Source organism: Carcharhinus amblyrhynchos, chromosome 12, assembly GCF_965287045.1.
Source record: "Carcharhinus amblyrhynchos chromosome 12, sCarAmb.v2.hapA, whole genome shotgun sequence".
NCBI classification, from domain to species: domain Eukaryota; kingdom Metazoa; phylum Chordata; class Chondrichthyes; order Carcharhiniformes; family Carcharhinidae; genus Carcharhinus; species Carcharhinus amblyrhynchos.
Genome location: NC_137335.1, coordinates 75,327,147 through 75,552,178, shown reverse-complemented (window position 1 = coordinate 75,552,178; position 225,032 = coordinate 75,327,147). Strand labels below are relative to the sequence as shown.

The following is a 225,032-nucleotide window of genomic DNA, read 5'->3' as shown; positions in this document are numbered from 1 at the left end:
ATGAGGAGAGGCTGAGGGATTTGGGGTTGTTTTCGCTAGAAAGAAGGCGGCTAAGAGGGGATCTTATTGAAACATATAAGATGATTAGAGGTTTAGATAGGGTGGATAGTGATAGCCTTTTTCCTCTGATGGAGAAATCTAGCACGAGGGGGCATGGCTTTAAATTAAGGGGTGGTAGTTATAGGACGGATGTCAGGGGTAGGTTCTTTACCCAGAGGGTGGTGAGGGATTGGAATGCCCTGCCTGCTGCAGTTGTAAATGCGCCTAGTTTGGGGGCGTTTAAGAGATCCGTGGATAGGTTTATGGACGAGAAGGGATTGTTTTAGGTTAGTGGGTCATTGTTTTGTAACTGGTCGGCGCAACATCGTGGGCCGAAGGGCCTGTTCTGCGCTGTAATGTTCTATGTTCTATGTTCTAATGTGCAGACAATGCAAGTGGAGAGAGGTTAAAGAGGTGTGAATTGCCCCAAGCCAGGACAGTTAGTAAGATTTTGCAAGCCCAAGAAAGTTGTGGGGGTTACAGAGAGTGTGACATGAGCCCAGGATCCTGGTTGAGGCCATCCTCGTGTGTGCGGAACTTGGTTATCAGTTTCTGCTCAGCGATTCCGTATGTCGTGAAGGCCGCTTTGGGGAACGCTTACAGGAAGATCAGAGGCTGAATGCCTGTGATTGCTAAAGTATTCCCTGACAAGAAGAGAACTCTCCTACCTGGTGATTATCGAGTGGTGTCCATTCATCCATTTTCACAGTGTCTGCATAGTCTCACCAACACACCATGCCTCGGGACATCCTTTCCTGCAGCGTATCAGGTAGACAACATTGGCTGAGTTGCAAGAATGTGTACCGTGTACCTGGTGGATGGTGTTCTCACGTGAGATGATGGCCTCCATGTCGATGATCCGGCATGTCTTGCAGGGGTTGCTGTGGCAAGGCTGTGTGCTATTGTGGTCACCGTTCTCTTGAAGGCTGGGTAGTTTGCTGCGGACAATGGTCTGTTTGAGGTTGTGCGGTTGTTTGAAGGCAAGTAGTGGGGATGGCCTGGCGAGATGTTCGTCTTTATCGATGACATATTGAAGGCTCTGGAGAAGATGTCATAGCTTCTCTGCTCCTCAGAAGTACTGGACGATGAGGGGTACTCTGTTTGCAGTGACCTGTGTCCATCTTCTGAGGAGGTTGGTGCAATTTCTCACTGTGGCACGTCGGAACTGTCGATCAGTGAGTTGAACGCCATATCCTATTCTTATGAGGGCATCTTTCAGCGTCTGTAGGTGTTTGTTGCAATCCTCCTCGTCTGTGTATATGGCCGGCTTATCAGTAGAGGATGGTTTCTTTAATGTGTTTAGGGTGGAAGCTGGAGAAGTGGAACATTGTGAGGTTATCCGTGGGATTGTGGTATTTACAAGACAAGGAATCGCACTCCTTGAGTCTGGCACCTTAGACCACTCAGTGCTACCCACCCGCCTGGTGCCAAGTTTTTTCAATACACCTGAGTGGAGATTGAATGGACATCTAATCAACAGCAGCAATGTCTGACATTGAGCAGCCCACTCTGGGAAAGGATTAATGTTGCTGTACTGCCTTTAGCCACTGGATGGTGCTGAGAGTCTGGCTGGAGCGGCAAGCCTGCAGCACATTGTCTGTGAATGGAGTAACAAGCTGAGTCAAGCACATCTCCGCAAATGGGCTTTCTCTAAAGCTTTGTGGGCGATTTGCAGAGATTTCCAAGAAATTAAGGCATTAGAAATAAATGCATTACACATTGTGGTGGCACTTTTTTTTTCCTGCAGCATTTAAAACTGAGGACACATGAACCTTGCTGGTAGGAGAGACATTGGTGGATTATGGAGCAGGATTAGGGTGGACCTGTTTGTGTGAATCATTTAAAGGGATGCAATGAAAGGGAACATTTTGATATTGGCAGCTTATGTCCAAGCAGAGTAGCACATACACAGGTGGAAGTCTACCCTTCCCATTGCCTCAGCAACGCAGCCAACATAATTAAGGACCCCACACACCCCAGACATCCTCTCTTCCACCTTGTTCCGTATGGAAAAAGATACAAAAGTCTGAGGTCACCGCAAGAACAGCTTCTTCCCTGCTGCTGTCAGACTTTTGAATGGACCTATCTCGCATTAAGTTGATCTTTCTCTACACCCTCGCTATGACTGTAACATGATACGGAGTTGCTGGCATTGGACTGGGGTGGGCACAGTAAGTAGTCTCACAATACCAGGTTAAAATCCAACAGGTTTATTTGGTAGGACAAGCTTTTGGAGCATTATCCCTTCATCAGGTGAGTGAAGAGTTCCGTTCACAAATAGGGCATATATAGACACAAACTCAATTACAAGATAATGGTTGGAATGTGAGTCTTAACAGGTAATCAAGTCTCTTAAGGTGCAGACAATGTGAGTGGAGAGAGGGTTAAGCACAGGTTAAAGAGGTGTGTATTAAAGAGGTGTCCTAACAGGACAGTTAGTGAGATTTTGCAAGCCATGGGGGTTAGGTTGTGACTGTGACACTACATTGTCCACTCTCTCCTTTCCCTCTCTATGGACGGTATGCTTTGTCTGTATAGTACGCAAAAAACAATACTACTCACTGTATACTAATACATATGATAATAATAAATCAAATCAAATTGGCTGGTGGTGCGATGTTTAACATCCATCCACCCCTTTCTGGCTTTAACATGGGCTAAAATCTTGCCAGTCATCCTGGTCAAATAGTGGAGTAATGGTATAGGAAAGAAAAGGAGAGGTCTGAGATCCTGCAATGGGAGGGTATGAAGAAGTCATAAAAAACCAGGAAGGCGAAGGCCTAGTGGTATTAACACTAGACCATTAATCTCAGCTAATATTCTGGGGACTCAGGTTCGAATCCCGCCACGGCAGATGGTGGAACTTGAATTCAATAAAAAACATCTTAAATTAAGAATCTACTGACAACTATGGAACCATTGTCAGAAAAACCCATCTGGTTCAATAATACCGTTGAGGGAAGGAAATCTGCCATCCTTACCTGATCTGGCCTACATGAGACTCCAGAGTTGCAGCAATGTGGTTGAATCTCAATGGCACTTCGAGTGCAACTAGGGATGGGCAATAAATGCTGGACAATAGCGACACCCATGTCCCACGAATGATTAAACGAAAATTAGTTTGGAAATCTCTGGGTTATTTCCTCAAACTTGGGGTAGAATCGGGAAATTAGGAAGATTAGAAATGTTGATCATGTTTTCCCATGGCAAAATATGTTTTTGATGGTTGAGGGAGACCATTGTAAGTTCTGACGTACAGAAGTCTGAAGGAAAGCGTGATAGAATAGTTACAGCACAAAAGGAGGCCATTCAACTGGTTATGTGTGTGCTGGTGCACTGAAAGTGCAATTCACCCATTATCACTCCCCCGCCTTTCCCCACATAGCCTACAAATTCATACTTTACAGAAAATGATCCAATTCCCCTTGATTCCACCTCCACCATACTGTCAGGCAGTGCATTGCAGACCTGAACCACTCATTGCGTGAGAAAGATAATCCTCATGTCACCATTGCTTCTTGCACCAGTTACCTTAAATCCGTAAAGATAAGGAGGGGGGGGAGAGTGGGATGAGTTGCTCTAACAAAGGCTCAGTACAGACTGAATGGAGGTGGAAGAGATGGAGAAACCTCAGGGAAAGTAAAGAGAACCTCTGCAGATTATCACCTGCAATGAAGTATCTTCTTTCTCTGTGCGATGGAATTGAACGCAGTCCTGAGAGGGACAGACCTGTAAAACAGCAATCACAAGGATGCTCCCACATGCAATCCACACGCAATATATGAGAGCTTGGCAAGCCCAGTCAATTAACTTCCCATTTTGTTGCCTCCTGGTTCCCAACTTAGCCATGAATCTCTTGTGAACGGTTCTCATAAAACACTTTCTGAAGTACATAACACTGACCAGCCTCCCATTGTTCATGTTCTCTGAATATCCCGAAGAATCACAATAAATATATTTATGTATTTCATAATTACATGTTGGCTTGGATTTACCATCAGGGATGCTTGAGCTGCTTCTGTCTAATGAGCACAAGAGGTACTAGGCTAACAGATTTATACTCCACAGGACAACAACACATCTGATCTTTTCAAAAAGATTGGAATAACATTTGTTATTTTCTGATCTTCTAGCATGATCTTTCTGTTAAAAAAGTGTTCAGGCAGCTGGGTTAAGCCAATAACTAGAATATTACAATATCTATTACAATATGAATATAGTAATGCTAAGCCTGTCTTCTTTCCCCAGACTCTGAGCTGCCGATTAACATACTCTACTGTAAAATGTGGCTAAATCTTAAGACTAAAATGTAAGGCGAAGTAAACCTTACATAATGCCATCATGAGTCAAGCAAATGTGCTAACAGCTTTCAAAATACAGCTGATAGTTTTTTTTCAGTTATACAGTTCTTGGGGAGCTATAGGTGGACTAAATTTTATGGCACAGCTTTAAACCAAATTGCACCCAACTAATGATTTACACAAGGCTAAATAACCTGATTAGATTAATAACTGCAGATTCACCTCAGCACTTGTCATAGCATCTCTTGCTGACAAGCTGGTCTTTCATCCATGCTAATCTTTTCTTTGTCAGATATGGCCCAGGCTAAATCTCTCTTGCCTCTGAGGCAAAAGTTACAGGGTTCAAGTCCAAATCCAGAATCTTGAGTGCAAAACTCTCAGGCAAGCACTTCAGTGCAGGTCCAGCATTGTCAGAGATCCTGCCTTCTGGATATTAAACATAGGCTCTCTCAGATGGCTGAAAACAATGCAACAAAGCCCGTGCCCTATCAATATTTGTCTTTCGATCAGCATCATTGCAGTTCACCTGGTTACTGTTGCATTGCTGTTGCTTTGAAGCTTTTTGTGTGCAAATTGGCTGCCTCATTTCTTGCATTACTCTCACAACTACACTTCAAAACTGTAATGAGACAGCTTGGACTTGCCACAGGTCTTTATAAATGCTAATCTTTCTACAATCCTTCCTTTTATCATTGCTGGGTCGCTGGCAGTAATTTTGCATCTACACTTGGAGCTTCCACCTGTCAACAACTCAAATTGGAAATCCAGATGTGGACATTCTGCCCTTTCACTTTAAGGAATCGAACATGTTAGACTGCGTGCGCCACTTTCCACTTTGTTTTACTGGCAAGGCAGAATCTTCTTCCTTTATAACCACCTTCCTTGTTTCCACTGAAACAATGGGCGCAATCTTACTGGCATTGGGACCACACTCTTGCTGTGGTAAGAGTGCAGAATTAGCCAAGTGGGCTGGAAAATCCCGCCAATATGAACAGTGATAACATTCTGACCATTGAGTTAAATTTCAAACCAACGACTGATGATTGCAATTAATGTTTTAAAAGTTTATATAACTTCTTTAAATATGTAACTTTATCCGCGACCTGATAACTTTTTTTTCTCAGTTATACAGTTCTTTGGGAGTCATAGATGGACTACATTTTATGGCACAGCTGGCAAATTACACAGTTAACACCCGAAAATAAGAACGGCAATACTACAGCAATTGATAGTCGAGGACCTCTGACCACTTGGTCACCTGATAGTTTCCCAACGTAATTGATTGAGAATGAAAGAATTTGCCGTAATCATTCAGGCAATCTCATACACCATAGAATCATCGAATCCCTACAGGGCAGAAAGGAGCTCACTGAGCCTGCACCAACAACAACCCCACCTGGACCCCGTCCCTGCAACCCCACGTATTTACCCCGCTAATTTCCCTGATACTAAAGGGCAATTTAGCATGACCAATCCACATAATCCACGTATCTTTGGACTGTGGGAGGAAACCGGAGCACCTGAAGGAAACCCATGCAGACATAGGGAGAATGTGCAACCTTCGCTCAGTCAGTCTTCCGAAGCCAGGATTGAACTCAGATCCCTGGCGCTGAGAGGCAGCAGGGCTAACCGCTGTGCCACCCATTCTTTCTATAAGAGAAAGCAGTCAATTTAAATGTTGGATTTTGTTTTAATGGGCTTCTCTGATTTTGTCCTCTACCGGAGTGCCAGCCATAATACACTGGATTGTATACTTTCTCTGGTTGCTGATGCCCATATATTTTATATCTAATGATTATACTACAGGGATATTCAAATCATGGACCACAGTCCATTTGTCTCTCACAAGCTCTGGATACCTGCCACTCTAGGCCACATTAGTCCTCCTGGTGCATTGTCTTTCTGCAGCATTATACTCCTAACTTTCAAGATACAGACTTGGGTTAATGTGAATTTTTGAAAATTTACAATAAAAATGGTCAAAATTTTGCCCAAGGTGGCCGTTGAGGGTTGGTTGACTCTTTTCGTAATTTCTGCACAAAGAATTGGTTCATGTAACCTGCTTCTGGGAAGTTCTCAAAGGCTTCTCCAGGTGCAAATAGAAGAAATTTAGCAAATAATGGCTGCCAGACTTGTTGGGGTCACGGTGATGGAATATCAAATAAATTCTTCCAGTGAGCTCATTGTAACTGGTATGTCGATGAGTTAACAATCATTCTTCCATCGCTCACCTCAGTTCCATTTGCTTATGTGGCCAATGGGAGGCAATGAAACTGGTTAGAGATAATGGATCTTATTGCAAGTCAGTATGAAAAAACAAAAGACAGAGACAAGAGGGACCATTCCTCCAGCTAGAAGAACGGAACCCTGCTGAACAACCAGTCAACTCAGCCAGTGCGAGGGGCAAATTTGTTTTCGCTTTCAAAGCTTCGCCACTACAGAATCTCAGCCTTAACCTTGTCCAGAAATACAGAGACTTCCAACTTCCATTAATCTCCAAAGAACCATGAGAGAGGTCCTATCCAAGCCTACGCCAAGCACACTTAACAGACTGTTCATCTACATGATTTATTTACTGTTAATAACCTAAAGATGTATCTTGTCTCTAGAATCCATCTTTACTTGTGTATGTCTGTGAACATGAATGAGTGAGTGTGTTTTGTTGCATCCACATTTTGGGGTGTTGTGTGAATAAATATTATCCTTTTCTTTTGATGTGGAGATGCCAGCGTTGGACTGGGGTGGGACACAGTAAGCAGTCTCATAACACCAGGTTAAAATCCAACCTGGGTTTATTTGGTATCACGAGCTTTCAGAGCGCTGCTCCTTCATCAGGTGAACGGCTATCACTCACCTGATGATGGAGAAGCGCTCCTGAAAGCTCATGATGCCAAATAAACATGTTGGACTTTAACCTGGTGTTGTGAGACTTCTTACTCTGCCTTTTCCTTTGATTTAACCTTACCCAAAGTCCTGCTTTACATTCATTACTGAAAATCACAGCGCTCAAAAAGGTAAAGTACTCCCTCTAAAACACACCTCGTTGTGGACAAGTGAGGAGAAAGTGGAAAAGTTATCTCACCAATTCTCTCATCATCCCAGAAAATATCAACTTCCCGAAATACGCCTGGACTTGTCAGAGGAGACAAAAAGAATTGAAGAGGCTGCTGGAATGTTAACACACCTGGAATAGAAAGGAATGGAAGTTTTCCTTACAATTTTATGAAGTTCTGGTTCAATGCTCTTGTAAGTAGCATGGTGGCACTGCAGCCTCACAGCACTAGAGACCCGGATTCGATTCTGGCTTCAGGTGTCTGATTGCACGTTCTCACCACGTCTGCATGGGTTTCCTCCAGGTGCTCCGATTTCCTCCCACGGTCCAAAAAATGTGCAGGTTAGGTGGATTGGCCATGCTAAATTGCCCCTTTGTGTCAGGAGAGCTTGCTAGGATAAATACACGGGGAGAGGGCCTGGGTGGGACTGTGGTCAGTGCAGACTCGATGAGTCGAATGCTTGCTTCTGCACTGTCGAATTCTATGATCTAAACTGCGTCTGCATGCACAGCAGCACGATAATCTAGAAGGTACCTACCACACTGACCCTTTTACATAATACACATTTAAAATTACAGCGCATTCAGATGATCAGACAGCACACAACAACAAATATTTAGAGAAGTTATTGCTCTGGGTAATGTCCACATATGGTGTAAGTCTCTCCATTCTGGCCACCGCTCCTGAAGAAACATATTAGCCCTGGAATGAGAATCTTTTTTCTTATTCATCCCTGGGACATGGGCATCGCTGGCTGGCCAGCATTTATTGCCCATCCCTAGTTGCCCTTGGAGGGCAGTTGAGAATCAACCACATTGCTGTGGCTTTGGTGTCACAAGTAGGCCAGACCAAGTAAGGACATTAGTGAACCAGACGGGTTTTTTTGACAATGGTTTCATGGTCATCAGTAAATTCTTAATTCCAGGTATTTTTTATTGAATTCAAATTCCATCGTCTACTGTGGTGAGATTCAAACCCGGGTCCCCAGAACATTAGCTGAGTTTCCAGACTAATAGTTTAATGATAATACCATGAAGTTGTTGCCTCCCCTTCAGAATGATGCAGAGGGTTAAAATATTTATTTATGAGGATAAAGTCGCATTGACTAAGCCTATGTTCTCTTAGGCATAAAAGATTAAGAGGTGATCCATTGAGGTGTTTAAGTTGATTGAAGAATTTGACAGAGTAGATAGAAAGAACCTATTTATTTGAGTAGAAATGCCCAGAATAGAAGTAACAAAACCTTAAAAATTAGGGCTAGGAACTAACAGGTAATGTAAGGAAGCAGAGTTTTCAACAACAACTTATTTTTATATTGCCCTTTTATGCCACTGTGCTTCATGTAAGTAGTATCAGACAAGCAAAGCCACACCAAGTCAAAGAGGGAAACACAAGACAAGGTGACTAAGATCTTGGCCGAAGGAATGGGTTGTATGGCATGTTTAAAGGGAGTTGGGGAGGTGAAGGAGTTTAGGGTGGGAATTCCTGAGCTTAGAACCTAGACTGCTGAAGGTAGAGCCATCAAATGCGGCTTAAAGATAGTGGGGTATACATAAAGGCCAGAATTGGAGTAGCACACAGTTTGTAGCAGGCCACAGAAGATTATAGAAATAAAGATGCACAAGTCCGTGCTGGAATTTAAATATGAGGTTGCAAGTTGTATATTGGTGGATTTGGGTGATGAGGAACCAATGTAAATCAGTGAGCATAGGGTTATAATGGAACTTAGATCAGGAGCCTTTACATAGTACAGGTCTCCATATTGTGTTGAACACTGCACTAGTGGAAATATTCCTGATGGTTAAAGGAAATTCTACGATTAGTTGATATTCTAGTGTTTTATTTGTCCTCCCTTAGAACTTCAGCCATTTGGGAGAACAGCACCTGGCAGGTGAGACAATTATCAGCCATCTAGACAGTGCCCAGTCCATCAGAACTAATTTTGTTGGGGTTTTGCCTGAGTATTTGTGGAGCGAGCTTCAAGAAGGACACCAGCCTTTGTTTGACAATCATATTTAGAATCATAGAATCCCTACAGTGCAGAAGGAAGCCATTCGGCCCATCGAGTCTGCATTAACCACAATCCCACCCAGTCCTCCCGTTGAACCTGGAGGCTGCGATGGAGGCACTGCAAATGGAATTTCTCACTACCCTCATGTGCTGCTGATACGCAGTCCGGGTTTCAGTGCAATACAGGAATGTGGTGAGGACCACTGCTCATTTATTGTCTTGAGTGGGAAATCTGAAACGGGCACCTTCAAAATCCGGACTGGGGTCAAGCAACTTTGTGTGACGGTTCCCACACATTTTTCAATCTACCAATAACAGTTGGTTATTCACCAAAAAAAGCAGCAACCTTTAACAAACTGACAATGTGGAGTAAAATCCAGTTCCACTTCATTGCATTAAACTGATCTTTCTCTACACCCTAGCTATGACTATAACACTACATTTTGCCCTCTCTCCTTTCCTTCTCTATAAACGGTATGATTTGTCTGTATAGCGTGCAAGAAACAATGCTTTTCACTGTATACTAATACAGGTGACAATAATAAATCAAATCAAATCAGTCAGGTGAGAGTAAAAGAATTCAAAAGTACCTAAGTATAAAATGCAGGTCTATCTTACAAATGTCTCTATATCCTTAGCACAAAAAAGAATTGCGATGAATTTTGTGCAGTTGTCACTTCTCTGTATAAATCTGACATAATTATGCAATCCTGAAGTCACTTGTCAAAGGTGATCTTTGTAAAATCCTTAAGCCATTAGAAGCGAACAAATTCCGCTCAGCGTTTACATCATTTTCTAAGTCCACTCGACTGATTTGTTCAACGACCATGTCGTTGAGAATATAAAATTTGCATTTTTTAGATGAGCACATCTAATGATTTTGGTTGCAATTTCTGGCAGCCCCTGGGCTTCAATGTGCAAAGTGATAGGAGTCTAATGTAAGGGGCACCCTGGATTCAATTTCTCAGGCAACCTCAGGCTAAGCTGATTGTAAAAGTCTGAAAGGCACACACATCCAGGGGAATAGATTCTGACTCTTCTGATTGCCAGCTATCAAAATTATAATTCTTAATATCCTCAGGCACTTTGATGGTGTGGGGGCGGGGGGAGGGGGACCACAGTGGGTGTGTGGTGCAAACTGTACAATATATTGAGGAAAAAGGTGTGATTGATTGCCACATTCGGGGGGGGGGGGGAGGATGTTTCATGAATATTAATGAGGTTGCCACCGTAATAGCACAAAGGATTAATTTGCATAAGGATCTCAATGCAGTTCAGTAATATATCTGGCTTGCAGCCTATTGATAGGGTGCTTACATGTGCAGTATGCACGAAGCTATGTTGACAGTCTGGCTCACTGATTGCATTGTCTTTATAACAGATGGAGCAATGAACAAGAATCATTGAGAACACACACAGGATACACACAACACAGTAACCCGCAACTGGAAATGTCTCTTACCACAATCTTTGATTCATAACGCGCACATTATTTATGAATATCTCATTAATACCGGGCCCGTACAATGACATGACTTTATGCATGACGCACATATTTTATACTGCTCTCTAACGCACATTTATCAAGAGAGACCTCTACACTTTCTCAATCTTTCTTTAACCAGGGCGGCAGCTAAGGAATAGGCAAAGAAATTGCAGGCTCCTGTTTGACCTCCAATTTGCCTGCACTCCTGAGGAGTGTTGATTGCTGCAGGCTGCTATTACCCGGGATGGAGTGCAGTGTTTCTGAGGAACACCTCACCATGCAGGATATCCGAGTGTCATCAAACCTCATCGCAGGTGTAGATGGGAGTTTTTTTTGACAAAATAACGCGCTGATTCGAAGAGAGAGTTTGGAGTTTGTGAAAGGATGGATGAATCAAAGACGTTTACCATCATCCTGTGTTTCAACACACTGGAACATTTATTGCCAGATTGGCTGAACACAATACCAACAATCAACCCAGGGCAATAAATGTGAAATTAAACTGAAATACAAAATGCTAGAAAATCTCAGCCGATCTGACAGCATCAGGACTAGAGGGCACAGCCTCAAGATAAAGGGGGGGTGGTTTAGAACAGAGTTGAGGAGGAACTTCTTCACTCAAAGGGTGGTGAATCTCTGGAATTCTCTGCCCATTGAAGTGGTGGAGGCTGCCTCGCTAAATATATTTAAGTCACGGGTAGATAGGTTTTTGATAGACAAGGGAATTAAGGGTTATGGGGAGAAAGCGGGAAAGTGAACATAAGAACATAAGAACATAAGAAATAGGAGCAGAAGTAGGCCATCCAGCCCTTCGAGCCTGCCCCGCCATTCAATAAGATCATGGCTGATCTGCCGCTGCTCAGTTCCACATTCCCGCTTTCTCCCCATAACCCTTAATCCCCTCTCCCATCCAAGTTTTTCTTAAATGTTAAAAGTGACCCCGCATTTACCACTTTATCCGGCAGCTCATTCCACACTCCCACCACTCTCTGCATGAAGAAGCCCCCCGCTAATATTCAACATAACATAAGAACATAAGAAATAGGAGCAGGAGTAGGCCATCTAGCCCTTCGAGCCTGCCCCGCCATTCAATAAGATCATGGCTGATCTGTCGTGGCTCAGTTCCACATTCCCACCCTCTCCCCATAACCCTTAATCCCCTCTCTTATCAAAAACCCATCAACCCGCGTCTTAAAAATATTGAACGAGGCAGCCTCCACCACTTCAACGGGCAGAGAATTCCAGAGATTCACCACCCTTTGAGTGAAGAAGTTCCTCCTCAACTCCATTCTAAACCGCCTCCCCTTTATCTTGAGGCTGTGCCCCCTAGTCCTACTGTCTTTTTTGAGCGGGAAGAGTCTCTCCACCTCTATCCTATCCATCCCATTCATCATCTTATACGTCTCAATGAGATCTCCCCTCATTCTTCTAAACTCTAACGAGTACAAGCCCAGTTTATTAAGCCTCTCCTCATAGCTCAACCCCCTCAACTCCGGTATCAGCCTAGTAAACCTCCTCTGCACTCCCTCCAAGGCCAAAATATCCTTGCGTAAGTACGGCGCCCAAAACTGCACACAGTACTCCAGCTGCGGCCTCACCAATGCCCTATACAGCTGCAGCAAGACCTCCCTACTTTTATATTCAATCCCCCTCGCTATGAAGGCCAGCATCCCATTCGCCTTCCTGACCACCTGCTGCACCTGCAAGCTGGGTTTTTTAGACTCATGCACAAGGACCCCGAGGTCCCTCTGCACCGTCGCTTGCTGCAGTTTTTCGCCAGGAAAGTAATAGTCCTTCCTACCATTCTTCCTACCAAAGTGGACCACCTCACACTTGCCAACATTACATTCCATTTGCCATTTCCTGGCCCATTCGCCCAGCCTATCTAGATCCTTCTGCAGACTCTCCACACCCTCCGCACAATTTGCCTTTCCCCCAATCTTGGTGTCATCAGCAAATTTCGACACCCTACACTCGGTTCCCTCCTCCAGATCATCTATATAAATGGTAAATAGCTGAGGCCCCAGCACTGACCCCTGGGGCACCCCACTAGTCACCAACCGCCAATCCGAATAGCACCCATTGACCCCCACTCTCTGCCTCCTATTTGACAACCAATCCTCTATCCACGCTAACACCCTACCCCCAACTCCATGTCCCCTGACCTTCTGCAATAACCTCTTGTGACGTACCTTGTCAAACGCCTTCTGAAAATCCAGAAAGACCACATCCACCGGCTCCCCTCTATCCACCGCCATAGACACATCCTCATAGAACTCCAGTAAATTTGTCAGACACGACTTCCCTTTAATGAAGCCATGTTGCGTCTGCCCTATCAAGCAATTCCCTTCAAGATGCCTCGCAATTTCCTCCTTAATGACGGATTCTAACATTTTACCTACCACAGACGTTAAACTAACCGGCCTATAATTCCCCGCCTTTTGCCTGGCACCCTTCTTAAACAACGGCGTAACATTAGCCGTTTTCCAATCTTCCGGCACTTCCCCGGAATCCAGCGACGTCTGGAAAATAACCACCAAGGCATCCACTATCACCTCCGCCATTTCTTTCAGAACCCTCGGATGCATTCCATCCGGTCCTGGGGACTTGTCCACAATCAGCCCCCTCCAGTCTGTCGAGCACCACCTCTCTAGTAACAGTAATGTCATTAAGACCCTCCAGTCCTACCACCTTTCCATCGCTAACACCCGGCAAATTATTCACGTCCTCCTCCGTGAAGACAGAAACAAAAAAGTTATTCAAGACCTTAGCCATATCCCCATCCCCTACCACTAGGTCCCCTTTCTGATCCACTTCAGATCAGCCATGATCTTATTGAATGGCGGGGCAGGCTGGAAGGGCTAGATGGCCTACTCCTGCTCCTATTTCTTATGTTCTTACGGTTCTTATGATCTGTGGAGAGAAAGTAGAGCCAATGTTTCGAGACTACATGACCCTTCGTTGGAGCCGGCTGTTTTTCTTTCAGATTCCAGTATCCACAATATTTTGCTGTTATCTTTGTGAAATTAAACTTGCTGGTTTGCAGCTCACTTTCTATACCTTTTAGCTTTGACAAAGGGTCATCTGGACTCAAAACGTCAGCTCTTTTCTCTCCTTAAAGGTCCATTTCATCTTTTGGTTTCAGATTCCAGCATCCACAATAATTTGCTTTTATCCAGAATTTAACTCGCAGCCACTTCTTTTCCAGGAATGCCTATTCTGAAGAAGTACTACTCTTCTCTCCGACAGGATTCCCATATGTCTCTCCTCCCCCCATCCACCTTCACTGCTTTCCATTTCTACTCATCTTTCATTCCCTCACTCTGCAGTATAAATATCTCCCACTTTCTACGCCTTTTGGCTTTGACGAATAGCCATCTGGACTCGAAACATCAGCTCTTTTCTCTCCTCACAGGTGCTGCCAGATCTGTTAAGATCTTCCGGCGTTTTCTCTCTTGGTTTCAAATGCCAGCATCCATAGTAATTTATACATTTTTGCTGGTTTGCAGTTGTGTGTGGCCATGGTGGTGGGGGGGGGGGGGGGGGGGGGGGGGAGACAGACATGAATAGGTTAATAAATTTATAAAAGTAAAAACTCAAAATATTTCCAGTATACAACAGTTGTGAGATGCAATTTTTTCCTTCAATTGTGTGTAATGAAACAATAGTGAAAGCAATATTTAAATGAAATCAGCAAAGTATGCATTTTTATATATTAATATACAATACTTAAATGATTATAATAATATACTTTGCTGGCTTCATTCAAATGTTGATTCACAACTGTTTCAATATGCATAATTTATATATAGTATATATATCTGAGATTTATGCATCACTCTGATTGCAAGTTGTCACTCATGGATAGTATTTCCTACTATACCTGAGATAAAACTGAAGACAAAAGGGTCAGCAAAAAGGCTGGTAATTTGAAATGAAAATAGAAAGTGTTGGAAATGAACTGCAGGTCAGACAGCATTGGGAAGAGAAAAATTGGTGGGACCCCCCATTGTACTTACATGAATGCAAACAATCAGATTTCAAGAACAGGTTGTGTGCACTAACTGTTCACAATATGTTCCCCATCCATATTATTATATCTTTTAATTTTTTTTTACACATTTGGTTTGATAGTTACAGTGACAGGATTGTTCTCTCTTTATTTCAGGTCCAGATCGATGTTAATGACAATCAGTTTCAACCTCTCAACCACTCCTTTCATTCCTGTATAGTGTCAGATTGCTCATCCAACTCTGGATGAGCCTGAATTTCCCTGTGTGGCCCTTTCCCCAGCGTTTGGTGCACCATTGCAGGCTGTGTGTTCAGCTTTTAGAACTCCCACCCTCTGTAACTTCCATCTCTGAATCCCAGCTCTCCCTAGGATTATAGAATGGTGACACCATAGAAGGAGGCCATTCGACTTATTAAGTTCATGCTTGCTTTCTGCAAGAGTAATTTATAATTACTTCTCTTTGATTGTCTGTCCAATTCCCTTTTAAAGATCATGATTGAATCTGCTTTCAGATAGTACAGTGGTTAGCACTGCTGCTTTGCAGTTCCAGGGTCCTGGGTTCGATTCCCAGCTCGGGTCACTATCTGTGTGGAGTTTGCACATTCTCCCCATGTCTGCGTGGGTTTCCTCCAGGTACTCTGGTTTCCTCCCACAGTCTAAAGGGTTAGGTTGATTGGCTATGCTTAGAAATTGCCCCTTGGTGTTGAGGGATGTGTAGGTTAGAGGGATTAGTGGGTATAATATGTAGGGATATGGGGGGATTATGGTTGGTGCAGACTTGATGGGCCGAAGGGCCTCTTTCTGCACTATAGGGTTATATGATTCTATATGTGATTCACCACCTAGTCAGGCAGTACATTCCAGATTGTAACCACTTGCTGTGTAAAAAGGTTTTTTCCCTTGTTGTCTTTGGTTCTTTTACCAACCATTTAAATCTGTGTAAACTGGTTCTCGACACTTCCACCAATCGGAACTACTTAGCTCTCCGCAATTACTCCAAGATTCTTCATTAACATCCACTCCTTTGACCAAATTTTGGCCAACCCCACATCGACATCTCATTCCTTGGCTGGGCATCTATATTTTATCTCTTGCCTTGGGGGAGGGCCTTGGGATATTTTTCTAAGCTGAAGGTGTTACTTAACAGGAAGTTGTCACTTATAACTAAAAGAACTCTGTCATTGTGGGCAGTGATGGCCTTTTGTTTGGCACATTCCATTGTTGGCAAAGAACTTTGATGAAAGGCCAGTGAGCATGTTACGCTTTCGGGAAACACTATCAATCACAGGGCCCCAGCTCCACCCCTACCATTTTGTGTCATTTGAATAAAGCATAAGATTAGATAAACATGGAAACATTTGCAGAACTCAGAGCTTCTTTCTAGAGGCTCCGTGGCCCAAGGTGTTAAATGGATCCAAGCCAAACTGTGAAGTACGACACAGGACATAGATCAATTCCTTGATAGTAGTTTTATTCAAATTATGTAGCATTACAAATCTCTGCCCCCTAATTACCAATGATGTGGATATGCCGGCGTGAACCTTCGTCACCTGATGAAGGGGCTAACCCGAAAGCTAGTGAATTTACTATCAAATAAATCGGTTGGACTGAAACCTGGTGTTGTCAGACTTTTTACTGTGTTTACTCTAATTACCAACGCAGTGTTCCAGCCGATTATATTCTTCTGTAAAATAAACATAAACTCAAGATCTAATTGAAAGCATCTCAAAGGGACTGTAACAAAAATACAAAACGTTCAAATGCAACTTAATAAATTCAATCAAAATCTGTTCCCCAGGGCTGATGATGCATCCCAGCTCCTGCAATATGCACAGGTCATGTAGAAGGCCATATGTGTGCCGGTGGACACTGCTTACTCCACCTCCGAGGATATCCGGGTGCAATCAAGCACAGAGCACATCGGTTTTAGGTGAGATGGGAAAGAGTTAAAAGGGACCTGAGTGCCACCTTTTTCACACAGAGGGTGGTGTGTTTATGGAATGAGCTGCCAGAGGAGGTGTCAGAGGCAGGTATAATTACAACATTTAAAAGACATTTGAACATGGATAGGGAAAGGTTTAGAGGGATATGGACCAAACACAGGCAATTAGGACTAGTTCAGATTCGGAAATCTGGTTGGCATGGACGAGTTGGGCCGAAGAGCCTGTTTCCCTCTGCTGTATATCTCTATGGCTGTAAGCCACAGAGTGCCCTCCTCTGTCCATACCTACTACCACTCCCCTGTCCAAACAACACTGGATGGCCAAAGATCAGCAGATTGGGGCTGGAGTGCACCCAGAATTTATGGAGCAGCCTCTTCAAATAATGAAAAAGGAGCTGCATCCTCTGGCAAACCGTGTTAATGTGGAACACAGACTCCTCAGGGCTGCAGAAAGTACAGGTCACCTGGGTTTCCATGAATCATCTTGGTCACATATTGTAAGATAAGCAGGGTGCAATATCCTTCACACTCTTCAATATCCTTCACGAATCTTGGATGGTGAAGGGAGGGACCCCAACAGAGAGAGCCCAACACTGGGCGGGGAGGCGGGGGGCCCTCCTGACACCTCTGGACAGCAGGATGGAATGTGTGCCTCTGAACAATTAACGAGGGCTGACTCTCTAAAGATATTGTTTTGAGTACATCCATTACATGAATGGTCAAACTAACAGGTTAAAGTGATAGCCCCTATGTTAAGGGGCATTCTAACAAATGACAAGATCTCAATGAAACCGAATAAATCAGATTAAAGTGTCATTGTGTGGAGTGAGGAAGCTCTGCAGCCCCCGTGGTGCCCACAGGTCAGGCATGCTAGCGGACACTGCGAGCTTCCACTCCAAGGACACTCAGCTGTGAACACAGCCATGGAAGAGGGGCAGATAGTCAGGCTAGACAATTCTCTGCCTGGGTGTTGGCCAGGTCCAGGAGCAGACTTACACCCGCCCTTCCACACCAGGTAACCACAAGTTAGCGATTTGGGGCTGAAACGTAACCAAAACTTAAGGGAGTAATTCCTTTCAGAAATTAAAACGGGGGTGCAATCTACCACAATCCACATGTGCATGGAACACGAAAAATATAAGCGGCCTAGGAGTCCGTGAACCATCGTTGTCAGTGATTGTATGGGACTGCTGCGTGCAGCACCCTCCGTGCCTGATCTCCACTGGAGAATGGGAGGACCCACCCCCCCCCCCCCCGCCGCTCCCTTACAGACTCCCACTACTTCCAGATGGCAGGATAGAGTGCCATGGTGTGTCTGGATAGTTGACAAGAGTTGGCTCTGTTTCTGAATTAAACCAAAAAATCAGTAAAATAAACTAGTTGGGGGGGGTGGGGGTGACAGCCTTGAATGTGGAACTGTAGCAAATATTAAAATCTTGAAAGGAAACTTAGAAAATCATATTGAAATGGTGTTTTGGGGGCTGATGATGCACACCAGTCCCCGTGTAGCTCACCAGTGCAGAAGGCCTAAAGCATAGCACATGGTCTGGATTCAACAAAACAAATGAAGTCCCACAGTATTGCATTTATTTAATTGATTATTGTCACATATATTAACAAACAGTGAAAAGTATTGTTTCTTGCACGCTATACAGACAGGTACTACCATTCATAGCAATGGAGAGAATGCAGAATGGAGTGTTACACTCATAGCTAGGGTGTAGAGAAAGATCAACTCCATTCAAAAGTCTGACGGCAGCAGGGAAGAAACTGTTCTCAAGTTGGTCAGCAGGTGACCTCAGGTTTTTGTATCTTTTGACCGACGGCAGAGGGTAGAAGAGACAATATCCGGGGTGTGCGTGTCCTTAATTATGCTGGCTGCTTTTCCAAGGCAGCGGGAAGTGTAGACAGAATCAATGGATGGGCAGTTGGTTTGCATAATGGATTGGGCTACATTTACGATTTCTTGTAGTTTCTTGCAGTCTTGGGCAGAGCAGGATCCATACCAAGCTGTGATACAACCAGAAAGAATGCTTTCTTTGGTGGTGCCTTGAGTCCTTTCATTCTGGTTCTATCCAGAGATATTTGACCTCTGTTGCCTCAAATATCTAAAGTGACTTTTATGGCCACCAGTATCACAATGAGTGCCCGTAAATCTAGAGCTCACACCTAGCGAGTTCTCAGTGATCACTTTTTTTTGTTGACCTTTACTGCATCTCAAAAACAGTGTACGCTCTATGAAAATGTGTGTAACTTTTCTGAAACTGTTCCTCTTCTCTGCTGCCATGTTATGTTCAAACCCATGTCCTCTGTCTTAGCAGTAGCTATTCCCCAGTCCAAGACGTTATTGCTGTAATATAATGTGTTCAAGTGGGGTTTAGATCCAAGGAAAATAAACTTGAAAAATATCAGATAATGGCCAATTAAATCAAATGAGATTTCTCTGTCCAATGCAATTTCTCTCCTTCAGATCCAATATTTAGTATTAATAAATATAAAAGTGAAACACACTGTTCTTATGTAAGGTCATCAACTTGAAGGGTGGAATTTGCTGGCCTCGTTCGCCCCAAAACTGGAAAATCGTGCCCGAGGTCAACAGACCTTTGCATCATCTGTTGCATGATCTACGATTCCAGTAGTGGGCGGATGGGAAAATTCCGGTCAAAATGTTTACTTTGTTTTTCCGTCCACAGATCCTGCAGGATCTGCTGAGTATTTGCAGCATTTTCTCTTCATGTTTATTCTGGTAATAACTTCTATATTGATTTTACATGAAGGAACCAAATATTAAGGACAATTAGGGGCAGGCCAATAAAGGATGGGCAATAAAAACTAGCCAGGTAGAGGGGCCTGGCCAACAAGGCCCCCATCCCAAGAAAGAATTTTTTTACATTTGCAAGAAAGGAATTGCGGGTCTGGACATCTGGTAACAGAAGAATATTATGCATCCTGTCTGCAAAAATATAAACACTTTGTCAATGATTATTGAATCGGAGAGAATCCAGATCATTCAGAATATTATTCAATTCACCTGGGACCCCGTTAACGTTGTACTGCAAGTTATATTGTTATCATTGCAAATATAGTTTAGAGATGACGTGGAGATGAGGTTTAGAGAAAGATAGAGCAATACACAAGGTAGACTTTGTTCATATGTTAGAGTAAAATTACAGAAGTCAAATGAGATTAACACAGTTTTGACTTCCTGAGGACAGGCCGTGACTAGTTGGGAAGGGCAAATATTAACAAAAAACAAAAGCTGTGAAGAGGATTTGATTTGAATTGATTTGATTTATTATTGTCACATGTATTAACATACAGTGAAAATTATTGTTTTCTTGCATGCTACAACAAAAAAACAAACCATTCCTAGAGATTAGTGGGATTAGTGGATAAAATATGTAAAGATATGGGGGTTGGGCCTGGGTGGGATCGGTGCAGACTCAATGGGCTGAAGGGCCTCTTTCTGCACTGTAGAGTCCTGTAGTGTTCTGTAGAGAAGGAAAGGAGGGAGTGCAGAATGTAGTGTTGCAGTCATAGCTAAGGTGCAGAGAAAGATCAACTTAATGCGAGGTAGGTTCATTCAAAAGTCTGATGGCAGCAGGAAAGAAGCTGTTCTTGAGTTGGTTTGTATGTGACCTCGGGCTTTTGTATCTTTTTCCCGATGGAAGAAGGTGGAAGTGAGAATGTCCAGGGTACGTGGAGTCCTTAATTATGCTGACTGCTTCGTGGAGGCAACGGGAAATGTAGACAGAGTCAATGGATGGGAGGCTGGTCTGCGTGATTCACTGGGCTACATTCATGACCTTTTGTAGTTTCTTGCAGACTTGGGTGAGCAGGAGCCATACCAAACTGTGATACAACCAGAAAGTGTGCTTTCTATGGTGCATCTGTAAAAGTTAGTGAGAATCGTAACTGACATGCCAAATTTCCTTAGTCTTCTGAGAAATAGAGGCATTGGTGGGCTTTCCTATCTATAGTGTCAGCATGGGGGGACCAGGACAGATTGTTGGTGTTTTGGACACCTAAAAACTTGAAGCTCTCGAGCCTTTCTACTTCTACTACCAGTGATCAACTATATCAATGCTATAATTATTATCTGTTAGTTTCTCTCCTGGATGCATACTGTGGCTGTTTTCTGTCAGTGAAGATTTCTACTTTCAGTTCTGCAGACTAAAACCTTTGTTTTCAGTTCTTGCTCCAAACTCCATTCCTCTCCCTGCCAAGTGTCTGAGACTAGACCACACTTTCCATAACCCTGGCATAATTTTGGGATGAGACTTTGACTATATATCTGCTCCATCACTAACCCCACCAAGATTCACCTCCATAACATCACCTAATTCCACCTCTCTTTCAGCTTATCTGCTGCTCCAACCCTCATTCAAGTATTTTTTAATTCTAGACTTGATTATCCTGATGCACTTGTGGCTGGTCTTCTTTGTAGATTCATAGAATCATAGAGCTTTACAGCTCTAGAGGTAAAGGCTCTTCAGCCCATCAAGTCAATGCCAGTCAAACTATTCTAATTCCATTTTCCAACACTTGGCTCATATCCTTGCAATTCTTGGATCACAAGTGCACATCTAAATGCTTCTTAAGTGTAATGAGGGTCTGTTCAACCATCACCATTTCAGGCAGTGAGTTCCAGACTCCCACCACCCTTTGGTGAAAAAGATTTTCCTCACATCTCTTCCAAGTCTCCTGCCCCTTACCTTAAATCTATGTCCCCTAGTCATTGATCCCTCCCCCAAGGGGAAAAGTTTCTTCCTGTCTACTTTATCAATGCCTCTCATAATATTAAACATCTCAGTAATGCCCCCCTCTCAAATCTGGATCTAGATCTCAAGATGTTAGCTCTATTGTCTATCCACAGATGCTGTCAGAGCTGCTGAGATTTTCCAGAACTTTCTATTTTTGTGTAATTGTTCCACGATTGGTAACACCACGCCTTCAGCCACCTTCCTTTAAATCTACCTCTGACCTTTTGGCTATCTGTCTACCCTAATATTGCATTATGGTGCCTAATTGTGATTTATAACGTCACTGAGAAGGGTGTTTGGATGACTTATTATTACTTATTGGCTGTTTAGGAAGAGAGGGAGGCAGCAGACGGGAAATTATAGGCTGGTTAGCCTGACTTCGGTCATTGACAAGAATCCATTATTAAAGATGAGCTCGCGGAGTACTTGAAAGTGCATGATAAAATAGGACAAAGTCAGCACCAAGGTGAGGTCATTTCTGACAAATCTGTTAGAGTCCTTTGAGGAGGTAACAAGGAAATTAGATAAAGGAAAGCCAGTGGACGTGATTTATTTAGATTTCCAAAAGGTTTTTGACAAGGTGCCACATAGGAGACTGTTGAGCCCATGGTGTTAAGGGTAAGATTCTGGCATGGATAGAGGATTGGCTGACTGGCATAAGGAGAGAGTGGGGATAAAGGGGTCTTTTTCAGGATGACAGCCAGTGACTAGTGGCGTTACTACGGGTCAGTGCTGGGCCCACAACTTTTCACAATATACATTAATGATTTGGAAGAAGGAAATGAAGGTACTGTTGCTACGTTTGTAGATGATACAAAGATATGTAGAGGCTCAGGTAGTATTGAGGAAGCTGAGGTGGGCTGCAGAAGGACTTGGACAGGTTAGGAGAGTTGGCAAAGAAGGGCAGATGGAATACAATGCGGAAAAGTGTGAGGTTATGTACTTTGGAAGGACGAATAGAGGCACAGACTATTTTCTAAATGGGGAAATGCTTTGGAAATCAGAAACACGAAGGGAGTCCTCATTCAAAATTCTCTTCAGGTTAATGTGTGGTTTCAGTAGGCAGTTGGGAAGGCAAATGCAATGTTAGCATTCATGTTGAGAAGGCTAGAATATAAAAGCAGAGATGTACTTCTGAGGCTGTATAATGCTCTGATTAGATCCCATTTGGAATATTGTGAGCAATTTTGGGCCCTGTATCTAACAAAGGATGTGCTGGCCTTGGAAAGGTTCCAGAGGAGATTCGCAAGAATGATCCCTGGAATGAAGGGCTTATTGTATGAGGAACAGTTGAGGATTCTGGGTCTGTACTCATTGGAGTTTAGAAGAATGAGGGGGATCTTATTGAAACTTACAGGATACTGCGAGGCCTGGAAAGAGTGGACTTGGAGGGGATGTTTCCACTAGTAGGAAAAACTAGAACAAGAGGGCACAACCTCAGGCTAAAAGCATGATCCTTTAAAACAGAAATGAGGAGGAATTTCTTCAGTCACAGAGTGGTGAATCTGTGGAACTTAATGATCTGTCAGGTCATTAAGTGTCTTTAAGACAGAGATAAGTAAGTACTTGATTTATAAGGGGATCAGGGGTTATGGGGAAAAGGCAGGAGAATGGGGATGAGAAAAATATCAGCCATGATTGAATGGGGGAGCAGATTCGATGGGCCATGCGGCCTAAACTCTGTTCATATGTCTTATTGGTCTTATGATCTTATTATGTTAAAGGTGGTTATATATGTATATAACTTGTTATATGTACTCATTCACAGTAACTTGTATTACTGTAAATGAGCATTATTGGACATGTTCAGTTATTTCAATACTCAGAATGCTCATGGTGCTCAGAATCTGCCCTGCAGAGCAAAGGGAGTAAATTCGCAAGGCTGCCACATTGGAGCGGAAATAGTTCTGTAATTTAACAGTTCTAATGCCACGTTAACATAGTTCAAGTGGATCATTTGAAGGCATTCATATAGCAGATTGGCACCTGCAAATGCGCCGGCAGTAAAAAAGCAGTAATTGTCACTGTAATAAGTCAACCGAAAATGTTGCTTGCTCAATGTGTGATGAAGGTGTTTCCTCAATGCTGCTAGTAGGCAGTTCCACAAATTGACTCAACGGCAATTAAGGAACTATTTTTTTAAATGCAGCAAGTGGTTAAAATGTGGGGTGCATTGCCTGAGATTATGGCAGTGGCAGATGCAATTGTCACATTTAAAAGGGAATTGGTAATTCTTGGAATTCAAAAAGGTCTGCAGAAAAAGAAACGGCAGCTTGAGAACACTCAAGAACAGCTTTTCCCTGCTGCCAGCAGACTTTTGACTGGATCTAACAAATATTAACAGCACAATGCTTTTATTTACCATAGATTAAGTTGATCTTTCCCTGCACCCTAGCTATGACTATGACATTATATTCTGCTTTCCTCTCCTTTCCTTCTCCCCTGTGTACTCTATGAATGGTATGCTTTGTCTGTACAGCACACAAGAAATAATACTTTTCATTGTATCCCAACACCTACGATAATAATAAATCAAATCAAAACATGATCTTAGACTTTTGTATCTTTTTTTCTGACAGAAGAAGGTGGAAGAGAATATGTCCAGCCATACTAAATTGCTCTTTAGTGTCAAGGGGACAAGCAGGGTAAAAACATTGGGTTATGGGAATACAGCCTCAGTGGGAATATCGTTGGTGCAGGCTTGATGGACCGAATGGCCTCTTTCTGTACTGTAGGGATTCTATATATGATTCTAAGGTCATAGAAACATAGATGATAGAAGCAGAAGGAGGCCATTCAGCCTTTCGAATCTGCTCCATCATCTATCACAATCATGGCTGTTCATCCGACTCAGCAGCCTAATCCTGTTTTCTCCCCATAACCTTTGATCCTATTCACTTCAAGTGCTATATCCAGCCGCCTCTTGAACACATTCAAAATTTTAGCATCAATTACTTCCTGTGGTAATTAATTCCACAGACCTACCACTCTTTGGGTGAAGAAATGTCTCCTCATCTCCATCCTAAATGGTCTCCCCTGTATCCTCAGACTGTGATCCCTGCTTCTGGACACCCCCACCATCGCGAACATCCTCTCTGCACCTACCCTGTCTAGTCCTGTTATAATTTTATAAGTCGCTTTGAGATTCTCCCCCCCCCATCATTCATCTGAACCCCAACTAAAACAATCCTAACCTAGTCAATCTCTCCTCATACATCAGTTCCGCCATCCCCAGAATCAGTCTGGTAAATCTTTGCTGCACTCCCTCGAGAGCAAGAACATCCTTCCTCAGAAAAGGAGACCAAAACTGCACACAATATTCTAGGCATGACCTCATCAAGGCTCTGCATAATTGCAACAACGCATCCCTACTTCTGTACTTGAAACCTCTTGCAATGAAGGCCAACATACCATTTGCCTTCTTTATCGCCTGCTGCACCTGCATGCTTACCTTCAGCGACTGGTACACAAGGACACCCAGGTCCCGCTGCACACTCTCCTCTCCCAATTTACAGCTATTCAGGTAGTAATCTGCCTTTTTGTTTTTGCTTCCAAAGTGACTAACCTCACATTTACCCAGATTATAATGCATCTGCCATTGATTTGCGCACTAACCCAACCTATCCAGATCATAGGATCTCTGCATCTTCGTTACAGTTCAACCTCCCAACCAACTTGGTATCATCTGCAAACTTTGAGATGTTACATTTTGTTCTCTCATCCAAATTATTAATATATATTACGAATAGCTGGGGTCCCAGCACCAAACCCTGTAGCACCCCACTAGATACTGCCTGCCAATTTGAAAAGGAACCATTCATTCCTACACTTTGTTTCCTCTCTGTCAATCAGTTTTCCATCCATCTCAATACACTTCCCTCAATCCCATGCGCTTTAATCTTGCGCGATAATCTCTTACGTGGGATCTGGTCAAACACCTTCTGAACTTCCAGATATACCACATTGACTGACTCCCCCTTGTCAACTGTACTAGTTACAATTTCAAAGAATTCCAACAGAATTGTCAAGCATGATTTCCCCTTCATAAATCCATCCTGACTCTGTGATACTGCTACTGCTTGCGAACCGCTTTGCTATGAAATCATTGATAATGGATTTGAAAATATCCCCCCCTACTGATGTTAGGTTTAGTGGTCCGTAATTCCCTGTTTTCTCTCTACTTCCCTTTTTGTCTGCAGGCGAAAAAGCAGGAAGGCTGGCTGAGTTATTCTGATGTACAGATGCTGGTGTTGGACTGGGGTAAACACAGTAAGAAGTCTCACAACACCAGGTTAGAATCCAACCACTGTATTTGATAGTAATCCTACAAGCTTTCAGAAATGGTGTATTCACACACCTGACGAAGGGACACCGTTTCTGAAAGCTTGTGGGATTACTATCAAATAAACTGGTTGGACTCTAACCTGGTTTTGTGAGACTTCTTACTGAGCTATTCTGTGCAGATGCTTGCGTTGGACGAGGATAAGCACAGTAAGAAGTCTTACAACACCAGGTTCATCACACAACTCTTCACTCACCTGAAAAAAGAGCAAGACTCCAAAAGGTTGTGCTACCAAATAAATCTGTTGGACTTTAACCTGGTGTTGTGAGACTTCTTACTACTGAGATATTCTTACAGAGGGAAGGCAGACACGGGACGGGCCGAAGGGCTTCCTCTGTTGATGTTTGGGACGACATAACCAACAAGGGAACTCAGCAACAGCTGGGATATAACGCGTTGGCATAGCAACCGACGTGGGCGGAGCCCTCACTTCCCCGCCACGCCCCTGTCCTCTGTGGCACAGAGAGGGGCGTGGAGGTTCGCTGGGCCAGGGATACGCACATGCGCATGCACACGGAACCGTCTAGGCAGCGGGGCGGGGCCCGGTGCGGGGAGAGCGCGCCCAGGTCCGAGCATGCGCACGCGAGGTCAGAAGGGAGCGGTCCGCCCCGCCCCCTCCCCTCCGGGCCGACGGCTGCTGGTGTGCAGGCGCACTCCCTCTTCAGCACGGTGGTTGTTGGTGCGCAGGCGCACTCCCCCCCAGTTGGGCAGCGGTTGGTGCGCAGGCGCGCTGCCTGCTGTGTTGTCAGCCGGAGAGCTAGCTAGCTGGCGGGCGAGTGAGTGAGCCGAGCCGAGGGAAGCGGCGGATCCCCTTCCCCACCTTCTCCCTCACCTCCCCCCGTCCCCCCCAACCGCGACCATGGCGGCTCCCTTAGCGCAGTTCGACGAGGACTGGCAGGATTTCAACGAGTTCAGAGCGCCGGCGGCCACTTACCAGCTGGACCAGGTGAACTCCAACGGCGTCGTGGGGACCGGCGGCGGCAGCGGAACGGCCGGCGGCAGGGCGCTGGAGCACAGCCTGGAGGATTTCTCCGAGCTGGACAATTTCTCCGGGGAGATCGTGAGCTTCAAGTCGATGGAGGACCTGGTCAACGACTTCGACGAGAAGCTGACGGTGTGCTTTCGGAATTACAACACCAACACGGAGAACATCGCCCCGGTCAAGCTCATCTCCGAGGAAAGCATCATGAGAGAGGACGAGTGAGTAGCTTCAGGGAAAGGGGTGGTCGGTGGGGGGAAGAAAGGGGGGGGATACGGGGCAGGTCCCTCTCTCTGTACCCCTCCCTGTGTTAGGGTCCAGGTCGGCTCTAAACGCAGCTTCCAGGCCCTGGAAACTTTGTCCCGTTGACACTTGAGGTCTGCCCGCTGCTGTGTCATGTCCCAGTGCGCCAAAGCGTTGACAGTTCACAGCCTCACGTTTGCCTTTCGCTCTCTGCAGTTCCTCTCTCATTCTCGCCTTTTTTTTGTTTCCTCTCTGTTGCAACCGGATCCACATTTTTCTTGTGTGCATTTCAGATTTCTAACAGGCATTGTGGGCTTCCCGTCCCTTTAAAATTCCTCCATTGTATGACCTTTGTGCATTTGTTTGACTGCACCCTGGTCGCTGCAGCTCCAAACTTTTATGCAAAAAAAAAGCATTAATCAATCCGGAACACACAAGAGTTCAATGCCGGTGCTGCAGACGTTTGAAAGAGTTTGCATAACACGCAGCCACAGCTGACCGTTTTATTTGTATCGATATATAAGGGAGAGTCTGTTGTGCTTTGATCTTTGGGTAAATAGTATGCACCATACTGCAGGCAATTTATGTCCCGGAGTAGCAATGTATTGTCATAATGCTAGCACAGTTAAAATTAAGTGCTTCTAGTTTTACTCTGGAAGTGTCTAATTATAATCAGTTGTGGCTATATGTTATTTGATGGTCATTACGAATTTGGAAAGCCCCATGTATATATTCTCTTCAAAATCAGTAGCCTTGAGTATTCAGAGTAATCTGCAGTCTGAAAGAGAAGGACCTCATATAATTTTCTGTGAATATTGGAATAACCAATAGCAATGTGACGATATTATGCTTAAACTGAACATGCAAGTGTATTAACTACAAAGGCAGCTATCTTTGTCGCTGTGCATTTGCTAGTTAATACACCAAGCTGTTGCTATTTGTCTTGGCTATTTCGGAAGGTGATGGTTGAACTGCCTCTGCAGCAAGTGATCAGTACCCCAGCATCTCCTTTATTTTAAAAGGAGTTACTGATAGTCATGGTGCACTGTGAAGCAAAATATTGGTAGTTGTTAGTGTTGTGGTGAGTTGTCAAAAACATTCAAATTATGAATTGAATTTATTAGCCTATACAGTCATCATTTTCTGATTATTAGTATCTGGGGCTTAGCTTTTTAAAATTTTGTATCTTTAATTTTGCCTTGTTCTGTCCTTGTTTGTAAAATATCTCCATGATTCTAAATATTTGTTATAACGTAAAGGAATTAATAAATTGAGTCCAATGCTTGCTTCAAATGCTATTACCCAAACAACCATAGAATCTCTACAGCGCAGCAGGAGGCCATTTGGCCCATCGAGTCTGCACCAACGATAGTACCATTCCAGCCCACATATTTACTTTGCTAGTCCCACTGAAATAATGGGGCAATTTAGCATGGCCAATCCAGCCGAACATACAGATATTTAATATAATTAAATGTCATCTCAAATCATCCAAGGAACTCCTAAATTGTGTATTTTTATAAAGTTGGTGGATTTTCTATGATTCTCCTGGTTTATTATGGTTTTCCATTTGCTCTTCTCCCTCTTCATTTCTGTTTCTTGCATAAATTTGTTTTTTTTCTACTCCTCGCCATCTTCTGTATCTCCTTTTTGTCTGATTGTTACATCTTGCACAATCTCTTTTTTCATTAAATTGTTCTTGCTTATTTATTCAATTTTTATCTTAGAATTATTTTTCAAAGGTGCAGATGGTGGCCAATGTGTATTTGGTCATAGGTGAGGGAGGATTGGCTGTGTTTACTAATTTTCAAGCCATCTCAGGAATTGTCAGTTTAAGTTTTTTGACATTAGACTTCCATATCCCTTTTTCTCTCAGGTCTTCTATTTTTAATGATTTTTTTACTCCTTCGCATCTCTTAGTTACTTCTAGTCTATCTTATCGAAAGATCTGTGAGTAGAATGCAAACACCAGAAAATTGAAAAATAAGTAATTTCAATGTAAATACAAAACTTAAGATCAAGAATCGCAGATGTGCAGGTCTGAAACAAAATTGGTTTACTAGACTAACACCAGGAATGGGCGGGTTGCCTTATGAGGGAAGATTGGAGAGGTTAGGTTTCTATCCACTAGAGTTTAGAAGAGGAAGAGGTGATTTGATTGAAACCTTTAAGATCCTGGGGGAGTATTGACAGGATGGATGTGGAGAGGATGTTTCCTCTTGCCAGAGAATCATTTCAGATGGAGGTGAAAATTTTTTCTCAGGTTATAAGTCTGTGGAACTCCCTTCCTCAAAAGGCAATAGGAGCACTCTTTGAATATTTTTAAGGCAGAGCTAGGTAGCTTCTTCATTAACAAGGAGGTGAAAGGCTATTGGTGTTTGGCAGGAATTTGGGGTTGAGGTTAAAATCAGATCAGCCACGGTCTAATTGAATGGCAGTGCAGGATTTGGGGACTGATTGTGTAAGTCATCAAGATGTTGCTGTCTGTTAAAAGAGCTATCCACCTAGTTGCTTGCAACAATTTGAGACAATCTATATGAACAAAGATAAAGTTTTTCCAATGCTTAAGATGGCATCAACAAACAGCTGCCCCTTTAAAGAGCAGAATGACAAAACCTCCTATTATACATTGCATATAAAGTGCTTTTGAAATGTTGAGATGTAATAAAGTACAACTTAACTGCAAGTCTGTATTTCTTTTCCCTTTTAACTTTCAACCTTTCTTGTCCTTTTGTATTTTGTGGATACTAAAGCTATGATGTTCCTAAACTTTCCTCTCCTCTTCCTTGTAAACTTCAAATATATCATCTACTGTGGCCTTCCTTGAAATTAAGGCTCATGAAAATGCTCAGTCTTTCCCTATTAGTAACTAAATGATGCATAATGAAAACTGTTAAATTAATACACCCCTTTGTGGCAAAATAGAGTATTAACCGATATTCTGTCTCCCTTCACATTTGACCATGTGAATCCACTGACATGGTATAATCTTTAGAATTTGCTCAATCTCAGAGTACTTTACAGGTCGTTATGCATAATGCTCGTTACAGGGATTTTGCTTTAAATGAATCCTTTTAGAACTGAGCTTTTCATTCTCCACCTTGTTTTGAGGTATTACAGTTTGCCTATGAATGTTTACCATTGTATCGTGGGTCCCTGGTGCTATGAGGCAGTAATGCTCACCTCTGTGCCACTGTTGTATTTAAGAGTTCTGTTAGGTTAGCAGGCGTGAAGTTCATATTTAAAATAAATTTATCTGGTAGTTTGCTAATACTGTGATTATAATGCCATCCAAATTAGTTGAACATAATCTGCTTTTTCTGGAGGAACCTGTGAACTAGATGTTAATAGTTAGAACCCTTTTTTTATAATAATGAAGAATTTAGTTTCATGCCATTGGTGTTTTTTTTAAGTAAAGTGATAGTTTCATTACCGGTAAATCTGAAAATTTCAATTGACTGTGACGACAAAAATTTAACTTGCTATATAGTATTATGCCAGTACCTGATAATGAGCAGTTCTTAGCTGCAGTCCTGCACCAGGTTGCCTCAATCTCCTGCGGGTATGAATAAGCAGCAGCAAAATGATGTTATCAGAGGTTGCAGCACAGGTAGCTAGGGAGAGCTTTAGGATTTCCTTTCACTAGGTTCCATTGACAACTTCTATTTTTAGTAAACTTACCGTAGTTTATTAGATTTGCCTAATACCTTGAAGGTGAAAAGATGTTTGAAATCTATTGTGTATTGTTCAGTTGCTATCAAAGAAAAGACAGATTTTACTGACCAGCTACAAATCAAGGTAATAGTTATACTGCAGCTGATGAACTTAGGCTGGTGTTTGAATCATAGAATGCCTATAGTGGAGGAGGAGTCCATTCGGCCCACCAAGTTTGCACTGACCAAAATCCCACCCAGGCCCTATTCCCATAACCCCACATATTTCCCCTCCTAATCCCCAAACACTAGGGTCAATTTAGCATGGCCAATCCACCTAACCCGCACATCATTGGACTGTGGGAGGAAACTGGAGCGTCCGGAGAAAACCCACACAAACATGGAGAATATGCAAGTACCACACAGACAGTGACCTGAGGCTGGAATTGAACCCAGGTCCCTGGCGCTGTGAGGCAGCAGTGCTAACCACTGTGCTGCCCTGAGAGCCCTAGCTCTCCCAAATATTTGCAGATATTTCAGTGTGAATGGAAGTCCTGCTAATATTGATGTACCCATTATGGATCTTGGTCTTAGAAAACAGTTCTTCCTGAGAAATTCTACTTTTTTTCTGTGCTTTGAGCTGTTTGACTGATAAAGGAGTACAGCGTGGGTGCTGCATTGTCGGAGGTGTCACCTTTCATTAACCAAAGCTCCTCAGGTGGACATACAAGATCCCATGGCACAATTTGAAGAACAGTGGGGAACTCCTTCCTGCTGTCCTGGTCATTATCTTATTGCTGTTTATGGGACTTCATGGTGTACAAATTGACTGCTGAATTTCTTGCATTTTAACAGCATCCATACTTCAAAAAGTACGTAATTAGTTGTAAAAGTCATCCTGAGGATGTGAAAGGTGCTACCTAAATGCAAGTCCTTCTTCCTCTTTTCCCCAGTCAACAGTCAAACCCTGGCGATTGTAGGTCTGATACTTGCCACAAATCACTTTTCATCATAGTCAAAGCACCAGAAATTGACCCAAAAGTACATTGAGCATTTAAATGAGGTATCTGGTCCTAATCTGTCACTGCAGAGCACTAATTGTGAGAATCCATCCATTGTTGCATTGAGTTCACATGGCAACAGTGTAACTCCAGCCCCATGTCTTTGTTTTTGCTAAATCTCTCCACTTCTGTCCATCTTAGAAGCTTTTCCAGAACTCATAATTGACCAAATTTATAATGTGTTCTTCCTGCTCCACCTCTCCCTGCAAAATGCTGTAAGATATCTTTTTATGTTGAGTGTGCAATATAAGTACAAGTTGTATTATTTGAAGCTATCATTTTGCATCAAGTTAATTATCACTTCTTCAACTGACCCTTATAAATTTATACTTTTTGCTCACGAGGTGAATTGAAGGAGAAAAGTGACAATTAATGACCTAGTGGTACCTTGTGGTACCAAAATGCCAGAAATTTCTCTGTTTCTTCTCTGCAAGAAAGTAAACTTGAGACTTCAAGATGAAGCATCACATAAGGATGGAGCAGGAAGTAATATGGCATGGTATGGTGAAGAGCCAAGAAATGCTACTGCAGCATCAAATGTACCCAACTGCTTTGGCATGTTTTGTTTAGATTTGCATTAACAGAAATTTGCAAGCTGGCAGCCACCTGTTTTTTTTCGATTACAGTTGTTATTTAGTGAATGTAAATCCCCAAAGTTGAGCCAATAACCTCACCATTTGCTGAGTTTTAGGTGATTAGCCTGCCACCTAGTCTGTCGAGGGGACAGCCCTTATGTTTTTTTCACAAGTGTACTGAGGCCCCAGTATGGAGGTTGACTGCACAGGGGCCCTGGTGTATCTTGAATTTGTTTAACAAGGACTACTCTCGTTGTGGTAAAAAGAAAAAAATAGGACCAAGGTAAGATCATTCAGCCCTTCAAGCCTGCTCAACTTTTCAATATGGGTGGCAGAGTGGCATAATGGTTAGCACTGCTGTCTCTCAGCTCCAGGGACCTCCAATCAATCCTGGCCTTGGGTGACTATGTGGAGTTTGCACACTCTCTCCGTGTCAGTGTGGGTTTCTCCTGCGTGTTCTGGTTTCCGCCCACAATCCAAGGATGTATAGGTTAGATGCAATTAGCCATGGTAAATGTATGGGGTTATAGGGTTAAGGTCGGGGAGAGGGCCTGGGTATGATACTCTATCAAAGAGTCGGTGCAGTCTTGATGGGCTGAATGGCCTCTTCTGCACTGTAGGAATTCTATGAACATGATCATGTCTGATCCTCTATTTCAATTTCCCCTTACTCCATGACACCTTTAGAGTCTAGAAATCCATCTACTTCCTCAACTTTATTCAGTGGATGGTCTCTACAACTTCTTTGGCAGGGAATTCCACAGCTTCACCACCCTCTGAGTGAAGAAGTTTCTCCTTATTTCAGTTTGAGATGGCCTACTCCATATCCTGAGACAGTTAACCCTTGTTCTAGACATCCAGCCAGAGGAAACATTATCACTACATCCAGTCTGTCCAGCTCTATCAGAATTTTATACATTTCAAGGAGATCCCCTCTCATTCTTCTAAACTCCAGGGAACACAAGTCTAGTCGACACAATCTCTCCTCATACAACAAACTTGCCATCCCAGGAATCAGTCTGGTGAACCTTCATTGCGTTCACTGTATGGCAAGTATATCCTTTCCTAGGTAAGGAAGCCAAAACTGCACACACTATTCCAAATTTGGTCTCCCGAAAGTCATATACAACTGCAATAAGACATCCTTGCTCCTGTACTCATCCTCTTGCGATGAAGGCCAACATCCATTTGCATTCTTAACTGCTTGCTGCAATTGCATGCTTGCTTTCAGTGTTTGTTGTACAAGGATCATAGAATTGCTACCGTGCAGGAGGAGGCCATTTGGCCCATCAAGCCTGCACGTTCTCTCCATGTCCTCCCACAATCTGAAAAATGTGCTGGTTTGGTGCATTAACCATGGTAAATTCTCCCTCAGTGTACCCAAACAGGTGCCAGAGTGTGGCGACTAGGGGATTTTCACAGTGACTTCATTGCACTGATAATGTAAGTCTACTTGTGACAATAATGAATTTTTAAAAGATGCCATCTGCTGTGGTGGGATTCAAACTCTGGCACCCAGAGCATTGCTCTGGATTATTAGTCCAGTGATAATACCACTGCCTCCCCATAATCTATTTCTGGAGATGTGTTTTGCTGGATAAGACACTCAATGATTTAAAACACACAAAGTAATCAAATTGATTGATAACTGGCCAACAACATGATACCTTCTCCAGGTTTTGGAATAGCATGATTTTTGCCATGTGCCACACCTTTGAGAGTGAGTTTGAATTGATGAATTTGAACTGAGTCATCCAAGCATGAACACAGAGCCAAGTTGTTTTGGTGTAACATTGTCATATATTGCCACATCTCTGGTCCCTTAATGTTTTCTCTAATTCTATGATTTTGAAGAAATAGGACTGCTCTGCCCTGTATGTTGCTGGTGTTGTATTTTACAGGTTATAGGAGATGAATTTCATTTTATTTTCTAATTAGAATGTGGTATGAGGGGAAAAAAAGATTGAGACTTAATTCTACTTTCTTAAAATCCTATTTAAAAAATTAGTTGATTGTGATGCAAGAATAATACTACAAGGCCTTCACTATTGCAGTCATTAGTATTCAGAGCAGTATTTTCATTAAAAAAAAAGTACTTGAGGTCTTTCGTTGTAAGACTGGGTATCTATGAAATTAAGTTCAGGAGCCAGGACTTCCCCATGATTTATTCTGAGCAGTAAAATGGATTTGTGAAATTCCATTTAGCTTCCCAATACTTATTTGTAATGTAGCTGTTCTATACTTTCACAGCTTAACATCCTGTTACAACTTTTCTTCCTTGACACCAAAATCCCATGTTTTAAGAGCCATATTGACACACATCTGGTTATGCTGTATTGCAAAATCTTTCTGATTACTGTGTCTTGTCTTAGGAACTACTTGTTTTTCATGGGAAGTATGCTTTTTGTAAACATTTGGAATTATCATTGCACACAATATAGATTAAACAACAGCTTTGCCTGTCTAAGACTAGATTGTTTTCTTCAAGTGACAAATATAAATATATTCAAGCTATTCAGCTTGATTCCCATTGTTCATAAATCCAGGGTCCAGCTGGCGGCACCATTTTGGTGGCTGAACCTGCTCATCTTTGAAGTCACTTTCATTGTTCATGTAAATTGTAGCCAGCATGATATGTATAGAGTAAGCAAAATACTGTGGATGGTTTATGAAAGGAGAACAGAAGACATTGGAAAAACTCATCAGATCTGCCATCATCTATCAGGAGAGAAACAAGAGTTAATGTTACGAGTCATAGACTCTTCAGCAGAATGAAAATTATATGTATAGTACTTTGGGGCTGCATTAATTCACCTGATGCCATTGTAAGCTTTTAAATTATTGTAAGAAAATCTTAGGTTTTCTGTGATAGTTTTGAAGCATCGAAATACTGTGCTATCTTATCAGTTACAATCATTTTCAAATAACAGATAATGCTCTTATTAAGCTGGTTTCCTTGTGGTTGCTTTCCAGTTTTAATTTGCAAGTAAAATAGCTGTACTTTGAAAGATCTGAAGACGTACAGTTCAGGCGATATAACCTGCAATTGTTTCCTTTTATTGAAAAGTTGTGAAAATCCATTTTCTATTGTTATACATCTTTAATTTAAACACTTTCCAAGCATTCCAGTTTAATGAGACAAACAAGGACAGTAGTTCAATTATTTCTTTATTTAACACTTCTAGTACCGACTCAAACATAAACAGTTGTAACTCATTAACTCTTTACTGAACTTTAACTTTCAACTGTTCAACTGAAACTAGGTACTACCGAGTTAAGAGAACCTTGGCCAAGAAATATCCTCAGTGTAGAATCTACCTTCGTGTTCTCTCTGAAGTCTCCTTCAGGGTACAAGCTTTGTTGCGATGGTTGATCTCTTTTGAGTTATCGCCGCCAAAGAAAGGACTCATGTCTTTTATCCACAATTCTCCACTTGCTTCCGGAAGATTCTCTGTCATCCGGCTAACTATGTCGCCAGAAACCAATCACATGGATCGAACATCTAGTGAAATTACTTTTGAATGAAGCCATTACACTTAGTTAAAGCTGCATAGTCCATATATAGCAGCCATAAATCAGAGCCATGATGTCTCAGTTAATGTAAACAACTTCCCTGATCTGACCAACACAGGAAGCTTCAGATCGCAGCTCCCGGACCAGAGCTTCTTTACAACCTGCATCTGCTTTTAATCTATAAGTTGACCAAAATTCCCAGCATGCTTCACTTTCAGCCAGAGTAGCCATTTTAAAGCCACTGCTGCCCTTATTGTTGTTAAATCATTGTTGTAGCCATTCTTTCTCTATCCACACAGTAGCACAGTGGTTAGCTCTGCTGCTTCACAGCTCCAGGGACCTGTGTTCGATTCCTTGCTTGGGTTGCTGTCTGTGTGGAGTTTGCACATTCTCCTCGTGTCTGCGTGGGTTTCCTCCGGGTGCTCCGGTTTCCCCCCTCAGTCCAAAGATGTGCAGGTTAAGTTGATTGGCCATGCTAAAATTGTTCCTTAGTGTCATGAGATGTGTAGGTTAGAGGGATTAACGGGTAGATATGGAGGTAGGGTCTGGGTGGGATTGTGGTTGGTGCAGACTCGATGGGTCAAACAGCCTCTTTCTGCATTGTAGGGTTTCTATGGTTCACACTGTCTTGAAAAATGAATAATTGAGAGTGACTATCTGGCAGAAATATTGTGTGGGGGTGGGGTGTGCACAAGGATGAAATGGCTAGTGCCAAACTTTAACAGCCAAGTTTGAAAAATTATCTGAACACAAGATTAACGACTAAAAAAACTAGGGTACCTTGTGTATAAATCTTGCTTTTTTAATGGATTTTGCAGCAATGTGTGAAGCATTTTTCCTGCTATGATGCATGAATGAAGAATTAATTGTGACATAATCAAGCAAACATGGCCTATTGCCTATTCATAGTCAATAAGTCTATTGTTTTGCAACATCTGCTTGGTTTGGAAATATTAGACTCCTCTTTGGAAGGCTGTAAATTTCCTTTCCTTAGACTCTAAGCAGGGCCATGCCTTTTAAATAACTGAATTAGTTGAAGATAGCCTTTCCCATGTCTGACTCTACTGTTCATCATATCAGTGAAAAGTACTCTTCTGCCACTTGATTGGTGTTTAAATCAGATTGCAGGGCTTAAATGCATAATATAGATGGACAGTCCGGCACTCAGAATAGTGAGTGAGGTGTAGTGAATTAAAGAGAGAGCTTGGTTTAATGGGCTAATCTTCCTCTTCCAGTGCCTGGAATGAATGTTGAAATTTGCATAGTATTATTCAGAGAAAATCTGTTAGTTTGTGATGTTCCTTGGCAAACATTCTTTCATCACTCAGTTGTATAAGGAATCTCAGTCTTCCCAAACCAGACCAAGCTCGAGTCCTAGTCTAGCCACATGAACACCCACCAATTATGGCACGGTCCATGTGACATAACAGGCTACAATGTGAAGGCATGTAGAATCGTCAGCAACAATACACCCTTTCCTGATTAGCTCAACATATTTTGTGCATGTTTTGAACAAGAGGTCAGCAAGAGGACATCATCTGCCCTAGAAGCCTTGGTCAAACTGGTATCCAAGGTCACCATCACAGATGTCAGATAGGCCTTTTTGAAAGTTAACCCACGTAAAGCGGCTGGCCTGGATGGGATACCTGAATGAGCACACAGATGCTGCGTGAACCAGCTGGTGAGGGTATTCGTAGGCATCTTTAACTTCTCCTTACTGTGATCTGAGTTCCCTAACTGTTTCAAGAAGAAGACCACCATCTCTACACCAAAGAAAAGCCAGGCAGCGTCCGTTAATGACTACCCCCATTGGCTCTGACATCCATCATTATGAAGTGTTTCGAAAGATTAGTCATGGTACACATCAACTCCAGTCTCCCAGATTGCCTGGATCCATTACAGTTTGCCTATTGTCTTAATGGGTCCACAACAGATGTCATCTCCCTGGCCCTACACTCAACCCTGGACAGCAAGGACATGTATGGCAGACTCCTATTTATTGACTATAGCTCAGTCTTCAACTGGATTATCCCAACAAAACTCATCTCCAAACTCTGTGGCCTAGGGCTTGGCTTCTTCCTCTGCGACTAGATCCTAGACTTCCTAATCTACAGACAGCAATCAGTAAGTATAGGCAATGACACCTACTCCACGATTACCCTTAACATCAGTGTCTCGCAAGGATGTGTCTGCAGCCCCTTAGTAATCTACTTATATGCTTACGGCTGTGTGGCCAAATTCCGTTCCAACTCCATTTTCAAGTTTGCTGATGGTACCACCGTAGCGAGTCGTATGTCAAACAGTGACGTGACAGTACAGGAAAGAGAGAATCTGGTGAAATGGTGAGATGACGATCTCTCCCTCAGTGTCAGTAAAATCAGTGAGATAGTCATTGACTTCAGGAAGCATAATGGAGGACATGCCCCTGTCTACATCAATCCTGATGAAGTCGAAATGGCTGAAAGCTTCAAGTTCCTGGGTGTCCAGGTCATTAACAACCTGTTCTGGTCCCTCCACGCTGCTGCTATATTTAAGAAAGCTCACCAATGCCTCTCCTTTCTCAGGAGGCTAAAGAAATTCAGCATGTCCACTATGACTCTCTAATTTTTACAGATGCACCATAGAAAGCATGCTTTTCGATATATCACAGCTTGGAGTGGCTCCTGCTGTGACCAAGACTGCAGGAAACTGTAAAGGATTGTAAATGTAGCCCTGTCCATCACGCAAACCAGCGCCTCGTCCATTGACTCCGTCTAAATTTCTCGCTGCCTCAGAAAAGCAACCAGCATATTCAAGGATTCCATGCATGCCTGATATTCTCTCTTTCACCTTCTTCCATTGTGAAAGATACAAAAGTCTGAGGACACGTACCAATTGACTCAAAAACAGCTTCTTCATTAGACGTTTGAATAGATCTACCATATATTAAGCTGATCTTTCTCTTTACCCTATCTGTGACTGCAACACAATATTCTGCACCTCTTCTTCCCTTCCCTTCTATGCACTCTATGGTGTGTTTTGTCTGTGTTATCCAAGAAATGATACCTTTCACTGCATCCCAATATATGTGACAATAATAAATTAAATCAAATTTGGCTGCTGTAATCGTCTACATAATGGTATCTCCTCTATAGAGAGAGTCAAGCTGCTTCATATGCACTACAGGTTATAGATCTCCAATTGAAGTGTATGGGTAAATTCCATTAGAATGAAACTGGTCCTTTCTTCACCTGTATTGAGAGAGTGTTGGATGACTATAATTGTTCAGGCATGTCAGATAGTTGTTGACTTGTGTTAGGGTTGGCTGGTATGACTGCTTCAATCTAGTCTACAGCAGCTACGTGTATCAGGGAGTAGGCCACCCAGCGCATAAAAGATTTAATGTTAATTCAATCGCTGGGCAGTACAGCACTACAAATGAATGACAATTTTAATATTCTCTATTTCAAATATTAAGTTGTAATTCTTTCAGATTCTACATAAAAGATTGTGTATATTTTAAAAAGCTTAAAATGTATAGTATTTGTATAGTTGAAACCTTGGATTTCTTGAATGTAACCCTATTATGTACATGCAAATAAGTATATAACACGCAGAATTCTTTCTGGGCCATTGAAACTGACTTTATAATTATTCCTCTGCAGTATACAGATGTGACTTTGTTATTTCCTTCACAGCAATTGTAATGCACAATTGTACTTCGTTTAATATTGTATTGGTATATATTACCAAACAAGGGAAAATGCGATGGACAGTGTAGTGTTATAATTATGATTTATGAAATATGCCTGGATCATAAGTTTTGCAATTTGAATTTGGCTACAGTGGGCATGAGGTGTTTCACTTCAGATATGATTCAAATGACCTATGAGGGAACTTTTATCAAACAAAATTTCTTTAAGAATATAGCTAACATTTATCAAAAGAAAATTAGAAATCTTTTATCAATTACAAACAAGGAAAAAAACCCCATAATATTGTATAAACCTTAGCAGCTAAAAACCATTCCAACCTAACAAATCGCATAAAGAAAACCCTTGCCACAGATTTAACACAGAAAATATGAATGCTGACATGATGCTGAAACTTAGTCCTTTCGTTGGATGCTGCAGTTCTCTTAATACACAGACAACTTTGAAGTCAGAACAGCTTCCCAAAATACCTGGGAGAGAGGAAAAAACCCTAGGTATTTGCTAGCAAACTTAGTCCTTTGGTTGGATGCTGCAGTTCTCTTGACATACACACTGACAAGTTTGAAATCAGAACAGCTTCCCAAAACATGAGGGAGCGAGTGGAACAGACACTAGGTACTAGCTTGCAAACCCCTGACAGCAGAATTTTCACTCCAGGAAGGCAAGAAGCCTTGTTTCCAGCTAGTCAGCGGAATTTTCAATACCACGGAGAGAAAATAACAAACTCTGCTTTTCAGCCTGATATCCAAGCACCTTCTAAGCTAAAACTGAAAGTAAGCCGTTGGGCTCCTCTGTGGAGGAACCACCTGACTTTGACAATCTTCCCACAACACTTCAATAAACAAAACCCATTTAAACCATTGAAGCAGCAATAAATGGACTTTTAGCGGACAGCTCGGCAACAATAAAAAAAAGCCAAAGCTGCTTAACTGCAGAGAACATGATTTAGAAAAAGAAATCCGTAAAGCACACTAACGTCACAGCAGACAAATTTAATTATTATTGTTTGGAAAGAACGAGACATGATATTGAAGATTTTTAACATAGGATTGGGATTAAATGCCTTCATTTTAGGGCCATTACTGCTCTGGTCTTTTCAAGTTGCAATTTAGGACCGACCCCATTTTTCTTGTAGGATTGTTCAAGTTAGCTCTTAATATCCTTTCTATTTCTGCAGAAGAAAGAATTCAACTTTTGTTTTACATGAACTAATTCAAGTGAATGTTTGTTCAGCAACATTTTTGACTTTCATATCTGGAGCCGTTTGTAATTGTTTGTGAGGGTATCTTTACCGCTGCAACAGATCGGCCGTCTGTGTAGTTTGAGTTGTTTGTGAGGTGAACATGCAGCAGCTTTTTATGTACTCTGTTTCAACAGTGAAAATACAAATGGGGGCAATTCTCCTAGCCCACTGTGCATTGACCAGATCATTCTATGGTGAAGGGGTGGGAGGAGGGAGGCGGGTCAGATGTATCTCAAGGGAGGCTCAATCATTCTCTGGGGGGTGGTAATGGAGAGGAGGGAGACCCAGTCGTTTTCTGGTGGGGGAAGGGGGAGGTAGGTTAGACAACCAATCATTTTCTGGTTTGGGTGGGAGAGGTGGGGATGGCCGACCCTCCTCTGGTGGAGGGGCGGGAGGCCAGAACGCGCTCTGGTGGTAGTGGGGGAGGCCCGATCATTCTCTTGAGGGGAAGGGGGATGAGGGGAGGGGAAGAGGGCAGGTGGATCTCTGGTGGGGGCATTGGGGAGGGCGGGGGCATAAGGGGAGGCAGGGGCAGTGTGGCACTGCTGCCATTCTGCGGGCGATTGGTGGAGGGGATGGGAGGCAGAGGGTTGCAATCAGTCTAGGTAGTGGGGAGGGGAGGTGGAGGCAGTGGATAAGGGGGACAGTTATGTTGTGGAGGTGGGGTCATCACTCCAGCTATTCATTCCTGGGCCCCTTTTTGCAGCCTGGGAGCAATGTGACAGAGGTGTGCTTTTCAATTTTTTTTTCACTGCGCATGCGCAGTTCAAAGCTTCAATCGGAGCAGCAGCATTTTGGGTGCAATAAGCCCCGCCCACAGCATGATTCAGACTCGCGATTTTTTTTCTCAGGCTAAGTGCATATAGGGGTGCCTGAGAACAGGTTTCCAAGTCGGATCTGAATTGTGCCCAGATTCAGCACTTAGACCACAAAATCAGGCCCTCCCTTTCTAATGTATGAAAGACAATATTCATGTGAGAAAAATTGCACTGTTTTGGGTGGGGTGTGTGTTTGTTTTTGAGTAAAGTTCCTGTACTGAAACAATATCAATCTGTGTTTTGAAGCAGTCTCGTTTTGCAGCATACAGAAAAACAAGCAGTTCAGGTGAATAGGATGGAATACTAAAGAACCCCTCAGCACAGAAGAAGGCCATCTGTCCCATCAAGCCTGTGCTGACAGAAATTCCACCCAGGCCCGATCCCCATAATTCCTGCTATTTCCATTGACACCGAGGGGCAATTTAGCATGGCCAATCCATCTGAACCTGCACATCTTTGGAACGTGGGAGGAAACCCACACAGGCATGGGGAGAACATGCAAATACCACACAGTTGGTCACCCAAGGCCAGGATTGGATGTAGGTTCCTGGTGCTATGAGGCGGTTGTGCTAGCTACCTTGCCATCCTAGAAAATTACTGATGTGGATTCCGTCCCTCCAGAAACGTTACTGTCATCTTTTTGTACAACAGCACTACTCTGGGAGTTAGGACAACAGCAATGATATCATAAGTACAGCATAGGAATATATGCTTGTCTGCTTTCCATATTTATTATCACTGCTATAATGCTTTAATTTTTGTCTACCAGAGTAAGGTGAACTAGATTACAAAATCTAGGAAACTCATTGCCAAGAATGGCGTGATTTCTTTGTAATCTGCATATATTTGTATAGGGAATCATTGTCTAGGAATTCTGATGAAATTGCATTCTGTTAGAGGCTGACCAGATGGACCAAAATGGTCTTTTGTTCTCTACATGCTGGTACAGGAGGGAATTGATGTTCTGGAAATGAACAAATTATAGTACAAGCCAGCGGTCAATTGTACAACACAAATTTTTATTTCAGAAAACTGAGGTGGAAGTTATCTTCTGTTTATTGATTTTTCTGCTATATGTGATAGAAATAAAATTGAAATCATTTGATAATGTAATGATTCTGAAACTTTTTTTCTGCCCTACTCAGTTCCTACTTAAATCCCTTTTAGTACTAACTAAAATAATAGCAGTAATTTCATTATAACTCTCTGCATGTAAACATTTAAGTCTTTTGTCTCTTTCATAACTTGCAGCCAGTGTGATTCAAGCCATAAGGACTTATGATTCGCATATCACATCACATTACCCAACAATGCATTCTGGCAGTGGTGTGGTGACATTAATGGTGGAATATTTGGGAACTTCCATTTTGAAAATTTGAATTTTATTCCCTTATCATTTAAATATAATTGACTAATTTATGGCCAGTTGTTTTGGCTGGGCTGAAAAAAGGAGCTGCTTCTATTGCCGTTTATGAAATCGCCATGCCCTTAAAATTTGCTTTGGAAAAACATTATATATTTTATATTACTTACTATTACTTACGTGGCGAAAAACTGCAGCAGGCGACGGTGCAGAGGGACCTCGGGGTCTTTGTGCATGAGTTGCAAAAACCCAGCCTGCAGGTGCAGCAGGTGGTCAGGAAGGCGAATGGGATGCTGGCCTTCATAGTGAGGGGGATTGAATATAAAAGTAGGGAGGTCTTGCTGCGGCAGTATAGGGCATTGGTGAGGCTGCAGCTGGAGTACTGTGTGCAGTTTTGGTCGCCGTACTTACGCAAGGATATTTTGGCCTTGGAGGGAGTGCAGAGGAGGTTTACTAGGCTGATACCGGAGTTGAGGGGGTTGAGCTATGAGGAGAGGCTGAATAAACTAGGCTTGTACTCGTTAGAGTTTAGAATGAGGGGAGACCTCATTGAGACGTATAAGATGATGAATGGGATGGATAGGATAGAGGTGGAGAGACTCTTCCTGCTCAGAAAGGACAGTAGGACTAGGGGGCACAGCCGCAAGATAAAGGGGGGGGGGGGGGGAGGGGGTTTAGAACGGAGTTGAGGAGGAACTTCTTCACTCAAAGGGTGGTGAATCTCTGAAATTCTCTGCCCGTTGAGGTGGTGGACGCGGGTTGATGGGTTTTTGATAAGCGAGGGGATTAAGGGTTGTGGGGAGAGGGCGGGAATGTGGAACTGAGCCACGACAGATCAGCCATGATCTTATTGAATGGCGGGGCAGGCTCGAAGGGCTAGATGGCCTACTCCTCCTATTTCTTATGTTCTTATATTTTAGGCGCCATGGAGCAGAAGACAGAAAATGAATAGAATCTGATTTGATAGTTTGTCAGTTTTTATTTCTGTTGTTTAATATAAATCTTTGTTTCTCTGAGTCATTTTATGTGCAGCTGTGTGTTGCCCCAGACAATACCACCAGTTGGTTGGTTCTGTTCAAAGTAAATCCTTCTAAGGAGTCCAGATTCTTTAAATTAAGCTATTTTGTGCTTGCATTGTAATTGACTATTTTTCTGTCTTTTTGTTCCTTTTCTAAAACGTTATATTTAATCTTTATCAATATGATTGTATTCTTCAAATGTTATTTGTAAAATGTGCTTTTTTTCTCATAAGTTACCAGATCAGAAACCCCAAGGTATAATATGAAACCAGATTAAACACTAACAATTTTTCTATTTTGACATTTAATGTGAGGATAAGCTGTTTCCCTCTAAGTGCAATTCTACTGATAAACTAGGAGGATTTTATCAAAACAAACTTTATTTAACAACACAGTTTAATTATTACAAATGAAGTAGCTTAACTTTCAACAATTGTACAATATTTAAACATGATAAGATAAAATTCATAACTGCTAATCTCTTACTATTAGTTTCATTCAAGCAATATATATCTTATTGACTTAAATCCCTCTTTAAAATTAGTAAGCAAAACAGGCATACTTGCTTTGACTTAAAGTAACAGTCTTAGAACTTTCAGAAAACTTCTGGGGAGGGAGGGAGAGAGAGACAGACAGACACTTCTTTCTTCTAGCAGTTTCAGGCAGCAATCCTCTTCACTTTAAATGAAAATGAAACTGTTCTTTCTTGCAAGGTTAGCTCCTGTCAATAGCCACATAATTCTGTCCCTGTCCATCAACCTAATCAAAAATTCACATTACTGTATACCTGGTGTAAAATCCCAGGCGAAAATAAGTAAACAAAAGGTCTGTTAACTCTGCAAAGTAATATATTCCTTGCAAAATCAATTAGTATCCTGCATTCTCATCATTTGAGTTGCATGTTTTGCTTAAAGCAGCCCCATCTTGAACATAAAATATAGCAAAGTAGCACAATATCATCACACTGTCTTTTACATGGCAGTTTCTCTCATCTCTCCTCTTCTGAGGAAGAAAGGGATAGCAAGATTTGATGGGCTGACAAAGAGGAGGCTTGTGTGTCCATAAGCGTAGGCATCAACAGGTTGGGCGAAATGGCCTATGTCAGTGCTGTAGATTCTATCAAAGATTGTTAAATTGACTCTGGGCGGGATTTTATGGCTGTGCTTGTCCCAAAACTAAAATCCTGCCTGAGGTCAATGGACCTTTCCATTGCCCACTCTGATTCCTGTGACTGGTGGGATGGTAATGCTCCGGCCACTATGTCATTCTTTTTTTATTGTTGAAATGCCATCTTTTAAGTCAGTTCAGATAGATTTGAAAGATCTCATGTCATTGTTCTGTTAGTTCTCCCAGTGGCATGACCAATATTTCCTTCTCAACCAATTCCATTGAAAATGGATCAACTGATCTTTGATTTCCTTAACCCATCTCCAAATGCTGATGACACTTCAGTGCATTGTGTCACCACTTCTCCTGATCCCTCAATTCCTTCTGATTTGTCATGCTACAAGCCTGAAAATAGCACTTGATGAGTAGAAATGTCCTCAAATTAATTATTGTGAAGACCAAAGTCATTGTGCGTATCAGAACCTGATGTGGAGATGCTGGCGTTGGACTGGGGTAAACACAGTAAGAAGTCTCTCAACACCAGGTTAAAGTCCAATTATTTGATAAAGAATAAACCTGTTGGACTTTAACCTGTGGTTGTGAGATTTCTTACTATAACAGAACCTATAGCAATTTCTGTTTGTCCATCAGTCACTCCTAAGCTTGGTAGCCAACATTGATTCCTGATCCAGTAATGCCTTAATTTTAAAATTCTCATCCTTGTTTTCAAACTTCTCCCTGGCCTTGTTCTCCCCTCTGTAATTTACAGTCCTCTGAGATTTCTACACCCTTCAGTTTTGGCCTCCAGCATGTTCCTGAGTTTCTTAGCTCTATAATTGACAGTATTGTCTTCAGCTGCCTTGGCCCTGATTCACCCGCTAAAGCTCTTTACCCCTTTGGTTATCTTTTAAGATAGTACTACTAACAGAACACTGCTGTGATCAAGCCTTTGGTCACCTGCACTATTGTCTCGTTATGTGGCTCAATGTCGTAGATTTTGTACAGCAGTCGCTATTATGAAGTGCCTTAGAATGTTGTGCTGTGTTGTTTGTGGCCTCTTTCTGTCCTTTCTTGCCTGCCTTTGGTTCTTTCTTACACTCAATTTTCTCCATTTTTTTCAACTTCCTTTCTCAATTTTTCCTTCCATCCTTTTCCTATTATTCATTATTTCCCTTATAATCTTTCTCTTTAGATAAAAGCAGAAAATATTGGAAATACTCACCAAATTGAGCAGCATCTATGCAGAGAGAACAGTTAAAAGTTTCAGGTCAATGATCTTTTGTCAGTTCCTTTTTTTGGTAAATCTATTACCTGATAAGGTCCTATTTAATTCTTCCATGTCAGTGATTGTTGTTTTGCATTTATGCACTTAAAGAATCTGTCCTTTAAGAAAAATGTGTTTGGTGTCAAAAATATCTGTGCTGGATATAGAGGCCCTGTTGTCTTAACAAGGTTAATTGAAAACAGAGGAGCACTCTCACTTCACTAGGCATGATGATTTTAATGCTCTCCACACAAATAGGCTTAAGTTTCACCGTTATGCCTGCCATTGTACCTGAGCTGGCTGGTCTTAGAATGTTTGCACCCCCCCAACCCCCATTATAATTAATTTATGAATGCTTACATCCTGTCCTAATGTTTTTGAAGCAGGTTTGCCTTTTCTCTTTAAAGAAGATGTACCTAAATGGGTGTTGATATTTGAATTACATGAATGTGCAACACTTAAAATGTCTGCAAATAGATTTTTGAGTGAACTTGTAACGATTTAACAATACGAAATATGTACAGTAGACCTTTGCTTCAACCAGCGTTTTAATCTCTGATTTAAGATGGCTTTTGTTTTTATTATTCAAATGGCATTGGTTGTCTTGAAGCTTGCTTTAGTGAGGTTACGTCAAACCAGTAGTTCTATGAATATTAAATGGATGCAGTTTTAATTCTTTTCACCTTGGTGCACACTCCATTCAGTTAAAAGGCAGGTGACTGAGCTGTAGCTCTGATGCTAATACTATTTTGTGACTTAGATGGCAAGGGATTGTAGTGCATGTTGAATGCAGCATAATGTTTCCCTTTGAGATATTTATCTTTGTACTGATATTTTAAAGATTAGCAAATTTGACTTTTACATAAACCTTGAGGTTAAATCTGATCATAAAAACTGTAAACAGATTCCTCTATTATTGAATACCCAACAGGTATAAGTGTGAAGAATTCAGATTAAAAACAAGGATAAAAGTATACATAACAAGGATAAAAGTATACATTAAATTTTCTCAAAGAGGATGTGACCTATGAGATTATACTGATCCCATTCTTCCTGTGTATCTGTGCCTCTGCCCAAGTTCATGCTGTATTTAAGGAGACTTTCGCAGTCATGGTTAATTATGTTTTTCACATGAAAGATCAGTTCACTATTGACCTTTTTATTCTGGTTCAGGGAATGGGTTTTAACTCCAGTTTCTAGCCATTGATTTTTTTCGGCATTGATCCGATTTTAATTGTCCTTCCTGTGCAGTTTTTCTCCCAATGTATGTTGATACTTAGTACTGCTCAGTTTGTTCTTAAACAAAAACCATTTGAATGTGAATTTGTGTGTGTGTGTGTGTCTCTTTCTCTCTCTCTCTCTCTCTCTCTCTCTCTCTGTCTCCTCCTCTACCCTTCAGCATGGTTTGAAGGGAAGAAAGGAGGATATTACAGATACTTTTATCCTGGTGCAAGGTGTTCTGGGGGAGTAGACCTCAATCAAAATTCACTGGTAGTTATAGACCCACAATGTCCTCAACTAAAGTGAAAAGGAAGCAAAGGGCTCTCCTTAGTAGGGAGACACAATAGTAATTGGTTGGACTCACAAAAATTTGAGTCTTTAATGCTATTGAATGAGAGGTATCAAGACCTTTTATATTCAGGCATACCGTTGACAGTGGGAGAGTAGTGTCTTCCATTAGTAAAATCCAATATAAAAGTGTCTTAAAAAGGAGAGCAGTTCATTGAGCAGTTTCTATTCACAGACTATTTTGACAGTTAAGTTATTCCCAGTTTGATCAAGGAGATGGTGACTGTGGACAAAGATAGCAGTGTATTTCATAATGACACTGATTGTGTTACTAGACGTGGTTGCTGGAATGCAAACTCACCTTTAGGGCATGAAATAATTGCTGTAGAAATACATTTCCACTGGGAATTGAGGGTTGTTAATTATATTTTTGTTTGCTGTAGCATGTCACAATCCAGAGCTTTCAGAAATGAAGCTAACTCTGGCTAAGTAGTTGTTCGATATTCAGTTCTGAAGAGGGGTCTACAAAATAGCTCGACTTCCTAAAAGTTAGAAAAGGTAATTTTGCTAAATTCTTCTGATTAAATGGTGAGGCAAGGCAGTGACCAATGATGTGGTAGATCCTTCTCTGACTTCCACTGGCATCGAACAGGCAAGATAGCTTTCAAATTAACCCTTTTAGAGTTATTTTTAGGGTAAATATTAAACAACTGATTCAAAAGATAATCTTAATCCTCCTATTGTTCCACCACTCACCCCCAGAAAGGAATGACAGAACTAAAGATCACAGCAAAATGATTGGCGATTTCTTCTTTATACTTTTTCACTAGTTTCCTTTTCATAAGAACATAAGAAATAGGAGCAGGAGTAGGCCATCTAGCCCTTCGAGCCTGCCCCGCCATTCAATAAGATCATGGCTGATCTGTCGTGGCTCAGTTCCACCTTCCCGCCCTCTCCCCATAACCCTTAATCCCCTCTCTTATCAAAAACCCATCAACCCGCATCTTAAAAATATTTAGCGAGGCAGCCTCCACCACTTCAACGGGCAGAGAATTCCAGAGATTCACCACCCTTTGAGTGAAGAAGTTCCTCCTCAACTCCGTTCTAAACCGCCCCCCCTTTATCTTGAGGCTGTGCCCCCTAGTCCTACTGTCATTTTTGAGCGGGAAGAGTCTCTCCACCTCTATCCTATCCATCCCATTCATCATCTTATACGTCTCAATGAGATCTCCCCTCATTCTTCTAAACTCCAACGAGTACAAGCCTAGTTTATTCAGCCTCTCCTCATAGCTCAACCCCCTCAACTCCGGTATCAGCATAGTAAACTTCCTCTGCACTCCCTCCAAGGCCAAAATATCTTTGCGCAGGTGCGGCGCCCAAAACTGCACACAGTACTCCAGCTGCGGCCTCACCAATGCCCTATACAGCTGCAGCAAGACCTCCCTACTTTTATATTCAATCCCCCTCGCTATGAAGGCCAGCATCCCATTCGCCTTCCTGACCACCTGCTGCACCTGCAAGCTGGGACAGTGTGAACTTCTTGCTCGTGCTTCAGTGAATGCTGTGTGTCCTCCAATATTTTGAGAGTTTAGGTGTGTCTATTCTACCTACTGAGTGAGGGGATTTGACGTCTCAAATACCTGTTATCCTGGGGAGTGTTTATTCATTTAGTTGAGGCCAACAATATTGGTTACATTTATAAGGTTAGATAGAGAAACGTATTATGTCTTTCATATGCTGCTGTGGCTCAGCTGCTAACAGATGTGTTCCTTATTGCAAGCAGTAAGAAAGAATTGGTTGTGTTTGCTGATTCTTAAGCTTTGTTTTATGGTACATCCTCAAAACCTAATTTTTTCATTATTCTTTCAAAAGACCTGTGCTTCACTGGCAAGGTCAACATTTATTACCCATCCTTGTGAAGGCAGTGGTGTGCTGCCATCCTATACTGCTGCAGTGTGGTGAAGTTACTCCCATCTACAGTACTGTAAGGAGTAGAGTGTTCCATGATTTTGACTGGAGCTAGGACAAAGGAAAAAATGTATATTTCTAAGTCAGGATGGTTTCTGATTTCAAGGGATTCTTGGGATTGATGGTGTTCCCATGTGCCTGCTGAGTGCTTCTAAGTAGTAAAGATCCTATGCTTGGAAAGTGTTGATGAAACCTTGGCAGGTTGCTACAGTTTATCTTGTAGGTGGTACAGATTGCAGCCGCAGTGCAGTGGTCTTGAACGGAATGAATGTTCAAAGAATGGATGAAGTGCTGATTAAGTGGGCTGCTTTGTCCTGGATGTTGTGGAGCTTCTTGTTTAAGTGCTGTATGCTGTTTCTGACTGATGCGGAAATGTGATGTTGGATAGGGATAAGCAAGTAAGAAGTCTCTCAACACCAGGTTAAAGTCCAACAGGTTTATTTGCCAGTACAAGCTTTCGGAGTTGCGGTCTACTTCGGAGCCTGAGACTCCAAAAGCTTGTACTGCCAAATAAACCTGTTGGACTTCAACCTGGTATTGTGAGACTTCTTTTTGTTCTGACTGAGGCCAGTCCTTAATCAGTTATGTGATGACATGATGGCCAGCCCTGATTAATGGGGAGAAACTGAAAGGCAGCCAGCTGTCACTCCAAGTTATTTACAAAACAAAACCAGAACTGGTTTTAAAGAATGTGGCTTTGCGTTGCTGGTGTGAAGTAAATCAAGTAAGAATATCCACTATGTTCTTGCATGAATGCTGCTTTTCACTGGTAATATTATGTTGGTTTTTTTTTTGATTTCAAAAATATACTTTATTCATAAAACAAATCTCAATTAAACCATTGCAAACCTACATGTCTAAAAATTGCAAACCGTGCAGAAAAGAACATTTTTACAGTCCTTAACAAAATTAGTCATTACATTTCAAAACTTAAAACTACATACATGCCTCAAATTTTACTGTGTGCCGTTATTTCTCAGGTTGGCACACAGTTATGCAGGCCAAGGGTATTCTGCAGTTCCCGGGCCCTCGGTCTACCTCTGTTAAAAGGCCTTATGGTGTGGCCTTACCCAATTTTGCCTTTGCGGTGGCTGCCCTGCGTCCCTCAGCACGTAGTCCTGGACCTTGGAATGTGCTAGTCTGCAACACTCAGTTGAGGACAGTTCTTTCAGCTGGAAGATCAGCAAGTTTCGGGCAGACCAAAGTGCATCCTTCACCGAGTTGATGAGCCTCCAGCAGCAGTTGATGTTCATCTCGGTGTATGTCCCCGGAAACAGCCCATAGAGCACAGAGTCCTGCGTCGCCAAGCTGCTGGGGACAAACCTCGACAAATATCACTGCATCTCATTCCAGACCTTCTTTGCAAAGGCACATTTCACAAGGAGGTGTGCAACCGTCTCATCAGCCCCGCAGCCGCTTTGAGGGCAGTGTGTAGTGATGTTGAGACCTCGGGTGTGCATAAAGGATCTGACAGGGAGTGCCCTTCTCACCACCTGCCAAGCCTGATCTTGGTGCTTGTTTGTGAGTTCTGGTGATGAGGCGTTCTGCCAGATGACACTGACATCTGCTCGGGGAACGATCCGCCATCTCCTTTTCTCTCAGTCTCCAGAACATTACGTGCTGACCACTATGCCAAAATTCTCAGCCTGGCACCTATGTAAAGAAGGCATTGTTTTATTTTCTTTCTCCTCAGCCCTCCTCCTTTCTTTGAAGACATGGTTACCTTTCTGTTGGATAGTTACACAGTGACTACTCTTTCTGGTAGCTTATCCAAGTATTAATGTTTGAGTATAGGCAGAGTGTCAGCGTGATGATTGATTGCAGGAGTGCATCACTGACTGAACCAGAATGTATCCAAATTGAACATTAATGTATGGGTGCTTCCAGTTTGCAATTAGATTTTTACTACTTTAACCCAAGGAAGTTGTGCGATGCCCCTTATGCCAAGACAGCATTGAAATACAATCCAGGTTTTATTCCAGGTGAAACTTTTAAAATTGGTATTCCAGTAAGTTTTTATAGTACAGGCTGATGCGGATGCTTCAGTCGAGTGTTTTTTCTGACTCTAGTAGGTTATCCTACAAAAATACTGTACTGCGTCTTTCATTTTCTGAGACATTAAGACAAAGAGAATTTTCTGCTACTGCACTGTCAATCACACGCTACTTTCTATTCCTCAGATTTTTTGGCTCCATTGTAAAATATAATTTTTCTCCTAAGTGCATTAACTATCAAGTCCCTTCTGCTGCATTTTTTCTTGCACTCTATGCTATTCAGTGAAAATAAACATTTTTTCTTTGACCATGCTGATTAGGGACCATTTCCTATGAGAAGGACAAGACACCCGTGCAAGAATCTGAAGCCTTTGGGCTCAGAAAATGTGTCTGTCAAGATGCCAGTGCTGTAAATTAATATTCATGCTGTAGATTAAATTTGTGCAATATCTTAAAACCATACTGAAAGGCTGCTTTTTAATCATAGCATTTTTTACAAACTGGTGTTCTAAAAGCTTGGGCTGAATTTTCCACGCAATCCGCCACGTGTGTTGGCCAGTGGCAGGATTTTCTGATCCCGCCATTATTAATGGCTTTCCCATTGAATACCCCCTGTGCTGTCGGCAGGACTAGAAGCTCCCAGCAGCATGAATGGCTGGAAAATATTGACCTCCATTAAGTACGTGCATTCATAATGAGGTTAAGTGACCATCTGAAAGACCATTTTTGTTTATTCCTGTTTCTCAAATCTTTAATATTTAGTTTTTAAATTGCCCTTGCATCCATTACAAAATTGCAGCTTTATATAGTCTCTCTAATTTTCGCATTATAAGCACTGGTTATGTTGAATTGTGGCTTCACAGGTGCAAACTGCCCAATGGTGTCATGCCCAAGTGACTATTCTTTATGAATGTAAACAAGTGCCAGAGAGCTGATTAAGATCTTGTCCTCACCATGCATATATATGCATAAACTCTGGTCCTCCCAGTTGCACCCTGATTTATCTGGCTGTCCTGAGGTTGCAGCTGAACCCAGGCAGGGGGGCTGTCCAAGCTTGGCGCGCGCACACACACCAAACCTCGGATGGAGCAGGGTAACTGGCATGCTAGCTAGTGGCACAGAAGTCCACATCTGCCTGCCTCTGTACCTGTAGCTGTTTATGTCTGCATATGTGTCGTGCATGCTATCATACTCTGTCTTGCTCACTGTCTCAATTGCTTGTTTTTTCCGTCTCAGGTTTTTCTGCTGAGTAAAGAATTTGAGAATGGGGACACAATTTTTGCTGTGGCATGATGGCATAGTGGTTAGCACTGCTGTTTCACAGCACCAGGGGCCAGGATTCGATTCCTGGCTTGGGTCACTTTCTCTGCAGGGTCTGCATGTTTTCCTCATGTATGTGTGGGCTTCTTCTGGATACTCCAGTTTCCTCCCATAGCCTGAAAGATATACTGGTTAGGTGAATTGGCCGTGTTAAATTTTCCCTCAGTGTACTTGAACAGGTGCCAGAGTGTGGCAGCTAGAGGATTTTCATAGTAAACTTCATTGCCATGTTAATGTAAGCCTACTTGTGACAAATAAATAAATTTTACTTTACTTTGAGCAGAAATTCTTTCAGCAAGACTAAATTCCTACAATGGGTCCCAGGACTGAGTTCGAGCATCACAGGGAATCAAATCATAGGCTGTGTAGACCAATGGTCCCTTCTTGTCCAAAACATTTCTCAACAATAACAAAAACTGTGCTCATGAACCTGTGCAGCACATAACACTATGTAATAAAACAACCATCAAACTGCTCAGTAGAGTTACAAATTGGCAATATTGGAAGTGCTGACTTCAGATTATAACATGTCTTTCAGTGTAAATGAGGCATCGCTGACTTTAATTATGCAAACTGCAAAACAGTTTGGTTTGAATGGAAGCCAAAATAATTAACTTTAAAACATTGAATCCAGATTTAATCATTATAAGGCCTTCATTCTGAATCAAAAGCCTCTTTTATTCAAATGAAGCAAAGTACTATTGGTGTGGGCAATCGCAAATAAAAACAAAGTACTGGAAAAACTGAGCGGATCTGGCAGCATCTTGCAGGAGAAATGAAATTAATGCTTCAGGTCCAATATGACTCATCATTGGAACTGAAGCGAGGCAGAAATGTGACGGATTTTATGCTGTTGAAAAAGTGGTGAGTGGAGCAAAAAAAGGGAAGATCAGGGATAGATTAGGTCACAATTTAAATTACAAAGATGTCAGTGAACAAAAAGCAAAGATTGGTAATTGTAGTGATAAAGGAACATAACATTGGTTCAGAGCAAGTGTTAATAACAGAATAAAGATCGATGCTTAGTTGAAGAAAAAGGAAGACATGTCAGAAGTGCTGTTGTGGAAGGTAACATCACCAGAACAATTGTGACAGAGGCTAAGAAGCTGAGATACTGGGAGAATGAATTGGAGTGGCTTACAGGAAGCAAGGTGTGAGGAGGTTCAGTCAAGGTTGCTGTGGTAGTCAATAGGCTTGTAATGGATATTAGTAGACAATCTATCTTTAGAAACAGACACATATAAAGGGGGGGCGGTTTAGAACGGAGTTGAGGAGGAACTTCTTCACACAAAGGGTGGTGAATCTCTGGAATTCTCTGCCCGTTGAAGTGGTGGAGGCTGCCTCGCTAAATATTTTTAAGACGCGCGTTGATGGGTTTTTGATAAGCGAGGGGATTAAGGGTTATGGGGAGCGGGCGGGAATGTGGAACTGAGCCACGACAGATCAGCCATGATCTTATTGAATGGCGGGGCAAGCTCGAAGGGCTAGATGGCCTACTCCTGCTCCTATTTCTTATGTTCTTAAGTCAAGGAAAGGAAGTGTTGAAGATGGACATGTGAAGGTGGAAGAAAGGACAAAATTCGAAGCAAGATTGATTAATTTTTCCAGCTCCAAATGAGAGCTGGAAGCGGCACTGACACAGTGATCGATGTATTGGCAAAAGAGTTGTGGGGTGGGGCCTGAGTAGGATTGGAATAAAGAATATTTTACAAAGACTACAAAAAGACTGACATAACTCAGGCCCATGTGGATGGGTACCCATAGCCTTTTATTTGGAGGAAGTCAGACAAGTTAAAAGAAGTTGTTCAATGAGAGAACAGGTTCAGCCAGGTGGAGGAAGATGATGGTAATGGGCACTGTTTGGCCCTCTTCATGGAAGAAGTGGAGAACCTCAGGCCATCCTGATTGGGGATGGAGGTGTAGATGGATTGCATGTCCATGGTGAAGAGGTTGCAGTTTGGGCCAGGGAAATGCATTGTGGAAATGATGTTGGGCAACAGAAGAATCATGAATGGAAGTGGCAAGAGACTGGACAAGGGGAAAGAAAATCAGGTCAAGATAAAAAGAAATAAGTTCAATGGGTCAGGAATAGGTTGAAACAAAGCATCTACAAGGACAGTCCTGTTTGTGGATTTTGGGAAGGAGGTAAAAGCAGAGTATGTGGATTTGGGGTCTATGAGGTTGGGGGCTGTGGAAGGAAGATCTCCAGATGCGATGAGGAAGCTAAAAGTCTTGGACATTTGTTGGTGGGGGCATTGCCTAGGGGAGGTTGCAAAAAGCATCTGAAAGTTGGCACTTGGCCTCTGTGAGGAAGAGGTAGAGCAAACACCAACAGAATCATCCTTGTCAGCTGGTTTGACAGCAAAGAGAATAGAGTGCAGCAGGTTCAGAAGGAGACCAGTTAGAATGGGTTGGGAGAAGAGAAAGAAATTCAGCTAATTTCATGCCAACAGGTGTCTTGCTGCCCCACAGTGCCAGGGACCCAGGTTTGATTCCAGCCTGGAATGACTGCCTGTGTGGCGTTTGCACATTCTCCTCATGCCTGTGTGGCATTTGCACACACTCCTCGTGTCTGTATGCATTTCCTCTGGGTCTCCAGTTTTCTCCCACAGTCCAAAGATGTGCAGATTAGGTGGATTGGCTGTGCTAAATTGCCTCTTAGTTATGGCGATTAGAGGGGTAAATACGTGGGGTTACAGGAATCGTGTCCGGGCATGATGCTCTGTTGGAGATTTAGTGCAGGCTGTATGAGCTGAATGGCCTCCTTTGGCACTGCAGGGATTCCATGCTTCTATGAATTGTTCTCGATGAAAGGATCAAGAGGAAATTCCTTTATTGACTGTCATTATGCAACTTAAGTGATACTTGGCATTGTTATAATTTTCAATTCCCATTCTTTCCAATTAATTTTTCTCAAAATAAATAAAGTCAATAAATTGCTTTTATAAGTCATATAGATTAGCTGCTTGACTTTTGCAACATTTACCAGTTTTGTTTATAAGAATAGGGCCTCCTCTGCCAACCAAAGGAGCACGATAACTAAGCTTCCTATAATCCATTGTAATTTAGCTTAAATACTATGTTCTAGTTCAGGACTTGTTTATGTTTAAAATTGAGATAAAACAAAATACTGGTGTGCTGGAATTTGAAATAAAAACAGAAAATGCTGGAAAATCTCAGCAGGTTTGACAGCACCTGTGGATCAAAATATTAGCTCTTCTCTCTCCACAGATCTTGTCAGACGTGCTGAGATTTTCCAGCATTTTCTGTTCATGTTCAAAACTGACTATTTAATAAAGTACTTTTCAATCTCGAACTTTAGTGAGCCACTTGTTTGTTCTTATGAGTTTATTTGATGGTCCGGTTTGAGGCAGCCTCAGATTCAGTAGGGTGAACTTTTTTCTTCACTAGCTGGGTAAATCGCCCACCCCTTGTAAAACCAGTCAAATTTTTACTTATTTGATTTTGATGGAGTAAATACTGATGGGTTCCACAGCAGTCATGTAATCTGTTCCAACAAACCAAATTGTGCCCTTCAGGTTTCATTCATCTTAAAGAATTTTTGTTTGGAATAAGTACAATTTGTTTGAGTGAAACTAATATTATCACAAAATGTTAACAAATTCTGCATTGGTTGGTCAGCTGCTAAATCAGTCATCAGGAAAGAAACTATCTCTGTAAAAGTCTTAAATTTATGTAATGCATTATGTGACACAACCTTGTAGGAATGAAATTGTGCTTCTACATTGTGACATTGAGTGATAAACTACAAGCTTCTTTGTGTTTTATATTGACAACAGTGCAATTGTATAACTACATTTTGTATTTATTTTCATTTATTCAGTGACCACATATGGCAGAATAAATATGTACACAACAGTCCAAATTTCTATATCACACGGGTTTTTCCTTTACAAAATCAGATTTGCTACTGCCAAAGCTGAACTTTATCTCACAGTCTTTGGTCCAGAAATTGGAGCTTATTCTTGTTACACAAGCTAAAATTGGTTCAACGGGCCAATTTTAGGAACCAGTGTCTCACACCGGGGAAGGCCTAATGCCCAATATTGTGTGAAACCATTCTTCAATTAACTTTATCTGTTCTTCCAGTTGAAAAAGCTTTTGAATTAAAATGATCTCACCAGTTACCTTTGAGGGCAGGTATTCCGGTCACCAAATAGCATTGTAGTTAGGTTTCATGCTATCCTGAGCAAGCACCTCGGCGTAGAAGAAGGCATTGTGCTCAAGGACCTTTGCTAGATTTAGCAAAATCTAAGTGAGAAAGATTGGATCTCCTGTTTTTCCTTTGCCCAGCTCTACTTGTTTTTCTCACTGGAAACTGGATGCTCTGGTTTCCTCCCACACGAGAACTTCTGTTTTACTCAACAGAAAATTTTCTGTATCTTCGTAGCTATTTAGCACCAGAAATTGCAGTCACATGAGTTGCCAGATATTGCAGTCACATGTGCTGCCTCACAGCGCCAAGGTTTCAGGGTCACTGTCTGCGTGGAGTTTGCATGTTCTCCGTGTCTGCATGGGTTTCCTCTGGGTGCTCTGATTTCCTCCCACATGCCAAAGATGTGCGGGTTAGATTGACTGGCCATGCTAAATTGACCCTAGTGTCAGGGGGACTAGCAGGGTAAATGCGTGGGGTTGTGGGAAGAGGGGCTTGGGTGGGATTGTGGTCGGTACAGACTCGATGGGCCGAAAGGCCGCCATCTGTATTGTTGGGATTCTTCTATGATGAGTGACATGGGAACTGGATGTTCAACTTGCATTAATTTTAAATGGCAAGTCATCACAGGCAACTCAGGCAAAGATCGTCTGGATGAGTAAAATACTTTTTTATTGTAAACAAAAGCTGTTTATCTAATAGTTACCTGTTGCCACCATGAATATAATGTCACCATACCTAGTGCTTTACAGTGGTTTGATTGATAACCAGAAGTCTGAATTCCTTGAAATTTTAAAGGTCCTTTTAAACTTGAAGAAGAACAATAAGCTCCTAAAACTAGCATGAGGGTGATCTTGTTGTATGTCAGGATCTTGAATTTCCACAGATTCCTAGAAGTGAAAGTTGAACCAATTGGAACAGCTGTGCCTGGTGCAGAGTGATGGATTACTGTGCACCAGAAGCAGCTTTGATTTAGTTACCCTGGAGAGCAGGGACAGCCTTGGGCTTCTTTTCAGTTCAATGTCACCTGCCCTCCTTATATAGGTTTTGAGGGAATGGTGTCAAAATTTGCAGTTGATGCCAAAATAGGAGATGTAGTAAATTCATTCAAAGACTAAAGCATGTGGCAAATGAATATTAATAAAATGGGGGAATAGGTTGAAATGTGACAGATGAAATTCAGTGTTGTTGAGGAGAATGTGTTGCATTTTGTATTTAAAACAAACCAATGGCTGTAATTGTACTTAGAAATCAAGTAGACTTCGTGGTGTAGAAAGCAGGGGAATTGAGCTATTCAGATTAACAAGTAAATGAAATTCTATTTTACCGCTAGATATTAATGTAAAAAACAAGAGATAATGATGAGCTTGTGTGAGGACAGGCCTTCGGGGTGGCGATAGTTTTGATACAAACAAGCATATTCTCATAAAGGGGAAAGGTGGGGCATGGAAAGCTGGAATTCCTTGCATTATAATGCAAGTAAAGGTTAACATAAGAGAAAAAGATTTATTAGAAATGACAGGCGCAGAGCACAATCAAAACCAGGGAGAATACATAGTGAAGGGGGAAATTTTTAAGAATGCAAGAAAGACAGAATGAGAGAAGATTAACGGATAACTTAAAAGGAAACTCAATCTTTTGCAAACATAAAAATGTAAAAGGATTGCTAAAGAAATAGCAGAGTCAATTAGAGACATAAAAGGAAATCTTGTGAAGGCAGAGGGCAAAACTGGGTACTTTAATAAGCACTTTGCATCTGCATCTGACTTGAAAGAACAGAATGAGGTTGCATGTCAAAGAAAGGGGAGTAGAGATCTTGGATAGGATAAAAACAGATCGAATGGAGGCCAGAAATGTTTGGCGTCACTCAAAGTTAACAAGTCACCTGGTCCAGATGCAATACAGGATTATAAAGATTATGAGCCTGTTTGACAAAGGGGAGAGGAATATGCCTGGTAACAAAAAGCCACTCAGTGCAACGCCTGTGCTGGGAAAACTGTTAGAGGCCATCGTTGTGGACAAAGTTCATTCTCACTTGGCAGCAGCCAGCACGGATTTGTTAATAACAAGTTACGCTTGACCACCATGATTGAAGCCTTCAATGAATTGACAAAGGGTTGGTGAAGGTAGTGCAGTTGCATGAATGAACTTTCCAAAACTGTTTGATGACACACTTAATAACAGACTTATTTGGAAAATTGAAGCATGTGTTAAATGATAATTGAGTACATAAAGGACAGGAGGCAGAAAGTAAACATAAGAACATAAGAAATAGGAGCAGCAGTAGGCCATCCAGCCCTTCGAGCCTGCCCCGCCATTCAATAAGATCATGGCTGATCTGTCGTGGCTCAGTTCCACATTCCCGCCCTCTCCCCATAACCCTTAATCCCCTCACTTATCAAAAACCCATCAACTCGCGTCATAAAAATATTTAGCGAGGCAGCCTCCACCACCTCAACGGGCAGAGAATTCCAGAGATTCACCACCCTTTGAGTGAAGAAGTTCCTCCTCAACTCCGTTCTAAACCACCCCCCCCCTTTTGAATGGATTTTTTTCTGACTGGAGTGAAGAATGAAATGGAATCCCCAGTGGTTGCAAAGCACAAAAGTGCTTCCACGTATGCTATATATGGATATATTGTATAGAAAGAGAACAACATGGACTTGTGTATATGGGTACAGTTTAAATTTGTGGAAAATATAAAACTTGGCAACACAATGCATAATGAGAATGTTAGTAGTAGACTGCAAATGAACCTAAACAGGCTGGTGAAATACAAATGAGGATAAATGTCCTCATTTGCATTCCAGCATCCGCAGTAGTTTGCTTTTATTAATTAAATTGGAATGCTGCATTCCTGGTCATCAAGGTTCCTGCTGGAGATCAGCAATCAGAAGCCCAAGGTCCAATTGATAAATACATTTTTTATTCAATTCACCTCTTGGATTTTTATTTAGCATGCTGATGGGTCCCCTCAGATCTTCCAGTCCTGGAACCTGCCAAACACCAACTTTGTGGGATGCCTCTGTCTTTGGATGTTCTATTACTACATCAATGGGAAATTGAGGCAAAGACCTGAAGCATCCCCCAGGCCTTGTTAACATGAAATCCTGAAAATCCAGAAGTAAAAGACCTTTGAGCCTCTGGATTGGCTGATCATCTCAGGCAAAAGTTGCAATAAGCTAGTCGCTATGAGAATACTCCTCTTACAGATTAAAAAAAAAGCTCTTTGGACAAGAGGCTGGTTGAAGCAAGAGAAGAGAATACAGAAATACATACAAGTCATGGGTCACTCATTAGACCTAACCAATCCATGTTTGTGTTTACTCTCCCCAAAATATCTTTTTGCATATCCTTTCAACCCTCTCTTTCATCCAGATATTCAATCTACTCAATTACTAAACCTGCAAGCAAATTCCTGTCCACTTCTAAATATTTTACATTTAATCTTTTATCTCTGATGACTGGAAATAGCCTGCTTTAATGTATCTTGCCCCATCATTTACAACTTTAAATACTTTCATGGTGTTTTATATTCCACTTTGATTAAACATGCTATGTGATCTTATTAAAGAATTACATAATTTTATAGCATAGAGGCCATGCAGCCCGTGTCAACTCCCTGAAGAAGCAGTTCAAGTTAGTTCCACAGTCCTTCCCCATAACCCTGTGAAATAGACTTCTTAAAAGTTCCTAAGGAATCTGATTCCAGCAGATTTTCAGGTGGTACATTCAAGATCATATCAAAACTTTAAAAAAAATTCCTTCTTCCTCTTTAGTTCTTTTCCCAGCTTTTAAAATATATGACCTCTGCTACTAACCCACTTGTCTGAGGAAACTGTTTCCCCTTTCCTCCTCTATTAAAAGCCCCATAATTTTGAAGACATTTATTAGGTCTCCATTAAATTTTTCTGCTCTAAGAATATTCTCAGCTTTTTCAATCTCCCCACATAATCTAACTCCATCAATCATGGTGTAATCTTAGTAAACTTCTGCAGTACCCTCTCCATAACCCTGATATCCTTCCTAGATGTGCCCAGAATTATACATGATATGCTAACTGGGGCTTAGAGATTTATAAACATTTAGCATCACTTTTTTGTTTTAAATTAATAATTTGCAAAGTTATCAATCCATTGCTTTCTTAACTGTCCTACCAACTTGCCCTGCCATCTTCAGAGATTTGTGACGATGTACCCCCAGGTCCTGCCAGTCCTGCATTCCCCTTAGAAAAATACCATATAGATGATACTCCATTTTCATGCACTCTCCCCTCCCCTCCCCTCCCTGCCTGCCCTGCCCTCCCCTCCCCTCCCTGCCTGCCCTCCCCTCCCCTCCCTGCCTGCCCTGCCCTCCCCTCCCCTCCCTCCCTGCCCTGCCCTCCCCTCCCCCCCGCCTGCCCTGCCCTCCCCTCCCCCCGCCTGCCCTGCCCTCCCCTCCCCCCCGCCTGCCCTGCCCTCCCCTCCCCCCTGCCTGCCCTGCCCTCCCCTCCCCCCTGCCTGCCCTGCCCTCCCCTCCCCCCCGCCTGCCCTGCCCTCCCCTCCCCCCCGCCTGCCCTGCCCTCCCCTCCCCCCCGCCTGCCCTGCCCTCCCCTCCCCCCCCGCCTGCCCTGCCCTCCCCTCCCCTCCCCCCCGCCTGCCCTGCCCTCCCCTCCCCCCCCCCGCCTGCCCTGCCCTCCTCTCCCTCCCCCCCCCCGCCTGCCCTGCCCTCCTCTCCCTCCCCCCCCCCGCCTGCCCTGCCCTCTCTCCCGCCTCGCCGCCGCCGCCCCCCCCCCCCCCCCCCCCCCCCGTCTGAATGCACCACCTGAAAATCTGCTGGAATCAGATTCCTTAGGAAAGAAGTCTGTTTTTCAGGGTTATGGGGAAGGACTGTGGAACTAACTTGAACAGCTTCAGGGAGTTGGCATGGACTGCATGGCCTCTATGCTATAAAATTATGTAATTCTTTAATAAGGTCACATAGCATGTTTAATCAAAGTGGAATATAAAACACCATGAAAGTATTTAAAGTTGTAAGCGATGGGGCAAGATACATTAAAGCAGGCTATTTCCAGTCATCAGAGGTAAAAGATTAAATGTAATATATTTAGAAGTGGACAGGAATTTGCTTGCAGGTTTAGTAATTGAGTAGATTGAATATCTGGATGAAAGAGAGGGTTGAAAGGATATGCAAAAAGATATTTTGGGGAGGATAAACACAAACATGGATTGGTTAGGTCTAATGAGTGACCCATGACTTGTATGTATTTCTGTATCCTCTTGCTTCAACCAGCCTCTTGTCCAAAGAGCTTTCTTTTTTAATCTGTAAGAGGAGTATTCTCATAGCGACTAGCTTATTGCAACTTTTGCCTGAGATGATCAGCCAATCCAGAGGCTCAAAGGTCTTTTACTTCTGGATTTTCAGGATTTCATGTTAACAAGGCCTGGGGGATGCTTCAGGTCTTTGCCTCAATTTCCCATTGATGTAGTAATAGAACATCCAAAGACAGAGGCATCCCACAAAGTTGGTGTTTGGCAGGTTCCAGGACTGGAAGATCTGAGGGGACCCATCAGCATGCTAAATAAAAATTCAAGAGGTGAATTGAGTAAAAAATGTATTTATCAATTGGACCTTGGGAGCTTGGACTTCTGATTGCTGATCTCCAGCAGGATCCTTGATGACCAGGAATGCAGCACTCCAGTTTAAGTAATAAAAGCAAACTACTGCGGATGTTGGAATCTGAAACCAGAAGAGAGAATGCTGAAAAGTCTCAGCAGGTCTGGCAGCTTCTGTAAAAAAAAAAGAAAAGAGCTGACATTTTGCATCCAGATGACCCTTTGCCAAAGCTAAAAGACATGGAAAGTGGGAGATACCTGTACTGCAGGGTGAGGGAATGAAAGATGAGTCATAGCCGCGGATACAAGAGGAAAAGGTTGCTAATGGCAGTCTACAGAGAGAATAATGGGTATGAATGGCCAAACGGCAGAGAAGCTGATATCAGACGGTAATCTGGTAGATGAAGATGTGGTGGGAGAGGGAAACGGTTGGGAGAGAGGTAAAATTTAGGAAAATAGGGAAAGGCAAAGCAGAGGGGGAGAAAAGGTCAGGAAAGGGGGAATAAAGTAGGGGAAAAAAGTAAGGGAAGAAAAATAAAGAAAGACAAAGAAATAGAAGTTAGAGAACAGTAAAATATTAAATAAAATGGAAACAAAGGGGTTGAGTTGAGGTAAGGCTAATCGTCTGAATTATTGAATTCGATGTTGAGACTGGAAGGCTGTAAATTGTCTAGCTGGAAGATGAGATGCTGATCCTCCAGTTTGCGTTGAGCTTCACTGGAACATTGTAGCAATGATGTGGAGATGTCGGCATTGGACTGGGTAAACACAGTAAGAAGTCTCTCAACACCAGGTTAAAGTCCAACAGGTTTATTTGATAGTAAATGCCACAAGCTTTCGGAATGCTGTTCCTTCGTTAGGTGAGTGGAGAGTTCATTGCAGCAAACCAAGGACAGGCATGTGGGAATGGAAGCAGGATCGTGTTAAAATGGCAAGCAACGGGAAGGTACTGATTGTGTACAGACTGAAGGTGCTCAGCAATCACCTAGTCCGTGCTTGGTCTCTCCCATATAAAGGCGACCACATTGGGAGCAGCGAATGCAATACACTAAATTGAAAGAGGTGGAAGTGAAATGGTGCTTAACCCGGAATGAGTGTTTTGGACCTTGGATGGGAAGCATAGAAGAGGTAAAGGGAGCAGCTGTTACACCTTCTGCAGTTGCATGGGAAGGTGCCATGGGTTATGAGAGAGTGGAGGAATGGAGCTTGCGCACAATTAGTATTATGTATTATTGTAAACAGAAGTACATTTTTCAGTTTTGGAAAAAATGAATGAGCACTTTTCTCTCTTTACAGATGCTGCCAGACCTGCTGAGATTTTCCAGCATTTTCTCTTTTTTGATTACAATTTAATGCTTGGGTTTCTGATTTGGTTCCTGATGGGCTGTACTTGTACTCAGCCCAAAGAGAGGACCAGGTTTGGTTGCTTCAATAATTCACTAGTTTTCTACACTGACCTGTTTATCCCTCTTAGGGGAGGAGAATTTGGCTTCTTGTCATTTAAGATATATTCTACTTGCAGGATAGTCAGCTTAACTGCAGCTGTTGATTTCAGTTTGATATCTTCAACGTGTAAGTATAATCTTATTCCTGAGTGTTGGAAACATCTTCTGAAAAGAGGAACTCATATCAGTTGCTGAGGCAAAGACCAATTTAAATCTCCACCACCTTCAGTTAATTTCAGAATGCTTTTTACACTATCATCTAGATTGCAGTCTCCAAACTTTTCAGTACAAGGGCCACATTGTATATTTTACACATTTTCGCAGGCCAAAGAAAAAAATTAGTTTTATAAATTAATGAATAAAATTTGGTTGCTGCGGGCCATAGTTTGGAGACCTCTGATCTAGATATATGGGGTTGGCATTCCCCAAATAGATAGCCATTCTTCTTTTAAAATTGTATTATTTATCATTGTTAGGCCATTGGATTTGTCATTGAGTGAGGTTAGCCTGAACATTAAATTGTTATGGCAGAGGTCTAATCTATGAAACTTGATACATTGGCATTAATATTATATTAAAGATAACCATGCCATGCCAAAAACACAATGTTGGAAATATTTGACAGCATCTGTAAAGTGAAAAATTGAGTTAATGTTTCAGGCTAATGACCTTTCATTAGTATTGTTCATTCGATTAGCTGTTTGGGCTTTAATTTGATTTCCTTGCACACCATTAGTATTATGTATTATTATTGTAAACAGAAGTACATTTTTCAGTTTTGAAAAAAATGAATGAGCATTTATTAAAGTTAATAAAGTATTCTCTATGCATTGGAAATGCAAATGTTAGCATACTACTTGGAGCCTTAACCATTTTATCATCTGATATAATACGTTGTCACAACTCAGAAATGTTTTTATTTGCAAAGTAAAGCAACAATAGAAGCAATTATAATTAAAATGCTAATTATCTTCCTCCTAGAATGGTAATTGCTATAAATGATAAAAGGAAGCCAGAAAAGTAAAGTACTTAAGTTTTTGACCACCAAGAATGATTTAATTAGAAGCTGTTGCGACACATTTGGAGAATGGACTGTGGTTTTTCACACCTATTTAAGATTTGATACGTTTCTTAAACAGATCTCCTTGTTTTGAGCTCAGATAAAGTAGGTCTAACAACCTAGGGAAGGCACCCCATCTATGGTCATTTACATTTCAAGAACTTTCTGGAAGCATATTAGGACATGAATTGCACAGAAATCACAGATGGCCACCTGACCTTTGGTCATCTTGGATCAAGGTAAATTGTCCATATACAATGTTGATCTTTTAATTTTGTAAAAGAAATGTCCATTGTCTCCATACGCTCATGGACATATGATGTAAACTGACAAGCTACATGCTAGAATTCCCTCCTTAAGCTCCTCACCTCCTTCACCTTTAAGATCCTGCTTAAAACTAACCTATTGGTCCTAGTTTTGTCACCCCTCCTAATACCTCCTGCCTTTCTGGTTTCTGTTTTGGTCTCATATTTGTAAATTGCCATGCCATGTTTTTCTATGTTAAAGCTGCTATGTGAATGGCAATTGTTTTATAAAGATTAATTTAACACTAAATAATCTCTTCAAAACCATAATTGAAGATTATAAATTTTCATCAAAATGCTATTTACTCTTATTAGGATCAATTTGTATTCAATTTTTCTGTGGCTTGAAGAATATTACTGAGGTTCTTTCACCGAACTGGGGATGCATTATCATCTATATACAGATAAAGTATTATCTGCAGTGCACCAAGCCTTCCACTTTGTGAAACGATTGAGATGAAATTAGTATGCTTATGAATTTCACTACACATCAGCCACCACTTCATAGAATCATATGATTCCATGAAATTGTAACCGAAGTATAGAAGTATTCATAATCAAATTAAGTTCATTTTGTGGAAGTGCAGACTTTGGTGCATTGGAGTAATAATCTAAATATAATTGATGTATGCCTAGATCTGTGAAAAGTCTGCTTACATAATAGTGAATCTTAATTGAATGAAAGGGACTCAGCGGATGAGTCAGTTTGATGTCCTAACTCTTTAGTATTGCTAACAAATGGAGTCGCTTGGGAAGGACGAAAAAGCAAGAGAATGGAATTGGTACATTTCCAGTTCCACCATCAGGAAAGATGTGCCACTGACAAAATTCTGTCCAGTGGGTCAAGCCCTTGGAATTCCTACCCAGTAGCACAGTGGGAGTAGCTTTACTGCTATTCCTAATAGCACTGGAATTGAAGCAACTTGACAATAACTACTAAAGAGATAAGTGGTTCAAGAAGGCGGCTTACCACCAGCTTTGCAGAGTCAACAGAAATGTATAGCAAATGTTGACTAGTGATATGTGTGCCCCAGGAATGAATTTTTAAGAAGTTACAATTGTTAAAAGTATTATGGGAGGGAATAAATGTGTTTCAGTTTTGGTTGCATTGTTATGTACTTGACATTGATGTGGAAGCTGGCTACTTGTTAAGAGGAGCTTTTATAAAATTATTTTGTAAATTACCCTATGAATAACAGAGGGGAGCTTATTATCTGCAGCATTTAAATAAAATTTTTTTATGGGATGTGGGCGTCGCTGACTAGGCCACATTTATTACCTATTCATAACTTTCCTTGGGAAGTTTGGAGTGGGCAATGGCCTTGAACCGTCAGTATTATGCCCGTTCTCATGACTGTGCTTCGGAACCAGCTAAGTGACTAGCCCTCTAGATATTATGTATTTCAGTTTGGGTATGTCTTGTCCACAAAAATCAGGCTGAACCTATTCTAGTGATTACTGCCCAATCAGCCTACTTTCAATCATCCAAGTGATGGAAGGTGTCATTAATCATGCTTTAAAGACACTCTTATGCAGCAATAACTTGCTTATTGGTGCTCACTTAAGATTTGCCAGAAGCACTTGGCTCCAGACCTCAACACAGCCCTGGTCCAAATATGGATTCAAGAACTGAATTCCAGAGCTGATGTCTTTGACATCAAGGCAGCATTTGACTGTGGCATTAGAGAGTTCTGACAAAATTGAAGTCAGTGAGAATCAGGAGCAAAATTCCTAGTTTGGTTGGAGTCGTACGTAGCACAAAGATGGCTGTTGCTTTTAAAAGATATCAGCTCCAGGGCATTGCTGCAGTATTTCCTTGTGGAAGTGTCGTAGGTCCAACCATCTTCAGCTGCTTCATCAATGACCTGCCTTCTGTCTGTCATAAAGTCACAAGTGGGTATGTATGATTGCACGGTGTTCAATACCTAAAACCAGGAAAATATTCAGGTTTGGGCTGTTAAGGGGCAAATAACATCTATGCCACACAGGTTCCAGACATTGGCCGTTTCCAACAAGAGAGAATCTGATCATCTCTCCTTGATGTTCAACAGCATCACTAATGCTTATTTCCCCACCACCAAATTGCCTGAGCATTATTATTGATTGGAAACTAAATGGACCAGCCATATAACTACTATAGCTACAAGGGCAGGTTAAAGGTTGGGAAATCTGCAGCAAACAACTTGCCTCCTGAATCCTCAAAAGCTTGTCCAACATTTGCAAAGTGCATTAGGTGTGTGATGATGTACTTTTCACTAGCTTAAATGTTTGCAACTCCAGCAGTGCTGAAGAAGCTGAACACCATGCAGGCCAAAGCAGCCAGCTTGATTAGTGCCTCTTTCACCACAGTGTACACTGGCAGTAGTTTGTACCATCTACAAGATACACTTCTGTTACTGTTTTGAAAGCATCTTCCATACCCACAATCTGTACTACCTGGCATGACAAGGGCAGTAGGTGCATGGGAGCACCATCACCTGCAAGTTCCTGTCCAAACCACACACCATCCTAATGGGTTTACATTGCCATTTTTTTGCTATCTGTTATTGGGTTACAATCCTGAAGTTCCTTCCCTAACAGTACTATGGGCATACTTGCACCACATGGATTGCAGTGACTCACCATCTTCCCATTAGCATTTAGGGATTTAGGGATGAGTAACAAATGCTGGCCTTGCCAGTGATGATCATATCCCATGAAAGAACAAAAGCCTGGTGAAAAAGTGAGTAACCAGCAACAAATTCTAAACTCGCTAGTTCATAGTTGGCTTGATTGAAGCGCTGTCTAAAAGAGCAGTTTATTTTAGTGATCCTTTTTATTTGTTACGCTTCTTCACCCGAATTCTATCAGATTTTATAACCTAGAAGGAAGTCATTTGATCCATTCTGCCTATGCTCTGAAAGAGCTATCCCACTAATTATCCAGTTGCCTGCTGTTCCTTCAAGCCTTTTTAAATAATTTTGCCCCCTCTATTTCAAAGCTATGGAATCAACTTCCATTGGTGTTTTGGTTAGGACATTCTGTACCCTAATAATCCTCTGCATTGAACAACTCCCTTCTAAATCTCCAATGATCTTAAATCTATTTCCTCAGGTTACTACCTGAGTGTTTCTAATGTTCTGACCCCCTGCTGGCTCTTTATTGTGATAGCGTAGCTGAAGCATAGAGCACTAGCTAAATTATGATGTTAAGTGGGTGAACTCTGACTTTTTGGTGTCTGGTTTATAAAGGTACTGAGAGCATTTCTAGGAAACAAAAATTTGCATTTATGTAGCACTTTTCATGGCAACTGGACATCTCCAAGCATTTACAGCCAATTAAGTACTCTTTGTTGTGTACCTGTTCTTATAACATAGGAAACTTGGTAGCTAATTTGCACTCTGCAAGCTCCTACAAACATATGATGTGATAATCACCAAAAAATCTATTGTTTTATTACATTGACTGAAGGATAAACATTGGCCGGGACCTCTGCACTTCTTCAAAATAGTGTCATAGGATCTTTTACATCCACCCCAAGTAGACAGACGGAGACGTGGTTTAGCATCTCATCCAAATGACGACACCTCTGAGTAATGCTTCTTTGATACTACACTAGGATGCCGTCCTTGATTTTTGTGCTCAAGCACCAGGGTGGGAATTGAATACAAAACCTTGTGATTCAGAGCAAGTGTGCTACCAGCTGAGCCATTGCTCTCAAAGTCAGAAGTGGTGATTTTCTCTGATTCCACAGTGTTCAATACCATTCACAATGACTCAAACACAGAAACAGTCTACATCCAAGTGAAGCAATATCTGGACAGTATCCAGTCTTGGGCTGACAAGTGGCAAATAACGTTTGTGCCACATGTGCCAAGCATCTAACCATCACACCATGACATACAATGGCATTACCATTGCTGAATCAGAAGCAGGAGTAGGCCACCAGGCCCTTCAAGTCTGACCTGTCATTCAACGCAATCATGGCTGATCTGTGCTGGCTTTAACTCCTTTTCTGTGCCATTTCCCTTTGGCCTTTTCCTCGATCTGTCAAATATTATTTCACCTCCACTTTGAATTGTTCTAATGATCCAGCCTCTGCCACCGTTTGGGGCAGAGAATTCCAGAAATTCTTCACTCTGAAAAAGGAATTTCTACGCATCTCTGTTTTAAATGACTGATCCTTCATCTTGTAGCTATGTCCCTCTGTTCAAGACTCTCCCACAAGTGAAAACATCTCACCGTCTGCCCTTTCATGCCCCCTCAGGATCTTATATGGTCACCCCTCTTCTAAACTCCAAGGAATACAGATCCAGACTATTTAATCTCTCACTTGATAGGACAATCTTCTCACTCCAGGAAATAGTCTGGTGAACCTCCTTTGGATTACTGTACATTGTGAAGAGGACATAATGAAGTTGCAGGTGAATGAGGGTAGGTTGAGTGAACGGGCAGAAATCTGACCGATGGAGGAAATGTGAAGTTGTTCACTTTAGTAGGAAGATAAAAAAGACATTGTATTACTTAAACAGAAAATGGCTGCAGAATTCCAAAGTGTAGAGGGCTCTAGGTACTCTAGTGCATGAATGACAAAGTTAATACGCAGGTACAGCAAGTAATTAAGATGGCCGATGGAATGCTATCCTTTATTACTAGAGGAATTAAACATAAGAAAGAATATTATACTTGAGTTATATCAGGCATTGGTGAGACCAAACCTTGAATACCGCGTATAGTTTTGGCCTTCCTTAAAAAAGGACATAAATGCACTGGAGATGTTCGCAGGAGGTTTACCCAATTGATGCCTGAACTGAGCAGGTTGTCTTATGAGGAAAGGTTGGATAGACTTGGCTTGTTTCCACTGGAGTTTAGAAGAGTGAGGGGTGACTTGATTGAAGTCTGGTCTTGACAAGCTGGATGTAGAAAGGATATTTCATTTTGTGAGTCCTGAACTAAGGGGCACTTTTTTAAAATTAAGGATCATTCTTTTAAGACCGTGCTGAGGAGCATAACATTCTTTTCTCTGACGGTTGTGTGACTTTGGAACTCTACATCAGAAGGCAGTGGGGGATGGGTATTGAATATTTTTAAGGCAGAGATAGATAGGGAATCAAAGGTCACTGGGGGTAGATGGAAATGTGGAATTCGAAACATAAACTGATCAGCCGTGATCTTATTGAATGAATAAGCAGGCTTGAGGAGCTGAATGGCCTACTTTTGCCCCTGTTTTGTATGTTTATATTTTATTTGGTTTGTTAAAGTAAAAGTTTTAAAAAGCTAATTCTTGTTTAGCGATTTCCATTGGTGGTGTAGGAATTAATTTTGTTCTTAAAACAATCAGTTTCAGCAGAGATCATAATACCTGTTGCTTGTTAAGTACCAATTGTTCTTTTTAAATCTAAATTTGTCAGTTCTAAAATGTAAATTTCTTTATTTTTAAGTATTCTTCTGCTAGTCACCATTCATTATAAATCTCTATCTATTTTTTCCCTGGTCTTTCAGCTACAGTGCTTTCTGCAGTCTTCTGTTTTAAAATCTGAGCAGAGTTTGGGAGAATTCTTGAGAACTGTATCCTGCATGAAGGGGATAACTATTGAATGGCTTCACTCGATTCCTTCCTCCCCGAATGGTAAAATTTTGTTCACAGACAGTGTTCGGTTAAATACTACATAAGTACTTGTATTTTTAACATGACCCAAACTTTTTGAAGACTCTCTGGCTGTTCACCAACATAAGCAAAAAAAAAATTATAACTTTGGGTAATTGTCTACTTGTTGCACCGTTTTGAAATACTGACACAATACCCATTCTTCATACTCAGCTCTGTAGTTTAGGGCCAAAATGTTTGAATTTATCCTGCAGACCAAGGAATGTTTATTATCCTGTAATTGATTTAGGTGAATTTTGAAATAGCTAACATCGCTTTAACAAAACGCGCGCGCAAGCTGATTCTCGGCAGAATTTTGCCCTTTCTGTTTAAAGCATAATAACTCTTAATCTGGGTGCTGATATTGTAAGTGTTGCAATTTCTTCCAAAGTGCTCAGGATTTAGTTGTGTCATACTATAACCACTTTATCATACTACTTTAGTTGTAAAGTAATCTTTCAGTAAAGTATTTGTTTCTTAGGCAATAATTTTTCCTGACAAAAGACTCCACATCAAGATTAATTTGTTACAAAAAAAGCAATGGTAATGCATTGAGTGATTCTCAGTGACTCTTATCAGAAATGATTATTCACAGTTCCACATCATGTACATATGGTGTAATAGTTCATCTTAATTTCTGTCTACGAATATGGATTATTCTAATTTTATCCTCCAGGATAATTTATGTGGAATTTGAAAGCACCTCCGGAAAAGGTCATAAAGATAAGAGATGTTCTTTTCACATGTTTAAATTTTCAAGTGAATGTGATTTGTGGGACAATTCTGCCCTTGAGTGATTTGCTTTCATAGCAGACTGTGTGGCATTGATTTGATTTTTGTCTATAAATATCACTTGCCTGGGGTATATGATGCTGTTAAAAAATGACGTGTGTGTCTCACTGTTCACTTGACCACCCTAATGAGCATGCTTCTTTAGTTTAAAACTTGAAGAGCAGATTTTTCTGTTTTATATGTGAAATTATATTTCTCTACTTCTTAAAAAAAAATGCTGACTTCAAAAATATGTTTGATTTACAGCACAAAAGGGAGGTTGTTCAACCCATTGCGCATGTGCCAGTGCTTTTCACCAGATTTATCTATTCCAATCTCATTTCTCGGCCCTGTTTACATATCTTTTCATATTCTTCTTTTAAAGTAGATTCCTAATTTTGTTTTAAATTACTAATGTCTTTAACCCCAAATGTATCATGACAGGATCAGAAGAACCCATGCTAAATTTTAAAGTCAGAGTTTTGTTTTATTTAATAATTAGCTTTATATCAGCTAATTCTTAGATTAATTCTTTGATGCACAAGGAGCTAAAAATTGACATAATTTAGAGGTGCCATGTTTTATAACTGTTGCGGAATTTAGTGTGTCTGACGAAGTACTCAGTATATTTGTTTAAGTACAGCAATCTTATTTGATTTGCCCAAGTATACTTTAGATTGACAGGTAAAGGTAATGTCAGATTTTTGTGTAGCATTGTTCTTTCACCTTTCAAAGATAACGTGGATTATGTTATCATTTATGATAAAACCAGCAGCTGAAATAAGCTGAAGAAGGTTCTCTGAATGTTCTTGCATCATGCTTTGAATTGGTCCAGTTATGGGTGTGAAAATTGCACATTCTCACATATTGTAGGCGAGATTCTCTGGTCTTCCCTCAGCAATGAGAGGCAGTGCACCGTTCATTGGTGGTGGGATCTTCTGGTCCTGCCTCTGCCAAGGGGAATACCCATTGAAGCCACCCCACGCTAGGAAACCTGGTGGAACCAGAGAATCCTGTTGGCACGAACAGCCAGAGAATTCTGACCAGGGAGTTTGGGCTCACTTACAAGGTTAACAATGCAAGTGCAGACAATGATCTGTGCATTTGAACGCCAATCTCACTCCCATCCTCCACTGTTTTGAGAATCACATTATTTAAAGTGTGCTTCTTTTCCCTCTTTTTCCCAAAATCTGAGGTATCACATTGCTTTGTATTGGAACTGAGTTTGCCATCTCCACGACCATTCTATAAAGTGTGCCTGTGTCCTGCTGGCATGGAGCATGTTTTGAGATCTTCTGTTTCTGAGTGGATCAGTTTTTAATTGGCGATGTAGTTGAGTTTTGCTTTTCAAATAGAAAACAAAATGCATTAACTGCAGACATCGTTAAAAATTTTAGTGTGGGAGCTTGTAACAACATCAGAAACAAATGAATCTATGCTTTAATTACAAACATGTGTGATTTATATGAAGTAATATATACCAGATAAAAGCAGTTATTTTGTTTTCAAATCTTATAACCAGTGTCATTATCTGTTCAGTATGCTCTGCAATGAAAGTTGTACTGTCCTGGTTACTCTGAGATTGTATGAACTTGATCTCTTGCAATCTGGTCTACGTTTTGCAGGAAAACGTAATTTAAAGCAAGCAGGGAGGAGAAATGATATCATCAAATTACCCTGCTAAAAACTTGCACTACAGCATAAATTCCACCAGTCAGCTCAAATACTAAATATGGATTATGGGACCATTTGGTGCAGTCCTAAATGATTGTATACCCTGAGGGTCTTTTGGGGTTGCCCATAAGTTGATTTTTATAACCTGAAGTTTTCAATTCAAATTTGTGTTCATTAGTTTCTTACTGGAGGCATATAGTACTTAAAGCTGGATTCTTTTGTATGTGTTTCATAGCAGAGTTTCTAGAGAAAATGAGAGTGCAATACAAACATTTCTGTGTCCAAAAGAAATAAGATATCAATCTACCTTTCACTAACGTGAGGCCTTCCCTTTTAATAAATGCTAGAACTGCTTATAAGCAGATATTTCATTAGTCATACCCCATTCTAAAAATGATTATACTGCTGCTTGGTGGGAATGTTTAGGCTATTGCAATGTCTCTTGTAACAGTGATGAAAGGCACTGCCCCACCAAGATGCTAAGATTTAGTTAGCTGATATTTCTATTGTGATTTCTAAAGTAAAGGTTTGGCACTGTTTTTGTATTATAGTTCTATCCTGTCTTGAGTTCATGGCCCCTTTTGGGTACAGCTGCTCAGCTATTTAAGTTTGACCGGTTAAAGGTATGTGATAGTGATACAGATTAGAAACACTACTGGACACATCTTGCATTCTGAATCATTTAAATATGCCTGTCTTTGCCACCCCAACAAAATAAAAATTCTAATCTATTCTCACTTTTCGGAGTGCCTTTATTTCCAAATGTCAGTGATTTTAAAAAATGCCTTCAGAAGTCAAACAATAGGAAAAGTTTGATGAATTGGATGGGGTCTTTGTGAAGGCCAAATCAAGCAGTTTTCACCTGCAATAAATTATACCAGGGTCCGATTAAGTATGCATCGATGGTATCATTTTCCTTTCCACCGCAACAAATTAGAGTAAATTGCATCCAAATTTGTGGAGGCAACTGGTTAACGTAATTTCTCTTGGATATGTATTGCCATTAAAATATTTTGCATTTCATCCCCCCCCCCCCCCTCACTTCATAATAGGCCTGGAAAATTGACAGATCCCATGCACTAAAATCTGGCATCTAGCCACTTGGATATTTATCTTTGTCCCTTTTGCCCTCAGATGTTGTTAGATCTTCCCAGTGGGAACGTTCATTAATTTACTAATTTGTCGCACAGTACTGCATTCCACCGTAGTGTGGCGTGGGCACAGATGTAAATTGTATCATTGAGAGAAGCTGATAAGCACTTATTCGAGAAAGGGAGAAAGATAAACTAGTTACTCGAGCTCCAGTTGTGGGCAAACTCTTAGAATTTGAGATATAATCAGTTAGCACTTAGAAATTCATGGACAAAAAAATGTCAACTTGGATTTGTTAAAGGGAAATCTTGTTTGAAAAACGTGTTTTTTATGACCAATTGGATGTATTAAGGGAATGCACTGAAAGTACGCTAGATTTTTAGAATTTTTTATTAAACTGTCTCATAGGAGGCACACTAAAACAATTCAGGTGTTTGATATAAACGTACAGAATTAATTTAAGTTAATTTACTGGTAGAATTTGAATAACTTCGGCTGGATGGAAGTGGTGAATTCCAGAATCACTAGTTTGTTCTTGGGAGGAAGTAATATCTCAAATTGCTGATGAGACAAAAGTAGGCAGTTTGGCAAACATTGAGAAGGCTGATAAACATCGGCAAGATGTTGACGTGGAAAATGCAAACCTGTGGTTAGTGCAATTTAATTCAGAAATGTATGAAGTCATACATTTTGAGACAAAAACAAGGGAACAACTTGATGGGAAAATTATGAAAGATGTGGATCAACCAAGTCTTAGTGGCATAAACATTCAAAAAAAGCTACTTGAGCCTTTGGATTTTATCAGTGTAGGTAGAAAGCACAACAAATAATTTGTCCAAAACATTGGTTAAGCCATAATTTGAGTATTATGTACATTTTCAGGTTTCCCATTATAGAAAAGCCATTAAAGCTATCATACAGTTCAAAATGCTTTGAAGCATAATAGTGTAAGAACAAACATAATGCATGGTTTAATATTACGAAGAGATTTGTTGAAATGAGTAGGAAGAAACAGTTTCGTCATGGTAGGTGGCAAATTAGTGACAAAGGGCTGTCAGTTTAAAATTACGCCAAAGTAAATAAGGAGAGAGAATTATGAGATATGTTTTTGCATAGAAGCTTGTCAGAACACAGCATGCTTTGCCACAGGAAATGGTTAAGGCAGAGACCATTGTATTCTTTAAAAGAAAATTTGTATGAATATTTGCGGTAAAGGCCCCTTCTGATCTATTTTGTCATACAATGAGATTATGGATGATGTGTATCTCAATTAACCAACTTAATCCATATCCATTGATGCCCATGCATTACAAAAATTAGAGTTGCTTGGTATCACAGTGTTGCTGAAAAAAGAATCATGCTGTCAAAGCTTTTCATCTTGCACTTAACAGAACAGATGCAAGAATGCCAAATCTCTCAGGGAGCAATAATTTATAAGAAGAGGGTGCTGATTGGTTGGCCAATTTTCTGTAGTTGAGCATTGCCATGGATAATGCACCAGCGTTCCCCATGGTTTTGTTTAATTGGAACAAGGTATAATGAACTGCCTGCAGAGGACAGGTCCCTGTATATAAATGAATGTAGATGAGCTTCATTGTAAACCCAACTGATAATCTTAAATTGGTTACCAGTGTAATCTGTAGCACACAAGATTGTTCAGCAAGTACTGTCCAATCACATCTCACATTTATTATATCTCATTACTATTATATTGCGTCATGTTGAGTTTGCGAGCCCAAGTTGATTGAGTACGGTCAAAAATTACTTAAGATATATGGCACAGATGCTAGCTGTTCGGCTCGGTGGGCCCATGCCGGAGTTTATTCTCCACTTAAAAGTTCCTCCTTTTTCCCATCTAAGATTGACATTTTAACCACCTATTCCCATCTCCCTCAAATGCTGGCATGGTTTCCCCTCAAATGCTGGCATGGTTTCCCCTTAAATGCATCTGTTCTATTCACTTCATCCGCTCCCTGTGGTAGTGAGTTCCACATTCTTATCACACTTTGGGTTCATTAGGCTTCTTTTGAATTCCCTATTGGATTTCTTTGTGGCTATTTTATTATCTATTAATATTAATACAGTACCCACAGCCTTTTGGGGGAGAGTGTTCAAAAGTTACATTCTGCTTTGTGTATGAAAAGAGACCACGTTAGAATGAGTTCTGGTTTGCTCTTGTAAAAAGCTGGCAACGAATTATCGAATTAGATGGCCTACTTCTGTGCTGCAAACTTCGATGATTCCGTGCTTCAGGACATAGTTTTCTGGGAAGATTATATGCACGTTGTAATTCCAACTTTGTCTTATATCTTAAATCTTGCTTCCAAGTTGAAAAAAAATCAGTCGTACAAACTGCATGCAAAAGGTTATTTATTAGCAACCTGTGAGAGCTAATGTACTTAGTACAGGTCCACATAACTGACACCTTCTGTGTTATTCAGTAAACTACTCTTTTCAACAGGGTTGCTTTATGTGCTGGACCACTGTAATGCATCCTGAAATCTCTATTTTGTTGGCTTACTTGAGGCAGTTCTCCCAATTATGATATTGATTCATTGTGGTTTTGTTGGAAATATGTGATTATTTTAGGTCTAGCAGCTTGACATCAAAGTTACAAATATCTTGGAAATTCCCTGCCATGATGTGTGTTTTGAAATAGTAATGTCTTGCAGGTTGAACCTAAAAAAAAGTCATCAAAGTAGGTGATCTAGCAGAAGAAAGAGATCAAAGCGTTATGAATTGAAGTAAGTGTCCCTGCTGATAACAAAGAAAATTTCTTGTTTAATTAAAATTCTTAGGTTATAATGAAACTTGTTATGGTTTGAAACATTTTGTGTGAATATGGAATTTGAGTATTTAAGCAATATGGTTTGTTTGTGGCTGATTTTTTACAAAGGTCAAAACAGTGTTTTGTGCACGTCTTGTACTGAGACTCCGTTTATTTTTCTCCCTGGGTCGCTCGCCTGTCGTGAACAAGTAGACAGATGATCATCTTCACTTTGAATCTTCTTGTACAATAAAAAAGTTCAAAGTGTAGCAGAGGAGGAAGAATTGAAATCTCTTCTCCTTGGTTATGTATATAATAAAGTTGCTGAGTACATTCTTGGCTGTTCTGCCAATCTGTTAAATTTTATGCTTATCAGAGATGTCCAAATATTGTAAACCTTTTTCGTAGTTTAGACTTAATGAAACACTCTGCCGTTTAAAAAATAATCATTCATGTGAAGTAATTTGACAGTTCATATTTATAATACAGATTTTTAAAAAATTCCTAGTGTAGAACAAGTGTCTGCCTCTTAATTGCAACAGCTCATTCAGTAGCACTGCCTCTAAGACTGGAGTTTGTGGGCATCGTTCCAAGACCACACAATGTGAATTAACAAGTCAGTACGACATTGAGCCAGTGCTATGTTGAGACAGGTTTTATGCTTCTTCAGGTGGATGTTAAAATATCAGTATTCTTACTCAAAGACTAACTCCTTTTATTCCTGGCCAATATTTTGAAGTACTGAAAAGTGAAGGATAAGCTTTGATGAAAGAGATCAAAATCAAAACCTAATTTCTTTTTGAACAGTCTGTGAAAAATCTTCTCTGTTACTCACCCCTAACCGTCGAAACAAGACTGGACACAAACTTCATATTGTCTAATTAAAAATTTTCAAATGTAAACCCTTTCTGTACCTACAGAGTACCTTAGGAATGGAGCTGCATTTTCTCCTTGGTGATGGTTATGGACTAGCAATCTGGCAACCTGGCTTTATACTCTCGAGCAGTGTTTTCCAAATTTTCTAATATGACTTTTAGCACTTGAATTGTAACCTGACTCCAGATGTCAAAAAAAATTAAAACAACAATAATTTGTTGTTTTAACAATGTTTCTGAGTGAATGACCCAGGTATCATCTGCAAGCTGAAGTGCGATGACTGAAATTGGAATGGGTTTGGTTTTGAATTGAATTTACTGCAGCTGTATGTAGCATTGCAGTGAGGAAGATGGAGAAGAGGTTGGTTCAGTGACACAGCCTTGTTTGGCCCCAATCTTCACTGAGTTGAAATAGAATCTGTGGGGGTTCTGTTGGTGAGGATAAAGACTTGCATGTCATCCTGGAATAGTCTCTGAGGACAGCAAATTTGAGGTGGATATGCCATAAACTTTCATATTTGACAAAGTCAAAGACTTTCATGAGATCAGAAAGGCCACACAAAGCAATTGATGCTGTTCCTTGCGTTTTTCTTGGATTTGTGCACAGTGCAGACCATGGCCAGGATTCCTTTAACATCTGAAACTTATGACATTAACAAGGGCCAATCCCCAATATGGAATGAAATGCTGCAGTGATTTTGAAAACTTCCAGGTGTCCATTCAAATATCAAAGCGACTAAGACCTTTCATTAGGTTTTAAAGGACGAAGACAAGAATGAATACCTTTCCCAGAGTGGTGTCTGAACTCATCCTCCTGAGAGTAAATGCCAATTTTCCCAGGGCAGTGAGGACAAATGCAGTTATGAGACCCTCATCATGGGGTAGAGTCTCACGGTCAACCCCTTCTTTCCATCCCCCGTGTTCCTTGGAGAGACCCTTCCTTTTCAGCCTGGCAGCTGCAGAGGCACACAACTCCTACTTCCCTGCTGCACCCTCCCAACCCCTTGCAGCCCAAGTTGCCAGATCAGGCTGAGACTGCCAGGGGCAGTGTGAGGTTGGCACCGGAATGGGGGGAGACTAGTGGGGCCCCATCTTGGAATGTCTCTGGTTGGGGGTGTTAGTGGAGGTGATTGAGACCTTGGGGTGATGGTGGTTGGTCACCCTCATGCCTATTAGGGGGTGAAGGGTTGGTGGGTGGAGGAAAGAATGCTCCTCTTTGCTGAGCGGTTGGGGTGCTCTTCTTGTCATCGGGCGTCACCATATTTGTTGGGAGGGTGGGGCTGTCTTGCAGTGCTGAGATCAGTACTCCCCTTAAAAAAAGGTACCCAGTTTCTCTAATTTTGCTTTGATTTATTATTGTCACATATATTAACATACAGCGAAAAGTATTGTTTCTGGCACGTGATACAGACAAGCCATTCCGTTCATAGAGAAGAAAAGGAAAGAGTGCAGAATGTAGTTTTACAGTCATAGCTGGGGTGTAGAGAAAGATCAGCTTAGTGAGAGGTAGGTCCATTCAAAAGTCTGGTAGGAGGGAAGAAGCTATTCTTGAGTTGGTTGGTTTGTGAGCTCAGACTAACAGAAGAAGATGGAAGAGAGAATGTCTGGGATGTGTGGGGTCCTTAATTATGCTAGCTGCTTTTCTGAGGCAGCGGGAAGTGTAGACAGTGTGAGTAGGTGGAAGGCTGGCTTGCGTGATGGAATGGGCTATATTCATGACCTCTGTAAGCAGGCTGGCTGGTGTGTTTTATGTTTTGAATATTTTTAAATGCTAAAGGTGGGAGAAATCCAGCTGACAGGTGCTGCTAACACCAGCGGGAAACACTCCGGTTTTCTGAGTGCAGTTTGGGTGAATCCTGGCCCATGTCTGTGGTGCCTTACCTTGGCAAAGGCAGACATAGATGACAAAATTCATCAGTGCCTCCAATGTGCCAGCTCAGCCTTAGACTGAGGAAAAATTTAGTCATGGTTTACTGGATAGCAGTGTTCCCCATGCTCTTATGTACCTAAGAAGCTTGGACAACTGATAGTAGGCACATCAAAACACTTGGAAAGTACCACCAGCAGTGCTTTGCAAGTCAGTGCCCTACCCTAAGCCGATATCGTCAACATCGCTCAAAACTAGCTCTGCTGGGCCACACACATTTTTGTGTTCTTGACACCAGACACCAGAAGCAACTGGCCTACTCCGATCTCAATGACAAGAGGCTCCAAAGGAACAGCGGAAATGCTTTAGGGATGTACTCAAAGCATCCTTGAAGAAGCAGCACTCCGCTGACTGATGGATGTCCCTGCTTGTAACCAACCAAAACAGCGAGTGTTCATTTGGGAAGGTATTGAGCACGTAGAGAAACTTCATCAGAAACATGCGGAGACGAAATCAAGGCATCTGAGAGAGGTGGAAACCTCCCAACAACTCATCTATCCAAATCTGCCAAGCACCACCAACGCTGCAAGTGGCAGAGTCTGCAGATCATGTATTGGACTTATCAGCCAGCTCAGAACTTACTGAACTGGAGTGGAAGCAAGGCATCCTCAATCCTGACAGACTGGCTATGAAGTGCTTTGAGAAGTCTGGTGGGCTTGAGCAAAGCTGTATAGATGCAGGTGTTTTTCTTTTATTTACCTACAAATACACTACATTGTGTTGACAGCATTATTTTTGTTGTTTTTGTGTTGCTTTAAATTGCTTTTGATGTTCACATGAACACTTGCTGATTGTATTAAAAATGCAGTTTTGCATTTAGGCAATTTGCAAGTCTTGCCCAAAAGTATTTTCCATGATAGAGACAAGGGATCCAAGAGAGATCAGATATCTCTGCAAGATAAAACAAACAAATTAGAATATTATTGGAATTGAGACTACTCCCTGTGGTAATGAATAGTGTAGAATTTACCCATTACGTTTTATTGCATTGGGAACCTGAAGCTACTGTATTGTTTACAATGATAGTTGCACATAAATGGTTCAGGAAATTCTATTTTCAGTCACTTTACATGATCATATTGAATGGGAAGATGCAAAGGCCACCAAAGGTTGTTCTCCTATTTTAAACCAGAAGTTGTTGCAATCCTAATAAAGAACATAAGAAGATAAGAACATAAGAAATAGGAACAGGAGTAGGCCATCTAGCCCTTCGAGCCTGCCCCACCATTCAGTAAGATCATGGCTGATCTGAAGTGGCTCAGTTCCACTTTCCCGCTTTCTCCCCATAACCCTTAATCCCCTTGCCTACCAAAAACCTATCTACCTGTGTCTTAAATATATTTAGCGAGGTAGCCTCCACCACTTCAACGGGCAGAGAATTCCAGAGATTCACCACCCTTTGAGTGAAGACGTTCCTCCTCAACTCTGTTCTAAACGCTCCCCCCCCCCCCCCATCTTGAGGCTGTGCCCTCTAGTCCTGCTGTCCTTTCTGTGCAGGAAGAACCTCTCCACCTCTACCCTATCCATCCCTTTCATCATCTTATATGTCTCAATGAGATCCCCCCTCATCCTTCTAAACTCTAACGAGTACAAGCCCAGTCTATTCAGCCTCTCCTCATAGCTCAACCCCCTCAACTCCGGTATCAGCCTAGTGAACCTCCTCTGCACTCCCTCCAAGGCCAAAATATCCTTGCGCAAGTGCAGCGACCAAAACTGCATACGTACTCCAGCTGCAGCCTCACCAATGCCCTGTACAGTTGCAGCAAGACCTCCCTACTTTTATATTCTATCCCCCTCGCTATGAAGGCCAGCATACCATTTGCCTTCCTGACCACCTGCTGCACCTGTCGGCTGGGTTTTTGCGATTCATGCACAAGGACCCCCAGGTCCCTCTACACCGTAGCATGCTGCAGCTTTTCGCCCTGTAAGTAGTAGTCCTTCCTACTATTATTCCTACCAAAGTGGATAACCTCACACTTGCCAACATTGTATTCCATCTGCCAGGTCCTCGCCCACTCGCTCAGCCTATCTAGATCCCTCTGCAGACTTTCCACACCCTCCGCACAATTTGCTGTACCACTTATCTTTGTGTCATCGGCAAATTTCGACACCTTACACTCGGCTCCCCCCTCCAGATCATCTATATAAATGGTAAATAGCTGAGGCCCCAGCACTGACCCCTGGGGCACTCCACTAGTCACCAACCGCCAATCCGAATAGCACCCATTGACACCCACTCTCTGCCTCCTATTTGACAGCCAATCCCCTATCCACGCTAACACCTTACCCCCAACTCCATGCCCCCTAACCTTCTGTAACAACCTTTTGTGCAGCACCTTATCAAACGCCTTCTGAAAATCGAGGCTGAATAAATTAGGCTTGTACTCGTTAGAGTTTAGAAGAATGAGGGGAGATCTCATTGAGACGTATAGGATGATGAATGGGGTGGATAGGATAGAGGTGGAGAGACTCTTCCTGCTCAGAAAGGATAGTAGGACTAGGGGGTACAGCCTCAAGGTAAAGGGGGGGTGGTTTAGAACAGAGTTGAGGAGGAACTTCTTCACTCAAAGGGTGGTGAATCTCTGGAATTCTCTGCCCGTTGAAGTGGTGGAGGCTACCTCGCTAAATATTTTTAAGACGCGGGTTGATGGGTTTTTGATAAGAGAGGGGATTAAGGATTATGGGGAGAGGGTGGGAATGTGGAACTGAGCCACGACAGATCAGCCATGATCTTATTGAATGGCGGGGCAGGCTTGAAGGGCTAGTTGGCCTACTCCTGCTCCTATTTCTTATGTTCTTATGTTTTTAACACCACATCCACTAGTCCCCCTCTATCCACCGCACTAGACACATCCTCATAGAATTCCAATAAATTCGTCAGACACGACTTCCCCTTAACGAATCCGTGCTGCGTCGACTCTATCAAACAATTCTTCTCAAGATGCCTTGCTATTTTCTCTTTGATTACGGATTCAAGCATTTTTCCTACAACAGACGTTAAACTAACCGGCCTATAATTCCCTACCTTTTGCCTGCTACCCTTTTTAAACAGCGGCGTAACATTAGCCGTTTTCCAATCTTCCGGCACTTCCCCGGAATCCAACGAGGTTTGGAAAATAATCACCAAGGCATCTACTATCACCTCTGCCATTTCCTTCAGAACCCTTGGATGCATTCCATCCGGTCCTGGGGACTTGTCCACCATCAGTATCTCTAGTCTGTCGAGCACTGCCTCTCTAGTAACAATGATCTCATTCAGGCCCTCCACTCCTACCATCTTTCCATTGTTAACACCCGGCAAACTATTCGCGTCCTCCTCCGTGAAGACCGAAGCAAAAAAGTTATTCAAGGCCTCAGCCATTTCCTCATCCCCCACCACTAAATCCCCCCTCTCATCCTCTAAGGCTCCAACATTCACCCTAGCCTGCCTCCTCCTTTTTATATATTTATAAAAACTCTTACTATCCTTTTTTATATTTAGCGCTAGCCTAGATTCATAGTCTATCCTTCCTTTCTTTATCAACTTCTTTGTCATTCTTTGTTGATATTTAAACCTCTCCCAATCCTCTTCTCGCCCACTACTCTTAGCCACTCTAAACGCATCAGCTTTTAATTTAATACTCTCCTTTATCTCCTTCATTATCCACAGCTGATTATCTCTTTTCCTACGATCCTTCTTTACCATCGGAATAAATTTCTGCTCAGCACCAAGAAAGATCTCCTTAAAGATCCTCCTCTGTTCCTCAGCAGACCTACTGATCAATCTGCGTCCCCAATCTACATTCGCCAATTCCTCTCTCATCCTACCGTACTCCCCTCTGTTCAAACAAAGGACACAGGTCCGGGATCCTGCTTTCTCCTCCTCCAACTGCATCAGAAACTCCACCATACAATGATCACTCTTCCCAAGAGGATCCTTCACAACAAGGTCCCTAACTCTACCTGCCCCATTACATAACACCAGATCTAAGAGAGCTCGCTCCCTCGTCGGCTCCAACACACACTGTTCAAGGAAACGATCCCGGCAGCATTCCAAGAACTCTTCCTCAAGCCCACCGCGTCCAACATGGGTCGACCAATCAATATGTAGATTGAAATCCCCCATAATTATCGCTGTTCCATTCCTGCACGCCGCATTTATTTGTGCGTTTATAGCCTGCCCCACCTCCAGGTCATTATTTGGGGGCCTATAGACGACACCCACCAGTGTCTTCCTCCCCTTGCTGTTCCTAATCTCCACCCACAATGATTCCACGTTCTGCTCTTTGGCGCCTTTATCTTCCCTTACTACCACCCTGATACTATCTTAATCGGCAGAGCTACCCCCCCACTTTTTCCTCCCATCTATATCCTTCCTAAACACTTGATACCCCTGTACATTCAGCTCCCAGTCCCTGTCACCTTGCAACCACGTCTCTGTAATGGCCACCAGATCATATCCATTTGTGCTGATCTGCGCCACCAGCTCATTCACTTTGTTCCGAATGCTTCATGCATTCAGATAAAGTTTCTTCACCCCAGCCTTCACCTGGACCCTGGAGATCGATAACTTTTAAAAAGATTTGAAATTCCAGTGACTGACTGACTAGAAGGGATCACACAAGATTCCAAATTGTACTGTAACAATCAAGTTAAAAGCAATGTTTGATGAAACACTTTGAGTAGGGCAATCTGTACTCTAATGTACAGAAACGTTACCTCATTTAACTTTTAAAACAACCAAAAATCCCCCTCCATGGTTATAATATACTCTCTGTTAAGTATTCTCGAGGAACCAATTCAAAGCAATTCTGATGGCTTGAAAACGAAATTGGATGCAAGCAAAAAGACTTATGGGCTGAGTCCCCATGTGTTCTCCCCCCCCCCCCCCCCCCCCCACTCCAATTTTCAACAGATCCTATTCTTGCCGGTAAGGACAAAGGGCTGGGGTGGGGGATTTGGGGGATGTGATTCACAAATGAGTACAACTCAAACTCAACAGGGCCATTTGAACACGGTGCTGAGTTCAAACATCCAATTTTCGTGGTAGCAAAGGCCTTACCTGCAGTCTGAGAGTCACAAATTTTTAGAGTAGATGTAGACATTGATGAAGGGAGTACAGGGTCTGTAGAACTGTAAAACCAGAGTTTTATCATGCATATCTTTTCTGGCACAGCACTGCCTTGGTGCCCTGTTTTCATTCCTTCCTAAAATGACCCCTACTTTAAAAAAATACCTTATTCATAACATTTGTAAAAGTGCATTGCATAATAATTCAAATTAGGCATTATAAAGCAGTACAGTCAGTTTCTCTCAGTACATATGTGGCATTCAGATGCCTTGCTACACTTGCAGTTGATAGTTATATTTATAATATATATTTTGTGTAAAATATTTTCTAAAATAACCCCACACAGAGTTAACATTCCTAGTTACTATCCACTGACACACAGGCTGGAAAGTAAGTGTGAATGAATGCCTGGTGAGAACAAATGCCCTTTAAGGTAAAATAAGCCGCAGTCAACATCGCCCATGGAAAATAGGCAGTCAGGCAATGTTTTGCCAGCAACATGGGAGTGTCCCTCTGAAGGTTAATGCCTTCATGAGAAATAGTGAAAAATATAGAAGAAAAAAGGATGTTTTTTGATGGGATATTGAAAACTATGGTGCAATAAATGAATATTCAGTAATGAAATTCATGTCCAACTAACCTGATTTTGGTATGTCAGTTGAGGGACGAACATTCACCAGGGAGCCAGAGGAACCACCTTCCCTTTTAATAGTGCCTCGGGATCTTTGTCCATCTAAGCCACTAAAAACATTCTTCAATTTAAAGTCTCAACTGAAGAGTGAGGTTTTGAATAATGTACCATTCCCCTGTGTTAATTCAGGTTATGGGATATGAATCCCCAGTCTTCTGAATCAGTAATATGAGTGCTACCAATTAATTTAATTTTGAATGCTTTAGCAGTTTAGAAGTTTTAAGATAGATTTTTTTCTTTATAATTTTTGTAGTTATTATTGATATATCACTTGGGCGCATTAACTTGCACTAGTTAATTATGCTGCACAATTTTCCAAGTTGACATTTAATGTTGATCAGCCAGTATTTCCAGTTGCTTATTGCATGGCTCAGGTTTTACATGGGGTTTTTCAATATTGTGAAATGTACTATAAACATGCTTTTGCCAAGATCTCTGTGTAAATGAAAGTAAATCATATTGTTCTACTCTACTTGCAGCAGGAATGGTTTAGAATTATGCTGAGAATGTCTGAAACACAGACTAGAGATGAATGTTTTTATTACAATTCAAATACACTTATCCAATGTTGTGTGAATGAGCAAGAGCCCGTCTTTTGCATGCATGAAAGTAGCACTTAGAACTTTTTGTATATGCTTTTACGCAGAAAATCGCCTTTGTTGAACTGGCCCATTGTAATGCTACAAACCTCGCCCTGTCTCCTCACAGTCCCCCATTGTACATTCCAGACAGCATGTTTCTCATGAATTATAGGCAGCATTAGAAATGTGCCATATAAGGAATTATATTTGCAAATCATTACCCCTATAAATCAACTTTCTCACTTATGAACAATATTAGTGTAGTTTTTGAGGTCAATTGTAGCATCTCCAGCATTGCTCTGACATTTATGGCTCACTACCGCAATATTCAGTGCGTTTATCCATTATGGGAGCCTGTGGGGGGAAAAAAAATGAAATAGAAGAACAATGATGTTTATCAGGCTCCTTCAGGGTAATTGTGAATATACGTAAATAAGAAATTGTAGTGGAACTTGAAGAGGGATAAATTGCATTGAATCCAGAATTCCCCCTCCTTAACAGCACTGTAGGTGTACCTATACATGATGTGGAGATGCCGGCGTTGGACTGGGGTAAACACAGTACGAAGGCGTTTGACAAGGTACCTCAAGAGGTTATTGCAGAAGGTCAGGGGACATGGAGTTGGGGCTAGGGTGTTAGCATGGATAGAGGATTGGTTGTCAAATAGGAGGCAGAGAGTGGAGGTCAATGGGTGCTATTCGGATTGGCGGATGGTGACTAGTGGAGTGCCCCAGGGGTCGGTGCTGGGGCCTCAGCTATTTACCATTTATATAGATGATCTGGAGGAGGGAACCGAGTGTAGGGTGTCGAAATTTGCTGATGACACCAAGATTGGAACGGCAAATTGTGCGGAGGGTGTGGAGAGTCTACAGAAGGATCTAGATAGGCTGGGCGAATGGGCCAGGAAATGGCTAATGGAATTTAATGTTGGCAAGTGCGAGGTGGTCCACTTTGGTAGGAATAATGGTAGGAAGGATTATTACTTACGGGGCGAAAAACTGCAGCAGGCGATGGTGCAGAGGGACCTTGGGGTCCTTGTGCATGAGTTGTAAAAACCCAGCTTGCAGGTGCAGCAGGTGGTCAGGAAGGCGAATGGGATGCTGGCCTTCATAGTGAGGGGGATTGAATATAAAAGTAGGGAGGTCTTGCTGCGGCTGTATAGGGCATTGGTGAGGCCGCAGCTGGAGTACTGTGTGCAGTTTTGGGCGCTGTACTTACGCAAGGATATTTTGGCCTTGGAGGGAGTGCAGAGGAGGTTTACTAGGCTGATACCGGAGTTGAGGGGGTTGAGCTATGAGGAGAGGCTGAATAAACTAGGCTTGTACTCGTTAGAGTTTAGAAGAATGAGGGGAGATCTCATTGAGACGTATAAGATGATGAATGGGATGGATAGGATAGAGGTGGAGAGACTCTTCCCGCTCAAAGGATAGTAGGACTAGGGGGCACAGCGTCAAGATAAAGGGGGGGCGGTTTAGAACAGAGTTGAGGAGGAACTATTTCACTCAAAGGGTGGTGAATCTCTGGAATTCTCTGCCCGTTGAAGTGGTGGAGGCTGCCTCGCTAAATATTTTTAAGACGCGGGTTGATGGGTTTTTGATAAGCGAGGGGATTAAAGGTTATGGGGAGAGGGTGGGAATGTGGAACTGAGCCAAGACAGATCAGCCATGATCTTATTGAATGGCGGGGCAGGCTCGAAGGGCTGGATGGCCTACTCCTGCTCCTATTTCTTATGTTCTTAAGTCTGTCAACACCAGGTTAAAGTCCAGCCAATTTATTTGATGGTAAATTCACAAGCTTTTGGGGTTTGCCCCTTTGTCAGGTGAATGGAGAACTCTCCATTCACCTGACGAAGGGGCAAACCGTTAAAGCTTGTGAGTTTACTATCAAATAAATTGGTTGGACTTTAACCTGGTGTTGTGAGACCTCATACTGGGTGTACCTATTACCTCAGGGACTGCAGCAGTTCAAGATGCAGCTCACCACCACTTTCTGAAAGGCAGCTAGGGATAGGTAACAAATGCAGGCTTATCCAACAATACCTATAGATGAAAGAAAAATCAAGCCCTGCTTATGAAAACTGCTGACTGAGATAATCTAAGGCATTGCTCATGTTTCAGTATGTGAATTAACATTTCTGATAGTGTTCGCACTTATTTGAGAAATCTCATAGCTTTTGTACACTGCTATTCCAATTTTGAAATATATTGAGTCATTAAACAATTTAGCATCCAATCTTAAAAATCTCCAGTTCCTTACAGTATGACTATTTAAGATGTTTTTGGTGTTGTGGTTTAAATTGTTCTTGTTGATCCATGACAGTTTTTGTCACTGTCAGCAGTCCTTATCAGCAGTTCAGCTTTTATTCTTCACCACCTTGATAATATGATTTTAATGTTGAAAGTGCTAGAATTTAATATTCAACATTTCCATTGCAGCAAGCATCAGAGAATTTTAAATGCCCTTAGGGTCTAGTTAATCTTAGTAAAGAAAGCAGTATGTGGACATCTTTCTCCTATTTGTAACATTTAACATTTTATTACAGATATATAATATATGTGTAATAATCTGATACCTCTGTAATTATTTTGTTGTGTTTGTGGAACATTTCTTTACTACTTATTATTTGCTTCCTTGGGTAACACTTTATTTTTCAAACTTGCCCAACATGAATGGATATACACCTTACAATGGAAGTCCTCCAAAAAAGGTATTGCAGTTGGGCCTCCATTCTCTGGCTCCTAACCGACCTGACTGTGACTTATGGTCTTGTCCTTGTCAATCCTAAACTGATCTCCTGATGTCCCTGTCACTTGAATCAATGGTCACCCACCCTTTAATATACTTGGCTTTCACTAGACTTAACTTTTGGCATGCCTTCCCATTGCTTCCCTGGAAATAAGGCTGCAGATTATTGTCCCTGTGTCACCTATGGCTCTGTAGCAGCCTTAAATCAGAACACGTGCTGCAGAGATGTGAGCTCGCAATTTGTATATGTATGAACATACAAATTAGGACAAGGAGTAGGGCCGCTTTGCTTTTTGAGCCTGCTCCGCCATTTAATAACAGCATGGCAATCTGATTGTAACCTCCACCCGACATTCCTCCCTACTTCCAATAGCCTTATGAAAAAGACTCTACTTCCTCTGCCTTTTGAGGAAGTAGAGTTCCAAAGATGACCCTCTGAAAGAGATTTTTTAAAATCCAATTCAATCAAATCAAGTCCAATTCAGAGTCTCAACAAATTTGAGACATTCCCGATCTAAGCTGACAAGACAGGGCTCTCATCCTGTCTTGGGCTTGATCTTTGTGATCCAAGCTGATTGGAGTAGGCAGGCATTGCACCTCCTCCAAGGCTTGTTCTCATTTGCATCTTAGCCAAAAGATCGAGATGCCGTTTTTAAAAATTGCTTCAAATGAAACTAAAATGTAACCTAATTATTTTTCCTCATTTGTCTTAAATGAGAAGTCCCTTATTTTTAAACAGTGGCCCCTTGTTCTAGATTCTCCCACAAGAGGAAACATCCTCTCCATATTTACCTTGTCAAGACCCCTTGGAATTTTATGTTTTAATCAAATTGCTTTGTACTCTTCTAAACTCCAGGGAATACAAGAGTAGCCTCTCAAATTTTAGTTCCTCAGACACCTGTTCATTCCTGACGTTAATCTAGTAAATCTTCTCTGAACTGCTCCTAACATATTTGCAACTTTCCTTTAAAATAAGGAGACCAGTACTGTACTCAGTACCCCAGATATGGTCCTACCAATGCCTGTACAACTGAAGCATAACCTCCTTACTTTTGTAATAAATTCTCTTCACATTAAACGATAACATTTTATTGGCTTTTCCAAATTTTTGCTGTACCTGCATATTAGCCGTTCCTGGTTTATGCACTAGGACACCCAGATCCTCCTAAATATCAGACCTCTGCAATCTCTCAGCATTTAGATAAAAAGTTTATCTTTTATATTATTCCTGTCAAAATAGAACATTTTACATTTCCCAAAATTATACTCCATTTGCCAGATCTTTGTCCACTCTCACTTAACTTATCTATGTCCCTTTGTAGTCTCCTTATGTCCTCTTCACAATTTACTTTTCTACCTGTGGTGTCAGCAAATTTCGCAGCCATACCTTTAGTTCCATTGTTCAAGTAATTTATATAAATTATAAAAAGTTGAAGTACCCGTACTGATCCCTTTGGCACATCATTCATTAAATCCTACCAACCAAGAAAAGACCCATTTTTGCCAGCTCTATTTTCTGTTAGTTAGCCAGTCTTCCTTCCATGCCAGTATGTTACTGAGGCAGAGAGTGGGGGTTAATGGGTGCTATTCGGATTGGCGATTGGTGACTAGTGGAATGCCCCAGGAGTTGGTGCTGGGGCCTCAGCTATTTACCATTTATATAGATGATCTGGAGGAGGGAACCGAGTGTATGGTGTTGAAATTTGCTGATGATACCAAGGTTGGTGGAACGGCAAATTGCGCGGAGGGTGCGGAGAGTCTGCAGAAGGATCTAGATAGGCTGGGCGAATGGGCCAGGAACTGGCAAATGGAATTTAATGTTGGCAAGTGCGAGGTGGTCCACTTTGGTAGAATAATGGTAGGAAGGACTATTACTTACGTGGCGAAAAACTGCAGCAGGCAACGGTGCAGAGGGACCTTGGGGTCCTTGTGCATGAGTCGCAAAAACCCAGCCTGCAGGTGCAGCAGGTGGTCAGGAAGGCGAATGAGATGCTGGTCTTCACAGTGAGGGGGATTGAATATAAAAGTAGGGAGGTCTTGCTGCAGCTGTATAGGGCATTGGTGAGGCTGCAGCTGGAGTACTGTGTGCAGTTTTGGTTGCTGTACTTACGCAAGGATATTTTGGCCTTGGAGGGAGTGCAGAGGAGGTTTACTAGGCTGATACCGGAGTTGAGGGGGTTGAGCTATGAGGAGAGGCTGAATAAACTAGGCTTGTACTCATTAGATTTAGAAGAATGAGGGGAGATCTCATTGAGACGTATAAGATGATGAATGGGATGGATAGGATAGAGGTGGGGAGACTCTTCCCGCTCAGAAAGGATAGTAGGACTCGGGGGCATAGCCTCAAGATAAAGGGGGGGTGGTTTAGAACGGAGTTGAGGAGGAACTTCTTCACTCAAAGGGTGGTGAATCTCTGGGATTCTGTGCCCGTTGAGGTGGTGGAGGCTGCCTCGCTAAATATTTTTAAGACGCGGGTTGATGGGTTTTTGATAAGTGAGGGGATTAAGGGTTATGGGGAGAGGGTGGGAATGTGGAAGTGATCCACGACAGATCAGCCATGATCTTATTGAATGGCGGGGCAGGCTCGAAGGGCTGGATGGCCTACTCCTGCTCCTATTTCTTATGTTCCTACACCATTGTTATGTTCGTTTTCAGGAGACTCCTCTATCCTTGATACAAAGGCAAACGCCAACCATTGTCAGAATCAAAGTTCTTTATTTGTCCTACATATGTAGGCTGGCTAACCTTAGCTACTTAACTTCCACTCAGTGCTGGAAGTCAGTTAGCAAAAAATGCCGGGAGTAACAAGGCCCTTTTATACAGTTTTACTATTGCTTCAGGTAGATGTGATTTCAAATGAGATTTAAGCACACATCATCTGATTCAATCAAAAACGTCTAGACTTAAGCATACATCACCCGATTCAATCAAAAACGAATAGTTACAGGAATTGCTGCATAGCAAAGAACATTCTATTCAAATATGTATTTATTAGTAACAACCCCCACCCATCAGAACATAATGCATCTTAAAGACATTATGCTTATCTGTTAGCGCAAAAGAGAACGCTGTCATGTACTTAGCTAAACTTGCACCCCAGCCATGCCCAGCAAGCTGGTCTGTGATTATCTTGTTTTGTAGGTTTGCTCCCATGAGCTGTTTCTCTGCCATTCTTGCAAGTCCAATAATTCACCTTGCCCTCTACAGTGGACATTAACTCTTTAATATCGCACCATGAGCTTTTATTTTTCACAGTAACCTTTGATGTGGCACCTTATCAAATGCCTTCTGGAAATCTAAACACAGTACATCAACTGATTTCCTTTCATCCACAGCACATGTACTGCTTTAAAGAATTGTCATTTAGGCTGTCATTTCAGTGCAATACACAAGGAATGTTGCAGTGTCGGAGGTGTGAACAACAAAGGTAAAGTTTATTTATTAGTCACAAGTAGGCTTACATTCACACTGCAAGGAAGTTACTATGAAAATTTAACCAAGCTCCAGGCTGCCACTTCAAACAAATGTAAAACATATTATGGGGTCTGCTGCCTACTCTGCCTGAGATCAGTGAGGGGGAAGGGGGACCCCAATTGGTCTGGGTGGTGGAGAGGATGGGAGCGATGCGTATTCTACCTTTTTTTTTCTACGTATGTGCAGTTGGAAGTGCCGGTTGGAACTGCAGGATTTCAGGCGGGTTATCCACAGAGTTGTGCAGCGTGATTCAGATTCACTGATATTTTTTCAGGCAGAGTGCATATGGGGGGGCCTGAGAACAGGTCTCAAGTCCATTTCAAGTTTGCCCATCACTTAGAATCAAAATGATAAAATAGGGTCCAAAGTATGGCAAAGCCATGAGCTTACCAAATAAGCACGGGAGGGCATTGATTTAGCTTTTCAAAACACATGAAATCAGGATTCCAGATAAATGTTTGAAATTCTGTTGCTGTGCTAGATTTGGAATAGCTGGATCACTCTCTGCTGCAAGGCTCCAGCTCTGCCCCATTCACATCTTTCTCAATCTGCAGGTATAAAATCCGACTTTAAACAATGTGAATCTCTACCACAACACCCATCACCTCCCATTAGAAAGGAGAGCAGAAACTGATGGAGAAAGAAGTAGAGGAGCATTGTTGCTTAAAAATGAAGACAAGAAAAGACCGGTACAAAAGTGGAAGTGATGGTCAATAAGAAAGTAATAAAAATAGAAAACAACCAAAAGTGAAACCACATTCTCCAGTGTTCAATTCCAGTGATTTTGCAGACACCAGTTTTGGTTAAGGATGGCACAATGGTTAGCACTGTGGCTTCACAACTCCAGGGACCCAGGTCCAATTTTGGCCTTGGTGACTGTGTGGAATTTGCATGTTCTCCTTGTGTCTGCGTAGGTTTCCTCTGGGTGGTCTGGTTTCCTCCCCCAGCCCAAATATGTGCAGATTAGTGGACTGGCCATGCTAAATTGCCCCAAGATGTATTGATTTAGATGGATTAGCCATGGTAAATGTTTGTGGTTATAGTGATTCCGTGGGGGAGCAGGCATGGATAAGATACTCTGTCGGAAAGTCAGTGCAGACTCGATGGATTGTGTGGCCTCTCCTGCACTGCAGGGATTCTATGATTCTGTGAATTTTAATATTGAAATTGGATTACAAATTTGGCATTTCAATTGAAGAATGCAAATTTACAATGAAAATGATTGTCAATCAAAAAGTCACGCATTTGGAAAAAAAGTTGTTGAATTGCAACTTTCTTTGTGTTTCAAATTCTTTTTCTTCATGTAATACCAAGCCTAAAACTCCTTTATAAATGAGTAAAGGCTTAAAAGGAAATAGTAAGAAAGTTGAATGGGAAAATATATCAGATGTTAAGTGATGATAGAGAAAAGAACAAAAATTAGAACAGTAGGAAAACATGGAAGAGGAGGTCTGGATCACCAGTAGGTTCCTGAGGCTCGTCAGTGTGAAGGGATAGTTTGGCTGGCCACATTGAATGGAGGGCTGAAGTCCTTGGGGATGATTAAAGCCTTCAAGGTGACCAAGGTGGAGTCTTAAGCTGTAATGTTGAGTTTGCTTCCATTTAGCACAAAACTTGGTAAAGGAGTTGAAGTCAGTGCTAGAAACAGCTTTCCAGTGGCTTGTTAAACAGCTGATTGCTTCTTAAAGATGTTTTCAAGCACTCATTAAAGAAGCTTTGATGCCAGCATTTCAACTCATTTGTGCTTGTTAGACATAGATTATTTATCTATGACTTACTGTTCACAATTTGATTATTTTGAGAGTGCTATCATTCACTACCCTGCATAAATTGTTCAGTTGCTGCATGCAACTGGGATAATGCTAATTGTAGTATTGCTACAAATTCTGGTTGGAATAAAGATTTATACTCTAGAAACCGGTTGTCACTTTGAGCACTCCAGTGAATGCTTAGAAGTATGATACTATGTTGACATACAGTAAGTACTCGTGAGACAATGAATTATTGTGTTACATTAATTGTTTTTTCTGCCTGTAGGTGATTTGCTTGTGCTAATCTTTGGTTCTGTTTTCAGCATTACAATGTCCACTTTGAACTGCTTTTGTTACACTGTAATTCCTTTATCAACATTTTACTATCCAGACAACATTATGAGCTTTTGATCAAATGGTTTTCTTCCTTCATCCCTTTTTCATACAACATTCCTGAGTGGAGAAGGCTTTGTAAGGAAAGCTGTGCCAAGGTTGCGCAGATGTTTTTTTGTGGAAAATTATGTTGTTTTGCCTTGTCTCTCTTACTACAGCACCTGACCAAATGAGCAGTGTGACTGCAGGTCCAGGTTATGCTGCTGCTCAGTGCCTGTTTGAGACAGTTGTACGAATACGGTAGAAAGTGCAAAGGGAGTGTTAAAGTTTAAATTTAACATTAGGTGCACTCTCAGCATAGATGTTTACTTGTATATCATCATGTTTGAGACATTGTTGCATTGGTTTTGTCTTCATATTGTTTGCTTAAGGCAAAATTGAATTTCTGCCAGATTGTAAACAGTCACTTACCTCATTGACATTCTGTTGATGCATCTGTTTTCTCTCCAGGATTTGGAATGCACTGACCGATAACTATGGTAATGTAATGGCTGTGGACTGGAAGACATCCCACACTCGTGCTTTGCACCTGCCAACACTGAACCTGTCAGAAAAGACAGTGAGTGATTCACCGTTACTGCCTTGGACATCACTGAATTTGCAGATTTTGGTTTCTGCTTTAAAAAAAACAGCTTATCAGTTGTGTAAAACTGTCTGGCACTGTGATCGTTATGGGTTACTCTATATGATTTATAAATAATAGAACTGTACTTCTAAGCCTAATCTTTTGGGAATCAGTGATTAAAGGACCACAAAAACAGTTTGCTGCTGTAAAAAGATGTAAATTTGTGATCCTTTTTATATTGGTCTTTTCATTCAGAATTTGTTAGCTATGTGGCCTTCAATCTACTTTGCAGCAGACCTGTAATGAGACAAAACAGTGTAAACTCTTCCAGAATTCAAATGAAAAGACCACAAATATAAAAACAGCATTATAACCTTGTTCAGGCATTGCACATGGTATAGCCAAACCAATTTCTGTTTGCAGTTTTGGTCTCCATGTTTAAGGAAGGATATACTTGCATTGGACTATAGCATAAGTTCACTAAATTGTTTGCTTGGATGAGAGTTTATCTTGAGATGAAGGGCTGAGTAGATTGAGCCTATATTTAAAAGAATGAGAGCTTCTGAGGGGATGTAATAGGATAGGTGTTGAGAGATTGATTCCGCTGGTCAAGGAATCTAAAACTTGGGGGTAGAGTCTTTGGACTGAGGTGAGGAGAAATTACTTCACTGAAAGGATTGTTAATCCAGAGGGTTGTGTTTCTCCATCATTGAATACATTTAAGGCTGGGACAGATTTTCATTCTGTCAGGAAATCAAGGGATTTGGGGAGCGAGTGAGAAAGTGGAGTTGAGATCAGCTCAGATGAATAGGGTATATTACAATTGACTTCTGATGTAGGATCATTTTTTTGGCTTAACATTGTAGCTGAATATGAATCTGTTCTCACATGACATCTAAACATGTACCTCCTAAAAGATAGCTTCAAGTGTGTTCAGGCCAATTTATATGGTAAAGGCAGTGTCAGCAATCCTAGCACCAAACAGATCAGGCAAAAGTAAGACAAAGAGCAAAGGAAGTCCAGATTAAACTGCATTTATTTCAATGCAAGAGGCATGAAGGGCAAGGCAGATGAACTCGGCATGGATGGGTACTTGGGACTGGGTTATTATAGCAATTACTGAAACATGGCTAAGGGAGGGACAGGACTGGCAGCTCAATGTTCCAGGGTACAGATGCTATAGGAATAATAGAACAAGAGGTAAGAGAGGAGGGGGAGTTGCACTTTTGATTAGGGAAAGCATCACAGCTGTACTGAGGGGGGATATATCTGAGAGTTCAGCCACTGAGTCTATATGGGTAGAACTGAGAAATAAGAAGGGGGAAATCACTTTGATAGGGTTGTACTATAGGCCCCCAAATAGTTGGAGGGAAATTGAGGAGCAAATATGTAAGGAGATTACAGATAGCTCTAAGAAAAATAAGGCGGTAATAATTGGAGATATTAACTTTCCCAACATTGACTGGGACTGCCATAATATTGGAGAGTTGGATGGAGAGAAATTTGTTGAATATATTCAGGAAGAATTTCTCATTCAGTATGTGGATGGCCCGACTAGAGAGGGGGCAAAATTTGACCCCCTCTTGGGAAATAAGGAAGAGCAGGTGACAGAAGTGTTAGTGAGGGATCACTTTGGGACCAGCGACCATAATTCTGAGTTTTAAGATCGCTATGGAGAATGATAGGTCTAGCCCAAAATTTAAAATTCTAAATTAGGGCAAGGCCAATTTTGATGATATGAGGCAGGAACTTTCAACAGTTAATTGGGGGAATCTGTGGGAAGGTAAGTGGTATGCTTTCAAAAGTGTGTTAACCATTGTTCAGGGTAAACACATTCCTCTTAGAGTGAAGGGCAAGACTGGTAGAAGTAGGGACCCCTGGATGACTCAGGATATTGACACCCTGGTCAAGAAGAAAGAGGAGGCACATGACATGCATAGGCAGTTGTGATCAAGTGAATCCCTTGAAGAGTGTATGGGGTTTAGGAGTAGAGTTAAGAGAGTAATCAGGAGGGCACGATATTGTTTTGGCAGATAAGGCAAAGGAGAATCCAATGAGCTTCTACAAATACATAAAGGGCAAAAGAGTAACAAGGAAGAGAGTAGGGCCTCTTAAGAATCAACAAGGTCATCTATGTGCAGATCCACAAGAGGTGGGTGAGATCCTAAATTAATATTTCTCATCAGTATTTACTACTGAGAAAAGCATGGATGTTGGGGAATTTGGGGAAATAAATAGTGATGTCTTAAGGAATGTACATATTACAGAGAAGGAGATGCTGAAAGTCTTAAAGCGCATCAAGGTTGATAAATCTGTGGGACCTGATGAAGTGTATTCCAGGACTTTGTGGGAGACTAGGGCAGAAATTGCATGTCACCTAGCTGAGATATTTGAATCATCGATACTCGTGGGTGAGGTGCCTGAAGATTGGATAGTGGCAAATGTTGTGCCTTTGTTTAGAAAGGGATGCAGGGAAAAGCCTGGGAACTACAGGGCAATGAGCCTCACATCTGTGGTGGGTAAATTATTGGAAGGTATTTTGAAAAACAGGATCTACAGAATTTAGAGACGCAAGTACTGATTAGGGACAGTCAGCATGGCTTTGTGAGCGGAAAATCAAGTCTCTCAAATTTGATTGAGTTTTTTGAAGGGGTAACCAAGAAGGTAGATGAGGGCAGTGCAGTTGTTGTTGTCTACATGGACTTTAGCAAGGCCTTTGACAAGGTAGTATATGGTAGGTGGTTGTATAAAGTTAAATCTCATGGGATGGAGGGTGACGTATCTAAACGGATACAAAAGTGGCTTCTGTCGGTTGTAGAGAGTTGTTTTTCAAACTGGAGGCCTGTGACCAGCGGTGTGCCTCAAGGATCAGTGCTGGGTCCACTGTTATTTGTCATTTATATTCATGATTTGGCTGAGAATATAGGAGGCATGGTTAGTAAGTTTGTGGATGACACTAAGATTGGTGACCTAGTGGACAGTGAAGAAAGTTATCCCCAATTGCCATGGGATCTTGATCATTTGGGCCAGTGGGCTGACGAATGGCTGATGGAGTTTAATTTAAACAAATGTGGGGTGATGCATTTTGGTAGATTGAACCAGGGCAGGACTTACTCAGTTAATGGTAGGGCGTTGGGGAGAGTTACAGAACAGACACCTAGGGGTACATGTTCATAGCTCCTTGAAAGTGGAGTCACAGGTGGACAGAGTGGTAAAGAAGGCTTTCGGCATGCTTGGTTTCATCGGTCCAGCATTGAATATAGGCGTACTATAGGCCCCCTATAGTCGTCTTGAAGTTGTACAAGACATTGGTAAGGCCACACTTGGACTATAGTGTGCCATTCTGGTCACTGTATTATAGAATGGATATTATTAAACTAGAAAGAGTGCAGAAAAGATTCACTGGGATGCTACCAAGACTTGATGGATTGAGTTATAAGGAGAGGCTGGATAGACTGGAACGTTTTTCCTCTGGAGCTTAGGATGCTGAGGGGTGATCTTATAGAGGTCTAAAAAATAGTGAGGGGCACAGATCAGCTAGATAGTCAATATCTTTTCCCAAAGGTAGGGGAGTCTAAAACTAGAGGGCATAGGTTTAAGGTGAGAGAGTTACAGAAGTGTCCAGAGGGGCAATTTTTTCACACAGAGGGTGGTGAGTGTCTGGAACAAGCTGCCAGAGGTGGTAGTAGAGGTGGGTGTAATTTTATCTTTTAAAAAGCATTTAGATAGTTACATGGGTATGATGGATATAGGGGGATATGGACCAAATGCTGGCAATTGGGATTAGCTTAGAGATCTTCACAAAAAAAAGGGCAGCATGGACAAGTTGGGCAGAAGGGCCTGTTTCCATGCTGTAAACCTCTATGACTCTGACCCTTACTTGATGAAACAAGCTATCTGATTTTACTATAAAAGTGCAAAATTCTGTTCAAAAAGGTGAAATTCAGAAGTGGCATTAAATCTAGAAGTGTCATTCTCATCATACTTCTGGTCTGATGTGATGCACACAGCCACTTTCCTTTTTGGTACTAAGGGAATTTCATTATTGCTGTGCCCTAATACATCATTGATGCAGAACCTACCTTCACTCACATGAGTCACAGGCAGGGAGCAAAGTTCATTGGATAGAAACTATTGAAGATACTTCGTTAAGACAGCTGTAAGCATTTATTATTTATTTGTTCCTTCAGAAATTGTTCTGGTAATTAAACTTGGCTTTTTCTGATCGTGAACACTGAGTTTTGACTCCAAGCAAGCATTTGCTCATAGCTGATTTCACCCAATTGCAGAAAAATGTAAGAAGCAAAAATCAGAAGACTACCAATGAATTTCATTAATTGAGACACATGTCTAAAAGTGAGCATCTTCACTGTTGAACCAGTGAATTGTGTTGACGTCTAAATAATTCCAGATTTAGTTTGGCCAACAAATGCACAGAATTTCACTTATGGCAATACACCTATCAAAAATGTATGCAAATTGAAATGATCAGTATTTACTCAAATCCAAAAATGTAATACCCAATACTGCAGCTATAACTAAGCCCTATTGTCCCAAAGTGTTGGAATGATGTCCTTTTGATGCAGCTGGTAATAATTGGTATTATTTGGCAACAATTAGGGGAATCTCTATTTTAATTGCCATGTTATATTAGTAGTTAGACTATTTCCCTGAATTGATTCAGGTTTCATATTTGTAGGGGAACAAATGCGATTAAGAACTATTCTGGTTTAAAAATAAAATGCAAATTGCAATCTTTTGGCCATCCGTATAATCCTCTGTTCCCATATATGTATGTTACCTCGTCTAATTAAATAAATGGTTGCTGCAAATTGTGCGGAGGGTGTGGAGAGTCTGCAGAAGGATCTAGATAGGCTGGGCGAATGGGCCAGGAAATGGCAAATGGAATTTAATGTTGGCAAGTGTGAGGTGGTCCACTTTGGTAGGAATAATGGTAGGAAGGACTATTACTTACGTGGCGAAAAACTGCAGCAGGCGACGGTGCAGAGGCACCTTGGGGTCCTTGTGCATGAGTCGCAAAAACCCAGCTTGCAGGTGCAGCAGGTGGTCAGGAAGGCGAATGGGATGCTGGCCTTCATAGCGAGGGGGATTGAATATAAAAGTAGGGAGGTCTTGCTGCAGCTGTATAGGGCATTGGTGAGGCCGCAGCTGGAGTACTGTGTGCAGTTTTGGGCGCCGCACCTGCGCAAAGATATTTTGGCCTTGGAGGGAGTGCAGAGGAGGTTTACTAGGCTGATACCGGAGTTGAGGGGGTTGAGCTATGAGGAGAGGCTGAATAAACTAGGCTTGTACTCATTAGAGTTTAGAAGAATGAGGGGAGATCTCATTGAGACGTATAAGATGATGAATGGGATGGATAGGATAGAGGTGGAGAGACTCTTCCCGCTCAAAAAAGACAGTAGGACTAGGGGGCACAGCGTCAAGATAAAGGGGGGGCGGTTTAGAACGGAGTTGAGGAGGAACTTCTTCACTCAAAGGGTGGTGAATCTCTGGAATTCTCTGCCCGTTGAAGTGGTGGAGGCTGCCTCGCTAAATATTTTTAAGACGCGGGTTGATAGGTTTTTGATAAGAGAGGGGATTAAGGGTTATGGGGAGAGGGCGGGAAAGTGGAACTGATCCACGACAGATCAGCCATGATCTTATTGAATGGCGGGGCAGGCTCGAAGGGCTAGATGGCCTACTTCTGCTCCTATTTCTTATGTTCTTATGTTCTAATCTCTCAGTACTTGCTCGTCGAGTTAGAGGATATTCTAATCCTAATGGGTAGGAGCCAACTGCGGCTCCACTTCCCTGACCATTGTCTGACTTAGTCCTTGACAGCATTAGGATATGGGGAGTGGGTAAGAAAGCGGAGTTGAAGTCCAGAATTAGGACCATACAGTTAAAGATTAACCTGCCAAAGGCAGATTCAGGATCAACCAAGATCATTTACAGCTGATGGTGTGAAGCCAGGTCCAGATATGACACTGGCTATACGACGGATGTCCATTCGTGAGGACAAGCATGCTTTGCAGCGCTTCCTTAGTATGACTAATTATCTTCCTATGTTCATTCCTTGCTATAGTGAGGTCATTGGACCTCCTTGTTAGCTTCTACACCAAGATGTTGAATGGTGTTGGCAAGCATTCAACAAACTCAAGCAGGCGTTCTCAGCCCCTCCGGTATTTTGACTTTTGAGCACCTATTCTCCTATCAGCAGATGCCCTCTTGGCATTGCATCCATAATGGCAGACTAGTAGCCTCTGCACTGACTGCCCTCACTGACACTGAGCCTTGTTATGTCCAGATCAAGAAAGAACTCCTGCTCTAGTTTTTGCTTGTCAGAAGTTTCATGACTTCATATGTGATTGTCCGTAATTGTTTAAACTGATCATCAGCCACTCATAACTATTCTTAAAAAGCCTTTTTACACTTTATCTGTGTGATTGCAACACATGGTGCTTAAGCTGCAATACTGCAACCTCTATGTTATCTGCAAATGCGGTAAGCAGTTATACCATGCTGATCTTTCCAGACCTCATCACTGACTAGACAGGGGAAGACATCAACATCATGACTATAGAGGTACTTTCCACTTGTTGAGTTGAAGAACTCAAGAAGGCCCTACAGGCAGATCTCACATGCAGGCAGCTCCACAGTGCCATCATGAAAGGTTGGCCCAAGTACTCAAACATAGCGTCACCATGAGCTTCACAAATTCTTCTTCTTGGAAGAATTATTGATACTGCATGAACAACAGTTTGTCGTCCCATCTCTCTGCTGAGGTACTGCTCGCAGCAACTGCACAAGGGCACCTAGGGCTGGAAGCAACCAGATACAGGGCAAAGAAATCCCTATACTTGCTCTTGAAGTGGGAGCAAATAGAGCAGGAAGTATTCAGGCATGTACTGTGCAATGCATTCAATCCACAGTAAGCCAAAGAAACACTATACCATCTCAGACCTCGCATGGTCACTCATGGCAGCTGATACCTTTGAATGGAATGGTAAACAGCACTTGGTCCTGGTCGACTTGTACTTTGGTTTGAAATCGACCACCTGTCAGATGTGAAAGGTAACGTAGTCATAGGCAAACTCAGGAGGTACTTCATCACATGCGGCATCCCTCAGAAGATAATGATGGACAACACTCACCAGTTTGTTACCAGTGAATTCAGGGACTTGCATTTATATGGGACGATGAGCACATTGAGTAGTTTCCTATACCTACAGTCAAATGGCCTAGCAAAATGAACAATAAGCTCAGCCAAGCACCTACTTGAGAAATGTGCCTGAGACCACACAGATATCAATATTGCACTCCTCAGCCTGCGAAATATGCGTAAAAAGGGTCTGTTCTTGTCAGCAGAGCAAATGTTCTCCAGGATCACAATTCGCACTGCTAACACCCTATTGCAACCAAAAGCCAACTGACGTGAATGGCGCCCTCATTGGAGTGGCAACAAAGGAGAAAGGGGGATTATGATCGAAATGTTCGCAGACTCTTCCTGTTAGCACCTGGTAATACGGTCCGGATCCCACACAGCTGTGACAGACTGATTTGATTTGATTTATTATTGTCACATGTAGTAACATACAGTGAAAAGTATTGTTTCTTGTGCGCTATACAGACAAAGCATATCATTCATAGAGAAGGAAACGAGAGAATGCAGAATGTAGTCTTACAGTCATAACTTGGGTGTAGAGAAAGGTCAACTTAATGCAAGGTAAATCCAGTCAAAAGTCTGATGGCAACAGGGAAGAAGCTGTTCTTGAGTTGGTTGGTACGTGATCTCAGACTATTGCATCTTTTTCCTGATGGAAGAAAGTGGAAGAGAGCGTCTAGGGTGTGTGGATTCCTTAATTATGCTGGCTGCTTTGTCAAGGGCTCCCTAAGCAAATGCAAATAGAAGCTCATACAGAGGCCAAAGGCTGCAAACCCTGCAGTCACAGGGTACACTGATGCAACCCACACTGAGGGCATCAACCCAAGGGCAACTCAAACACAGCCAGCTGGCACAATCACGCACCAAAGGTGAATGAATAAACCAAATACAAGGCTCCAGGAATATATGATGAACTAGTCAACAAATGGCCTTGTTTTACAAAATGGGGGAGTCAGGAGGGTACGCAATGGGCTTTCAGTCAGCTGCAGCAGCCTAATTAGTGTTTTGCAAAATGTAATTAGTTACTTGTTGGCACGTTAACTTCTATATGTTGTAAATAGTTGACATTCAGTGACTGTTCTGTTAGATTGTTACACCTCCGTCCTAACTTAAACAGGGAAGACGTAGACCAAGTGGTCTTGTGAATGCTGAATGACATAGACACAAAACAGGTCACGTGTCAGGAGTGTGGGAGTTCTCCCTGGAGCGTAGGCAGACACACACAGCATGTAAGAGCTGCTCAATGTTATCAATAAATCTTTATTGTTGTAAGTCCCTGGTCGTCAATCATTGCAACCTAGTGCTTCCTACAACAGTAATGGTTCACCATCATCTTATCAAGGGTGACAAGGAAAGGGCAACAAGTTCCAACCTTGCCAGCAATACCTGGAGACAAAGTGTCACAGGAAAGAGAAGAAAAAACTGATAGATTGAATGCACACAATAGTCAGACTCCAAGTCTTGTTACTTAGTGCAGTACAGGCAGACTGTCTGACTGTAATGATTATACAAGACCATGATGTACATTAAAACAGAGTGCACAAAGGTAGTTATTTTATTTATAATTTCCCTTTCTCCAGTTCTCAATGCTGATTCTTAAACTTCTGAGAATGTCTATGACAACATAAATATTATGCTAAATAGTGTTAATCCCACAGTGCTTCAATCTCATTAATGTTATATTGAAATCACAGTAGAACTGCCATTTAGCATATATTGGTGGTTATTAATGCACTGATTGACACCTGTGGTTAATTTTATGCCTCTCATCTGTATAAAAGCATGCAAAATATTTTTGATGGTGGATTGTGAAAGAATCGGCAGCTGGCTTTGGGCTAGAGACAAGCAGCAAGTTCAAAGAAGAAAAATGGGAAAGGTTTTGGATTGAAGTCAATCGCCACTTTGTAGTGGCAACTGTCCAATTCAGAACAGCGTGCATCCTACCACAGTGGGGAGTTTAACTTTTGTCAGTCACAGTTAAGAATTTGCAATTCAACTGACTTATAGTCATGAAATTGAATTCCAATTAGCAGCCAAATACCATCTCAGTTTCCCATTATAACATTTATCTGTCTGAGATTCCATGGGACAGCAATCCCTGTCAAAAGAGTTGTTGAATCTCATTGTTCATCCAGTGTTAAGAGTGCAGCTTACAGCACTCCTGTCTGAGGATTTAACTGCTGTGATTCGAGGAAGACACTAATCCCAAGAGACCCCTACTGATGCACAGCAACCACTCATCTACAGTTCTGTACAGAATGTGGGTTAAGAGTTCATAGTTCACGCACTGTCACCTCGGACTTGTGTGGAGATAAGGACTGGGAGCATACTGAGATTTGAATATTTGAATAAATAGTGTTTGATTCTTGGCCAGATTTATAAGTATGCTTGTATATCTCTCTGTGTGTATATCCATCTAGGATATATACTTGCATGCTGGCCTTACTTTGTGTCAGTAGTTAACATTATAACATGCTATCTCATTTAGTTTTCCAATGCTTCCTGTCTCAGTAAATTAAGGATCTGGTAACTGCATCAATTTTGACACAATCCCCCATGAGTTAATCAGTAACCAAAATGACCAAATTTACCAAACAAACTGCTGAAAGAAAAAATTACTTATAGGATTTCACTTTTTGTAACTTCTACCTCAACACACATCATAATCAACACAAACTAATCATGAGTTAATAGGCAAATGGTACTTCAAATAAAAAGACAAATTTTACTTTTAAGCATTTAACACAAGAAGGATCTGCTTTAAATGACCAATTGCATAATGCTATGAGAAGAAGTGAGTCAGGAGTTTTATTTTATCATCCTTTAAGAAATGTACAAACATGCTAGGTACCCAAGTTATTAAGATTGTCAATCACTTATGGTTGTCATGATAATGCTCAAAATTCACTCTGCTGGCTCTTGAGCAATGCTGTATAACACCAAATCATTAGGTAGGTACGAGCCCTTGCTTAAAGCTGTGACCACATTCCTGAAAATCATGACTAAGTGAATCATAAGTGTGAGAAACACAGCTCACAGTTAAACAATTTAGTCAAGTCAAGTTCTGAAGGAGCAAGATTTTATTTGACGTTCTTGCAAGACCGGGTGTCTAGCGAAATAGGCACACCTCACATAGATTTACAGCACATTTTATACCTTTTTTACAAGCATTGTAATGGCTTTGCAACGTGATGTTCTCTCCTAATTGGTGGTCCCTGTCCCATCTATGTGTTGACATTCTCCTATTGGCTCGAGGTGCCCTAAGTTCCTATCCCATCTAACAATGTCTCCTGTTATCACAAGAGTGCATTAGCAAACTCATCCATCTTATCCAATACTGTTACATGTCCAGTTCAGATTGGCAGTAATCAATCCTTTGCCAACTTAATCACTGCTGTCCCGACTATCTCAGTGACCCCTTCCCCCTTTTATGCTTAGTTGTATAAACAACACATCTTGCAGACCATTTGCTTTTTATAACGTGGGCCTCTTACATTCCTGCAGGATGTGGTGTATGCTTCACTGCCCATCACATCTCTGATGTTATCTCTGCATTACAGGCAGTCTTTTTATTATCCCTAAGTATTGCTGTGTTAGCAGCATCGAACCTTATGTCCTATGTTTGTGACTAAACTCACAGTTGTTTCCATAAAGTGGGTTATCAATATGCCTAACAATATCCAATCTATTTGACTTCAAGCTATTTCTCTATGCTCTACAAATATATGTGTTAACAACATCTTTACCTATTGCTCACATAAGTTCCTATGGTTCTTTTGGACGTTGATTTTTCTATGTGAAAAATGTACGATGAAAATATTTTACCATGCATGTGCAGCACTATGTGGTCCTAGTTGAAAGAACTTGCAAAATAAAATTACGTCACTAATTATTGAAGAACTACAATATACAATACAACTGAATGCTTTAAAACAATTCTGCTACTCACCTCAGTGCAGTACTTGTAGATTCGCCAGGCTCCATCTAGTTGCAGAGGTTCATCAATGCAGACAGCAGCTGAAGTCTGAAGATGACCTGCATTGATCAATTTATGCTACCATTTGGTGTTCTAGACTAAAGTGTGAGATTGCGAGGCCAGCAGGGGAGCAAGAAGTTGTGATTTGCAGATCCTGAGGACTAAGGGAAGAATGAAGGCTGGGCGGCGAGTTGGGAGTCAGCAAGGTCAAGTGGCAAGGACAGGAGTGGGAGAAAAAAGGGTTTTAGTTCAGTTGAGTTGCATAATCGGTGCAGGCTTGGAGGGCAAAAGGGCTTATTCCTGTGCTGCAGTTTCTTTGTTCTCTTCGTGCACAAATGTGGGAGCCCTTCGTGAGCAGACAGGCCATTGTAGAGGAAGTCTGTGAAAAATTACGTAAAAGTGAAACCGGCAACATTAAACAGATATATCGACACTACTTTACGTTAAGCAAGTCAGAATTAAGCCCAGATTTAACACAACCTCCCCACCTACAGATCATCTTTCTCATGAACACGTAAGAGTCCTTATCCTTTTACAGAAAGTTACTAAGCTCCCAACTTTTTAGCGTTTAAGTATATATAATTAAAACAGATTTTGTATGTTTATTTGTGTTACACCTGAGTTAACATTTACTCAGTATGGATAACACAAACAAAACAAATATCATTCCATAAAAATTATCCCAAATTGATCTGAAGTTGGGAATATATGTAAACAAAACTTTCTTTTGAAACTCAAAGCCCATACAGACTCTTTTCATTACCCTTCATTTGTCAAAAAATAAACATCTTTATCCCCTAAACTTTAGGTAAATTCCCTATTCATATAAGTTGCTATTCCGTGCACTCAATTTGTTCATTCAGTTAAAAATTAGAAACAGTAATGCTGACACTAATCACTTTGATTCAGAAGGTAACACAAAGCTGAATGAGTTAATCTTTTCTACAAAAGGCAAAGACTTCATGTATCACTATGCTGTGATACATAATCTTGAAGCTGATAGATTTGTTTGTTGCCTGTAATTCATGATCGACCTATTTTATAAACAAAACACAAAAGGTACTTTCAGCTTGCAGCCAAGTGAGTTAATTTGGCTTGGATATATGTCAAATTCTCATTCAGTAAATTAGATATGTAATGAATTAAACAGAAAATAGTCAAGTTTCTGCCAGTTGGGGTAACACAACAAAGTTTCAAATGTAATGATATAATCACTGCCTATTTAAAAAAAAACTATGAACAAAGGTGGAAATGCATGGTCCCCCGCCAAGCTTTAGATTTTTTTTCACAATTTGAACTGAGAATCCAGGATTACTACTTGCTCAAATGGGTTATTTTCAAATTCCAATTGATATACTTTGATTTTTACATTTTCCATTTACTTTCTATGAATTGTGTTCAAAGGAATGTTCAAGATGTATATAATGTATACCTATGGGGGCACCCTTATTGTCCTATCACGCCATTCGATGGGCGGGGTGAGTGATCTTGCCAGCACTGGATTGCCAGTGTGATCAGCCTCGTATCCAGGAAGGAAGCGAGGCTGATTATAATATTTAAATGTCAAAGGATAACTGACAGTACAAGTATAGGTGTTGCTTGCATGAGGGATGTTGTCGAGCAAGTTAACCAGACACCTCATAAGTGGTGTCAGTGAGAAAGAAAGGTATCATATACTCTCTACAGAGCAGCAGGAGGCCATTTGGCCCATCACGCCTGCACCAAGGACAATCCCACCCAGGCCCCATCTCCATAACCTCACCTATTTACCCTGCTAGTCCCCCTGATACCAAGGGGCAATTTAGCATGGTCAATCAATCTTACCCACACATCTTTGGAGTGAGGAGGGAACTAGAGCACCCAGAGGTAATCCATACAGACATGGGGAGAATGTGCAAGCTCCACACACTGATCCAAGGCTGGAACTGAACCTGGGTCCCTGGCACTGTGAGGCAGCAGTGCTAACCACTGTGCCACCATGCCACCCCATGCCTTTATTTTCCTGGTTGTCTGGAATAGGATTCAAACCCATAAGGGGGTGATTTTTTACTTGCTCATATCACCCATCGATGGGCAGGGTGAGCCAGTAAAATAGTGCAAGAGCCAAGAAATCAGGCTTGCACCCCATTCCTTCCCTCTCATGATCCCACTGGCACTGGATATCTAACACATTCAGCCTCCCGCCCATTTCTGACGAGAGGCTAAATAAAGTATTTAAATTTATTTAAAATGCATTTGACATAGATTTAGTGAGCCCAGGACACAATCAGAAGCGATTGAGGCCCCCCCCCCCCCCTCCCCCCAAGCTCAAGAGTAAGGGAAGGCCCTTTGGGCTGTGCCAGCTTGGTATCCTGGCACTGCTGAGTGAGCAATGCCAGGGGTGAGGCCAGGGTGGGCTGATTGGGTAGGGAGGGAGGGAGCCTGCTGCCACTCTGCATCGCAATCACTGGGGAGAAGGGGCCGCTGTGACTTTGCATTGCAATCAGTGGGGGGAGAACAGTGACGGCAATCAGTTAGGGCAGGGGGGTGATATTTCTGGACGATATGCGGCTTGAGATTAGCTGCAGGCTCCTGCAATAACTGGGGGCTGGGGATGGGCTGGTCAAGGCCAGCAGCAGAGGCCTGATAGTGCTTTCTCGCTCTCTGTCTCTCTCTCTCAGGCCCGTCAGCCCTCTGTTGGTTGCAATTGTGAATTTGCAGCCACAGAGGTTTGCACATGTGCAATAGCTCCTTATTCTGCTGTAGCAGACCGGCTAGTGATTTAAGCCCTGCCTACTCCATCTAGTGGCTAGAAATGGTCTAGCCCTCTTTTATTTGTCAAAGTGCATAAGAATGTGATTTTGGATACACCCAAGAAAACGGATCTGAAACACTCCCATTTACATGCTATCTCGGTATTTAGAATTTTTCTCATAAAATTCTGCCCCTAATCTCTTACTGTCTTGTAGAAATGCCATCATTGTGTCCAGGCACAATTTCTACTAAGTGAGTTGAGGCAGAGATAACAAAAGATTTATATTCTGTTTGAGTACTAAAATTTTTGATTTTGAGTACATTGGTCAGTCTTTGGCACAGTATAATAGGAATAGGACTAGGGGGCACAGCCTCAAGATAAAGGAGGGGCGGTTTAGAACGGAGTTGAGGAGGAACTTCTTCACTCAAAGGGTGGTGAATCTCTGGAATTCTCTGCCCGTTGAAGTGGTGGAGGCTACCTCGCTAAATATTTTTAAGACGCGGGTTGATGGGTTTTTGATAAGAGAGGGGATTAAGGGTTATGGGGAGAGGGCGGGAATGTGGAACTGAGCCACGACAGATCAGCCATGATCTTATTGAATGGCGGGGCAGGCTCGAAGGGCTAGATGGCCTACTCCTGCTCCTATTTCTTATGTTCTTATGTATCTTAAGGCTGAAAATAGCAAACAAAGTAGGATTCAAATGATTTTGATACAAGAAAAATAAGCAATGACCCTGAAGTACATGTGGATCAGACATCAGCACTTTCCTGTAAAACAGTGGAGTCGTCATTTCAGTCTCAATCGACAAAATTCACATTTACATTGAATTTTCTGTTGAGTGATTCTGAAATGTCGCTATATCATCGCCACTGTCGGTATTGCATGCATTCCGCAGTATTGTTTGATGTATGTAGAAAGCGAGCAGAACTGAACTGTATTTGCAGTACTTCACTAACTAACCAAGACCTGACTCTTACGAGTTCAGCTCTTCCTTCTGTAGTCTGCTGCCATTATCACTTTTTTTTGTTTTCATTTAGAAGATAACTGGTATAGTTCGAGGACTTTCCTTGTCCCAGTGCACATTTTAAAAACGTTGGACACCAGGAAGTAGAGGGTCTTTGAGGTGCATATCCAAAGATCCCTGAAGGTAGCAAGATAGGTAGATAAAGTGGTTAAAAAGATACGTGGATACTTACTTTTATCAGCTGAGGCATAGAATTTAAGAGCAGGGAGGTTAAGCTGCATAAAACACTTGTAGGGCCACAGCTAGAGTACTGTGCATAGTTCTGGTCACCACACTAGGAAGTATGTGGTTGCACTTGAAAGGGTGCAGAGGAGATTCACCAGCATGTTGACTGGGCTGGAACGTTTCAGCTAAGAGAGATAGGGATAGGCTGGGGTTTTTTCCTTAGAGCAGAGAAAACTGAGGGAGGAACCTCATCATGGTGTACAAAATTGAGGGACATGGATAGGGGTAGATAGGAAGAAACTTCTACCCTTATTGGAGGGGTCAATAACCTGGGGCATAGATTTAAGGTAAGAAACAGAAGTTTTAGAGGGGATTGAGGAAAAACATTTTTACCCATTTGGTGGTGGGAATCTGGAATCCTCACAGCATTTAAGAAGCATTTAGATGAGCCATTACATACAAAGTTATGGGAACAAGTGATGAAAAAATGGGATTAGAGTGGATGGGTGTTGATGGCCGGCACAGATATGGTTGGCCGAATAGCATCTTTGTGTTGTAAAACTCTGACTGTGACTTTAAAAGGCTTTAAGCCTTTGGCATTAAATATCTTTCCCCTCATTACTCTGAGGGAATTAATAATAGCAAAGTAGGTAGTAAAAAAAAGATAGATTTTTCCAAACAGATCAAGATAAACTCTCTAGCTAACTCCCCTTGAGTTTTACCAAATTTTCTTTACTTCCTGAAAGTACAAAGTTCTTTTGGAGTATAGCACTCTCAGTAACACCAGTTTCCATATACCTTCCATGTAGCTAGTCTCCCCATGACCCTAGACCTGTGGTCTTCTATTGGTGTACTGTTGTTAGTTTCTGGACTATGAATCCTTTTTCTGCAGGTTACATGGAATTTTGAGGCAAGATGTAGCAGAGCATGGTACCGAGAGTTTATTTTTCATCTTACTTACAAAATTCTTCCATTCCAGTTGGTGAATTGTAACCTCATTAATGTCCCTTAGATAAAAGGAAATCTGAGGTGTTTTTAGATACTTTTCCGCTGTCAACAGAGCTTCAGAAAGAATGCTTGTGTATTCTGGCCTGGTCCTGATTTAAATAGTCTATTCATAGCTGTTGGCTATTGCTAATAATACATTTAAAATATTAATAGTCTATGAATGAAATTGTTTTTGTACTTTAATTTTTTAAATTGTTTGCCTAAGAATGTCTGCTTTACTTCACTTGAAGGCAATGTGCATGGGGCATGAAGGGGATTGTGCCTAAAGGGGCAGGGCCATGATGGGAGGAGCCTGATGGGAGGGAGGGGGGTGCTTAAGCAGTGGGGGCAGTAATCAGGGCTTGGGGGTGGCTATCAGCCAGGGAGGAATTGAGGTGTGATGGGGTGTGGACCATGTCCTGGGAGATCGTGGTCCCTGCGCATTGGTGCACCTAGAGTTCAGCAGCTGGCTTCCCATGCAAACTGAGACTATACACACACACAAGCATGCGCCCCCCCACCCCGTGAGATTCACGTTACTTACTCATTGAAAAAACCCACTGTTTTCTCGCCCAGTGATTTTGATTAGGACCATTTGGTGTTGTACCAAAATCTGTTGAAAGGGATCCAAGTAGAGTTTTGAGGAAGCTGGGCCCTGATTTGGGAATTGACTACTTGTTCAGGGGCTTTGGAGAAGAAAGGATGGGGCAATAATTTGCAAGGACAGAGGGTCATGGTGGATTTTGAAAGAGGGATGATGACCACATTATAAGGGGAAGAGTGCCTGAAGAGAGTGAACAGTTATGAATATTAGCTACTTGAGGACCAAGAAGTAATTTGGGTAGTCAGCAGTTTTGAGGGCATAGGATCCACGAAGCAAGGGTTGATTTCATGGACAAGAAGCTCCAAGAGCAAAACAGGATATAGAGAAAAGTGCAAGATCTTCTGAATAACTTTTTTGTTTCTGTCTTCGCGGAGGAGGACGTGAATAATTTGCCGGGTGTTAGAGATGGAAAGTTGGTAGGACTGGAGGGTCTTAATGACATTACTGTTACGAGAGAGGCGGTGCTCGACAGACTGGAGGGGCTGATTGTGGACAAGTTGCCAGGACCGGATGGAATGCCTCCGAGGGTTCTGAAAGAAATGGCGGAGGTGATAGTGGATGCCTTGGTGGTTATTTTCCAGACGTCGCTGGATTCCGGGGAAGTGCCGGAAGATTAGAAAGCAGCTAATGTTACGCCGTTGTTTAAGAAGGGTGCCAGGCAAAAGGCAGGGAATTATAGGCCGGTTAGTTTAACGTCTGTTGTAGGTAAAATGTTAGAATCCGTCATCAAGGAGGAAATAGCGAGGCATCTTGAGAGGAATTGCTTGATAGAGCAGACGCAGCATGGTTTCATTAAAGGGAAGTCGTGTCTGACAAATTTACTGGAGTTCTATGAGGATGTGTCTAGGGCGGTGGATAGAGGAGAGCCAATGGATGTGGTCTTTCTTGATTTTCAGAAGGCGTTTGACAAGGTACCTCACAAGAGGTTATTGCAGAAGGTCAGGGGACAAGGAGTTGGGGGTAGGGTGTTAGCGTGGATAGAGGATTGGTTGTCAAATAGGAGGCAGAGAGTGGGGGTCAATGGGTGCTATTCGGATTGGCGGATGGTGACTAGTGGAGTGCCCCAGGGGTCGGTGCTGGGGCCTCAGCTATTTACCATTTATATAGATGATCTGGAGGAGGGAACCGAGTATAGGGTGTCGAAATTTGCTGATGACACCAAGATTGGTGGAACGGCAAATTGTGCGGAGGGTGTGGAGAGTCTACAGAAGGATCTAGATAGGCTGGGCGAATGGGCCAGGAAATGGCAAATGGAATTTAATGTTGGCAAGTGCGAGGTGGTCCACTTTGGTAGGAATAATGGTAGGAAGGATTATTACTTACGTGGCGAAAAACTGCAGCAGGCGACGGTGCAGAGGGACCTTGGGGTCCTTGTGCATGAGTCGCAAAAACCCCGCTTGCAGGTGCAGCAGGTGGTCAGGAAGACGAATGGGATGCTGGCCTTCATAGCGAGGGGGATTGAATATAAAAGTAGGGAGGTCTTGCTGCGGCTGTATAGGGCATTGGTGAGGCCGCAGCTGGAGTACTGTGTGCAGTTTTGGTCGCCGTACTTACGCAAGGATATTTTGGCCTTGGAGGGAGTGCAGAGGAGGTTTACTAGGCTGATGCTGGAGTTGAGGGCGTTGAGCTATGAGGAGAGGCTGAATAAACTAGGCTTGTACTCGTTAGAGTTTAGAAGAATGAGGGCAGATCTCATTGAGACGTATAAGATGATGAATGGGATGGATAGGATAGAGGTGGAAAGACTCTTCCCGCTCAAAGGATAGTAGGACTAGGGGGCACAGCCTCAAGATAAAGGGGGTGCGGTTTAGAACGGAGTTGAGGAAGAACTTCTTCACTCAAAGGGTGGTGAATCTCTGGAATTCTCTGCCTGTTGAAGTGGTGGAGGCTACCTCGCTAAATATTTTTAAGACGCGGGTTGATGGGTTTTTGATAAGAGAGGGGATTAAGGGTTATGGGGAGAGGGCGGGAATGTGGAACTGATCCACGACAGATCAGCCATGATCTTATTGAATGGCGGGGCAGGCTCGAAGGGCTAGATGGCCTACTCCTGCTCCTATTTCTTATGTTCTTATGTAGATTATGGTAAGGGGACAAGTGATACCTTGAACGTTTGATGGGTTGAGGAATGGAGAGAAGTGGCAGAGACAGCTGAATGGATATTCTCCATCTTAGTGACCAAAGTTCATGCGTTCCTCATACTTGTTTTTGGAGGTGGGTAGAGGAGAGTTGAGGAATGTATCAGGGAAACAGGCAGGGAAAGAGCATCAGAGATGGAGGTGAGGGTGTAGTTGAGCAGATTGGTAGCTGCAGAAATGTTGAGGGTACGAAGGGCCAGTGGTTCAATTGTTGGAAATTTACAAGTGACTTATAAGAAAAACCTTTAATTTTCATGACTGCTCTTGGTTTGGACCTCTAAACCTCGAGGGAATGACTATCAGTAATTAGCTGTTTCATCAGCAAACAATATCCTAGGGCCCAGTAAAGATCAGCCTAATTTTCAATCCTGCAGATAGGTGTGTTGTCTAATTGAGTATCTTGCGATAATCATCTGAAATACTAATTCCTGATACGAGGTTACAGTTTACAAGCTTTTGATGCCTCTCTCCAAGTTGTATGAACAAATTAAATCCTTACTTTGTAGCACAAATACAAAGCCACCTGACACCTGAATGCGATTTCTGTCACTAGAGAGGTAGTGCTTGATAGACTAGCAGGACTGATGGTGGACAAGTCCCCAGGACTGGATGGAATGCATCCCAGGGTTCTGAAGGAAATGGCAGAGGTGATAGTAGATGCCTTAGTGATTATTTACCAAACTTCGCTGGATTCCTGGGAAGTGCCGGAAGTTTGGAAGACGGCTAATGTTACGCTGATGTTTAAAAAAGGTAGCAGGCAAAAGGCAGGGAATTATAGGCCGGTTAGTTTAATGTCTGTTGTTGGAAAAATGCTTGAATCCGTCATCAAAGAAGAAATAGCGAGGCACCTTGAGAAGAATTGTTTGATAGAGCAGACGCAGCACGGATTCGTTAAGGGGAAGTCGTGTTTGACAAATTTATTAGAATTCTGAGGATGTGACTAGTGTGGTAGACAGAGGGGAACCGGTGGATGTAGTGTTTCTCGATTTTCAAAAGTTTGATAAGGTGCCGCACAAAAGGTTGCTTCAGAAGGTTAGGGGGCATAGAGTTGGGGGTAAGGTGTTAGCATGAATAGAGGATTGGTTGTCTAATAGGAGGCAGGGAGTTGGTATCAATGAGTGCTATTCTGATTGGCGGTTGGTAACTAGTGGAGTGCCGCAGGGATCGGTGCTGGGGCCTCAGCTATTTACCATTTATATAGATGATCTGGAGGAGGGGGCTGAGTGTAGGGTGACGCAATTTGCTGATGATACAAAGATGAGTGGAAAAGCAAATTGTGCGGAGGGTATGGAAAGTCTGCAGAGGGATCTAGATAGGCTGAGCGAGTGGGCAAGGACCTGGCAGATGGAGTACAATGTTAGCAAGTGTGAGGTTATCCACTTTGGCAGGAATAATAGTAGGAGGGATTACTATTTAAAGGGCAAAAAGCTGCAGCATGCTACAGTGCAGAGGGACCTGGGGGCCCTTGTGCATGAGTCACAAAAACCCAGTCTGCAGGTGCAGCAGGTGATCAAGAAGGTGAATGGGATGCTGGCCTTTTATAGCGAGGGGGATAGAATATAAAAGCAGGGAGGTCTTGCTGCAACTGTACAGGGCATTGGTGAGGCCGCAGCTGGAGTACTGTGTGCAGTTTTGGTCGCCGCACTTGCGCAAGGATATTTTGGCCTTGGAGGGAGTGCAGAGGAGGTTCACTAGGCTGATAACGGAGATGAGGGGGTTGGACTATGAGGGGAGACTAAATAGACTGGGTCTGTACTCGTTAGAGTTTAGAAGGATGAGGGGGGATCTTATGGAGACGTATAAGATAATGAAAGGAATGGATAGGGTAGAGGTAGAGAGATTCTTCCCACTCAAAGGACAACAGGACTAGAGGGCACAGCCTCAAGATAAGGGGGGGCGCAGTTTAGAACGGAGTTGAGGAGGAACTTCTTCACTCAAAGGGTGGTGAATCTCTGGAATTCTCTGCCCGTTGAAGTGGTGGAGGCTACCTCGCTAAATATATTTAAGACGCGGGTAGATAGGTTTTTGGTAGGCAAGGGGATTAAGGGTTATGGGGAGAAAGCGGGAAAGTGGAACTGAGCCACTTCAGATCAGCCATGATCTTATTGAATGGCGGGGCAAGCTCGAAGGGCTAGATGGCCTACTCCTGCTCCTACTTATGTTCTTATCCCATAAACTACTATTTGGAACAGCATTGCACTTCAAGTAATCACATATGGTCTTTTTTGATACCTGTGTGATACAACATAGACAATAGTGCTAATGATTGGCTGCAGTAAAACGTCAGCAGTGAACAAAAGCAAGTGAAAGATATGATGAATTATAAATGAAGACTTTGATTTATTAGCTTTCCAGTGAGCAAAGATTAGGCAATTTAAACATTGATTTTATTTTTGTTTTCTAGCTGAATGATAACCTTAACCTTGATCTTTCTGATGACGAGGAGCTACGGGATCAGTTGGACATGCATTCCATTATCGTCTCTTGTATAAACGATGAACCACTCTTCACAGCTGAGCAGGTGACTTCAGTTTCAAACAGATATTTTTAAGTCATGTGAATTAATTAACAAAGTAATTCTTCAACTAAAATTGTGTGACCTAATCTCAGCTCTTTTCAGTTATTCCAAGTCATTGTATCTGTTATTTTACTAATTTACTTAAAAGTGCTCATTTGATTGTTTCAATATTAGCAGTCTTTTATTGAAAAGAATGATAAATAGATGTATGTTTGTAGCAAGATATTATCCCCATTATATCTGTGTTGTCTCACATCAGACATAATATGATCCACTTCCCCAGCTTCTCTACTTTTACATGGCGGAGGTTGCACATCATTCAGTATGCCTAGCAAAATATCTTGTCCGCCGTTTCTCTATCCTGTTGATTTATGCTAAAGTTATTCTATCCTGTTTTTAAATCTCAGCCCAGTTAAACATGTCAAAAGTAGGATTCAGTAAACCTGATAAACAAATCAGACAGCAGTGACAGCGTTAGGTTTCTGTTTTATTACAGCATCAGTTGATATGAATATTGTGCCCCTTCATGACCGAGTGACTAAAATTACTCTATCTCAATATTGTGTTCTCTTCAAAAAGATAGTGTTGAGAGTATTTCTGCAAAGTTCAGCAGTTTCAACTTCTGATTGTAGGAACCCGTTTCTTAGAGCTGAATGTTGTATTGTCTTGATTGGCCGATCTAAGTCAATGGTCATTGATTACAAACAACTTCAGTATCTTTTCATCTTTTTGTGAATCCTTCCTGATGCCAGTTTTGAGTAAAAAAAAATGTATTGGCTATCGATGAGTGAACCACAGTTTCCAGGAGTATGCAGTTTGCTGTAAACTCAACAGTAAAGTCCATCGTGACTGCAAAGAGTACATTAACCCTCCTTGTACTCTTCAGCCTCTCCATAGCATTCAACATGGGTGGCCATGCCATTCTCCTTCAATACCTCTGTTGGCCAACTCGTGGACATTATATAAAAGAAGTTTAAATGATGTGGATGTTGCTGACTAGGCCAACATTTAATATCTATCCCTAGATCCCCTTGAGAGGGTGGTGTGAGTTGCTTTTTTGAACTGTTATATCTTTGTAGGTACACCCAATGTGTTGTTAGGGAGGGGATGCCAGGACTTTGACCTAGTGATAGAAATATATCACTGTTCCTTCACTAAGTCAGGATGGTGAGTGACTTGGAGGAGAATCTCCAGGTGCTGGTGTTCCTGGGTATCTGCTGCTCTTGTCTTTGTAAATGATAGTGTTCGTGAATTTGGAAGGTGCTACCGAAGGAGCCTTGGTGAGTTTCTGCAGTGCATCTTGTACACATGGCTGCCACCACTGTTCATTGATGCAGAGGGTGTGGTAGCTCACCACCACCTAGGAGTGGGCAATATATGCTGGCCTAGCCAGTGACACCCACATCCCATAAAATTAATTTAATAGACTATGCACTACTCTAGCTGGGCCTTATGAGCATTTTATACAGCTCCATCGTAACTTTCTTGCTCATATATATTTTTATTTATTTATGGGATATGGGATTCACTGGCTGGGCCAGTATTTATTACCCATCCCTAATTGCTCTTGAACTGAGTGGCCATATCGGCTAATAAAGGCAAGTATCCCATGCATTTTCTTTCTCCAATTCAACATTGAGAAGATCAAAATTGTTGTCTTCTGCCTCAACCACAGATGCCATTGTCTTGTCAACGACCTATCCTTGTCTGTACTGACTTTTCCAGGCTGAACCAGACTGATTACAAGCATGCCATTCAGTATGACCCTGAGCTTTGCTTTAAACCTTGCTTCCCATCGATCACCCAGACCATTTATTTCCCAATCGGTAGTATAATTGCCTCCAAACTTAACTAAACCTTCCAGCACTGAAAGTTTTGTCACCTCCAGGCTTGATTACCTTTATACTCTCTCTTCTGGCATAAATTTGCCTGAGCCTCCGTATTATTAGTCCAGTGGTTACTACTATGCTGCCATCTCCCCACGATAATCTAATTTGATACATGTCACTCTTAAACATGGCTCCATATATTGTCTGCCCCGACATTCAAGAGAAACTGACCGCTCTGATAAAGAATTGAATGTTCTTCATCAAGAATGAATTTTGTAACCAAGGTTTTCATCCCCCTTTAGATCCAGTGACTGTCCTATTTCAGAGTCATAAAGCTTAACATATAACAATAGCTGACAAAACTCTCCTTTATTGTATCAACAATAAAACTACTTCAATTTTTAGTGCATTAACTACTCCAATTTTCAGCTCCCATACCGCAGCACTAAAATAAGACTGATATAATAAAATTAATCTGATATCAAGGTTTATAGTGTTACTGGAATATTAACCCTTTAGAGCTTGTACTCAACAATTCTGCTTGAACTGTCCTTCTAGTTTTCTCCTGCTGTTCTAGAATCATCGAATCCTACAGTGCCATTTGGCCCATCGAGTCTGCACTGACCACAGTCCTACCCATAACCCCATGCATTTACCCTAGCTAGTCCCCCCGATACTAAAGGGCAATTTAGCATGGCCAATCCACGTAATCTGCACATCTTTGGACTATGGGGAGAAACCATAGCACCCAGAGGAAACCCACATGGGTGGTGACCTAAGCCAGGAATCAAACCTGGGACCCTGGCACTATGAGGCAGCAGTGCTAACCATTGTGCCACCCCAACCACTGTGCCACTGTGCTGCCCCTAATAATTGTAATCTAATAATTCTATTATCAATTTTTCTTGTTCCATTTTGATGTTTCATCTTCAATGTTACTTTTTTCTACCCATTTTTTCTTGACGATTTCTCAACTAAAATTTAAAGAGCCTTTAACTTCCTAAAGTTAACTTACTGAAGTTAAAGCACATGTAGTGGACAGAAAAATGTCGAAAGATCGAGTTTCATTAGCCTAAAAAATCTTCTTTTCAGCCAAATAAAAACCCAGAGTTTGAATTTAATGATAATTTCAGGATACAGCTACTGCTATGTTGAATCATAGCATGAAAGACAGCTTTGGAGTATTTGTGCCACACATTTCAGAAAGCAATGTGGTGTTCTTTTGTTGAAGGTATTATGTTATTAGTAGATTCACCTCTGGATTCAAAACTCTCCACTCATCACCTTCAATAATTGACTAAGCAATGGAAAATGTTGACTCGTGGCTCCAAATGCAGTACTAAGTTGGAAGGTTAAACTTATCCCAACTGTTGATTTGCCTGGGCACCCTGTGTGCCATTTCAGCCTCTAGGATAAAAGAACACTTTTTTATGACTGCATGCAGATGAATAAGCCCAGAGTTCCAATGCAGGATTAGGTGGCAGTATGTAAAATGTTAGGATTAGTTTTCTTGCTTCAGCATGCCATGGCATTCCTCAGAAGAGTTAGTTTTTCCCACTTGCAGGACTGTAGGTAAAACTGAGAGTTAGGTTTTTGACAAAAATAATGAAATGACCTATCTCAGTACCCTAGAGAAAATCAGTCTATTAGCCATGTCTTTTGTGGCACAGTATGTAGATGACATGAGCAGGAGCTCAAATCTAAGCTTTATAGCTTTCTAATGTCATTCTTCTTGAGGGATCTGTGAGGAGTTAAAATATATTTCTTTGGGGCCAGCTGCAAGTTGAAACTCTCCCGATGGTATTTTAGAACCAAGTCCTTGGGGTGAACTAGGTAAGATGATAACTGAGCCTGTGAGATCTGTATACATTTGATGATTAATCGGCAAGCTGGGATCATTTATGCCACCTGGAGGGGGTAGACCAGTCACTGGCAATTGGGATTCTTGTTATTTGCCATCTCTAGGGCAGAGGGAATTCATGCCTTGATGCACTAACTCCTGTTTAGTCGAATCTGGATAAAATGAAATAGAAAGTATCCTTACTTGCTACCACTGCCTTCCAATATATTTGTTTTAAATCAAAGCCTACATGAAACCTAGCTGTAACTAGTGTCCCAGGAAAAGAAAAAAGAATTGCGTTGCAAGGCAAAATATATTGACTGTTTAAAAGCAAATTACTGCGGAAGCTGGACGCTTTGACAAAAGGTCATTTGGTCTCCAAACTTCAGCTCTTTTCTCTCCTTACAGATGCTGCCAGACCTGTTGAGATTTTCCAGCATTTTCTCTTTTGGTTATATATTGACTGTTGTTGTAGTCAAATATGGAAAGGTGTTAAATACCACAAGGTCACACGAATAGCAAATTAAATGGATGGCTAGCTTAATTCTGTCAAGAGATGTGGGCATTGCTAGCTAGAGCAGCATTTATTGCTCGCCCCTAATTGTCCTTGAGAAACTGATAGTGAGCTGCCATTTCAAGCTGTTGTAGTCTGTGTGTAGGATCACCCACAATGCTATTATAGAGGAAGTTCCAGGATTTTGACCAAGGACAGTGAAGGAACAGCAATATATTTCCAAGTCAGGATGATGAGTAACGTGGGTTTGGAGGTGCTGTCTAAGGAACCTTGGTGAGTTGTACCTTGTAGATGGTACACACTGTTGCTATTGAACTTAAGTGGTGGAGGTAGTTAATGTTGACAGTGGTTGATGGGGTGCCAACCAAGTTGGCTGTTTTGTCCTGGATGGTGTCCAGCTTCTTGTGTAAAGGATCTTTAGATGGTGGATAAGGAGATGGGGTGAATTACTGTCTGCAGGATTCAACGATCAGGTGAATTCTGCAGAACACTCTGTTGTAGCTATAGTATTTATCGCTGGTTCAGTCCAGTTTCTGGTCAATGGTAACCCCCAGGATGTTAATAATGGGAAAGTCTAGTAGTGCCATTGAATGTCAAGGGGAGATGGTTGGATTCTCTCTCCCTGGAGGTGGTTGTTGCCTGGCACTTGTGTGGCTCACATGCCATTTATCAACTCGAGCTGAAATGTTAGCCAAGTCATGCATATGGACTTCAATATCTGAGGTATCATGAATGGTGCTGAACATTGTGCAATCAGCAGCGAACGTCCCCATTTCTGACCTAATGATGGACGGAAGGTAATTGATGAGACAACTAAAAGTGGTTGGCCCTTGGACACTATCCTGAGGAATTCCTGTCGTGATGTCCAGCTCTCTGTCTGGAAATTAACATAAGAAATGTTTGAAGTGTTATTAACTGAGTCAAACTGTTTCATCTGTTTCAGTAGTCTGATGGAATTTTTCCACACCTGCATCCTTAGTGCTGATCTGTTAGAAAGAGGCTTAAATCTCTAATTTTTCTGATTCAGAAACAAGAATTTCTGACAAAACCAAGTTGAGATATAAATGCTACAAAAAGTTGTTAAATAGCTGTCAATTCACAGTTATTGAGCAGAAAATTATAAATTTAATTAAATTTGTTAGAGCTGTTATAAACACATCCATCTGTTATGCAAATGTGATGGGTTATGCTTTCAGCACATTAGGTGCTTGTAGTGTCATCTCAAATTACCTTTTACATGAAATTCTACTTCATGTTCTAAATTTCATAATCAATTCTTGCTCACGCTACACAGCAATGCATGTGAGGTAATTTAATTTAATTCTTGAAAAGCATTTTTGTTATTCTGTTACCTCCAAGAGTTGAAATCTCTCTGCAGTTTAAATGAGTTAAATTTCCCAAAGTACCTTGTATTAGTGCATGTAAATTTGGGTATTTTAAAATTAAGCCATACTTTGCAATATCCATGATTAAATTTTAGTTGATATTTCCTCATTGTACAAATTTTACAACAGGCTCTGAAATTCTCCACACAGCTTTTTCCAGGACGTGGGTGGTAAGAAAACCCTGTCGCCTACCTTTCTATCCATTATATAGTTGGCATGATACTATAGCAACCCAGAACTTTAATCATCAGAATGGAGCATGGAAATCATTCTGTCTTAAGAATGGTGCTATTTTGAGAAGACTTGACTTGGGTCCAAATAAACAAAACTACTTCTAAGCACTTTGTCAGTTTGCATATTGAAGACATTGTTCCTTCCTGTTGTACAAAGGAGACTCAAAATGAGTGTGTAGAGGCACAGATATTATGTCATTATTTCTGGGTTCTCAGAAGTCTTGTATATCTGCTTGCAAGCCAAGCATGCAGCTGATAGAATAGGCACACATTTTACTGACCTGGAAGACTCCCAAGAATGAGTTTTCCTGCATTTTGTGTTGACAAAATCCAGAATTTTGCATTCTGATTTATTATTGTCACGTATTAGTATACAGTGAAAAGTATTATTTCTTGCACTCTGTACAGACAAAGCACACTAAACATAGAGAAGGAATGGAGAGAGTGTAGAATGTAGTGTTAGCAGTCGTAGCCAGGGTGTAGAGAAAGATCAACTTAATAAAAGGGAGATCCATTCGAAAGCCTAATGGCAGCAGGGATGAAGCTGTTTTTGAGTCAGTTGATATGTATTCTCAAACTTCTGTTTCTTCTTCCCAATGAAAGAAGGTGGACGAGAGTATGTCCGGGTGGGTGGGGTCCTTCATTATGCTGGCTGCTTTTCCGAGGCAGAGGGAAGTGTTGACAGTGTCAGTGGGTGGGAGGCTGGTTTGAGTGATGGACTGGGCTTTGTTTACAACCCTTTGTAGTTTCTTTCAGTCTTGGACAGAGCAGGAGCGGTATCAAGCTGTGATACAATCAGAAAGAATGTTTTCTGAGGTGCATCTGTAGAAGTTGGTGAGAGTCATAGCGGGCATGCCAAATTTCCTTAGTCTTCTGAGAAAGTAGAGGCGTTGGTTGTCTTTCTTAATGAGTGTTGACCTGCAGGGATCAGGACAGGTTGTTGGTGATCTGGACATCTAAAAGCTTGAAGCCCTCGACCATTTCTCCTTTGTCCCCATTGATGTAGACAGGGGCATGTTCTCCACTACCCTTCCTTAAGTCAATGACAATCTCCTTTGTTTTGTTGACATTGAGGGAGAGATTACTGTCGTTGCACCCAGTTCACCAGATTCTCTCTTTCCTGTATTCCATCTCGTCATTGTTTGAAATACGACCCATTGTGGTGGTGTCAACAGCAACTTGAAAATCGTATTGGAGGGGAATTTGGCTGCACAGTCACAGGTGTATAAAGAGTGTCGTAAGGAGCTGAGGACATAGTCTTGTGGGGCACCAGTGTTGAGGATGAATGTAAAGGAGGTAGTGTTGCCTATCCTTACTGATTGCAGTCTGTGGGTTAGGAAGTTCAGGATCCAGTTGCAGAGGGAGGGGTCGAACCCCAGGCCATGGAGTTTGGAGATGAGTTTTGTAGGAATAATGGTGTTGAAGGCTGAGCTGTAGTCAATAAATAGGAGTCTGACATAGGGGTCTTTGTTATCTAGGTGTCCCAGGGTTGAGTGCAGGGCCAGGGAGATGACATCTGCTGTAGATCTATTGCAGCAGTAGGCGAACTGTAGTTGATCTAGGCAATCTGGGAGGCCAGAATTGATTATGACTAAACTTTCAAAGAACTTTATAATGATGGATGTCAGAGCCACCAGACAGTAGTCATTAAAGCATGCTCCCTGGCTTTTCTTTGCTTCAAGACGGTGACTGTCATCTCGGTACCAAAGAGGTTGAAAATGTTTGCGAATATCCCTGCAGCTGGTCCAGGCAGGATCTGGGTGCTTGTTTGGGTATCCCAATTGCTTTCCATGGGTTGACCTTCAAGAAGGCTGCTTTGTTTGTAGCTAGCTACTTGAGATGTAGATTACCTTTACATCATTTAGCTTTGCCTTTAGCTCATTGACGTTGGAAGCTCTTTAGCATTAAATGTGATTGTATTTTGATATGGATAAGCCCATGAGTAAGTCAGTACATGCATGAAAGACTTACTTAGAAATCAAATTAATACAATAAGTATATTACTGTTATTTGTACTGCAGCTGCCATTAAAAGCTAATGGTAATATGTTGAATCAGCTATAAAACATAATTTCATGCTTCTTTACAAGGTGATCGAGGAAATAGAGGAAATGATGCAAGAATCTCCTGACCCTGAGGAAGATGACACACCCACACAGTCTGACCGACTTTCCATACTTTCCCAGGAAATTCAGACGCTCAAGAGATCTAACACTAGCAACAGCTATGAAGAACGTAAGCAAATTGAATGCATGTAATTAAAACTGGGTTGTGAGAGCAGTGATATTTGAAAAACTATCAAAGCGAAACAAAGTCTTCAATGTTTTTGTCATAAAGACAATGTGGATGTATAAATCTCGTAAGAGAGAGTTGTAGTTTTTATTTGGTGCAGGGTGAGTGACCAGAATAAGACAGATTGAAGTACATAAAACCAATATTCAGATGTAAAAAATTTGACTGTCCAGTTTAATACTGCCAAATTTGGTAAAGGTTGTGACGTGAGACGGGTCGATAAAGCACATATTGAGCTGGTTGTTTTGTGCCACAGTGGAATTTAAAGTCCTACAGTTTATTTTGATTGTGTTTGGATTAGCGCAGTCTGTCTCAGAATGTTGCAAACTTATGCTGATGTCTGGGGCTCAATCTGTCTTGCTCTAATGGTCACTTAGTCACTATGACTGAGTATTCCTCAGGGCTTATTGCTTATTATGTTTAACTTATAAATATTTTTGGGATAAAATTGTATAGATTTAGACATACATGTTTCAGCATTTTTTTGCCTCCTGTTCAACAACACGAATTTACATAGCACCTTTAACACAATGAAATATCCCAAGGCACTTCTCAGAAACATTGTGGTGCTAGTTATTTAGAGCAAAATACAAACAAAAAGAAAATTAATGTAGAGGGATATCAACAAATTATAAAATATCCATTCTTAAAACAAAAAATGCTGGAAATACTCAGCAGGTCTGACATCATCTGTGGAGAGAAGCAGTTAACATTTAGAGTCAAACATGACTCTTTAGATGAAGTATCCATTATCTACATTAAAACATGCAGAAAAATTAGGCTAGTATAATTTATTGAATGTTCTAATTTTGTCCAGTTCATTAAGTTGTAAACTTTCCATGACCAAAAATTCACTTATCATCAGGTGCATGCTTTAAAGATTACCTGCAGGAGGACTTGAAGAGCATTACAAGTTCTTCTTGTGCCTACTATTTATGTCTAGAGTACATCAAAGGTGAATGAGCATACTAAGTTGGACAAAGTCCCTGCACAAACTAATCTGGATAATAACACTAATTCCTTGCTTCACCACATTTGGAAGGGAGTTATCCATTGAAGTTTAAGTAAATGCATTTAGCTTGCCTTAAATAAAGGCATTTTCTAATCATTTCTGAAGAATGTTCAGATTACTTTTTAAGAGAAGGACACAAAGTAATCATTTTTTTGTCAGAATATAAACTTCAGATTACTTTTGTTTACAGGGATCATACAGTGTAATTAGAATTAATGGAATGAATTGATTTAAATAAATATTGTGTACACTTGCTATTATGTAGTCCAGAGAAGCAACCAGCACCAATCTTTTTAGGTATGGAATTTGAATATGTGATGTTTTACTCCAATTGTATAAGGCCTTGATGAGGCCACACCTGGAGTATTACCTGCATTTTGGGTGTCCTTATCTGAGGAAGGGTGCCCTTGCCATAGAGGGAGCCCAGAGAAGGTTTACCAGGCTAATTCCTGGGATGGCAGATCTGTCATATGAGGAGAGACTAAGTCAGTTAGGATTATATTCACTGGAGTTTAGAGGAGATCTCATAGAAACTTACAAAAATTCTAACAGAGTTAGACTGGGTAGCTTCAGAAAGAAATTCATTACCACAAAGTAGTTGAGGCCAAAATGTTGTCTGATTTCAAGAAAAAATTAGATATAGCTCTTGGGATAAGGGGACCAAGGGATATGGGGGGAAAGGGGGAGTATCAGGATATGGGAAGGAAGAGGGGATATTGAATTTGGTGATCAGCCATGATCAAAATGAATGGCCTACTGCTGCTTCTAGTTTCTATTTAAAATAATTGATTCTGCATTAGTAAGTCACACGTTTACTAAGGCAAGGGAGCATTGTGGGAGAAAAAGAGCCTTTGATAGACACGTTTTCAGAAGTTGCAAATTGTAATGATGGCCAGTAACACACAATTGTACTATTGGGGTGAGTTGAATGATCAGCCATGATCATAATGAATGGTGGAGCAGGCCTGAAGGGCTGAATGGCCTACTCGAGCTCCTATTTTCCATCTTTAGTTCTTAGCAGTAAGGGTAGTAGGCCTGAGAGATTGCTACTGAAGAAAGATTGATAAGTTGTTGCACTGCATCTGCAAATAGCATCTGTAGCAGCCACAGTACTGTAGTGGTGGAGGGGTTAAATTTTGAGTCTTTACTACAGCTGATCAAGTGCACTGCTTGGTCTAGATGGTCCTGAGGTTCTTGACTATTGCAGCTGTGCCATCCAGGCAAGTGATTAATATTGCATCACACTTCTCACTCGACCCTTTGGTCAATAGATGAGCCACTAGTACCAACTCTGTCCTGTTCTTGTAGCTGCAGTGTTGACACAGCTGATCCACTTGAAGTTCTGGTGAATAGTGACACTTCAGATATTTACTGGGGGACTTGACAAAAGGGAATTGTGGAAATTCTAGAAAGAGGTAGGGGCTGGATTCTCTTTTTGGCCAATCCTGGCTTTTATGTGGCATAAATGTCATGTGTCATTTGTAACCCCAAGCCTGGATGATAGTTAACTGCAATTAAAGCCAATGTGGGCTGCATCATTATTGGAGGAGAACACTGGAACCATCAGTAAACAGTCACAATCTAGATCATATAATAATAGAAAAGCCATTAATAAAGCAGTTGAAGATGATTAACTCATTTGAAATCTTAATTCCTCTTTCCAAGATTTTACTTGGAATTAATGTTTTGCATTTGTTTTTAGCGTTTAGCACTCTCTGGGCCCTATTTTACCATTTTGATTCTCATGCTGGGCAGACTTGAAACTGAGTGTGTTTCAGATCAGATTTTAGATCCGTTCTCAGGCACCCCCTATGCACTCTGCCTGAAAAAGTATCAGCAATCCCAAATCACGCTGCTTAACGCGTCCAAAACCCTGTAGCTCCGATTGGCACCTCCAACTGCGCGTGTGCAGAAAAAGAATGATAGCATGCTGCTCCCCTGCCACATCCATCCTGGGCCAGCTAATGCCTCCCCCTAGCCCCCACAAACATTGCCCCAAGTCTGCAACATTACTGACCCCCTTATCCCCCCTCTGCCCATCATCCAGACTGATCGCAGGCCCCTCCCCCTCATCCCCACCCACTGATCTCAAGCAGTGTGGCAATGGACCCTCCCTCTCCCCCACCTCCACTGATCTCAGAGTGACAGTGGACCCCCCCCCCCCGCCCAAAATCTCAAGCAGAGAGCCGTCAAACGCTTGGCACTTACCTCTTCACTGATGGAGCGCCTGAATCGGAAGCATGTCCATTTCAAGCCAATTCTGAATTGGCAAATGTGGTGGTAAAGGGGAAAGCGCAGGTAAGGTTGGGCATGCAATCCATTAAGTCAATTTAAATGCATGCAAATGCATTTAAATGGTCGTTGTGCCTGATTCAGGTGCGGTTCCAAATGTGGCCATTTTCAGGCCTTGGTAAAGTGGGAACTGGTGCAGAGGCAGCTGCAGATTACCCTACTCGCCTCACGCCCGGCTTTACTAAGTTTTCACACCCGAAAATAGGCGCAACCTGACAGTAAAATCGGGCCCTCTAAGTCACTTGCATGTTAACTGCCTTGGCATTTGGCTTCACTTCTTCTATAAGTTAAACTCTTAGAAGCAAAAGGGATAAATTGATCATCACCTTCAAATTACTTGGCAATTGTACCAAATAGCAGAACTTATCAGCACAGAGCACATGGTTCCAGATCTTTTAAGTAGATCACAGAGGTAGACTTGAACTTGCGATTTCAATGTTGTGTGAAATGCATTTAGATTATTTAAGCTCTTTAAGCAGCTCATTCAATTGCATGTTCTGATAGCAATTTGTCAGGAGGAAACCCAAATACGGTCACTGCGTTATGAAGGCCCCATCAAGCTTCAGCCTCTTGATAAAATGCTGATGCTTGTGAGTCCATTAGCTGAAAATATTGTAATTCTTCCCTACTGCATATCAAAGATAGTCACCCTGCCAGATGGGAACAGAAATGCTCATTGTGTGGATCATGTGTTTTTCTTTAAAAGAAATCAGACCACCAAGCATATTGGAGCCAGTTTTCTTTTCATTAAGCACAGGGGCTGCAGAATATCAATTAGGGCTGTAGTTCATTTTGTGTTACGTATGTTTAAATGGAATTTTAAGAGTAGCCATTGATTTTACCAGGGCTAACATTTGATATGCTTGTTACTTTATTTGTTGGTTGGAATATTTATTAGCCTTGAGGCATGTTACTTTACTCGATTTAAAGTGAACATTTTTTTAATCGAGTTGGGTTGCTCATGCATTTAGATTGCTGTAATGCATCCCATTTATTGGTGTAAGCATGATAAATTTCTCCCAGTTATTTAGGACTACATTCAAGGGATACAAGCCAAAGAAAAAGGCCATTCAGCCTAATCAGACTATGCTGGCAGTTATGCTCCATATTCTCCCATTATTCCATCTAAATTTATTATCACAATCCTCTATTCTCCTCTTCATAAGCTTGTCAGGTTTCCCTTTACATGTATCTGCAAACTTAACATATCAATATTCTGTATTATGTCACAGAAACTAGGCAGGTAGTTATACTCAATCAATTCCAAAGAGTTGCAGGTTCAATCTTTTAAAGTAAGCTGCGGAATTCTGCTGCCAACCAAGTATTACCCATTTGCTTGGATCGTGGAGTGCCACTGACAGCAATAAACCATAACTGTTGTCAGCATTGAACTTTCATCTGCCACTTTGTGTGGTGCCATGCTGGCTAACTCTCTCAGCCCACCATACCTACAGTTTCAGCATATGAAGGAGGCCTCATCAGCATAGGCCAACATAGGCAGTATATTGTAATTCTTCCCTGCTGCGTATCAAAGATAGTCACCCTGCCAGAATTGCGATACATTTTGCTTCACAAAATGTACACTCCCTATACCTCCCCAAACCATGTGATCTCCTGGGCGAGATGAAAAATCAAATTAAAATCCAGACTAATTTGGGGGAAATTTCTGTCTGACCCATCTAGGTGATCAAAACTAGTCCAGGTGATCACTCTTGCCCTCAGGTTACTGATGTTACCTACATTTCTTTAAAAGTGTAACAGCCATAGTTTGAGGAATTTGGCAAATTGGCACGACTGCACATGTTATCCTCTTGTTCTCAGCTAGGAATGGCACTAGGTTACCCACAGATGAGGGAAAAAGTGTATTTAGATGGATACTTTTTAGTGCAGGCACCTATACAGCCATTGTGGAGTTTTAAGCCATCTTTGTCACAAAACGCCAATGTTTTAGCTTTGTATATTTGAGTTCAAATGCTGGTTGAGACACAACACTTTGTTTCACAGCTAGCAATGCATAAAGTCATTCTACTTGTGCTGTACATTCTAATTGGGTGGCACAGTGCCAGGGACCTGGCTTGAGTCACTGTCTATGTGCAGTTTGCACGATCTCCCCATGTCTGCGTAGGTTTCCTCCGGGTGCTCCAGTTTCCTCCCACATTCTGAAAGACGTCCTGGTTAGGCGCATTGACCCGAACAGGTGCAGTAGTGTGATGACTAAGGGGGATTTCATAGTAACTTCATTGTAATGTTAATGTAAGTCTTTCCTTTGTGATTAATAAACTTTAAAACTTTTACTTTAATTTTGTGATGAGTATTAAGTTGCAACACATCAAATCACAATCCTGACTAAATATCCAGTGTTTCCACAGGATTGTGTAGGATATAGAGCACGGAAACATGAATGTTGATCCAACTGAACCATGCTGATGTTTATACCCCACTTGAGCTTCCTCCTCTTTTCCCTTGCCTAAAACTATTAACGTAACCCTGTCTCCCTTGTATGCTTAATCTCCGTTTAAATGCATTATAACTATTCGCATCAGCCACTCCCTATGGAAGCGAGTTCCACATTCCCACCACTCTTTGGGTAAAAAAAATCTTCTGAATTCTCTATTGGATTTCTTGATGACTGCAGTAAATTATCTTCAAAATTATGTTTGCATTCCTGAAAATAACGACTTTAAGTGAATCAAATGTTCCCATCGAGATCAGTGTGAAAGCCAGAGCTGGGTTCCTTCAGACATTTCTGCTTGTTGGCACAGTGGTTAGCACTGCCGCATCACAGTGCCAGGGGTCAGTTCTGGCCTTGGGTGACCGAGTGGAGTTTGCACGTTCTCCCCGTGTCTGCGTGGATTTCTTCCGGGTGCTCCGGTTTCCTCCCGAAGTCCAAACATGCGCAGGTTGGGTGGATTCGCCATGTTAAATTGCTCCTTGGTGTCCATAGATCTGTAGGTTGGGTGAATTAGCCGTGGATTATCCAGGGAAATGAAATACACAAGTTGAAATACTGTGCCATATGTGTGCAGCCCTATGCATTCTTATGTGAAAGAACTTGCAAAGTAAAATGCACCACTAAATGACACAACCAAAGCAGTTGTATTCTTTTTGAATGTTGCAGTAAGTTCAAATGGCCGACTTCTGCTTCTAAATCCTGTTTCTAAGGTTTGTTTACAAAGCAAGTTTGTACAATTCTCCTCACAGGAAAAGGGAAAAGCATAACAAAACTGGGAAACGTTTTACTCTTTACAAAAGCCACCAGTGACACAATAAAACTAATTTCAAAATGAAGACTTTTAAATAGCTATTTAAAATGTTTCCATCATGGTCAACAGGAACAATTTTAATTTGATTTTGCAGCTGTGACTGCATGGATTCTATGGGTTACTTTGGCTGTAAAATAAGACAAATCTGTAAACTATCAGTTGTGCTTGTGAAACCAGTATGTTTTTTTCAAATTCAAACGTGGTAATTGTGTTGCTGGATGTTAACTTTTAAATTTGGTTATAAAGGAAAACACTTAGCTAAAAGTTCAAGGGAGTTAAATTATGTGTGCTTTTCAGTGTTGATTTATGGAATTAAGGGCTGCTGGAAAATAAACATTGGGAGTATTTGGTATGTTTGAACCAGTGTGGAGGCAGGAGGTTGACCTGGATTACTGGTGTCCAATAATCCAAATTACTAGTGTCAAAAGTAGAAGCACCCATTTTATCTTTGCAAATTATAAATTAGTGAGCATCTTCTGACATTTCATTATATTTTGCCAGTTTTGAGTAAAGTTTGTTTTTTGTTGAATACAAAATTGAGATTTGGGGGCTGTGATTAGAGATGGCAGGAGTTAAAAATAGCCCGGCCGACCTGCATGCCAGTTCCTTGGCTCCAACCCACCAACCTAACTGAGGCAAATTACAGGAAGCTGATTGAATGTTCCTGTTATCAGCCTGCAGGTTCCTGCAAGCTGAAACCAGTCAAATCCTGTTGAGCAATCATGCAGAATTAAAGATTAGATTAACTATTTAATTTTAAAGCCAAATAACTTGACATCATTTGTTGGGATTAATTACTCTTGAGCTCTCTTCAGAATACTACAAGAAGTGCTGTACATCTATTATAGGTCACTGATGAGAGTTTTAAATCATTGTCTGAACCAATGCCTGTAAACCATCGAGAAGACAAGGATATTCATATGTCTGACTATTGTTCAGAGAACCTGGGCAGTCCATTCTTTATTTCATTTCTGTTCAGGCAATGGTAACCTCTGTAAATGAATACTCTTCACAAGTGATTTTGGCATTGGTGGAGTCAGCGCAGGCAAGTGTAGGTTTGTGCGCCTCTATATAAAACAGTATGGAATTGATTATTTTCACTAAATAAGTAGCTCAAGGGAGTTCAAAATTCAATAGTTCAAAGATTGCCCTTTTTTTTGGGCTGAAATATCCAAATGTACATGAAGTAATGAATAATGACACCAAGATTGGTGGAACGGCAAATTGCGCGGAGGGTGTGAAGAGTCTGCAGAAGGATCTAGATAGGCTGGGCGAATGGGCCAGGAACTGGCAAATGGAATTTAATGTTGGCAAGTGCGAGGTGGTCCACTTTGGTAGGAATAATGGTAGGAAGGACTATTACTTACGTGGCGAAAAACTGCAGCAGGCGACGGTGCAGAGGGACCTCAGGGTACTTGCGCATGAGTCACAAAAACCCAGCCTGCAGGTGCAGCAGGTGGTCAGGAAGGCTAATGGGATGCTGGCCTTCATAGCGAGGGGGATTGAATATAAAAGTAGGGAGGCCTTGCTGCAGCTGTATAGGGCACTGGTGAAGCTGCAGCTGGAGTACTGTGTGCAGTTTTGGTCGCCGCGCTTACGCAAGGATATTTTGGCCTTGGAGGGAGTGCAGAGGAGGTTTACTAGGCTGAAACCAGAGTTGAGGGGGTTGAGCTATGAGGAGAGGCTGAATAAACTAGGCTTGTACTTGTTAGAGTTTAAAAGAATGAGGGGAGATCTCATTGAGACGTATAAGATGATGAATGGGATGGATAGGATAGAGGTGGAGAGACTCTTCCTGCTCAGAAAGGACAGTAGGACTAGGGGGCACAGCCTCAAGATAAAGGGGGGGTGGTTTAGAACGGAGTTGAGGAGGAACTTCTTCACTCAAAGGGTGATGAATCTCTGGAATTCTCTGCCCGTTGAAGTGGTGGAGGCTGCCTAGCTAAATATTTTTAAGACGTGGGTTGATGGGTTTTTGATAAGCAAGGGGATTAAGGGTTATGGGGAGAGGGCGGGAATGTGGAATTGAGCCACGACAAATCAGCCATGATCTTATTGAATGGCGGGGCAGGCTCGAAGGGCTAGATGGCCTACTCCTGCTCCTATTATGTTCTTATGTTTATAATATAGATGCAAGCATCTTTGAAACCAGCATTGTGGGACAAGCGAAGGGACAAGAAAGCTGCTGCATATATCTTCTGTTATCTAGAAGGCTCATATTTTTAGTTTTATGCTTTGTTGAGTCCCTAGGATGATTAGTTGTGCAGCAGATGAAGCAAAATAGCAAAAAGTAACACAGGAAATTTGCAATTTGCTCACATACAGGTAAATGTTTTTACTTTTATCTGTGTGGATGCAAGGATATCAAGGCTAATACTTTACATTAGATCACTTAGCAGTGACACCTTATAGCTTCATGCGTGGCACTTGTGGCAGAACCTTCCCCTCAAGGATTGGCCTCTTTAACTATCAATAAAGGTGCATCATAAAAGATAACCCATTATTGGCTACATGTCCATTAACTCAAGAACAGCTTCTTCTCTGCTGCCATCAGACTTTTGAATGGACCTATCATGCATTAAGTTGATGTTTCTCTACACCCTAACTGTAACTGTAACATTACATTCTGCACACTGTCCTTCTCTGAACAGCATGATTTGTCTGTATAGCGCACAAAAAACAATACTTTTCACTGTATACTAATACGTGTGATAATAAATCAAATCAAAATAGATGGACAAATGCTAATGCTGGGAAACAAATCACATAATGAGTGTACATAAACTAAGAGAAGGATATTGCAGTAAACCATACTACTACTGTCATATTTATACTTGTGGTTTTGTGACTGGACAAATAATTCTGTGATAATCGTATTTCTTGATATCCTGAGAGGATGCTGTTACTATTTAGTTTGTTAAATGGAAGGTTATTAGGTATTTGACGGTACTCTTCTGCTTTCCATTAACCTTCTTGGATGACTGTAGATAATACCTATTTTCCCAAATACTATTTCATGGTTTGTAATAATGCAAAAAGCCGGTTTATTTGATCAGCCAAATAGTCAAAACACAAAATTGCTTAAATTTTGGATTCTACAAGCTGCTACAGAATTCTTCATTCCACGCATTATGCATTTCACTTGACCTTTCAAGCATTTCTCTTAACCATTTTTTCAGGTGTGAAGCGGTTGCCTATGGCTGAATTAAATGAGCTTCTGGAGGAGATCGAGACCGCAATAAAAGATTACTCAGAGGAGCTGATTCAACAGCTAGCCTTGCGTGATGAGCTTGAGTTTGAAAAAGAGGTGAAAAACAGCTTCATCTCCATACTCATTGAGGTCCAAAACAAACAGAAGGAGCACAGGGAAACAATGAAGAAGAAAAAGAAACAAAAGAATGGAAGCCCGCAAAATGGAAAGCAGGAAAAAAGTCACATGCCAGGAACGGTGAGTCATGGCTAGATTACTATGAGAACAAAGCTCTCAGCATTATCAGGGATTAATGTGCATTTTTTATTCAAATAATATTAAATCAGCAAACTATTTTGCAGAATATGCGGTGACTTTTTCCCCTATTTATTTGTGGAAGGAAGGTTATTGAGGAGCACAATTAAAAACATTGACTAATTGCATCCAGCAACGCCTTATTGTGGCATGTAGCAAGCCAGCTTTCTCTCCTGTGAGGACAGTCTTGAGGGAGGAAGCAGAGAAGAAAACATTAATTTGAAACTTCATGGCTGTAGCACTGTTTGATCTATTGGCAGGGGAGATGGTGCTATCGTATTAGTTGACTGCAAGCTGTCAGAGATGTGCTTTCTTTATTTCCTCAGATAGAATAATAATGAGAGAAGGGGGATACACACATAACAACATGGTTTTGCTGCAGGTTTATCTAATGCACTATTTTAACTCCCATTTTAATGTTCGGACATGGATAATTTTAAGACTCCAATTGCTGCATTAAATCAGTTGTGCTGTCAGATTTTATCATTTTAATTTTTTTATACAGCCGGGCTGACAGCTAAGGAGATGAAAGTTTATTTACAGGACCCAAATCAAATGATTTTCTTTTATGTTCGTAGAATGAATTTCCAGATGAAAGTATTGAGAAGTGCATGACTGCTTCTAATAGATGTTCCAAATTGTGTTGGGGCTCCCAGTGCACCAAATCCTCCCCATTACCACTTCATGGTAGCAAAGTTGTCTGTGCATGAGCTTACCCAAAGTTGTTTAAATTGCATCTGATTTTCTGGACGTGGACCTTCTTCCATGTTGTCACGTTGACTGGTGTTGCAAAAGCTGTACGGACCTTTTGTCATCAACATCCATGACTGATAACACAAATAAACCACTAAGCAAATTCAGTGAATTAACATGTCAAAGAAATCAGCAGTACGTGATGGCAAAACTAGAATGTTTCCTTGGAAGAAGAAAGATAGTTTTGCACCTGTTCTTATGCATGTGAGCAGTCCTCAATGTCAAAATGAGGACTTTGTACTATTTCTGTTTCTCAAGTGAAAAAGCTTTCAAGTTGATCTGCAACTACAGCTCCTTCCCAGGGAGATTTTTTGATTAGTATTTTACAGACAGAATCATGTCATCAAAACTCTTCGTTTAGTTATTTGAGATGCCTTGTTCTGCCTGTGCAGTTATCAAACACAGCTCCCTGTATTTCAGCTTGTCAAAATGCAGATAGTTTCCTCCTGCATCTTCCAAAAGCTAATAAAAGATCAATTCATATAATAGATATGATAAGTGGGTCTCTTTTTTTCCTCCCAGCATCATTTTTCAGATGTATTTTTAAAAATTTCTTCACTCTGTTTTGGAGTGCTGGCTGGTTCATCTTTTCAACCTGCAGGGAAGTGGCAAAATTATTTCGATCGAGGCAAGCAAGTTTCAATGACAGTGCCTCCGGAATTCAAACTTAAGGCAGGAATTCTCCAGCCCCGCTGCGGTGAATGGAGTTTTGGCTTGGCACCATATTCTCCGTCTCGCTTGCAGAGATGGTGGGGTGAATCAGATTAGAGAATCCCAGCCTAACACTTTAATTGAAGGTTTAAGCTTCAAATAGATTCTTCTTTGTTGTGAGATATCTGTCATCCATTAATTTAAGCTGATTGATTCCCTACAAAGTAAAGGATAGGAAATAACATACTTGGAGCTAGCACGTCCTACTCAGAGTACTGTATTATTTGGTAAGTTAATTTTGTGTTTGTTATTTTTTGTCTTTTTGTGATTCCCAACTCCCCTATTCCAACCATCTAAAATGGATAGCAATGACTTTGATAGTAGATCGCAGATATCTTCATCCCTGTGATGACCTTCTATCCAAAAGAACTAGAGCAGTGGTAGTATAGAACATCAAAACCCTAGCTGCATGCCAGCCTGTTATGGATCAAAATCCTATGTAATTATGGAATTTCCTATCCAAGACCATTATTAGGTAGCCCAAGAATTGGAGCCATTCAAGGAGAAGATCCAATGCCATTTTCTCAAAAACAATTACAAAGAAAGCCTTAAATGAGTATTAATGATAATGCCACCAGTAGGAAAGCAGTGTTGATACTTCTGTTTAAAAGTTTAAACTGATTAGATATTGTTAGACCAACAGTTCCATTTAGAGTCTTTCTGATTGTGTGCCTGGTTTTCCTGGGTCAGTGCAAGCATGCACGCTTAACAGTACGGCACACTTTGCCACTATTTCCTCCCAGCAATACAATGTTGTCATTACTCTGCTTGTGCATCCTGACCAAAATGTCTGTGCCAATGCAAAATGATGGCCACCACAGTGTAGCCAACTTCCATGAAGGCTGGTAACATATAGCTTACTCTTCATAGAATCTTCATAGAATACCTACAGTGCAGGAGGAGACCATTCGGCCCATCGAGTCTGCGTCGACCACAATCCCACCCAGGCCCTATCCGCATAACCGACATATTTACCTTGCTAACCACCCGACACTAGGGTTGATTTAGCATGGTCAATCAACCTAACCCCCACACCTTTTGGATTTTGGGAGGAAACCGGAGCACCTGGAGGAAGCGCACGGAGAGAATATGCCAACTCCACACAGACAGCGACCCGAGGCTGGAATTGTCACTGGCACTGTGAGTAGCAGTGCTAACCACCGTGCCACTGTATCATCCCGAACATCAGCTGCAATATCAAAGTGGCTTCTTACAAAGAGAGATATTAGGCAAGATTTTCCAGCCTCACTCGCCCTGAAACTCTCAAATCCCACTGGAGGTCAACGACCTTTCCATGGTTCGCTCCTTGCCCGCTCCTATTCCTGTGGCGGACGGGATGGTAAAATTTCGGTCATTAAGATGGTCACATGTTGAAAGTGTTTCAACAATGTCAGTTGACAGAGCAGTGAATATGCCACGTAGAGTCTGCTTTATGTGAACTAATTAGATTATTTCAAATGATGAGAATTATCAATCTGCCTCATCTCCACCAGTTTTGCTATCAGAAGTTCTGTCGCTTTCATATTCTTACAGCTTCTTGTTCACAGCCATGAAAATCTTCAAGGATGGAATTTAGAAAGAAATTTTAAAAACCCCTCAAATTCATTCAATTTTTGGAAATGAATGGAAGTATTCAGATGACAAGATATATTTCTGCATCAAAGTTGAATTCTTAAGATTATTTACTTTTCTCTGATGGTCAATGTATCATGTTATAATTAGTGTTATATTCAGGTGAATTTAACTAAATAACTCAAAAGTGAAGTTGAGAAATTAGATGTGATCCCTTATTTATTATATCACAGTGCTGATTACAGTGATACGGCAATTATTTTTCCACACAAATGATGCAGAGGTTCTGATTTTTAAAGATAAATTCTAGATTCGGAAACATGAAACTTGCTGGCAGGATTTTAATTTGGGCTTGTTAATAAAGTGTGTATTTTTCAACATTGTAAAGGTGATCTTTTAATGTCTGGTTTAATGCTTTATGTTTAATAGTTGGTCCTCATCTTGTATCTTCTTGCTCTTGTCCTTGCTGTGTGTGTTGGTTGCAAGCCTGTGATTTCATGTGCTCTTTCTCTGTCCTTTTTCTGCTTTCTGCTGCTTCAGCGTTTCAGCATGGAGGGACTCTCAAATGTCATTCAGAATGGCTTTCGCCAGACATTTGGAAGCTCAGGTGGTGAAAAACAGGTGCATTGTATGGTTTATATTTTTATTTCCCTTCCGGTCACCTTATTTCACGTGGCTACTGCCCACTTCATTTGTGATCATACGCTGGGTTGATGCTACATAAATTTTATGTACACAGTTTCTCTGTTTATCCAATAAGATTAAAATGCTTTTGTAGAGTTGGGTCTCCCGCTAACATGGGAAAGAAAGCAGATCTTTTGTTGTACCTTAACAGCCGGCAATAATGACTGCAGGACAGTCTCTCAGATAGCAAGTAATTTGCTATGTCACCCCAATGGATCTCCCCTTGATGATTAGAAGATATTCCACTGATAACATAACAGCCACCAGGAAATAGCTTAGCTGTGAATAAGGAACTTTAATTCAACCATTAATTATCCTAAGAATAAATTCATTAGGGCAAATCTAATTCTTGACTTATAACAAACTTGGCATCTTGATTTAGAGCATGTTTCGTAAGTCGTGAAAAGTTTATTGAGGGAAACAAACAGCAGTACAGGTTAGGAGAAACACAGAAGCATAGCATGTCTGGTTGGTTGCCTGGCTGTGAAATGGTGCCATCTACTGGTAAAGAATGCTGCATGCCTTGCACAACCTGTTCTTTCAGTAATTACAATTTATGGAGATTTTTGTTGGCCAAAAATGATCAGATATGTTAACAATATGCAAATGAAGAAGTGACTGGACTGCTGAGTATAGGAGCATGAGTAGGCCATTTGGCCCTTTGAGCCTGCTCCGCCATTTGGTTGTGTTCTGAACTCTCCTTTCTGACTCCATAAATCTTGAGTCCCTTGTCTATCAAAAACCTTGAATAAATTCAATGGCTTAGCCTCCACAGCTATCTGGGGAAGAGAATTCCACATACTGACTGACCCTTTGCAAGAAAAAAATTCTCCTCTCATGCTTGCCTTAAAAAGGAAGACCTCTTATTCTTAAATGATCGTCTCTAATCCTAATCACCCTGAGAAGAGGATACACCTTCATATCATCTACTGAGCCAAGTTCCCTCAGGATCTTATGTTTCAATAAGGTAACCAACCGCTCATTCTTCTAAACTCAGTGGTACAGACCCAATCTGTTCAGTGTTTCTTGATAAGATGAGCTCCTCAACCCAAGAATGGGAACCTTCTCAGTAGTGCTTCTATATATATTTTTTTTCTCAAATAAACAGACCAAAACTGTATTCAAGGTGTAGTCTCACCAATGCTCTGTACAATTGCGGTCAAACTTCTTCCTTTGCAGTAAATGGCAACATTTCATTTCCCTTTTGAATCACTTGCTGTACCTGCTACTTCTGAAATAGCTCTCCAATTAAATAGTATATTGCTTTCTATTCTTCTGCCAAAGTGAATAACTTCACATTTTCTCTCGTTGTCCTCCATCTGCCAAATTTTTGATCGTTCACTTAACCTGTCTGTATATCTTTTTGGTGTCTCTGCCTGCTTTTGGCAACTTACTGTCCCGATCTATCCCAGTGTTATCAGCAAACTTAGCTACCAGACATTCAGTCTTGACACTGGTGATGACCTATTTATCCCTGCTCTCTGTTCCTGTTAGCTAGCTAATCCTTCACCCATGCTAAAATGTTACCCCCTACAACATGTTCTCTTTCAGCTTCTTATTTCCGGCAAATAACGCACAAGAACTTTTCAAACCCCTTGACCACCTCCACTCAAGGGCCAAGGGCATCAGATGAACAGAGAGAGCATCAGTTTCAACCATTCTCATCTGGCGTTTACACAAGGATTGTTTGATATATTTTGGGAGCAGGAATCCAAGCTTACATTGCCTTTTCTTGGCTGAAGATACTGAAGTCAACTGTAATGCATTTGTGTGTTAATCAAGTTAGAAGGCTCTGGGTTCACTTCTCTCTCCAGAATTTGAGCACAAAAATCAAAGTTGACACTCTAATACAGTGCCGAGGGAGTGCTGTACTCTCGTAGATGCTATTTTTCAGATGAGATGTTAAACCTCAGGTGGACATAAAAGATGCCATGACACTATTTCGAAGAACAGCAGGGTTCTGCTGTGTTCTGGCCTAAGTTTATTCCTCAATCAACTTTGCAAAGGCAGGATATCATCACATTGCTGTTTGTGGGAATTTGTTTGCTTGTTGCCATGTCTCTTTCTGCCCCTTACACGTAGAAGTGAGTTTAATAGCCAGTGAGATTACTGTATTATTTGAGTATAAGGAAGCACCTGGACTTTACTCAGCACCCTCAGGGCATTGCCAAAATCTAGAATTAGCTGTAATACTTCGATGGGTTTTGCTGTTCACGCCACAGTTCCTTTTTGAATCATGACACGTTCATATAAAGATGACAGAACCAGAGTTCTTGTCTTCATGTGAAGTTAAATAATGAAAATACTAAATTGACTGGCTGAGAATTATTTCTTGATAAATACTTGGGAATAGTTGGGAATATGAAGTGATTTGATAAATTAAAAAGTTCTTTGATCAGGATTATAGTTTGATCAGGTCTCCTGGGGAGAAAATTGCATCAAACGTTGTGCATTGAGGTTTACATTAGTCTTTTGCTTATTGATGAAATGTGAAAGTAATTTTCATCCTCATTTCACCAAAGAATGTTATTGAAAAATGTTGAAGTTGTTGTCTCATTTGACAAGAAATACACCTCTTTCATGATTTTTGGCATAAAAATATTTCCTATTAGTGCAATGGCAATATGTGAGAAAATTGTCGTAATTGTATTGGTCAGACCTGATGTCACCTTGCACTGTCCATGAATTCAAAGATGGTCCAACAAAGTAAGCAAAATCATGAGCTGTTTAACGTATAGTAAATGCTGAACCACATGTAGCTTGACAATTTGATGCCTTGATTAAAGGTGGCACTACCTCAGTGCAATGCTAAAAGAAGGTGCTTTGTGCTATATTTTCAACAGGACAATAGACTGAGGTTCCCTCTGTATGGCAGCACTGTTGTATGCAGTTGGGATGGAGTTATCCTGGGAGTCCTCAACTTTAACTTCAGATTCCATGAAGTGTCTCATTGCATCAGGTCAAACATGTGCAAGCCAGGAAATCAACCTTGAAGAGAGGGAGTGAGCGGGCGGGTGGTGCGAGCAGACGGGCGGTGTGAGTGAGCACCGGGCGAATCTACAAATTAGTTGTTGTTAACCTGGTGAAGCTACCACACGGGGCTATTTGCGAGCCAAATAACATAAGCAGCAAGTGATAGAACTAAGTGGTTCCATAACAGAACAGATCTAAGTTCTGCCACATCCAGTCATGAATAGCAGTGGATAATTAAAAAACTCAGTGGAGGATGAGGTTCCACAAGTATTCCCATACTTAATGATGGGGAGCCCAGCACATTAGTTCAAAAGATAAGGTTGAAGTACTTGCAACAGTATTAAGCCAGGAGTGTTGGGTGGATGGTCCATCTCAGCCTCCTCCTGGGGCTGCAGCATCATAGGTGCCAGTCTTTAGCCAGTTTGCTTAACTGCACATGAAATTAAGATATGACTGACAGCACTGAATACTGCAAAGGGTATGGGCCCTGACAATATTCTAGTACTAAAGACTTCCAGAACCTGTTGAGCTCCTAGCCAAGCTGTTCCAGTACAGCTACTGATTTCTACTTAGCAATATGGAAAATTGCCTTGGTATGTTCTGTAAACAAGAAACCGTACAGATTCAACCTGGCTGTTTACTGCCCCATCGGTATACTCTCAATCTCAATAAAATGGGGGAAGGGGTTAATCAACAGTGCTATCAAGTGGCACAGGACCGGGACAGGATTCAGGCTTGGGTTAACAGGTGAAAAGTAACATTTGCACCACACAAGTAACCAGGCAATGACCATCTCTAACAAGAAAGAGGATCTAGCCATTGCCCTTTGACATTCAATGGCAGTGGCGTCTGAGTCCCCAAGTGTTAACGTTCTGAGGGTCATTATTGAGCAGAAACTGAACTGAACTAGCCACATTAATACTGTGGTTACAAGAGCATATAAGTTAGGGATCCTGTGACGAGTAAATTGCTTCCTGATTCTCCAGAAACTGTCTCCCATTTATGAGGCACAAGTCAGGAGTGTGATGGAATAATCGGTATTCTACATAGTAGTAAGGCAATGGACAACAATAAACAGAAAATTAGAGAGGCGTGTAGCAAGGGTGCTACGGTGATCATGAGTGCCTTTAATCAACATTAAGTCAAGTTAGCAATAGTATTGTAGCAGATGGATTACTGGAGTGCGTGTGAATTTTTTTTAGACCAGTACGCCAAGAAATCAATGAGGGAACAGGCCCTCATAGATTTGATATTGTGCAATGAGAATGATTAATAATCTTGTTGTAAGGGGTCCTTTAGGGAACAGTGACCATAACATGATGGAATTCTTCATTAGGTTGTAAGTGAAGTAGTCCAATCCAAAACTAGAGTCCTACATCTAAACAAAGGAAACTATGAAGCAATGAGGGATGAGTTGGTCACAGTAGATTGCGGAACTTCATCAAAAGCTATGGCAGTGGATAGGCAATGGCTAATATTTAAGGAATGAATACGTGCGTTGCAACAGTTAATTCCTCACCTCAAGAATTCAGCTGTTCTGTCCATGTTTGAACCAAGGCTATAATGAGGTCAGGAGCTGAGTGATCCTGGCGAAACCCAAATTGGGCGTCGCTGAGCAGGAGCTGTTTGATGGCACTGTTGATGACCCTTTCCATCACTTTACTGATGATCAAGAGTAGATGGAAGGGGGCAGTGATTGGCCAGGTTGGATTTGTCCTGTTTTGTGTACAGGACATACCTGGGCAATTTTGCACATTTTCAGGTAAATGTCAGTGTTGTAACTGTACTGGAAGTGCTTGGCTAGGGGAGTGGCAGTTAATGTGGATAAATGTGAAGTTATCTTACTTTGTCAAAAGCCTTGCTGAAGTCCAAGTCAAATGCATTGCCCTCATCTACACACCTGGTCACCTCTTCAAAAAATTCAATTGTTGGTCAGACATGACCACCCCTTAACAAAACCAAGCTGATTGTTCTTGATTAATCCTTGCCTCTCCAATTCCGTTCTCAGAATTGCCTCCAATAATTTACCCAACACTGAGGTTAGACTGACTGGCTTGTATTTTTCCCTGGTTTGTCCCTTCCTTCCTTCCTCCTTGAATAATGGTGCCACATTGGCTGTCCTCCAGAGCTCCAGCACCTCTCCTGTGACCAGAGAGGAATGATTGTCAATTCTGTGCAGCTGTACATACTGTATGGTACTTATCAATCCTCTGAATAAATTGACGACACTCTGTCATTATGGCCCTTCAGTGGTTATAAATTCATGCATCCTCTTTTCTCATTGTTCCGTGTGGAGGAATACCTCCTGAGTATATTGTCTGTCTGCTATCGTGCTGTTCAGGTGCAGTAACAACTGTGATGTATGATAGTTATTTACCTGCATGTTTGGTGAATTTTGAAGGCTTGATGTTTAATGTCAGATGCTAATTTGACATTTACCAGTGTCTGAGTAAAAAGCATGTAATGGTGTAATTGAATTTAGTATGATTGGACATTACTAGAAGCTTTCCCTCAGCCTCTCCTCCCACTGGCTTTAGCCTGCAGCCAGTGGTGATTCAGACGGATTTGATGGATAAGTGCAACTTGTGTTACCAGTTATATCCTAATGTTATACATGGCAGATCACTACCATCTATTTCACTCTTTTTATGACAGTATTTGACAACAGTCATTCCTTATGAGAAAAAGGCTGGCCCACCATCTGTAGAAGATCTTCAAATCTTGACCAAAAGTGAGTATAAATGATTTTATAGATTCCAAATGTTAAACTGAACTCTGAAAACACTGAGAGAAGAATTTATTTTACCATTATTTCTAATAAATTATTATGTATTTTTTTATTCTCATAATTTACTGGGAGCAGATTGAATTACCCTTGTTCAATTGTGTTTAATTACTCATGTTAGTGAGCTAAAACCAATTCAAGTAAGTGGCAGAACTTAAGCTGTAATTTGATGACCCTAAATTGGTATACAGAAGTGGATAGTATACATAGCATTAGGTGGCCTTTATGATGGGTGCTGCCAGTAGATGGTCCTAAAGACAGAAAGGACCAATGGTTCAAAGCATTGCTGACTGAAAGTGCACCGTGTTTGAATTAACCAGAAACATATTTGCGAACTAGGTTCACTGTTCCCAAATATTGTCCCATTAAAATTTCAGGTAGCCCATTCGGTGCAGTTGAATTGGTGGTCCAGGACAGCACTGGACATACCTCTGGCACCATTATGGTACAAAAGATAGTCCCATGAAATTGGTTTATTGGTCTTATCTGGTTTATGTTGTTCCTGATTTATGCTTCATGATATTTACTACAAAAAGGGCTTATGTATTTAGAGGCTAAATCTGAATCAACCTGCAGTTTTAATGTATTATTGTTTGTTGCTAAAATAGTGAGCACAAAACAATTACTGATACAGTGCATTTATTCATGCCCATTTCCATTTAAATAGATTGTAATTTATAGTTGCGACTGCTATGTGTTTAGTCCTCTGATTATTTAAAATATTGCAAAAGATCTCTGTTCTTTGCCTATTGTACTTAGCTTTTCCTGAGTTAAGAAAGCATTAATTTGGAAATCTAATTGTTGGCATCTCCTTTTAAGTCCTTCAGGCAATGAAGGAAGATAGTGAGAGAGTGCCAAGCTTGCTGACAGATTACATTCTGAAAGGTTAGTGCAGAATTACTTTCTAAATTGTTCACTGATCCATTAATAAGTAAATTGCTGATAAATTTGGTCTGTACTTTGATATTGTCTTATATCTGCTTTGAAATTTATTGCAATGATCTCTAACATGCTTCAACTAATTCCTTTATTCAAACATGGTTATTTCAAAACGTATGGTGCGGTCCTGACCTATATTGAGACTGTCAGCATTTGTTAGTACAGGCAGAAGACTAAAATTTGCCGTATTTGATTACGTGAGATACTTTAAGATTTTGGTTGTGCATCAGCCAAATGTAAAATCAAGATCTGGTGACTATACTTAGAACTAATGGCCTACTAAAATCTAAGACTATTGAAAGCATTCTGATAGATCACTATCTTGCATCTTAACATAATTTTACCAGGTCAGAAAGGTAAACTAGTGATATCTTCTTGGATGTTAAACAGTCCATATGTTCATGGAGGTGTTTGGCAAACCATTTTTGCCAATAAATGATGAACACAGTGACATTAAAACACTTGCTGTGTTGCCAACTAATATTAACTGGAATTTGTGCAAGACCTGTTTGAGTACTATATTGCCATGTAAAGTGCTTACATTTAGGCAAAATTTGCATGGGGTTTCCCCAATCTCCGTTGGCCAGAAGTTCAGAGTTATCCCATGAAATGGTGATTCCTCAGAGACTCCTCTAAAATAATGGAGGGTAATCTGAAGAATTGCTGTGGATATTTTTGGTGACAATGATTAATGTATGCTGGTAATATTGTTACTCAGGCAGCTAAGTACATTTTTATAGGATCCTTTCTAAAATTGGATCTGAGTTTATTATTGGGACATGTTAATAGATATACTGTGTATCTTGCTCATTCTATAACTGATCTAGTAGTGTCTAATGCTTACACTGCATGTTCAGATGAAAAGATGTTTTATTTTCCAGCACTAATGACCAGTAAATCATGAGGCATGACCATGCCTTCAACTTGCTTATAAAAATTGGGGTGACCATTCAGAAGTGATTCTATGCCTGTAAAGCTTGAGGGCATCAAATACATTAATTACCGCACGCTGTTCCTCTTCTTTCCTTTCTGGTTTTATTTCCTTCCAAACTAGAAATAACTTATTAATTGTTATTCATGAATACAACTTAAAATGTAACTAGATTGTTGTCAAAGTGAAAGCTTGTAGCAGAGAAATTTCATTTGAAGGGTTTTCATCCTGTGACAGCGCTTCAAACACAAAGCCTTTCTCTGCATGCTACACACACAATGTGCATTATCTGGAAACAATATGGCATGTTACTAAGCAACCTTCATTGCCTAAAGGTGTACAACAGAAAGCTCTGATTACAGCACTGATTTGCTGTAAGCAAATTTGCCATTGTTAAGTTACTCTTCAGACACATTACAGCAAGCTAACTCTAATTGTTCAACACATGACAATGAAGATAAAGAGAAAAATGATTAATAAAAAGTAAAAGAACAGAGTAGAAAGCTAAATACACTTTGTAGAAAATTGTACCACGTAGACAGATGGATTTGTTCCCCCCATTGTTGTTGTGAACCTGTGGAAATGGATAATTCAGTCAGTGATAGTTTTGCAATTGACTTCTGGAAATATGGCCTATGTCTAATCATTTAGCCAGCGTTTTCAACCTCATGGTTAGGGCTGGGATGGCACTTCAATTTTTAAGGAAAATTCTTATAGATCGCCTTTACAACATTCATTGAATACCCACCCCCAGCCTACCTATACCCAAAGTGCATTCTACCTGACCTGACTTGAAGCTGCATGTAGTTCTGGAGATTAAAGCTTTCTTCATTGGTTTGACCTTCCCGGAGTGCAGAGGTGTATCCAGAAATGAGAACAGAAATGTCCAATATTACCCTGACGTAACAGCCACCAGCTCTGGTGCTGTTGATGGCTGTCCAAGATGACTAGTTGGAAGACCTCCAGTCATAATGGCCGTCTTCTTAGTCTTGTAAAAAGAAAAGACTTACCTTTTCACTGCCTTCAGGACTTGGGCCTTGGATTTTCTCAGACTGGAAGTGGATGCAGGAGCTAAGGAACCTGGATATATATACACATACATAAATCAGTGAAGATGGTCAGGTTGAGAGCATGATTAATAAAGCATACGGTATCATGGGCAATACTAATGGGGATATAGAGTACCAGAGCAAGGAGTTTATGTTAAACTTTTGTAAGTCACAAGTTTGGCCTCAATTAGAGTAGAGTGTCCAGTTTTAGGCATCACTCTTTAGGAAATATGTGCAAGATTTAGAGAGAGTGCAGGACAGATTCATGAGAATGGCTCCAGGTATGAGAAACTTCAGTTATGAAAGTAGATGGAGGAGGTTAGGACTGTTTTTCTCAGAGAAAAGAGGCTGAGAGATTTGATAAAGGTATTCAAAATTTTAAGGGATCTGGTCAGAGTAGCCAAGGAGAAACTATTTCCAGTCATGAAAAGATCAAGAATACAAATTCAAAGATGAGACACAAATTTAAAGTAATTGGCAAAAGAAGCGAAAGTCAAATGAGGAAAAATATTTTCACGCAGTGGTTGATTAGGGTTTGGAATGCACTGCCTGAGAGTGTGGTAAAGGCAGGTTCAATTAAAGCATTCAAAGGGGACTTACACTGTTATCAGAAAAGGAGGAATGTGCAGGATTATGGGGAGAAGGCAGAGAAATAGCACAGGATGAGTTTGTTCAGAGAGCTGGTGCAGACATGATCAGCGAAATGGCCTTCTGCACCGTTACAATTCTGTGAGAGCAAACTCCATCAGGGAACCCCCAGCAATTACGAGGGCAAAACAAAGAGGTGTAAACCCAGCATTTGAGGGCCCTCCCTCCTTACCATGCCTTGTACCTGGGAAGTAAGTGTGCTTGAGTAAAAGCAAGAGGTGGGAGGGTGATCACCTCCATAGAGTTATTCAGTGAGATTTAATACATGTAAAGGAACATTTTTAAATCCAGTTCAGAACTTCTTTGAATTGTTGAAAGTAATAGATAATCCAGAAGATATTTCCGAATAGAAGTGCTTCAGATGTCATTCTTTAAAGGTGTTCAAAATATCTTATAAAAAAAACTCACCAAACAGAATTGCAAAGATCCTAAGTGTATGGATGTTCAAAAGCAGTTGTAAAATTAATATCAGACTAATCCATTAGTCATTATGGTGATAGGAAGAGTGTGATTTTCTCCCAGAATACAGGTTTGAGTCTGTAGCCTATTTAACAACTCAGCTTTGGTTATGACAACCATGCAACCTTTCAGGTTAGCAATCAGACGGTACAGCTTTAGAGAACTGAGCTGCCCATGAATAGAGATAGTTAACATTTATTCCATTTTACACCTATGGGCTCCCTGTTGACCATTTCTGGTGATTAGTGTGGAAGGTCCAGAACTAAGCTTTGGCTTCCTTTCTGTTTGAGAACATACTGACCACATGGAGGTATATAGTTCCAGTGGGGATTCACTTCAAAATTGAAAGATCATTTGTGACACTAATAAACTCAAAGTCACCTAAATGAATTTAATAACAGTGGTAAAGTGGATTGAAAAACTGTTTTGGTCTTTAATTCTCTTCAGGTTTTTTTTCTTTTGTTGATTTTTGTTTCTGTTGAATTTACATTTTCTTTCCTCTTTTACCTGACTTTTCTTTGTTTTGCTTTTTTGTTGTGCTAGCGCTCGTATAAAGGCTGGATTGACTGAGGTTTGTGTATTTGTCTGAAGAACAGGGGGCTCTGGGATGTTTAATGTAACTAAAACTTGTATATTTATACAGTTCTTAGGAACTGGTATCCTGCTCATTTAACATGATGCAAAAGGATTTATTACTTGGATAGTGGGAGAGAGTTATGCTAATGAAGGGATTTCATGCATGCTTACCACCTTCCCAGACATTCTAATTAACTACCTTTTAACCAATTCATTGTTAATACAATGTATACCATACCTTGTGTTTCACTCTCAAGCAGATATGTTTCATCACAGCACTGCTAGTAGAAAGAGGTTTATAATGTAAACTTATGTAATAAGTCACCTGACTTCCTATTCTCCACAAAAAGTTGTTCTTTTTCTCTCACATATGCATGGCATTCTCTTTGGATGGGAAGCAGCAGCATTCATGCTGTGCTTTTATCTTCATAGATCTGGTACAGTTAGTGAGCCTTTTTACTAAATGAAAAATAAACTAGACATATAGTCACTGAAGTTTTTGGTATTGGGAGAAACCCTCACATCCTTTGTGGAATGACATGCCTCATCTTCGAAATAAATTACTTGGTTTCTTAACATCTGTAATAATTGAAGTCTCTAGTGATGTATAGGACAGCTAATTAGGGGAACTAAAGTCATTAATGGACTCTAAAGCTGGAATGTAAAATTGCTGCAGGATAATGAACCAACCTAGAGGTAAATCACATTGAGGGTGAGCTTTTAAGGCCCTGTATCTTTTTAATTAATATAAGGGCCTGAAGTGTATTCTCTGTCTTCCAGCAGACCAGATTCTCTACAATGAACACTAGCTCTGTGTTCTATTTGTGATTTTTTGGGTAGCGCTTGCATATGATTGGGAATGTGGCAGGGCAGGTGGATAAGGTGGTAAAGAAAGCTATGGAATCCTTTTCTTTATTGGGTGAGGTATCGAATACAAAAGCAAGGATGTAATGTTGGTCAGGCTACAGCTGGAATCTTGCTACAGTTCTAGTCATCACATTGTAATTGCTGTGGAGAGATTACAGAGGAGATTTACCAGAATGTTGCCAGGGCTTGAAAATTGCAGTTCAGAGGAAAAAGTGGATAGGCTAGTGTTGCTTTCCTTAGAACAGAGGAAACTGAATGGTGACCTAATTGAGGTATGCAAAATTATGAGGGGCCTAGATTGTGTAAACAGGAAAGATTTGTTGGCTCTAGCTGAGGACCAAATACTAGGAGGCATAGATTAGCAGAATGATTAGAGCGCATATGACAAAAAGCTTCCTCACCCAGAGGATGGTGAGCGTCTGGAATTCACTGCCCAAATTGGTTGCAGCAGAGATGCTCAATTCGTTTAAAAGGTACAAGAATCTATACCTGAAGGGTGGTAACCTGCAATGGCTATGGAGTAGGAAAATAGGATTAAAATGAGAGGCTAGTTTCTATTTATTTTTTGGCTTGCGTACACATGATGGTCTGAATGGCCTCTTTCTGAACCCTAACTTTTGTGTGGTTTCTGTGATTCTGTCTTGGTGCTTTTGGAAATTGAGAGCTAGGAATTCATTCACATAGCGCCAGTTATAACATTGTTCTTGAAGAATGCTGTGCAGGTAGCTGGTAGTAGTATTATGCCAAAATCTTTCTCCCCTGGTGAGTGTGTGGAGGGTGATGGAAGTTTATGATTACAAATTTTGAAACACTTTTTTCACTTTTCCATCAGGTTTAGTCTGGGATAGGAACCCTGAAAAACATTATAGCATCTTGAAAAAAACCAAATGAGCTTTCTCACAGCTCCCCTTTCATAGCAGATAAGCTTCTTTTTAGATGCTTCTGTCTTTCCTCCCCTCCTGCTGGCCCCAATTCTTCCTCACCAAACAAACTAAAACACATTCTTGGAATAGAAAGCACTGTAAATTGTGTAGATGGGAGGTGGAAAGTACTAAGGGATGGAAACTAACTAAAATGAGTAAGCAAAATGTTGAAAATTGGAGTTCATTGTGGGGAAATGTGAGATCATCCACTTCGGATCCAAGAAAGATGATTAAATATTTTGATGCAAGACTGAAAGTGGTGGAGTTTAGGTGTCTGTGTACACAAATCAGTAAAAGCTAGTGCACAAGAATGCAACATAATCAAAAAAACTAATGGAATGTTGGCCTTTATCTCAAGGAGGTTTGAATTCAGGATTGAGGAAGTGATTGCTTTTGTGTAGATCCTTGTGTCCTATTTGGACATGATGGGGGGTATTTTCCCATCCCACCCACCACAGGAATTGTTGTGGGCAGACCACACAAAGTCTGTTGACCTCAGGTGGGATTTTCCAGTTTTGGGGTGAGCATGGCCAGAAAATCCCAGCCCACATCTCAGATGGGTTATATTGGAGTGGATACGATGCAAATTCAGCAGAATAATATTGGGATTTAAAGGGTTGAATTATGGTGACAGATTTCATAAACATGATTTGTATTGCCTTGAGGATGTCTCCATCAAGCTGTTTAAAATTATAAAATAAAAATATTGTGAGTAAATCCAGAACACGAGAGGGTAAAATTTAAATTAGAGCAAGGCCATTTCAGGGTGAAATCAGAAAGCTTTCTTCCCCCCACACAAAAGATACTAGAAATCAGGCTCACCCCAAAACTGGAAAATCCCACCTGAGGTCAACAGACTTTGTGTGGTCTGCCCACAACGATTCCTGTGGCGGGTGGGATGGGAAAACTCCCCCCATCATGTCCAAATAGGACACAAGGATCGACACAAAAGCAATCACTTCCTCAATCCTGAATTCAAACCTCCTTGAGATTTGTATTTCTGTCCCCACAACACCTACTGCACCCCACCTAACTGTACACCTGTCTTGGAGGAGAATGTGCAATGGGTGGTATTCCCTTAAACCTGATGCCCTTCTTCTAAATGGTCGAATAACAGGTTTAGATTGTGCTGTTGATGGATCCTTAATGAGGTGCTGCAGTAAGGTGGCATGCGCTGCTGCTGCTGTAGTGGAAGGAGTGGACATGGAAGTTGGTGTATGATATGCTTCGTCCTGGATGGTGTTGAGTTTCTTGATCGTTTTGGAGCTGCACTCATCCAGACAAGTGGGAAGTATTCCATCACATCCTTGTGCCTTGTAGATGTTAAGACAGTCTTTGGGGAGTCAAGAAGTGAGCTACTCACTGCAGGATTCTCAACTTCTGACCTGATCTTGTAGCCATGATATTTATATAGCTGGCCTAGTTAAATTTCTGGTCAGTAATGACCAAGATGTTGGTACGAAATTCAGCAATGGTAATTCTGCTGTTTGCCAAGCGTGTGATTAGAATTGTGAGGTTATGCTTATCAGGATAGGCTGAATCTCTTCTCTTGAAAAGATAAGACTGAAGAGCGACCTAATGTCCATCTTTAAAGATGGAATTGGCAAAAAGAGATAGTGAATGTGTTTCCGGTTATGAGGAAGTGAAAAGCTAGAGGTCATCAATATGACACTCTCAAAAAATCAAATAGGAAATTTAAAAGAAATCTCTTTACCAAAGACAGTGGTGCAAATGTGGAACTTGCTACCATGTAGGGTAGCTAAGGCAAATGGTATATATTTAATGGCATGGTAAATGGTATTTAATATGGATGTATTTAAGGGGAAGTTACCTAAATGTATGAGGAAGAAAGAAATAGAGGGTATGCCGTTAGCTAGTCAAAGTTTGAGTGGAGCATGAAGAATGGCATGGACTGGTTGGTGCAGATAGCCTGTTTCTGTGCTGTAAATTCTGTGTAATTTCCAATTCTACTAATAATGTGCTTCTATTCTTTTTGCAGTGCTCTGCCCAACTTAAAGCCAGCACTTGTTTCTTCACACCAGAGGGACATGAAGATCGCATTCTGCTGACTCCCATGAAGAGAAAAACACCTTTATTTTCCCATGCTTCCCAGTCTACTAATTTATCTTATCCTAGAATGTCTTGCTTAGCTTGTCCTATTTTAATCTCACTAGTCCTCAGAGTAGTTTTATCGCATGGCAGTGAAGATTTCTCCCCCCCCACCCCAGACATCGTAGCGACAGTGTTAGACAACCTGCCTGCAGGTTCAAGTGTTACCACCATGCCCCAGTGCAAACCCAGCTGGTTGTTTTTACCAGAGCGTAGAACAAAAGAACAGCTGTACAGTTTTAACCATGAGTATTGTATTAGCAGCGTAATATCTATTTTTACAATGTGTAGGATCTAGAGAAGTTAACTTTTTATCATTAAGGGAAACTGTTCAAGCAACAGTGGATGTAAATAGGCTCAAGAATTTTAACCAAACCCATAAAGCAGCAGACCTGTATTTTATTATTTATTCCAATTATGCTAATTTTCAAAAAGGGAACAAATAATTTAACTGCACTACTGAGGGACCCTGTCACATCATGGCTCCTGAATTGCAGTGCTGACTAATAGCCCTTTTTGGGGGTTTTAAACGAGTGCCAGGTTTGAAAATGTAATAAGTACCCAAGTTGCTGCTGATTGCAAACAAACAGAATTCTGTAAATTTGTGTGATCTGTTTATGAACATCCCCCCAGAGATGGGATTTGAGACCACATGTTGTAATGAAGGAGGAGCTCATCTGCCAATAGATTTGCTTTTTCTGCCAAGCAACTCAATTTAGATTGTACACTGCAAAATGTTATTGAAGAATTACTCTTATTGGTTACAAAAGCTGAGACCTGGTCCTTCCTCTCCCCACCTTCAAAAACTGTCCCTCGCTTGGGTATTTTTAAAGTATATTTTCATAGCAATGTGACCATAATGCTATCGATATTGGCCTCCATTGTGCTTTTGTTGTGTCTTGAAAAAGATCTTTTGGAAGCTCATGTTTATTTGAGGAGAGTACTGAATTCTTTTAGGTGTAAAATGGAAGCTGAGATAGGCCAACAAAAGCAGGGAGGCTGAAATAAAAGTGAGCATCAATTGGCTACAACATCTTTGTTTACTACACGAAAAGGAAGTGAGTTTGATTTGTGAATTGTGCCAGCTGAATCAGAACGCTACTCAACCCAAACCGGACCCAGCATGCAGGCTTCTGTTTGATGGATCATATTGTTGAATGTTTTGTATTCATCCCGTGTCTCAGTTCATCAAAACATACTGATTTATGCTAATCATGTGCAATGAATGTTAATAGGTTCATCATTAGCAGTCTAGTTAAATTATATATTTCTTAATGGTAGACGTAAGAGGATATTATTGTGAATGTGTTTAGCCCATATGTAAATTAAAGGCAGCATGCTAACCATGATTGTAAACTGTGTACGTACTGTGGTTTTCAGTTAAGGTATAATAGGATTTTTTTAAAGAGCTGACTGTACTCCTTTTCTCATTTATCCCTCCTTTCTTTGCCTTTCACTGCCAAACTTATCAACAAAAATGATGATAATTAAACCCCTAAATGTGACTGAGAATCAGTTCACACTATATCGAACCCCAGTGCATGCAGCGGTTTTGAAGTGGAAGTCCAGATTTAATACAGTTGCTCGCAAGTTTGGCTGGTGGCTCCAGTGAAGTGACTGCTGTGTGGGAAGCAGAGCCTTGTCGTTGTACTGTACCCATCACATGAGATTTACAGAAGAGGAAAGTAGACATGCACAAAGCATACAAATTAAAAGCTGGTAATGCTACATTATTCGAGCTGCATGAGCAATTACTCTGAAACTATGCTGAAGCACATCACCTTCTAACAGTACCTGTCTGTTGAACCAAGCATGCCTGTGTATACACATGCTGTAATAACCCTGTAACTTGGTATGGTTTTCTTTTGAGCTGTGAAATAACTGACCTTGTGGCAATGTTTTTGTTAATTCTCATGTAGATTATCAATATTTTTTAAGTGGCAGTAGTCTTAATTTATTATTCCTGTACCTTTGGCAGCTTGTAAAGTTTGTGGCAGTAATTTTATTTCATATTGCAACTCTTTGAGAACAAATAAACTTGATTTACACATTTTGGAGTATGGTGAAAATGTGCATTGTAGAGTTTTTATCAAAGCAAAGATTCTCGGTGCCATGATAATAAAGTAATTGTGGTAGTGGAATCCAATGTTGGATATAACATTGGGTCACCTGACCTTGGGGGGGGCAGGTGGTGAAAGGTCAGATGGCTCATGTATGAGAAGATTGCAGTAAGGCTTGAATATACTGTGTCTATTTTTATTCAACTGAAACTAGTCTGAAGTGTACACTGTACCCATGGGGTCGCCTGACCTGGAGGTTTGAAGGTCAGGTAGCACATGTAAGAGAAGGTTATAACCCTATGTTCTTACATAACAAGGCTGCAAATGCCTTGTATTTGTGTGTTCATGCTTTGAAAAATGTGTTGGTAATAGTTTACATCAATGGTATCGGTCATTGTGCAATATGAAAACAAGGTAACTGATCTGATTAATTTATTGAGTAACCAGAAGCAGGCCTTTCAGCCACAAACTTTTTCTGCATTTTAAGTATACTATGGCTGATGTGTCTCAAATCAATTTACAATTTTGTAACCTTTAATGCTATTACCTCCCCTTATCCATCTCAATTTTGAAGTTTCCATTTGCCCCCTGTTAGAAGAGGGAATTCAGTTTACCAGCACTCCGTGTTTTGAAATTCTTCCTCTCATCATGCTCGAATATTCCAGTTCTCATTTTAATTCTACTAGAGCTCCCCCCACCTTAAGAAATAGATTCTCACTATCTTCCATTTTAAACCCTTTAACCATTTTAAACATGTTTCAGTTAGATCACACTTCAATCCAAATTAGAGTGAATACAAGCCTAGTTGATGCAACTTGTCCTGATAATGTAACTCTGGTTGAGCCACAAAGACCAGAAAGGATCCAGTTTTGATCCCTATTCTGTACTGAGTTAATTGATATCAGGAGGTACAGGCCTATATCTGCAACTAGCCTCATATACCTGCAAATGATCTCATTCTGATTGTTACCCATTGCACAGGGATTACAGCAAAAAACACTGCTATTGCTTCCTAGCGTTTTGGCTGAGAGCAAGCATTAGACCAAGCCCAAGATAGGATCTTGTCAGCTTGGACTTTGTTTGCCTCTGTTGAGGGAACCTTGAATTGGATTCAATTGGGTTTTGAATTTGGTTTTTGGAGCAAGCAAGGAATGGATTTGGGTTTGCCTGGTCCATTCTGGGCATTGGCTTTGTAACTTAAAGGATGGGGTTAAAAAAATAAAAATAACACTGCTTTGAGAGAGTAGGGAAAGAAGAGGAAAACAAGAGAAGACTGAAAGTCAGGCGAAACAATGAAGTTGTGTGCATGCATAAATCACCCAAAGGAGAAAACTGACAATTAACAATAATAAAAGCAAATTACTGCAGATGCTGGAATCTTAGATCAAAAGAGAAAATGCTGGAATATCTTAGCTGGTCTGGCAGCATCTGTAAGCATTTGTTTGACAAAGAGTCATCTGGATTTGAAATGTCAGCTCTTTTCTCTCCTTACAGATCCTGCCAGATCTGCTGAGGTACTCCAACATTTTCTCTTTTGGTGACAACTAACAATGATGGGAGAGGAATAGTGTTAGCTATGTTCAGACTGATTTGTTTGTAGGGTGTCAAAATTTGCTGATGACACCAAGATTGGTGGAAAGGCAAATTGTGCGGAGGGTGTGGAGAGTCTACAGAAGGATCTAGATAGGCTGGGCGAATGGGCCAGGAAATGGCAAATGGAATTTAATGTTGGCAAGTGCGAGGTGGTCCACTTTGGTAGGAATAATGGTAGGAAGGATTATTACTTACGCGGCGAAAAACTGCAGCAGGCGACGGTGCAGAAGGACCTCGGGGTCCTTGTGCATGAGTCGCAAAAACCCAGCTTGCAGGTGCAGCAGGTGGTCAGGAAGGCGAATGGGATGCTGGCCTTCATAGCGAGGGGGATTGAATATAAAAGTAGGGAGGTCTTGCTGCGGCTGTATAGGGCATTGGTGAGGCCGCAGCTGGAGTACTGTGTGCAGTTTTGGTCGCCGTACTTACGCAAGGATATTTTGGCCTTGGAGGGAGTGCAGAGGAGGTTTATTAGGCTGATGCCGGAGTTGAGGGGGTCGAGCTATGAGGAGAGGCTGAATAAACTAGGCTTGTACTCGTTAGAGTTTAGAAGAATGAGGGGAGATCTCATTGAGACGTATAAGATGATGAATGGGATGGATAGGATAGAGGTGGAGAGACTCTTCCCGCTCAGAAAGGATAGTAGGACTAGGGGGCACAGCCTCAAGATAAGGGGGGGGGGGCGGTTTAGAACAGAGTTGAGGAAGAACTTCTTCACTCAAAGGGTGGTGAATCTCTGGAATTCTCTGCCCGTTGAAGTGGTGGAGGCTACCTCGCTAAATATTTTTTAAGACGCGGGTTGATGGGTTTTTGATAAGAGAGGTGATTAAGGGTCATGGGGAGAGGGCGGGAATGTGGAACTGAGCCACGACAGATCAGCCATGATCTTATTGAATGGCGGGGCAGGCTCGAAGGGCTAGATGGCCTACTCCTGCTCCTATTTCTTATGTTCTTATGTTTAGTGGAGGCTTTTAAAGGAGAGGAAAGCGGTTGAGTAGGTATTTGACTTTGGATGTAACTAAATATTTAAAAAGAATGGAAGAGAAATAGAAAAGCAATGAACAAAGAAGATTCACTTTTAATACCATATATTATATTTTGGAGAAAAATGAACTAGATAATGCCAATTAGAGTTAGGGTTAGAGACACAGGCATGTTGTACTCTGGCTGTGATCAGGAAAGGTGATGGCCTTGTGATGTTATTGCAAGACTATTAATCCAGAAACTCAGCTAATGTTCTGGGGACCCGAATTCAAATCCCACCATGGCAGATGGTGGAATTTGAATTCAATAAAAAATATCTGGAAATAAGATGACATGAAACCGTTGTTGATTGTCGGGAAAACCCATCTGGTTCACTAATGCCCTTTAGGGAAGGAAATCTGCCATCCTTATCCCGTCTGTGACTTCAGAGCTACAGCAATATGGCTGACTCTCAACTGCTCTCCAAGGGCCAGCCAGCAATGCCCATGTCCCTCGAATGAATTTAAAAAAATCAGCTTAGCACATAACTGGGTGTTCTGGCCAAAGCATTTCAGCATCAAAGCAGACAAAACTCACTGAATCATAGATGGAAGGGGAGTTCAGTTAATTGTTTCTCACCCCAGAGGTCATTACATTGCCGCCTTCTAGTTATGAACTGCGAGATGTCAAGGGACATTGTGTATGATCCCCTGTATTAAATAATCATCTGCATTATCATTTCCATCGTGGGAAATAAAAACAAGAAATTGGTTTTAGTACATAAACTTAATTTCTTTCTAAAGTCTGTTTCAAAAAGAAGAAAACTTTTGGATAAAAATTACAAACAGGTTTGATGTACCAGATTGAGCTTAATGACTCTAAGATTGCTGATTTAATATTCTTTAAGGAGGGGAGCGAATCTGCCAAATGTACTCAGTTTGTACTGCAACTTCTGATGAGTCTGCATGTTAAAACTGTGCACCCTGGAACATTTAACTATTAATATTTGATGAAAGAATTAACTGCAGCTCAAGTTAATTTCAGTTTTAAACATCCCATTGGATAGCTGACAGCGCAAAGTGTATATTATAACTCACCGAACAAGGCTCCAAACCACTATCTGTAATGCATACTGTGGCTGTTTATATGCGCCGCTCAGATTTGCAACATTGACTTGAATTCTTCAGCCGTTCATGCCAGCAGGATTCTCCGGTCCCGCTGTGATGAATGGAGATCCGGCTCAGCGCCAAATTCTTTGGCCTCGGTTGCAGTGGCAATGGGACGTGAATGGCCGGAGAATTTTGGCCGTAATTGTTTTTTCATTTCCTATTTTTACTGGCTTTGTTTCCACTCAGCAGGGCGAGGGAATTCGGTTCAAAGGAAGTCAAACATTAAAAGTACCAACTGGCAGCATCCAGCAGACCCAGCATAAAACATCCCAAAGTGCTTCACAGGAATGCTATAAGGTAAAATTTGAGACCAAGCCCCACAGACTGATATTAGGCCAAATAGCCAAAAGCTTAGTCAAAGATGTAGGTTTTAAAGAGTGCCAAAAAGAGATTAAAAAGAGGTTTAGAGAGAGGGAATTACAGAACTCAGAGCTGTAGCAACTGAAGGCAGAGCCACAAATGATGCTCCGAATTAGGTTTAAAATTGCTGCCTTGGTGAATTGCTGCCATGCATCTTATAGATGGCACACACCACTGCTATTGTGCACTGGTTAGTGGAGAAAGTAAATGTATAAGATGGTCGACAGGCTGCTGAGCAAGTGGACTGCTTTGTCCTGGATTGCATCAAGTATCTTGAGTGTTTGTACCAACAGTGTTGGTCGTCGAATAGAAAAGTGGTTTCATATCAAAAAAAATTTTAATTTACTAAGGCTGTGTTATCAGTGTGTTGATTAAGTGGTTCAGAACAGCTCTCGTAAGGTGATGTTTTGTCATTTTAAACCCGAAAGCTAGCTCACAGGTGGGGGGACTGGGCAACCTTACTAAAGATCAATAAATCTACACAAGATTACTATTCTCAAATACATCAAGAAATGCTCTTTAAGTCGAAAACTACAGATTGCCAATTACATTGGTTCATGGAAGATTTTAGATTGTGGTTATGCAGCTAAATATTAGCAGAAATCTGAAGCCTAACCTTATCTAAATGCACAGTAAGAAATCTCTCAACACCAGGTTAAAGTCCAACAGGTTTATTTGGAATCACAAGCTTTCGGAGTGCTGCTCCTTCATCAGGTGAGTGAGATTCTCTCTACTTTAAGTCGGCGGTTTGTGGTGTCGATGGTAGCCATGATATGGAGATGTATCTAAATGCAACTGTAAATATGCTCTGAACAATGCTGTAAAACTTCCTCATTGTTTTTATTCTGACCGAAACAAAAATGCCTGTGATTGCAATTTCTTATTACTGACAGAGGAAAAGAAACCATGAACTGGCCTATCTTACATAAGCAATAGTCAGGTACTTGTGGATACATACAAGTAGCCTCAGATAATGGGGATAGAAGGGAAGGATTTCCCTTAAAAGTTCTTATTCATTTCTCCTTTAAACGCAACAAATGTGCCACAATATAAGCATGGCAGCACAGTGGCTAGCACTGCTGCCTCACAACGCCTGGGACCTGGATTCGATTCCTGGCTTGGATCGCTGTCTGTGTGGAGTTTGCATGCTCCCCCCCCCCATGTCTGCATGGATTCCTTCCGGGTGCTCCGGTTTCCTCCCATATTCTGAAAGACATGCCGGTTAGGTGCATTGACCCAACAGGTGTCAGAGTGTGCGGACTAGGGGAATTTCACAGTAACTTCATTGCTGTGTTAATGTAAGCCTTAATTTGTGACTAATAAACAAACTTTAAAATATTCCTGCTAATGCAATACAACTTCAGATTCAATAAATCTGTTTAGTAAAACCACCCTAGACTGGAAATAAAATCTCAGATATTTACCTTGCTCAGGGGTGCTGGAAGACAAATAGTTACTAGTTAGGCAGGTGAGCAGTTCACATTCAAAGTGATGAGAGCAGAGGGAGAGGATCCTGCTAACTGCAGAACTATATTTGTAAAGGAAACCTAGAGGATTGTGGCTTCAGCTATGTGTTGCAAAACAGATCAGATCCTCATGCGCATTGAAATCCATAGAGGGGCTTAATTAACAATTGCATTTTATCTATTATTTCTTTTAATCCAAATAAAAATATCTCAGTGAACCACCCAAAGTTCTGGTGTCCACACTATAAAAACATGATTTAAAAGACTGGTACCAAAAAATGAGGGTTGCAGCTATGAGGAAATTGTGGTGTTTCAGGGGCAATCTTCTGAAAAGCTCACATGACCTTTTCCTGACCGATTGGGAACTGAGTTGGGGCTTCACCCCAACTTGGTTTGTCCCAGCAGTTAGATCCTTGAGGCATAACTGTGAGCATTAAATCTGCATTGCTTTATACATACTTTTTACCATTAATAAATGTTCTTTGTTCATTAGTAACTAGTGGAGCCAAGTTACTACAAAAATATTGACGAGATTGGGGCTTTTGTCTTTAGAAAATGACTTGGAGGTAACTTGAATGAGTCCTTTAAAATTATGAATGGGTTGAATAGGTTCACTGTGGAGTGAATGCTTCCATTTGTGGAGCAATCCAAGACTTAGGAGACCATCAATACAAGGTAGCAATAAATCCAGTAGCAAGTGAGAAATGTCTTTACTCAGTGTGGTTAGAATGTGGAATTCACTTCTGCAGGAAATGGTTGAGGGAAATAACGTTTGTGCTTGGGAAGGAATTAGTTCCAATGGCAGTGAAGGAATGGTGATATAGTTCCAAGTCAGGAGGATGTGTGGCTGGCAGGGGAATTTGCAGGTGGTGATGTTCCCATACATCTGCTGCCCTTGACCCTCTTGCTGGTAGAGATTACGGGTTTGGAAAGTGCTGTCAAAGGAGCCTTAAGTTGCTGCAGTGCTTTTGTAGACATTGCTGCTACTGTGCATCGGTGGTGAAGGGAATTAGTGCTTTAGGTGCTGGATGGGGTTCTGACCGAGCGGGTTGCTTTGACCTGGATGGTGTCAAGTTTCTTGAGTGTTGATGGAGCTGCACCCATCCACATAAGTGGGGAGTATTCCATCACACTGCTAACTTGTGCCTTGTAGATGGTGGACGGGCTTTGGGGAGCCAGTTTATCAGATAGGTTTGGTAAAATTATCACTGCACCCTAATCTGTTGTATTTGTGGAATAGGAATCCAATTGACCTAAAGGTACAGTCTGAGTGCTGTTGGGGGGGGGGAGGGGTGGAGGGAGAAGATATAGTCTGAGTGCTGTTGGGGTGGGGGGGAGTTACAGTATGAGAGTGCTGTGGAGGTGGGGGGGAGTTACAGTCTGAGTGCTGTAGGGGCGGGGGGGGGAAGATACAGTCTGAGTGTTGTGTAGGGGAGTTACAGCCTGTGGGAGAGTGGGGGGTGCATGGAGAAGGAGATATAGTTTGAGTAATACAGGGTTCGGGGTATATACAATCCACAAGGACTAGCCACCTGATACTTCACTCACTTAGGTTTTAGAAAAAAATATTAGGGATAGGATTTATAGTTATTTGGAGTGTAATGAATTGATTAGAAATAGTCAGCATGGTTTTGTAGCGGGTAGGTCGTGCCTTACTAACCTTATTGAGTTTTTTGAGAAGGTGACCAAAGAGGTGGATGGGGGTAAGGCAGTTGACGTGGTATACATGGATTTTAGTAAGGCGTTCGATAAGGTTCACCATGGTAGGCTTCTGCAGAAAATGCAGATGTATGGGATTGTGGGTAATCTAGGAAGTTGGATCAGGAATTGGCTATCAGATAGGAGACAGAGGGTGGTGGTGGATGGTAAATATTCATCATGGAGTGCAGTTACGAGTGGTGTGCCTCAGGGATCTGTTTTGGGGCCACTGTTGTTTGTAATTTTTATTAATGATCTGGATGAGGGTATAGTTGGGTGGATTAGTAAATTTGCTGATGACACCAAAGTTGGAGGTGTGGTAGATTGTGAGGAAGGGTGTCATAGTCTGCAGGGAGACTTAGATAGGTTGCAGAGCTGGGCCGAGAGGTGGCGGATGGAATTTAATGCGGAGAAGTGTGAGGTAATTCACTTTGGTAGGAGCAACAGATGTGTCGAGTATAGGGCTAACGGGAGGACTTTGAATAGTGTGGATGAACAGAGGGATCTAGGTGTGTGTGTACATAGATCCCTGAAAGTTGGGAATCAAGTAGATAAGGTTGTCAAGAAGGCGTACGGTGTCTTGGCGTTTATTGGTAGGGGGATTGAATTTAGGAGTCGCAGTGTAATGTTGCAACTGTACACTACTCTGGTGCGGCCGCACTTGGAGTACTGTGTGCAGTTCTGGTCCCCGCATTACAAGAAGGATGTGGAGGCGTTGGAGAGGGTGCAGAGGAGGTTTACTAGGATGTTGCCTGGTATGGTGGGGAGGTCCTATGAGGAGAGACTGAGGGATCTAGGGTTGTTTTCGTTGGAAAGAAGGCGGCTAAGAGGGGATCTTATTGAAACATATAAGATGATTAGAGGTTTAGATAGGGTGGATAGTGATAGCCTTTTTCCTCGGATGGAGAAAGCTAGCACGAGGGGGCATGGCTTTAAATTAAGGGGGGGTAGCTACAGGACGGATGTCAGGGGTAGGTTCTTTACCCAGCGGGTGGTGAGGGATTGGAATGCCCTGCCTGCTGCAGTTGTAAATGCGTCTAGTTTGGGGGCGTTTAAGAGATCTCTGGATAGGTTTATGGACGAAAAGGGATTGGTATAGGCTAGTGGGTCATTGTTTTTGTAACTGGTCGGCGCAACATCGTGGGCCGAAGGGCCTGTTCTGCGCTGTAATGTTCTATGTTCTATGTTCTATGTTCATTTGCTTGCCCACTCTTCATGAAGGAGTCCCAACTGTAAAGATTGGCTTGATACCTGACCATAGAGAACGATGGGGTTACATTGCACCCAGTCTCTGAGATCAGCAGGGTTTTGGGCAGTGAGAGAATTAGGGTTTGGATGGGAAAGTGGCGTTTACGTTGAAGATCTGGATAAACGTATGGATGATATTGGAAGAGTGTAGGTTAGATAGGCTTTAGATTGGTTTCACAGGTCGGCGCAACATCGAGGGCCGAAGGGCCTATGCTGCACTGTAATGTTCTATGTTCTATCAGCCGTGATGTTAGTGGATGGCCCAACAGGTTTGAGGGGCTGAATGGCCCACTCCTGTTTCTGCTTTGCACGTTCATTTGCTCTGATGTTTCTCAGCCATTGGGCTTTCCAGTGGAAAATGCAAAGCAAAAACCTGGAGTATAAACCCTGAGAAAGAAATGAATTTCCTTCCTTAGCCCAGGGTGCTGAGGTCAACTCACTCAGCACAGATCATGACTGAGGGCTGATGTCCCTTCTATTGGCTCAGTTTCATGGTGTTTAGATTTGATTTATTATTGTCACATGTATTGAGATACAGTGAAAAGTATTGTTTCTTGCATGCTATGCAGACAAAGCATACCGTTCATAGAGGACATAGGGAAGAAAGAAACGAGAGAGTGCAGAACGTAGTGTTACAGTCATAGCTAGGGTGTAGAGAAAGATCAACTTGGTGCGAATTAGGTCCATTCAAAAGTCTGTCAAGAGCAGGGAGTTGGTTGGTATGTGTCCTCAGGCTCTTGTATATTTCTCCCGACAGAAGAAGATGGAAGAGAGAATGTCCGGGGTGCAGGGTGTCCTTAATTACCCTGGCTGCTTTTCTGGGAAGTGTAGACAGAGTCAATGGATGGGAGGCTGGTTTGCCTGACGGACTGGGCCACGTTCACAACCCTTTATAGTTTCTTGCGGTCTTGGGCAGAGCAGGAACTATACCAAGCTGTGATACATCCGGAAAGCATGCTTTCTATGGTGCATCTGTAAAAATTGATGAGAGTTGTAGCGGATATGCTGAATGATCTATCAAAGCGGCGGGTTTAAAAAAGAGAATTAACATCATTTGGCCAATGCAAAGATTGACATTTTAAATAGCAAACTAGCTGGTCCTCAAGTTGTTTGCAATCAGCAAACCTGCATCAATGTATTTAAGTGTGTATTTGTGCGTACGTCCGACCTAAGAAATACCCTGAAACCGTCATTCAAATTTTAAAATGTGAATACTTCCATTTCCTTGCTGGGTCTGCTGTACGATGTGGGATTACTCACCTCAAAACAGGGAAGTCATGTTGCAAATTGATTTTTGTCACGTGGGACTGAAGGACACCAGATAACCCAGAGCCAGGAAGCTGGAATTTGGCAAAAACTACACCCAGAGTATATTGCACCTCGCTATCAGTACAGATAAAGGTTCTGTGGGAGGCACACATCTGCTGAGGACAAGTGCAGCATAATGAACAAGGGACGGACGAGCTGGTTCGAGGATGCAGTGCCCTGTCGCTCTCTGCCTGTTTTTCTTCACTTTTGATCATTTAGCCATGTGTAGCAATCCTTCGCGATCCGCTGTCCCCAAGGAGGGAATACCAATGGATGCCTTCCACAACAGAAGTGTCATCACCAATCACCAGTAAGTTTGTTGCAAACTCCTGCACATATTTTTATTTCCTGTTATTATGGGCTTATTTTAACCTGCTTTTGTCTTGTGATGTTGTTTCGGAAAGCTTATTAAAACTCTGCCGTTACGTTGCTGGGTTTGAGGGAAATTGTTTTCCAATCATTGTTTAAGTTTCCTTATTAGTGTCACAAGTAGGCTTACATTAACACTGCAGTGAAGTTACAGTGAAAATCCCCTAGTCGCCACACTCAGGGGCCTATTTGGGGCCACTGAGGGAGAATTTAGCATGGTCAACGCACCTAACCAGCACATCTTTTGGACTGTGGGTAGGCATGGAATCTAAGATTGCTTTAGAGGCGTTTCTAGGACTTTCAGTACAATAAGGTGAGAGAAGAGGGGTGGCACAGAGGTCAGCACTGCTACTTCACAGCGCCAGGGATCTGGGTTCAATTCTGGCCTGTTCTGTATGGCGTTTGCATGTTCTCCCCATGGCTGCGTGGGTTTCCTCTGGTTTCCTCCCACAGTCCAAAAATATGGATTGGCCATGCTAAATTGTGCTTTAGTGTCAGGGGGACTAGCTAGGGTAAATACAGGGGTATAGGTCCTGGGTGGGATTGTAGTCAGTGCAGACTCGATGGGCCGAATGCCGCCTCCTGCACTGTACAAATTCTATGAGGAATGAGAGGCATGGGAGCCGGGGGAAGTATAGAAATTCTGAGAAGGTTTCTTCCAGGGAGGACAGGGCCAGTATCTGGCAATGGGAGGTCTGTGATTTTGTCACATGAGATCGGAGCACTGGAGAAGGACCTAGGATTGAGAGGACGGAGGGAGTTGGGGCTGCTGAGGCCTGGTGCCAGATTGAAATGAGATATGATTTTTAGCTCCATTATGGTTGGAGATCGGAGTGCTGGGAGCTAACAATAGTCCTATGGCTGGCACGCTGATTCCCGGCTCTTTCCAGCCACACACACACACACACACACACACACACACACAAACACCACCACCTGCCCCCCACCCCATCCGCAGTCATTTTTTGCAGAGTATGAGGGCAGCAGGCCCATCCGTCTGTAAACGGGTGGCTACCACCCACGGCTCCTTAAGAGCCACTTCAGGCCAATGAAAGGAGGCCAAGTGAGATTTTCCAGTTGGAGGAAACCCACCCACCATCCTGAACTGCATGGTGAGCCTGGGGCAATCACAACGAGTGTTTGCCTCTCACACTGTGTGTGCGTTTGTGACCAACATTTCAGCCAGTTGGCAGGGGGTTCAGAACCCCACTGGGGAAAATCCTGTCTGCAGGGTCAGAACGGGTGTGGGATCACAGCTTCTTCCTTGATTGATTAGCAAGGAAGAGATTGTTCATTCACTCAACAGCTCATGGGTAACAATCCAGGGTGATAAAATTAAATTCATTTTGATTGAAGTCAGATTAAAGATCGTTTGGGACATGCATCAGCCATCAAACCAAGTTGACGGTGTTGAACTGGATGGCTTGCTGGGCCATTTAAGAATCATTTAAGAGACCAATTTTCCTTAGTGATCAGAGAGATTTTTATGACAATCAACTTTTTGATTACATTTTTATTGAATTCAAACTTCACCATCTGCTGTGGTGGGGTTCAAACCGGAGTCCTCAGATTATTACTCTAGTTCTCTAACTAACTAGTCCAGTGACAATATCACTGCACCATCATCTCCCCTTAAATTCTAATCCTCGCTTTCAAATCCTCCCTTTCTCAATGAATCTCCTCCTCAAGTCCTACAACTCTCCAAGATCTCCGCACACTCAAAGTGTGCATGATCCCCACTTTTAAACCCCCCAGCAGACTTCAGTACAGCACAGGAACAGGCCCTTCAGCCCTCCTTCAGATGCCTGGGCCCAAAGCTCAGGGATTCCCAACCTAACTTTCTCCACTTCTCTCCTTTTCCTTCCTCCTTTAAGACAACCCCCTATAACCTACCTTTCGACCAAGTCATTAATCACCAGCCCTAATATTTCATTCAGCTGCTTATTGGTTGATAATGTTCCCGTAAAGCACCCTGGTCATTTCACACCACATTGAAGGTGTTATATAAATGCAAAATGTTGTTGACCTCGGGACTGAAGGTGGGGATGGGGTGAAAAGAGGATTCTTTCCAGAATGGAAACTATACAAGCGGACAATGAAGGAAATGACCAGGTTCAGCTGTCAGATGCCCCCACAATTAGAAACATAGAAACTAGAAGCAGGAGGAGGCCATTCAGCCCTTTGAGCCTGCTCCACCATTCATTTTGATCATGGCTGATCATTGAATTCAATATCCTGATTCCCCTTCCTCTTCATAGCCCTCAATTCCTTTAGCCCCAAGAGCTATATCTAATTTCTTCTTGAAATCAGAGGAAATTGTCAATGTGCATTGCCTGGCTCTGTACAAGAACTCTGGTTCTACACCATGAATAAGTGAGGGTGTTGCAGACATCTGCTGTTGTACAAGGAAACAAAATCAAACTGGAAATCCGTGTTATCTGGGTAAAGGGGTGGGGGGGTGGTGGTGGTGGTGCAGGGAGAGTAATAAATGGAAGATTTTGTAGTTCAGATTTGCTTTCCAACCGACCGCAAAGGATTCTGCAATGCTTGGAGTGTTATATTCAATTTAAAACCGGGTTTGTTTTTCAGTCACCTTGAGGAGGAGTTGAAACCTCATCTCGGAAAGCTTGACTTGGAGAAGATGTCCGAACAGGAGCTGGAATTCTATTACTTCACGTGGGTCAGATATGTCTGCGCTTTTGCTGAAAGTCTTCATTTCTGTTCAGTTATCTGTCCGGCCTGTGAGCCTGGTTTTTATCACATTGCTGTCAGTGAGATTTGACTGTGTGCAAATTGACAAAAGTGCTTCATGCACTACAACGGGGTCTATAATTCAAACAAACTCCGCTGGCTGTACAGGACTTTGGGATATGCTGAGATTGTGAAAAACACCCTATATATTTCTTCAATACCGCTGTCCAATGCACTGAGTTACACTTGTCATCTGCAGGAATCATCATAGAGTCAAAGAAATTGGCTTTATTAATGCTCATTTAACATGTAATAGGATAGAATCTTAATGTGCAGAAGGGACCATTGAGCCCATCGAGTCTGCACCGACTCTCTGATAATATATGTTACCCAAGCCCTATCCCCGTAACTCTCATGTATTTACCTCACCAATCCCCCTAATCTCCACACCCTTGGACACTGAAGGGCAATTTAGCATGGCCAATCCACCTAACTCTCACATCACTGATTACTGAGGGGCAATTTAGCATGACCAATCCACCAAACCTGCACACCTTTGGACTGTGGGAGGAAACCCACATAGACGTGGGGAGAATGTGCAAACTCCACAGACAGTGACCCAAGGCTGGAATTGAACCCTTGACGCTGTGAGGCAGCAGTGCTAACCATTGTGCCGCTGTGCTGTCCCATCTGATCCTTGCAATTTCCAGCCCCCCACCATGAAGTTTATCAACAGAAAAAGATATCACCCAGTGCTCATTCAAATGGTCTGTAACCACCACAAACTCGAGTGGATGAATACATGGTTTTCAGAGAGTGCAGATTTTGCATCTCCTGTACAATGTGCTGGGAGGCAGACCTAACAGAACAAATTCCTGAGACCTCTGTCGCTGTTACTTGACGCACTCTGCTGAATGGTGATCTATGAGCAGAATACACCACAAAACTAGTTAGTGTGTCAATTTGGATAGCTGACCAGTCGCTTCCAATCTCTGACCATAGTGATGTGGAACACGGGGGCCTCATGGTCCCCTCATGCCGACACTATAGTTAAGAAAGCCCACCAATGGTGCTACTTTCTCAGAAGACTAAGGAAATTTGGCGTGTCGGCTACGACTCTCACCTACTTTTACAGATGCACCATAGAAAGCATTCTTTCTGGTTGTATCGCAGCTTGGTATGACTCCTGCTCTGCCCAAGATCACAAGAAACTACAAAAGGATTGAGTGTAGCCCAATCCATCTCACAAACCAGCCTCCCATCCACTTCCCGCTGCCTTGGCAAAGCAGCCACGCACTCTGGACATTTTCTCTTCCACCTTCTTTTGTTGGGAAAAAGATGCAAAAGTCTGAGGTCATGTACCAACTGACTCAAGAACAGCTTCTTCCCGGCTGCTTGTCAGACTTTTGAATGGACCTTTCTTATATTAAGTTGATCTTTCTCTACACCCTAGCTATGACTGTAACACGACATTCTGCACTCTCTCCTTTCCTATGAATGGTATGCTTTGTCTGCATAGTGCGCAAGAAACAATACTTTTCACTGTATGTTAATATATGTGACAATAACAAATCAAATCAAATCAAAAATATAACACAGCTTTCAACATTTCATTACCTGGATTGAAAGTTTTGAGTCTTCACCTTCCTTAGGTAAATTGCACTCTTCAGGCTGGGGAACCCACTGTGTGAAACTTATACACAATAAATGATTGTTGAGCATCTTTCTTACAGGAATTACCTAAATAGCCATTTTAACCCTTTGTTTTTAACCCAATCTGAGGAACCTGAAAGAAAGGGGAATAATAATATAATTCCCATGTAGTCCTGCACTGGGAGTGGTCCCATTCATCTTGGCAGAAGTTCAGTTGCAGAATTTTTGCATGTTATTTTACCTTTTCAATATTGGATGGATTCTTGAGGGAAATAAACTTTTGATTTAATTTTGACTTGATTTATTATTATTGTCACATATATTAGCATACAGTGAAAAGCATTATTTTCTTGCGCGCTATACAGACAAAGCATACCATTCATAGAGAAGGAAAGGAGAGGGTGTGGAATGTAGTGATACAGTCATAACTAGAGTGTAGAGAAAGATTAACTTAACCTAAGGGTAAGTCCGTTCAAAAGTCTGATGGAATCAGGGAAGAAGCTGTTCTTGAGTCGGTTGGTACAAGACCTCAGACTTTTGTATCTTTTTCCCAAACTTTCCATGCCATAGGGACAGAGTGGGACAAATGGACCAACTGGATTGCTTTACAGATTTCCAGCATGGACTCAATCAGTTAACTGACCTCCTTCTGTGTCAATGACTCTATATGTGGAGGAGTGACATTTTATTACCACATTATACCACTGAGGCTTAGGGGAAGATTATATTAATAAGAAATCCTTTGCAATAAGAGGATTTCAGTGAATTTATATTCTCTCTCAACTGGGACAAGCCTATTATCTATTAATTCCTTATAATTGATCTAAGAATCCCTGAACTGTTGTCAGTGAAGTTAACATGATTCCATTTAAATCCAGCCTGCTGTGTCACCACTGAGTTTGTGTGTTGAGCAGACATTGACAGCAGGAGGGAGACTAGCTATACTCCAGCTTCCATGGCCTGATTTATCTGCCTTTTCCGATTCCATCAGTCAAACCTGTTCAGCATAAGTTCACTAATTCGCAGAATAATCTCACACATGCAACTTGTTGCATTTTATCTGGAGCTGCTTACTAGTTCACAAACACAAAGTTACATGGGCACTGAATGCCAATGTGGTTATAGGTACTCTGCATAGTGTGGCAGTGGGCCATAGAACTGCCCCAGTTTCACCACTTGACCCATGTCTAGTTAGCTATCTCAGTCAAAACAGTGTCAGAGTGCTTATAATCCACTTGTGTTGGGCAAGGTTGGAGATGGAGCCAAGGTTCCGTCATCTGTTTATTGAGAGCCTCTCACACGCACACACATGCCACCCAGACTTGGCACACACATTGCTGGCTGTTCCTTAGTTGTTACTGAGTTAAAATCCTGGACCCCCTCCCCCAGCCCCTCCTCACGCCACCTCCTAAACTGTAAACCTGGGAAGGAGTGTGTTTGTCACAGAGTGCAGCAGTTCAGGAAAGTGGCTCATCATCGCTTTTCCAAGGGCAACGAGCGAGGGACAATAATCACTGGCCTTGTCAGCAATGCCTACATCTGAGGGGGGATAAATCCAAGAGAAATAATAATGTTTACACGTTTGACTGAATTAATAATCTAGACAACTTTGAGATGCAAATGGTTTAGGGAAGGAATTATATAATGGACTATATATTTACATTTGGTTAAGAGAGCCATAAATTTTATACTATACTTGTTGTTGCTTGTCCATCGTCATCGATGAGGACCTCGACACCATTAGTCATTTTGAGGCTGATTGCGGTGTGTCCGAAGATGACTGATCAGGCCAATTCAGGCACATATTGGACAGACTTGTGTAGACACTGTAGTTGTTGCGCTGGTGGCTCTGGACTTGCGCAGCTCGCGCTTAAGTTCTGCTTCAGCAATACACCTTGCTTCGTCAGCTTGACAGCCTTTGTGGATGAGGCAGCACCAGCTAGGGCGGTTTTGTGCCAGCGATTCCCAGGTGGTCGTGTCAATGTCAAGCGACTTCAGGGAGGCCTCGAGTGTGCCTTTGAAACGTTTCTTCTGCCCTCCATGTGAGTGTCCTCCAGCAGAGAGTGCCCCAAAAAGGAACTGCTTCGGTCTGCGCTCGTCTGATATACGGATATGACCTGTCCAGCAGGTCTGGGCTCTATATACTATACTATTTTATATACTATATACTACTTCATATACTATTTTAATGTGTTATTGTTACTTTTGGAGAATCAATTGTAGACATAAAGTGGTGATTACTCCAAATTAATCCTTCACTATGGACAGGATTACATCTGTTGAACATGGAATGCCCTTCCTGAAGATCATCATCATGTGCCAAAGGCAGGACCTTTGCTGATGGCACTCTGTCTACACAACACTCTCCTGTGCTATTCTTTTCAGTTGCCAATAACTTAATTTTCAAGCCATCCGACATTGATATTTTCTTCCCCTCGCTTTTTCCTCATGGTCTTCCCTCCATAGTGTCTCTCGCTGGTCTGCTTTCTCCTAAAATAGGCCTTACACAGCCTTTTCCCTATAACACTCATTAAATATCTTTGTTTATTCGCCTTCTGCAGTGCTACATCATAGGATTGCTTCCAGGCACAGTAATACCTCACCATATAGTCATCAGCCTGACTTGGAAATGCATCACTTTGCTTTCACTACCGCTGGGTCAAAATCCTGAAACTCCCCCTTTACCAGCACTGTGGGTATACCTACACCACAAAGACTGCAACAGTTCAAGAAGGCAGCTCTTCACAAGGGCAGTTAAGGAATGGGCAATAAATGCTGGTCAAGCCAATGAGACCTAAATCCCATAAATGAATTTTAAAAAAATAATTTGAACATAACTATTGAAAGAGCCTCAAATCTATGACCTATGGTGATGCAAGACTACAAACAAAAAAAGTACAGCAAGGTTAAATTTATGTTATGATGATCCAGGCAGAAAGGAGAGTTTCACAAATATATTTAACATAAATTTTCCTTCTGCATTCTGTTAATTTTTTCCATATTTGGTAGAAATGACGTCCTCTTGAATTTATTCATGTTATACATCAAAATGTTGCTAAGGTTCATGCTGGCAGGATCTTATGATCCCTCCAATGGCACACCCCTGCCATGGGTTTCTCGGTTGCAAAGGATGCGTTCAACAGGAAAACCTGTTGACAGTGACGGCACCATACGACCCCCGCTGCCAGCGAGCTTCCCCCCAACCTCCACAAAACCCGCCGCAGAGAGAAATCCTACCCAGCGACTCATAGAATCCCTACAGTGCAGAAGGAGGCCATTCAGCTCATTGAGTCTGCACCGACCACAACCCCACGCATTTACCCCAGTTGACACTAAGGGGCAATTCAGAATGGCCAATCCACCCTACCTCTTTGGACTGTGGCAGGAAACCGGAGCGCCTGAAGGGAAATCCACGCAGAGACGGGGAGAACGTGCAAACTCAACACAGACAGTGACCTGAAGCTGGGAATCGAACCCGGGTCCCTGGAACTGTGAGGCAGCAGTGCTAACCGTTGTGCCACTGTGCTGCCCATTGTGTAACCATGTTGCCCATTCCAGGTCCACCACACAGAAAGAGGCCATTCAGCCCATTGTGTCAGCACCAGTCAAAGAAAAACCACCCAACTATTCTGATCCCATTTTCCAGCACTTGGTCCATAGCTTTGTGTGCCTTGGCATCACAAGTGCACATCTAAATACTAAAGTGTTATTCCTGCCCTAATAACTCTCTCCCTCTTTTGCAGTCTGCACGATTTTGACAAAAATATGCAGTTGGATGGCCTGGAAATAATGACTGCGCTGGAAGATTCTCTTGAAGACACCCTGGCTTCCCTTACAACAGAAGAGACAATGAAATTGCTAATAGGTAAAATTTTTGAATGAAGACCCATGTTCAACTGCGCAGCAAAACATTCCAGTCCTGGTTTGAATGAGTTTGAGCCACTCCAGCCCCTGGGCAATAACTTCCCTGTGTCAAAAACCTTGAATTTTCAGCACGTTTCTTCCATGTCATTTTAACAAGGTCATCTGGGTGTCTTGGGCTGCCATGGACAAGATGGGCCAAATGGCCGCCTCCTGCAACTTTTCAATGTTTCCAACTATTGCAAACACAATCCCCAACAGGCAAAAAGAAAACACACCCTCCAACTTACTACAAACAACGCAGGAAATATGTTTGCATTTTTTAAAGCGCTTGGGATAGAGATTCTACAGGATTGCACAGGTTTATCCAGATCAATTCATCCAAAATTGGCCAAAACCAGTGTGAAGAATCAAAAAGATTTGAGTGCAGGTTATGCTCAGCACAAACCAAGTTCCTGTGAATTTTTGTGGAGGTTTTAAAAATAGAAGGGTGGGAATACGTTTGTAAAACTGAACTAATAACCAAGAAAGTTTCCTCAAATTGTGCCCCTCTGAATTTCAAGGACACTTTTCATTATATCATTGAATCAGCAATGCAGATGGAGGCCATTTGGCCCTTCCAGCCTACACCCACAACAGTACCCCCCCCCCGCGTCCTATCCCTGTAACCCCACATTGTTACCCTCCTAATCTCCCGACACTAAGGGGGAATTTATCATCAATCAACCTAACCCGCACATCTTTGGACTGTGGGAGGAAATTGGAACACCCAAAGGAAATCCACGCAGACACGGAGAAAATGTGCAAACTCCACACAGACGGTGACCCGAAGCTGGAATTGAACCTGATTCTCTGTGCTGTGAGCCAGCAGTGCCAACAACTTTGCCACTGTGCCCCTTGTATTTAAGCTTTGTTCTGTAAGCACAAGGAGATTAATAGACAATAAACATTTCAGCTACTAAGTATTTAATTTATTAAGGAACCAATTACTGTATGTCAATGAATATAGTTTTTAAAATCTTAATTATTTAAAAACTCTTTGGTGGTGAACTAGACTTAATAAAAATCTAATAAATAATAAGTCTAAGTCTTAAAATCCACAGTATTTGTGATAAACTGAGTTCTATTGATAAAACTGCACCAGTTTACTGCTCTTAAATACTGTCATGGTAAGTTTTTTAACGCTTCCTGCTTGAGCTGGCTGATGGAAGATCTTACATCTGTGGTTGCGCAAATTAGTTTGAGTGGAATTTGGACATTTAAAGGGCGGCACTTCGTACTGTTGCATCATAGCACCAGGGACCCAGGTTCGATTCCGGCCTTGGGTGACTGTGTGGTGTTTGCATGTTCTCCCCTTGTCTGCATGGGTTTCCTCCAGGCGCTCGTTTCCTCCCACAGTCTGAAGATCATAGATCATCTTAAAATCCCACGTGCAGAAGGAGGCCACTTGGCCCATTGAGTCTGCACCAGCCACAATCCCATCCAGGTCCTATAACCCCATGCATTTACTCTAGCTTGTGCCCCTGACACTAAGGGGCAATTTACCATGGCCAATCCACCTAGCCCACACATCTTTGGACTGTGGGAGGTGCTCCCAGAGGAAGCCCACATAGATATGGAGAGAATGTGCAAAGACACACTATGACCCAAGCTGGGAATTGAATCCAGTTTTCTGGCACTGTGAGGCATAAAGATGTTTAAATTCAGAGAATTAGCTGGATAAATATGTTGGTTATGAGAATAGGATGATAGGTGGACCTGGGTAAGATGTTTGGTCGGATAGTCGGTGCAGACTTGATGGGCTGAATGGCCTTCTTTTGCAGTAACAGAGCATCTTACCCAAGTACAGTGTTGAGGGCTATTTGCATTGCATGGCACACAAAGGGGGAAACTCCATTCCAACTTGCGCACAGTACGTATTTCTGGTAACAGTTTAAATACACACGACACCTGTCCTGGTCTTAAAAACCAGATAATTTAAGTTGCTCAGATAAAAAGCAAAATACTGCAGATGCTGGGAATGTGAAATAAAAACATCAACAACATATCTGCCAACACCTGTGGAGAAATAGAATAAATGTTTCAAGTCCGCTTGATCTTGTGGAAGAGACATACAGGAACACAAAACGTTAACTGTGCTTCTCTCTCTTCAGACGCTGCCAGACCTGCTGAATTTATCCAATGTTGTCTGTTATAATTTAAATTCTTATTCAATTACCAAGCCTAATCGCACCATCAAATATTAAATCAGGTTGAAGAAATGTTCACGCAACTTTCCTGGGACCTCAGATTACCCAGTCTGCTGTACCTGACAATCGCTGCTATAGACAGACCTATGTTTGTAGTACAGAATAACACTGATTTGACTCCATCCATTGGCCTATTTTTCTCTTATTTTCACTGTTTTCTTTTGGTACAGAAATGACGGATGAAGTTTTGGAAAAGGATGACGTTGATAGAGACGGCTATTTAGCCTATTTTGAGTACGTGCACTCTCAGAACAGGACAGCAAGTCCTACTTCAATACTGGATAAAAGTGCAAAAGAAAAAGCCTCAACACAGCAAGGTTGATGCAGAGAATTGGAAGCAAAAAAATTCTTAGAAAGCAATGAATCGAATAAATCTGTAATTGGCATTCTTGTGTGGAATCTGTTCTGATGAGTTCAAGATGAAAAGCTTTGACAGTATGTCTCTTTTTGTCTGCTATACTCAAGCTCTGTGCTACCAGGTGACTAATCTGTATCCCATCTTGTAAACGATATGCTTTAGTTAAAGCGTCTTGGTCAAACATTTCAGCTACTAAGAACCAATTACTGTATGTCAATGAATATAGTTTTTAAAATCTTAATTATTTAAAAACTCTTTGGTGGTGAACTAGACTTAATAAAAATCTAATAAATAATAAGTCTAAGTCTTAAAATCCACAGTATTTGTGATAAACTGAGTTCTATTGATAAAACTGCACCAGTTTACTGCTCTTAAATACTGTCATGGTAAGTTTTTTAACGCCAGAATTCTCCCATGTCAACCAGATAAGAATGGAGAATTTAGTGCCCAGCCAAATCTTCATTCACTGAGGTGGGACCAGAGAATCCCAGCTGGTTTTGGAGGGGTTAGAGCATTCCAACCAACATCTGGCTCACTCAGACTCTTGGGTTTGGATTTTGCTGCCCTGGATGCTGTGGGCCTCCAGAAAACGTGTTCCATGGAGAAATCCTCTCACTAGAGCTGGAGGTCTCATCAAGTGGCAATCAGATCCATTGGTTCAGTAGAAGACAAGAATTAATGTCCCCTTATCTGCTTCCATTTCTATTAAGGTTTTTGATTAGCTCTGAAATCTGCAATTTCTCTTTGTAGCCATTTTCATTTTGTAACAAAAATTTTCTCTGAAAGACTTGGTCCTCTAATTTGTTGCCAAGGTAACTTATCTCAGCTACTTTTCCAATGAGGACAATGCAATGGAGTAGTACCCCAGGCCTGGAATCTGTATCTGCAATGTGAGTCTCTCTCACTGTTGGACCTCAATGGCACAGCTGATAAGATGGTTGCATAACTTACTGGTACTGGGGTAATAAAAGTATAATTAAAGGTGGCATGGTGGTTAGTACTGCTACCTTGCAGCACTGGGGACCCAGGTTCAGATTCCCAGCTTGGTTCACACTCTGTGCAATCTGCATGTTCTCCCAATGTCTACATGAGTTTCCTCCAGTGCTCCCAGTTTCCTCCCTCAGTCCCAATGACATGCTGGTTAGATGTATTGGCTATGCTAAATTCTCCCTCGGTGTACCCAAACAGGCAATGAAGGGTGGCAATTAGGGAATTTTCACAGTAACTTTAATACAGTGTTAATGTAAGCCTACTTGTGACAATAATAAAGTTTAAAGTGTTGAACGTCAGCTTGGCTTGGTGGCTGTGTTCTGGTGCCAAGCCAGGATTCTGGTACTTAAAACGTGTAATCTTTCATTATGGAGGGAGTGCCGCAGTGTTGGAGGTGCTGCCTTTTGACTGAGACATCAAATCAAGTCAACCCATCTGCTGATTAGATTGATAAAAGCTCCCACACAGTTTGAAGAGCAAGGTCCTTGCTCCTGGTCAACTTTCATCCCTCAAGTCTGAGTAATGAAAACAGATGAACTTGTCGTTTAGCTGATTGCTGTTTGTGAGACCAGGCTGTGCCTCAACAGGAAGATCACTTCACAAAAAGTAGCCGCGTGGCTTTAAAGCACTCTGGAACATCAAGGGTGGGAAAAACACTATAAATGGGAGCCTTTTCACCCCACTAGCTGCTTGTCAAGGTACACAAGGGGAAGTAGACATCACATTTCATGGTAGCTATACTTTGTACATGATTTGATTTTAGCAGAGCCTTCAAAGCCAATTCAAGTAATTGAGCTGGCACCTATAGCTGAGGTCATTCGGGCCATCGTGACCTTGCTGGCTCTTTACAAATGCTGTCTAAATTGTCTCTTATCCATCTTCAAATGTTTCTTGTCTGGTCAAACACATGGTGCGCAAATCTTCAAGAACATTGTTCCTTTTTGAAGTATACTTCATTATCCTTCTCCCCCCTTTCCACAGAAGTATGAAACCAAGAAATAAGGTTACATAATTTGTTTTAATAGTTATTTTTTCAGAGCATTCTGTCACACCCTCACATTGTGGCAACAGCTATAAACCATAATTCAAATGCTCACCGGCATGTTGCACACATCTCTACTTCATCAAAATGCATTGTTTTGTTGTACATGAATATAGAAAACATGACAAAGTACATTAGACCTTCAGAAACAGTGTAAAGATCCAAATCATTGAATACACAGTCAATAGTTTACAAGGCATTAATTCCTCAATAGTCAGTGTGGTCTTGCTTGTAAATCAATTGTTGCATTAAAAAAAAGGGCTAGTCAGACTGAAAAAAAACCTATTTAAATCAAATCTGATATTAAAGTATTTTGTACAATGAACAATTAAATGCTAACTTTGTAATAGATCATAACTGGATATGAAACTCTTTTAAAAGGTCCAGTTCCTAGTAAAAGATTAGTCCCTCTTAGGCAGCAATGGATATTCAGTCATCAATAGACCTTTCTCATACAGAGCGGCAGCTAAGGAGATCTGTGGAGAGAAGGAAAGCAGGCGATTGAGTGTTTTCTTCACTCTTTGTCAATATGAAGACATTTATTGGGAGGCTCCCTCACTGCCCACTGAGTTTATTGAGTGAATAGCCACTCTATGCAACAGTACTAACACTCTGGGGCTGATCCCCTGGACTGTGCTGAGTTAGGTCTCCAAGGTTCCAGTAATTGGCCTCAGTGTCCCTTGGTTTGATCTGCGGTTGCCACTAGAGAGTACGACTGAGCTGAGGGGGGGGTTTGTGAGGTTGTCGGCTGAGCACAGAACCACACTCTGCACACTCAACAGTTACTTGGCACTCAATTGCCAAGTCCATGTGTGACTAATGGCCACAGGGCCAGCTAATGGACGGCAATCGGCGTCTGCAGAAACAATCCATGGAAACATCAACATCTACTATACTCCTTGAGTATAGTAGATATACTCTAGGCTAAATTCCCCTTCCAATTCAATTTTCAAGTTTGCTGACGACACCACCGTAGTGGGTGGGATCTCAAACGATGACGAGGCAGAGTACAGAAATGAGATGGAGAATCTGGTGAACTGGTGCGGCAACAATAATCTCTCCCTCGATACCAACAAAATGAAGGAGATTGTCATTGACTTCAGGAAGTGTAAAGGAGAACATGCCCCTGTTTGCATCAACAGGGGTGAAGTAGAAAGGGTCGAGAGCTTCAAGTTTTTAAGTGTCCAAATCACCTGTCCTGGTCCCCACATGCCAACACTATAGTTAAGAAAGCCCACCAATGCCTCTACTTTTTCAGAAGACTAAGGAAATTTGACATGTCTGCTATGACTCTCATCAACTTTTACAGCTGCACCACAGAAAGCATTCTTTCTGGTTGTATCACAGTTCAGTATGGCTCCCGCCCTGCACAAGACTGCAAAAGTCATGAACGTAACCCAAACCATCTTGCAAACCAGCCTCCCATCCGTTGATTCTGTATACACTTCCTGCTGCCTTGGCAAAGCAGCCAGCATAATTAAGGACACCACATACCCCAAACATTCTCTCTTCCACCTTCTTCCTTCAGGAAAAAGATACAAAAGTCTGAGATCAACTGACTCAAGAACAGCTTGTTCCTTGCTGCCGTCAGACTTTTGAATGGATCTATTTTGCATTAAGTTGATCTTTCTCCACACCCTAGCTATGGCTGTAACACTATATTCTGCAGTCTCTCCTTTTCTATGAATGGCATGTTTTGTCCATACAGTACACAAGAAACAACGTTTTTCACTGTAAATCCATGTGACAATAATAAATCAATCAAAATCTTTAGGAAAGAATGGGGGAGAAAATACACTGAGATCATTTCATTGACAACGTTGCAATGTTTATTCACAAAATCTAAACATCATCTTGAGTCAGCTACAAGAGTCGTGATGGCTGGATGAATAAAAACAATGTTCACTCCTACCAACAAAAAGCTTTCCTATGCAAAAGAACAATTCACTGAACTGTTACATCACTCGGTCCACCATGTCTGTACTCTTCTCCCTGAATGAGCAATTCACTTTAGTGCATCCTCCCACCATCCCCCTCCTATCCCCCTGTAGCCCTGCACATTCTTCCTTTTCAAGTAACAGTCTCATTCCTTTTTGAATGCTTTAGTTGAACCTGGCCTCTGGTCTCAGGCAGTGCATTACAGATCCTAATCACTCACTGTGTGATAAAGCTTTTCCTTATTTCTTTTTTTTTGCATCTTTTCCAGTCGGTGCCCTTTTGTTCACAATCCTTTCATAACAAGGAACAGCTTCTTCCTATTAACACTGTCCAGACCCCTCAGTTTTAAGCACCTCTATCAAATCTGCTCTCCGCCACCTTCTCTTCGGGGAAACGGTTTTAACTTCTCCAACTTTTCTTCCTACATTTACAGCACTATATCAACATCACAAAGCTCTACCACAGTGTAATTGTCCAAGTGGAAAGGAGGGCTTTAATAATGAAGATCATTGTATCCTCACTGAGTTATCAGGCAATTAGAAACATATTTAACTGCCACTGTGATGTTAACTGGGTCAATAGTTGAAATATTACAATTCACTTGAATGCCTCACACCTGAGGTAAAGTATATCACAATCACAACACATTCATTCATTGAACGATGCAGCATAGAGGGAGAGGCCATTCAACCCATAGTGCTTGCGCCAGCTCCTTAAAAGAGCCATCCAATTAGTCCCACTGTCTAGTTTCTTCCAAAATGTTCATCTTCAAGTTAAATTCTGAAAATTATTACTGAATCTTCTCCAGCCAACCCTGCAGGCAGTGCACTCCAGATCACAACTCACCAGTGATTCTCATCTCCACCTCAGATTCTTTAAAAATTGGCCAGAGAACCAATGTCATCTAATTCCTGGCCCATTAACTAAAGAGTTTTATCTTGCAGACAATCTATCTAAACCCTATACAATTTTGAACACCTCTTATATTAGCCCCTTAACCTCCTTCATTCTATGCAACTCTGTGTAAACACCTACCCAATTTTAATTATTGTCACATGTACTGCGGTACAGTAAAAAGTACTGTTTCTTGTGCATCATACAGGCAAAACATACCGTTCATGGAGTACATAAGGGAGACATAAAGGAGAGTGCAGAATATAGTGTTACAGTCACAGCTAGGATGAAGTAAAAGATCAGCTTAATATAAGAAAGGACCATTCAAAAGGCTGACAGCAGCAGGGAAGAAGCTGTTCTTGATTGGTACATGACCTCAGACTTTTGTATCTTTCTCTCGACGGAAAATGACCAAAACAACCTGTGTACCTTGTTGGCTAACATAGCACAGACCAAACAAGCAAGTATTTCTTGGGTTTAAATTCTTACCATCGCCAAGAAATTTCATACCTTGTCGTCCAGATTTCCAGCTGGAAGACTATCAACCTTTATATACTGAGGGTATGAGCAAAGCAAAAGCTCTACCCCATCAGCAAGCTGAAAGAGAAATGTAAACACTTTATGTTTGCAGAAAATATATACATTTCTTGAAGCACCTTCTAGCTAGAGGCAACGCATGACCCAGAGGAAATAAAACACAAAACTAGTAAGATGCTCCAGCAAACATTTTCCTGGCCATACTGTATAGATGATTAAACTTGGAAAGAAAATTTCAATGAAAATAGAAGTATTTTTTGAAAATATTGTGAATGAGTCATCTTACCTCTGGATCGATTTCTATACATTTTTCATTTTCCTTGTGGTAGTCTCTGGAATTTTCTATTGTGTAGTACAGCAATATGCTGCCATTCTCACCACATAATCTATGGAGAACAAGCAATGCAGACAAGCCTATATAAATAAGCATTCCTTTGACTCACTATTAGCAACCGTGTTTTTGGTAGTTTAGGCCCTTAGCTCTGGAGCTCTCCCCAACTCTCAGCTTATATAACTCACCTTGATGCCTCCCTGCTTCACTGAGCTTTTAATCACCTGCCCTATTACCCTCTGTGGCTCAGCATGAAGTTTTACAATCATAGAAACCCTACAGTGCAGGAGGCCATTCAGCCCACCAAGACAGCACCAACCACAGTCTCACCCAGGCCCTATTCCCATAACCCCATATATTTACCCTGCTAGTCCCCCTAAGGGGCAATTTAGCATGGCCAATTTAACCTACACGTCTTTATTTTATTAAAATCCAGGGGAAGTGTCTTGGACTGTGCCACTACCTTAGGAACTATGTAAACACACACAAAAACAGAGAATGCTGGAAATTCTCAACAGGTCTGACAGCATCTATGAGGACAGAACTGAGTCTTCTCCACAAATGCTGTTAGACCTGCTGAGATTTTCCAGCATTTTCTGCTGTTTCAGATTCCACTCTCTTCAGTAATTTGCTTTTAACTATATAGATGCAAACGGTTAGTGTTTATGAGGAAAATATTCAGTGCAAATCACTGCTTCCTTGCCTTTCTCTAATTTAGGGAAACAATTTTTAATTCAGAGAAATCCTCAGCATCTTCTCCACTCAGGAAGCAAGCACAAACAAGTCAGGTTGGTAAAAGACCCAATTTTAATGCAGCATCTGACAGCAAGTGGTGGCACTGACCGGTGTGCAGGCAAAAGAAATGCTGTATGAATGAAAGTTATCATAAAAGCTCGTGAAGGTTTCCAACAAATAAGTTTGGATAAAGAATAAAAGGAGGGAATGACAAACTTTGCTCTACTTGTGAAAAGTCATTCTTAAGTCATTCAGGTTGTCCCAAAGAGCTTCTCTGGCAATCACATCTGTTTTAAGGTGCAGATACTATTGCAACATGGCACCACTTTGTGTATGGCAAGATCCCACAAACAGCAAGAAAAGCAAATTACTGTGGATGCTGGTAACATGAAACCAAGACAGAAAATGCTAGAAAATCTAGCAACATCTGTAAGGAGAAAAAAAAAAGCTGACGTTTAGAGTCCAGATGACTCTTTGTCAAAGCTGAAAGGCACAGCAAGTGGGAGATATTTATATGATAGGGGAAGGGAATGAAAGATGAGTCATATCCACTAAAACAAGGAGAAAAGGCTGCTAATGGCTGTCCATAAAGAGAATAAAGGTGTGAATGGCCAAATGGCAGAGAATCTGAAATCAGAGAGTAAGCCTTGTCAGATGAAGAAGTGTGTGTGTATGTTTGTGTGGAGCGGGCAGGCGAGGGGAGATGGGGACGGAGATGAGTCGGAGAGGGGTGAAATTGAGAAAAGGCGGGGAAAGGGGGAAGCAAAAAGCAGAAAAGAAAAGAAACGGGGAGATAAAATAGGTGCAAAGAATAGGGGTGGAAGAAAAATAAAGATAGACAATAAAGAAATAAAAAGGTAGAGAACAGTTAAAAATGAAATAAAATGGAAACAAAGGGGTTGAGATGAGGTAGAGCTAATCATTTGAAGCTGTTGAATTCAATGTTGACCAAATGGCTGTAACCTGCCTAGTCAAAATGCTGATAACTGGCCAGATATTCTGTCTTAATGCTGTTGACTGAGAGATAATTGCTGGCCAGGAAAACTGGGAGAACTTGCCTGCCCTTCTTCAATGCTATTGTTCTGAAACATGCTGTACAGAAAATCAGGAGAGAAAGGAGAGACCTGGCAATGTTACTGCGAAGCATTCGTATCCGGGTACTTCCTCGTATTTGCAGAACAACGTTGCGTGGCCCACCATCTTTCCATCGGGCTGGTGCACTGTACACAGTACATGCTAGCTCCTCTAGGAGAGAAAATGCAATTGCCTTCAACACTGGGAAGATGTAGTTTTGCTTGTACACACAGAACATTACACGTTTTTTCAGGCTGAAACTGAACACTTCTGATCTCTAATCTAAATTAATCTTTGAACAGAACTAGCTAGAAAATGCTAACCAGCACTTGAAATTTCCATGAATGAGCCACCACGCAGATGTCTTGTAGTTACCAATATCTCACATAGTGCTCCAATGGAAGGCAAAAAGCAAAGGTCAGCAGAAAAAAGAAGCTATGCTTACGTTCTGATGTGCAATTGATATTAAACACTGGTAGGAGTCACTTAACAAACAGCTCTGTTTACTGGGGATAAAACAGCATCTACACCAACACACTACTTATATCACCTCAATAATGTTTTCAAAGCTTCTCCCTTTCTAGTAGGATTTTGGTCAGATATATTTTCTGCATTTGTTGATACAATATTAGCAAGGAGGTAGTTTATATTAAAAAGAAAAGGAAGTTAGTTTAACCTCACCTTGCATGCAGAAATGTGGCTACAGCTTTCTTTCAAGTCTAGACCAACTCTTTGTTCATGTCATATACAAACTAACCTTAGAGACCACAAGACAGCTCCATGGTTCTCCCTCCTGTAAAGTGTGCAACCTCCAGTTAACAATGCACATCTCCTTTGCTTGTTTCACCACCTTGGCTTCTGTCTTTCAAGAAGATCTCAAGATGTGGAGATGCCGGTGTTAGACTGGGGTGGACACAGTAAGAAGTCTCACAAACCAGGTTAATATCCAACAGGTTTATTTGGTATCACGAGCTTTCGAAGCGCTGCTCCTTTATCAGGGGTTCCAAATAAACCTGTTGAATCTTAACCTGGTGTTGAGACTTCTTACTGAGGATCTCAAGTGAGAGCTTTTCCCTCAACTACCAAAGTACCAATCAGAAACCAAATAGCACACGCATCTGCCCATCACCCTCTTGTTTCTACATGTAGCCATTGGCTAACCATTAGCTAGCCTAGAAATTTTACTTGGCAGAAACATATATTTCAGTAGTAGCTAAGCCAGCAGAACAACACATGGCTCTAACCATGGGGACTAAACAAAGAACAGCAACACGCGTTTTCCTCACCAAAAGAAACTGGATCATTATTCAATGAGGGTAAACCATACTACACTTTAGCATGGTGAGTAGTTCTCACAGCACAAGGGACATAAGGCAGCATGGTGGCACAGTGGTTAGCATCGCTGCCTCATACACCAGGGACCCAGGTTCAATTCCAGCCTCTGGTCACTGTCTGTGTGAAGTCTGCACGTTCTCTCCCTGTCCCTGTGGATTTCCTCTGGTTTCCTCCCACAGACTACAGAGTGCGAGTTAGGTGCGTTGGCCACGCTACATTGACCCTACTGTCAGGGGATTAGAGGGTTAAAATATGTGGGGTTATGGGAATAGGGTCTGGGTGGGATTGTGGTCGGTGCAGACTCGATGGCCGAATGGCCTCCTTCTGCACTACAGGATTCTATGATATACACGTAGGAGACAAAAATAATGATCCAAAGAAAAAAGTATCGGAAGTATTTGCAATCTAGAGAAATGGTTGTCAAAAAAAGTGTGACTTGTCCACGTTATTAAATGTCACAGGTACGGTGAACCAGAACAGAACAAGAGGAGATAAACTGGAGGTGAAAATAATATTCAAAGCAGGTCTTATGAAAATAGTCTTAAAGGCTAATAAACACTTCCGATAATCTATCGAGTTAAAAATCAAAGATGTTGGGGGGAGTCTCAAAGCCACTGGATGCTTGGTTGGCTGAGTCAACAGGGATTTTCTCTTATGAACAATGGGAATACTAAACTGGGAACATTTCCTGGTCTGCAGCATTAAAAAGGAACTGTTAATGACAACAAATGACAAGGAAAACCAAGTGCTTGTGTGGTCATTTTGAGGCAAAATGTTAAAGGTACAACATCCCCTTTAATCTTGTTTCAATATTGATGAAACGCTAAATTTGTATTACTACTCTTCCCCAGTCCATTAAAATGCAATCAGTGATCTGCCTCAGAGCTGATTCTCTGCCCATTTCTTCACGTCCTGTGCTTTTCTCTTTAGTTGATTGCTAAGACTCTCCCATTTTCAGCTGGAATGAGCAATGTGATTGGGGCAAAGAGTACAGGAGGTTGTTTCCCATTGCCTTCCTTAAAGGAAACACAAATCATCTCCTCCAAAGGTCCTCCTCCTGAGGTCACTGTTGCCCCTCGAAGTTCGAGCTCTTCCACAATTGCCACCGAAAATCCGCTGGTTTCATCACTGGCCACAGCTCGTAACCCTAAGTATGGGATCCTTACCTGGGTCTGGGTCAACTTGCAAAAAGGACAAGGATGATCATCTCAAGATCTCAAATGACCCCGACCTCCATGAAAACACAATTAAGAAAATAAACAAAATACCTTTTGTAAGTACAGGGGGTAGGCAGTCATGAATAAAATCCTTGGCTTTCTGATCAACAGCCGCGTCAATTGGTGCATATTTGAGTAACTTTCTCATTAAATTGTATATTTTCTTATTAAACGATTCCCTCCGTGGGTCATCTTCCTGAAAAAGAAAATTCAGATGCAATCAAGCATTTACAGTCACAGAACTGGAAGTGCACTGGTAAGGCATACCAGCCAATACCAGCACCATCTCCACACCAAAAATACTTGTAAGGGATTAGTGTAACAAGTAGGCTTACATTAACATTGCAATGAAGTTTCTGTGACAATCCCCTAGTCACTACCTGTTTGGATACACTGAGGGATAATTTAGCATTGCCAATGCACCTAACCAGCATGTGTTTTGGACTGTGGGAGGAAACCAGAGCACCCAGAGGAAACCCATGGAGACACAGGGAGAACGTGCAGCCTCTGCACAGACAGTGACCCAAATATAAAACAATGGAAAGGAACACCTATTAGGTTCTGCTGACTTTTGTGTAGGTTGCTATGATCAGGCATGGTTCAGCTCCTCTCTCCATATCCAAATAAACCTCAACTTCAGGGCTCACACAAGATGTTGATAGCTGGGAGTTGTGGAATTGTACCACAAGAACCTACACTTTAAATGGATGACTCTTTGGTACTGGAAATGCAATTGTACTGCAATTCAGTAATGTTTTGCGCCTACCACTGGAAATAAAAACATAAAAGTTTGTGTCTGGTAGAAGAAAGGTTAAATTTTTAAGGATCGAAAAAACTTCTCCCAGAAAGCAGCAACAGCAAGGCAACAGTGACAACCGATGGGGCAAACAGTGTGGAGGACTTTTCCCAACACATGAACAGGGAACAGAAAATAATTTGGTTCTCATTAGGACACCATATGGAAAACTCTTACAGGACATTGTGATTGTGATTGCGATTGCTCAGTTTTACAACTGGCACATTTTTGACAATAACTTAGGAAGATTTGTTCTGGTACCTAAAGATAATTCTGACATTAACCTTTTTTTGATCTTGGAAACAGCTTTCTCATTTTCACACGGCAGAGAGGCCGATGATGTTTTTATGGTATTGATTGATGCCAATCAACTTGAAAAGCTTTGTAATCTGAGAAATGTAACCACTTTATTGATGAGATTAGGAGACATACATAACAAGGCTAAACTGGAAACTGATTTGGACATGTGCTTGAATTGCTTGCTTACCTGGAACCAATATAGTCCTGCATTTACAATCTGATGTTAGAGTTCAAGCAATTAAAACATTACTCATTTGTGGCACAGGAGGAGGCTGTTTAGCCCATTTAGTCCATGTTGGCTCCCCACACAGCAATTCAGTCAGTCCAACTTTCCTAATTGATCCCGGGAATCCTGTAAGTTTACTTCCTTCAAGTGTCCATCCAATTTGCTTCTGAAATTATTGATTATTTTCCATTCACCACCCTTCAGGGTAGTTCTTCCGTGCATTCCTCCCCAGCATCTCCTGCCCAAAATCTGTATGCATCCTCCTAGTCCTTGTACAATCAGCTAAAAGAGCGTTTTCTTGTCCATCTTGTATATCTCTATCAAATTCCCCCTCAAACTCCTCTGTTCCAAGGAGGACAACTCCAGCCTTTCCAACCTAACCTTATAACCAAGCACCATCTCATCCCTGGAATAATTCTGGTGATCTCCTTAGCATCCTCACTGACTTTCACATCCTTCCTAAAGTGTGGTGACCGGAACTGGATGCAATACTCTACTTGGGACCTAATCAGAGCTTTATAAAGGTTCAGCATAACTTCCCTGCTTTTGTACTCCATGTCTCTATTTATCAAGCCCAAGATTTCATCTGCTTTGCTAACCACTCCCTCTATGTCCTGCCACCTTCAAAGATCAATGCATACCCAAACAGGCGCCGGAGTGACTTCACTGCAGCGTTAATGTAAGCCTATTATTGTGACACTAATAAATAAACTTAAAACATGCATTCCCAGGTGCCTCTGTTTGTGCACATTTCTGGAATTCTGATTACATTATTGAATTAATAGCCGAGTGGCTATAGTAAGACATTGGAATCAGAATTCCAGAGTTTGGGAATCAAATTCCCACCATGGTAAACTGTGCAATTGAATTCAATAGATTTAGCAATTTTTGGGCCAGTATTAGTAAATTACATTACACTGAAGATGCAAGATTGTTAAAGAAAAACCCTGGCTGTTTAACAGTGTTCTAAATGGAAGGGGCCTGAGCTACTTGTCTGACCAAAATGCTACTCCACTTTTCCAGGGATTGCCTTTCAACGTAAAATGGGTTAGACTGATCTCCCATGAGTTAATGGAATCCAAGCCAACTGGCGAAGTCCAAACCAAGACACAGCTCTTCTTTACTGAGAGATAGTGTGGAGATGCCAGCTTTGGACTGTGGTGGGCACAGTAAGAAGTCTCACAACACTGCTCCACTCACCTGATGAAGGAACAGCGCTCCGAAAGCTGGTCATTCCAAATAAGCCTGTTGGACTTTAACTGGTGTTTGGGTCTTCTTACTGTACTGAGTTTACTGACTTTGTTCAATCTCAGAGCTTTGTTCCCACACTCCCAATGTACCAGCTGTCCCTGATTTATACATGCTCCGAGTACTTAATTAAACAATGTTCTTCGCCTAAGTATCCTAACAATTTCATTAACACACCATTATCACAAGGGAATCAAGAGATATGAAGGGCAGGCAGCAAAATGGAATTGAAGCCACAATCAGATCAGACTTGATCTTATTAAATGGTGGAGCAGGCTTGATACTCTGCTCCAATTTCTTATGATCTCATGATCAATCCCAAGAGTTATCAATAAGTAATGTTGCCTGCATCTCAATACAAAATATAAAGAAAAAATGATTCCCCCCTCTTCTAAGAGGTTATGGGGCAACAGGTTAAAAGACAGCTTAAAACACTGGCTTGTAAACTTTGCTTATAAGGTTGGTTCTATCCTAAAATCCTTGGTGGAAACTTTAATGATGTGGAGATGCCGGCGTTGGACTGGGGTAAACACAGTAAGAAGTCTGACAACACTAGGTTTAAGTCCAACTGATTTATTTGATAGTCAACTCACAAGCTTTCGGGGTTTGCCCCTTCATCAGGTGACTGGAAAGATCTGGCCTCAGACAGAGCATACAACAGCACAGAAAGTTTACAGATTACTGATTAGAATGCGAGTCTTTAAGACTTGAATAGCAGGTTAGTTGTAAAGACTCGCATCCTAATCAGTAATCTGTAAACTGTCTGTGCTGTTATATGCTCTGTCTTAAGCCAGAACTCTCCATTCACCTGACGAAGGGACAAACCCCGAAAGCTTGTGAGTTGACTATCAAATAAATCGGTTGGACTTAAACCTGGTGTTGTGAGAATTCTTACTGTGGAAACTTTAAAACACAGAATTGCAAAAGTAGACAGTTACCCTTTCAGAATTCTGCACTCCCATATAATCTAAGTAATCACGAGGCAAGCCCTCACGGAATTCTACATCATCTTCTATAGCCAAGTCCAAGGCACCAGGAAAAAGCTGCAATTTAAAAAGACAAAGCACATTTTAAGGATACCTTTCTTTAAAATGAAAGATGAAGTTATGGTGGAAAACATGCCCACACAAGACCAGCCCATGTGTTCAATTTTCACAAATTACTTTCTACATTTAGTATATGCCGGTATGAATGCATTTTAAAAATCACAAGTATCATTTGCATTTAGCTAGATTAGTTACATCTGGAGACAACCTTCCTGCTAAGAAAGAAATCTAACAAGGTCAAATATGCCATGCTTTCACCCCAATGCAACCTGCTGCAAACAGATGATCATAATGAAATTGGACACCACAACGCATTTTAACATTGTTAACTTAGGATGTTTGCAATTATAGAATCATTAATCAAAAGGCTGAAAATATCCAGTGATTCATTGTTTAGGACGTGCTTTGTGGAATGTGGTACCCCCATTTTATGAATGATCCAGGAAAATGATGCTGTAGCTCACTCTTGCCACTGGAGGCTGCTGCAGATCTTCTACAATCACAGTAAACAGCATTCTCTTATAATTATCTTAGGATATATACAGGGCAGATCTTACTGGATGAATAACTGTGTTAAATGATGCACACCGGTGCTCAAGTGGGTCAGCAATTTTCGGGGATTAAAAGAATTGCCGCAAGTTGTGAATCTCTAGAATTTGCTGGTTCATTTACTCTGTTCCACCGTTTTCATCACACAAACAGGACCTCAGACTTAACCTTCCCGTTATTTCCAAGGACTTCCAAGACTTGCACGCCAATTGCTTATTAAACTCGTAAAACAAACTCGTATAAAGTCCAAGTACCTCTTTAACAACAGGATAATTGTTATAGCAAAGGCAATCTCACTGGCCTGGAAAGCAGACAAACTATTCAATTACATTCCATCTTACATAATTATAGTTTTAAAATTTCAATTCTTTTCTTCCTTTTCCTTTGACAATTTGCCCTTTCCTTGTAATCCAATCATACTGGAGCTGACTTGAAATTACCCATTCTAATTCACCTCCACTTTTCCATCATTCCTGTTTCTTTCTCAGTCCTTAAACCATTTTGGATCAGGGTGGGGGAGGGGGCACTGTTGTCCCTCAAGTCCCAGATGTTCACTGTTATCAGCTTGCATTTCCATCAAGTTGTTACGGTGCAAAACCTTTTCAAACGAAATAGTGAAGGGAAAGGTCCAGCAAAGAGCAGCACCTCACCCATGTGAACAGTACACAGATGTGAAAGTGGAGAGTGCATGCTTGCAAGGTTTGCTAATAATGAAATCCACAAGCTGAACTGTGTTATCGCCACCCTCTATAAAGGCTGACACGCAGCAGCATTACACTATGGGTGGACCTTCGCAGGCAGAGGGTCCAACTTCTGCTCCAGAAAGTTTCACCCTCATCTGATCAGTCATCAGCTCTTGAAGTCCCAGCAGCACCAGAGGGGAGTAGTGGCCACTGCTGGTACTGCAAGTAGTCGCACAAAGAACATTGTTGATGACTGGACCCAGGCAAGCCCTGGATTTTTTGGGCAGGGAGCAAACACTAGAGGGGTGCCCCGATACACACAGGACAACCTTCCCAAAGGATGCACAACCCCCCTTTCTTCCCGCTTTTTCGCCAATGTTGGCGAGAAAAACAGCCTTCCCACTCTTATCCACCTTTCACTGCCCAGCATATCATTAACACAACAGGCATTATCATTTCAGCAGGTTTGGCCCACTGGTTACAGCTGTGAAGTGGAGAATATTCAAACAAGATTATTTTGGAATCAAAGAACCATTCATGAAACTGTTTCCCACAGAACAATAAAACTACTGTTTGCAGTACTCTTCAATACTAGTAATATTCACCTACTTTATGTAGCAGATCTCCCCAGGAGTTTCTCTGATAAGTTGAAATAGTGATGTGCAGGGAATGTACATCAGCTGTGCAGGTTGCTTGGTGGGTAAAGCCTCTGGGAAAATACAGCATGTCCCCAGCTTCGAGCACAGTATCCATTATTGGAGTGCCCATTTCCTGCTGTCTAAAGTTACCTGGGATAGACCGCACAAAATAATCATGAAAAGAGAGTCATTGGTGTAAAATATGTCCACAATATACTAAAATGTAGAAATCAGAGCTGATTACAGCTTTCTGAAAGTACTCACGGCTTGAAATACTTGGAAGAATCTCTTCATTTGATCTGTGAATGCACCAGAAAGCACAATAATATGCCCACTTGCAACAGAAAAAATATCCATTTGTAACTGTAAGCCTAGCTGCATGAGTCTGAAGCACAACATCAATAGAGTTATAGAGGTTTACAGCATGGAAACAGGCCCTTCAACCCAACTTGTCCATGCCACCCAGTTTTTACCACTAAGCTAGTCCCAATTACCCACATTTGACCAATATCCCACTATACAAATCCTACCCAAGTAACTATCTAAATGCTTTTTAAAGGACTAAATTGTACTCACCTCTATTACTACTTCTGGCAGCTCGTTCCAGGCATTCACCACCCTGTGTTAAAAAATTGCACCCCCCCCCCCGCAACCCTTTTGTATCTCTGCCCTCTCACCTTAATCCTATGCCTCTAGTTTTAGACTCCCCTATCTTTGAGAAAAGTTGTTGACTATCTAGCTTCTCTATGCCCCTCATTATTTTATAGACCTCTATAAGTTCACCCCTAAGCCTCCTATGTTCCAGGGAGAAAGGATCCCATGAGATTTAACCTTATGCAACAACCTACCATTGTCAAAGGCCTTGCTAATGTCCATGTTGACATCAACTACACAGCCCTCATCTATCTTCTTGGTTACTCCTTCAAAAAACTCAAATTCGTGAGATATGCTTTTTCACTCACAAAGCTATGATGATGACTGTTCCTAATTGGCCCTTGCCTCTCTAAATGCCTGTAGAGCCTGTCTCTCAGAATAACGTCTGAGAACTTATCCACTGCAGATGGGTTTCTTCTTATATTTTCTAATCATAAGACAATTTATATACACTAGGCATAGTGGGCAGGGGCTGCCTACAGAATAAGACAGTCATTCTATGCACAGTTTTACTCCACATAGTAACATTTAACAGAGCAGCATAAACAACAGCTTTCAAATGATTCACCTCATTTGTACCTTCTCAGATAGATATGGGGCACAGTGATCTGAAAGAATTAAGAAATTGCTGGTGTATAATGACCATCTCTCTACTCCCAATAGAAGTGTGTAGTGTAGTAAAATATGACATGGTCATGGCACACAATAATGTTAGCAGAAGCATCTTTATCTTCCACTGTGTCAATGGAGTTAACAGTGATGGCAACGTAGAATAATGGGGAAGATGGTGGTGTAATGGTAATCCGGAGGCCCAGGTTAATTCTCTGGGAGACACTGGTTCAAATCCCACTATGGCAACAGATGGAGTTTAAATTCAATTAATAAATCTGGAATATTAAAACTAGTTTATAGTGATGGTGACCATGAAACTATCATTGATTGTCATAAAAACCCATCTGGTTCACTAATGTCCTTTAGGAAAGGAAATCTGCTATCCTTATCCTGACCTACATGCGAGTCCAAGCCCATATGACTGTGGCTGACTCTTAACTGCCCTTTGAAATAGTGTAGCAAGTCACTACATTCAAGGGCGATTCAGTACGGGTAACAAATGCTGGCGTCACCAGTGATGCCCATGTGACACGAAAGAGTAAAGAACTTTAGCAACTAGTGATACCATTTTCATTTAAAACAGGCATTTGCTGTCTTCAACAAATACAGTCTGGGATGCATCTGATGATAATATTGGAGTGAACCAACAATGAGATACAGCAACCTGCTAGTCTGGCACTTTGACAATTAAGTTTTGTAACGACTGTCAATTGGGAAAGGGGCGGAAATTAACCTGAACCACTCAAGTTCTTTCTATAGAAGTCCACCCCTTTTACAATTGTGAAATGAATACCGGGATAAGTAGCTCTAGGAGGTAGCTTTTACAGTGTCTATGAACAGATTGCATTCTACATACCTAGGATCGTAGACACGCCAGCTCTTTTTTCCTTCCAGCTGAATCACAAATGCTTCAATATCATCAAAATGTGGTGCAAATCCCTGGTTCCCAGGAGGGGTCAGATAACTTTCACAAGAAAACAAAAAAGAATGAATATTAAAGACATCCTCATAACAGGTCAAAAGCAGCTTCATTAAAGCTGAATTTGGCAGTTTTAGAAATTCCCAGTAGATACGAAATTTCCAGCAATGGGAACTGAACAACAAGGAACTTGGCAGGAGTTCCAAATATATTATCATGATTTTTAATAAAATAAATTATGGAAGTAATATCTGTTTATTCAATGAAATGAATATTTCTAAACAAAACAAATACAAGTGGGAAGAGAAAAATAACTTACATCGCTTCTAGTGATTTTATTTATTAGAGACTACAGGACAAAGATCTGTCACAAAAAAACTGTGAAGCTAAGGCAATGCTCGCAGAAGCCATCTGTTTTTAAATAATTAATTTATTATTTTAACAAAAGTATAACAGTTCAAAATTTGATTGCCTTCGGTCCATTTTATAAACAATATTTTGCTCGTCTCTGATGAGACGAGCAAAATACTGTGGACGCTGCAATCTGAAACACCTCTGATTATAGAGCTGGAAGTGAGAAACAAAAATGCTACAAAAGAAAATGGGTGAATATATTGCCCATGTTTTAACATGTTGATGACATACATGGTTGGTTTCCTATTTTTTGCTATGTGTGCTGTGGTGGTGATGATGGGATTAACAGGGAAAAAGAGCGAGATGGAGAAACCAAGGTATGGAGTTGAATCTCCACTGTGGCAAAAATGATGCAAGTGTCTGAAAATCAGAAGTCATACACACCCTCCCCAGCCCCAAACATGATGCTTCCCATTTTCAGTGGGGTGGGAATGGGAGTGGTTCATTTTGTGCATGTGTGGTTCACAGGGGCAGCTGACCATTTAAATCATCATCTGCCCCCACTCAAGTCAGACATTGGCCACCCAGGCCTCTTTGGTGCGCAGAGTAGACTCGGTAAAAGAGCAGTTCTGACCTTGGTGCATTTTTGGATAGCCAACCTCGACACCTTTGTGGGAGGTTAGATGCTCTTTGCAGAAGGTACGCTGCCCTGTGTAATTGCTAAAGGTAAGCATAAATGTGTAAAAAGTGCACAAGCTCATTAATTATCAAGCTCAACAGACCTATCAAAATCAACTGCCAGAAGGACATTTCAAATGGAGCTGTCAAGGTTCTTAAGTCCTGCCCTTTATATCTTTATAAAAATTGTTTGGACTATTAAAATTAAAAAAAAATCACTGTTCGATATTTCATTCTGTCTGTTGACAGTAATCTGAGGTTTCCATTACTGGATTAGTGCTGCATCACTGGTTTCACAGCTATCCATTACCGCAGTAGTGGGTCTGTAATTGTAGTTTGATTGACAGCTACAAATGGTTATAGTCTCTTTGAACTGGGACCATGAGTTCCAATGCTTGCTGTTGTAAGAGATTGGGCACTTAAATAAAATGTTCATTTTCAGAAGATTTTGTGCAGTTGAAGGAATGTAAATGTAGTAAATGAATTTTTATGAAGGAGTGTACTTTTTTTTGGATATAATGAGAATTTTACCTCAAGTCTGCACACGACCTGAGATCGGCCCATGGTGGATATTGGGTGAGTTGACATGGCAGGTACATGGGTAAAGGATGGTGGGTGGGAGACGTGGGTTGGTGGAGAGGCACAGATTGGCATTGAGGGTACAAATGGTTACGGGATGGGTGCAAGGCATTCTGCCCCATGGATTGGGCATGAGGAGTGTGTTTCATGTATTTTTTTCCTAAATTTTGGACAGGGTGTCAGAACCCAGAGGTAGGCCTTCTGTTCCAGTCCACTGGTGAACCAGACATGTTCCTCAATATTTCCAAGGTCGCCTGCCCTGATTTCTAATGTAGCCCACTCCTCTGGATCAAAACCCTGACGATCGGGCAGCCTTTTAAAAGTTGGACTCATGGGAGCTGGGAATTCTCCTGACTCTGTGCACCCAACTCACGGATGAAAATCCCGGCCCAAATCTTATTTGTGTAGCAGCTTTGTGATTTCTCTGATAGCGAGTTCAATGAGAATTGGCAGAAGCACAATAACCCTTTGCAAATCCTATGGAGCATACAAGAAAAAATAACCCCTTCTATGTAAAATATTGATGTACTTTTTACCTCAATTCATTCAACATCCTGAATCAGAATTACACTAAAGTTTGAAATGGAATCGCCATGAGAATTGCTTATAGAACACAACAATTTACTCTTGGAATACAAGGGTCTTCAAGTGTACACCTTTTGATTTGCTTTCATACAGTTCCCCCTTAACATAATTTTACGAGAATCATTCACTAGTTTATTAGCAGAAGACAACAAAACAAAGATACTTGCATATTAGCCCCAACCATGCTCCCAAAAGACTCCTGAAGAATAGACAGGATATTCCAAACAGTGCCAGAAAAGGCTTGAGGATTCAACAGACGCAAAGAACATCCATTCTGCAACAGATATATACACTCTATTTAATAGTTAATTCCCTGACCAGTTCAACTCTCTCAAATAGAATGGCTTCATAAATAGCTGCTAGAAACACGGCAATAAAAAAACTGATTGAAAACTGTTTATTACACATATTTATCACTGCCTTGAACACAATTCCGAACATGCGTGACTAATGGCAACATTCCTGTCAATACAGCAGATGAACAACTTGTAAATGTCTTTAAGGCAGCTCATATGTAACCTGCATTGCATCAAATATTCAACTCTTTTCTATGTGAAGATGTAAGTAAATGGCCGAGTTCCAAGTTGACAAGCTAAAAATTGAAACTGCACAGCAGATAAGTCTGCATCTGGGGCCATTCGTCTCTGGGTCTTTGGTTTCAGTCCAGTCTGGCCTGGAAGGACAGTCTCCTGGTTTTAAGTATCCGACTGAAAATTAATCTGTACAGACACAATTAGGAGGGATAAAAATGGGCAAACTCAATCTGAGGCCACAGGATGGCTGAGGTGCAGATGAGATAAGTACTAAAACTTACGATGTAAGTTTGTACATGAAGAGTGGGGGGGGCATGACGGCGGCACTGCTGCTTCACACCTCCAGGGACCAGGTTCAATTCCAGCCTTGGATGGCTGCGTGCAGTTTGCACATTTTCCCCGTGTCTGGCTGCTCCAGTTTCCTCCTGCAGTCCAATGATGTGTAGGTTAGGTTGACTGACTATGCTAAATTGCCCCTCAGTATCAGGGGGTCAGCAGGGTAAATCTGTGGGGTAACAGAGGATAGGGCCTTGGTGGGATTGCTTTCAGTGTGGTCTCAATAGGCCAGATGGTTTTCTTCTGAACTGTAGAGATTCTATGATCTGGACAGGGTATCAGAGAACTGGCAAAAGGACTATATTTCATCCAGTATTTTTGGATAGTGGGGGAGGGAGGGAAAATTGTGTTTATTAACTACATAAGAATCAGGAGCAGGAGTGGGCTATTTGGCCCCTCGAGCCTGCTCCACCATTCAATAATATTTTTTGTGGACTCAGCTCCACTTACGCACCTGCTCACCATAACCCTTAATTCCTTTAATGTTCAAAAATTTATCTGTTGATGCCTTAAAAACATTCAATGAGATAGCCTCAACTGCTTCACTGAGCAGGGAATTCCACAGATTCACAACCCTTTGGGTGAAGAACTTCCTTCTCAACTCAGTCCTAAACGTGGGCAGCACTGCTGCTTCACAGCACCAGGGGTCTGGGTTCAATTCCCGGCTTGGGTCACTGTCTGCATGTTCTCCGTGTCTGCGTGCATTTCCTCCGGGTGCTCCGGTTTCCTCCCACAGTCTGAATGACGTGCTGGTTTGGTGCATTGACCCGAACAGTCGCTGGAATATGGCGACTAGGGAAATTTCATGGTAACTTCATTGCAGCATTAATGTAAGCCTTACTTGTGACTAACAAATAAACTTTAAAACTGCTCCCCTCTTAATTTGGGGCTATGCCCCCTAATTCTGGTTCCACCCACCAGTGAAAATAACCCCTCTGCTTCTATCTTATCTATTCCTTTCATAATTTTGTATGTTTCAATAAGATCCCCCTCAGCCTTCTAAATTCCAATGAGTACAGTCCCAGTATACTCAGTCGCTCCTCATAAGCCAACCCTGGAATCTCAACTCAGGAATCAACCTCATAAATCTCCTCTGTACCCCCTCCAGAGCTGGTATATCCTTTCTCAAGTAAGGAGAACCAAAACTATACATGGTGTGACCTCACCAGCACCTTATGCAGCTGCAACATACTGAAATGCAACAATAATTACAGATATCTTGCTTCACAGAATGAAAAGCTGTATCTTACTAGTTCCACTCTACTGATGGAGAAATGCACATCACAGCAGAATGTTGATGATTCACTACAGCTTACTTAATTGCCACTTGGTAGCTTTTCCCAAGTCACCATGTCAACAGGGTCAGCAACAAGAACATTATATGGTGACAAAGCTAACAGAGCCTTAAACCAGAGCATTGTGGCACAAGCTGCATTAGAGCATCTTTATTCGCATCTCCCAAGACTGTTTTTTTATACCCTGCTGAGTAGTCAATTGGTGAGAACTGGACATACTGTTAAGTTCAGTTAGATTGAAGGAATTACTAGCTAACTGATCCCAATTTTCTTCGCTTGAAGTAATGCTTCATTAACTCCTAGAAGGCTTGCATTGGTCATCGAAAATGAGGATAAAATTGAGCACTACTGTATTTCCCTTGCTCAGACACCTTGCACGCATTTAAAACAAAGCACTGTCGACAAATGAATTTAAATGTTAGTCCCTGGTTTGGAATCATCTCCACTTTTTGGCTGTTTGACCACCTCTAAAAACACATGCATTCAGCACCAATTACTGCTTACCTTGTAGAAGTCCCACACTACTACAGGTAGCGCTCTGCCAGTTGGAGTATGGGTTTCCTTCTCCCCATCAAAATAACTTGTTACATCCAGGTTTGCTCCAAAATTAACATGATCCTTTAAAATAACAAGTCAATTATAAAACAGCGCTTGAAGTTGAGATAGAGCCATATTCAGCTTTCAAAACAATACAGTGGTAGATGAATGAAATCAGTACAAACTCAGTTTGGACATTTAAATGAATACAATCTGTCTTCTACATATTATGGCTGGTAAAACATAGTACGAGAGATTATTCAAGGATTAGAAGAACAGAACTGTCATTTTAAGCATTCTATAAATGTGGATCCTGCCAAAGTAAGTGACAAGATATGAAGTGGGGTGAGAGTACAATATGACTAATAAGGTGTGAATACTTGCAATCAGTACTTAGAACTGCCAGAATTGTTACATTTTAAAGAGGAGTTTAATTGGTGCAATACACATCTTGAAAGAATAGCAGGTTTGTTTAATTTGCTCTCCCATTCTCATAGGAGCATAAAATGATATACAGCACAGGAGACCATTTGGTCCAGTGTGCCTATGCTGTAATGTTATTTATCCATTTAACACAATCTGCAAACCCAGGCATGTTGCAAAATTTCATTTTTCGCCACTATCTGATTCCGTTTTGAAAATTGTTACGGAATCTGCTTCCACCAACATTTTGGACAGTGCGCTCCAGGCAGCCTGGATCTTCCTAGCAGCAGCCATGATCGTTGGATGGCTGTTGTGCTTGTAAATTCTCCCAAATCAGGCAGTAGTCAGAGGTTGGGGGAAGGTGTGTGGTTACCCAGATATTAGACTCGATTTTCATTTTTCTTACATTTCCTGGGTAACTATCCAGGTAATTACTCCGGATCTGTCCAAAACCTCTGACTCTTAACTCAGAGTTGGAGACACTTGTGTAAGGTCCCAGGGAGCACGGGAATTGCCCGTCGGAAGCTGAAACTTCCCAGTCCATTCCCGAGTAAGTTGGTGCATAAAGTGTTGACATACTTTTTCAGTCAAACGTCTGTTTCAGATGATCAGGGTACCGAAGCTTTGGCCTCACTGCAATTCAGAATAATTTTACTTTGATTCTCACCGGTTCTTTTTAGTGTCCTCTCATACTGACCCTTCTGTCACTGGAAACAGTTTCTCCTCATTTACTTTATCAACATCATTCAACACCTCTACCAAATCTCCCTTCAACCTGCAGTTTGTTTTACAATGGGTTCTTCCATTACCCTGTCATTCTCCACATACCCAAAAATAGCAACCCTGTTTAAGAGATCATAGAATCCTACAGTGTAGAAGGAAGCCATTCAGCTCACCGAGTCTGCACCAACCATAACCCACCTAGGCCCTATCCCCATAACCCCATGCATTTACTCTAGCTAGTCTCCCCCACACAAAGGGGCAATTTAGCACAGCCAATTCACCTAACCCGCACATCTTCAGACTACGGCAGAAACCGGAGCACCCAGAGGAAACCCACACAGACATGGGGAGAACGTGCAGACCCCACACTGACAGTGACTCAAGCCGGGAATCGAAGCTGGGTCACTGGTGTTGTGAGGCAGCAGTGTTAACCGTAGTGCCACCGTGCTGCCCAGATCAATTCATTTTACTGCACTTAGTTATAAAAGGTGGAGCTTCAAAAGCACCAGTACTTGCAACTTAATATGGTATGAAAACCTTCCATTGTTAACATTTCACTTTAGGGTAAAACAAACATTATGGTAGTTCAGAAATATAATCTTAGCTACGAGTGTAAAAACATTGCTAAAGTATTATTTGAAAAAATTGTACAGCTGTAGTGTGAATAATGCCACTACCTTCATTCTTGTCTTTGGGCGAGATTAGGAAATAACAAATATTCAATGCAACTGGCAATGGAGAAACATTGACACTTTGTGAAAATGTTTTATTCGAATCAGACTTTCCCCATAATGGAAGTGAATGTGAGGTGATCCGGTAAATTGAAAACCCGTACTTGAATAGGATTGTGTTCTGATCAGGTAAGTTCCAGGAGAACACTACAGCTGTATTAAGGGACATTTTGCATTTAGTGGATTGTAAGGGCTATCTGATTATCTGTGAAGTATGGGTTTCATACCAAACCACCCATTCCTCATCCCATTAAGCAGATAACAGAACCCAATCAGTATGGAAGAAAGATATTCCAGTTTCCTTCTCCAATTAAAATACTGACAAGTATCCTCACTGCCTCAATAAAGTATAAATGCCAGTGTAATTGTATTTTTAACACCATTCTAGTTGCAATTAAGAAACTGTTCCCACTGGTGGAAGGATTGACAACTAGTGGATGCTGATTTAAAATAATTGGCAAAAGCAGCTATGGTGATTTGAGGAAAAACTCTTTTACATTGAGAGTTGTGAGGATCTGGAACACACTGTCTGAGAGAGTAGTGCAGCCAAGTTTAATTATTGTTATCAAGAGAGAACTGGGTAATTATCTGAAGAGGAAAGATATGCAAAGGAAAAAGTTGGGGCCACAGCACTAGATGAATTAATCTTGCAGAGAGGCGGAACAGGCATGACAGGTCCAGTGGCCTTCAACTGTGCTGCAACCATCCTATGATTCTAAATACAATGTTAAATAGCATCATAATTTTCAAATGACAACTTGAATAATTACTATGGGATGGATTTCATGCTCCAGAAAGTGATCTCCCAGCACATGGGGTGGCTAGGGCCATCCATCCATCTACGGACCTACTGAGCCCTTAAATGGTCATTTCATGGCCACTAAAGGAACTCATTCATCCCCGTCAGTATTTTACCTGTGGAGTGGGGGAGGTCCATACTATGTGGCAAGTGCAGCTGCTCTGGTTGTGTGGGCACAGGGTGGGACCTCCATAGAGTGCTCTCTCAGAGGCACTCCCAAAGGATATTCCCTCTCCACCCACTTTATCCCTGCCCCCAGGGTCCACATTCACTTCAATTGTTTTAATAGATTGGTTTGTGTTGCTCAGACCTTGTGAAGTAAAGGTAATGGTGGCGCAGTAGTACTGTCACTCTACTATTAATCCAAAGACCCAGGGTACTGTTCTGGGCATCCGGGTTCAAATCTCATCATGGCAGATGGTGAAATGTGATTTCATTAAAAATCTGGAATTACAAGTCTAATGACAGCCATGAAACCATTGCCAATTATTGCAAAAACCCACTTGGTTTGTTAATGTCCTTCAGGGAAGGAAATCTGCTGTCATTACCTGGTCTGGCCTATTTGTGATTCCGGACCCACAGCAATGTAGTTGATTCTTAATTGCCATTCAATTCAAGGGCAATTTGGGATAGGCAACAAATGCTGGCCTTGCTAGTGACACCCAGATCTCACGAAAGAATTTAAAAAAAAGAAAATATTGAGTGAGTTTACCTCTCTCAAAATTCTGTCAAAATCTTCTGAGGAGAATAATCCTTTGTAGTAATTGTTGTTATGACGCCTAATCAAAGCTGGGGTCTTTTCCCAAATGTCACTGAAATGAAGAAATCCAACAGTCAAACTTACAAGTGCTTTTTAAAAATTTTGTATGCGCTTAAATGGGCGGCACGGTGGTTAACACTGCTGCCTCACAGCGACAGGGACATGGGTTTGATTCCCGACTTGGGGTCACTGTCTGTGTGGAGCCTGCATGGTCTCTTCGCGTCTGCATGGGTTTCCCCCAGGCGCTCTGATTTCCTCCCACAGTCCGAAAGACGTGCTGGTTAGGTGCATTGCTCATGCTAAATTCTCCCTCAGTGTACCCAAACAGGCACCAGAGTGTGGTGGCTAGGGGATTTTCACAGTAACTTCATTGCAGTGTTAATGTAAGGCTACTTGTGGCATTAATAAATAAACTTAAACAAATGGTTCCAGTTATTTGCAATTCATTTGCCCAACTCAAACAAGTTCAAGACAATGGTCCTCCAATTCAAATACTGCCCATTTTAATTATTTAAAAAGCGTTAAAAAGATTGCACGCAATTTCCTCTCCACATCATAAAAAATATTTCTTCCTTTTAAAGTTACCACAATCACATGCGATTCATAGACCTAAAAGGAAGGTCTACTTCTGGGAGGCTTATAAACAGCCTTGCTTGATTTGCAACTTCACTTTTCTAGCTGTGGCCTCTCATTTGTCAGAGAACTTTTACAAGGGCCACCGGATTCACACTGTCAGATATAAATGTGGGCTGATATTTCAATCTGTATGCTGCGAGACTGGGAAAAGGTCTGTCAGCAACAGTCATTACTCCAGACAATAACTTATTTTTGAAGGAAGTACATTAACTTAGTGCATATGGTATTATTAGATTCTTGTGTGATAACGATTGGAAACAGAGAATCAGAGAGATTCTGGGGAACAGAATCAGGAATGCCTCCAAACCTACTCTGGTTCAAAGTGGAAGCAAGGCTTTTGTACTGGGTTGATGTTGAGTTTCACAACTTTATTTTGAACAATTTAATCCCGAGCCTCTCCTGCCTGTTGTGGGAAGGCTAATTTCTGTTCCTGAAGATCTAGTCTTGAAATCTGCTTGCCACATGGTTTATAAGATCTGTGAGGAATTGCACCATCGTGGCAATAAGGAGACCTCTGCTTCCAGCCTTTGTGGTGTTGTCTCCTTGGGTAGCAGTAATTTAGTCCTCCTTGGAGAGTCTGGCTCCCCTGTGGGATGCTGCAACCAGATCCAAACAATGAAAGAATCAATATGCATAGCCTTTGCGGCTGTAGTGGAAATTCAGTCTGTTGCCATGCATGCTCTGTTGGATTTAACAGATGGAGCTTTCAAAGCAAGTAGAAAGAAATAAAAATGGTCTAATGATGAATCAAAACACAAATCATCTGTGGATCATTCTTATATAATCTAAGAATTTACTGCAAATGGAATGCTAGGATCATATCGCCCACTGAACACAGTGATTCAGTTCAGGTAGATTGACAGAAATGTGAAAACTAATAGACCTTTTTTAAGAGGCTTTTATTTGTCCCATGCAAGAAATGCAATTACTCTTCCATTACAACCTTTATCCAAAATGCAAAAAAGTACAGCCTTAAAATACAGTTTTTGTGAAAGGTGCCATAAAGCATAACCCTCTGACAATTACAAAGAGATTCTGATTTGCAACTGATTCATGATAATTAACTTGTTTCACTTTGAGCAGTTAAAAGAAGATATTTTAGGCACCATTATGTTAAAAGATTACACTCCACATACTTACTTGAAAAACTTTTTTGAAGTAACCGGTGCTATTAACCATTCAAAGAGTTTAGCCGATCTTTCCTTACTGTTCTGTATGTGGCGTAGGTCCCGAAGAAGTACTGATAATGATGGTCCTGTCCAAGGTCTTGAATCTTTGCTCTAAGCAGAGTTGAAAACCACATCTTTATTTTCTAGACAGTGCTATATTTTTGCTCTAGAGGAGACTAAACATTTTCACAGATTTCGCATTTTGAAAACTACTCATTTTACAGAGCATTTCTCGGCCAACTCCAAGCCTGTTTTTGAGAAACAAGGTGATGATTTTGGTTTTCATTTTAGGTGGGAAACATTGATGCTGCAAAATGAAATACATGGGGAGAAAACTGCCCACTCCTTTGGCCAATAGCAGCTTTACCTATACCTCAAGCAGAGTGCTCATAACTTATTAACAATATGAAACTTCTGTATTTCCTTCACAAACCATTCTTATGACCTCTTCAATTGAGAGGGCTAGCTTAATGTCAAGTGACCACTGCACAACTACGAGAAACTGATGTTAAGGTACTCGATGGTTAAATCAGGTGGACATTTGACACTGTTGAATGGATTTGAACACAAGGCCCTGAGACAGTGCTTCAAACCACTGTTCACTAGCTTTCCTATACAAACAGTAAACTGTCATCTTACAAAAGGTACAATTTGTTTGTACTTTGTCATTTGGCTCTGCAAATAGCTTTCAGTGAGTCAGAACAACATTCTGTAACTGATTTGTGCTCAAGACAGTAATTCAGATTCTGCGTAGTTGTGATGCATTTGCTCATGTCTAACCTATTTTTTAAACAAACAATGTAAGTCAATTAATTAGGTACATTGTTCAAACATGATCCAGCTCAGACTTTAGACAAGATTGTAACCTTGATTTTGAGATGTTTTACATAATGATGGCTCATCAACCAGTTTGAAAGCTTTGTGATTGCAAAGGCTTCTCCTGCTCTCAAACCATTATCCAGTGCCTAAAGAATCTATCTTAAGTTCCCTTCTACTTTTCATCAACATGCTGCCTCATGACATTTTTGGAAAAAACATCACTGAGTCCACATTAGTGCTGACAACACGCAACTCTACTTCATCACCATCTCTCTCAAACACTCCGCTGCTGCTATTTGACATACCGTCTGTCCGACATCTATTAGAAATCCTCTCTTCAATCTGGCATTTGGAAGACTGAAGCGATTGTCTTCAACTGCACCATAACCCCTATGTACTCGTCACCAATTCCATCCTACTCTCCATGGTCACTGTCTGAGGCTAAGCTAGATTGCTCGTAACTTTAACATCCTGTTTGATCCTGAGCTAAGCTTCCGAGTCCATTTCCAACACCCAAACTACCTACTCCTATCTCTGTACTATCGCCTATCTCCTGTTTCCAGTCCAACTGCTGCTGAAATCTTCACTGATACTTTTATTACCTCAGGACTCAACTACTCTAATTCTCTCCTGAGCAGGGTACCTGAGCAATGTTGGCTTAAAAGCAAGTGGATACCATCACCTTCCGGGAAGTTACATTAGTACTGGAAACTGAGTAGCAATTCAACTTACATTCCAACATCAAGTATTACAAATAAGAAACTCTGCGTGCTTTACATGGTGGGGAAGAGAATCGATTCTGAGAAAGAAGGAAAAACAGAACGCAGGGAAACCGGTTAAACATGTGGGTGGGGTTTTCTGGCCTTGCCCGTGTTGTGAATCGGCCCAGGCTGCAGCAGAAAATTTGGAGAGCAGTATAATTTGGATAAGAATTCCCGATGGTTGAAGACTTCATTGCCATTTTAGGTGGAGACAACAATTCAAATGGGGATATAAGTTCAGAGGGCAAGGATATAGTGACTGCAAACTTCAGTACGACAATCACTACAGCAAAATAGGAAATTGTAGGGATGTCCACTAACATATGGCTAGGGGAACTCACTGAAGTAGGATGGAAAAAGACTATAGAAACATTTGAAAATTAATCACAAATCACAGAAACCCTACAGTATAGAAAGAGGCAATTCAGCCCATCTAGTCTGCACCGACCACAATCTCACCCAGGCCCTACCCCCATATCCATACCTATTTTACCCACTAATCCCTCTAACCTACGCATCTCAGGACACTAAGGGCAATTTTTAGCATGGCCAATCAACCTAGACTGCACATCTTTGGACTGTGGGAGGAAACCAGAGCACCCAGAGGAAAACCACACAGATACGAGGGGAATGTGCAAATTCCACACAGACAGTGACCCAAGCCTGGAATTGAACCCAGGTCCCTGGAGCTGTGAAGCAGCACTGCTAACCACTGTGCTACCATGCCGTCCTAAGATTATGTTAAAGTCAATTTGTTGGGGCATTGTGAACAAAATTACTTTGGCTCTCTGCCAAGAGTGATGGAGATACAGGATGTTTTGTGGATGTGGGTTGCATTGAACTGCACTGTATTTGAAGGTAGAGGTCAACCAATACATTAGAGAGGCTGCCCCTCAAGATGATAGCACCACGAATCAGGGTTTCAGCAACTGCCTAAGAGGTAAAGACAGAGGCAGCAACATTGTGGAGTTAAAAACTAGTTTTCTTGGCGATAAAATGGATATTTGTTGTGACAATTGATCAAGAACAATAGTTTGGATGTGACTTGCAGAGGTGTGACTCAGGTAGTGGAGATGTACATAAGCGGGCATGGCCTCAGTCAAACAAGCAGTACAAACATTCAGCATCATCAATCCAATGGTCATTAACTAAAACTCAGTCGTATGTGACGTCTGACTCTGTATCTTGACCACCAGTACTGCGTCTTACATCTACTAACTATCCTTATCATTCAAACATTTTCCTAAGAGCACCATCACTGATACATATGAAAGAAGATGGACACCTAATAGATTGTGCTTGCAAGATTCAAATCCCAGTACCGGTGGTCAAGATACAGAGTCAGACACACGGTGATTATTTTGATTGCAGGCGAGTGCATATTGTAAAACAGAAAAAAGAAAATAGGTTTATCCAATTCTGAGTCCATCCTACCTTCAAAAATTGTTCATTTCATGTTAAGTATATTCTAAAAACTGGAAAACCATGAAGTTCTCTAAAGTGTTCTTGGGACTTTTCATTTCATCAGCACAGAGATATAAACGGCAGCAAATATTTTAATCAGCTTTTGAAGCTACGAGATTCTGTCAAACCCTCAGCTTGTGACTCTAGAATATACATTGTGGAATCATAAAATGGTACAGCATGAGAGGTTGCCATTCCGTCCATTGATTCTGTGATGGCACTAAAATAGAGCAATCCAATTAGTTCTGTTCCCCTCTTCGTGCCCCAGCTCAGTAAATGTTTCCTTCAAGTATTTATCTTTTGAATGTTACTAATGAATCTACTTCCATCACCTGTTCAAGTTGAGTCTCAAAGTGGAGTGAATTCAACCAAATCTAAATTTCTCACCATTCATGACCAATTTAGTAACTGACAGTAATTTCAGTAATTTGGTATCTGGATGGCACTGTGGCACAGTGAGGAGCACTGCTGCTTCACAGTGCCAGAGACCCAAGTTCCATTTCAGCCTTAGGTGTCTGTCTGTGTGGAGCTTGCACATTTTCCCCATGTCTGCATAGGCTTCATCCGGGTGCTCCGGTTTCCTCCCACAGTCTAAAAAGGTGTGCAAGTTAGGTTGATTGGCTATGACAAATTGACCCTTAGTGTAAGGGGGATTAGCAGGATAAATATGTGTTGATACTGGATAGGGTCTGGGTGGGATTGTTGATGGCACAGACTCGGTGGAACAAATGGCCTCCTTCTGCACTTGATTCTATGATATCAGCATAAAGAGAGACCTTCCAATTATTCCATGAATTTATCAATTGAGTAATTAACTTAGACACGGGTGCCGCATGGTCAATCCCAAGTCTGTGATGAGTTAGCTCAATAGTCAAGGACGTAGTAGGGGCACTCCAAATGGGTGAGGCAATCTTAGGTCAAGGGGTCAGACACAAGAAAGTGACAAGTATTAATGGAATTGCACATTCATCAAGAAATCTTGCAAAACAGATAGGATGGTGGGGGAGAAAAACATAGTGGAAGTTCTACTGGGCATTGATGTGACTGCCCCTAATATGAACAATGCAGAAATGTGGTTGTGGATATTGTTAAATTTTGACAGTATACCCCAAAGAAACCACGTGATTCTGTTGCATGATTGGAAAACCCAGGGTGCAGCAAACGAAACAAAATCCACCCCCAAAGTTTAGAGCAGTCTCACCTCAGGAATTCCATCAGTCCGCTCCATTTTTAAAATTGATACTTAGGAATATTTCTGTTCTGCTTCAAAATGTTAAATTCATTAAGCTTGCGAGGTTAACATGCCGAGTAAAGCGTGTGGTGATGATCTGTATAATACAATGTGTGCGTGGCACCTGGGCAGTGTAATGCCAGTAACCGACGGAACTACTTCAACTGTCGCTGAAGTGATCATGCACTCCACTCTCCTGTCCTGTCATTTCTGTGAGAAAACTCCATTTAAAAAATCCAAACAATTCTGCCAACATTAAAATGCTGCAATAAATTCAAAGCACATGACAGGAAAGCCCTCAGTAACAATAGGAATGGATCCAGAACAACCCACTCAAGGGCACTTTCAGATTTCATACCCATAATTCTAAGCATTACAAATCTGCATCCCCTGGCAACAGAATGTACCATGACAACATCACAATCAAATTAAAGTAGGGAAGAATCACATAAATAATGGCCAAAGACTCCACAGTGCACACAACAAACCCATCAAAATAAACAGGTTTCAAATTATTCTGTGGGGATTGGAGGAAGGAGACAGCTGGTGTTTAACATGCATGGATTCTAATTTTCTAAATCAACTTACTGACATGTTCACGTAAGTTTTGATTTGATTTATTATTGTCACATGTATTGACAGTGAAAAGTATTGTTTCTTGCGCGCTATACAGACAAAACAAATCCCTCATGGAAAAGGAAGTGGAGAGTGCAGAGAGTAATGTTACAGTCATAGATAGGGTGTAGAGAAAGAACATAAGAAAGAGGAGCAGGAGTAGGCCATCTAGCCCTTCGAGCCTGCCCCGCCATTCAATAAGATCATGGCTGATCTGTCGTGGCTCAGTTCCACTTTCCCGCCCTCTCCCCATAACCCTTAATCCCCTCTCTTATCAAAAACCCATCAACCCACGTCTTAAAAATATTTAGCGAGGTAGCCTCCACCACTTCAACAGGCAGAGAATTCCAGAGATTCACCACCCTTTGAGTGAAGAAGTTCCTCAACTCCGTTCTAAACCACCCCCCTTTTATCTTGAGGCCGTGCTCCCTAGTCCTACTATCCTTTCTGAGCGGGAAGAGTCTCTCCACCTCTATCCTATCCATCCCATTCATCATCTTATACGTCTCAATGAGATCTCCCCTCATTCTTCTAAACTCTAACGAGTACAAGCCTAGTTTATTCAGCCTCTCCTCATAGCTCAACCCCCTCAACTCCGGCATCAGCCTAGTAAACCTCCTCTGCACTCCCTCCAAGGCCAAAATATCCTTGCGTAAGTATGGCACCCAAAACTGCACACAGTACTCCAGCTGCGGCCTCACCAATGCCCTATACAGCCGCAGCAAGACCTCCCTACTTTTATATTCAATCCCCCTCGCGATGAAGGCCAGCATCCTATTAGCCTTCCTGACCACCTGCTGCACCTGCAAGCTGGGTTTTTGCGACTCATGCACGAGGACCCCGAGGTCCCTCTGCACCGTCGCCTGCTGCAGTTTTTCGCCACGTAAGTAATAATCCTTCCTACCATTATTCCTACCAAAGTGGACCACCTCGCACCTGCCAACATTAAATTCCATTTGCCATTTCCTGGCCCATTCGCCCAGCCTATCTAGATTCTTCTGTAGACTCTCCACACCAAATGCAAGGTAAGTCCGTTCAAAAGTCTGACGGCAGCAGGCAAGAAGCTGTTCTCGAGTCGGTTGGTATGTGACCTCAGACTTTTGTATCTTTTTCCTGAAGGAAGAAGGTGGAAGAGAGAATGTCCAGGGTGCGTGGGCTCTTTAATTATGCTGACTGCTTTGCCGAGGCAGCAGGAAGTGTAGACAGGGTCAATGGATGGGAGGCTGGTTTGTGTGGTGGATTAGGCTACATTCACAACTTTTTGTAATTTCTTGCAGTCTTGGGCAGAGTGGGAGCCATGCCAAGCTGTGATACAACCAGCAAGAATGCTTTCTACAGTGCATCTGTAAAACTTGGTGAGAGCCGTAGCTAACATGCCAAATTTCTTTGGTCTTCTGAGAAAGAAGTGTTGGGGGCATTCTTAACTATAGTGTCAGCATGGTGGACCAGGATAGGTTGTTGGTGATCTGGACACCTAAAACTTGAAGCTCTCAACCCTTTCTACTTTGTCCCCACTGATGTAGACAGAGGCATGTTCTCCTTTATGCTTCCTGAAGTCAATGTCAACAAAACAAAGGAAATTGCCTTTGACGGAGAGATTATTGTTGCCACACCAGTTCACCAGATTCTCCATCTCATTCCTGTACACTGTCTCATCATTGTTTGAGATCTGACCCCTTATGGTGGTGCCGTCAGCAACCTTGAAAATCGAATTAGAGGAGAATTTGGCCGCACAGTCATAGGCGTATAAGGAGTATTGTAGTGGGCTGAGAATACAGCCTTGTGGGGCAGCTGTGTTGAGGATCATCATGGAGGAGGTACTGTTGCCTGTCCTTACTGATTGTGGTCTGTGAGTTCGGAAGTTCAGGAAGTTGCGGTTCGGTTTGCCTGGTCAAATTAATACACATTCCCTGTATGGACAGCACACTCTACCCAAAATAGGATACCTTGGGTGAAGATTTCGTCAAGAATTAGGCATTTCTAGATGGACACTGCTGGGATTTAATCATCTCAAAACATTCGTCTGTAAGTTTTCCATTGCTTGGTGTCAACCAAGATTATCTTATTTTTTGAAGCATTGACTTGTATAACCATTTGAAGTGAAATGAGAAGGTGGGATAAGGCAGAATACATAAATCGGCTATTTTGAATGTTTGAGGGGATACAGTTATAAGATTTAGGACAGATAGCAGGAGAACTTTCTCTTATTTATTTTTTATTCATTAGTGGGACATGGGCATCGCTGGCTGGCCAGCATTTATTGCCCAACCCTAGTTGCCCTTGCAGGGCAGTTGCTGTGGCTCTGGAATCACATGTAGGTCAGACCAGCTAAGGACTGCAGATTTCCTTCCCTAAAGGACATTAGTGAATCAGATGGGTTCTTCTGACAATCGACATTGGTCATTGGTAGATTCTTACAGACTGGAGGGGCTGATTGTGGACAAGTCGCCAGGACCGGATGGAATGCATCCGAGGGTTCTGAAAGAAATGGCGGAGGTTATAGTGGATGCCTTGGTGGTTATTTTCCAGACGTCGCTGGATTCCGGGGAAGTGCCGGAAGATTGGAAAACGACTAATGTTACGCCGTTGTTTAAGAAGGGTGCCAGGCAAAAGGCGGGGAATTATAGGCTGGTTAGTTTAACGTCTGTGGTAGGTAAAATGTTAGAATCCGTCATTAAGGAGGAAATTGCGAGGCATCTTGAAGGGAATTGCTTGATAGGGCAGACGCAACACGGTTTCATTAAAGGGAAGTCGTGTCTGACAAATTTACTGGAGTTCTATGAGGATGTGTCTAGGGCAGTGGATCGAGGAGAGCCGGTGGATGTGGTCTTTCTGGATTTTCAGAAGGCGTTTGACAAGGTACCTCACAAGAGGTTATTGCAGAAGGTCAGGGGACATGGAGTTGGGGGTAGGGTGTTAGCGTGGATAGAGGATTGGTTGTCAAATAGGAGGCAGAGAGTGGGGGTCAATGGGTGCTATTCGGATTGGCGGTTGGTGACTAGTGAGGTGCCCCAGGGGTCGGTGCTGGGGCCTCAGCTATTTACCATTTATATAGATGATCTGGAGGAGGGAACCGAGTGCAGGGTGTCGAAATTTGCTGATGACACCAAGATTGGGGGAAAGGCAAATTGTGCGGAGGGTGTGGAGAGTCTGCAGAAGGATCTAGATAGGCTGGGCGAATGGGCCAGGAAATGGCAAATGGAATTTAATGTTGGCAAGTGTGAGGTGGTCCACTTTGGTAGGAAGAACGGTAGGAAGGACTATTACTTATGTGGCGAAAAACTGCAGCAGGCGACGGTGCAGAGGGACCTCGGGGTCCTTGTGCATGAGTCGCAAAAACCCAGCTTGCAGGTGCAGCAGGTGGTCAGGAAGGCGAATGGGATGCTGGCCTTCATAGCGAGGGGGATTGAATATAAAAGTAGGGAGGTCTTGCTGCAGCTGTATAGGGCATTGGTGAGGCCGCAGCTGGAGTAGTGTGTGCAGTTTTGGGCACCGCACCTGCGCAAGGATATTTTGGCCCTGGAGGGAGTGCAGAGGAGGTTTACTAGGCTGATACCGGAGTTGAGGGGATTGAGCTATGAGGAGAGGCTGAATAAACTAGGCTTGTACTCGTTAGAGTTTAGAAGAATGAGGGGAGATCTCATTGAGACGTATAAGATGATGAATGGGATGGATAGGATAGAGGTGGAGAGACTCTTCCCGCTCAAAAAAGACAGTAGGACTAGGGGGCACAGCCTCAAGATAAGGGGGAGGCGGTTTAGAACGGAGTTGAGGAGGAACTTCTTCACTCAAAGGGTGGTGAATCTCTGGAATTCTCTGCCCGTTGAAGTGGTGGAGGCTGCCTCGCTGAATATTTTTAAGAAGCAGGTTGATGGGTTCTTGATAAGAGAGGGGATTAAGGATTATGGGGAGAGGGCGGGAAAGTGGAACTGAGCCACGACAGATCAGCCATGATCTTATTGAATGGCGGGGCAGGCTCGAAGGGCTAGATGGCCTACTCCTGCTCCTATTTCTTATGTTCTTATGTTCTTAATTCCAGGTATATACAAAAGCTTGTGAGGATGGGAAGAAAATGAACAGTTTAAATTAAAAAATATTATTACACGAAATAAAACTGAAGAAGCAGGGGGTCATTTTTTGACTCAGCTTTCAAATAATTAGCTAAACATGACCCACTCAGAAGCCTCCATCTCCAGAGAGTCAAGTGTGCTCACTAAAGTCAAAAACTGCTCAACTTTATATATGGTCAGAAAGAAGAAACTAAATTGCTAACAGCTTTAGCGAATCATAAGTCAAAAGCTCAATAACCAATATTAGCCAAAACTGCACATGAAGAACACAACGCTACACTTACAAAACATTCCTGACAAACTACAAAATAAATTCTAAACATCTAATGCACAAGGAATTCAATGGATGGAAAAGCATGCATGGGTAAGTAAATAATCATGCGTTTAAAAAAAATTCCTTGCCAGTATTTGATTTGATTTATTATCACATGTATTAGGGAGTGGGATAGTTTGATCTTGGGTTCAGACATGGCCCGGCACAACATCAAGGGCCAAAGGGCTTGTACTGTTCTATGTATTGGTATACAGTGAAAAGTATTGTTTCTTGCATGCTGTACAGACAAAGCATACCGCACACAGGAGAAGGAAAGGACAGGGTGCAGAATATAGTGTTACAGTCACAGATAAGGTGTGAAGAAAGATCAAATTAACATAAGGTAGGTCCATTCAAGAATCTGATGGTGGCAGGGATGGTATGTGACCTCAAACCTTTGTAGCTTTTTCCTGACAGAAGATGGAACAGACTATGTCCAGGATGAGTGGGATCCTTGATTATGCTGGCTGCTTTTCTGAGGCAGCGGCAAGTGTAGACAGAGGCAATGGATGGGAGGCTGGTTTGCGTGATGGACTGGGCTTCATTCACATTTCTTGTGGTTTTGGACACAGGAGGTATACCAAGCTGTGATACATCCGAAAAGGATGCTTTCTATGGTGCATCTACAGAAATTGGTGAGTTGTAGTGGACATGCCAAATTTCTTTAGCCTCCTGAGAAAATAGTCATAGGTGGGCTTTCTTACCTATAGCATCAGCGTGGAGGGACCAGGACAGGTTGTTGGTAATCTAGACACCTAGAAACTTGAAGCTTTTGAACATTTCCATTTCATCCTCATTGATGTAGGCAGGGACATATCCTCCACTATGCTTCCTGAACTTGATGACAATCTGCTTCGTTTTACTGACATTAAAGGAAAGATTGTCATCACACCAGTTCACCAGATTCTCTATCTCTTTCTTGTACTCCATCTCATCATTGTTTGACGTCCAACTCACTACTGATGTCATCAGCAAACTTGAAAATTGAATTGGAGGGGAATTTGGCCACGCAGTCTAATGGTATATGCAGAGTATAGCAGGGAGCTGAGGAGGCATCCTTGCGGGGCAGCGGTGTTGAGGATTATAGTGGAGGAAGTGTTATAGCCTATCCTTACTGATTGCAGTCAGTGGGTAAGGAAATCTAGGATCCAGTCGCAGAGGGAGGATTTGCGCACTAGGCCATGGAGTTTGGAGATGTGTTTTGTAGGACTTCAGCCTTCGTCTCCTGAAGGCACATTAAACCATAAGGGGTTACTGCACAGGAACAGTCAACATCTCTTGCTGGGCAATGGTACAGTTTGTAACAATCCCAGATCAAGTAGGCAATATTCATAAGCCATAGCAAAGGCTACCAGGTCCTGACGCAGACAGCACTACAGATGAGCCTAACCTTGTCCAAATCTATAGAACTGACAATTAACCTTCAACATGTTAAACTTTACAGCATAGCATGCTGCTATGTCTTTACCTGCTTTTTGTTTAGAACAATCCAAATCTAATTCCACTGACCTGCACTTATCTATATTCATCTTGTTCAAGCATTTATCCAATTTTTCCTCAAAACATATAGCTGTCTCAGCACCAACTATTTTTCTTGTTGCAAAGCATTCCATGCTCCAACACCCTTCTGTGTAAAGCAATTATTGACTACTAACAGACTGCATTTTTCACTGCCATGTTGAGGCTAGGGAACAGCTGGTCATGCCATCTTTGAGAGTCAGTGACTGTTGAGTTCGGAAGACCCAAGGTACTGCGCTAAGTCACACTGGCTCATCTTTGGCAGCTCATCCTTTTGGTTTGGTTAATTTTCTTGCCGAGGCTCATTGATTTCCTCTTTCCAGCCAGCCATGTTTGCTGCCACAATCAGTGCTCATTAGTGTAAACTATAACTGGACACTAATGACAGGAGATTAAGCAATCACATTAATTGCACCTTAATGAGGTGCCAACTGCAGAATGAACATCTGAGGCTGCCCGAAGTAACTAACGTGCTTCGTACGATACAGGCAGTGCCTTTGTCATTGACCTCTACTGGAATGACAAACAGCATGAATTGTCCAGCATTGACAGTTGTCTGCAGTGACAGCAGGTGGTCTAAGTGGTGGGGGCTGTAGTGTTGACGCCTGATGGCACCTGTACCTTCAGGAGTGGAGAAACCTGAAACAATCCCATGCAAAAAGTGTAATGTTGTTATTGTTTGTAGATTTCCTCTGTCCACTTAAATCTTGTAAGAGTGTGTTTTTAAATGGACAGTTCAGTCTGCATAAGAACATAAGAAATAGGAGCAGGAGTAGGCCAACTAGTCCTTCGAGCCTGCCCCGCCATTCAATAAGATCATGGCTGATCTGTCGTGGCTCAGTTCCACATTCCCGCCCTCTCCCCATAACCCTTAATCCCCTCTCTTATCAAAAACCCATCAACCCGCGTCTTAAAAATATTTAGCGAGGCAGCCTCCACCACTTCAACGGGCAGAGAATTCCAGAGATTCACCACCCTTTGAGTGAAGAAGTTCCTCCTCAACTCTGTTCTAAACTGCCCCCCCTTTATCTTGAGGCTATGCCCCCTAGTCCTACTATCCTTTCTGAGCGGGAAGAGTCTCTCCACCTCTATCCTATCCATCCCATTCATCATCTTGTGCGTCTCAATGAGATCTCCCCTCATTCTTCTAAACTCTTAACGAGTACAAGCCTAAACTATTCAGCCTCTCCTCATAGCTCAACCCCCTCAACTCCGGCATCAGCCTAGTAAACCTCCTCTGCACTCCCTCCAAGGCTAAAATATCCTTGTGTAAGTACGGCACCCAAAACTGCACACAGTACTCCAGCTGCGGCCTCACCAATGCCCTATACAGCCGCAGCAAGACCTCCCTACTTTTATATTCATTCCCCCTCGCGATGAAGGCCAGCATCCCATTTGTCTTCCTGTCCAACTGCTGCACCTGCAAGCTGGGTTTTTGCGACTCATGCACAAGGACCCCGAGGTCCCTCTGCACCGTCGCCTGCTGCAGTTTCCTCCACGTAGTTTTACCTATAGTCAGATAGTGGATAATCAGATGCTTTTTCTTAGGGTAGAAAATTCAAGTACTAAGAGACAGAGGTTTAAGGTACATGGAGAAAAATTTAGAGGAGATGCGCGAGTTAAGTTTTCTTTTACACAGGTGGTGAATGTCTGGAATACGCTGCTTGGGGTGGTGGTGGGAACAGGTACGATAGCTGCATTTATGGGACAACTAGACAAATAAATGAATGGGGTGGGAATGGGAAAATATGAACTCCGTAAATGCATACGGTTTTAGTTTAGGCAGGCATCTTGATCGGGGCATCATGATGCCTGCCTTGGAGTGCCGAAGGGCCTGTTCCTGTGCTGTATTTTTCTTTGTTCTTTGGATTATGACAATGCACTTTACAACCATTCCCATTTTGTGGACTTCAACCATCTTTCTCTAGGACTGAACCCAGCATAAAATACACTAAATATCTGGAGACATCTGTAACAGCATCAAATGTTCCATTAATGTGGAATTGCTTAGAAAATCATGTTTAAAATTAGTGATCGATGCTAGCAAGACTTAGTCAAGTTTTCTTTCTCGTGCAAAATTGTGGCAGTATGATTGAATCCATGTTCTCAAAACATGTCTAGCCACAGTTATCACAACCCCTGTGTACTTACAGGATAGAAATGGTTTCACGCTAAGCTAATGGTCTGAAAAAAACTTCCATTCCCTTTCATTTTATTTCTGGAATTTTAGCAGATTCTAGCTTTTGCAGCTGCACATTTGTTTTGTTTGTAATTGGCACCATGTTACTTCATGGTTCTTCTTCAACTGGTACAGTTTGCATGTCTAAACAAATGAGTTCTTACACAGGAACAGTTGACAAACAAATGCTTGCACGCAATGACTACGAACTTAATTTTGTAGACCCACCTGGAATGGTTTTGTGGGAACAGATGCCTTGGAAGATGTTGTCTTCTTTGCTGTTGAGCAGCTTGCTGGAAGATTGCTGGACAGTGCAGCAGCTTTCCTAGACTTTGACTTCATCTTTTTTAATTTACACCCCCGTCTACCATTAACAATTCTTTTAGCACGGGGACTCACGGACTCCTTCTTGGTACACTCATTTGTCTTTTGTAACATTTCAGCATCAGTCACAATGTGAATATCCACCGAGGGTTCCAATCTAACTTTTAAATATTTCCGCTTTCTCTTGATTACCCTGCTTCTTTTGGACAAATGCAGTATATGCTTTTGTTGTTCTTGACTGGTCTTTTTTGAATGTCCATCAGTCTGTAATAAATAATCACTCATTAGCAAATCAGCAGGAAGTCAGCATTTTCTCTACAGTATCAAGTCTTCCAGGTTCAGCACAAAATGAGAAAGGCTGACAACCAAGATGGTCACAGATTGATCTGTTTCCGTGCTGCCCAAACCTCAGTTCATTTGCTACTGAAATCCTCACCCTTATCTTCGTTACCTCTAGACACGACTATTCCAATGCATACCAGGCTAGCCTCCCGTATTCTACTCTCCCTAAACCTGAGGTCATCCAAGGCTGCCCGTGTCCTTGTCTGAACCAATGACCGTTGCTTGCTACCTACGTTGCCTCGTGGTGAAGCAGCAACTCGATTTTTAAATTCTCATCCTAGTTTTCAAGCTCCTCCATGGTCTCACTCCTCCCTAACTCGTAATTCCCTCTAGTTCCACAACTCTATGATACTTTGCTCATCTAATATTGGTCTCTTGAGCATGCCTACTTTGTCACAGTTGCCCAAGTCCTAACCTCTGGAGTTCCATCTCCAAAGCCTTGCTATCTAAATCTTGCCAAACTCAATCTCTAGTTTTAAATAGCCTTCACATGCTTCACCCTCCCAATATTCCCATTCCCTCACCCATCCAAATACGTCATCTGGGCTACCAATTCCCTCATGCAGGCTCTGCCCTTCCACTACCCATGTCCCTTAATGCCCCCTCTGCCAAGCTCCACTCTTCCATCCATCCCCTTAGGCCCCTTTGCCAAACTCTGGTACTACTGCCATGCACATTAACCCATTCTACACACACACAATCTAGAACTTAAGGACACCACTTTTTTTGTTTTACAGAGAGTCCCTACAGTGCAGAAGAGGCCATTCAATCCATCGAGTCTGCACCAACTCTCCAACTGAGCATCTCACCCAGTCCTATCCCCGTAACCTCATGTATTTACTCCACTAATTCCCCTAAATTAAACATCTTGGAACACAAAAGGGAAATGTAGCATGGGCAATCCACCTAACCTGCACATCTTTGGCAGAAACCAGAGCACAAAGAGAAAATCCATACAGACATGGGGAGAATGTGCAAATCCACATAGTCACCCAAGGCCAGAATTAGATCCAAGTCCCTATTGTGATGCAGCAGTGCTAACTACTGTGCCACTGTGCTGCCCGCTGGCTCAGCATGGAGTACATGAGGGGGTTGAAGGGCAGCCTGAGCAAGTCCTGGGAAGGTCAGAACTTTGTACGGAAGCCTGAAAGGGATCTTTTAAACTTCAGGTAGAAAGACAGATCTACTAAGGTAAATGGAGCGGAATCTTTGACATTAGAGGTACTGGAGAAGGGATCCTTGGCCCTGGGGGCAAGGGAGTGAAAGGGAAGGAAATCACCAGCGCTGGTGGAGTTGGAGTGGTGGGGAAATCCCTAGCCCTGGGGGGTTGAGTGGAGCGGGGGGGGGAGGGTGGAAACACACCTGACAAAGGGACACCGTTTCCCAAAGCTTGTAAGATTACTATCAAATAAATCGGTTGGCCTTAAACCTGGTGTCAGACTTCTTAACTGGGTTTTCCCAGAGAATCCCAGCCCTGACGTGAGGAGGGGCGGGGCCAGCTCTGACCCGCATGTGACCCCTCCCCCCTCCCGCGTGCGGCTGCCCGTTTCAAACGGTTCCCCGACGCCGCAGCGGAGCGCTCAGGCCTCCCGCTTTCCGCACGCGCACACACACACAAACCTTTTTTTCCGCTGTCTCTACAACCCCCGGGGAGGAACCTCGTGCCTCCCGAATGCACTCACCGTCCTGGCCGCTCAGCTCATTCTGCGCGGCCAGGCTGTGGTACACCGAGAAGGCCGACACACCACGGGCGGCCATTGCTGCTGGGCGGGGACTGTGCGTCATGACGTCAGCGCGACCGACCCGCCCACTCAGCGTGTGAGTGACATGCGCTTCATCCAATCAGCGCTCGTCCCGGCTGCCCGTGGTCCCGCCTTCTCTCTAACCCTTTCATCAGGGAATCGCCACCTACAGACACAGGCCATTCAGCCCATCCAGTCTGCACTGGCTTTCCAACAGACCCTATCCCCACGTATTTACCCTGCTAATCCCCCAACCCCTACACAACTTTGGACATTAAGGCAATTTTTAATTTGATTTATTATTGTCACGTGGATTGGCATACAGTGAAAAGTATTGTTTCTTGCGCACTATATGAACGGTGTGCTTTGTCTATAGAGAAGGAAAGGAGAGAGTGCAGAATGTGGTGTTACAGATGAAGGCGCTTTATCTGAATGCGCGAAGCATTAGGAATAAAGTGGAGGAGTTGGTGGCGCAGATCGACACAAATGAATATGATCTGGTGGCCATTACAGAGACGTGGCTGCAAGGTGACAGGGACTGGGAGCTGAATGTACAGGCCTATCAAGTGTTTAGGAAGGATAGGCAGGAGGGAAAAGGGGGGGGCATAGCTCTGCTGATTAAGGATAGCATCAGGGTGGTAGCAAGGGATGATATTGGAGCCAAGGAGCAGAACGTGGAATCGTTGTGGGTGGAGATTAGGAACAGCAAAGGGAGGAAGACGCTGGTGGGTGTCGTCTATAGGCCCCCGAATAATGATCTGGAGGTGGGGCGGGCTGTTAACGCGCAAATAAGTGCGGCGTGCAGGAATGGGATGGCCGTAGTTATGGGGGATTTCAATCTGCATATTGATTGGTTGACCCATGTTGGACGCGGAGGGCTCGAGGAGGAGTTCTTGGAATGCTGCCGGGATAGTTTCCTGGAACAGTGTGTGTTGGAGCCGACGAGGGAGCGAGCTATCTTGGATCTGGTGCTATGTAATGAGGCGGGTAGAATTAGGGAACTTGCGGTGAAGGATCCTCTTGGGGAGAGTGATCATTGTATGGTGGAGTTTCTGGTGCAGATGGAGGAGGACAAAGTGGGTTCCCAGACGCGCGTCCTTTGTTTGAACAGAGAGGAGTATGGTAGGATGAGAGAAGAATTGGCGAATGTGGACTGGGGGAGCGCATTGGAAGGTAGGTCTGCTGAGGAGCAGTGGAGGATCTTTAAGGAGATCTTTCTTGGTGCTCAGCAGAAATTTATTCCGATGGTCAAAAAGGACTGTAGGAGGAGAGGTAATAAGCCGTGGATAACGAAGGAGGTGAAGGAAAGTGTTAAATTAAAAGCGGAGGCGTTTAGAGTAGCTAAGAGCAGTGGGCGAGAAGAGGATTGGGAGAGGTTTAAATGTCAACAAAGATTGACAAAGAAGTTGATAAAGAAGGGTAGGAGAAACTATGAAGCTGGGCTAGCGCTTAATATAAAAAAGGATAGCAAGAGTTTTTATAAATATATAAAAAGGAAGAGGCTGGCGAGGGTGAATGTTGGTCCCTTAGAGGATGAGAAGGGGGACTTAGTGGTAGGGGATGGGGAAATGGCTGAGGTCTTGAATAACTTTTTTGTTTTGGTCTTCACAGAGGAGGACGTGAATAATTTGCCGGATGTTAGAGATGGAAAGGTGGTAGGACTGGAGGGTCTCGATGACATTACTGTTACTAGAGAGGTGGTGCTCGACAGACTGGAGGGGCTGATTGTGGACAAGTCCCCAGGACCGGATGGAATGCATCTGAGGGTCCTGAAAGAAATGGCGGAGGTGATAGTGGATGCCTTGGTGGTTATTTTCCAGACGTCGCTGGATTCCGGGGAAGTGCCGGAAGATTGGAAAACGGCTAATGTTACGCCGTTGTTTAAGCAGGGTGCCAGGCAAAAGGCGGGGAATTATAGGCCTGTTAGTTTAACGTCTGTTGTAGGTAAAATGTTAGAATCCGTCATCAAGGAGGAAATAGCGAGGCATCTTGAGGGGAACTGCTTGATAGAGCAGACGCAGCACGGTTTCGTTAAAGGGAAGTCGTGTCTGACGAATTTACTGGAGTTCTATGAGGATGTGTCTAGGGCGGTGGATAGAGGAGAGCCGGTGGATGTGGTCTTTCTGGATTTTCAGAAGGCGTTTGACAAGGTACCTCACAAGAGGTTATTGCAGAAGGTAAGGGGGCATGGAGTTGAGGGTAGGGTGTTAGCGTGGATAGAGGACTGGTTGTCAAATAGGAGGCAGAGAGTGGGGGTCAATGGGTGCTATTCGAATTGGCGGATGGTGACTAGTGGAGTGCCCCAGGGTTCGGTGCTGGGGCCTCAGCTATTTATCATTTATATAGATGATCTGGAGGAGGGAACCGAGTGTAGGGTGTCAAAATTTGCTGATGACACCAAAATTGGTGGAAAGGCAAATTGTGCGGAGGGTGTGGAGAGTCTACAGAAGGATCTAGATAGGCTGGGCGAATGGGCCAGGAAATGGCAAATGGAATTTAATGTTGGCAAGTGCGAGGTGGTCCACTTTGGTAGGAATAATGGTAGGAAGGATTATTACTTACGTGGAGAAAAACTGCAGCAGGCGACGGTGCAGAGGGACCTCGGGGTTCTTGTGCATGAGTCGCAAAAACCCAGCTTGCAGGTGCAGCAGGTGGTCAGGAAGGCGAATGGGATGCTGGCCTTCATCGCGAGGGGGACTGAATATAAAAGTAGGGAGGTCTTGCTGCGGCTGTATAGGGCATTGGTGAGGCCGCAGCTGGAGTACTGTGTGCAGTTTTGGGCGCCGTACTTACGCAAGGATATTTTGGCCTTGGAGGGAGTGCAGAGGAGGTTTACTAGGCTGATGCCGGAGTTGAGGGGGTTGAGCTATGAGGAGAGGCTGAATAAATTAGGCTTGTACTCGTTAGAGTTTAGAAGAATGAGGGGAGATCTCATTGAGACGTATAAGATGATGAATGGGATGGATAGGATAGAGGTGGAGAGACTCTTCCCGCTCAGAAAGGACAGTAGGACTAGGGGGCACAGCCTCAAGATAAAGGGGGGGCGGTTTAGAACGGAGTTGAGGAGGAACTTCTTCACTCAAAGGGTGGTGAATCTCTGGAATTCTCTGCCCGTTGAAGTGGTGGAGGCTACCTCGCTAAATATTTTTAAGACGCGGGTTGATGGGTTTTTGATAAGAGAGGGGATTAAGGGTTATGGGGAGAGGGCGGGAATGTGGAACTGAGCCAAGACAGATCAGCCATGATCTTATTGAATGGCGGGGCAGGCTCGAAGGGCTAGTTGGCCTACTCCTGCTCCTATTCCTTATGTTCTTATGTAGAGAAAGATCAACTTAATGCGAGGTAAGTCCATTGAAAAGTCTGATGGCAGCAGGGAAGAAGCTGTTCTTGGGTCAGTTGGTACGTGACCTCAGACTTTTGTATCTTTTTCCCGATGGAAGAAGATGAAAGAGAGAATGTCCAGGGTGTGTGGGGTCTTTGATTTACTGGCTGTTTTTCCGAGAGAGCAGGAAGTGTAAACGGAGTAAATGGATAGGAGGCTGTTTTGCATGATGGACTGGGCTATGTTCACAACTCTCTGCAGTTTCTTGCAGTCTTGATCAGAGCAGGAGCCATACCAACCTGTGATACATCTGGAAAGGACGCTTTCTATGGTGCATTTGTAAAAATTTGTGAGATTTGTGGCTGACATGCCACAAATTTGGGCGGCACGGTAGCACAGTGGTTAGCACTGCTGCTTCACTGCTCCAGGGACCTGGGTTCAATTCCTGGCTTGGGCCACTGTCTGTGTGGAGTTTGCACATTCTCCCCGTGTCTGCTTGGGTTTCCTCTGGGTGCTCTGGTTTCCTCCCACACTCCAAAGATGTGCAGGTTAGGTTGATTGGCTATGCTAAAATTGCCCCTTAGTATCCTGGGGTGCTTAAGTTAGAGGGATTAGCGGGTAAAATGTGTAGGGATATGGGGGTAGAGCCTGGGTGGGATTGTGGCCGGTGCAGACTCGATGGGCCGAAGGGCCTCCTTCTGCACTGTAGGGCTCTATGATCATGCCAGATTTCCTTAGCCTTCTGTGAAAGTAGAGGCCTGCAGTGTCAGCGTGGAGGGACCAGGACAGATTGTTGGTGACCTGGAAACCTAGAAACTTGAAGCTGTCAACCATTTCTACTTCATCCCCATTGATGTAGACAGGGGTGTGGCCACACGAGAATCAGTAAAGCAGAACTGGTTTTCCATTTGATCCAACACCAAGAGCACACCAATGAAACTGAGACTCTTACAGGCAGTATTTTCTGGCGCTTCCCATTGACAGGATCTTCCACTCCTGCCAAAGGCAATCCCCCTATGGCGGGTTCCACGGCGGTGCGGCTAAACAAGCAATACAAATGGTTATTGACTTCCGACCAATGGTGAGTCACTTCTGCCACCAGAACCCCTGCCAAGCGGGAATTGATAAATCCCAGCCTACATGTTCATAGCAGTACCAACTGCAATCTATGCCAGCAAGACATGGAAGAGAATAGCAAAGATGTTGTGCAAGCTGGATATCTTTCACTAGTGCTGCCTGCATAACATTTCGGGCATCACATAGAGGAAGTGTTATAGAGAAGTGGTCTGAGGATCCTGCGAGAGACAGTGATGGAGAGATGACTGAGGCTGCGGGACATATCCTTCACCTCCTGGGTGTAACCTCGCCAGAGTGGCAGTAGATTGGACACCACCAGGCGAAAGAAGAAGAGGAGGTCAGCCGAAGAAGACTTGGCGATGCACACTTAAGAGGGAGTTCCAGGAACAGGACACCACCCGCACTGAAGTGAAGGGGATGGTGGTGGACCAGAGCTGATGGTGGGGTCTTGCTGCTCAATGGTCTGTAGGGGACCAGCAAAACTCAGTCCTTGCTCTGCCACTGACAGTGGAAGGCAGTGGTAAATGACCACTGACAAAAAAAAACTGCCAAGGAAACAGCTCAGGATGAAACATCAGCAGACTGTGAGCCAAGGATTGACCTTTGGACATTCACATGAATGAATTAATGTCTTAATGTGACTGATAACCCCACAATTATGTTATTTGCTGCTGACACAACACTAGGTGGAAGTGTGAGTGATGAGGAGGAAATAAAGAGACTTCAAGGTGATTTAGACAAGTGGAATTAGTGGACAAATATATGGCAGATTCAGTGTAGTGTAGATGAGTTTTTATTTATCCACTTTGATAGAAAAAACAGAATGGCAGAGTTTTATTTAAATGGTGATAGATTGGGAAATGCTGATGTGCAAAGGAACCTTAGTGTCCTTGTACACCAGTTATTTAAAGTAAGCATGCAGGGGCAGCAAGCAGTTAGGAAGGCAAATAGTAAATTGGCTTTCATTGCAAGAGGATTTGAGTTCAGGAGCAAGGATGTCTTACTGCAGCTGTACAGGCCGTTGTT

General features: G+C 41.9%; 3 protein-coding genes across 6 annotated transcripts; 2 read left to right on the top strand and 1 right to left on the bottom strand.

Moving 5' to 3' along the window:
- Window positions 1-26,696: 26,696 nt before the first annotated feature.
- Window positions 26,697-155,334, top strand: LOC145351109 (fasciculation and elongation protein zeta-2-like). Of its 3 annotated transcripts, XM_080200738.1 has the most exons (10): window positions 26,697-27,148; window positions 95,715-95,823; window positions 117,028-117,144; window positions 125,032-125,176; window positions 134,980-135,248; window positions 138,882-138,962; window positions 144,654-144,729; window positions 145,603-145,668; window positions 149,353-149,380; window positions 153,175-155,334. In XM_080200738.1, the coding sequence occupies exons 1-9, from the start codon at window positions 26,808-26,810 to the stop codon at window positions 149,361-149,363; spliced, it is 1,215 nt and encodes a 404-aa protein (XP_080056864.1). In that variant the 5' UTR covers window positions 26,697-26,807; the 3' UTR covers window positions 149,364-149,380; window positions 153,175-155,334. The 3 variants fall into 3 exon arrangements, with proteins under 3 accessions (XP_080056864.1, XP_080056863.1, XP_080056865.1); XM_080200737.1 differs by lacking the exon at window positions 149,353-149,380 and having other exon boundaries at window positions 26,698-27,148; XM_080200739.1 differs by lacking the exons at window positions 138,882-138,962; window positions 149,353-149,380 and having other exon boundaries at window positions 26,699-27,148.
- Window positions 155,335-165,024: 9,690 nt separating this feature from the next.
- On the top strand, window positions 165,025-176,291 carry LOC145350473 (multiple coagulation factor deficiency protein 2 homolog). Its single transcript, XM_080199673.1, has 4 exons — window positions 165,025-165,456; window positions 168,105-168,191; window positions 173,603-173,724; window positions 176,140-176,291. The coding sequence occupies exons 1-4, from the start codon at window positions 165,314-165,316 to the stop codon at window positions 176,289-176,291; spliced, it is 504 nt and encodes a 167-aa protein (XP_080055799.1). The 5' UTR covers window positions 165,025-165,313.
- Window positions 176,292-178,316: 2,025 nt separating this feature from the next.
- On the bottom strand, window positions 178,317-219,629 carry riox1 (ribosomal oxygenase 1). 2 transcript variants are annotated; one of them, XM_080200735.1, is made up of 15 exons: window positions 219,486-219,629; window positions 217,428-217,787; window positions 204,201-204,340; window positions 202,377-202,476; window positions 198,956-199,069; window positions 196,455-196,561; window positions 194,029-194,136; window positions 192,171-192,205; window positions 191,878-192,056; window positions 189,929-190,033; window positions 186,472-186,616; window positions 183,919-184,039; window positions 182,015-182,114; window positions 181,702-181,788; window positions 178,317-178,835 (listed from the first exon to the last, which is right to left on the bottom strand). In XM_080200735.1, exons 1-15 carry the CDS (start codon window positions 219,621-219,623, stop codon window positions 178,761-178,763), a joined length of 1,914 nt encoding a protein of 637 aa, XP_080056861.1. In that variant the 5' UTR covers window positions 219,624-219,629; the 3' UTR covers window positions 178,317-178,760. The 2 variants fall into 2 exon arrangements, with proteins under 2 accessions (XP_080056861.1, XP_080056862.1); XM_080200736.1 differs by lacking the exon at window positions 219,486-219,629 and adding an exon at window positions 219,228-219,312.
- Between the last annotated feature and the right edge of the window lie 5,403 nt (window positions 219,630-225,032).

Bases quoted from the DNA above. Each gene is read 5' to 3' on its own strand.
- riox1 (XM_080200735.1), bottom strand. From the start codon at position 219,623: ATGGCCGCCCGTGGTGTGTCGGCCTTCTCGGTGTACCACAGCCTGGCC. The intron at 204,341-217,427 runs GTGGGTCTACAA...AACTCTGCTTAG, and splicing joins TTCCCACAAAACCATTCCAG to AGCAAAGATTCAAGACCTTG. The intron at 182,115-183,918 runs GTCTCTCCTTTC...TGTTCTCCATAG, and splicing joins CTTCGCAGTAACATTGCCAG to ATTATGTGGTGAGAATGGCA.
- LOC145351109 (XM_080200737.1), top strand. From the start codon at position 26,808: ATGGCGGCTCCCTTAGCGCAGTTCGACGAGGACTGGCAGGATTTCAAC. The intron at 125,177-134,979 runs GTAAGCAAATTG...CCATTTTTTCAG, and splicing joins TAGCAACAGCTATGAAGAAC to GTGTGAAGCGGTTGCCTATG. The intron at 135,249-138,881 runs GTGAGTCATGGC...CTGCTGCTTCAG, and splicing joins AAAGTCACATGCCAGGAACG to CGTTTCAGCATGGAGGGACT.
- LOC145350473 (XM_080199673.1), top strand. From the start codon at position 165,314: ATGCAGTGCCCTGTCGCTCTCTGCCTGTTTTTCTTCACTTTTGATCAT. The intron at 168,192-173,602 runs GTGGGTCAGATA...CCTCTTTTGCAG, and splicing joins CTGGAATTCTATTACTTCAC to TCTGCACGATTTTGACAAAA. The intron at 173,725-176,139 runs GTAAAATTTTTG...CTTTTGGTACAG, and splicing joins GACAATGAAATTGCTAATAG to AAATGACGGATGAAGTTTTG.